Raw genomic sequence first — 233543 nt, 5'->3', positions numbered from 1 at the left:
GTAAGTATGTACTAACACAAAATGAATGGTTATGCGACTGTCACATCAAACAATTTGCTAGTGTAAGTACATACTAACAACCTTTAAACCTTACTATATGCATATTTCAAACTTTTACAATTAAAATCAAAGCGCTGAAAACGTCGACAGGCTTTCAACCTGCTACAATTTGTGAATATAGTCATGTAATGTCGAATGGATCGGAAAGTTTGTGAGGATTTTTCAGTTTGTCTGAGTAATTTCAGCACAGAGTCTTGAGCACGTTGCATATGAATATCTATTCATCACTGATATGAATATGTTCATTTTGTCCGCGAGTGACATAGGTCGAGGCCAATATTCATACATCTATACAAACAGGGATTTACTTGTATGTGGATGATTCTATCCAGACATATTTTGCGCGAGTATCCTGTCATTGTAGACAGAAACCTTAAAAAAACTCGTCCAATGCATTTTGTATTTGAGTATTCCACATATTCAATGAGTATTTCAAATGACTGGTACACTATGGTTTTGGTTATATTGAGCATAACAATCCTAAAGTATTTGCGGAGGATTTTATGAGCATGCATTTTCTGTCCGTATGTGTAAAAGGTTAATTTGTTTTACAATTTCATACCTATACGCACAAAACGTGAGAGTCCGAAAGCCTTTCGACGCTTTAAGCGCTTTGATTTATCCATAGGCAATATGCATTGCACAAGCCCATTAACCGATATACATTAAACTTACTCATAAACAATTAGTGATTATGTGCGTTCACTAAAAGCATGGTAACAGGTATGGTGTACTATAGGAAAAGTTGTATATGAAAGTATCTTTTTGTATTTCCAGATTAGAGGACATATCAGACGAAATTTGGTTCTACTATGAAATATAGTTACCGCTACCAAAATCATTCCTTCTGTTGTCGAGTTAAAAGAGAGTATTTCAAACGTGGACAATATCCCGTTTAAACTGTATTTTGGAAGCAATACACATGAACATACATTCATATGGATCGTAAGAGTTTTACCGTTAAACCTGATGCATAACACATTTTAAGTATGTGCTTTTCTTTTTTCTGAGGTGTTCTTTGTTTAGGCTTAAAATTTATTACAGATTTTAATTATGTTCGTACATTGTTTGTAGAAATCTTTTATTTGGGTATTTTCAGCGCAAAATCTAGATATTGTGCAATATTTCCTATATAATTAATATAATTCTTGATAATGTTTCATTCGTGATAAGTTTCAAACGGCGCTTTGCTTTTCCACAAAAGTTATTTTAATATTTCAGAGCAAATACACTATCTGAACAAAATATTTATGAGTACAATGTTTTTGAACGATTTGTTAATGCACCTACGGGTGCCATAAAGGCTATATTTCGCTTTCTTAATATGTTAATTGGTATCGATCAAAATGGTAAGTGTTTGTACATATGTTAGTTAATTTTTTGATAAATTTCGGTGTAAGCTTTTGAGTTGTATCATTTTTATCGACGCACTGTAATTTGTTAACTATACACATGCTAGTACAAGTGTTGTTTTTTACTTTCAGACGAAAGATTCGATAACTTTCCGATGACATTTCTTCGTGTTTGTGAACTTATATATTTTATATACTTCCAGCATTTTATCATCGTAGGACTTATAAATACAACGGGCAATCTGACTTAAAACAATGTTAACCATATTATATTATTTTTGATTAATTTTAAAACCTACATATTATTTATTCTTAAATGCTTTCAGTATTCCACATCTTTTGAAAATCTGATGCATAGCTTTCCAAAAATGTCTCACAACTGGACATCTAATAAAGAAGTGTTAGTAATCTTCTACTTCATTACAATGAATACTGAAAGGAATTCCTTGCTACAAGATTATGTAATAACTTTATTTTAAACTGTTTGTTTTTATTATCCACTATGGCCATATGGACAATATAGAAAGAGTTCCAGCAAATATGATCATGTAACCGTCGATCCCGATAACCATGAATGTAAGAATTTCATGAAATGCTTAATATAGATTATATACATTTGCTTATTCTCTTTGAGAGGTTTGAATAGGAATTTTGTACTGACCTTTGTATTTGTAGTTACATCTGATCTAAGAGCTTCTTTCCAACTGCTAGGAGTTGCTTGTTTTGAAGTACTGACTTGTTTTTTGATGAGCTAATGAAGAATACAATTCGCGGCTAAGTTGCCCATATTCGATAGTATATTGTATATGTAAAGTTTTTGAATATATTTTTTTATGAATTTACTATCCCATATTATATTTTCTCTAATATTGTAGTAACTGCTGGTTGTTTTCGTTTAATTAACTGGAAATTGGGTAAACTGAATCCATATTAATAACAACTACTTATAGAAAAAAGTTTATTTCGCTTGCTTTGATAGGTAGAGATTTAATGTAGTCTTCATTCATATGGAATTGGATAAAATTATTTCCAAATTTGTCTAATATTACAAATGGTATACTTTTCATGTTTAATTCAACTGTTTTAGTCAGATTGTTCACCCATTTTAATGTCATTATTTTAAAATAACCCATTTACAGTTTTACGATAAAATAAATCCATTCCAAAAAAATATTGAAAACATGGAATTTTTTTTATTATTATTATTGGATCAGGCATTACTATATTTTTAACAAGATATTCAAGTTTTTGTAAAAGTAAAGGTTTTTAAACAGTTATTTATCCAAAGACAGTTAGATTTCGTTTATTCCAATTATTTATCAAATCTACATTAATCTATTTTTTCATTCCAGTAATGAATCCATTTATGTTAATCATGTCCAAAACACACTCCAAGTATTTTAATGTTTCTTGACGTAAGCTGAATGGTATTCATAATATTAACTTCATTACTTTTGGATTTGCCAATCCAAAGGATATTTTCCCTATTTAATGTCCATCAAGAATAGTTTCCAAACTGATCGATTTCATCAAGAACGATTGGTATTTCATTGTTGGTCTCACAAAATAGAGTTGTGTCATCTGTGAGTTGATTAACTTAACTGATGTTTCCCTTGTAATTTTATACCTTCATATGTATCACATTTTCTTAACGGAGTTGACAAGACTTCAGTTACAATAATAAAAAGCAAAGCAGAAAAGGGACAACCTTGCCGTTTACCAAGCTGTAGTCTAAATACGTCTGTGATCCATTCATTGTTTTCAATTGTAGATGTTACGTAACAGAACAGTGCTCTCACCGAATGTATCCTTGTTAGTCTTGACTTATAATGCTTGGTCAAACGGATTATGGACGTTTTGCTTAATAGTTTGGTGCTTATTCATCATCAATATTAAATAGACAAATAGGTCGCAAGTTTTAAAGATTTTTTGAATCTCCCATTTTATATAAAAACAACAACAATAAATACACTTTGCTTTTGAGTAAAAGATAATTGACCTTTTTCGTTATTTTGATTTAAAGCTGAAATAACTAGATCTCCAATGATATGACAAAGCCTTTCATAAACTTTTACTGTAAGACCATCGATTCCAGGACTTTTGTTTTGTTTCATAGCATTAAGTGTTCTTGTAGCTTATTCATCATTGTTCTCTCAGAATTTTCTATTTAATTAGAATCTAATGCAAAATCTAAGTCAATATCATTTATATACTAGTTATAATGCTCGCCGTCGTTTGATGTGTATACTTCCTTATAAATGTCGACCTCAGCATTCAGTAAACTTTCATATTGAGTTTGATTTTTACTGACTCCACTATCTGATATGAATTGTTATTTTCTTACTGGCGTTAATTTCAAGATTTAAGAACTATTTAGAACTAGTTTCTTCTGTTTTAATGAAATCTACCTTTGACTTGTATGCGTGCGCCTGTGGCCTTTATTTTATTTGGATTTCGTGATCTTCTCTCTTCATCCGAGTAATAAGGGAGGAAATTTCAACGTTCGGGTGAAACTTGTTCTAAAATTCTAAATGCATTATGTTGTCTGATGGTTTAAAAAAGCACTATTCCTTACGAAATTTTCTTGGCACACTTGTTTGGTAGCGAGGCTTTTTAAAGCGGCGAACTAAATGGCGATTTCATAGGAGTGAGTATTAGTGTCAAACCTCCACTTCGACACTTGGATGGTAAAAAAGTGTTATTTATTTTATGTTTTTTTAGTTGAGAAATGTATTTTGTTCAGATGAAGATTTGTCTTGCCGATGAAGCGACCATGACACAAATCCTGTTTGTATGCACAAAGCAAGGGCCCAAACGACACTGAACTAGGAACACAAACGTATAAACACGACATCCACACTGTTTACAAACAACACTCACATACCATACATGCATCCTGATATATTTATCGATAAATGATGGGATTAACGCCTTGACACGGTCAGTCTATATGGGGTTAACTAGTTCATAACTGGCCATAACTCACACTTGTCTCATTATTTATTATTAATTACACAGTTATAAACATAAGCCTCATCATAAACTGGTTACAGATCGCTTGCACAAAATGTACAACAGACCAAAAAAATGGACGGAAAGACACGGTCTCACACGAGTAAACCATATCGTAGCGTCGCGCCTAAATGCTTATGAGAGCGACTATCCCGCATTGATTCATATATGAAATTATAACTTTGATGCTACAGCAAAAACAATCATCAGTTAAACCTTACTGTGATAAGAATTTAAGTGGCATTTCCCTTCGAGTCCAGTACTGAACCTGTTAATGCATGATACTATTGTAAGTCTGGTTATTTGCATACAGTCGAATCCTGTTGGCTCGTACTCCCAGCGACCGGCCAAAAATACCTCGAGCCTCGGGAATATTGAGCCAAGCAAGAATGCTTATATTAAGTAGAAAGAAATCGGTCCTTTACATCCAATTCGAGCCAACGAGAAAGTCGAGCCAAGCGAGCTCTAGCTAACGGGGTTCGACTATATATTAAAGGATCTTAGTCGTAACTACAATAATCTGCCACGTAGAATTTACTATATATGATACAAATTGCATCAATTTTATGTTTTTATTTCTCTAATCTGTGATAAGTTTTCATAAGGTTTTAAGTTCAAATTCACGCATTTATGTAGCAAAATAACAAAAACACTGAAAGACAAAAAAAATATACTCTTCCTAATTTCCCGATCTTAGTGTAATTTGAAAAGGAAACACTTTTTTTCGGATTTGTAACAAAAGGCAAAAAATCGAAATCTAGTCTCGATAAGAAAATGCGTTTTCAGCAAAATAACACCGATATATCGTTAGTAAACTGCATTTGTTTTTAATCGAGGCTGGTTTAAATGTGTTTTATAATAGTAATTTTCTAATGTCGGTTACCTTTTTATGACGTCATCAACAATGGCCTGTCACTTTCTAAATGTTTCTACACTTAGGTTTTTGTTCTGTTACATATACTTAACAGTTTAAAAATACGCCGCGCCGCGTAGATATTTGTTTGCAAACGTATTTCATTATTTAAATTCAGCAATATTGTTAACGATTAAGTTTAAAATGCAGCTTTAAAACTTAACGCGCAGTAGTGAAAGTCAAGGAAGTTAAAAGTTAAAGTAAAAGTTACAGAAGTAAAATACACATGTAAAATATAGGACTCATGACCTACAAACAACTCAGCAAATCTTAAAGCTATTCAATACCTAACTAACCATTCTGATGATTTACATTCGATTTAAACGTTTACTTCCTTATGAAAAAGAAAGTAAAACTCCATTTCGCCATTCATCACAGCTTTCAATATCGTTCGTTTATAGGATTAAAAAGAGATTAACTTATAGACACGAATACAATATTTACAATATGTTTTGACGGGAAAGTTGAACATTATGGTGATATTTAGGAATATACTTTTAGCTGTCTTTTTCGCACATTCTTCTGTTCAAGGTAAGTAATGTATCATATTAAGAAGAAAAACAACAGAGTAAATGAAACACCCAAAAAATAAAAAAATAAAAATGTATACCTATTTCAAATTAAATCGTAATTTTCGATTGATTGAAGGTTTACCTGTAAGATATTTTGTATTAGATACAGGTGTGCCAGCTGGCTGCTAAATGATATATTGATGGTTTACCAGTAAAATATTCCGTTGATGTGACAGTCGACTGCTGATTGATTCATTGATCGTTTACCGGACCGGTGAAATATTTAGATGCGTGTGTGAAAACACTGCACATTGATTCTTTGTTGGTTTACCGGTAAAATATTTAGGTGTGTGTTGGAAGACTGCACATTGATTCATTGTTGGTTTACCGGTATAATGATTTGTATTAAACACAGGTGTAACAACCAACTGCTGATTGATTCATTGTTGTTTTACCGGTATAATGTTGTGTATTAAATGGAGGTGCGACTTTCGACTGCCGATTGAGTATTGTTGGTTAATTGGTAAAATTGTCCGTATTAAATACAGGTGTGTCAGCCGACTACTGATTGATTTATTGTTGGTTTACCGGTACATTTAGTTTGTATTATATTCAGGGGTGTCGGCCGACTGCTGTGATGCCTTGAACATCATAACCAGAGCAGAATGGGGAGCAAGAGACCCGAAATCCACAGAGAATATATCAGTGCCAGTGTCGACGTTTTTTATTCACCATACAGACACCAATGGTTGTGAAACTCAGGATGTCTGCTCTGCTCGAGTTAGGAGTATCCAAAAATACCACATGGATATCAAAAGTATCAATAATATGTTTCTTTCTTGCTTTTTGGTGAAATATGGTGTTTTATCATATACTGCTGGGTTGCAAAAGGGTATTCCAAAAAAAGGATATTTATAAAAATAAATTGAATTTAAGAAAAATAACCATAAAAGGAACAGAAACTCTTGGTCATAAAAAACACTATATTTTCACTCGTGGCTAATACGTTTTTCTTTGACAATCGTGAATTAAATAAAATCATACATGCAAATCAACAAATATCCTCTGTATATTACTCTACATAAAAATAAGGTTCATTCATTTTAGAAAGTGTTTTTTCGACTTCTTGATTTCTGAAAGCGATCTTAATTTATGTACGTTTATAATCTAAGTATTCTAATCAATCCAAAATTATTATATAATTTCTACCCGAAAAGCTTAAATGTTAGATATTTATCATATTTGCTCGCTTTCGTACCCCTTTTGAAACTATTTTTTCAGATTTGAAACATACTTGTTTCTAAACAACCCTGTCCAATAAACAACACTTTCCATATTTATGCCAAGTTCACTTTCAGAATGGGCAGATATCGGATACAGCTTTCTGATTGGTGGAGACGGTAATGTATATGAGGGCAGGGGATGGAACTCCGTTGGAGCGCATACCTATGGGTATAACAGAGTTTCATTTGCGGCGTCTTTCATTGGAAATTTCACAAGTCTGCTACCAAATGCCAACGCAATTAAAGGTAATGTTAAAGACAACTAATTTACGTGTGCATAGAGTGCAATGTTAGAAACAGAATATTGAAAGGCTATTTTGAAGCTGACAGAGCGAAAATAACCATCCAAACATAACAAAGCCTTGAAATGTAGCCTTTGAAACAAACATATGTGGTTATTTTTTTTTATAAAATACTTCACCCTATAATACCAAAAAAAAGTTCTTGTAGCCATGCACATAAAACCGAAAGATGCCCCCTGATCTTAATATAGATATCGATGTGTAAATCAGTCAAATACTTTCCCACTGATTTTTTAAAGCTTCACTCTCTCTATAAGAGTTGAAAATGAACATGTCCTAGAATTGGTTGTCCGGTTTGCGCAATGGTTAACGCACCCACTTGTCACTTTGGCGACCCTGGTTCGATTCCCGGCCTTGGCGCATGTGAGTTTGTTATTTGGTCATTAAGCCGGACAAGTAGGATTCCTCCGGGTACTCCGGTTTCCTCCACACGCTCGCGTAAAATCGTGGCAACGAGAGGGATTAATATAACGCTGTACTTACTTGTTTCTCAATCGTTGTAAAATACATAAGTTTAAACTAACATGTCCTAGAAACTTTACTTTAAGTAACTTGCAATTCAACTGGTTACAGCTGTTGATAACCTGATCGAATGCGGTGTCCACCGAGGAAAGATCAAACCTAACTTCTGGGCCATCGCGATGCGAAAGGATCGGATACAAAATGCCCAGGTGATGCATTGTACAAGGAAATTCAAACATGGACAAACTATCCAAACAGCGGCAAGACGGTCGACAAGGACATTTGTGAGAGATCGCAAGGACCACCTGACCAAGAAGGACAACTAGACCTGTGTGATGCAAGTGGAAAGTTTTGCGGTTGGCACCAGGATGGTCCCTTGTTTTGGTCCAAACAACGTGGCCAAGCAGATAGAGCGGGGATTACTGGTCCCAGTTCAGACAGCACAGGATCTTTGACAGGTATATCACACACTTACAATTTCTTTTGTAGTATTTGTACTTTCGTATGATTTAAAACCGGTGCAATCTTGTAAACATTATAAAACACAGATACAATGACGACATGATAATGAAAACAATATTCAATGATAAATATTTCTTTAACGCCATTTTCCGATGATGACATACGTTCTTATATAAAGCCTAATAAAAAAGCCTACATACCCTACCTGTTTCTTGACACGATGTAATCCTAACAAAACAAATTTTGTTTGGCCGTATGGAAACAAAATTCGAAGCTAAATATATACTACAACCTCAATCTTAACAATCTTCCTGAGGGGTAGAAGCCGATTCTTATACTGAAAATATTTCAGGTTACTACCTCCTTGCCGACGCCACTGATAATACTGCTTACAAATCAGTCAAAATGTATTCCGACCAATACACGTACGACTCCTCTGATCACAGCTTCTACTGTGTTGATTTCCAATATCACATGTACGGGGACGATGTCGGAACGCTTAGTTTAAAATTAGTTCTGGACGATATCTGGTTCCAACGGTACCGGGAAACAGTCTGGCACATATCTGGTGACCATGGCAACCGATGGATACGGAAACGTGTAACAGTCAAAACTGCAATCAGCATCTTCGAAGGAAAAATGCATGTAAGGGTTGCCAATTTGTTAGATCTTGTAACGACCGCCCCGACATATATTTGTAGAGCGTTCGCTTCGGGTGCGGAAGGTCAGGGGTTCGAACACCGACGCCTCAAACCGAAAGACGTTAAAATATGACATCAGTATCTCCATTGCCTATCACTTGGCTTTTAAAGGGTAGTACTGGGAAAATGGTACTCAGTACTAGTTCAACACCGAGACGTCAAAGAACCAAGAGGTGTCTACGCAAAGACCTAGCCATCGCACCCGGATTTATTGTATCTCACTCTGTTTCTTTAAGTCTTACAATGTCTGGATTTGATTGCGAATTGCTGTCACTTCTTTCTCATGTCACTTATGGCTTTTAAACGCAATTTAAGCCGCGATGACGTCACGGCGGGGCCAAGCCATAGTGCAGCTGGCAGACCTTGATAAACCTAAGTTAACTTACAAACATAGAATGTGTAACTCCTGTTTATGTTGTTCATGACGTTTGTCGTACCAACTCAAATAAGTTTAGTTTGTTTCATAAGTAGAAAATAGTACTTGTGTCCATTTTTAGAGAAGGTTTCGCAGGTGGTAATCAAACCTATTTAGACCACTCTCAACCTGTTGGAAATAGAACCTACAACCTATTTAGTGAGAGGTCGACACCTATATCACTAGACAACTCTCACCCTATGTGGGATAGAACCCTCAACCTCCTAGGTGACAGGCGGACACCTATAACACTAGACCACTCTTACCCTGCTGGGGATAGAACCCCGAACATCTTAAGTGAGACGCAGACATGTATGCCATAAGTTTACACTTACCCTGTGGGCGGGATAAAAAACCCAACCTCTTGTCAGAGGCAGATACATATACCACTAGACCACACTCACCCTATTTGTAATAGAATCCACAACCACTTAAGTTAGTGGCGGACACATACACCATAAAACCACTCACACCGTATTTCGGATAGAATCCACAACCTCTTTAGTAAAAGGTGGACACCCATATCACTAGAACACATCACCATATTAGGGATAGAACCCACAACCTCTTTCTAAGTGATGGACACCATTATCATTAGACCACTCTCACCCTGTTTGGAATAGAACCCACAACCTCTTTTGTGAGAGGTGGACACCTTTATCACTAGATCACTTTCACCCTGTTTGTAATAGAACCCACAACATATTTAGTATGCGGTTGACACTTTTATCACTAGACCACTTTCACCCTGTTGGGAATAGAACCCACAACCTCTTTTGTGAGAGGTTGACACCTTTACCACTAGACCACTTTCACCCTGTTTGTAATAGAACCCACAACATATTTAGTATGAGGTTGACACTCTTATCACTAGACCACTCTCACTCTGTTAGGGATATAACCCACCACATATTTAGTATGAGGTTGACACCTTTATCACTAGACCACTCTCACCCTGTTAGGAATAGAACCCACAACCTCTTTTGGAGAGGTGGACACCTTTACCACTAGACCACTCTCATCCTGATAGGGATAGAACCCACAACCTCTTTGGGAGAGGTGGACACATTTACCACTAGACCACACTCACCCTGTTTGGGATAGAACCCACAACCTCTTTTGTGAGCGATGGACACCTATACCACTAGACCACTCTCACCCTGTTAGGGATAGAACCCACAACCTCTTTTGGGAGAGGCGAACATCTATACCACTAGACCACTCTCATTCTGATAGGGATAGAACCCACAACCTCTTTTGGGAGAGGCGAACATCTATACCACTAGACCACTCTCACCCTGTTAGGGATAGAACCAACAACCTCTTTTGGGAGAGGTGGACACATTTACCACTAGGCCACTCTCATTCTGATAGGGATAGAACCCACAACCTCTTTTGGGAGAGGCGAACATCTATACCACTAGACCACTCTCATTCTGATAGGGATAGAACCCACAACCTCTTTTGGGAGAGGTGGACACATTTACCACTAGGCCACTCTCACCCTGTTGGGAATAGAACCCACAACCTCTTTTGGGAGAGGCGAACATCTATACCACTAGACCACTCTCATCCTGATAGGGATAGAACCCACAACCTCTTTTGGGAGAGGTGGACACATTTACCACTAGGCCACTCTCATTCTGATAGGGATAGAACCCACAACCTCTTTTGTGAGAGGTGTACCCCTTTACTACTAGACCACTCTCACTCTGTTAGGGATAGAACCCACAACCTCTTTTGTGAGAGGTGTACCCCTTTACTACTAGACCACTCTCACTCTGTTAGGGATGCAACCAACAACATATTTAGTATGAGGTTGACACCTTTATCACTTGGCCACTCTTAACTTATAACGGATAGAACCCACAACATACTATTTAGTGAGAGGTCGAAACCTAAATCACTAGACCAACCTTACCCTGTTTGGGATAGAACCCACAACATACTATTACGTGAGAGGTCGAAACCTATATCACTAGACCAACCTTACCATGTTTGGGATAGAACCCACAACTTCTCACAAAGAGATGGACACCATTACCACTAGAACACTTTCACCCTTTTCTGGATAGAACCCACGTTCCCTTTTGTGAGAGGCGGACAAATATACCTTTCGACCACTCTTACACTGGCTATAAATTCCATTCCAGTATTAAATAAAATGTAGTTAAGTTTCATTCCATTTTATTCTTTTAACATGCGTTGCTAGTAGGTCAGAGGTGTAATTTAGTATTGTTATCTTTAATAGTATGTCATTGTTCATATTAAACATAAACTTCTTTTTCTTAAGTGAGTAATACATACTGATTGTGTCTGCTTGATGTGTATCGTAACGTTTTTTTCTTCCTTGTTTTATTCTGCTTACGCGGGCAGGCAAAACGGTTACAGTGTTTGAACACTTAACACCGCACTCTTGTTTACTTCAACTTTGGTTTATTAAATTATTATGTTTTCCGATTTGGTCTATTGCAGTTTGAATTCATCGCAACGTTTGGAGGAAGTTACCGCGGCGACATTGCTTTGGATAACATCCGCATAGGAAAGGGCCGGTGCGAAATGGTATATTTATTTGTAGTTATATGAATATTTTTCCAAGTATATTATTGCAAAATTGTACGTAGATAATAATGTTGATAACGACTATGTAATACGTACCAACAATAGTTGTTTTCGTACATAGGTTAACGATGATGATATATGTATACTGGTCTTTGGTTTGTATACAATATTTACTCTATTAAAAAAAAAAAAAATTGCCAGATACGTCGAGTTTTAGAATAATTAATGATTTACTACCGTGTCAATAATACTAGTACATTGAATGATAGACAAATAATATACACATTAATCACAACATCATTAGAAAGGAAGCTTTGCATGGTTTAATACGGCCCAAAATGGTGTGGTAAGCGGTACATATTGTCCAGTAACAGCTAGGCTAAGTAGGCTAAATTTTATTATTATTAGTAGTAGTTGTAGTAGCAATAGTAGTAGTAGTAGTAGTAGTAGTAGTAGTAGTAGTAGTAGTAGTAGTAGTAGTAGTAGTAGTAGAAGTAGAAGTAGTAGTAGTAAATGATTGTTAAGCTTTATGTCAGAAAGAAATCTTCAATATAAAGCTTTTAAGCTGCACTCTCATGGATTAAACTCTGACCGTTGTGACAACTTTTTTATTTTTTTTGTCTTGGAATAAACCCAATTTTGCGTTAATGTCTGGAATCCAGTGATATAAGACTGCTGATTAAAGATACGATCCTAGTTTAAATATTTACCCTTAAAAAGTGTTTTATGGCAAAAAGCGTTACTAACGCTTTAAGAAAAATCAAAATCAAATCGGCAGTTTTAAAAAACAATTTTGATCTGTTTTATTGTGAGTAATCTTATATGACTGAATTGAAAGCATTGATTCCCAAATCAGTTGATTCTGTGACAAAAAAATAAAAAGTCGTCAAATCGGTCAATCTGTGAGTGCAGCTATAAAGGTTATTTTGCTAGCGGTGTTTAAGCTACTAGGTATAATTTCCGCGTCAAGTATTTTTACAATATTTTGTGTAATAATACTTGTAGCAAAAGGAACACCCATACTTAATGAAAACGTTTTATTTGCTACCAAGATAAAGAGCAGATTCAAATTCAAATTCAAATTCGGAAGTGAATACTTAGGTTTACGTGCTGTAAGTTAAATAATAAACACCAATGTTGTTGTTGTTCGGAAATGCCTTACACTTATAGTAGTTATGTAAAATTACGTGCAATAAAAGAAGCTGAAGGGTTTAAGAGTCAGTAAGTAAATGGATAATTTGTGTCTAAATGAGTAAATTGTTGTAGAATGAAAACTTTGTAACCATGTATTCCTACGCGCAAAATAGCGATCGGTAAAGCGTATCAGAATGGTATGTATGGTAAAGTCTAAAATTCTAAAAATACATAACATAACTGTTTCCTGATGCTAATCTTTTGTAAGTTTATAACCCATTATTTTAGCAATTGCGTGATTATCGGGGCCAATCATCATTCAGCCATGATGACATTTGACCAAATATTGACCTATTTGTATAAAGTAAAGACGGGTGAATTTTTTAAAGTCTGTAATCTAAAAAATGATTTTTTTATTTTAAGGCAAGTACTGACGAGGCAACTTCGTGGCTAAGCAGCTCACAGATACAAAGTCTTAAGGAACAACTCAAGATAGACGAAGGAGTTAAATACACAGTCTACAAGGACTCTTTGGATAAGTTAACGTTTGGTATTGGTCATCTGATAACCAAAAATGATCCGGAGTATGGAAAACCAGTCGGTACCCCTGTGAGTGAGGAACGGGTGGACGCGGTATTCAAAACTGACGTTGCGGTATGTAAACGAAGATCTCAATGATGCATAAGTGGATTTAACATACATGAATACAACCTTATACAATACAAATTCATTACAATATTAAACAATACAGTACAGTACAATGTAGAACAGTGCAGTACAGTACAGTACAGTACAGTAGAGTACGATGCTATGCAATGCAATCAAAATGCAATACAATAAAATACAATACAATACAATGCAATTAAATACAATACAGTACAGTTTAAAACTTACTAAAGTAGATAATTTTAAAGTGTCCCCAAGTCATGAAATGTGCAATTTTTCAATAAAATAAATTTTGAGTCTTTTATCTGTAACTCAGACTCAATGGCGGTATTTAGGTACGTCTAGAATTCACTTCTTTCCTAAGTCTGAGTCTCAAACTAATTCTTAAGACGTTAATAAATATGAGCTCGTCTTTTACTTTGAGCAAATAACAAATTCGTTTCTCTTGATGTGTTTGTATCATTCATTTAGATAGATATATGGGTTCACACGAGAAGAACGCTTCTATTTTTGGTAAGAACCAGTTGGATTTTTTACAGGATGCTGTAGACATAACCCAGAGGATATACAATCCGGGGTATCAGACCTGGCCAGGCGAAGTGAATGAGATTATGATCAACATGGCCTTCAACCTGGGAGGAAACCTGAAGAAGTTCACGAATCTCAAGACGGCTTTGGATAACAAGAACTGGCAGAAGGCCGCAGATGAAATGAAGGACAGTCGGTGGTACACACAGGTCGGAAAGAGAGCGGTGCGACTCGTGGAGAGGATGCGCAACGTGAAGGAGAAATAAACCCTCTGAGAAACGAAATTAATATAAATGTCTATACGTATTTTCAAGAAATACATTACCTTTTTATTCGTTCACAGATTCTCTATTTATTTCAAAGGGAAAATAGCACGATTTTGGGGAAATAAATGAACACTTTTTCGGAAGAGGAAACAACCTTTAGCATGCAGGAAATTGCACCCTAAGTGACATATAGACTTTCATATCATAGTTATATTTTATACAATTGTCTATTGAACCATGAAACGATTGTATTTTATCTATTTTAAGTACTGCACGTATACATATTCTTATTTTCTTAGCTTTTGACACGCCTGCTACTTGTTTTATATGTTAAACCTTTCAATTTCGCAACACTGTGAAACTTATTGGTCAAAAATATATACCTCCTTTGCCTTCTTTCTGTAAAGGCGTCTGTTTTTGACCATGCTGACTCAAACTAGTGATTACGGAAGTTTAGAGACTTTTTATTTTAATTGGTTATTCATTTTATGAAAAATAGCGGGGGGGGGGGAGGGGGTGTAGGTTGAGCTTGCAACACGCGAGTGCAACACGCGAGGACACGATTTGAGCACATCTTAAACAGAACTGTTTTATTTTTATTTATTATCACACGTCGTATAAACTACCAGTCTTTTAAAAATATAAAAAGAAATAACGAGTTTGAGTGTTGTTGTTTTTATATTAACATACCAACTCATGAGTCAGAGTCAAAAAAATCGAAATCTAGACATAGAAAAACGCATTCTTAAATGCCATGAATTATAAGATTATAATTAATATAGATATTTTCGATGTGTAAATAATTATAAACCATTGTGTTTACAACATATATTGCCAGTTGGTCCATCATTGCTTTTCTAATAATGATTAGCATTTGAGTGGCTTGATCGTTCCTAGCCTAGACCGTTCCAAGGCGGTACCTAACAATCCTTGATAAACATACCTAGTTTTTAGCTCACCTAAGCACAAAGTGTTCAAGGTGAGATATTGTGATCGCCCTGTGTCCGTCGTCGTCCGTCGTTCGTCGTCCGTCGTTCGTCGTTCGTCGTCCGTCGTCAACAATTTGACTGTTAACACTCTAGAGGTCACAATTTGGGCACACTCTTAATGAAACTTGGTCAGAATGTTACCTTCAATAAAATCTTGGACGAGTTCGATAATGGGTCATCTGGGATTAAAAACTAATTCACCAGGTTATATTAAAGGAATTTTTTAACACTATAGAGGTCACTTTTATGACTGTATATCCAGGAAACTTGGTCTGAATGTTTATATTAAAAATCTCTAGGTCAAGTTCGAATCTGGGTCATGTGCGGTCAAACACTAGGTCACCAGGTCAAATCATAGGAAAAGCTTGTAAGCACTCTAGAGGTCACATTTATGACTGTTTGTTCAGAAAACTTTGTCAGAATGTTTATATTGATTAACTCTAAACAAACTGCGCATCTGGGTAATGTGCGGTCAAAAACTAGGTCACCAGGTCAAATTTTAGGAAAAGCTTGTGAACATTCTAGAGGTCACATTTATTAATGTATCTTCATGAAAGTTGGTCAGAATGTTTATATTTAAGGTATCTTAGTCAATTTAAAATCTGGGTCATGTGTGGTCAAAAACTAGGTCACCAGGTCAAATCATAGGAAAAACTTGTTTGCACTCTAGAGGTCACATTTATGACTTTATGTTTGTGAAACTGAGTCAAAATGTATATATGGATTAGTTCTAGATTAAGTTCGAATCTTGGTCATGTGCGGTCAAAAACTAGGTCACCAGGTCAAATTTAAGGAAAAGCTTGTTAACAATCTAGAGGTCACATTTATGTCTGTATTTTCAGAAAAACTTAGTCAGAATGTTTATATTGATCAGCTCTAGACAAAGTTAGAATCTGGGTTATGTGCGGTCAAAAACTAGGTCACCAGGTCAAATTGAAGGAAAAGCTTGTTTACACCCTAGAGGTCACATTAATGACTGCATCTTCATGAAAATTAGTCAGAATGTTTATATTAATAATCTCTAAGTCAAGTACAAATCTGGGTCATGTGTGGTGAAAAACTAGGTCACCAGGACAAATTTAAGGAAAAGCTTGTTAACATTCTAGAGGTCACATTTATAAATGATTCTTTATGAAAGTAGGTCAGAATGTTTATAATAATAATCTCCAAGTCAAGTTTAAGTCTGGGTCATGTGCGGTCAAAAACTAGATCATAAGGTCAAATCATAGGAAAAGCTTGTAAGCACTCTAGAGGTCACATTTATGATTGTATGTTCAGAAAACGTTGTCAGAATGTTTATATTGATTAGCTCTAGACAAATTTCGCATCTTGGTCATGTGCGGTCAAAAACTAGGTCACCAGGTCAAATTTAACGAAAAGCTTGTTAACACTCTAGAGGTCACATTAATAACTGTATCTTCATGAAAGTTGGTCAGAATGTTTATATTTAAGGCCTCTTAGTCAATTTAAAATCTGGGTCATGTGTGGTCAAAAAATAGGTCACCAGGTAAAATCATAGGAAAAGCTTGTAAGCACTCTAGAGGTCACATTTATGACTTTATGTTCATGAAACTGAATCAAAATGTAAATATGGATAAGCTCTAGACTAAGTTCGAATCTTGGTCATGTGCGGTCCAAAACTAGGTCATCAGGTCAAATATAAGGAAAAGCTTGTTAACAATCTAGAGGTCACATTTATGACTGTATTTTCATGAAACTTTGTCAGAATGTTTATATTGATTAGTTCTAGACAAAGCTCGAATCTGAGTTATGTGCGGTCAAAAACTAGGTCACCAGGTCAAATTTAAAGAAAAGCTTGTTTACACTCTAGAGGTCACATTAATGATGTATTTTCATGAAAAGTGGTCAGAAGGTTATATTAATAATCTCTAAGTCAAGTTCAAATCTGGGTCATATGTGGTCAAAAACTAGGTCACCAGGTCAAATTTAAGGAAAAGCTTGTGAACAATCTAGAGGTCACATTTATGGCTGTATGTTCATGAAACTTAGTCAAAATGTATATATGGATTAGCTCTAGGACAAGTTCGAATCTTGGTCATGTGCGTCAAAAACTAGGTCCCCAGGTCAAATTTAAGGAAACGCTTGTTAACAATCTAGAGGTCACATTTATAAATGTTTCTTCATGAAAGCTGGTCAAAATATTTATATTAATAATCTCTAAGTCAAGTTTGAATCCGGGTTATTTGTGGTCAAAACTAGGTCATTATGTCATATCATAGGAAAAGCTTATAAGCACTCTAGAGGTCACATTTATGACTTTATTTTCATGAAACTTAGTCAGAATGTTTATATTGATTAGCTCTAGGCCAAGGTCGAATCTGGGTCATGTGTTGTCAAAAACTAGGTCACCAGGTCAAATTTAAGGAAAATCATGTTAACGCTCTAGAGGCCACATTTATGACCATATATGTTCATGGAACTTGATCAGAATGCTATTCTTGCTGATTTTTAGGTAGAGTTTCAAAATGGGTAATCAGAGGTCAAAAACCTGGTCACTAGGTCAAATCATAGAAAAACTTTGTAAACACTGTAGAGGTTACATTCTTTCTTTGATCACCATGAAACTATGACAGAATGTTTGTATTTATTTAGTCTCATATGTCCACTTTGAAACTAGGTAACCTGAGTTCAAAACTAGGTCACGAAGTCAAATCATAGAAAACATTGTTAAAACACTATTGAGGTCATATTTCTACTTTATCTATATGAAACTTGGTCAAAATGTACTTATTACAGCAAAGTAATTGAATTGGATCAGGCGAGCGATACATGGCCTTCAAGGCTCTCTTGTTTATATATAGTATGTATGCACTGTGCTGTTTGTGGAGTTTTGTGCTGTTCTCTTATGTTTCTTGTTTGTGATTTTTTGTTTTTGTGTTCTATGTCTTTGGCGTTTACCCAGTGCCATTAAATCGGGTTTATGTTTTAACTTTTTGCTACTTAGCTTGTTTCTGTAGTTTTTCACATAAGTTTTGAGTCTACACCGAATGACACAAGATGTCAATGCAAACGGACCATACTTTTTTGTCATTTACTTGCATATGATACCATTATAAAAAAATAACGTTGAAGACATAAGATAGATTTGCCAATGCAAAGAATATGTATTATAAATGATGCTTTAAGAATTTTGCTCTCTCAATAGTGTGTTAAAAGGACGACAAACCGTGCATAAATGAATTTGTTACTTTTACCTATTTAGTTGCCTGTAGCCTGTGAGTAAACCCTACGGCATAGTTTGGTCAAGTCACAGTTACTGTTATATTAAAGGTCACAGAATACTCCTTTATGTTCTTTAGACAATTGATCGATTTGCACGCAAAATAATACCGATTTCTACTGCTTCACGACCCCAACACCATATATTGGGAGCATTTCCCACATGTATAGTAAAACATTAAACAACTGTAGAAAAAAGGTAACGTTTCTTATGAGAAAACGAAAGTTGGACGTAATCATTTAATTTTCGATAAAGTGACCGAATCCGGTGTAGTTGTACAAACAATGCTGTGAAATTTGAACAAAAAATAAGATCAAGTAGATCCAGCGATTTTAGCCTAGTTTGAAATCACAAACCATTCAGCCTCAAGGCAAATAAATATGGAAAATAACCATTGGTCTGAGATGGTTAGCCATGCATTGATTAACTGGTTTGTGTCAATTAAATGAAATTAGGCATTTGACTCATACAGCGTTAATTCCCCTTTCTGTACAGTTTTTGATATTTGCAAGAATATAATCATTTCGTTGGTCCATGGTATTGTTCATTCAAAGCACCGTTATCAAATTAGAGTGGACATGCTTAAAATGGCTTAATTTCTTAACTTTCTATACCTTAGTTTCGTCTCCAAGTAACGGTATTATGTTAAGCGTTGGCATTTCAAAGATCAAGGTAATAACTTGGGCACTGTCGAAAGAAATCAATACAACAACGTTTAGAACACGTTTATATGCGATTATAACACTATTTTGGGCACTTCGGAATACGTTAATTCTGTTAGTGATACATTTTTCTTTGAATTAAAAAAACATATAAAAGTTTCTGATTTTCTTTTTTTCCAGTTTGTTTTTTAAGTTTAGTAATAAAGCGACGACCCCATGACTACTTCGATAATCTTAATAGGGGTTCCTTCCCTTGTATCGTTTAATGCAGTAATATTGCCTGTAGTTCATTTAATTAAACACGTATACAATAACAATTTTTTTCAATGCTCTTTCGATTTCTTTGGTCTGATTCAACCAACCTCGGTTCTCTGCCAACCCATAACCTATTTGGGCAACCTGAAAAAAACGACTTCTTTTCTGGTCGAAAGTAGCGAAAAGTTGCTCTTAATAAAGTTTAATAGTCGTGTGTGCTATAATAGAGACGTTTCGCCATTATCTATTTATAGATTCGCTTATAGTCGGCAAGCCGTGGTGATTGCCTATAACCAATGAACAAGATATTTATCACTATCAAGCCTCTTATAAATGAGAATGGCGGCCATATTATATCACCCCTTTATGTAACAAAAAACAAAAAGCAACCTGATTTTTTTTGCTTCATGTATTTTATTTCTTAACTAGGGAACCCAAACGCAATCCACTGAAAGGTATCCATAAACTCTTCATATAGACCAAATTTGGTCAAAAATATGTCAACTCTAACTAAAGATATTCAGTTTAAACCGTTTTTCTATTTTTAGTAACAGTGATCTTGACCTTGACACTAGGGACCCCAAACGCGATCAACTGAAAGGTATCCATAAACTCTATATATAGACCAAATTTGGTCAAAATATGTCAACTCTAACTAAAGATATTCAGTTTAAACCGTTTTTCTATTTTTAGTAACAGTGACCTTGACCTTGAAACTAGGGACCCAAACACAATCCACTGAAAGGTATCCATAAACTCTTCCTATAGACCAAGTTTGGTCAAGATACGTCAAACCTTACTGTTTGTTTGACGCAGCCCAGCCGACGGCCCGCCCACCCGAACAACGTCATTCGTCAATCTATTAACCAGGTTTCACTTCGTAAAAACCTGGTTAAAAATACACTAACGTATTTGCTTCACATATTTAATTATTTCAAAACAGAGTATTGCTAACAACTAATTTACAACTGTTACTACTGGTAATATTGATAAAAGCCATACAAATACATTTAGGTTGTTATTGATTTAGTTATTATTTAAATTGACTTGTTGCTTTCGAGGGTAAAAATATTTATATCTCAGATATATTACAAAAATGTGATATATGCACGTCGGTAACTCAGCCAAACAATATTTCTAAACTATTCAATAAGTACTTAACAATTAATGCCTATTTTTGTCTACTGCTGTTATCGTAAATTGTTATTTTGTAAACGTGTATAGCTTGAACTTTACATGTACACTGTATGAAATGTTACTGATTATAAATGATGTTATGGCCCATAGGGGGTGGCTCCTACCCATTGGTTCCTATTACGGGGTAAATAAATGTGTCTTCGAAGCCTCAAAAAGAAAAAAAAAAACATGTCAGGACTGTTGAAAGGTTTTGAAAAGCTTTAAGCCAGAAACGCAAGTTTAAATTTAAGATATGTAACGCATACAAACTAATGATCAGACAAAAGCCAACCTTCTCATAAAGCGATCAATGCATACCTTGATTTAAAGTTTAGTTCACCAGGAAGTAGAAGAAAACAAATACATTTCGCAATTGGTCTTAGGTACGAAATTTCGTAAGGGCCATCGTAAGTAAATGTGTTGATCTGATACTTGATACTCGACAGAACGATGATGATAACGCGACATTACGATGACGAAAACGCGATAATACGACAGTACGATGATGATAATGCGACATACTATCGTGTTTTCACCATCGCACTGTCACGTTTTCACCGTCGAAATATCGTGATACCGCGTTTTCGTATCGTGTATCGTACTGTAACATTATCATCATCGTACTGTCGCTTTTTCGTTATCATAGTTTCGTGATTTCGCGTTCTCATCATCGGCCTACCGAGTATTGCGTTTCAGATCAGCACATTCACAGGCGATGGCCTTAACGGAATACCGTACATAGCTGAGTTAATTGTTCCTCTATTGGATTTAGAAGGGAATAACTTATAGAAACGAATCAATATTTACAAGCTATTTTGAATGGGACGTGGATCATAACATGGCGATATTACGGAATATAATTGTCCTTGTGTGTTTTGCTCATTTCTTTGTTCAGGGTAAGTTATATTCACCGGCACACAATACACTTTATTTACATAAATCATAATAAATGTCGTTGCTATACATGACATACATTTAACGTTATTAACACAAATGAAACAGGTACTTTCAAGTTTATCATAATTAACATCAATAGCGCGTATAAATGCATCACTATTGTAAGCTCAACTGAGCATGAAGTGTTCATTGTGAGCTTTTGTGATCACCCTATGTCCGCCATTTGTCGTCCGAAGTCATCATTTAAAAACGTCTAAACCTTCTTGCGTGAATCAAGAAGGCCCATATCTTTGATATTTGGCCCGGATCAATGGCCTCAGGTTTTAGATATATTTATATAGTAAACCCCTTTAAAAAAACTTTCTGTCTGAAATCGCAAGTCCCAGATCCTTGATATTTGGTATGTAGCCTCGTGTAAAAACTTCGATATACTATTTTATGAAATCGTGAGGCCAAGACATTTGATATGTTTTCAAAGATCGTTTAAATTATGTCTCTTTGGTCAAAGCTGGCACCTCCCTTGGGGACCCAGGAGTTCTATTTACTTATATAGTACAATTTAGAAAAATATTATTATCTGAAATTGCAAGGTTCAGATCTTTTTTATTTGTTGTGTAGCTTTTTGCAGTGGGTCAAAGCTGGCTCGCCCCGTCGGTCTTATGCTTTCTATATACTCATACAGTTAAATCCTTGAAAACCTTGAAAATCCTTCAAGGAGCCGACCATTGGTGTTTGGTAATGAGCTTTATAAACTGTTTCTTTACAAAAAGGTGTTCAAATCATGTCCCCTGGGTCAAAATTTGGCCCACACCCGGGGTCAAATATTTTCTTTATAATTATGTAGTTTTATGTTTGAAAATCTGCTCGGAAACCGCAAAGCAATGAATCTTGCTATTTTACATGAGGCTTCATTTTGTGGCCGTTTACATACATAATGTATATTATGTCCCTTGGTTTAAAGCTGGCCCCGCCCAGGAATCCCAGGTTTTTAATATACTTATAGCGTAAAATGTTAAAAAGGTATTCTCTTAAACTACTTTTGATAATTGGGTTGTAGTGGCATCTTACCAAAATTGTTCATATAATGCACACGGGGTCAAAGGCTCAAAACTGGCTTCGTATTGGGGGTTTTCTTAATACTTTATTGTAAGATTTACTTTAAACTGCATGACCCAGAAGCGTGATATTTGTTATGCAGCTTCATGGTTAGTAACTTTCAACAGCCTTAGCACTTACTGTCTTTCTAAGCAACCAATTACTTCCTTAGCCACTTATGACTTCCTGAGCAGCCACTTACTTCCTTACTACCAATGACCAAAGATTTCCTTGGGAACCACTTTCTTCCTTAGAAACTTCCTACATCAATAGCATCCAATTACTTCCTCATAGGTGATGATATTCCTAGCAACCAATAATTTTCTGATTTAAAAATCACAACCTTATCTACTACTTACATTTATATCAAACAATGACTGGGTAAACAAACAATGACTAACCTAAAAACCAAACAATCCCTGGACATCCATTTACATTCTAAGAAACCAATGACTTTCTCAGCAACCATTGACTTTCTTGGTAACCACTGACTTCCTCAGCAACCACTTACTTCCTATAAACTACCTTGCTAGCAAATGACCTTCTTAGCAGCTAAAGACTTCCTTAGCAAACAATTACTTCTTAAGAAACTCCCTATATCCTTAGCAACCAATGACTTCCTTAGCATTGATATCTTTTTTCAGCAACCAATAAATTCCTGAGTTAAAAATCACAACCTTGGCAAATACATACATTCATGACTTTCTTAACAAATAATGCCTTCCTAAGCAACCAATGACTACCTTAGCAACCGTATCATTTCCAGAGCATCCATTCACATCCTTAGAAACCAATGAATTTCTCAACAACCAATGATTTTCTTAGCAACAAGTAACTTGTTATGAACTACCTACACCCATGGTAACCAATAACTTCATTGGCAACTTATGACTACATTTACAACTTAAGACTTTCTTAGCAACCACTGACTTCCTTAGCAACCAAAGACACCCTTCGCAGCCAATGTCATCCATACCAACTACATTCATACATAGCAACCATGGCTTATTTTGGAAAAAATGACTACTTTCTGAGCCACCAATTATTACCTAAATAACTACCTTTGTCCATAGCAGCCAATGAATTCTTTTTCAGCTTAGAAAATACCGACATTCAAAGCAGTCCCTTACAAACCGATAACTTCATTAGCAACCAGGTGATTCCATAGCATCCACTTTCTATCTCAGTTACGATTGACTTCCTTTGCAACCCATGGCATTATTGGCAACCAATGATTTCTTCATAAATTACGAACGTGATCCTCTTGTATTTTATCGTATCATCATTTTCGTATCGGAACCAATTAAATATTTAAAACATTAAAGATTTCAAGCTGCATTACAATTTAAAAGAAATATACCTACGAAAACAATTTACATGACAGAAATACGTGATATTTACGTTCAATAAATGTCCTGTTGTGTTGATTCAGACAACTGTAATGGTGTGTTGATTCAGAAAAAAGTATCTCATTTTGCGGAGTGTTTAGATATCTTCCAAGGTCAATTTTATCTATAAAGCTATCGCACGTGACCACTTCAAACCACAAAGAATGTCATCATTTCAGTGATTTCATTTTTAATTAAATACAAAGTATTTGTACATTGCGGTCAAGCACTGGAGTCTTTGTTATGCGTAGAAAAGGCTAAAATGTGGTTTCGGCGCAGTGCCAATGAGTTTCTACGGTACGTATTGAAAATATTTAAGCCTAAAAACGCAGACAAAGAGTTTACATTTAAGATATTTGACGCATATAAAACCATTTACCCACAATTAACTTAGATTGGCATAAAGGAATTCCTTGCAGATCTTGATTTAAACGTTCAGTTTACTAGCAAATAGAGGAAGGAAACAGATCGTCATTGATTTTAGCTTCGCTATTCGTTAGATAAGTTTATTTTTCCCCAAAGGGATTTAAAAGAGAATAACTTTTAAATTAGAAGTCGATCGTAACATGGCGATATTGAGGACTATCATTTTTGTTTTGTGTTTTGCTCATTTCTCAGTGCAGGGTAAGTTATGTTCACCTGCACACAGTGTACTATATTTACATACATCATAATAAATGTCCTTGCTAGGCATTAAATATGCATTGACAGTGATACACACAATTGTAGCGTGTACTTTCAAGTTTATCATATTTAAGTTCAATAACTTAATAACAGATGGTACATATAAATACATCGCTATTGTTAGCTCAACTATGCACGAAGTGCTCATGGTGAGCTTTTGTGATCGCTTTTGTCAGCCGTTCGATCTATATAGTAAAACCCTTCAAAAAGCTTCCTCTCTGAAATCGCAAGTCCCAGATCCTTGATACTTGGTATATAGCCTCCTTTAAAACTGAAATAAAACTGAAATATTATTTTATGAAATCGTAACGCCAAAACATTTGATAAAAATTATGTAGCATCGCGTTGTTGATGTTTGCCAAGATCGTTCAAATTATGTATTCTTGGTCAAAGCTGGCACGCCCTGGGGGATTAAAGGAATTCTATATACTAATATAATAAAATTTTGAAAATAATACTATGATCTCAAACCGCAAATCACAGATCTTTGTTTTTTGTGTGTAGCGTTATGCAGAGATTCTTCAGTAAAATTGTTTGAATAATGTCCGTAGGGTCAGAGCTGGCCCGCTCCGTGGGTCTTCTGTTTTCTATATTTTACACAGTAAAATCCTTTAAAACCATCTTCTTTAAAGCTGCAAGGCGCAGACTATTGGTATTTGGTATGTAGCCGCATGTACTGTTTCTTTACCAAAGGAGTTCAAACCATGTTAGTATGGTCAAAAGTTAGCTCACCCCTTTGTTCAAAGATTTTCTATATACATGTATTTATAAAGTTATATGTTTGAACATCGTCTTCTCTCAAGCCGCAAGGTCAAATATTTTGATAATTTGCAAGAAGCTTCATTTAGTGGCCGTTAACAAACAAAGTAATTTTTATGCCTTCGCTTCAAAGCTGGCCCCGCCCGGGGATCCAAGGTTTTTAATATACTTCAATATACTCATGTTGAAAATATTCTTTTCTAAAAATGCATGACCCAGACTATTGATTTGTGGTTTGTAGTGGCCTTATCAAAATAGATGTAATAATATTCTTGATGTCAAAGCTGGCCTCGTTCTAGGGTTCAAGGCTTTCTAAATACTTATTTCGTAATATTTTTGAAAAGTTACTTTAAAACTGCATGAACCAGGCGTCTGATACATTTTTATGCAGGCTTAGTTAGAAAATACCTTGGCACTCACTGTCTTCCTAAGCAAACAATGACCTCCTTAGCAACTAATGACTTCCTGAGCCACAACTTATTTCCTTTGCAACTAGATATTCCAAAGCATATATTTACATCCTAACAGACTAATGACCTTCTCATCAACCAATGACTTTCTTAGCAACAAATGACTTCCTTAGCAACCACTTACTTCTTACAAACTATCTACCCCATGAGCTTTCTAGCAGCCAAAGACTTTCTTTACATTTTTGGAAATTTCCTACATCTATAGCAACCAATGACTTCCTTAGCATTCATGACTTTCTTAGCAACCAATTACTTCCTGAGTTACATATCACAACCTTTTCAACCATTTCAATATTATAGACAACTTGTGTGTGTGTGTGTGTGTGTGTGTGTGTGCGCGCGCGCGCGCGTGTGTGTGTGTGCGTGTGTGTGTGTGTGTGTGCGTGTGTGTGTGTGTTCTTATTGTGTAGTTTGTTTGTATATGTTGAATAAAATGTGTTTAAATCAAATCACAACTTTGGCAACTACTTACATTCATAGGAATCATTGCCTTTCTTAACAAACAATAACATCCTAAGCAACCAATGATTACCTTAGCAATAAGATAATTTTAGAGCATCCATTTACATTCTTAAAAAACAATGGCTTTCTCAGCAACCATTCAATTTCATGGCATCCATGCCTTCTTTAGCAACCTATCACTACCTTAACAACAAAATACTTCCTCGGCAAACATTGATTTCCCTAGCAACCAAATACACCCTTTGCAATCTATTACCTCCATACATACAAACAACTTCATATGTAGCAACCAATGAATTCCTTATGTAAAAATGACTTCTTTAAAAATGACCTTTTAAGCCAATGATAACCTTAGTAATTACCTTCATCCATAGCAATCAATGACTTCTTTTTCAGCTGCTTTAGCCATCAATGACTTCCTATGCAACCTAAGACTTTCTTAACTACAAAGAAATGACAACCTTAGAAATTACAGACATTCATAGCAACCAATGATTTCCTTAGAAACCAATATATTCTTTAGCAACCAGATAATTCCCTAGCATCCACCAACTATCTCAGTTACAATTGACTTCCTTTGTAACCAATGACAATATATGCAACCAATGATTTCCTCATAAACCAGGCAAAACCTAGCCACTACCTACATCTATAGCAATCAATTACTTCCAGTATGACATATTACTACCTTAAGATTTTTCTCTGAAACCGCTTACTTACTTAGCAACCAATATATTTCTTTTTACCAACAGTAACCATAACAACCACCTTCATTCAAAGCAAGAAGTAATTTCCATTTCAACCAAAAACTTTATTTGCGACCATTGCCCACCTTGCAACCAATAACTTTCTAAGCAAACAATGTCTTCCTTAACAACCAATTACTGGCCTTGCAACCATTCTCTCCCTTAGGAACTACCTACATCTATAGCAATCACTGACTTCCTTAGCAACCATTGCATTTCTAGCAAAAAACGTCTTCAATTTACAATATATCATCTGTACCTAGGAACAACGAGCTGACACCGTCTTGACTTCCTTAGAAATTATATAGATTTGCTTTACAAGGACCAACCTCCTTATCAACCAATTACTTTTTAGTTTCGTTTCAAATACAAGAACTTTATTTACTGTATTTGGAGCACTAGGCTCTTTCTTGTGAATGTTGTGGTGCCTTTGAATACTGGAAAAAAAATGAAACGAAATTTAAAGTGGAAAGTGATCATGTTAAACGCTAAAAAGGTTTAACGTAAAACAGTCGTTGATCTTTTATGATATGAAACAGAGCCTTTTTTCACGGGGAAAGCAACTCATCTAAGTGTGGGTAAAAAAAAATATTTTGTTCAGCAACTTATGTTTTAGACTTACAGAACGTCTGCTGATTATTCCTATTGCGTTATACTATCAATTTAATTCCAAGATAAAACCATTCCAAGCTAAAACGGTGAAGTTTTGTCGGTTTTGATTCATTATCTCTTAAGCGTGCGTTCCTAGTTTGGTTAAGGGTTTACCTTAATCTTGTTAACTTTGTTGTTATACTAAAGCATGTTAGATGCGTGTAGTTTTAGAAAGGTGAAATTATGTTTCATTTCCTTGTTTTTTCTATAATTCAGCAGATGTAGGCAAAATGGTTTCAGTGTTCGCAGTGTTAACATCAACTATGATTCAATATGTTCACATGTTTTGTGTACTGCAGGTGGAGCACAAGGCAACTTCGATCTGAACGACAATTACAAATGGGTATGTTAAATGAATATTTTTCAAACTCTATGTTTACAAAATTGAATGTGGACACTGACTACGTTAAACGCCCCAAGGTAATTGTTTTCATAAACAGGTTTACGATGATAATTCATATATACTAGTCTTCTGTTCAAACATTATTGCAATAAAACTCTTTTAATAAAAAATAATCACGACGTAAATCAGAAGAAATATTCCAATATTTGCAAACGTGGTCTACTGCGGTACACGTTAATGCTTATAGTAATAACTTCAACATCTGTTTACAAACTATTTCAACAGTATTACAAACAGTGTGCAATTTGACAATCATGATGAAAAAGTAATTGCAATTATTAAATGAAAGGATATTGCAATATATGTACATATATATGTATATGTTTAATGTTATCATTTAAAGTTATCATGGAGAATTCCTGCCTATTAAAATCAGCAAACAACCCCCAATTGCAAATTGAAAATACAAACATGAAACAAACTCATGGAAAACCGTTTCTTATGGAACATTAGAATACAATAACGTTAAATGAGTATCAAAATTTAGGCAAAATAGGCAAGAAAGCTAAACGCATATGCGGTGTTTCTATTATGTCACTCCTTCGATCTGCTTGTGAGTGTATTTTTTAGTTTAAACACACGAAACTTCAGGGACATGTTTGGCATGGCGGTTTTGATCTACATGTATTAGTATTTGAATGGCATCAAGACCACAACACACATGAAACAGCCACATTTCAGTGCAATAATTATTGAAATGTAAAAGAGTTTTGGTCGAACCTCGGACTTCTTTCATAGAGTAATAAAATTATTATTTGTTATCTGGTTATTCGTGATCACTAAATAATATCAATGGCTTCTCTTGAAAGTAGAATGCCACTTCAACCAGATCTTTGAGAGCGTTGTCATTTCATTTGCTGTCAATGATATTAGTGATATGGAGATTTGTTTTAATCGAAACGGTGCTGATGATATGCTTAGTGTATTGACTCCACTATATTGCAGTATTTACACTCATATTGCACTTCCTTGAATGGCGGCATAATAATATAATTGAAAAGCAATATCTTCGGTAAACCCTCTGATTTTAATAAAAACGACGCTTGTGAGTGGTAAATTACATTTCAGTGTGGTAAATGTATGTGACGTCCATAAAACACGTGACGTAAGTATCTGTCATTGTCACGCAATTCATAATGCCGTATTCATAAATTCATAAATTAACAAACATGGTTATAAATTGTCAATAAAAATGTCTAACGATCTACTTTTATTAAATGGACGTCTTGGTTATGATGCCAAGTCTGGAAATTACACATTTTGTTATAGTTCTGTTATTGGTTATAGTATTGCATCAACTCATTTACTCTGTTCCATGAATGATTTCGAAATAATTGAAGTCGATCCATTTTTTCGGATGGTCATAGCTTACTGTCAACAATTGTCATTATCGAAATTTCACAAACAAATGTAAACATTACCTCTTCCTCGCGAAATCCAGCCCATCATCCTAAGAGGAAGCATGAAACACACGAGTTTAGGTGTCGGATCACAACGAAAATGCCCTTTTTGTTCTATGTAAAATCACTCCAGTTCACCACTTTATTATGATTTTGCAGAATATATTTGAGCTATGACACTATTTTTCCACAAATAATGAACACATTGTCTGTTGATTTAACACCAGAAACCATATCAAGATAGTTCTGTTTTTCTGCTATCTTCTTTTCTTAAAAGTCACTATCTATAACGTCCATGTGCCACAGTCATGGCCGCATCTCTGGGGTCATCTTTGAATCCATCCACCCAAGAAAGAGATCCTGCAAAACATCATTCAAAACCACATAATTATCTTCAAATATAATATAAATCATGTGTAAACTTGAAAATACATACAAGAATACAATGTACACATCATCAAATGCTACCTGAATGAGGAGAAACATTTTTTAAGAACTACTTGAAGGGGTACTACGACCTACGCATTTCGTTGTGTGCCGACACCTTTAATTTAAACAGTGCCGACAAGGAAATTATTGTTGACCGGTTGTGTAATCCCCCCAGAGTCAATTACGCGATTATTACTCAATACAATTAGAGCAGATTTTGTTAAATTGTTTAAAGAAACGGCTTTTAAAACTTTATTTTAAAAAGAAAGTAACAACACATATCAAGTAAAATAAAACATAGAACGCATAGGCCGTGGTTTGGTCTACAGAGCAAGAAGGCGCGGTCGCTATACAATAAAGCACGGAAAGCTTATAGTATAAATACATCGATTTTGAACAAAGGAAAATTGCACACTGCGTGTAAGCATTATAAGGTTACAATGAAAACGTATGTCGCAAAACATAAGCATTCAGCAGAATAAAAAACTCCATTCAAAACATTCTAAAGACCACACCAGTTGTGTACAGATTAGGGTCAGAGAACATTGGTTCTTTTTGGTCGTACTAAATTTTGAGTATATTCAGCACATCAGAATACAATATGTCGGTCTGAGAAAGACAATTTTTGGACTAATTTAAATGTAATAAGGTTCAAAATAGACAAGTAGTGTACATATACGTGTCAGAGAATGTTGGTTCAGTTTTGACATATTAGGAGGAATATAAAATGGGCTACTGGATTTCCTCAACTATTTTTAAGTGACGATACAAAAATAGACATAGGTTTGATAGTGTATACTAGTATTTGTATCTGAAAGAAAACCCATACCAAACGAATAGGTGTACATAAAAACAGTCTACTGCTGATCTTTTGCAAGTTTTAACCCATGCTTTAAAGCAATGTTTGGTTATCAGGGTCAGTATGTGTAATTTAAGACCAATTTTGACTCACATCTATTTGCATAGGGTAAAGAAGGATTCCTTTTCTGTAACCATAAAGATGGAAATCTAATTTTCAGTCCGGTTATAGCGAGAAGCCCTTCAAGTTTAGAAACTTCGAGGACACTGAGGACGCTGGTTATCGTTACCGGATAACCCAAAATGGTCCAGAATATGGAATACCAATCGATACGCCTGGCAGTAAGAAACCATTCGAAGGTGCATTCACTTCCAACGTTCCGGTATGTTGTGTTTAACTTAAACATGCAATAAAGGCGTTGCATCGAATGTGCAAAATCCAATCAATACATAAATTTGCAAACAATTCAATATATAGAGAATACATAATTTTCCTTTTATTATATACCTTCAAACTATTTCTGAATAAAATAAGCAAACTACGTTATCTTTTTAACTTCATCGCACCCACAGACACGTTAGCAACTAGACAAAGTTGTTCCGAGTATACATGTATAATACAAGATATGAATGGTGTATGACTTTAAGTAATTCACGTTCAACGTGTAACGTGAAATATTGCAAAATTCACAAAGCAGCAGACTAATAGAATCAAAATTCAGAATAACAGCGGGTGTTTAAAGTTCAAAGCATGTTTTAATAATCGACAAAAAAGCAGATAAAAAGTATCAATGAAACACGAAAGCCGCACACACGTGATACATTAATCGAAAATTCTAACAACACTTATTGTTGTTTAAAGTCAGCTAGACTCTAAAATTACCGGTTGGTGGTAGTTGACTCATAGCCCATCCATATAAGTTATTTGCATCAAGAACAATATGTTTTGATCATCTTTATTCTCATCTTAATAAATCATGCACTTTTTTAATGCTGGTTAGCAATGTAGCTAATACCACCTCTAAATCCCGTTTCATTCATTGAATGAATATAAATATCAGTAATTAAATCTAGTACCTGTGTCATTCTTAGGCATGAATCACAAACAAAACTTGGAGAATTAAAGAAATGACATGGTTCGTCCTTGTAGTAATCACTAAAAGTCTTTCTAATGTTTTGAAATATATCTGCTTATAAATATGTTACAGTAAAACAGTGTCCAAAACATCCTGCTTGTAATCATCATCAGGTTCAACTTCATCTTTTGAATGATCAATTAAAGAGTTTTTGGTCGTGAAGAAATTTCATCAAACATCCCAAAATCATTTATTTATTTATATGGGTACACTCCTTTCTTTTAAGTAAATACACGTTATTTTGCAAATATTGTCTTGTAAAACAAAATGCCTCTGAAGGTAAATTATTAACTAAATTTGCAAAAATTTAAAGAATTGTGAACTGTCAATAAATGGTATGTACTTTTCCAAAGTGATTGGAGTTACATTAATTATTGTTTTGGATCTTTGTTCTTGTAACTTTTTTTATTTTTATTAAATCCCCATCTTATTCAACCTTTTCCAAATAAGCCTTTTCTTCTTCAGTTTTTCTTGCATTATTTTACCAATAGTTTGCATAATCAAGTAGTTCTCCTACCCACATAAGTAAGGGAACACTACTTGAATACTTTTAGTTAATACGTAGGGCGTGTTGCATAAATATACGTGTCAGAGAATGCTGGTTCATTTTTGACATGTTGGTAGGAATATAAAATGAGTAACTGCGCTATGGTCGGCATATTGCATACTTCTGCCGTTAGTGACGATGGCCCTGTGCAAACAGTCGATTTTGTAATACATTCAGTTTTATAGGAAAAGGTTTTTATTAGCGCAGTACCTTGAGTATCCCAAAGAAATTTGGCAATTAATGAATGTGAAAATTAGCATCATTCCTTAGTAGTTATACTTCTTCAACTATCTAAAAGTGACGATACAAAAATGAACAATTGTTTTATAGTGTACATAGTATTTGTAGCTGAAAGAAAACCCATACCAAACGAATAGGTGTACATAAAACAGTCTAGTGCTGATCTTCTGTAAGTTTAAATCCATGCTTTTAAGCAGTGTATGATTATCAGGGTCAGTAGATGTAATTTAAGAACAAATATTGACTCACACCTATTTGAATAGAGTAAAGAATGATTCCTTTTCTGTAACCATAAATATGGAAATCTATTTTTAGACCACCTCTCTGCCTAGCAGCTCACCAATGCAAAAGTTTGAGAGACATTTCAAGATAGAAGAAGGAGTTAAAGATTCAGGCTACATGGAATTTGAGAAGAAGAACACAGTTGGTGTTCGTAATCTGAAGGCCCAAAATGTTCCAGAATTTCGAAAACCAGTCGATACGCCTGTCAGTAAGGAACAGGTAGACGCTTTTTTCAAAACCGACTTTGCGGTATGTTGCGTTTAACTTAAATATGCAATAAAGGCGTTGAATCATATGTGCAAAATCCAATCAATACCTCAATATGCAAACAATTCAATATATAGAGAATACATATTTTCTATTTTATTAAATACCTTCAAACAAACAGCAAACTATGTTAACGTTTTAAGTTCATCGCATCCACAAACACGTTAGCAAATAGTAATTCACGTTCAACGTATTACGTGAAATGGTGCAACATTCACAAAGCAGCAAAGTAAAAGAATCAACATTTAGCATAAATTAGCGGGTGTTTAAAGTGCAAAACATGTTTTTAATTATCGAAAAAGAACAGATAAAAGTATCAATCAAACACGAGAGCCGCACACACTAGATACATTAAAATAAAATTCTAATAATACTAATTATTGTTTAAAGGCAGCTAGACTTGGTGTATTCTGTCCTGAAGTTGAGAATTCAATAATGGTATGCAAAGAATATTTAGAGATGTAAATAATTTCGACCATAAACTGAATGGTAAACATACAGAAACATAAATAAATATATCAAATTTCTAGAGTTGGTTTGGTTGAATTCACATCAATCTGTAATATAAGAGGGTGTTTTTCAACTCGTCCTTGCCCAAAGCAAACCGTTTAAAGATTTAGACTAAATAGTCAAACAGGAGCATATTACAAGATATTTGCAATAATTGCTTACGATGAAAGGGTTATCATCGATACAGTTGGAAACGAACTTGTCATATTTTTAAAAAAAATCATGATAATTTAATGAACTACAAACAATATCAAATACAAGTATCAGAGGTTCAAAAACAAAGCATATCACCAAAGAAGTCCAATACTAGTAACTCTTATTTTGAAACATCAACAGTTGGCCCGAAACGTTTCACTTACGTTAACGGAAACTCAAAATAATAATATAAACAAATCCAAGAGAAATTCATCATTTCAAAGACTCAAAATAGTGCACAACTAAAGAAATGTGGATTTTTATTATTCTTTCGATTGATTTATTTATTTATTTTATTTTATTTTTATTTTATTTTTTTATTTTTTTTTTATTTTTTTTTATTTATTTTTTTTTCTTTTGGGGGGGGGCTTTAGCAGAATAATATAGCAAAAACAGTACTTCCAATGGCAGTTGCAAACACCTCAACTCCAATACCTACTTGTTTGTTATGTGAGTTGGCAAGTAAAGGAAGAGGTAAACCATTTGGTAAAGGTATGGTAGACACTGTTACTATTGATAAAAAAACTTACTTATTTACTTAGTTCGAGAATGGTTCAAAGCAGTGTCTATTAAGAGATAGTTGTTGTTGTTTTATAATTCTATTTATTACAAATAGATTTTCGTTAAACATTTAAGCAGAAACATGCTATCCCTTGCTGCATACTTTAAGTACCTTTTTCATCGTGTGTAAGTTTACGGCATACTCTTTTACGAAGATTTTATAAATACTAAGTTATTTATTAATTTAAACTTAAATTTTAAAGAAATCTTTTTCAAATGCGTTTGTTCTGTTTTGTTTTATCTTCTTCACAAAATATTCTTTAAATCAGACTCTTTAATCACTTTGTAATATTTCGTTTAATTTTGTACCTTCTATTCCAACGCTGAGATACGAATTAAAAATTATTTAATGAAGTACATACATTTCTTTGTTAAAAAGTATTGGGATTACTTTGCTGTTTTATCACTTGTGAAGTTAAATTTTTTTTCAATGTCTGCAATGTAAGAGGATAACAATTCATCTTTTATCACGAACTTTTTGGGTGCTATTGGATAATTAGAATGTAAGTAGTGTACCTCTTTAGGGTTTTCGAAATCACAATCAATGATGTAATCATTTTTATTTTGATCAAAGTCTTTTTAAAACTTTAGTTATTTTGAATACTTTATGTTTTTTGGATTCACCCATCTAAAGTTACCGATTGGTAGTAGTTGACTCATAGCCCATCCATATAAGTTATTTGCATCAAGGATAATATTGTTTTATCATCTTCATTCTTATCTCAATTACTCATGCACTTATTATTTATTTTTGAATGAGTGTTAGCAATGTAGCTAATATCACTCATAAATACCTTTCCATTCATTAAATGAATATAAATATCAGTAATTAAATCTAGTACCTGTGTCATTCTTTGGCATGCATCACAAGCAAAACCAGGAGAACTAAAGTATGACATGGGCCGTAATCACTACAAGTATTTCTAATGTTTTGAAATACATCTCCTAATGAAAGAAAGTCCGTTTTAGTAAATGTCATGATAATTTCCCAGTGTTGTACAGTTAAATAGTGTCCAAACATCCTGCTTGTAATCATTATCAGATATAACTTCATCTTTAAATGATCAATGAAAGATTTTGGGTGGTGAAAATGTTTCATCAAACCGCCCAAAATCATTCATTTACTTATTTGGGTGCACTCCTTTTCTTTTAAGTAAATGAACGTTATTTTCCAAATCTTGTCTTGTAAACGAAAATGACTCTGAAGGTAAATTATTAACTTAATTTGAAGAATTTAAGAAATTGTGAACTGTCAATAAATGGCATTTTCTTTTCCATAGTGTTTGGAGTTACATTAATTATTGTTTTAATCCCCCGCCAACCGAGTGGGGAGGGGTTATAGGATTGCACTTTGTCCGTCTGTCAGTCTGTCTGTCCGTCCGTCCGTCCGTATGTCCGTCTAGCTGTAACATTTCGTGTCCGCGCTATAACTTACTTACACATGGATGGATTACCATATTACTTTGTACAAATGATGTCCTCATTGAGACGATGTGCAGTGGCCTTGACCCGGGTCCATACCTCAAAGGTCAAGGTCACAGAAGAGATATTTAAAGGTCAGAGTACACATGCTCGTTTCCACGCTATAACTTACTTATGCATAGATGGATAACCGTATTGTTTGGTACAAATGTTTTCCTCATTGAGACGATGTGCAGTGACCTTGACCCGGGTCCAAACCTCAAAGGCCAAGGTCACACGAGACATTTAAAGGTCAGAGTTCACTTGCTCAACCAATCATTTTCCTTCTTTTTTTAGCCAAAATAACCTTGATATTGATCTTACCTACACTATACACAATATGGATAACTTTAACAAATATCCATTTATAGTATGTTCATATATCCAAGAATATTTAGGTTACCGATCAAACAACTTGTTTTTCCTATATTCCCACTCTTGACCAGAGGTTGTGTACAATTTTGGTCAGATTCAACGGACCAGACAGGTTGCGAGAAAAACAAAATATACTAAATAACAATGGCGGGGGATATAGCCGTCGTTTGGACTGCCTTGTTCATCTTTGTTCTTGTAACATTTTTATTTTTATTAAATCCACATCTTGTTCAATCTTTTCTAAATTTGCAATTTCTTTTTCAGTTTCCAAGTTTTCCTTCTTTTTCTTACATTATTTTACCTTTATTTTGAATAATTAAGTTGCTCACCTTCCCACATATGTTAAGGAACACTACTGGAGTAGTTTTATTTAATATGTAGGGCGTGTTGCCTAAATGGTGTGCGGAACCTCTGTATAACCATATGGCGGAGCAATATGTATTTGTGTATTTCTTTTTACTTTATGTGAGGGAGTGGCTTTTTAAAAAAAGTATTTATGTTTAGTTAGTATCATTGTGTTATATAAATGATTTTTCATTACTTTAGCACAATACTTTCATCTTTTGACATCTTTTTTATAAAATGATATATTGAGTCAGGACCGCGATACATTTGCACTTGATTAAAATAGTTTTTGTCTTAAGTACAGACCAACTCATATCCATATTCACAAGCGACACTATTTTGATAATCAGTAAGTTATCCGATGGTTCATTAACTACTTTCAATATTTATTCAAACTTTGCCAAAAGAACAAATGGAGCCATTAATGGCTTATGGTATTTTTGAACCTTTATTTCCTGGAGTTGGTTATTTAATATTGTGCATACCTTTAATAGTTATTTTGTAAAATGTCGGATACAGGTTTTACAAAAAACAATCGATGGGTTTGTTTCGTATTCATTAAAACCCTTTATCCATATATAATGATACATGTATGTTGTTTACATTCTTTTAACATAAGATCACAAGTTCCCTTTTTTAAATGTATAGTATTTAGTGTAGAATGGATAAATTAGGCTCTTCATTAAATAAACACATCATTGAGTTTTTTTTCTATTTTTGGGATGTTCTTATTTTTTGGAAACGCCATACCTTTATACCTCAGTTGAGTCTGTGGAACGTTCTGTACAGGAAACATGTATGCTAAATGACACAAACGAAACCAGGCATTGTCCTTTCCATTTATGATATTAAATAATCCTTTTCTGTTTTAGACTGCCGGTTATGACAGATTATGAAGAGCCACATCTAGGTTTATCTTTACCATGACAGGGGCGTAGCTAGGCCGTTTCGAAGTATACGCACAATTGCGGTTTAACTGGGCGGAATGCCCTTATGGGGGGTCAGGGGGGCACATAAAACACCAAAATCCCTTCGAACACCACCATTTCATTCCGCATCACACATTTCCCTCACTTAAAATTCGGAAAACACAAAACCCCCTGTATCTTAAACTGTCCTTTATCGTCCTCTAATATCAATTGCTACGGGGCACTACACATTTAATTATGCTTCACAAATAACCTAAATAAAATGTACCTCCTTGGGAAAGAAAACTCATAGAAATGTTTCCATTTTGCTGCTTAAATGTTTAGTTTATCAGCTTTGTCAACTGTTTGAAGATTATCTTTGAACTTGTCAAGATGAGGAGGTTCAAGGGCGTTTGATATTTTGAAACTGGCCGCTTTGTAAACATCGTTCGGATGTATTCAGTATTAATCGACGATTCATTCATGACTGAACAATAAGGGTTTTTTTTAAGTAGTTTTATCTTAACTAAACGGTAAACGAGGCTCTTTTAGATTTTATTGTCTCACATGTTCAAAATAGGCGGCCCTTCACCCCCTTACCCTTCAGTTTTTATTGCATTTTTGGCCCCAAATATTTTCTGACTTGTGCGACGAATTGTACGTTTTGTGCGTAACGGCAGCTACGCCACTGCATGATATGATTATCAACACTTGTAATTGCCCAAACAGATCCTTCTGAAGTTCAATCGTTTATTCTGTTCAAAAGTTCGTTATTTATCATTCAATGTTTCAACTGGTTCATTCTCATTAATAAGTTCTTTAGTCTATGATTGCAAGTTACCAACTTGTTCTTTATCTTCAGTTGGTTTGATAAATGTATTTTAGTGCAACAGTTTTGGCACCCATGATGTTCTTTGGTTATTATATTAGGAAAAATAGAAAATAGTTATACAGTTTCCTACAACTGTATTTTAGGATCGCGTTTACACATTATAATTATTCATATTCAGCGTATGTATTATCCTAAGATACAAGTACGAGAAATTAAGAATATGGCACCACTTGTCCGCAAACGTTTCATACAGCCCTCGTATCGGTGTTAATACCATCTCATTAACGATTATGTTTGCTTGTTATGTCATCCTTATAAATTTCAAAAGAAAATATACAAACGTTTAGGTATTCAAATATCAAGCATGCTCCTTCATTTTTAGAAATAGCACTTATTACTCTGTTAGATCCAACGCAACACATTTTAATTGGTCCTGGCTTTATATCTAAATAATTCCCAGTGACATACAAATAATTCTTTATTTTTGTTTTGGTTTCATTATTTCTTTCAAATCCATTAACTGATATTGGAGTATGTCTCAGGTTTTCCGGGGAAATGAATTTATAAAATATATGTATTTAAGCACTTTACTATCTGGTGGCGCAACACTTTTAATCGCTTTCATATTCTTTTTGATAAATTTTGCATCTTTTCTTATATTTTTATTTCTGCTTTTTTCTCATCGTCGCTCAAATTAGTGCATGTTTTAATATTTTGTTTAGTAGAAGCTACAGTTATAATCAAAGTACTGTGTTTTACCCCATTCTCCCTTTTATATAATTGCTTATATATTATTTAAAGTTTTAAACATATTATTTATGTTCTCCATACCCATTAAGTTTATATATTTTATGTACATGTATCTTTCAAGTGGCACAACGTAATCAGCTTGTTTTTCAAGTTCTAATATTGCATGAAAACCAATTTATTTATTTTGTGTTCATCAGTATCTTTTTTACAACGACAGTTTTTGTGTGTATGAAAGAAGCAGCTTAAATAACTATGTTGAACTTTCGATAATGCCTTTTTCTCTTCAATATGAGTTTTATTTTCCAAAACAGTTATTCCTGTAGAAATAGCACCAACAGCTGCAACAACAACTGGTATGGATGAAACTAAAACGAATCGCATCCATTTTGATCGCTGGTTTCTTTTAAAGTTGTGCTTATACTTCCACAATAGTTTATAATTGTCACTAAATGCTGCGACTAATTTGGTTAGATGAGTTAAAAGCTGTCCAAATCTTTCTATTCTAAGATCTGTAATTATATTTTTAAAAGGTAGCACTTGCGGAAATTGGTGATGTGTGCATCACGTAATACTATTTTGGAAACCACAGTTTCGATTTCATATTAACAAGGTTATGTTAATCATTGTTATTGGGAAACAACAATTGTACAATCATATAAAGAGTGTGTATCATTCAACGTTAAAAAATGATTTTATCAAATTAATATTGACAAGCGAAGTGATTGCTTTAAGTTTTCACATCACTTTTTATTTGTTAAACCACACCAGTTGTGAACAGTTTAGTGCCAGTGAAAGTTGGTCATTTTTGGTCCTACTAAATTTTGAGAATATTCAGCACACCTGTAAACAATATGTCGGTCTGAGAAAGATAATGTTTGGACTTTTTAAAATGTTAGTAGGTCCAAAATAGACAAGTAGTGTACATATACGTGTCAGAGAATGTTGGTTCAGTTTGGACATATTAGCAAGATCTTAAATGGGCTAACTGCGCTATGATCGGAATATTGCATACTACTGCCGTTATTGACGGTGGGTTTTGCAAAATGGCGATTTTATACTACATTCAGTTTTCTAGGAAGGGTTTTTTGTTAGTGTAGTAGTTTGATTATCCCAAAGACATTTTGCAGTTAATGAATGTAAATATAAGCATCATACCTTAGTTGTTCCTCAACTATTTATTAGTGACGATACCATTGGTTTTAAAGTTTACTTGTATTTGTAACTGACGGAAATCCCATACTAAACGAATAGCTGTACATAAAACAGTCAGTCTAGTACCAGTATGTGTATACCACGTCATAAATTGCGTTATATATGCTACGTCGGAATGCAACATTTTTGCATAATATGAAGACTTCGAACAAAGATAATTTTTCTTTTACTACACCAATTTAAATAAAACAAAGGGCAGTCTGTGCTTAAAGTTTCCTTAAACACTTCAACAAACCTGTTTCAAATATAATATTTTGAAAGTGCTCCGTCAGACGGCCGTATTGTGAAAAGGTTTTTCGAAATTTTGAAGAAATTAAACACTGAAACAAACAAGCGTAAAAGACCGAATGCGGAGCTCCGTAAGAGGCGTAGATTTTTATTGCGCTATTTTTCATCTAAAATGGTGAAGAAATAGTTATCTTTGTTTTAAGTCTTCATTCGAAGCAAAATATTGCCTTCCGACGTAGCGTTTACGAAGCAATTTATCACGTGGTATACACACACTGAGTGCTGATCGTTTAAACCCATGCTTTTAAGCAATATACACTGAACGCCTTTAAAACGCACCACTTGGCGAAACCATACATAAATAATGTTCTTCAACCAGTGCTTTTGCCGTTTGTGCGACATCAATTTCCACATGGACGTAAAATGTTTCAACATAATAATGCTCCCGCCCATACAGCCCGAATGACCACTCATCACAATGTAACTGTATTGGACTGGCCGTCGTTGTCTCCAGACATGGATCATCTCTGGGATGAGCTTGGTAGGGCTTATGCACGAAATCCTCCTCTACGCAATGTTGCAGAATTACGCAATACTCTTGTGCATGGGTGGGCCATCATCCCACAACCCTGCATAGCAGCTCTTACACTGTCCATGAGGCGTAGATATCTTGTCTGTATACGGGTTATACACTCCATTAAATAAAACTGTGATTTGCGGTGTTCAATTGTGGCTTACGTTTACAGTTGTTTTTAGCTAATACCACATATTTGGCAATGAAATTTGCATACAATATTTATAACAAATTGTTTGTTGTTCCTAGAAATTTTGAATACATTGGATGGACTGTTTTTGTTTATATACAGTAAAGGAGGACCATAAAGATCAAAATCTTATTTTTCAGACCCGTTCTAACGTGAAGACCTCTCTGCATAGTTCACAGATGCAAAGACTTGAGAGACAACTCCATACAGACGAAGGAGAGAAACATTCAATCTACCTGGACACAAAGAAGAACCCAACATTTGGTATTGGTCATAAGATAACCCGAAATGATCCGGAGTATGGAAAACCAGTCGGTACCACTGTGAGTGAGGAACGGGTGTACGCGGTATTCAAAACTGACGTTGCGGTATGTTGCGTTTAACTAAAAGATGAATAAATGCGTTGCTGGGATATGCAAAATCCAAACAATACATAAATATGCAAACCATACAATATATAGAGAATACATATTTTTCCTTTTATTATTTACCTAAAAACAGCGAACCATGTTAACGTTTAAATTTCATCGCACCCACAAACACGTTAGCAACTATACATGTACAATAGAAAATATGAACGGCAAATGAATATAAATAATTCTCGCGACTCTGCGTGACGTCACTTTTTAATTGACAATAACGAAAGTAAACGTCCGCCATTTCAAAACAAGTAAACGGTTGAACTGATAAATGTGAGTTTTATGTATGCAACTAATAACTTTAAGGTCACTCAATCACTGTCAGCATCGATAACACGAGTCCGTCTACGTTTATTGTTCTGTGGCGATCTTTCGTAGTGGTTGAAAGTGATGTTACAGTTGAGTAGCCTAGTTACTTCGGCCATGTGGTTTGTGAAATTGGATTGCATTAGGGTGGCGATGTTATCCGATCGAGCCGGTAAAACATTACTTTAATTCATGAAGAATTGCTGTCATACAACTGAACAATAATACCATTTCAACGATTTATTTGTATTATAAGTTAACCAAATCAATCTAAAAAAATAGAATCGGAATGGTGGAAATAACCGAACATGTACAATCATAAAAGTAGCCGCGGTCTAGTGTGTAATACGGAAACAGAAAGCTGCAGTGTGTAATACTGGAATGTTTGTCAAATCATTTGTATTTTTCAGTTAAAAATGCAGTATTTTTGACAAAATGTTTATAAAAGAAGATACCATATGATAGGATACAAGTCAATACGATCAGATTCGATAAAATGCAATGCAATATAATAGAATAAGATGCGATACAAAGCATGCTTATGCTACGTTTACACTATGTTCCCGTAGCCACGGCAGCCCCGTTTGCCCGAAACGTATTGCGCCGTGGGATTTTGGCCATATTTGTCTCCATAAACAAGTTTTGTTAGGTTTTGCTAAGTTTCCTCACGTTTTATCAAGGTAACCGTTACAAGCCGTAGGGGCGAAAAAGTGGTTCGTCCAAGGCGCACTAAGGTCCGGGCGCGGTCTACCAGGGATGCATGTACGTTGCGTCCCGGTCCGATAAGTTCTGATGTGATCCCTCACGTTGTTCACGTCTTCATCCAGGTCTGATGCGTTTTCCACGTTTTGTCAAGGCATCCTATGCATCGAACGCGAACACCGCAGAGCTTTGGATTACGTTTGTGTCCACGGTATAAAGAAAATCTCCCAAGCAACAGCAATCACTGTATCAGAATACTTCGACAAGTAAACATGAATTCCCAAGATGAAGAAGATTTTGTGTTTTCACCGCAAATGAAACGTAACGAAACGGCTATCGTCCACCCTAGCTTGCCGTGAAAACCGTGACAAAACGAAGCACAACGTGACAAAACTGGAAAGGAACTTCAGATGCCGGGGATTACATATGATTCCCGCCCCCCTACGGACGATTTATAAGTTGTGTAACGGCCTATTACGTACTGTCACGTACTGACACGTGTCACTGCGTTTACCCCGTTTTACTACGACCTACTACGTTTCTCATCCACATCGTGGCTGCCGTGGCAAATTTTTTGACAGTTTAAAATTCTGGCCCGGCATGCACGGCAATAACGGTCTGTCACGTTTGCATATCTCGTTCCCCCGCGCTGTCTCACGTTTATACCGTTTTCTCCACGGTGGTCTGAAACGGGGCTGCCGTGGCCACCGGAAACATAGTGTAAACGTAGCATATGTAAAAGTGTGAACACATGTCATGAAAACGAATGGGCGATATTTGGCTGTTATGTATAGAGACAACTTGTGACAGTATTTAAAACCTTATCTAGCCAATACCTACGTCAACATCCCAATATTCACCAACGACTAAAGGCTGAGATTGAAATTAAGAAAACCGATATTTTGAATATAATGTAGAATAATTCTTATCTTTTTATCATTCTTAGGGTATATTTTTGTGACTTATAGTAAGACCTAGACTTAGACGCAATACGTAAAGGAATATAAGCGCCGCTCATTTGCACCTCCTCTTCACTAAGCAAATAACAAATTCGTTTATCTTGATGTGCTTTTATTATTCAACTACTGAAATATATGTGTTCACACGAGAAGTATACTTTGCATTTTGTAACAACCGTTTACAACCGTTTGGATTTTTTACAGGAAGCTGTAAAGCAAACCCAGAGGTTATATGGCTCGAAAGGTCTGACCTGGCCAAGCGAAGTGCAGGATATTTTGGCCAACATGGCCTTCAACAATGGAATAGGAAACCTAGAGGGGTTCAAGAAGATGAAAACGGCTTTGGATGACCGTAACTGGCAGAAGGCTGCAGATGAAATGGAAAAAAGTAAATGGCACAAAGATGATCCGAATAGAGTGGGTCGACTCGTGAAGAGGATGCGAAATGTGAAGGAGAAATAACAACCCTGAGAAACGGCATTGTTATTTTCTAACTTGTGACATCATTGACTTTCAAATCATATTTCTATTTTGTAAACTTTTCTATCGAACCGTGAAATGATTTAATTATATATATTTATAGTATTGCACGTTCTTTGGTTCTTGTTTAATCGTAAGTTTAATATATTTCTTAATATCTTACACGTTTTTATTGTGTGATATTGTAAATCTTGTAAGATAGAAAATCGATTTGCTTTGCTTTCTTATTGTAGGATTCCGATTGAGATCTGACCCCAATTTCTCGAAAGTTCTTGAGCTTAATTCACTTAAGTATCTTATTTCATTTGGCAAATTTATTAACTTAAATATGAGTTTATGAAACAAAGAGTAATTTATTCTTATTCATCTCAAACATCATATCCTTTAAATGCCTCAAAACTCTTTAAAATACGGAATATTACAAAAATTATACCAAATAAAAAACAGTGTGCTGAGCTTGGTCTTGTTATAGCTGACATCAGATGTGTTTCGAGAAATTTGGGCCCGGCTAATTGAAACACAGCGATTTAAAGATTTAGATGGGTAATTCTGCTTAAAACAATAAATAACATCTTAAACAGAATTAAAATGCTTAGTATGTACAACCAGACTATGTGATACTAACGACTTTATCATTTGAATATTCATTTCCGGTATGTGCCTTTTTTATTTCTTTTCGCAGAATACATTGGAAATTTGTTTCGTCTATACTTTACTCGTACAAGTAAATAAATGTTATACATGAGAACGTATCTTTGTCATTGCCAATGAAATCTGGTTATAGTGCTAAGCCTATGACTCTGTCTTGTTCAACATTGTGTTTAAAGGGAAGCAATTCGTGTATACGTAATATTTCTGTTAATCGTTTAGTTGTATGTAGCCTGTTCTTTACCAATACGGCATAGTTTGGTCAAATCGCAGTAACTTTTTGGTTTTTTTTTTCAATTTTAACTACACACAGAGTTAATTCCCGTTTATGCATCGTTAGGTTATTCATTGCATCTGAACGATACAGGTAATATCAAGAGTAGTGGTATCGACATCCTCGGCAGCCACGGTACTCTCTTCCGTAACACATTTTATCGTACACAACGAGGCATAGCGCAGTCGTGTATCAGGCGTATCCGACGATGAAGTATCGATAGAAATAAAAACAATTAAACATGTACGATTATATAAAACGATATTTTTTCTTAAAGTCCAGAATACGACAATGCGTGAAGTAATACATTTTAAAATAACTGACCTTTGATTCATAATTTCTGATTTTCCAGTTGTTTTCTAAATGACGTAGTGAGAAAGCGACGATCCCCGTTCGGAATTCCTCGGCCATGTTCCATCGAAAACGACTTCAGATGAATATGGACGGTTAACAATGTCAGAATTTTTTTGATTTAACTACGCTGCAAGTAGATCGCGAAGTAATTCAAATTAGCAGTTAACTTGTGACTTACTGACTTTACCCTTGGGAATCTTAAAGATTCACTCTTACTCCCAAATAAAATAAACCACAATTAATAATATTGTTTTAATATTCCAAAAAGGATGAATAAATGTCGAAAACAATGGTTCTTTTAAAGGATACCGAGTTTAAACAAAACGAAATGTGCATGAAAATGGTTATATATACCTTATGAGACTAAAGTAGATAACAGTAAATCGTTTAGCATTCATCAATCATTTAATATTTTTGCGCTTTCTGCTTTTAAATACACGGTTACAATCTTGTTATCAGTAATTAATATTAATAAGTATGTAGTTGAAGGTTTGTCAGTCAAACTTTATGTGTGTTATACATGTGAATGTATTGATTTTGAATAAGAGTGTCACTTTAATTAGTTATGCTATTATACACTTCACTGGCAATCAATTTAAACTTCGATATGATAAATTCACGTTGAATAACTTCATTTAATCAATGATATCATTGAAAAAATGCTACTTCTACTGATACACCGGCATACATCCGAGGTTGTTTTCGATGGAAAATGACCGAGGAGTAACGAATGCGACGATCCCATGACTGTTTCGATTCATCTGTCAAACTTTCAAACTTTCAATAGGAGTTGCTTCCCTTGTACCGTTAAACGTATAACCTAGCGCTTATTTCATTGTGAATGCGAAACAGTCAACTACCACCTTGCCAGTATACTTTAGTTTCATGTTGTTGTTGTTTTAAATTAAACATTTTTCGGGGTCTAACAAATCTCAGTACACAGCCAACGCATTACGTATTGAGTAAACGCAAAATAACGATGAATTCAATTTTAATTTCTCATTGAAGATGCACTCTTACTACCAAATAAGATTTACCACAATTAAGAATATTGTTTTAAAATTCCAAAAAGGATAAATAAATAAAACAATGGTTCTCATGAAGGATACCGAGTTTAATCGAAAGAAATGAGCATAAATATGGTATTTCTACAGTATGAGACTATAGTAGACCACAGAAAATATTTGAGCATTCACCAATCATTTAATATTTTTGCGCTTTCTGCTATTAAATACACTGTTACCCTCTTGTTATTAGTAATTAATATTTTCCATAAATGCATTATTTAGTAAGAAGTTAAAGGTTTATCAGTCAAAATATATGTTTGTTATACATGTGTGTGTACTGATTTTGACTGCTTAGAAAAACGTACAGAGTCATTTACTTTACAAAGACAAATACCCCTTTTCTGGTCAAAAGTAGCGGAAATTTGCTTTAAAATAGAGTTAAACAGTCACGTGGGCTTACATAGCCCTGTGAATTATTGTACAAAGTAATGTGACGAGCAGCTAGCGGTCATGTAACATCACCCCTAATGTAATGAAACCAAAAAGCCCGCAACCAACCCAAGAGACAGTTAAAAGACATTTTCTGTCAAGATGAAATATCTTGGAGTCATACTATTCTGAACTCATGAAGCTTGTTAATGGTGTAATTTGTTATTTGAGAAAACATTACGTTGTTAATATCTCGAGGGAGGAATCAGCGATATCGAATATCTACTGAAAACATTCCTGTAAATGAAACTTTCTCAGAAAATGTTCTGAAGTAGTGTGGTACCATTTCGCTGTTGATGTCGAGACTTTGGGCAATTTTGCAGACTTCAGCCTGGAACTCGTCTTCATCGCTTCTTTTTTTCATCGTAAGACTGGCGAACATAAATTAATCCGAACGATATAATGCTGGTTTTAAAGCTGCAGTATCACAGATTGACCGTTTTGACAACTTTTTTTTTCTTTTTATATTTTTGTCTTGGAATCAGTCATTTTTTCGTAAATGTCTGGGATTCAGTGATAAAAAATGCTGACAAAATATCAGATCGCAGTTTTTCATGTCAACGTTCAATTGATGTTTGATGAAGTATCGATAGAATAAAAACAATTAAACATGTACGATTATATAAAACGATATTTTTTCTTAAAGTCCAGAATACGACAATGCGTGAAGTAATACATTTTAAAATAACTGACCTTTGATTCATAATTTCTGATTTTCCAGTTGTTTTCTAAATGACGTAGTGAGAAAGCGACGATCCCCGTTCGGAATTCCTCGGCCATGTTCCATCGAAAACGACTTCAGATGAATATGGACGGTTAACAATGTCAGAATTTTTTTGATTTAACTACGCTGCAGGTAGATCGCGTAGTAATTTCAAATTAGCAGTTAACTTGTGACTTACTGAGTTTACTCTTGGGAATCTTAAAGATTCACTCTTACTCCCAAATAAAATAAACCACAATTAATAATATTGTTTTAATATTCCAAAAAGGATGAATAAATGTCGAAAACAATGGTTCTTTTAAAGGATACCGAGTTTAAACAAAACGAAATGTGCATGAAAATGGTTATATATACCTTATGAGACTAAAGTAGATAACAGTAAATCGTTTAGCATTCATCAATCATTTAATATTTTTGCGCTTTCTGCTTTTAAATACACGGTTACAATCTTGTTATCAGTAATTAATATTAATAAGTATGTAGTTGAAGGTTTGTCAGTCAAACTTTATGTGTGTTATACATGTGAATGTATTGATTTTGAATAAGAGTGTCACTTTAATTAGTTATGCTATTATACACTTCACTGGCAATCAATTTAAACTTCGATATGATAAATTCACGTTGAATAACTTCATTTAATCAATGATATCATTGAAAAAATGCTACTTCTACTGATACACCGGCATACATCCGAGGTTGTTTTCGATGGAAAATGACCGAGGAGTAACGAATGCGACGATCCCATGACTATTTCGATTCATCTTTCAAACTTTCAAACTTTTTATACCTTTAATATCTCGAGGGAGGAATCAGCGATATCGAATATCTACTGAAAACATTCCTGTAAATGAAACTTTCTCAGAAAATGTTCTGAAGTAGTGTGGTACCATTTCGCTGTTGATGTCGAGACTTTGGGCAATTTTGCAGACTTCAGCCTGGAACTCGTCTTCATCGCTTCTTTTTTTTCATCGTAAGACTGGCGAACATAAATTAATCCGAACGATATAATGCTGGTTTTAAAGCTGCAGTATCACAGATTGACCGTTTTGACAACTTTTTTTTAAAATTTGTTTTGGAATCAGCCATTTTTTCGTAAATGTCTGGGAACCAGTGATATAACAGTTGAGAAAATATCAGATCGCAGTTTTTCGTGTCAACGTTCAATTGATGTTTGATGCCTATAATTTCATTTTTCTTAAAGCTGCACAGATTGACCGTTTGACAACAATTTTTTGTCTTGGAATGAGCCAATCTTTAGTAAATGTCTGGGAACCAGTGATATAACTGCTGACAAAATATCATATCGCAATTCTTCATATTTACGTTCAAAAATTGATCTTTAATGCCGATAAACTCATTTTTTTCTTAAAGCTTTTGTAACGCCTTTAGTCTTAAAACATCAACTTTCGACCGTAAATATGAAAATCTGTAAGAGTGCAGCTTTGACATACTTTGATACTTAAAGCAAAAGAAACACACTTTTTGCGTAACAATTTTGCATCAAATCTTTGACAAGTTCTTTATGATGGTGGTACCTTTCAACACTCAGAGGAGAGATTTGTTCAACAATTTAATTCAGAGAGTTTTTATCTAGGAGAAATTCGCCAGCCCTGTTTTGAATCAAATTAGGTGAGTGGGTATAGTGGTATGGGTCTCTCAATGAAGAGGTTGTTGGCTTGATACCCATCACGGGTAAGTTTTTATAGACACTAAAAATGGACATAATGGCCAGTTTCTATAAAGGAAACAGACTCGATGGTGATTCTTTAAGCTACCAGCTTCCGTCACAATCGAGCTAAACCAAATTAGTATAAACTTACTAAATCAGAAGGGTTAAGTTAGTGTCGCCCGCTCTTACTATTTTACGACCTAAATCCATAGAACAAAACCATTTATAAACAGGTGGCGGGTCCGTGGTTGAGTGGTAACTCACTTGACATCGAATCCAGGGGTCGCAGGTTTGATTCCCCGCCGCACCACTAAACATGCTCATCATCTTCCGGGTCGGATGTTAAATGGGGGACCCGTGGGACAGTGTTATACACTGGTGCATGTTAAAGAACCAGGGTAGCTCTAACCTGGGCTACATTCTGTCTGTGCACTTTGCTCCAAAAAATCTAATAGGACTAACAATCTTATCGAAGCACTCGCCGAATGGACAAGACCCGGGTGCGAGTATAAATTAACTCAAAATCACCCACAGCCAAACACAGTTGGCTCGAATTCCACGGAACCAGCAAAATACTTCGATCCTCGAAAACATCGAGCCAAGCGGGATGTTTTACCTTCAGTACAAAGAAATCGGCCATTTACATCCAGTTTGAGCCCACGATGAATTCCAGCCAAGCGAGTTCGAGCTAACGGGTTTGGACTGTATATATAGACCCCAGGATGATAGAGAATTGCCGAAAGTTGATGGGGACCAGATGGCAATAATTGGTTTAAAAATTTAAAAAATATCCATTATTGTAAGTAATAAAATCATATTATATAAGAACTTTTATTTTAATTTCGATGATAAAATTTAACTCGGTGGATTTAATAATCAATTAAGTGTTATCTTCAAAGCAAATGAACTATTTCCAATTGACCAAATCTTAGTTTTTCCATGAAAAACTGTCACCTTTGAGATATTTGTAGCCACTTCTCGGACATATTTTCAGTTTCGATTATGAAATCGATGATTTATCGAAATAACCATTACGATTACTTCGATCATCGAGTTCCAATCCATAATGCAATACAACAAAAATGGCGACATAACTTCCGTAAATAACCAACAGAATCCGTATAGTAGTATTGTCATTATCAATGTCATAGAACTATAATTTATAAATTGGGGGTCAAACAATGATTCTACGTTCCGCCAATCATGTTTAATGACCTATAATAAAAACTCTCATTACGAGATTATTTCAAACCTCACCATTACCCGTAGTTGAAAATTAACTTGTCCGGTCAACCTTCAATAGTTACCGAAGCACTCCAAATGTCAGCATTACGTCACACAAATTGGCTCCGTTTTATATGCGTCATCCGAGATTTGGAGGTGTCGCTTTTCACGAGATTGTGCGATATTTTAAACAAAACACAACGGTTTCGATCATCCTTAAAATCGTCGCCTTCAGGCAGCAAACACCTTTGAATAGTTTGATAAGATAACGTAAACTGACCATTGAAAGCTGCCAGTGACCTTTAACACGGGTGTGAAAGTTGACAGTGTTGATGCTATATTATTGGGTGGGAATAAAGGAATTACTGGTGTAAATACAACAAGATTATGGGTTGAGGATGGCAAAAGGCACGACTTTAATATCTTTTCTTCTCCGCCATGCTCCATTCAGTAACATCTGACACTATAAGACTTCTTTATGAAGCGGTTGTTATGCCATGCACTGACAACAAGTAATACAGCTTAAAATCCAAATTTTGAGGGTCAAGGAGATTATTTTTATATTTTGATCTTAATTCAGCTACTTTAATTGCCATAGTGGCACGGGTAACGTGCATAACATGCGATTTTCTGCAAATTATATTACTTCTTTGGAAAAAGGTTTAGAAATTAGAAAAGTTGCGAAAGACTTGGTCTAGGATATCTTTCCTTCTCCGCTATGGTCCATTCAGTAACAGCTGAAACTATAAGACTTTTTTATGAAGCGGTTGTTATGTCATGCACTTAAAGAAGTAATAGAGCTAAAACTCCAAATTTTGAGGGTCACGGTGATTATTTTTATATTTTGATCTTAATTCAGATACTTCAATTGTCATAATGACATGAGTAATGTGTATTAACGTGCGATTTACTGCAAAAAGTAAAAGTATATTGCTGCTTGAGAAAAGTTTAGAAATTAGAAAAGTTACGAAAGACTACTTGTACGGGTAAGTGTACGCGTGGGCTATTTTTTGTGTAGTACGTCATTCAGATATGTGTACATTTTACGCGTCTAGAATGACATGAACTAAAGCACGAGCAAGTGGCTTCTTTTTGTGCACTACGTCATTCAGATATATTACATTGTACACGTCTAGAAAGACATGAACGAAATCACTAGCAAAATGGTATTTTTGTGAACTACGTCTTTAGATTTAAATCATATAAAAAAGTGAAATATTTATATAGTTTGTAACTTTGTTCCCTTTTCCAACCAGCTGATAAACACATATATGGCAAATTGTCAACAAAACTATAAAAAACACACGATAAACTTTGTGTGAACGTGTGAAATGTAAAGTCACAACACTTAATAGTCAGTGCATCATGATAACTCACAGTCAATTCCTTACTTGATTAAGACGATTATGAACTGATAAAATCATAAGTGCATTTACATTCCCAGCAATTATGACGTGTTGTACTAAGGAGTAGAGGTTAAACAACATAATCACAAGATAATATCAAGGAAATTAGATTGGGTCACCATACGCTTGTACAGTTGCTAATTCGGCGTCCATGCTTTTTTAGTCAATTAGAGTGATTTCCCTTGTTTAACTAGGCAAACGATATTTGAGCGGAAAAGAGCGGAAAGAGAAAATAAAACAAACGGAGAGATATAGAACGCGGATTCGCACCTTAGTTTACGCTACCGATTCTTCGATTAATCGATACCGGCAGAACGTCGTCGTCAATCGTTGACTTTTGGCACTTGACGACGATTAGCCAACCACCGATATTCGGCCTACCACAAGTACACGCGTACGTAGTGTTTCGCAACCATTCTTTATTAAAGGCGCACAATACAGGTTGGCGAACTTTTTTTTATCTCAATGCAATATTATGTTTATTTCAATTGTCTTAAGTGAAGTACAGATGAAAATATTAGTTTAATTAAGCTACTTAATTGTATTTAGACAAACTACTGCTGGCGCCCCCTTTTTCACACCTTCTGGTCATGTGACCTCTAATGGGTTTTTCTGGAAGCCAATTCCTCGCTCCATGCTAGTTATTACATGCGCGCTTTCATGTAATTGTTTGCCATATTATATTTTTCCTGTGCTTTATATATGTATTGTTCGCGCGCTTCTGTAGTTTGGAGCAATAGTTTAGTTTATGTAATAAAGCTCCCTTTAACCCCTTATGCAGTTGTTTGTTTAAGTTATTTTTTGGCTTTTGGAACTTCGGATTTTTCGGCCACGTAGCTATTCATTAAAAATATAAAGGTTTTTATCTGTGTCTGAATAAAATGCTTTCTAGTCTTTAAATTATTAAATGCAAATGAGTTAAATATGAACATCCATTTAAAACAATTTGATGGATTAAGCTATAGTGTGGGTCTTTGAGTCCTGCTACTTGATTTACTACTATCATATACATTACAAGGCGACAGTAGACAGACTATGACTTAACCAGATAAAAACAATATTGTTTCAAATATGTGTATAGATACTCTGTATAAAAATATTTCAATATTTATTGCGAAATTTGCTCGTATATAAACGCACTTTGATCTTTTAAATTGTTTAACTTCTTACAAAATCAAAATAAGTATGCAAATATTGAAAAAGAAACAATTGCTTAATCTTAAGACGAAGATTAAACACTGTAACTGTCAGTAGTCAAACGTGGAGTATCCTTAAATAATCTATGAAAGAATAAGTAAACATCACCTGAAAATATTTGTTCAGTGTGGATATCAAAGTTCACATTGGCGATTTTATGTTGATTCTTGTGGTCATCGGTGGCGATTTTATATTTTCATTTCTCACCATATGGGCTATGTTTTCCTTTGTCGGCGCCCTGTGATCCAACCTGTCGCTGATTTCCAATGTACTTGTACTAATCGAAGTTCTCCACTGTACGTATTAACACAACAGTGATTCTCAACAAACTGTGCCAATCTGTGCTTACAGAACTTGAAGTCATATGGTTGTCATTCTCAGTCATCAGAGTTTTGATAATGATAAATCTAATGCATCTTTATATCTAAATCTTTCTTTCAGTTGCAAGTTGTAAGTGCTAACTAGAATGTTAGTATATTGGTCTCAGACAACCATCATTCTCGTGCACCAAAGTGATGATAAAATGCGTACCATTACAGGGTGAGAAATCACGTGACTTCAACGGGGTTCTCACATGTGTCACCACGGTTTATCCAACCATTTGATCGATTTTAAAATGTTAAATTTATGTTCTAGGTATTTAGGAATTACTGTTACTTTCTTGCTTGTTTACATCGGTTTTGAACCGTGGTGACACATGTGAGAATTGCGTTGAAGTCACGTGATTCCTCACCCTGTAATGGTACGCATTTTCTGATTTTATCATCACTCTGGTGCACGAAAATGATGGCTGTCTGAGACCAATGCACGAACATGCTAGTTAGCACTTATGCTAGTTAGCACTTACAACTTGCAACTGAAAGAAAGATTGGCAGTATTTAACATTACTGAAATAACATTGTTCAATTGTTGTTGTTTTATTCTATTTTAATCATTAGTGCAATCTGGGAGTAGGATTAATTTGTTATTGGTCCCAGCTGTAATGCACGATACAAGGAGTATGTACATGGTATAAAATTTATCGAAATTATATTATGAAAGAGATTTATAAATGATAGTCTGAATTTTAATGTATGTGGTAACGAATAAAATTCAAAATCTTTGTTATTCTATATTAACTGTATATGTTTGGCCGAAGAGTTAAAGGAACGTCCACGATATTATGACGAACTCAAATATTTTTTGTTATGTATATTGTTTCAAAGTTTGGCGGGTTTTAAAATCCAAGTGATAAAGTGTGTGGTTTCAACATAAGACAAGTTTTTTAAATAAATCAATAATTACAATGATAAATAATTAATGAGGGGTGTTTGTTTTGCAACAGGGCAAAAAATACACGCCCAACGTGGGGCTCGAACCCACGACCCCGAGATTAAGAGTCTCGTGCTCTACCGACTGAGCTAGCCGGGCTATATAAATCGTTCATAGGGCATTCCGAAAAAATCAATAATTCCCACTTTCCCTCTTTGTTTGGAGAACATGCAAACAATGCAAACGCTATCACATACATTATATTACAGAAATGTACTCGAAAATGACATTTAAGTTAAAACGGTATTTTTGCCATGGTAACGTATGTTTCAGGATTACTTGACATTTCGTCACTCGTAACTGTTTAAACACTCTTATCATTTAAAACATACATGGTTTTAAAACGGATTACATGAATTCGTTTATAGTAGGTAACGTTAAAATGTTTAACTTAATAACGTTATATAGACATATTCGATACAATTAGCATGTGGGGACGGTTCTGTAATGGTAACGTATGTTTCGCAGTTGTTTGGGTTTTTATATCTTTTTAATTGTTTATGTTCCATCGATATATAAACGAAAACTGTTACTTGCAAAACACGTGTTCCGCGTTAATTGCATGCATAGTGATGGTATTGTCACCAACATGTAGTATAAATTCGTAACCTTAATAATGACAAACACAATCCGTTCGTTTTCCTAATTGAATAAAACGACATTAAAGTAAAAAATAATACAAATAAAAAATTCGTGGTTTATAGGTCCGTGATTGTGCCATATAGCCGTGGATCAAATGGAAAGAATGTGAATTTTGAAAACAATTTATAATTGCTATGTTTTTGTTTTTATGTTAATTCAAGTGTTATCATGTTTTCGGAAAACATATTTGGAAATGATATGCAACGATGTGTACAGTGCAATTAAGGGTGCACATGAAGGGTGTTTGATTAACAACAGGAGAAAAAAAATCGCCCAACGTGGGGCTCGAACCCACGACCCCGAGATTAAGAGTCTCGTGCTCTACCGACTGAGCTAGCCGGGCTATATGACGACATCGAGGGCATCATCAAAAAATCAATAATGCCATCTTCCTTTTTCGGGATAGTTTATATAAAGAGCAATTATTCAAACCGCTTAAAAATGTCCTTGAAGTGAATATGATAAATTGTAATGGTAACGAATATACCACAGTTATTTGGCATTTCGTTACTGTTTAAACCCTTAGAGACATGCATGGGTTTGAAACGGTTTTACATAAAATCGTTTATAGGATTTCACGTTAAACTAGATGATTGTTATAATGAAATATACGATACAAAAATGGTTTACAGATAGTTTTGTACTGGTAACGTATGTTACACAATTGTTTGGTATCCTTTTAATTGTCGATTTTCCTTTGATGTTAGAAAGAAAAATGTAACTCCATTTAAATTCATGGAAAAATCAATAATGCAATCTTTCTATTCTTGGAAAGTTTTTAACGTATGCAAACATTCAAATTGCTATCACATAAAAATATTTCTGAAATGTACATGAAAATGGCCCTGAAGTGAACATAAAACATTGTCATGGTAACGTATGTACCTCAAAATTGTATTTTTCGCTACGTATTAAACACCTGTTGACATTTGAGGACATGCATATATGTATTCAGGACATGCAACAAAATCAAATATAACACATACAGTACATAAATTTACAGAACTATTCTTAAAAACGTTCCTATAGTTAAAATGGTATTCATGTAATGGTAACGTTTTTTTGGTATTTAGTTTCTTCGTTCTGACTCTTAAAAAAGAGCATAGTCATTTTTATTCTAAAAACATGTTTACCACCTGATGTGATATACAATACACCTTTTGTGTAAACGGCACGTATATGACATGATTATGTTCTGTATCTAAAATGACTTTTGTTTTGTACTTGCATGAAAAAAGTTAATGTTATACCAGTGCCTGATTCGTTTTTGCGCTTTTGTTAAACAAAATCAGGAAGGTATTTTATCCAAACCCAAAGGTAAAATTGTAACGTAACGACTAATTACAGTCACCACTGATGTTTTCACTTCCGCAAACTATTTTATGATGTCTGTGAACGAAATGACTGTTATACGTAGTATTTTTACATTTTTTTTATATGAAAATCATATGCAAATACTATCATTTCAACACGTAATGTGTTCTGTCCCTACAGATTAGGCGCTACCAGTTTTGTTATAAAAATGAAAATATGTCTGTATGATATGTAACCCATGTCCAGTATATGCAAAATAAAAATTAATACAGGTAATCATAATTTTTTACAAGCTATCCCAAGTTCACACATGTATAGTACAATACACAAAATATCTAGAATGTCAGATCTGTCTTGCGCATATTTTAGCTGTACAAAAATCGACAGTGTAATAAATTTCGCCGTTATCGCCGTTCGTTGGACAACTGGCACGGCCCTTACCAGTACAGTCATGGCAGCAGATGTAACAAGATAAAGAAAATATTTACAACCGAGATGCAAGTCGGTGGATATTGACATGACATTTACACGTATTCGAGTTCATTTAAAATGGACTTGAAAATTGTGTATCTAAATATGTTTCGTATCATATAGGTCATTCTCAACAATAACTACCATTATGCTTCAAAGTAAGTATTATCAAATTAGATTTAATGTCACATGCAACCTTAGAAAGCAAGATATTGGACCAAATATCGGTACTTTTATCTTATTCTTATATATCTTGCTTAACACAGGTCGTTGCAATGAGTTTAAATCATAATAAAAATATGTGATGCTTTGGTACAGTTATTGAGGAATAGCTATGCCAAAACATAAACAACGATGTCTTATAAGAAATAAGAATTCACGCAAGCCAACAAATCTGTCACAGTTAATTTTTATGGTCATGATTATTTGTTTTACACCAAAAGGGAGGATAAACTGTCGAAGGAACCCAAGATAGCATCGTACCGGACACCTAAGGCGCTTATAGTCAGTGTTGACACGAGAACATGTAGAACGGTGGACCGGTAACCGGGCTATTGACATCTTCCTATCTTTTTCCGATCGCTGTGCAGTTATGGCTAAGATTGTCGATAATGTCCAGTCATGTTAAGTTTGAAATAATTATTACCCTGCATGGTATGTGAAATTAATTTGTCATGAAATGTAACGGACTGCAGTAATATTAAGACATTGACTTATTATACATGATTTTAACTCGAATTTGCCGATACGATTGATGAAAACGTACCAAAATTAGCATGTCGCGTTGTAGGCTTTCCACAGGGTATTGAAATAAAATAAAATATTTACAATCCGTTACGATGAAATATATATGTTTAAATGTATATTTAACCTTGCTAAACAACAAAATAAATAAAGCTAAATAAAGATTTAGCTGTAAAGCAAATAAGAATATTCTTTTTTGGTTGTCTCAAATGAAAAAAAAACACACTAGAATACATGTACATATACGAGTGTATATGTTACGCGTTTATATTCAAACAAAAGAAAATATATATATCATAGGAAGCAGACCCAGGAGGAACTGTCTGTTGAAGACCCCCCCCCCCCACCAAGCTGCCCACCAGAGGCCAAGCTGTACTTGGTGTTTGCCAACATGCTGTAATTTGTAAGTACTTCAAGATAATATATTAGAAAATGGTATCCAAACTGAAGTACAAAGTGAGACAGTTTGGTCATAAAAGCCCATTGAGACTGTTTGTTCCATTCCTAAATGAATTTCTTTCATGTTGTCAATCATTTCTGGTGTGGCTTTAATAATAATATTATTTTCTAATGAAACTGCTGACTTGTATCAGTCTTTGGTCTGTATTGTGCATCTATTCACACATTTTGTTTGCTCTTTTAAGCAAACATTACAATAATTGCAAATTCTATAAGCAATTAAACAAAACTTACTGCACATAGGATGCAGAATGATGTTTTATTTAGTGTGCATATGATTTTCAGCTTATGGACAAGAAAACATATACTTTAACAATCACAGCAACACAATGAGATCCCAATTTTAAAGAAATAATGCCACCTTTCATTAATTCATTCTATCAATCATTCATATATATTCATTAATTCATTCATTTATTCAATTTATTCATTGAAAAACTTGACATTTCTCAAGGCAAAATAAATAAAAAGTGAGCAGCTTTCATAAAGAATAGAGCCTTTTCCCTTAATGCATTAAAAAACACAACCTTAATACAGTATAAATGTTTTAAAAACCCTAATTTATTGTTTATTTTAATAGCCAGCCTGGTTGCTGTAGCCACAGAGGAATTTTCAAGGACAAGAACCAGTGCTGGTAAAACTGTGGTCTCTGTGGTTTTCCATACCGGCTCTCGGCAAGGATTTTCAAGAAAGGAATACCATCTCCAAGTAAGAAGAAATTCTAAGCATGTCTGGTTTGAATGCTTGCAAAATGCATCTGGGTACTCAATAAGATGAGGTTTACCTTTGAGTTGTTAAAAACTGATTGCAAAATGTCCAAAAGACTATATATTCTATTAAATTTGTCCTGAAAATCTTTGAATTCATGAACTTTTCTGCATATTTATCACATTTATGACTATATTAAAGGTTGTGTATGCCTCAAATGAGTGTTTACAGGCCTTTTTCAAACTTTAACAGTAGTGGCAGATAGTTTTATTTGTGTAAAACATTGCTTTTGTGTCTTGCTTGCAGATCATGATGTGCCAATAAGCTCCAGTTAGCTGCGGCCTTTTCCCCAGGCGGTAGTCCTGCAATCTGAATCCAGGAGATGCAGCTCTGAATCCAATATTTCAGAAGAATGAAGATGTTAGTCAACTCTGTAGTGCTTGTTTGTGTGTAAATGATTCCAATGAGTGAGATTTATAGCAAATCAGGTGTAAATAAGCATCTTATAGACAATAGTGAAGTGCTGTACTCTGAATTTAATGCCAAATCTAGCCTTCAAAACAGATTCTTAAAGTAAAATTTTTTTAAAAATGGGCATAATAATGCTATCTCTGCATTTTCTACATCATGTAGCCACCTCATACATGAAAACACTAGCAGTTGTCATGAATCTTTAAGTTTTGGTGTGTTTTTTGCCATTTCCTTTGTTGCGCCATTTGTCCCGGAAGCCAACAATTTGGCATATAGTGTTGTTTAGACTGTCTATTAACACATTATCACTAAATTTCTTGTGTTAAACTGAACAGTTCTGTTACCTTTGTATATAAGTGGACCAGAAAAGCAAAATTTTGACAAGTTGAGGCATTTCAGTTGGGCTCTATGTCATTTTTTATATAAAACACTAAGCCGATGAAGTGGAAAAACCTTATTTTGCTTAGAAAAAATCTTAAAAGAGTAGGCAGGCCAGTTTTGTGGTGCTGTTCTATAGACACCATTAAAAGCTACAAGGAAAACTTTACTTGGTCAAATTATTCCAATGCATAAGGAAATAATGGCTCTTCAAAGGTTTGCGGCTTAACATTTGAGGGAAATGGCTGTTTCTGCTTTTTATGAAAATACCACAGGTGCTAATACTTGTCTCATTCATTTAGTGTTTGATATATCATTGCCAAACTTTCAGTATGTGTTGCATATAGCCTGAAGCTGAACTATAGGAGTTTTGAAGTCTGTTTCTGAAAAAATGTTGCTTAAATAGGCTCAAGACCACAGTTATCTGCCCCCCGTTGACCAAGATCCGGATGTGAATACAGAAACAAAGAGTGCTTGTGTTCAAGTATCAATATTTTATTAAAATTGAATGAAAAAGAAGCAAAAAATGTTCTTTTTGCAGAGAACTTGACTGAAGTTGACACTCTATTGCAGAAATTGATAGTTTTCAATGTAAATATTGGAAAAATCATAGCTTGTGGAAGTCTGAAAATTAGTTGTTTGTAGCCGATTGACTCCCTGGCGGAAGGGTTATGTATTTGAACTCAATTTTGACAGTCGGGTCAATGGTTAACATGGTGTTTTCTTGTGATTATATTTTGTGTCTTGAATTGTTCTAGAGATGCCATGTCCTTGTTTTTCAATTGGGGTGTGTATAAAGTCAAAAGCCAGGTTAGTGTCTATATGAAACATATAGTAAAAATAACTGTGGTCTCACGCCATAAAACAATATTATAATTATCATGAATCGGCGAACGTTTTACTGGATTGGCAATGTCTAATTCCGGACAGTGCGTATACATTCGGACACCAATGAAACAAGTAATTACGCAATACATTTTAAAGTGAGCTTTTCTTTCAAACAAAATATATTTTATTATTGTTTATCAATCAAGATCAGAATATTAAAATTGTTTTATCAAATTACAGTGGAAACTCACTAAACCGGACAAGGTCCGGACTGGGCAAAATTTCCGGTTTAGTGAGGATTCCGGTTTAGTGGGGATTTGTTGTACGGGGTAAGTTTACTCAAAATATTAACTGAGTTAACCTTTAAAGTATTTCGTCCGCTAGGGACAGTTCAATTCTCCGACGTTTAAACGGAGGTTGAGACATGATTAAAGCACTTGCAAAAGTGATAAGCATAATTAAACTTTTCTGCGTTTTTACATGGACCTATAAACCATGGATTGGCAACTCTCATCTGTGTTAATGCGATAATCTCAAACTCACGCGTGCAGCGGGATTTCATTCCGAGATCTTACCGTGTGGTCATTTTCGAGACGTCCGACATCGGCCGAATATATACATGTAGGAAAACATTAATTAAAATTGACTCAAATGCGCGGTACTTTCATTTGAGTTGATAATAGTCCAATGGAATCTGATTAAAATCACAGTTATTAATTATGACTAAATCTATAACGAACAAGGCATTATTAGCAGAGTTGGCGGAAATAACCGAAGATCGCCGTTAATCACCAATTGGAGATTCGGCGGAATTTTCCGATATTTTCCGAGCGCGTGCTAAGGATTATGGGTAAATTATTATTTCTTATCGTTTCACTGATATGGGGCAGTTGCCAATCCATGGTTTATAGGTCCGTGGTTTTTATAATCATCTTTTTTCCAAGTCTTGAAATAAAACAACTCGCGTATTTTAATGCTTGTTTAGTATGTTTGTGATTTATTAAAGGCACCGCTCTAATTTGATTTAATCATAGAAGACTCTTAGATAAAACAATCCTCCAAAATGATCACTAAATATCCGTTTCTAGTTCTTTATTTTCTGCAACAAACAAATTAATGTTTCAATCAATTTTCTTTTCACAAGTTTGATTATCGTTTGATTATCGCGCGACTGTTAATCCACAGCGCAATCATCATTATGTAGTTAACACAACAACACAGGTGCAATATTTAACGACACACCGGCTGTCAAAACAAAGTGACACGCGATTCGCGAATTCCTAATACACAAAATTATTTTGACATGTTCGAACAAATAAACGTCCGGTTTTGTGAGGTAAAATTACGTTGACAACTCACAAATTTTCTCGATTTTTTTGTCCGGTATCCGGGGTTCCGGTTTTGTAGGGATTTTTTTACATTGAAAATCGAAGGGGAAAAACGGGACTCTGAAAAAAGTCCGGTATCCCAAGGATTCCGGTTTTGTGGAGATCCGGTTTAGTGAGGGTAGAAAAAATGGTCAAACATCACGTGGAAAAATAACGTAAATTATAAGCTTGACCTCAACGCTTCTTTTTTACTTTAAACTCTACACATATTTAAAGAACTTAAACGTCAATTGCTCAGTTCATGTTTCGCGTTTTGAAAGTGAAATAGTGTCCGGATTTAGGCAATGGTCAAACGTTCAAATGACGTTGACGCTTGACGTTATTGTGTTATTTTTCTAATATCGTGAATGTGGTCTAAAACTAGTCTTAAAATAAAGGCACGCTTGCTGCATAAAGTCAATATTAAAAAACGTTTTATAGATCACACAAGAATCTATAATAGTATTGAGCAAACATTTAAACAATATAAAACATGTCATTGTAATGTACCAGTCAATTGTAACCACGGCCCCCAAGGTCCGGGGAGTAGCGGAGACTTTCACTTTTGTTCCAGCCAAGCTCGGGTAAAATCACTATCCTGCGGGGACGAACTGCTGGTAAAATCCCCGCCAAATGCCCCCCCCCCCGCACCCCAGGGACCTTAGGGAAGACCCATTCCCCGCTATTTTTGGCGCGAAGACATTATCACCGCATTCACCCGGCACTGCGGGGCCACCTGGAAGGTAAAAACACGGTCCACTTCCCCGGCTATCCCCGTTATACCCCCGCCCCTTGGGGTGGGGTGGGTGGCGGGCGTGGTTACAATTGACTGGTGCGTAAGACTGACAGTGACGTGTCTCTACTACCTATCAGTTCGTGAATGACATTAAAAGTGCACTTGTAATATACATTGTAGTAAAGATAAAACCATATTATAAAACTAATATGAATTTTAAAACATAGTTACACAGATTAATCACCATATTAGTACACATCTGTGGGTGTAAAAAGTAAAACAACAATCACAGCCCAGTCAAATCGTCCCAGGAACAGTCGAAGCCCGTTGGCTCGAACTCGTTTGGGTCGAATTTCTGGTAGGATCGAACTAGATGTAAAGGGCTGATTTCTTTATACTGAAGATAAGCATTCGCGAGTGGCTCTAATTTTCAGAGGCTCGGGTTATTTTCGCCGGTCCCTGGGAGTTCGAGATAACGGGGTTCGACTGTATAATTTTCAAACCATATAATACTGCGGATATACGTAAACATTATTTAAAACAGTATTACGCATACAAACTTGTAGATCAAATGGTGACGCAGAGGCAATATGAAATTTGGCGGCCATCTTTTTTTTTTTTAAATGGCCGCAATTCGACCATGTTGCCTGATACAAAATAGGTCCAGTTTAACATATATTTCGAATGTTTTTAACAACGCTTCTGAGACGATTTGAATCAACTATTTAATTTAATACAATGTGCCGATTGTTCAGAACTTTGTTAATATTGTTGACTTGTTAACGTGAAATATTTGACCCTATGCTCATATATTAAAATATAAACAAGTACAGCTGAAACATTTGTCTCATTTTTTGTTAGAAATACACCAAACCACAAGTATACATTAAAATTCCTGAGCAGTAAAGATTTGAAAGTTAACAACGCGACGTTAACAACGTTGTTAACTTTAACAAATTTATGAACACTCGACCCATTGTAACATTCAAACAGCGGTTAGAGTTTGTTTGTATTTCCATTAATTTCTGTGGAAAACATAGGAATGTCTTCTGTTTTTTCATTAGTTTCCACATTTTTTAAAACCGGCACAGAACTTGTAAGAGGTACCGGCTTCCTATCACCGCTCGAATCGAATCCTTCGACGAGTTTGCTATTACTAACTGTCTTTTCCAGTTGCGCTTCTTGCTTTTTCCTCAGATCCTCGCTCGTTTCCGTGCATGAGGTATGGAATGAACACGTTTCAACTTCATCACTGACGTCACAAATACGACCTGCGACATCATCTTTGTCCGATAGCCCGTATTGCACGTGAGTGTAATACAAGACAAAGTTACTCACAATAATAGGTACCGTGAAAGCTATCATGAGCAGGCCGGATATTGCGCAAATTGAGCCTATGACGTAACCAAACCCGGTCACCGGAACCATGTCCCCGTATCCGACGGTCGTCATGGTGACGACCGCCCACCAGAAGCCGACAGGAATGTTACTGAACTGTTCTCCACCCTCCGTAAAATGCAGCAAGGACGCGAACATTACCATCCCTATCAGCAAAAACACAAACATGAGCAAAAGTTCGTTAAAACTGGCTTTCAATGTGTACAGTAAAATCCACAATCCGGGCACGTGACGGATTAACCGGAAGATACGACACAGTCTGAGCATGCGCAGTATGAAAATAAAGTCGACAAATCCGAGCCCGCCGGCTCTAACCTGTGGGCTGAAGCACAGCAGTATGAACTCGACGTAATCCGGAACTATTGCGATGAAGTCGATAATATTTTGCAGGGAGCTGCAAAATCGTCTCTTCTTTGGACAGAATACTAATCTTGTCAAGAATTCTATCGTAAAGAAAAGAACGCACATCAGGTCCATTATTAACAAAGCCGGATGTTGAATCGTCGTCTCATCCGTTTCCGTTTCCGTATCGCTGAAAATATTATTTACCCCGGTACTGTTTGTGTTATTTGAATCCGGAAGTGACGTCACATCTGACTTGCTGATCTCATGAAACACCTTGCTGTGCTCCAGGGTGAATAGTTTGTAGAGTGAGCGCAGACTGTGTACCTCTGAGGGCGGAAGTTGGAAATAGGGGTGTGTCTCCGCGCAGAACGAGAAGATTGACATACAGACGAAGATTATCGACACCCAGGCGTATATCTAAAAGGAAAAAAGGTCCGGTTTATTAAAAAAAATAACAATTTAAATGAACTATATCTTCTTTGTTAGTTAAATGTTCGTATTACATATAATTTAAAGGTTAATGCAGTCGAATCCCGTTGGCTCGAACTCGCTTAGCTCGAGTTCCTTGTTGGCACGAACTGGATGTGAAGGACCTATTTATTTATACTGAAGCCAGTGAAGGTAAGCATTTCTGCTTGGCTCAAATTCCCGGAGGCTCGAGGTACTTTTGTTAGTCCCTGGGAGTTCGAGCCAACGGGGTTCGGCTGCATGTATACTATATTTATAAACACACATGCGACCTGACCACTCAAATGTTACCGACCAGTAAAAAGTACAAAAGTATTATGGAATTTAAATGTATTAATGTCTTCAGTTTACATGTGTGTGTGTGTGTGTGTGTGTGTGTGTGTGTGTGTGCGTGCGTGCGTGCGTGCGTGCGTGCGTGCGTGTGTGTGTCATTTTTACGTCGGATAAACATTTACTTCGATTGAAACGCATGCGTTGGACATAAAATGCTTAACGATACGCAAGTAGTTCCATTTATACGTCTTATGATATATTTCGATCTGTTATATTCGGATACCGTCAGCGTTCAGGTTTACAAAGAGCATTAACCAACGACTCTGTAAAGCCAGAGACTACAGAGGCCAGTTCAATTTGTCGTTCTAAGATCCTTAGATTTATTTAACCCTGCATCATAAAGAATTTTGGGACAAACATGTCTCTATTTGCAGGGTTTCTTACTCTTAAGTACATAGACAAATGAGTTCATACATAATTAAAGCCATGACTTCTATACCTTTGCGGCCCTGGACGAGCCGGGATCCTGAAGAAACGGCCATATTACAGCGCGGATGCGGCGCCAGCAGCTCTTGCTGTGCCGGTCCTGTGCGAGGTCCGTCTGTGTGGTGGATTGCTTCCGGTCGTATTCGAGCTTCTCAAGGGATTTGGTTTGCGTCTTCCACGTATTGTACGGCTGGAAACAGCACCTACAGAAACAAAATTGAAACTTACTTGTACATGTGTTTTAAACTTTTAATGATGCAATCACTGGCCAAAATTTCAATTTGAAGGAATTTTGTACATAAAACGCTGCGACATTTTGCCAAGGATTGCAGGCCGATGCTTGCCGTAGATGGCCGAGTTATTATGATTGGTAGTTTTACTTCGTGCACTCGGAACACCTTGGCCATATATCATCGAAAAACACTCGGAATTAATTCAGGTGCATTGGTAGAAGTAGCTCGTAAAATGAATAATACTAGTGTTTCACGTGTATTTGGTTCCCTGTGCAGTGTTTTTCTCATTCACGGATAATTAAGCTTCCTAAAAGTCAAGTCCTTAGGCCCAATGAACATTAATACGCGATCTACCTGCAGCGTAGTGAAATGTAACAAATTCTGACCGTCCCTATACATAGAAGGTCGTTTCCTGGAATTTAGCCGAGGTGCTCCGATTACTTTTTCTGATGCTGTGGAACATTTCCACGTGAACTTCAGGCACGCACTAAGCAACCTGAAACTGTTTTCGCGCCTCTTTAGAGTTCAAAATCCCGGAGTGTCAACCGCATTCTAGAAACATCTCCACGTGAAATTCAGGCACGTGGTAAGCAACCTGAAACTTTATTCGCGCCTCCTTAGAGTTCAATATCCGAGAGTGTCAACCGCATTCTACAAATATCTCCACGTGAGATTCAGGCACGTGGTAAGCAACCTGAAACTCTTTTCGCGCCTCTTAAGAGTTCGAAATCCTAGAGTGTCAAATGCTTTCCAGAAATCGATAAAGGTTTATGTCATTTGAACAGTTTGTGACTGACGGCGCGATATTTACAACCAAAAGGTTCGCAATGAACGTCAGCTCGCGAATACTTGCTTGATAACACGGATCAGCCTGTCTGAAACATGTGTAGAGCTTTCACCCATCAACATGTGGGCAATTACTTTCCCCGAGATATGTCAGTTATTTGTTATGATGCTGACTGAAGTAACACACTTCTGTACAGAGAATAACAAAAACGTTCAATGCCGAGTGTTACCAATATATTTGTGTCAAGAGCGGTGGTGGTTTTCTGAGGCGAAATGTTTTGGCCTGTTGAGTTCTTAGGAACCGCCACATTTTTTGCCCACTTCATGTTTTTATTCAATACTTTAAGTACTTTATTGCTTTTTTTGCCGAAATAGAATGATTTTGAAAATATATGTTTTCCAGATTAAATTATGAAAACATGATTATTTTTTATTAACGGGCTCCCTCCCCATTTAAAATAAAGGTGTCTGAGACACTAAAAATACTATTTTCTTGGTCTAACAGCAATGTTGAATCTTAATATCTTGTTTTGTTCTAGAAAACAGAGACTTTGTTAAAGGTTAACCTTTATGCTTACTACAGTCTCATTTTCTGTTTTGTTTTTTTGTTTATTTATTTGAGTTTATCAAGGTCTGCCCGTGAACATCTATATAGTCAGTATTAGCATTACTGATAATGTTAAAGCTGCAACTCTCACAGATTGAACGTTTGACAACTTTTTTATTCTTTATCTTGGAACGAGCCAATTTTTGCGAAAATCCATGGAAAACCAGTTATATAAGACTGCTGACAAAATTTAGCAGGCATATTTTTATATTTAAGTTCAAAAATGATGTTTTATGCATTTTTCTTAAACCGTAAGTAACGGTTTAAGCCATAAAACGTTGATTTTCGAACGGAAATATGAAAATCTACGATCTGATTTTTGTCAGCAATCTTAAATCTTCGGTTTGCAGGAATTTATGTAAAAATTTGCTCTTTCCAAGACAAAAAATACAAAAAAAAAAAGTTATAAAAAATGGTATATCTGTGAGAGTGTAGCTTTAAAAGCCAAATCACTTTAGTTTTGACTTTTAAAAGAAAAAAAATCTAACAAATGTTCAAACTATTTCTCAGGGCAATTATTTCCTTCTAGGGAATGGGGCAGTTTTTTCGAGTAGGTCAGAGAAACCGGAAACAAACATTATTTGTTAAACGCCTTAATATTCTTTTGCCTGATAGTGAAGTGTCGACAAAAAACAAGATATCTTTATTCTGAAGTATGTTCACTTAAATTAATAACCTATATCAAAATATAAACATTTGAATGTTGACAATTTCCGCTGTAGTGTTGACTAAATCCGATATAATCATAAATTGTGTTACAATTTTTTTTTTTACATGCATGGAGTAAAATGTGTTACAAAAAATTCTTTACATGTAGTAAATTGTTTTTCAAAACGCTTGTTACATGTAGACGCCTCACTGGTCTAGCAATCTGGCAGGGTCGTAAACCGTATTTTTTTTGAAGTAGAACCCTGCTGGCTCGAGCTCCCATATACCGGCGTAAATACCTCGAGCCTCGGAAAATTCGAGCCAACGGGGTTAGTCTGTTCGCCCAAACGGGGTAACGCGCTTAAAGGCCTAGTTTAAGGAATGTTTGGCATGATAATCCACTGCTGTGCATCTCCTGCTAATTGCACTGGTGTCACAGTAGGGGCCAATTTCCTGTGTATTCGTTTATTGGCCCAGGGCCATTTCGGGTCCATTTTTATAATAAAACTTCCCAAACTGCACAGCAGGATACTCAGATTGGAGATTTGATAAGACAATTAGGCAATAAGATTAAGATCAATTAACAGAGGTTGTGTACAAATACACGTTTTTTTTTTTTTTTGGGGGGGGGGTCACTTATAAAAGGCTTAAACTAGGCCTTTAAGTCTTACGATCGTTATTAAAAAGGGACCGATATTTTCCACGGGATCGAATCCTGTTGTGTCGTTCTTAAAAATACTATTTTTTTTCTATTTCATTTGTACTTTATTATCATTAAAGTAAAGAATTAATATTGTATTTGATTTTTTTTTTCAATACCACAGCTTATGTGCCTTCAAAAAACTAGAAGTATCTTAATATTGATAGTATTTTTCTTCTGAGGCTACAACAACTATGTGAATGGATACCACGGATGGTTATAAACGGTTTTAAATTAAAAAATAATGAATATGTATATGTAAATAAATAAACAGACAGAGAACACATTATGTAAGGGTAAAATGTGATAATTTGATTAATGAGGCCATGCCTGTGAGCTTCAAGAGAAGGCATTTAAAAAACAAAACAAAAACATGTTTCATATATTGTGAAAACACTGAAATTTGGGTCAGAGTCTCGGATGCGCCAGAAATGGTTCCGACCTCAAACCGGTTTACAATTTTAACTGTTTCTTTGGGTAAGCCCGGGACCCCAAATAGCCATAAAGTACTCATTTTGGTGATTACCCTTTTAGGTACCCGCATGACCGTGTCACATGATTGTAGGAATGGGGGAATTAAAATAAAAACTGTCTAAGTTCATAAACATTTGTTACTGTTGAAGGGGATTTGTTACTGTTGTTACAAGATCATTTCGTTTAACGTGGAACGCTAAGAGAAAAGAAACTGTGAAAAGAAAGAAACTCCAAAACACGATATGTCGAACTCGGTTATCTATATGTAATGGTTATGTCTATTTGTTTCGAATATGTTGGGTTTAGTTATACACTCTTGAATTTCGCTTATATCGAATTTTCGTTATCTCGAATACATACCGTGGTCCCAACGACTTCGCTTAGCGAGTTTTGACTGTTCTATAAATATGTTGCAAACATGTACAAGCATTTACCTTGAGTATCAGATGAATTAAAAAAACGTAAGGAAAATGAACATTGCTTTTGTAACATAATATTTCAAACATTACAAAGATTATTTCAGGTAATTTTTGAAATTTTAATTAGAGGAAACAATTAAGAAAGAATGCGCGCCTGTTTGGCAGCGCTTAGACATGCCTCCTACCTTTCAATGTCCCCCTCGTCGATCCCCCAGTACTCGAACTCCCGCATCAGGGTCGGGCCACACAGGTTCGTGGGCAGGTGAAGATTGCCGTACCGCAAGTAGTTAATTATGATGTTAAACGCGTAGGGATCTCGGTCAAAAAAGAAGTCCCCTTTTTCCTGACGGTAATGTCTCATCATTTCCTGTTCACTCGCGAGTTTGCACGATCTCAATCTTTTTAGGGTAGATCTAAAAGTCTCAAACACTTGACCCCCAACGTTAATTATCACAGTTTCTTTTGATCTAATTTTATCACAGTTGCATTTGTTAGGGGTCTGGGAACCCGGCCATGACCTTGAAAGGTCTATCTCACTTGTATTACTCAGGGTCCATATGGTGCCATCCCCATGTTGGAGGTCAGAGACGGAGTAGTGGCTGTTACACTGCTTCATCCCGCCCCCGCCGTTGTTGCCCCCTCCACCGCCGCTCATCATGACGGCACTGAGCGCCATGTTTCCGCCGGCGTTATCTACGCCCGTAGTTTCTCTGTCACCACCATATCCAAGCACATTATCAGTATATCCGTCAGGAGATAATCCGCCATTGTGCTTATGGCCAACAATACTAAGCGTCTCTGAATTTCGGCTGCCTCTGTCGAAACAATCAGGTGTTCGTGGAGTGTATTCTGAATCACCAAACCGGTTCCGTTGTAGTTTACTTTTCTCGGAGCTGCCAAAAAACCTGCGGCCGCCTGAGCGCCCGGGGGACGGTGATCGGGATCCGAGGTTTGGACTGCGACAAACTGCGCTATTCTTCGTCCGGGGCTGTGAAATAGAAATCGCAGGAATCATTATCCGCTTAATCGTTTTAAATAACGAACTAGCTTTAAAAACAATAAACGTACATTGACGTCAACTGGAAACTGGAAATAAAAGACATGGTAAAAATCCTGCGAATCTGACTTTCAGCTTGTCAAAAGCAAGCAAGGCTGGTGTGCTGAATATGACACAGTGTGCGTCAAACCCTACATACATATATAGAATTGTATACATGTACAATACACACCTTTTCCTCACATTTGACACAGAACCTATACGCTATTGGCAATGCAATACAGTCGTATGCAAAATCGCAAAATGATAGCAAGTTATCTGGTTCTGTAACTAACGAAATACGATGTGATAAAGCTTCCAGGAATTATCACAAATAATATACCTGCTTCCATGGAGCTGACGAACCCGAGGAAAGTAATTTAACAACTTTATTTGATATGTATTGTTAATGGAAGTTGTTTGTTGTTTGTGTATTGATTATTCATGTACTTATTTCAACATTCACTCTTACTCCCAAATAAGAATTACCACCATTAATACGATTGTATTAATTTGCTATAAAGGATAAATAAATGTGAAAAACAATGGTTCTTATGAAGGACACCGAGTTTAATATGCAGAAAACACGGTATTTCTACCTTATGAGACGATAGTAGAACACTGCATAGCTTTTAGGACTCACCAATCATTTAAAGATGCACTCTTACTCCCAAATAAGATTTACCACAATTAATAAACATGTTTAAATGTACTAAAAAGGATGAATGAATGTCGAAAACAATGGTTCCTATGAAGGATACCGAATTCAATTTAAAAGAAAGATGCAGAAAACACAATTATTTCTACCCTATGAGACGATAGTAGAAAACTGTCAATCTTTTAGCACTCACCAAGCGTTTAATATTTTTGCGTTTTCAGCTTTAAAATATACAGTTACAATCTTGTTATCAGTAATTAATGTTTTCCATAAATGCATTATTTAGTAAGTAGTTAAAGGTTTACCACCCCAAAATTTATGTTTGCTATACATGTGAATGTATTGACTTTAAATAAGATTGTCTCTTTAAATATTCCGTTCTTATTTACTTCATCATACAAGTACTTGACTTTATCATACAAAATTGAATTAGTATAGATTATTTGAAGGTCTTTATGGGAGTTAAACGTTCAAGTGTAAGGGTAACGTTTAATTTCTACAAAGAAGGCACGCCGAATATACATTTTAGAATAAAATCTAATAGTCGCTTTCATAATTTGTAACAGCTTACTCATTTTGGTATTTCACAACCAAAACTCGGTTTCAATGGACACACGGACCGAAAAACGGAAGTGACAACAGATTGATTTAATAATGAACATATATAAATATGATGATGATGATGATGATGATGATGATGATGATGATGATGATGATGATGATGATGTCATCATGAATATCTGGGACAAGGGGATATTGACTGATAATTCATCATGGGTATGGGGGACAGGTCATTATGGGTATAGGGGCCAAGTCATCATGGATATGGGGGACAAGTCATCATGGGTATAGGGGCCAGGTCATTATGGGTATAGGGGCCAAGTCATCATGGGTATAGGGGACAAGTCATCATGGGTATAGGGGACAAGTCATCATGGGTATAGGGGCCAAGTCATCATGGGTATAGGGGCCAGGTCATTATGGGTATAGGGGCCAAGTCATCATGGGTATAGGGGCCAAGTCATCATGGGTATAGGGGCCAAGTCATCATGGGTATAGGGGCCAAGTCATCATGGGTATAGGGGACAAGTCATCATGGGTATAGGGGACAAGTCATCATGGGTATAGGGGACAAGTCATCATGGGTATAGGGGCCAAGTCATCATGGGTATAGGGGACAAGTCATCATGGGTATAGGGGACAAGTCATCATGGGTATAGGGGCCAAGTCATCATGGGTATAGGGGCCAAGTCATCATGGATATGGGGGACAAGTCATCATGGGTATAGGGGACAAGTCATCATGGGTATGGGGGACAAGTCATCATGGGTATAGGGGCCAAGTCATCATGGGTATAGGGGCCAAGTCATCATGGGTATAGGGGACAAGTCATCATGGGTATAGGGGCCAAGTCATCATGGATATGGGGGACAAGTCATCATGGGTATAGGGGACAAGTCATCATGGGTATAGGGGACAAGTCATCATGGGTATAGGGGCCAAGTCATCATGGGTATAGGGGACAAGTCATCATGGGTATAGGGGACAAGTCATCATGGGTATAGGGGACAAGTCATCATGGGTATAGGGGACAAGTCATCATGGGTATAGGGGACAAGTCATCATGGGTATAGGGGACAAGTCATCATGGGTATAGGGGCCAAGTCATTATGGGTATAGGGGCCAAGTCATCATGGGTATAGGGGACAAGTCATCATGGGTATAGGGGACAAGTCATCATGGGTATAGGGGACAAGTCATCATGGGTATAGGGGCCAGGTCATTATGGGAATAGGGGACAAGTCATCATGGGTATAGGGGACAAGTCATCATGGGTATAGGGGCCAGGTCATTATGGGTATAGGGGCCAAGTCATCATGGGTATGGGGGCCAAGTCATCATGGGTATAGGGGCCAAGTCATCATGGGTATAGGGGACAAGTCATCATGGGTATAGGGGACAAGTCATCATGGGTATAGGGGCCAAGTCATCATAGGTATGGGGCACAAGTCATCATGGGTATAGGGGACAAGTCATCATGGGTATAGGGGCCAGGTCATTATGGGTATAGGGGCCAAGTCATTATGGGTATAGGGGCCAAGTCATCATGGGTATAGGGGCCAAGTCATCATAGGTATGGGGCACAAGTCATCATGGGTATAGGGGACAAGCCATCATGGGTATAGGGGCCAAGTCATCATGGGTATAGGGGCCAAGTCATTATGGGTATAGGGGCCAAGTCATCATGGGTATAGGGGACAAGTCATCATGGGTATAGGGGACAAGTCATCATGAGTATAGGGGCCAAGTCATCATAGGTATGGGGCACAAGTCATCATGGGTATAGGGGACAAGTCATCATGGGTATAGGGGCCAGGTCATTATGGGTATAGGGGCCAGGTCATTATGGGTATAGGGGCCAAGTCATCATGAATATGGGGGCCAAGTCATCATGGGTATAGGGGACAAGTCATCATGGGTATAGGGGACAAGTCATCATGGGTATAGGGGCCAAGTCATCATGGGTATAGGGGACAAGTCATCATGGGTATAGGGGACAAGTCATCATGGGTATAGGGGCCAAGTCATCATGGGTATAGGGGACAAGTCATCATGGGTATAGGGGCCAAGTCATTATGGGTATAGGGGCCAAGTCATTATGGGTATAGGGGCCAAGTCATTATGGGTATGGGGGACAAGTCATCATGGGTATAGAGGACAAGTCATCATGGGTATAGGGGCCAAGTCATTATGGGTATAGGGGCCAAGTCATCATGGGTATAGGGGCTAAGTCATCATGGGTATAGGGGCCAAGTCATCATGGGTATAGGGGACAAGTCATCATGGGTATAGGGGCCAAGTCATCATGGGTATAGGGGTCAAGTCATCATGGGTATAGGGGCCAAGTCATCATGGGTATAGGGGACAAGTCATCATGGGTATAGGGGCCAAGTCATCATGGGTATAGGGGCCAAGTCATCATGGGTATAGGGGCCAAGTCATCATGGGTATAGGGGACAAGTCATCATGGGTATAGGGGCCAAGTCATCATGGGTATAGGGGCCAAGTCATCATGGGTATAGGGGACAAGTCATCATGGGTATAGGGGCCAAGTCATCATGGGTATAGGGGCCAAGTCATCATGGGTATAGGGGCCAAGTCATCATGGGTATAGGGGACAAGTCATCATGGGTATAGGGGCCAAGTCATTATGGGTATGGGGGCCAAGTCATCATGGGTATAGGGGACAAGTCATCATGGGTATAGTGACCAAGTCATCATGGGTATAGGGGCCAAGTCATCATGGGTATGGGGGCAGAGGGGATATTGACTGACAAGTCATCATGGGTATGGGGACCAAGGGGATATTGACTGATAAGTCATCATGGGTATGGGGACCAAGGGGATATTGACCAACAAGTCATCATGGGTATAGGGGCCGAGGGGATATTGACTGACAAGTCATCGTGGATACAGGGGACAGGGGGATAATGACTGACAAGTCATCATTGATATAAGGGGCAAGGGGATATTGACTGCCAAGTCATCATGGGTATAGGGGCCAAGGGGATAATTACTGACAAGTCATCTAAGGTATAGGGGCCAAGGGGATATTGATTGACAAGTCATCATGGGTATAGGGACAGAGGGGATATTGACTGACAAGTCATCATGGGTATGGGGACCACGGGGATATTGACCGACAAGTCATCATGGGTATAGGGGCCGAGGGGATATTGACTGACAAGTCATCATGGGTATAGGGGCCGAGGGGATATTGACCGACAAGTCATCATGGGTATAGGGGCCGAGGGGATATTGACTGACAAGTCATCATGGGTATAGTGACCAAGTCATCATGGGTATGGGGGCAGAGGGGATATTGAGTGACAAGTCATCATGGGTATGGGGACCAAGGGGATATTGACCGACAAGTCATCATGGGTATAGGGGCCGAGGGGATATTGACTGACAAGTCATCGTGGATACAGGGGACAGGGGGATAATGACTGACAAGTCATTATGGGTATAGGGGCCGAGGGGATATTGACTGACAAGTCATCGTGGATACAGGGGGCAAGGGGATATTGACTGCCAAGTCATCATGGGTATAGGAGCCAAGGGGATAATTACTGACAAGTCATCTAAGGTATAGGGGCCAAGGGGATATTGACCGACAAATCACTATGAGTATAGAGGACCGAATATACATGTATATATTTATACATTTTTAGCCTACCTACCTACCCTATTTCTTTGGAGATGTTAGTGGACATACATAACCTTTTGGTCTAAGCGTGATAAGATTATGAAATCTATGTAGATGAAGTCGTTTATAAATTAGAATTAAATGGGGGTCCCGTATGGCAGTGTTATGTACTGGTACACGTTTAAGAACCATGGTAGCTCTTCTCAGGGCTACATTCTGTCTACACACTATCCACAAAAAAACTTAAATGGCTAAAAATCTTATCAGAACAGTCCGCCGGATGGGCCTTGCCCGAGTGCCAGTATAAATAACGTTACATAACATACCTGTATATTACAGTATATACATGTTTTGATCAATACATGATTGGTCACACGATAAAACGGGTCGTGTCGCTCTGATTAGGCATATAGTTTGAAATATATATTAATGCTCATATTAAGACAGGCAGAGAGACAGACAGACAGACAGACAGACAGACAGACAGACGGACTGTTTATTTCCACTTGTACAATGTACATCGTCAACAACACATATGATTATAATGATCAATGTCAACGTGTATGCATACTAGTATAAAATGAGTATAATATAACACCACTCTGAGGGTCATATGACATAACATATACTAAAAAATACACAATTAAAGCTAATACGTTACAACAAAGTCGGTAACTTTTGTAATTGTTATCTATCTATTAAAATCAGAGGATGATTTTTTTTACTTTATTAAGTTCTAACATTAATTATAGCGGATCTTACTTTAAGAGTGCACTCTTTCTCCCAAATAATATGAACCACAATTTATACATTTTTTTAATTACCGAAAAGGATGAATACATATTCAAAACAATGGTTCTTATGAAGGATATCGTGTTTAATTTGAAAGAAAGGTGCAACCTTATGAGACGATTATTGGTCACTGTAAATATTTTAGGACCCATCAGTCATATAATATTTGTGCGTTTTCATCTATTAAATACACGGTTACAATCTTGTTATCAATAACTTATATTTTCCATAAATGCATTATTTAGTAAGAAGTTAAAAGTTTATCACTCAAAATTTATGTTTGTTATGCATGTATATGTATTGATTTTAAAATAAGGGTGTCAGTTGAAACAAACATACATAGTCTAATAAGCTAAAATTATTAAAATGTTCTTTAAACAAAGGTTATATTAAATTTAAATATAAAGTAAACGTACCTGCTTGTCTATAAGGGAATATTCACAGTCGACTGGCATTTTAACGAATCACAAAAAAGTATTAATACTGAGAATTCGTTTTAATTCGTCTGAAACCTATCGTATCCTTTTTTATAAACACTTAAGGTAAACCACAATATTAGTTAAGTCATTATAAATGCAGAAAATTGGATTTCAAATAAGTCTGTTTACAATATTTTATAAATTGGGCTTAAATGTAAATATCCGCGGACGAATCAAAGGAATTGGAATCTTAATTTCACAGTTTCGTTGTTTGTTAGGTAATAAATAGCCGACAAGTAGAGTAAAAAGAGCAATTCAATGCCATTTGAAAGTGATAAACTTCGTAAAAAGATAATCAGGAGATTAAGAATAAACATGATATCACGAGTTTTAATTCAATGATTTAGTATGTTCTTGTGAAATTCTTTATAAAAATATTATTTATCCGTTCGCTTGTAATTTCGCCGTTTCAGTAGGTAATTTGAAGATTTTACTTAAGCTATTGTAAATCTTAAACTAAAAGACATACAAACACAAAAACCATTCCTGTTTAAAAATACAAAACACAAAGAAGACATTCATGTTTAAAACATGATCTCATAATTTCTACCAATAAACGAAAAGTAGATATATAAGCATTCTTTTGCGTGCTAAAATAGGCAATGGAATGTATTTGTTAACACGAGAGTCATGTCGGTATGTTTTAGTCACTTGCGTATCAAAGCATTTAGTAAGAGAGAGAGAAAAAAGCACACGAGAAACTAATAAAATAATCTTGGCATATATTCATGTAGATAAACATTCTTATGAAAAAAGGGGTTGAAAATTATGTCATTTTTACACTATTTGACCTAATGACCTAGTAACCTAGTTTATATTACAAATGTGAACAAATGATTAGGTCTTAAACGGAAAAGGAAATGGTGTTTCTTAATGAATCCGACCCATAGATATGTGTAAGGATGGGTGGTGGCCCCAAGTTTGATTTTTGTATCATTTGAAAACAAAATCCTCCCCCCCACAGTTTTCTTAATGAATCGTCCACGTTTACTATTTATTTCAATCAATGAGAAAAAGAGTAATTGCATACGCCCAAAATGCATGGACTAGTAATTGTCTTGGGGGAGAACACCCTACCCCACCCTCCCACCTGCCAGCACTCAACACTTTAAACCAAATTATTTTTTCGGTCCTAAGGGAGGGGCGTAAGTCAAAAGATTACACCCCTAAGTTACACCCCTCTAACGGGACAGCCTGGATCCGCCACTGTACAGTATTATGAACTTTTGGTAATTTATTTTACAAATAAATGATCACCAGCAAATACATTTGAAAATTAAAGCAAATTTATATGGCATTGACATTTAACATTAAGATCAATGTAGCTATCAGAGAACTAAGTTATTTGTAGGTCGTATTTCTTAAGGAAGAGAAAAAACGTGGTCTATATAGCGATTAAACAATGTTTATATTGATCTACATAGTTCGACCCAGGCCAAAAATAATTACCTAAATCATACACAGTTATGGTAGGTAAGCTTTTATATTCTTTATTTTATTAGGCTTTATATAAGAACATTATTGCAATCATTGGGGAATGGTGTAAAAATAATCTTCTGTATAAATCCTCAAAGGTTTATAAATTTTAAACTTCATATTAAAACACATGCATGAGATTTATTGATTTTTTTTATTCTATTATTTTGCAAACGGGCTATAACAACGATGAGGTGGGCGCCTATTTCGTAGTTAGGGTCGGGTAACCCGAACCAAAATAATTAATTTTCAGGTCCCATCTTTAAACTTGATTTCATAAGATGATTATGGCAACTTTACACTTCAAAATAATTTAAAGACCACAAAAAGAAAACTAATACATCTCAATTGGTTTATGAAGCTTTTCATTGATCAGCTCTACACCATAGCAGTTGAAAACGATTTGGAACACTATACCATATAATACTGAGCCCTTAAAGTAGCCAATGGTTAAGATTTCAGAGACCCGTACATAACGAATGAATTCATCCATGTGGGTTGGGTTATGGTCAATTTCTCTCTATGAGGGAAACCACAAAAACACTAAGAAAATGATATTTAAATATGAAAGGATTTGACTTACTCGTGTCGCAACACGCCCATTTCATTCAAACCGGAAGCTGAATATACGTGTTAAAATGTTTACTAGGTTGGAAGGCTCCTTAAGTGCACGGTATGTCGCTTTTGAAGGGGGTGGGTGGGTGGGTGGGTGGATTTAGCTGCAACCCAAAGTGCGCCTCCCAAACACATAATAGGCATAAACGTGATATAAGGATTGGGGATCTTCCCCCAACACATTTCGGGTTACAGTCTGAAATGGAGTAATTTTGTGTATTATATACATATCCTTTCTACCTGATTGTCATAAAAAATCAGTTATGCAATGCTAGGGAGCGAATTGGGAGGGGGGTTCAGAGTGCACCCCCGTACTAAGCCGTTCGTGCTAACTCCCAGTATTAAAATGTGAAGCAGATATGGTTGCTGTAGTTTTTATATTCTGTCAAATTGGGGTACCTGCAACACCTAATCGAGGAAAATAATTTTACATCAACACCAATGCTATGATATAGATACGGAAAACTACGGTATAGATACGGCATACTATGGTATAGACACGACATACTGTGGTAAAGACACGGCATACTATGATATAAACACGACTTACTGTGGTATAGACACGGCATACTATGATATAAACACGACTTACTGTGGTATAGACACGGCATACTATGGTATAGACACGGCATACTATGGTATAAACACGACTTACTGTGGTATAGACACGGCATACTATGGTATAGACACTGCAAACTGTGGTATAGGCACGGTATAGACACGGCATAATATGGTATAGGTGTGGCAATCTATGGTATAGATACGACATATTGTGGTATATATATACGGCATACTATAGTATATATCAAATTTATAAGTAGGAATAAATTTTCTATTTTAATGTCTTGCCTTTTACCCAGTTGAATAAACTGTGTTTATTAAAACACAAGGGCCCGTATAGTCTAAGACTCAAAAAGCTTAATTTTAATTTTGTTGTAAAAATGCAATTATAGAAACAAAAAAAGTAAAAAAAATGATGCATGTTTTTACAAATAATCTTCTCTTTAACCCGGCACTCAATTTTTGGCCAAAATTTGTTCTTTTAAAGATATTCTAAAACATTAAAAAATTCAATTTTCTGAGTCTGAAACCCAGACTCAAGTGGTTATTGAATACGGTCCCAAAGAACATGATCGGTGAATGATTAGATAGAACAACCAATTACATTGATCTACATTGGATCCATAACTTCGGATATTCATAATCCACCAGGGAACCCACATCAGGCGAGTGGTATTAATATCATTTCAAAAAACCTCTACTATATGCCTAACTCGTGCGCAACACAAAATGTCAAATTACCACAAATGCATCATTGGCTAATTTTGGTATATAATGATTTTGTGAATTGTCATTCAATGTTAAAGGGACTAGACACCAGATGATACCATCAAAAAAAAAAATTGTCAAAACTTTTGTGTATTGCTACAAGTCTAAATTTACTGGGTTTGTTTACGACGAACATCCCAGAAAATTAAAAAATAAATAAATAGCGTCCGTATATATGTATATATTAATCACGTGACTTTCACATGCTTCATATAGACACTTTACACTAAGAAACTATTATGCGCTATTTTTAAACGGATGAAGGCAGCTGAGACAGCGACAAAATATTCTTTTATATCTCGTAAAATGATGTATTATCGACATCATGCTAGCTCGTATTGATAATTATCGGCCTGATTTGGGGAAATACTTTAATTGACAACTTTGGGGACATATGGTGTCTAGTCCCTTTAAGATGGCAACGTATGTTACCCAAAACATGATTTTTTTTAGGATTTTTTTTTTAAAAAGTCTATGGTCGATCAGTATATAATATTTTTGTTTGTCTTTTATAAGTACTTATATACTCTCCTAAATTTGGTTCAACTAACTTTTGAATACAATCATGAAAACGGTGGTTAAAAATCCATAGATTTCAAAACATGTGATATATCATTAAACCGGAGGTATTGCATGTCCGTTGGTGATTTTAAGAGGTATTGCATGTCCGTTGGTGATTTTAAGAGGTATTGCCTGTCCGTTGGTGATGCATTGCCTGTCCGTTGGTGATTTTAAGAGGTATTACATGTCCGGTGGTGATTTTAAGAGGTATTGTATGTCCGTTGGTGATTTTAAGAGGTATTACCAGTCCGTTGATGATTTTAAGAGGTATTGCATGTCCGTTGGTGATTTTAAGAGGTATTGCCTGTCCGTTGGTGATGCATTGCCTGTCCGTTGGTGATTTTAACAAGTATTACATGTCCGGTGGTGATTTTAAGAGGTATTGTATGTCCGTTGGTGATGCATTGCCTGTCCGTTGGTGATTTTAACAAGTATTACATGTCCGGTGGTGATTTTAAGAGGTATTGCCTGTCCGTTGGTGATTTTAAGAGGTATTACATGTCCGGTGGTGATTTTAAGAGGTATTGTATGTCCGTTGGTGATTTTAAGAGGTATTACCAGTCCGTTGATGATTTTAAGAGGTATTGCATGTCCGTTGGTGATTTTAAGAGGTATTGCATGTCCGTTGGTGATGCATTGCCTGTCCGTTGGTGATTTTAACAGGTATTACATGTCCGGTGGTGATTTTAAGAGGTATTACCTGTCCGTTGGTGATTTTAAGAGGTATTGCATGTCCGTTGGTGATTTTAAGAGGTATTGCATGTCCGTTGGTGATGCATTGCCTGTCCGTTGGTGATTTTAACAGGTATTGTATGTCCGTTGGTGATTTTAAGAGGTATTACCTGTCCGTTGGTGATTTTAAGAGGTATTGCATGTCCGTTGGTGATTTTAAGAGGTATTGCATGTCCGTTGGTGATTTTAAGAGGTATTGCATGTCCGTTGGTGATTTTAAGAGGTATTACCTGTCCGTTGGTGATTTTAAGAGGTATTGTATGTCCGTTGGTGATTTTAAGAGGTATTGCATGTCCGTTGGTGATGCATTGCCTGTCCGTTGGTGATTTTAAGAGGTATTTTATGTACGGTGGTGATTTTAAGAGGTATTGTATGTCCGTTGGTGATTTTAAGAGGTATTACCTGTCAGTTGGTGATTTTAAGAGGTATTGCATGTCCGTTGGTGATTTCAAGAGGTATTACATGTCCGGTGGTGATTTCAAGAGGTATGACATGTTCGTTGTTATTGTAATGTATTCCATGTCCGTTGTTGATCCTACAAGGTATTCCATGTCCGTTTATGATATTCACGTGTGACATATCCGTCGGTGACCTTTAGAGGTATAACAAGTCTGGTGGTGATCTTAAGAGGTATTACATGTGCAATGGTAACCTATAAAGGTAAAACATGTCCGGTGGTGATCTTATGAGGTATTACATGTCCATTGGTGGTCTTAAGATGTAATACATGTCCGGTGGTGATCTTTGGACTATTACATGTCAGGTGGTGATTTTAAAACTATTACCTTTCCGGTGGTGATCTTTGGACTATGACATGCCAGGTGGTGATCTTAAGACTATTACATATCCGGTGTTGATCTGAAGACTATAACATGTCCGCTGTTGATCTTAAAACTATAACATGTCCGGTGGTGATCTTAAGACTATTACATGTCCGGTGGTGATCTTAAAACTATTACATATCCGGTGGTGATCTTAAAACTATAACATGTCCGGTGGTAATCTTAAAACTATAACATGTCCGTTGTTGATCTGAAAACTATAATATGTCCGGTGGTGATCTTAAGACTATTACATATCCGGTGGTGATCTTAAAACTATAACATGTCCGTTGTTGATCTGAAAACTATAATATGTCCGGTGGTGATCTTAAAACTATAACATGTCCGGTGGTAATCTTAAAACTATAACATGTCCGCTGTTGATCTTAAAACTATAACATGTCCGCTGTTGATCTTAAAACTATAACATGTCCGGTGGTGATCTTAAAACTATAACATGTCCGCTGTTGATCTTAAAACTATAACATGTCCGCTGTTGATCTTAAAACTATAACATGTCCGGTGGTGATCTTAAAACTATTACATGTCCGGTGGTGATCTTAAAACTATTACATGTCCGGTGGTGATCTTAAAACTATTACATATCCGGTGGTGATCTTAAGATTATTACATATCCGGTGGTGATCTTAAGACTATTACATGTCCGGTGGTGATCTTAAGACTATTACATATCCGGTGGTGATCTTAAGACTATTACATATCCGGTGGTGATCTTAAGACTATTACATGTCCGGTGGTGATCTTTAGACTATTACATATCCGGTGGTGATCTTTAGACTATTACATATCCGGTGGTGATCTTAAGACTATTACATATCCGGTGGTGATCTTAAGACTATTACATATCCGGTGGTGATCTTAAGACTATTACATATCCGGTGGTGATCTTAAGACTATTACATATCCGGTGGTGATCTTAAGACTCTTAAGACTATTAAATATCCGGTGGTGATCTTAAAACTATTACATATCCGGTGGTGATCTTTAGACTATTACATATCTGGTGGTGATCTTAAGACAATTACATATCCGGTGGTGATCTTAAGACTATTACATATCCGGTGGTGATCTTAAGACTATTACATATCCGGTGGTGATCTTAAGACTCTTAAGACTATTAAATATCCGATGGTGATCTTAAGACTGTTACGTGTCCGGTGGTGATCTTAAGACTATTACATATCCGGTGGTGATCTTAAGACTATTACATTTCCGGTGGTGATCTTAAGACTATTACATATCCGGTGATGATCTTAAGACTATTACATATCCGGTGGTGATCTTAAAACTATTACATGTCCGGTGGTGATCTTAAAACTATTACATGTCCGGTGGTGATCTTAAGACTATTACATATCCGGTGATGATCTTAAGACTATTACATGTCCGGTGGTGATCTTAAAACTATTACATGTCCGGTGGTGATCTTAAGACTATTACATGTCCGGTGGTGATCTTAAGACTATTACATGTCCGGTGGTGATCTTAAAACTATTACATGTCCGGTGGTAATCTTAAAACTATTACATATCCGGTGGTGATCTTAAGACTATTACATGTCCGGTGGTGATCTTAAGACTATTACATGTCCGGTGGTGATCTTAAAACTATTACATGTCCGGTGGTGATCTTAAAACAATTACATATCCGGTGGTGATCTTAAGATTATTACATATCCGGTGGTGATCTTAAGACTATTACATGTCCGGTGGTGATCTTAAAACTATTACATGTCCGGTGGTGATCTTAAGACTATTACATGTCCGGTGGTGATCTTAAGACTATTACATATCCGGTGGTGATCTTAAAACTATTACATGTCCGGTGGTGATCTTAAGACTATTACATATCCGGTGGTGATCTTAAAACTATTACATATCCGGTGATGATCTTAAGACTATTACATATCCGGTGGTGATCTTAAATCTATTACATGTCCGGTGGTGATCTTAAGACTATTACATGTCCGGTGGTGATCTTAAAACTATTACATGTCCGGTGGTGATCTTAAGACTATTACATGTCCGGTGGTGATCTTAAATCTATTACATGTCCGGTGGTGATCTTAAGACTATTACATGTCCGGTGGTGATCTTAAGACTATTACATGTCCGGTGGTGATCTTAAAACAATTACATATCCGGTGGTGATCTTAAATTTATTACATGTCCGGTGGTGATCTTAAGACTATTACATGTCCGGTGGTGATCTTAAATCTATTACATATCCGGTGATGATCTTAAGACTATTACATGTCCGGTGGTGATCTTAAATCTATTACATGTCCGGTGGTGATCTTAAGACTATTACATGTCCGGTGGTGATCTTAAAACTATTACATGTCCGGTGGTGATCTTAAGACTATTACATGTCCGGTGGTGATCTTAAGACTATTACAAATCCGGTGGTGATCTTAAGACTATTACATGTCCGGTGGTGATCTTAAAACTATTACATGTCCGGTGGTGATCTTAAGACTATTACATATCCGATGGTGATCTTAAGACTATTACATGTCCGGTGGTGATCTTAAAACTATTACATGTCCGGTGGTGATCTTAAGACTATTACATATCCGGTGATGATCTTAAGACTATAACATGTCCGCTGTTGATCTTAAGACTATTACATATCCGATGGTGATCTTAAAACTATAACATATCCGGTGGTGATCTTAAATCTATTACATGTCCGGTGGTGATCTTAAGACTATTACATATCCGGTGGTGATCTTAAGACTATTACATTTCCGGTGGTGATCTTAAGACTATTACATATCCGGTGATGATCTTAAGACTATTACATATCCGGTGGTGATCTTAAAACTATTACATATCCGGTGGTGATCTTTAGACTATTACATATCCGGTGGTGATCTTAAGACTATTACATATCCGGTGGTGATCTTAAGACTATTACATTTCCGGTGGTGATCTTAAGACTATTACATATCCGGTGGTGATCTTAAGACTATTACATATCCGGTGGTGATCTTAAAACTATTACATGTCCGGTGGTGATCTTAAGACTATTACATATCCGGTGGTGATCTTAAGACTATTACATATCCGGTGGTGATCTTAAGACTATTACATATCCGGTGGTGATCTTAAAACTATTACATATCCGGTGGTGATCTTAAGACTATTACATGTCCGGTGGTGATCTTTAGACTATTACATATCCGGTGGTGATCTTAAGACTATTACATATCCGGTGGTGATCTTAAAACTATTACATATCCGGTGGTGATCTTAAGGCTATTACATATCCGGTGGTGATCTTAAGACTATTACATTTCCGGTGGTGATCTTAAGACTCTTTAGACTATTACATTTCCGGTGGTGATCTTAAGACTCTTAAGACTATTACATTTCCGGTGGTGATCTTAAGACTATTTCATGACCGGTGGTGGTCTTATGACTATTACATTTCCGGTGGTGATCTGAAGACTTTTATATTTCCGGTGGTGATCTTAAGACTATTTCATGTTCGGTGGTGATCTTATGACTATTACATTTCCGGTGGTGATCTTAAGACTTTTACATTTCCGGTGGTGATCTTAAGACTTGATTGCCTGTTTCTTTATATACAATATTCTTTGGTGTACAATTATTTAAAGAGTAATACTCTTACGATTATCGAATACAGCAAAACGTATAAACCCAGAAATTCAAGAACATTCAAGAAGAAACACACAAGAGGCTGGAAAATTCGGAACTGCCGTACAATTAAGGGTAATTAAGCGAGACGTAATGCAGGAAATTCCCCCACCCACAACCGCCAATTTTATATCAGAACACACTCTGCAATACACTGTTTGCTGTAAGAAGGCCAAAATCTGATTCAGGTCTGAGAATACTTTGCATTTCGATCCGTAAAACGTGCACGATCGTAATGCATCGAAACGCGTTCCAGTAAAATGTATGACTGCTATTTCTAACATATCCTATACATTTATGAATCAAGCGCGTAGCTTAATTATTTTATACTCTTAAAAAGCAAATAGATTTTACTTTTGTTTTGACTTTGTTAATCCTAATTATGCTTGGACACCCTGTAGACGAATGGTCAATCGGAGACAAGACTCAGTTTCCCGCCCGAATTTCCTACAATCTAATTGAAAAAACAAACAAGTATGCTATAAATTGGACCACGAAAATGGTACGTTTTAAATTCCTTTGTTTCCTGGAATATATGCTAAATTTCTAAGCGTATCGTATATGTTCTGAAGATGAACACTCTGATTAAGTTTCGAAATAATAAGTAAAACAATATTTCAAATAGACTGAACATTAACAAATTGCTAAGGACTCATGAAAAACAACAACAAAAACAACAACAACAACAACAACAACAATAACAACAGCAGCAGCAACAACAGCAGCATCAACAACAACAGCAGCAGCAGCAACAACAACAACAAATCTATTCATTATCATCCTCATAAAACGCTTCAGTAGTGCCATCATGATAATCTTAACAATCAGGCAAAGATCATTACCAAAACTAGTTGCAACGTAGAACAGTGTAAAAATGTTTACTACGAGCAGCGGAAGCACTCCGGAAAGTGGCACGGAACAATGCAATTTTTCAACACATTTTTATCAAACTTGACCGGAATGTATGACACTTTTTGATACCAATTAATTTTCAAGCATGAAGGATTCAAGTATACAGTAGTTGTTATTCCTTGACAAAAGAATATATACATTTACTGACAACTGACATCCAGTGGGATGAAGTCCTCTTCTGAACTCCGTTTTCTGATAATAATTTAATCCTAGCTTACCCCACTTTCCATGTTCCGGAATAGAATGACCTTTGACCTGTGGTGTTGGACACCCATCAGTTGGCCCAGGCCGCCAGGAACCGGAACTTACATGTCACACCAACGCCTTAAACACCGAGTGTGCTCACTCACACTAATGTACTTAGTCCTAGTCGTAACTCACATATGTCACACTTTCTCATTTATGTGTTTGTTTGATTACTCACAATTATTTACTTATTTCTAGTCGTAACTCTTATATGTCACATTTCTTCATGTATCTGTGTGCGTGTGATTACTCACACTAATGTGTACTGAATTCTAGTCGTAACTTACATATATCACACTTCCTCGTATGTGTGTGTATAAATCACACCTAATTTCCGCACATATCACACTTCCTCATATATATGCGTGTGTGAAAACTTACACTTTTTAACTTATTTCTAGTCGTAACCCTTATATGTCACACTTCCTCATATGTGTGTGTGATAACTCTCACATAAGAACCGATTCCTGGACGTTACTTTCATATGTCACACTTCCTCATGTATGTGTGTGTAAGATAACTCACACTTATTCACTTATTCCTTACCGTAACTGACTTAAGTCACACTTCCTCATAAGTGTGTGATCATTCACACTTGCATATACTGATACCTAATTATCACTCACACATCTGTCACACTTTCTACAATGAATTGCAAATGTACAATTTATTGCGTTTTAAAATGCTTGAAAACCTATCATTAATTCGCTTACTTTACCTAGAATGTCTTTTATACAATGGTATTTCTCTATTCGTATTCAAGGTTTTTATTTCAATTTACAGGTAAGTATTCTTAATGTATCAGTTAGAAACTCATTCCGAAAATATTAAGAATCAGTTTGCGGGTTGAGCAGTTACATTGATGCAAGCATCCTGTCGTGCATATTCATATCTCTCTTAATCCAAGATTTTATCATCAAGTTTCAACGTAATATCCGACACTAAAGATAATGACTTTATCAGCCACTAATCCCCTGGAAACATTCACACGAACAACAATGATACTGGACTGGTACATCCCTGAAAACAACAACACCCCGAGTGGGATTCCCAGATGGTGATATATTGAAAAAGCATTCAGAGATATGCAAAAACAATTGTTTTCTGGAAACTATGATCTATATAGAGCTCAATTCTAGCGGCCTGCAAATCCCGCATAGGATATATTGTCTGATGCCTAAAGTGTCTACAATTACATATAATGCTTTATTTTATGAACTTTGGTAATATAAGTTAACATTAGCCGGCGCTTCTATATGGATAAGTGAGTGAAATGCAATTCTTGTGTATTGCATAATGGATTATGCATTCATAACTGATTGCCTGGCAGTAGTATATGGTGGCTGATTTCTGTCATTTCGTATATTCGCAGCGAAAGGGCAAACATGTGAAAAAGTGCCGGATATTTATTTCTCTTTTTAATTAATTCTAATTGGCGAATTTCCACCTCGCAATTTTGCGCATTTTCAAACCGGCACTTGACGCATTTTCACTCTGCGATCTGGCACATTTTCACCAAACCACATGGAGCAATCTCCATTTTCAACCCGCCACTTGGCGCATTTTCAAACCATCCACTTGTATTTTCAACCAGCCATTTGGCGCATTTTCAACCCGCTACTTGGCACATTTTTTCCCCGGCATTTGGCACATTTTAACAACCCAACTTGGCACATTTTCACCATCCACTTAGCGCATGTTCACTATTCCATTTGACGCTTTTTCACCCTACTACTTGGCGCATTTATACCCCTCCAGTTGGCGCATTTTAAACCCACCACTTGACGCATTTTAAACCTGCCAAATGGTGCATTTTCTATCCGTCATTTGGCGCATTTTTACCCCGCCAAATGGCGCATTTTTACCCCACCATTTGGCACATTTTCACAACCCAACTTGGCACATTTTCACCCCACCACTCAGCGCATTTTCACTCCGCCATTTGTCACATTTTCACAACCCAACTTGGCATATTTTCACCCCACCACTGACAAATGGTGCATTGGTCCACCCTGCCACTTTGCGCGTTTTCGCCCTGCCACTTGACACATTTTTACCCTGCAACTTTGCGCATTTCCACCATGCCACATGGCGCATTTTCACCGAGTCACTTGGCGCATTTTCACTCAGCCACTTGGCGCATTTTTATCACGCCAATTAGCGCATTTTGACCATTACACTTGGCGCATTTTCATCACGCCAATTAGAGCATTTTCACCATGCCACTTGGCGCATTTTTACACCTCCTTTCGGCGTATTTTTCACCAAGCCATTTGGCGCATTTTCGCCCACTAACTGGCGTTTTTCTCATATTTTCGCCTTATGATTATTTCGCATTATCGCTCTACACTCATTTTCGCGAAAAATCCGGAATGGCAGAAATCAACCACCATAGTATTATGAAAGGTTACATGTTCTTTATCCTCTTATTCCCACTCTACAATCAGCAATATCTCACAAACCATCAATTTGACAATCATGCACAACCTTTTGTTTACAAACATGAGTACAATGCGAGCAAAATAAGAAACTTAAACCATCGAAACAACCTTTAAAGGGTGTCTGCCAAGGCTTAAAGCTGCACTATCACAGATTGAACGTTTTGACAACTTTTTTTTATTTTTTGTCTTGGAACGAGCAGTTTTTTTGCGTAAATATCTGAAAACCAGTGAAAAAAGACTGATGACAAAAGATCAGATCGCAGATGTTCATATTTCCTCTCCAAAATTGATGTTTTATGCATTTTCCTCAAACTGTTAGTAACGGTTTAAGCCACAAAACATAAAATTTGGAATGGAAATATGAAAATCTGCGATCTGATCTTTTGTGAACAGTATTTCATTACTTGTTTGCAGATAATTACGCAAAAAATTGCTGATTCCAAGACAAAAAATAAAAAAGTTGGAAAAACGGTCAATCTGTGAGAGTGCAGCTTTAAGGTGTTTTTAATGTAAGATCAAATTTATTGACGTCGCGTGGAACGTCAGTTTGGAATAGGTTTCAATGTTGTACCATGGAGGGTCACGTGATCATAATGGACAAGCCAACATTATTATTGTAAAATAATACTATAAAATATGTTTGATAAAATCAACAGCAACAACAACAACAACCTTTATGAACAAATGTTAAATAAAAAAGAAATATCAAAATACAAAAAACAACAACATATACATCATACCGTTAATACAAACCTTTGTACATGTATAATGGGCATTGAATAACTTTTCTTGCATACCGGACGTGTGTTTCCGGTTATGTGACCAGTGCTGGAAAACCCCGTCTTACACCCCCATATAAGATGAGTCACGCGCAACAACGCGCCTCTTGTTATTTCTTTTCTTGTATGTTTTATGACAAGTATATTATGCCACTTCAATAAAGCGCAATCAAATATATAAGTATGCAAGAATTTTAATTAAAATTGAAAATAAATAAACGTAAAAACGCGAGAGGAACTATAGTGATTTAAAATTACTGCGCTTTAATGACGTCAGTAAACAACTTCGCACACGCTTTTTGGTGAAATGAACAAAAGTGCGTTTTTAGATATGCAAGAAAAAATAACAATCATGTTTTTCCGGCCCGGATAAAAATTCCGACCCGAATGTACAGGAAACACATGAAAGATACTTATAGTCCCCAAACACATAGGCTACGTTTTTTTATAGCTTTGTTTACGAACCGTTAAACCCGATTCATCAAAGCTCAAAATATAAGTTTCGGAGGATGTTTTGTATATTGAAAATAATCTGATTTTTAATAAATGGATAAAGTTGAAAATCCAATGACAATTCATTACATATATCAGTATGAATGATACAATGTAGAAACTGTACGTAACCCAATTAGGCAATAATCATGGCCATATAATTGTCTTATTACCTCCCTTTTCTTCAATTAAAATAATTTAGGTTTAAATTGAAATATTTTATGAAAATAACAGTGTTAGTATGATTCTTTTTTTTTTCATTTGTTTTTTAAACGAATAACTTCTTAGTTAAAAATTGAAAATTATTAGCCGACGCCCTTCTTTAGTCGCCGATTATATTTAATATTACTTTAGAAATATTCGAACTAAGGGACTAGTTCATAAATTGCAGAACAATGCTTTCAATATTTTCCACGTTGCATGATAGAATATGAAGTTTAGTATGTTTTAAAAAAATAACACTTTAATTAATAATAAAACCTTAAATTATAATAGCCCTGCTTATCATTTTGAAAGTTTTGGTTTTAAATACCAACTCAATCATAACAACTCGGCCATCTCCGGCAAGCTTTGAGATAGATACAGGCCGAGGTGTTCCGATTGATACCAACTTCCGCCCAAATAGATGAAGGTTACACGGTACTATTATAATATCCTTTGTTTGTAAACCTCCTACGCAGTAATCTCCCTTGTTTGTATAATAAAGCAATATGGCATGCTTGGCATGAAGAAAGTCACGTGATATGTAAAGTTCATAGTGACGATGTTAGTGTTAAATTTAGACTTTACTTACGGATTTGTGCCATGTTTGTTAATAATTGATAGCATATAGTTATCTGATCGTCTGTATGTTAATCCGTCCGACCCCACGGTGTCCGATCAATATCTGAAGAACGCTTGGGCCCAGTGTTCTCAAGCTTTATAGACAGGTTGGTCATGACTAGCTGATAAAGCCGCTTGATTTTGAGATGCCCAAATCAGCTGTTTATGAGACAAAAAAGAAGGTAAAAACTGTCTATCTGTGAGAGGGCAGGTTTAAATGTTGACTGTTGTATGTTCAGCCAACTTTACAGACCCGTTCATGACGTAAATGCAAGCCCAGCTAACCAGCCGACAATAACAACCTCTTCAGACGATTAGTGCAAACCGATTCTTTTTCGTTTCTGGTAAATAATCCCCAACCATTTGAACAAGCGTTGTTTACCATTGAGCGATGGAGTACATACAACTTAATTTATGGATTGTGCCATATTATTATGAGTTCTAATATATTATATATCTTGAATACTTTTGATAAAATTAAGAATCATGACTTCGTCAAATAACATAATGCTTATAATTCACAAGCGCATTTATTTTCATTTTACTTTTTTTACATTTTAAATGTTCGCCACTTAAAAGACTGAGCTCTATGAAGTTGAACATACGGCAATCTAAACATTCGAATTTAAAGCTTTATGCAATATTCTGATCTTAGCAAATGTTGCTATTCTCATGAATGTCGCCAACGATGTAATATTATGAATGTCACGAATGTCGGAAATATTATGAATGCCGCGAATGTCGGGAATATTATGAATGTCACGATTGTCGGGAATATTATGAATGTCGCGAATGTCGGGAATATTATGAATGTCCAGACTGTCCGGATGTAATGAATGTCGCGAATGTCGGGAATATAATGAATGTCACGAATGTCGAAAATATAATGAATTTCGGGAATATTATGAATGTAACGAATGTCAGGAATATTATGAATGTAGCGTATGTCGGGAATATTATGAATGCCGGGAATATTATGAATGTCGCGAAAGCCGTGACTGTCGGGATATTGTAAAGGTCGGGAGAGTATCGTGAATGCCGAGAATATTGTGAAGGTTGGTGGAGTATCGCGAATGTCGGAAATATTGGAAATGTCGCTCATGTTGTGAATGTTATGAATGTCGCGAATGTGAGGAATGCCCTGAACGATATGAACGCTGCTCGAAACATACACACAGGACGTCGCCAATGTCTTTTGTACCTACATCTAAATGCCGATTGGTGTATGTTCAACCAACTTCATACAGTATTTGCAATCCAAGCTAACCAACCAACAATAACAACCTCTTAAGACGATTGGTGCAGACCGATTCATCTTCATTTCTAATAAATAATCCGCAACCCTTTGAACAAGCGCTTTTTATCATTGAGATTCACGCGGGGGAGTTTATACAACTGAATTTATGGATTGCGCCATATTATTATGATTTTTTGAAATGAGCTTCCAGACGAATGCTGCATGATGCAGACGAGAATGATCTCATTTCCTGGCGCGTGCTCCTCCTGTTCGGGATAAACGATCGGTGATACAGTGATACTTAAGGCGACTATAGATTACTTGCTAGATTTTTACCCCCGCCCACCCCCTCTTTTTCCCACCGCCCCTAAATTTTTATTGACCCCAATTAAAATGTTGAACTCGGGTCTTTATTTGCGTATCAGTTCGATACTGTCCGGAACATCATTTAATCATACCTATAGTGTCGATGTATAACATTCACATGTAAAACAGGACACTTGCTACGATCTTGTTCGTGATTCGTCTAGAAACTCATGGTCACTGTCTCTTTTGCAATAAAAAAGAGCATGAACAAATTTTCAACGGTTGAACAGTCATCTATAGAATTATAAATTACAAAATTAAATTTCAACCCCGACCCCATTTATTCAACATTTTGGATTGAGACCTAACAATTAATCTATTTTGGCCTTACTTTATATATTTCGTGGCCGTTAACTATATAAAGAAGAGCATCGTCGCATACCCACGCCTGTGGCGGATCCGTGGTCTAGTGGTAAATTGACTGTCAATTCGCAGGTTCGATCCCCCAACCGCGCCACTAAAACAATATTATCGACTTCCGGGATTGACGTTAAATTGGGGTCACGTATGCACGTAAATGAACCAGGGTAGCTCTTGCCAGGGTAACATACTGACTGCGCACTATTCTCCAAAAAAACTTATAGGTCTAACACTCTTTTCGAAGCATTCGCCGAATGGGTTTGCCCGAGTGCCACGCCGCCCCCCCCCACCCCCCAGGTCCGGGGGTATACCGGGGATAGCCGGGCAAATGGACCGCGTTTTTACCTTCCAGGTGACCCGGCAGTGCTGGGTGAATGCGTTTGGTTTTTGTCTTTGCACCCAAAATAGCGGGGAATGGGCATTACCTAGGATCCCTGGGATGCGGGGGCATTTGGCGGGGATTTTACTAGCAGGCCGTCTCCGCAGGGTGGGGATTTTACCCGGGCTTGGCTGGACCGAAAGTCAAAGTCCCCGCTATTTCCCGGACCTGGGTGGGCGTGGTTACAATTGACTGGTACATAAGTACTGCACTATGTCTATGTGTGTACGGAAGTGAAGTGTAACGGAAGAAAAGACCGTGGTTGTCGATGATGCTAGAAGAGACGAAAACGTAAACGCTCATGTGTTGGCACCAAAAATCTATAAACACTTATATTCTGATTATTTTACACTTTGATACCGAAATTGCAGAAACAAATCAAATCAGATGCGATACTGTGATATTGTGATATTGTGATACTGTAATACTTGCCTAGGTACGTTTTGAGGCCGGTTAATTGGAGATGAAACGTATAACTTCAATAATGAATACAGAAATTACGAAATACAAAGATTACGTGTACTTGTTATGTGTCTTTAAACTTGTTGATGTTATGCTGCGATACTGTCATGCTGTTATACTTGACTAAAGACGTTTTGTGGTCGTTGATTAGGAGAGAAGAACACGTTCACTGATTATTAATACAGAAGGTCTTGTACTTGCATGCATTTCTACACATACATGTAAACGTTGCTGTTGAGTTTAAAACTCATTTGCGAAATTTGTTCAGAAAACTACACGTACAGGCAGCTACACATACAGGCAGCTACACATACAGGAAGCTACACGTACAGAAAGCTACACGTACAGGCAGCTACACATACAGGAAGCTACACGTACAGGAAGCTACACATACAGGAAGCTACACGTACAGGCAGCTACACGTACATGCAGCTACACATACAGTAAGCTACACGCACAGGAAGCTACACGTACAGGCAGCTACACATACAGTAAGCTACACGTACAGGAAGCTACACGTACAGTAAGCTACACGTACAGGAAGCTACACGTACAGTAAGCTACACGTTCAGGCAGCTACACGTACAGGTAGCTACACGTAAAGGCAACTTCATGTACTGGAAGCTACACATACAGGCAACTATACATACAGGCAGCTACACGTACAGGTAGCTACACGTACAAGAAGCTATACGAACAGGCAGCTTCACGTACAGGAAGCTACACGTACAGGAAGCTACACGTACAGGAAGCTTAACGTACAGGTAGCTACACGTACAGGAAGCTACACGCACAGGAAGCTACACGTACAGGAAACTTAACCTACAGGACGCTTAACGTTCTTTCAGCTACATGTACTTTCAGCTACACGCACAAGAAGCTATACGCACAAAAAGCTACACGTACAAGAAGCTACATCTAAAGGAAGCTACACGTATAGGCAGCTACAGGTACATAAAGCTACACGTATAGACAGCTACACGTATAGGCAGCTACACGTACCGGAAGCTATACGTACAGGTAGCTACACGTACAAGAAGCTAAACAAAGAGGCAACTACACGTACAGGAAGCTACACGTACAGGAATCTACACGTACAGGAAGCTACACGTACAGGTGAACGTTTTTTTCCTCCCGCTATCCTTCATGTTATTTTACGTGTACAATGTACACTTTCCTGGATGACGTAGTGTACGAAAAGAAGTCCACGCGTACACGTAACCGTACAAGTAATGCTTCGGAACGTCTTGGAACAAAATGAACGTATTATTATTTTTTACTTAAAATCCCTAACAGTTTATGATTTCCTGTTATGTTTTTTTTCATCGTAATATAAAACTATATCACGCCTCCAACATAAACGACGCAACGCCATTGGTCCAGGACTGGTCACGCGGTGACCCTATACTTTTCCATATTGGGTCACCAAATTTATATCTTACCAAAATGGCGTCTATTTTCCGATTCCGATAAATAAATAAAACATTTATACATGTAAACAGGTTGTCGACGCGATATATACGTTACGGGGTCGGTAATGACCGTTATTAACGTTGCTGCGTTGATTTTCACGTATAATGTCGCTCAAACAAGATATACAAGTGACGTTTTTAGCGGAGTCAAACCCCGTTAACTCGACCTCGAAGGGCCAAGCAAAAATGCCTCGAGCCTCGTAAAATTCGAGCCATGCTGGATTGTTTACCTTCAGTATATAAAGAAATTGGTCCTTTATATCCAGTTCGAGCCAACGAGGAATTCGAGCCAAGCGAGTTCTAGCCAACGGAGTTTGACTGTATAGTGTTACTCTTTTAACATCCTAGGACACACTTTTAGCATATCGGTCAGTTAGTTTAAACTTATTTATTTTACAACGATTGTGAAACGAGTTATAACAACATTATATTAATCACTCTTGTTGGCACGATTTTACGCGAGAGTGTAGTCTTGTGTTGTGGGGGAAACCGGAGTACCCGTAGGAAACCCACTTGTCCGGCTTGAAGACCACAAACCAGTTGACTGTGTTGTCAATTTTATTCCCCATATCAAAGATGTGCCCCTGGCAATTTGTCTCCAATTCTCAAGGCTCAATACGCACATATCTGTAAATAACATAGTATTATTACTGCGCAAATTTGCACATCTTACTGTAAGCAAATAACCTTAGCATAACAAGGCTTAAAAGCATTAAACGGTCGTGGACTTTGCTCCGCCAACAAACACCAAATAAATTTCGAATCAACATTTTTGCAGTGTGTGTATACCACGTGATAAATGACGTCATACATGCTACGTCGGAAGGCAAAAATTTGCTTAAAATGAAGACTTAAATCAAAGATAACTTTTCATTTACAACACCATTTTAAATGAAACAAAGGACAGTCTATGCCGCTTAAAGAGCCCCGCATTTGTTTTATTACCAAAATTTGATGAGGACATTAGTTTCATCAAACACGTCGACAAACCTGTTTCAAAAATAATGTTTTGACAGTGCTCCGTCAGACGGCCGTATTGTGAAAAGGTTTGTCGAAGTGTCTTAAGAAACTAAACTCTCGATCAAATTCAGGTAAAAGACCGAAGGTGGGGCTCCGTAAGCAGCGTAGACTGCGCTATGTTTCATTTAAAATGGTGAAGAAATAGTGCAGTTATCTTTGTTTAAAGTCTATTTTCAAATCAAAATATTGCCTTCCTATGTAGCATTTGTGACGCAATTTATCACGTGATATACACAAACTGTATATGGCATGTCAATCGACTCCACACATCAAAGATACTGTCAGCGCTTTTGAGATGGTTTTTTAAGCACGTGGATCTAACTTCTGAAGCGGCGGGCTCTTAAGCTCGCAAATTATACATACATGTACCGTTTATTTTAACAGACCAATTAAAACGTAGCTTTAAATCACACTCGCAAAAGATAGCCTTCGGAACTCCCCGGCCATTTTTTTATTATCGAAAACAGCCTCGGAGGTTTGCCGGTACACCAGTAGAAGTAGTTCGATATTTTTTAAAATTCATTTATTATATCATTAATGAAATGTAGTGTTTAAGCTTATATTTATTGATATAAATTTAAATTGATTGCCAGTGAAGTGTATTATTTCAAACATAATTAAGATTTGCAAGAGTAAAGTTATTAAGTTTAAGTGCTAAATTAACGCGATCTACTTGCATCGGACTTAAACATACCGATGTCTGAGTATGTAAACCGTCGAAATACATCCGAGGTTGTTTTCGATAAAAATGGCCGAGGAGTTCCGAATGAAGAAATAGTTGAAGCAGACTGAATGAAGCTTCGATTTAGGCGGTACAGAATGACTTCCCTTCGGTGCAAAATTCCGCTTTGTTTAACTAATTGACAACAGCAGTAATGCACATGTAATTACTAAATTAATACTCCCAACTAGATAGTTACATATCTATGGTATTGCCAATGTTCTCAGTTCTTGGTAATATACCAATCAAGTAAATGCCATCATTTATTACTGCCTTAGTCGCGGCTAGGCTAAGTTACACGCTACGTGACTTGTTTACAATCATAACTAAAGCTAGTGCATCTCACATATTGAACGTTTTGACGACTTTTTTATTTTTTGTTTTGGAACGAGCCAATTTTTGCGTAAATCCATGGAAACCAGTTATATAAGACTGCTGACATTATTAATTATTAAATTAGATCGCAGATTTTTATATTCAAGTTCAAAAATTGATTTTTTATGCATTTTTCTTAAACTGTTAGTAACGGTTTAACCCATAAAACATTAACTTTTAAACGGAAATATGAAAATCTACGATCTGATTTTTTTATCAGCAATCTTATATCATTGGTTTGCAGATATATACGCAAAAAAATGTTCTTTCCATGACAAAAAAATAAAAAAGTTATCAAAATGGTATATCTGTGAGAGTGCAGCTTTAAGCCCAGAAGTACATAGTCTCGAACCAAGTCAGTGTAATGGTATTAAGATTAAACCCAGGAATTTTTCTCACTATCGCAATGCACAAAGGAACACGAAGCTTCGTGTTCAAGAGTTTTACGAGGGGTTTGATTTAAACATATTTTATTGCATTTTTTTCTTTCAACATCGTCGGTATTTACAACAGTGATATAGAGTATACAAAAAACAAATGGGTTGGACACAAGCTCTAACAACATTAGTAACCTGTTCCCCAACGTGCGGTGTTTATAATATTATTCAAATCTGGTTACATTTCACAAAACATATCGATACTTAGATATATTAAACATGTTCCAAGTACACAAAAACAAACATTCAGTAAGTATTCCCGCTTGGCTCGATATTCGAGAGGCTAGAAGTGAAATATCGAGCCAACGGGTTTCGACTCTATTAGAAAGTGACTTATGAGGCACATCACCTTTCGTTTTTGTAATAGAGCTTTAAATCAAACTTTGCTTTTCTCGGAAATGATATACACTTGTATATATTGACGTTTCATAAAAACGAAAAATGAATGGTTATCTTAAAGGGCAAATAACTCCAATTCGGAAGTGCATACTCATTGTTACATGCCTCATTTCTTTGAATTGACACATGCCAGTGAAACAAAGCATCCCGCACCATCTCAGAACATTGGCTTCTTTCCATTTTATAACTTTTGAAGCTGAATGTTTTGTCATTTCAAATACAGGCTGAACATGCTGGATATACTTGATAATACCTTTTTGTTTACACCGCATAGTTTGTACGCCTACACCGGATCTGATGACTTTATAGAATTCATGGTGGTTACGTTCAACCATTTTTTTCTTCAAATAAACGTAACTTTTTTATGACTTTGTTTAATTTTTAGAACACATGTGGAAGTTTCTCCCTGTATTTGACGCTGCCATGTTGGGATTTTAAAGCATTCGAAATCAGTGTTATTTCGCGAGCAAGTTAGTTAATTGTCGATTGAATACAAATGTATACAGACAAACTATTTTGTAGTCTCTGACCTGAAAGGGTCAACCCGGGGTTACTCCAAACTACCAAAATATAATTATGTTGTGTGACCAGTTTTTGCGTCCCAACAGTAGAATGACCTAAATCAGCGTTTAAATATAAAAAAATTGTGGGTTTGAAATTTTCGGCAAAAACTATGGAAGTGCATGGGGTCATCATGGACTCCAGTGCTTTATTCCATGTCATCAGGTAAACTCGTGTATTTTGATAACATTTCTCTTTTAATTTCAATCATTTAATGGCGGAATTCAGTTTCGACAGACATTTTTTTTTCGAGAGTCAATATGTAAAAAACAACATTTTTAATCTTTGTGTTCGCAAAAACTAGATTTTGGATCTTGGGGTGGCCTTTTTCAAAATGCTCTAAAATCTAAATGTGTTTGCAAATAAACTTCAAATCAAGTTTTGCCTAACTCGAAAGACTAACACGTGTAAATAATGAAATTTTATAAAAATAAATATGACGTTGTTCTTGTACACCGAATGGAAAATAAATTTCGAAGTGTCAACGCTTGGAAGTAGCTCAACAGTGTTTTGTTTGTTTTCTTTAAATGCATGAAATGATAATAAAATGATGACGGATGGCTTTCCATATTACAAAAAGAGACTGCCCCCCTCCCCCGCCCCCCCCCCCAATAAAATAAAATAAAATAAAAATAAATAAAACAAAACAAAAAACTTCTTAATTATTGTTATAGTCTTGAGGTAGACTTTGCTCACAAGATAGTTACATGCTAATATGGCTTTTTTTGCCTCTTTGTTCATAATTTTAATATTTTTTTAGTATTCATTCATATACAATACCGAAACATTTTAATGATTTAATGAATGTTGGATGTATTATGTCATTTAAAAACTAGGATTGATAACTTGTTCAGACATTTTCAGAACCTACCTTTTTCTATGATGTTGAGTAGAACAACAAGTCCATTAACATCTAACGCAAGGTTTCACCTAATTTTTATCAAAACTACACATCATGAGTCTCTTCTTTAATAGGCGTTTACAATGGTGCAACACAGATAAGCAGATAATGCACTACCGATCGTCGCCGATAATCGAAAGCATCACTTCGGAATCGATCATAGCTATGTGGCTGCATATACTTAATATTGAAATAAGTCGTAAAACAACAGCACGAACTATTTTATTAAAATAAAAGGTCATCATTAAAACATGTTTGTTTGCGGTAACCCGGCCGACTCACTAAAATCAACCCGACTCAAACGTGATTTTTAGGCCTTTCGGATCTTGATTGTGTGTCAATTGCCGCAAACCCAATCTTCATATCAGTGTGTGTATACCACGTGATAAATTACGTCATAAATGCTTCGCCGGAAGTGAACATTTTACATATAAAAATATTATATCATATTATTGCATATGAAGACCACTGTTTGTTGGTATATATTTTTTTGTTAAACATCAAAAATGCGTTTGTTATAGCGTTAAAGCTGCACTCTCACAGATTTATCGTTTTTACAACTTTTTTATTTTTTGTCTTGGAAAGGGCAATTTTTTGTGTAAATATCTGCAAACCAATGATATAAGATTGCTGACAAAATCTTAGATCGTAGATTTTCATATTTCCGGTCGAAAATTAATGTTTTATGGCTTAAACCGTTACTAACGGTTTAAGATAAATGCATAAAACATCATTTTTTCAACTTAAATATAAAGATCTGCGAACTAATATTTTGTCAGCAGTCTTATATAAATGGTTTCCATGCACTTTAGCAAAAATCGGCTCGTTCCAAGATAAAAAATATAAAAATTGTCAAAACGTGCAATCTCTGAGAGTGCAGCTTTAAAAGAAACCTTTGTAATACCTGTTTCCACTTTTTGTTAGTTTTGTTCGCCTTCTTTGGATAATTGCAGGAGGCGACAGCAATGGCGGCGCTCCTTGACATTTTCCGTGCACGTGCTTTAGGGAATAACCATCTTCGCAATACATGCGGTAAGTCCGATTGGAGATTTATTTAATCCATTTAATCGCATTGTCTCTGCACACGTGAACAGTTCGAATGTGGTCCTTTAGCCAAATTTTTGCGCATCTGAGATTCGGGTTTTTTTAGACCAAAAACTTGAATGCTAAGAAACTGCTCTTTCTTCTTATGGCCTGTGGTTTTCTAGATGTTAATCGCACGCACAAGTAATTCTTACAGTTCCATAGGAACAAAGTTGAATCTTTGCAAAGCTTTTGCACATATAATGTACAAACATACAATTTAAACCGTCTGCAAGTATGTCTAGTTTTCTCTTTTGAACAGTCAACGAACTGGAAACACAAAAGCTTTCATTTAAATTAAAAAGAAAAAAAAGCGTTTACTTTTAAGCATTGAGCGATGTTTGCTCTTTCAACACTTGTCATTATAGCTATCCCAAATCGTATTTTAAACAAATCTTTGTTGGCAGTTTCATGTTCACACGTACTTTTAGAAATGATTAGGAGTGCTAAACATCAACACTGTTATTTAAAGTCACCAAAGTTTTAATATACTTTATAACCATTAATTTGCATAACACATGTCGCGTTTAAAATAGCTCCAAAACATTAAATCAATTTGTTACTGCATTCCAAGGCGCAATCTCTTGGTATCCAAGGGAAAATGAACAACCAAACTCACATTGTTATCCTGAAAAACGTATCCTTAAAACAATAAATAACGCGAGTCCTTCGTTCGCACAAAGGCTATGAACCAGCTGTCAGCGGTATTGTTTGGCACCGTCTTTTCTGACAAGACGCTTAGAACGAGTTCTACCAAAGTTGTAACAATTCCCACTGGAAAAACCTTACACCTCGCTATCCCAGCAGACTGCTACGTACGAAACGCATAAATTGTTCAAAACACAAACACTGTTGGAAATGTTATAATAAATACATTTTTCGGAACTATTTACGTCTTGTGTGGTTAACTTCAGGGGAAATGAGCTGTAATCATTTGAGGTCTTGTCTAGTCCTTTGCCAATTTTGTCGCGTATATTTTAGGTTTTACTCTTTTTTTGATGTTGGGAGTTTAAACCATTGTAAAAAATAGAATTTCAGATTTGATTGCATTTTTTTCATTCTTTTTCAAATCCAATGTTATCATTGTTGTCCTTTCGAAGTAGGTAATGAGTGCCAGTTCATGCAATACATCTAATTATATCAACATTCATACTTGATTTTCTGAACGAAAAAATGTCGTTCATTTTGCATGATCCGATCTACCTTTTGTGACCTCAGTAGGTGGAATTTCGCCAGAAAGACCTGGGTCATGCATATTAAAACACGAATTTAAAGTTCTCATTATTTTATTGCTAAACGCGAAAATCGTTGAACCAAAATCATTTCTATTACAGCTACTTATAACAGTGTGTGTATACTACGTGATAAATTACGTCATTAATGATTTGTCGGAAGGCTTACATAGCCCAGCATTCAGTCTTTAACTAACCACGTTTGATTGAGAGTTTAGTTTCTTCGACACTTCGACAAACCTTTTCACAAAATCGCCGACTGTCAAAGCATTATTTTGGAAACAGGTTTGTCGGAGTGTTTGAGGAAAGTATTGACCTAATAAAACCCCAGAAAGAAAACGAAGGCGGGGCTCTTTAAGCGGCATAGACTGCCCTTTGTTTCATTTAAAATGGTAAAGAAAAAGAAAAGACATCTTTGTTTTAAGTCATCATTCGAAGGAAAGTGTTGCCTTCCGACGTAGCATTAATCACGTAATTTATCACGTGGTATACAAACATGGAAGGAATGCACAGGAGATATATATATATATATATATATATATATATATATATATATATATATATATATATATACATATATATATATATATATATATATATATATACGGATTGATTCTTATTTTTGTGCATTCATGCAGTATGAACGCTCGGCCGGGATTTCGCAAATATAGATTCAGCTTTATTACTTTAATATCTGAGGGCGGTATTCAAGTGTAGACTTTAAGTATTGGTAACAGCTTTTAAGTATGCTTTTACCAAAACAATAATTCATGGAATGTCTCAGAAACTCAGTTCATTTATTTGATAAATGCATCATAACCACGTTTAAACAAGTTTAGCATTAAATGCTATATTTTGTCTCCTTCGGTGGTATTCAATATGCAACGGAAGTTATTCTTAGGGTCAAACGTCATTGACTTATTCACTCTATTGGTTAGTTATAAATAACAAGTAATCCGATTAGCTACATCTTTCTCAAGTCCAATTAGGACCATTATTGAAAAAGTGATCCGATTAGCTACATCGTTAGCAAGTCCAATTAGGACCATTATTGAATAAATATCGGCTTTGCCGGCTAATCAAAAATGAACGAAAAATACTGTGAAAAAAACTGCAATCCTATTGGACAAAATATAAAGTTGAACACTAATTAATTATTACATATCTCAACGCTGACATGAATCACTCGCGGGTCTATCTCTCTTGTAGAAACTACCGTCATTTAAAGATTCACTCTTACTCCCAAATAAGCAGTACCGCGATTAATACAATTGTTTTAATTTAACGAAAATGGTGAAAATATATCGAAAGAAATGGTTCTTATGAAGGATACCGTGTTTAATTTGAGAGAAAGGTTCATAAAACACGGTATTTCTACCTTATGAAACGATAGTTGATCACTGTAAATCTTTTAGGACCCACCAGCCATTTAATAGTGCGTGTTTTCAGCTATTAAATACATGTTTACAATCTCGTATCAGGAATTAAGATTTTCAATAAGTGCATTATTTAGTCAGTAGTTATAGATTTATCACTAAAAACGTTTATAATACATGTGTATGTATTGATTTTAAATACGAGTATCACTTCAAAATCAGAGGCCAATATTTTTTCCAAGATGGGATTAGAACACATGTCTTCTTGCTCGTGTCAGATGTACTAACATGAAACTTAATAACTGTTTTTAGATGACTAACATCATTGCAAAATAATAAGTGCCTAAAAAGTAAAGCAAAAAGTTAAATGTGTTTATTCTGCAATATCTTCAAGAATCTTGGCCAAGTTTCCAAGAACAAGCGTGCGTGGAACCGAAAAGACATCAATTATGTTTCCACGTGCCAAATGTGCCAATTCAAATATTTCAGTTACCAATCAAGCACTTGAAACATGGTACACAACGGACCTCTGCGTCCTAAATGAGAGGCACTAACATTTTGACCCTTATATAAACTTAAAAAGTGTTTTGCCCACTGATATAACCTTATACGTATGACATAGTCGCTCTGGTATAGTGCATGTGAAGTCACATGATCAGGGTAAGGAATCACGTGACTTCAAAGGGGTTCCCACATAGATCACCACGGGTCACAACCGATGTAAACAAATTAGTAAGTGGCGTTAATTTCTTAATATTTTTTCTGACAGAAAAGCTTTAAAAATAGTTCCTGGGCTATGCTATTCTCTGCTTCTTCACGTGTGAAATATTTTAGATTTGCTTGCATTTTAATGATTCACACCTTTGCCAAAATTCCATTTTTAGAACAATTCAACGCTGAAATTTTGGCCAAGGATTGCATCATTCAAATACAAGCAAATCAAAAATATTTCACACGTTTAGGAGCATTAAATTAATATTCTTTTACAGGCTAAGACAGTTTCATAGTTTTTTTTTGTCTAGCAAGTTATTTAGTAGTTAACGTTACTTGCTTGTTTGTTTACATCGGTTGTGACCCGTGGTGACCAATGTGACAACCCCTTTAAGTCACGTGATTCCCCACCCTGATAATATCGGCTTCCTAGCTTAGGCGTAATATGTTTGTTTCCGGTTTCATGCCTAAAGAAAATAGGGTAGATGGGTCGGTTGTTTGTTGTAGTTGTTGTGATTTCATAAGGCATTTTTTTCTTGAGATTCTGGCTGTTACCGAAAACTATAAATTACTTTTATAAGAACAACTATGCAATCAGTATAAACACCACTGAAATAGTTATTGCTGCACTTCACAAATTGAACGTTTTGACAACTTTTCTTTTCTTTTTTTTTGTCTTCGAACGAGGCATTTTACGCGAAAAAGCATGGAAACTAGTGGTTTACGACTGCTGACAAAAATCAGATCGCAGGTGTCATATTTATGCTAAAACAATGATGCTTTTTTTTGCATTTTTCTTAAACCGTTAGGCAACGATTTTAGCCATAAAACATTAATTTTCAAATGGTGATATGAAAATCTGCGATCTGATCTTTTGTTAGATGTCTTTTATCACTGGTTTGCAGATATATGCGCAAAAATTGGCTCATTCCAAGACAAAAAATAAAATAGTTATCAAAACGGTAAATCTGTGAGAGTGCCAAACAACTTTATTTTTTCATACATTTAAATGTAAAACATGAAACAAATGTTAAAACATATTTCTGAAGGCAATAAAAGGGTTTAGGTTCGATGCAAAAAGTAGGGTAGGTCGAGAAATATGAAACAAATATCATTTTTACGCCTAAGTACATGTATAAAAACACTGTTTAGCGGAACAGTCGAACCCCGTTGGCTCGAAATCGCTTGGCTCGAATTACTTGTTACTTGTTGCCTCAAATTGGATCCAAAGGACCGATTTCTTTATATTGAAGGTAAACATTCCTGCTTTGCTCGAATTTTACGACTATTTATACAAATGTAAAGATCAATCTAGAATGCAAAACTTATCAAGGTAACTTGCCAAAATGTTTAGGATTTTATTATTGTAGATAACGACTATCTTAACATCCACTTCGCTTTCAAACAGGTAGATAAAGATAAACTCTTTATAGCAATACCATTGATGTGGGAGACGAATTTCACTGTTTTTTGTATTTTCCGTCTTTTATAACAAAAACATATATAAGTGCATTCAAATCAATACTTTTCTCTTGTTTTATTGAATATCTTTCTTATATAAAATATATAATCATGAAATCATAAACATTGTTGATTTGGTAGTCAGGGCATTCAATACTGTTTTTAATTGGATCTAAGAACGGTATAGCTCGATTGCTCGATATAAATAGCGGACCTATACAGTTAATGCAGTCAATGATGTATGACCATATGATTGACTTAAGTTGAACATACATTACCTCCCCTGGATCATTTTGACAGAAAACATATTATCCGCGAAAAAAATGAGCACACAACTTATAAAATCTTCTTTCGAAAATTTACTGAACTTAATGCACCAAAAACATGTTTTAAAGGATGCATGTTTTTCTCTTGAAAAATAGTATTTCTCAAAACTCAATAAAAAGTGATCTTTTGAAACATCTTAAGTTCTGGCCTTCCCCTACCAACTTTTGAAATATGGAATGTCCTCAACTTCAACGTCAAACTTGATCTCAACGAAATTAATAGACAAACAATTGGACAAAACCTAAGTCCATTATGTCAGACTACTGTTATTCCGGATTTTCGAAATAGGTCACTTGGACGAGTTGTCTCCCGTGGCGGTATGTATTTATATAGTTTTCATATTACAAGGTACAAGACACAAGATACAAGAATCTTTATTTTAAGTCGGGTATGTGTTAACAAGAAACATAAGCTTAATGAGCTATTTTCCGACATAAATAACAAACATACATAACATAACAAAGAGCATGTGATCTGGAAATAAAAGCAGATAGTTTAAAATAGGTACACATATTGGATTTACAAAAGCCTTTCCTCTAAGATGGAGTAGAGCATTGTAAACAGTGATAACATCAACAAGTTATGGAAACCAGCTACAACAAGTTATTACACATTATTACACAGCAAGAACTATTTGTTACTTTAACTATAGGAGGTTTGCCTTAAAGATGCACTCTTCCTCCCAAATAAGATTTACCACAATCGATGCAATTGTTTTAATATACCAAAAAGGATAAATTAATGTCGAAAACAATGGTACTTATGAAGGATACCGTGTTTAATTTAATTTGTTAATGAGGTACAGATATTACGATATTTCTACCTCATGAAACGATAGTATATCAGAGTAAATCTTTTAGCATTCACCAATCATCTAATATTTTTGCGTTTTCAGCTAGTAAATACACCGTTACAATCTTGTTTGTTATACATGTGTATGTAATGATTTTGAATAAGGGTGTTACTTTAAATGGTGTGTGTTAAGAGAATTTTTATTTTAGTCTCGTCAATACCTACATAAAACATTTCCAATATAAAACGGTTATAAAAAGTATTGCCACTCAAATTGAATTATAAGAGACTACTATCAAATATACAGAATCTGATTAAAATCTTATATGTAGTAAGTGTTGAAACAAAAATCGTGAATTTGAAAAAGGGTATTATTTAGGAAAAGGTCTGTTTCTTTTAACGGTAATCATTTCATGTTCTGCAGTTGTAACAATAAACATTACATTTAAACTCTGGTTATAAAAGTGGTGTCTGTTTTCAGCTATCTGGCCCTATCATCAAAAACAAATCATGTCAAATCTCAATCTCGGTATCATCTCATTTTACCTTATAAAGTGTGGATATACCACGTGGTTTGTGACGTCACAATTGGATATTGCAAGAAGCACAATACAACTTAAAAAAAATATGTTTGTTAAAAATGTGAATGCATTTGTGATATTGAGGCGAGGTTGGTCAGAACCAATATAACTGTTACTGGAGTTCTTGAGCTGGCAATGATCATGATTTCTACAATTTCGCCTTATCTAGGTCGTCCGACTTCTTGCTCTGAGGGAGCTTGCTGGCGCCCATGAAAAACACGGGCTGGAAGTCTGGATCGGTGAGAGCCTCGCGTTCCATTGTGAAAGGCCGGATATCGTAATCTGTCCGTCCGTCCAACGCTAGCTCGCTCAGTATCTTACCTAACAGGCCTGCAAATCTGGGCCATGGGAAAATATCTTTGTTCATATGAAGCATAATGCTTCATTGGAAAACAATATTACAAGCGCTTGAGTAAAACGCTCAAATGTTTAACTAGATGTCATAACTTAATAAGCATTTTTTTTAAATGACCGTTTTGGCACTTTCTTCTTGAAATTAGTAAAACAGATCGTTTTACAAACAACTGATTATCAAAAAGACGTGTAATTTAATCAAAGCTGACCTCTTACAAATTAACCGTTTTGAGAACTGTTTTTATTTTTTGTCTTGGATTAGCCAATTTTTGCGTTTATGTCTGTAAACCAGTCATATACGAATGCTGACAAAAGATCTGATGGCAGTGATAAATATTTACGTTCGAAAATTGATGTTTTATGATTCAATTCGTTACTTACGCTTTAAAGGGAGTGTTTCACAGATGAAAAAAATGTCGAAAAATGACATTAACTTGGGATCGATGTGTTCAATGCATTGAAACTTAATTATTGAAGTACCACATAGTTTAAATTTTATTTAAGTTATGCAGTTATTTCGTATTTTCCATTAAAAAAAGTTACTGGGTATGTCTACCGGGTAGAATTAATTCCTTATGCGTGATTGGCTAGTCGGCGTTATCACGTGATATTACCGAGGTAGGTTTATAGCTTAATTATGTCACCGTAATTGTGTAAGCTTTGATAGCTCAGTAGGGACGACCCCAGTCTTCAATTTTGGCGACACGGGTTCGAACCCGGGCTCCAACACATTTTTTTTAACATTTTGGTACTTTTTTTACAATTTTGACATCAAAGCGTAACACATTCTATTAGATGATTGTCCTGAGATTCGTTAGAAAAAAACTGTTTTGGTGCCAATCTGTGAGACAGTCCCTTTAAGAGAAATGAGTTTTTCGGCAATATCCCAAACAACTGAGATACGTTCGATTGTTAGTTATCGTATATGATTGAATTGAAGGCATTGATGCCAAAATCAGCTGATTATGGGACATTTATTTTTAAAAGAACAGTCAACACTGTCAAACTGTCAGAGTGCAGCTTTAAATAATAGAATATACAAACTATCTTACTTGTAGGCATGACCAGCGCCGTTACATATTAAGACGTCATCAAATCCAGTTTTCTTACAGGTATCGATGACAAAGTTCCGGTCCGGAGGCATGGTGTACAGGCAGGTCTTACTGTACAAAATTGGACCAACAGACTGAAATAAATATATGATTTCTATTAATTGCACCACATCCAATCAATTGAGTGTCCATTTATGAATTTTAAGTCAATATTAGAGTACAAAGTAATAAAATACGCTGAAAATTCACCATTTCAGACTAGAAATGGTTAACAATGTTTTTGGGGGAGTACACCCCCCTCCCCCTCAACATTTTAAACTATTTAAATCTCTAAACTTGATTCCTGGACCTGTCCCTTTGAATGGAACTTTAAAGGCCAAAGCAATGTGTTATTTGAAGAAAACACACACAAAGTTATATACAAAGTTAAACACACCGTGGGTAATATCTCATTAAGCAAGTCTAAACAGGCTTGTTCCCTTTTTGGATCGGGGATGAAGGAGCGGGTTGCCGGGGTAACCACTGGGCCTCCAGCGTCCACGCCGATCTTGGCGCCTGTGTTCCCATGGATCGGCATTCCGTAGAAATCGTGGGTCTTGGAGTGGTAGATCCATATAGGAAACCTGCAAGGAAGAGCCAAATATATATTATAAACTATATTCCTTGCCAATGAGTATACACATCGGCCCTTAACAAGTACTGGTTAACGTTACAAGCCCGAAAAGAACACAAATCCCGAACACCTGTTCAAACACGCGTTTTTACGGTTATCGATAATTGAGTACCGGTCTTAAACGTTTAAAGGGACTGTACACCAGATTGGCACCAAAAAAGTTTTTTTCTGTAACGAATCTCAGGACAATTATCTTATAGAATGTGTTATGCTTTGATATCATAATTGTAAAAAAAGTATTAAAATGTAAAAAAAATTGTGCCGGAGTCCGGGTTCGCACCCGTGTCGACAAATTTGCAGTCCAGCGTCGTATCCACTGTGCTACGACGGCTTACACACTTCGGTGACATAATTGAGCTATACACCTACCTCGGTAATATCACGTGAAAATATCGACTAGCCAATCACGCATAAGAAATACATTCTACCTGGTAGACATACCCAGTAATATTTTTTAATGGAAAAAATACGAAATAACTGCTACACTTACATGAATTGTAAACTATGTGGTACTTAAGTTAGTAAGTTTCAATGCATTGTACACATCGATGCCAAGTTTATGTCAGTTTTCGACAATTTTCTTCTTTTTTTTCGCTATTTTATCATACGGAGTACCGCCCCTTTAAGAAACGGAAAACGGATATAACGTCATACCTGCTTAAACCAAGCTAAAATAATTGTCAGTAAGAACAGTGTATGTAAAATATTAATGACTAAATAAAACATGTATCCCCAACCATCAGAATGACAGCCATTAACTCATTTTGCAGTTAACGTCTGCGAAACTTATTCCATACAAGTAAGGTTGACATATTTATACATAATCGGCTTCTTCAGGTCATCTCTCGCACTATGATGGATGCCTTATGACTCAATGTTCGTCCTCGCCTGGAATGAAACCGTTATTTCAGTATGGAATGTATCCGCTATTTCAGTAGTGTTGTTTTTTTCGTTTAAATTTTGTGCGCGTGAATTTGAAGCGAGTTTTCAAGCGCAGTGCCTTTCTCTTGATGAAGGGAAATAACCCTGCGTCTGACCAGTAACCGGTCTAAATGAAAAGGCAGTGAGTAAGTTTGTAGAGTATCGTTATAGCTGTCTGGCTATCATTTCTTAAATCAAACATTTTATGTTTCAATTATTTAACTATATTCACGGTCATCAAAAAGGTTCCTTTACAACATGGCTCATAAAAATTTGAAACAAATGGGTTATTAATAAATATTCACTTTTCTAACAATCTGAATATTTATTCATAGACCCTTATCCATTGAAAAATGTAAACATGTTCGGGCCGCGTCTAATAAAAGGTTCGCAAGACTCGCACGCTCAACTGTTATTTTTCTTAACTATTTACATAATATGACATTACTATTAGTAAGCCACGTTTTCGATAACATTACATTTTAAGTAAAAGCGATCTTATCGAATTCGAATGGTCTTAATGCGAAGCTCTAATATACAAATAATTCTATTAATATAAAAAACATCAAACGAAAAATGAGAATGAAATAGAGATAAAGGGAGATAATAATGGAAATCTTAATCGAACCAATGGCCATGGCGCCAATGTCCAAATGTTTCACAATCATATTTAAAAAAAATATATATATATTTAATGCCCTTTACACATAATGCAGTTTAAAGCGAGTCGAAACTTATTTAAAAAAATACATATTTTGTCAGTGGTTATGCTGACGGACTGCCACACTTCTAACTTCACGCTGCCGGGCTGCCAAACACCCAGACTGCTTATTTACGATGCCAGACTGCCAGACTGCCAACTTTACGGACATTTATACATTTCTAGTTCTGATTTATGTGTCAGGGTATTTCTTATGATTTTGGTTTTCCCCAAGAGTACCATTGAGGCCCTATACCGCTCACCTATCCACAAATTGTGTCCGCTGAGGCTTATTAGTAATGAAAGCGTGTTTGTTTAATACTGTAAATGATGATATATATCTATCTTTACATTCGCCTCGTCCTTTGTGTATATGAAACTTGACGTTTATATTGAGAAACACGCAATGGCTTATGACTTCAGTGTTTGTTTCAATATTGCCCTCCGATTGGATAATCGCGACGTCATTTAACCTTAATTAGAAATCATGACTACAGTTGTCACTTCAGCAACTGTTTCAACACTTGTAAATTGCTTATGTTTTAAATTACATTCTGGACAAGTGCCAACTTCCTAAATAATCGGACACCCGCCTTATAACAACTACACAACAGTCCGTGCAACAGTCCGTACTTGTCTTTGACGTAATCCTTCATATTGGGCGTGGCCAGGTACGTAACTTGCTCCTGGGTGACATATACTGGAATGTGGACACCGATTGAGCCCACCACGTGGTTGATCCACGCGCCTGACGTCACAACCACCTTGCGGCATGTAAAGTCGCCCTTCGGTGTTGTTACCTGACAAAGCGACAGTAAACAGACAAATGTACACTTATTATGCACCAGTAAATTGTAACCACGGCCCCCAGGTCCGGGGGTATACCCGGGATAGCGGTGGATATGGGCCGTGTTTTTACCTTTCAGGTGGCCGAACTGTGCGGTGGTTTTGTTTTCACGCCGAAAACAGCGGGGAAATGGCCGTACCTAGGATGTCCCAGGAGTGCGGGGCATTTGGCGGAGATTTTACCAGCAATGTGTCTCCGCAGGCAGGAAATTTTACCCGGAATTGGCTGGACCCAGAGTCAAAGTTTCCGCTTTTCCCGGGACCTTGGGGTTTGTGGTTACAATTGACTGGTGCATTATTTTATTTATATCTATATGGTATGTGTTGAAATACGTTAACAACAATCTACAGAGATACTCGTGTATTTTAATAAAGCCCAATGACATTGAGAACTAATGTACTGTATGCCTGACTCTACTACTACTACTACTTCTACTACTACTACTACTACTACTACTACTACTACTACTACTGCTACTGCTACTGCTACTGCTTCTGCTAATGCTACTAGTGCTACTAGTGCTACTGCTACTGTTGCTGCTGCTACTGCTACTACTGCTACTGCTACTACTGTTGCTACTACTGCTACTGCTACTGCTGCTACTACTACTACTACTACTACTACTACTACTACTACTACTACTACTACTACTACTACTACTACTACTACTACTACTACTACTGCTGCTGCTGCTACTGCTACTGCTACTGCGGCTGCTTCTGCTGCTACTGCTACTGCTGCTGCTGCTACTGCTACTACTGCTACTGTGTTGCTGCTGCTGCTGCCACTGCTACAGCCACTACTGCTGCTGCTACTACAACTACTACTGCTGCTGCTGCTGCTACTCATACCTCTACTGTTGCTGTTTCTGCCTGTTGCTGTTTCTGCCTGCTGCTGTTTCTGCTACTACTGCTGCTGCTACTGTACTGCGACTGCGACTTCTACTGTTACTACTATTACTACTACCATTTCTATTCTCGGTACCGCTCTAAACAACATAGGATGCGTTAGTCGGTTCGGCCCTAAACTTAAATTTCCGTGCTAATTTTGTTGACACTTGCCATGACTATCGGTATGCATCTTCCTCTGTCGTGATCTTACAGCGGTCAAAGGGTTAGTGTATCATCCTTTACTAGATTACCGGGGTAGCAAGGGTAATAGTTCACTTTTATCATCAAATGAAGTCTTTTAAGTACCTTTATCAAACCGTCCTTATTTCGTGTCAACCGAAGTACGGGACAGTTCTCGATGACGGACGCCCCTCGGCCGCGGGCCAACTGAACGTGAACGGCGTTTCCGGTGGCGGCATCCACGAGCCCGCCGTCCTTTTGGTAGACTGCCACATACTTCTCGTCAGTCTGGAATTGCGGGTACCGGTCGTGCAGCTGCGTACCCGACAGCCACTGGTACCTTCCGGGATAGGAAACAATTAATGATACATGTGCTCATTTAGATATGAAAATTTTCGGTCCTCACATAATAATATTATATTATGTCTGAGGTTTGCTTTAAAATTGCAGGATAAATGGCTGTCTCAGCTGTTTACCCATTAAAGATAGCGCATATGCCCCCCCCCCCCACCCCACATGTTTAAAGTGTGTATAAGTGGCACGTGAAAGTCAAATAATTAGTATAGATACATATATCGGCACCACTAGCAGATTCAGGGTGTGGGGCGCACACGGCGCCCCCCCCCCCCTTAAAATCGTCCAAGTTTACTTTTTATTTCAATATAGGAGAAGAAAAGTTATAAAATAAACCCAAAACGCACCATCTCGGACTAGAATTTGTTAAACCCCATGCCAACACTTTAATCCAAATTAATTTCGTTTCTGAGGGAGGGGCACAAGTCAAAATGGTACGCCCCTAAGTATCGCCCTTTTAACGTCGAATCCTGGATCCGCCCATCGTAAGCGATGTGATTCATCAGTAAGTAAGATTCAATGCGTTGTACACAACAGTATCAATTTTGTAAGCTTTGACATTGTTTCTTGCAAATATTTCATCTGGTGTCAAGCCCCTTTAACGCAAAATATGTAGAAACATCAGTGATAAGCTTTTCCCCGTCGACTACGTGTTTAATATACTAGCTTATTTTCAGCTCACACACTTATCTAACAAAGTATAAAATCACAACATGACAATTAGCACGGCAGATAAAAGCCAACTTTTATCTTTACCGTGTAATTGCGTATATACAAAATGTTTATGCATGTTTGTGTAGGTTAGACCTTATTGTTAACGAATCCGAGTGATGCCAAGTTGGCATCTTTAGGCAACTCGCTAAAATCAAGATGGCCGCCAAGATGGCTGCCGAAAAAGGGGAAAAAAACAAGCACAATTACCATATTTCTATATTAAGATATATGTTATAAAAACAAATGATTACATCGCAGCAATAACAATCTCATGTGTGCATGTACTGGTTTAAGACGGCTTTGGCTCAAATTGTCACTGTCTGTTAAAAATATGTTACCAAAGTAGTACTACGATTGTATTATTAGAAAGGAGAATCATATAAAGTGTCGTATTATTTAGGTTTGCGATTGACAAGTTAACTACGTGCTAGCAAAACTATAATTATAATAAATTGGAAAGTTTAAACAGATGACCATGCCATGTACGTAATGTACGTTACAATGTCTTCTCAACTCATTTACATTTTCTTATTTTAGTATTGATAATAATCGTGTTTAAAAATAAAACTGTATCCGACCGACAAATTTACTGCATAATTTCATGATTATAAATTAGCAACCCATGTAATGCACGGTTAAATGTAACATACGTTACCACGACCACTTAATTTTAGTTTGTTTTTTTGACGACTGATAAGCAATCGTTATGAAAATATAAAACCATCACATGGCAAAAAATCAAAACTGAACAGAATAATGTTATTACATTTGCAACTTTTAGCAGAGGTCCATGTAAAACATGAAAATATATAATGAAACTTACGTTACCACGTCTCCTTGATTCTTTTTTTTACGATAAATAAGCATTGTGGTAAAAATATTAAACAATATCAAAGTTATAAAAACAGAAATTATATTGTACTTAATATACTCAATACTAATTACACCACAAAAAGAGACTAAACTTATATATGAAACCTCTCTTCATAAAATATTTGTATAATTTGACAGGTTTTGATTTCAGTGTTCCATCGGTCTAGTTTAATAACATATAAGCAAGCTTATACAGTGATTTCCTAATTGATCTGTACGGTACAGCACATATCTTCTCCACGACAAGCATAGAACACAGTGCACGGCAGTCGAGAGCCATTACAACGCCATCGCATACTAAAGCACGGTATTTGGCTTTCACATGAACACCTTATCAGTTTCAAAATATCATGTGGTCCTAATCGTACATCAACATGGACAATAACGGCTGACAACGATTTGTGATCTTCATTCCGAATCCAACCATGATCCGAATGATCAAGTTCTGATGGATCTTGGTTGACGGCGTATTTCCATATACATGCTTGGAAATGCGCTCGTTTTACATTCTTATTGAATGATTCAGTTGTTGGGTGAGTGACTGAAGCTTTTGTGCTGATGCTGAAGACTTTCTAACCTCTTTTAGAGGCAGCAATTCTCATGTCTGACATTGCATTTATTCCGTCGAGTCCGTAACAAGCAGCAACAAAGGACGTCGATTCTCTGACGATGGCGTCTAGGGTCGATGTTTTATTTCCAATAGACTCGAGTGTGTATTTATGAGATTTTAGAACCTTAATAGCTGTACCCTTTCCGAATTAATGACAACACGCCACCGTGTCACAACCGGATAATGCATGAGCTGCTGATAATCCAGTATTATATCTTTGCTAGCACCAACAGTCGCGTTGATGTCAATATCTGCACGGCCTTGTATTGGTGATTCCATTAATACTTTCAAAGACACTTGGTGTACAAGAGAATGATAATGGGCAAGCAAAAACACATCAGTGTCGTCAGATATATCATGCATATAACACTTTCGATCTGATTGGCAAACAGAACCATTTGTTGAACTAGGATATTATCCGCCTCTTCATGTGATGTGCGCATGTCTTCACGTCTTAACGTTACAATCTCTATAACATCGAGTGGTACATAATTTTCCCCAGTTATAACGAATTTGTGTTTTGAGCCCGTTTCTTTGAATGTTACATTTGTCGACAAATCATCACACATGAGATAAATCATCGGTTTCTTGTTTTCTGGTACAGTGAGGATGGCCTTCCGGTCCCTTTGGTGGTGAGCGAATTATATATAAAATTGCAGAGCCGTCAATTATAACTCTCTCTATCTGCTTTGATGATTATTTTTGCAGACGTTTCTACCTGTAGAATTTTCTTCATTTGTGACTCTGATTTGACAATTCTGAGATCACCTGATGCAGTTAATAATGAGGTTAGAATTGGCGACAATTCACACGATAACACATATTTCAAGTTATTTTCCCGTGTACTCGCTTGCAGACCAACAACTCTGGTATAGATCAACTCTGTTTCAAATTATCTCAACTCACCTATCTTAAGTGACTTCTTTGATGCGGCTTGTGTTGTAACTGATCGCGGTATGGCTTCGTGGAATGATTCTGGCCATCCGTTTTCAAAGTCTTTTATTTGCTTTGTAACAATTGCGATGACATCGCGTACATTTACAACAAGTGGAGCAATCTTTCAGGTAACAACATTTACCAGCTCTTGTAGATGATCGATGGTCCGCAGTGTATGAATGCATTCATTGATCTTAGTCTGGATAGAAGTGCGGTCTTTACTATCGGTTTATATCCTGCTTTTCATCTCTTCCTTATGTTTGCCTGTGTCCTGTGGCCGTTCTTCATCACAAAGTAATTCGATGTCATGTTCCATTTGACTACATATGTGCAGACTGAGTGCCAATATCTTTAGAGTTTCAGGCTTGAGTGTGATTCCTATTATTCCACCGGCGCCATGCCCATACCTCATAAAAGTGGTTTCAGTGAACATGTTACTCCATATCGCGTTCCATGTTCCGTTTATATGTGACGTTAAGTTTAATATTTTTTTCATAGACTAGTTAAGCAATTTTAACGATCTCATATAATAGAGACCATAACGGGTGTAATTAACGTGTCCCACCGCAAAAATTATGGAAACATACAATTTATCGCAACATGGTGTAGCACCAATACCTTCTCTTTCAGCATGGATAAACACCATCATGATCAGTACACCTTTTACCATACAGTTGACCCATAATTTCGCTGTTTTGCTTTCTCGTGACACTGCTAAGAATTTTGCCATTTTATGTCAAAAGTTTGAAAGGGTAGTGGTAATGGTCTATTAATTATCAACTCGTTAGTATTTCCCATGAAATAGCATGTCAATCATATGTGATCATGTCCTAACGTTTTAATGTACAAAGTGTCTATTGGTGGCCATCTTAGGCGCAATCTTAAATTCAAAGAGTTACCCAACGAGGCCAGAGTGGCGTCATTCAGATACTTTTCTGATACAATCATGGGATTAAGAAAATACGAAATCATTTTTAAGGACGCGAAATGCATGGTTCATTCCGGGTACAAACTACGCCAAGTTGGACGCCATCTTGAATTCCAAGAGTTGCTCACCTATGCCAGAGTGGCATTATTCAGATTATGTCATGGCACAGTCATGCCATTGGGAAAATGCAAAAACATTGTATATAGACGCGAATGCACAGTTCACCCCGGGTTAAAAGTGTCCGTTGGCGGCCATCTTGGACGCCATCTTGAATTCCAAGAGTTGCTCACCGATGCCCGAGTGGCATCATTTAGATTATGTTATGATAGACGTCAATGCAATGTTCTCTCCGGGTACATATTGTCCGTTGGTGGTCATCTTGGACGCCACCTTGAATTCCAAGAATTGCCCACCGATGCCAAAGTGGCCTCATTTAGATTCTGTTATGGTTCAGTCACGTCATTAAGAAAATGAAAAAAAAAACAAAAACAGTTTGTATATACGCCTATGCGCGGTTCACTTAGGGTTCTGCTGGACTAAATAAGATAATTTTAACTTCGGGCTATGATCTTTATTATCAGCTAGCAAAGTAAACAAAATCATCAAACTACGATTAATTCAACTTAGGACTTTGACATTTATAATCTAGTAAAGCAATAAAAAAATCATGACAATACGATGGTTTCAACTCATGACTTTGATCTTTAAGACACGCTTAAACTTTGTATGGTGTACAAGGCGTGTAAAATATGAAAATGCACAAACACACAAATACGCTCAGGGCCGGCATTCAATATTGATCTTATCCTTTTCCTTAGACATGCCCCAGTGATTCCATTCAGCCTAGTGGTCAGCTAAATCTACAGACCAATCAAAACACTTAGTTTGTAATCTTAAATTTAAGCTCAATCTAAGTTGCATATTAAATACACCTCCTGGTTCAAAATTATTAAAACGTACATCCATCGAAAAATGTCCAAGACGAACATGTTTGAACCCAAATGCTAAAAATACAGAATTGTTACACATACGGTATTTTGTTGGCGGCCATGGCATCCGCGTACTGTCGGGCGATCTGGTCCGACTCGCCTTTCTTAGCCAGCAGCAGCCCGCCCGTCCGCCACACCACCTGGATCCCAGACTCCTCCTCGATGACGTCCCACCTGAAACAGCGGAAGTTACAGCCATACACCATATTTATGAAGAGCTCCAATTAGACTTTATCTATTGACGTCCGATTTTCATTTTTTTTTAAAAGTTAAATTTAATAATGATGTAAAGAATAGTTGTTGATTTGAACGTTATATCCCATTTTCTGTTCAAGTGTTTTATTTATCGAGTGGCTATATACCGTTGGCTCGAACTCCCAGGCTTAACATACAGTTCGAGCCAACGAGGATTTCGAGACAAGCGGGTTCGAGCTAATGGGGTTGATAATACATGTATTCAAAAGCCTTATGTGACATTTATAATTTTATTACTTTTTATTTCAGTTTTGTGAGATGTGTTTCAGAGACTTTTCTGATACATACTACAGTCCAAACTCGCTATGTCGACATCTGATATCTCGATTTTACGGTTGGGTCGAACTTTTTCCCCGATCCCGAATCTATTCCTTCTTATTCTAAATAAACTATTTTCGCTCATGTCGATTTTTCTATCTCGATTATTTCGCTATGTCGAACTCCTATTTTAGTCCCTGTGGTCAAATTTCACACATTTGCTGTGTTCTTTATGCCGACTAACTGCATAATCGAGTTAAAGGTGCGAAAAAAAATCATGACGGTTTGCGGCATATCGCTAAATTACCGTGCATGTCTAAATAACAATCTGTCATAATTGGAGGATAATTGGTAAGTGTGAATAATTAAGTTGTTTGTTTATGTTTTAGATTAAAGAGATATTCATTGCTTAATGTCGTGTGATTTTCGTTATTGTACAAAACATGGAGATTTTATTCATTTGATAACAATCTCAAATGGACACAGACAGAATAACTTCAAAATGTCAGACATTATAGTTTCACTGCTCTGGTCGACCAATTCATAGAAGGACCCGAAATAAAACACAAATAATTCATATATTTTTTTGATACATCAATACCGTTTTGTTGTCCGGTTAACGCAGCGGTTAGCGCGTTCGCTTCTCACTTAGACGACCCGGGTTCGATTCCCGGCTTGGGCGCATGTAAGTTTGGTATGTGGTCACCACGCCGGACAAGTGGGTTTTCTTCGGGATCTCCGGTTTCCCCCATAGCCTAAGACAACACTCTCGCGTAAAATCGTGCCAACGAGAGTGAATAAAATATATTGTTATAACTTGTTTTACAAGCGTTGTGAAATAAATATGTTTAAACTAAGACCGTTCAATTGCTGTGTAAACATCAGCAGACATCGGAGTCAGATGTGTTGGGTTTTGTGCTATTATTTGTATTTCGGATATGTCGACTGTTCGTTTTCGCAAACGTTTTTCCTAGTTTCGACGACTTCGACGTAACGGGTTTCGAATGCATTATGTACTAGTGAGAAAGTTTCAACTTACGCCTTATATGTTTCCGGAGTAAGCTTCGTGTAGATGTCATCATGATAAGCCATCCGACTGGAAATTTAAAAGATGCTAGTTCTTGAGAGGGAAGATAACTAAATAGATAGATACATAGAAACAGGTTTTTTTATTCTTTCAGTCGCAGTTTTGTGTTGCGTTTATTTGAAATGTTAATAAAATTTACTTTCAAGAAACATCTTTAAAAAATATGATGCATGAAACATGGATACAGATCAGGGCTGCTCCATTGTTTTGCGTTAGAGGGGTCGTACAGTCGACGTGCGCCCCCTCCCCGATACAGTCTAAACTTTGCACGGTATATTAAGGGGTCCTTCCGCTGATTATGATCTGATATTGTTATCAAAATGTTAAGTTTGACTATTTTAGGTGGGACAGGCGGGGGTAGGGATGCCCCCCCCCACCCCCGCCGAAAATCCGCTAGCACGTTTACGCCTTATTGAATTCTAAGCTGTACATATTCTTACATGATTCTGGAATGATCCTGCGATCCGCCATTACTGTGTCCTAGCTCATATTGTTCTATCCCAAGAACATCTGTAATTAGAATCAACGTTTTAATGGGGAACGAGAATAAGTGCGATAAGGGAACGCGATATAGTTAGAAAGTGTGATCAGGGAACGTGATACAATAAGGAAGTGCGGTTAGGGAACGTGATAGATTAAAGAAGTGCGATCAGGGAACGCGATACAATAAGAAAGTGCGATCAGGGAGCGCGATAAATAAGAAAGTGAGATTAGGGAGCACGATATAATAAGAAAGTGCCATTTGGGGACGCGATATAATAAGCAAGTGTGATTAGGGAGCGCGATAAATAAGAAAGTGCGATTAGGGAGCGCGTTAGAATAAGAAAGTGCGATTTGGGGACGCGATAGAATAAGATCTCATATAATCATTTTGCGACGTCTGTTTAAAGGTTTCCGTAATGCCCCAAACCATTTTCGACCTTGCTATTCTCCCCAACAGCGGCTCTATCTGGTGAGTGATATTTAAAATGATCAATTATTGTCTCATAAGGTAGAAATACCTTGTATTCTGCACCTTTAATTCAAATTAAACTCGATGTCCTTCATAAGAACTATTGTTTTCGACATTTATTCATCCTTTTTGGTAGTATAATATTAAAACATTTGTATTCATTGTGATAAATCTTATTCGGGAGAAAGAGTGCATCTTTAACCGTTGTATGAATTATGTGTATGTTACGGTTTGAATATTTTTGTTAGATTGTATGCACCATCACATACATAATTAAAAGTAAGATGTCGATGCATAGTCGCGTTGTGTAATTATAACATCAATATTTATAAAAGTGTATACAATACAGTAGGTTAAAAATAAGATTTCTCCATAGTCATACTTGCCCTGATCATATGGGCATAGATTCTCTTCTTAGCAGGGGCTGATTCAGTAGTTCGCGTTAGAGGGGGCGCACTTTGGAAGTGCAACAGAGAACGTACGCGAACCGTAAAAGCATGGTTTTACTGGGTTAGTTGGGACTTGAAGTCGTCCCTAAGGAAAGGTTGAGACATTTTAGTCTGAAATATTCCATTTAAGTGCATTATTTTCATATTGTTTCTCGGATATTGATATAAAAAGTAAACTTTAACAATTTTAGCGGGGGCGCGCTCCGGGTGCGCCCCGTCCAAATCCGCTAGTGCAGGGACGGGACCAGGATTCGACGTTAGAGGGGGCGTAACTGGGGGGGGGGGTAATTATTTGACTTACGCCCCTCCCTCAGAACCGACACCTCTTTGGTTTAAAGTGTTGGCAGAGGGTTCGGGGTAGAACAATTTTCTAGTCCGAAATGGTGCATTTCTGGCGTATGTTATTACCTTTTTTTCTATATAAAAATACAAAGTAAACTTGGACGATTTAAGGGCGGGGGGTGGGGGGTGCGCTTGTTCCCTCATCGCACTTTCTTATTTAATCGCGTTCCCTAATCACACTTTCGTATTCTAGCCCGTTCCCTTATCGCCCCGGGTGCGCCCCCCTCCCCCTGGATCCGCAAGTAAACACGGGCTTGCAAATCATGCATACATAGACAATTCCAATTAATGCGTTTTAAAATATTTAAAGACGTCTTACAAAGCCCACCGGCCTCGCGAACGAGCGAGTATAATGCACTAGTCAATTGTAATCACGCCCCCCAGGTACGGTGAATAGCGGGGATTTTGACATTCGGTTCAGCCAATCCCCGCCCTACTTGGACAAAATGTTGTTAAAATGCCCCCTTATCCCAGGGACATTCACGGTAAGGCCCATTCACCGCAATTCTTGGCGCAAAAAACACACCAAAACATTCACTCGTTTCTGCGGGGCCATCTGGAAGGTAAAAACACGGCCCATTTCCCCCGCTATCCCCTCAGACCTGGGGACCGTGGTTACAATTGACTGCCGCATAACTCATACATAAATAAGCAATTTAACTTACCCGCTCCAGCTTTCCGTGAGAGCCAGTAGAGGGCGGCGCTGCCGATGCCGCCCAGTCCCACCACTATGTAGTCAAACTTCCGGCGCTGTCCGGTCATGTCTGCCTGCATCCTGGATCAACTTCTGCGATCCTTATTTCAGATGCTTTTAAAATTGTATGGTTTTGTTTACGTTATAACATCTATGTAAATAATATATTCGGCTCATTCGACAAACGACCATCCTTACAATTTTATCATGCATGATTAAGGTTAGTACGTAATCAGTTTTTGAACTTATTTAACTAGAACGTTTGAACTTAGAGCCGAATATATGTCACTTATGTGAGTTAAAACTGGTGGGTTAAATATGAAACCCTTCCCTTCAAAATTCGGACTCAAAAAGGGAATTTCATCATCATCATCATCATCATCATCATCATCATCATCAGCAGCAGCAGCAGCAGCAGCAGCAGCAGCAGCAGCAGCACTATCATCATTCTCATCATCATCATCATCATCATCATCATCATCATCATCGGATAATATTACTGGAGCAACATAAAAATCATTTAGAACACACGCGTACTTCGCATAGTCTGGTCAAAATGGTTAAATTGCAACAGAACATAGACGTATTTTCTTTTCATTATATTATACATACTACAATTTGTACTTTGAACAGTTCATGATAAAGGTTTCAAGCAGTTGTTTCATCGCCGTGCAAAAACCCACAATATTATTTAATGCCATCTTAATCTAAATATTAAATCCAGAGGCGGTGCCATAACTTGGCGTAAGAGGGAGCGCCATTTGGGGGCGCATCTTCGACACTACTCAAGTTTAAATACGGGATGGGGGGTTTGTGCTATTTTTGTTATCTTTAGTGTAAACTGGTGCATGTTGGTAAATTGTATTTACCCCCCCCCCCCCCCCCCCCCCCCGATATCAACGTTAAAAGCTCCCCCTAAATGCGCGAGTGAAACCAATCACGCTGTTATATTTGTCATCATTTATTGAACAAATCACAAATCTCTGTAATATCAGACATTCCATTTGTAAGAATAGGTTAAAGTGCATGCATGCAATATAGTTACAAGAAAGACCATTGATGCAAAGCATCAAAGGGCGCCGTTTAATAGTTTATGCACTTGTTATATGTTGAAAAACAAGGAATGTCAAGGCTAACAAGCATATTATGGTGCATTGAACCGCATCTATGAAATTCTCAAAATGTTTGTAGTTTTCTGCATGACAACATAGGCAAAAGCATTGAAATTGAAGATTTTCAAGTTGAACATTTCATTAGGGGTGGGTACATTAATGAACACGACAGAATTAGGGTGCTTGTGCACTGTACTTTTTGTCATTGCCACATACCCACATACCAAGTTTTATTTCAATACCATAAGTAGTTTTAAAGTAATGCTCTGGTCAAGAAAAAGCGGCAAAGGGCAATAATTATGTAATTAGCTTAAAAACAGCTATAGTCATTGTGCACTTCCTCTCGTTGTGCTAAATACCATTGAATGATGTTTAATGAAATTCCAAAAAAAGTAGTTTTCTAGTTATGCTCAGACAGGAAAAGATATAAAGGGAATAACTCTTGCAATACGCTGAAATAGAGTTATTGTTCATGTACACTGCAGTTCTAATCCTATAGGGGGAGGGGGCAACGTCACCATGCTGGAATGACAACTTGTAGGGAAGAATAAGTTACCTCATTCATCATGAAGAAGTGATATGAAATAACAATTTAACAATTTGTGTAGTACTTATTGTAGTAATAAACATTATCATTTCGTCCGAAAGTTGCAAACATAAATAGAACATAATTATTGAACTGTAAAGTTGCAAACATAAATAGAACATAATTATTGAACTGTTATATAAAAAGTGAACATTGTTTACTAGATGAAATGCATTTATAACATAACATGCCTTGTTTTTAGCTGTTTAATAATACTAATGTTAACTTCTTCATTTACATAGTAAAGAAGAGTAGAAAATGGATGTTTTAGTTGATATTAACACAAAAACAGCATGTGTCTTATTGGACAATGGCATTTTTTCAAATATGATAAAAATAACGCATTCAAACTGAATATGTATCAGACTATGTATGAAGGAAATAATACTGTTTCTATTTTTCACAAAGGTTTTGAAATACAACAATGCACATATAAGCATAAATAGGCCAAATATGCAAAAAAATAATAGTAAACAATGTGTGAAAGTGATACTGAACACTTAAAATAATTTCTTTGTGCATTAAATGAATATATACCAGAAAAACAATATTAAATCAAGTCCAAAATGTATAATAACATGAAGAACACCCCTTAATGAATATCTTCATAACAAATCAGAGTACATGTAAACAATAATCATTTATATCATTAGTATCAAATGTGTCCAGTTGAAAGTGTGTTTTCATTTGCATTAAATTACATTGTTATATATACCAGAAAAGCAATTATAAAAATCCTTAAATGTATAAGAAACTGAAGACAATAAAGAATAACACCCATTTATGAATATCTCCAAAACAAATCAGAGGTCACCTATATATAAAACAATAATTATTCCTATAATTAGTATCAAATGTGTCTAGTTTTTGTGTGTCTGTTCATTATCTTTAAATGAGCATCTTTAAAGTGAAACTCTTATTTGAAATCAATACATATAATTGTATATATAACACACATCAAATTGAATGAAGAAACAATAACTACTTACTAAATAATGCATTTGCTGAAATATCGTTTACTGATAACAAGCTTGTCACCCTGTTTATAATAGCAGAATGCATGACAAATATTAAATGATCAATTGGTGATTGCTAAAAGATGTACTGTGGTCTACTATAGCATCACAAGGCAGAAATACCATGTTTTAAGTTCATTCTTATTAGCAAATTGAACTCAAGATCCTTCATTAGAAACATTGTTGTTGACATCTATCAACCCATTTTGAAAAATGAAAACAATAATATTAATTATCATAAGTCTTATTTGGGGAGTAAGAGTGCATCTTTAAAAATAGTGTGTGTGTTTTTTCACTTAAATATGTAACAAATCAATTTGACAAATGAGACAAAAGTTAGGAAATAGAAGTAGTAATTGTACATAAAACAAAACATCAACACAAATTGACAAAGCTCAATATAACAGGAAATCTATATTATGAAAACACAAATCCTTAAAGGCCATAATTATTTGAACTGAATTAAGGTATAAGTAATACACACTTTTATAAAGCTTTTATGGACAACATAGTTATTATCATGGTACACTATGGGACTTTTATCCAAATTTTGAAGATTTTTTACTGTTAATTAAAAATATTTTGTCTTTATTTGATTTTTTTTTCACATTATCAGAGATTATGAAATAAACACAACAGTTTGTGGTAAAATAAACTTCAGTTAACAGAAAAATTACGTTCAACCGAACATATTATTGATACACATGGAAAAAAAATCATTTTGATTGATCTTGTGAGTCTTCGGAACAGAGCAGTATTTCGATGTTTGAAAATATATAGCAGTTTTATAAATTCATAAAAATAGTTAATAATAAGACAACCTGCTGAAATCATTTAAATATTTTCTATGATGTCTAATGAACAATTCAAAAGACAATTTATGATAGTTTACCGTTCAGTTTTGAAGAAAATATACATAATGTCATGAAACTATACATTTTTATAACTAATAAAATGCTTAAAAATCAACCTTTTTCTTGTAAAAAGCTCAACTGGACTTATTCATAAAATGTAATCATTCGAATAAATGAATTTTACTTATGATACTAACTCAGAATTCAGATTTAAAAACAATGAATGTACTTTTAAATTAAAATATGTAAAGAAACAAGAACACTAAGTAGGCGGTAATGCCCCTCCAAAAATGTCAGAGTGAAAGTTCTCAACTAATGTCTTTTTAATATTATAACATGTAAACAGTCTCTGTTGGTAATCGATGTCTATTTGTTTTATTTAGTCAATGGTATTCTAACATTTAGAACTTTTCACAATAATTCTTCACTCTTCAACATTTGAAGTTTGGTTTGTTCCCATGCGTTTGTACTTGTAGTGTCTGCACAGATGAAAATTACTCAATGCTGAGTCAATGCTGATTTAACAGGTCTTTACCCATCTAGAATGTTTAGTGCTGTAAAAGAAAAAAAAAAGTACTTTCTAACTAATTTGTATAGATAATAATACTGTCATACATATACAAAATAAAATATAAACAGTTTAATATTTCTCAACATTATTTAAAAACAACAACAATAAGCTGATACATACATGTATATAATATAAAGAAAATTACTAAATTTATCAATAAAATTCATCATCACCACCACCATCACCACAACCACAACCACTGGATTAATGAAAACAGTGAGTTTATAAAACAACAAACACCAACTCAAATATGTTTTATATGAAATACTCACATCATCTCTATCAGATGTGGATAGACATGGATGTCAAATCTGTCTCAATGATCCAACAAAGTATTTAATGCAGGCTGGAATTCTTCATATAATAGTAATATTCAGTCCTTTTCCTGCCTGAAAGAAATTAGACTTCTGATTATCAACCAACAGAAACTACAACTGTAAAATACAAATGCACATGTATTAATTATACATTCTGCACTAATATCCGTTTTAGCCAAGAGTAAGGGTTGGTAGGCACAAATGTGTAGATGTTGTGCATATGGATGTGCGTGAAGTTAGCACCGTAGCACCGTATCCCCATATCACCGCAGTGATGATCACCATCAAAATCTATACAATAAGAGGACATGCAATATTCTCGAAGAAACATGTAAGGCTCGTTCTCGCAGAAACGAGCAAAGGGACCATAGGGGCCTATGTCACTGTGTAGCCGAGACCTGGCCCTAGGTGATGGCACATGTGAATACCCTAGGATTTTAGGCAGGCTATGCGGGATAGGGACATGAACTCGATCCCCCATGCCAATTTGGCCCATATTCAGACACTGTTATGGTGCGGATGCCTTAAAAACGAGCAAGGGGACCAATGGCACTGTATCCAAGGGTTACCTGGCGGTGTGATACATTCGGGGAAACTGTTAATACTACGAGGATTTTAGTCTGGCCCCGTCCTTAGCCCAACATTGTGCGTATATGGCAGGCTATGCGGGATAGGGACAAACTGACCCAAAAATTTTACCTCGGGGACATAACGATAAGTGTAGGGATGAACTAGGCCACGAGGCTTACTTTATGATCAATTTTATTTCGCTGGAGCTGTTGTACTGAATAGCCGAAAATAGAGCTCGAAAATTGAACTTTGCTGCTGCAAAAGCCATTTTTGGGACGAACTGACCCGATTATTCGACTAAGAGGTCCTTAACAGAAAGTGTAATGATAACTAGGTTCAGGGCCTATAATGTGAACTATAGATAATTATAATACTCTTTCATGGCTCATGTTCTAGGCATTGACACGTTTGCTTAAAATTATCATGGCTATTGCCACTATGCTAGAGTGGTCGGCATTTGGAATCTCTTCAACCTCAAATATACCATTGTATTCGGAAAAGTCTGGTTTGAGCACATTAACATGTGAGCATTGCCTTATACCTCAATATGCTGTGATGGCTCATGTTCGAGGCATTCACGAGTTTATGTTCAATTAACATGAATATTGCCAGAGTGGTAGGAATTTGGAATCACTTCAACCTCACATAGGCCATTGATCTGGGGAAACTCTGGTCTGAGCATAATGAACGAACACATGAATATACATCGCTAAGGTGTTTGAGCACACAACATGAAAATCCCGTGTCAATAGAAAAAACGGTAAATGAAATGTAAATTATTGAGAACACTGCGTTGGAGATTGATTAACACCGGGTTGCAGACATCCGGTTTAAAGCTGCCCTCTCACAGATTTACAGTTTTTCCATTTTTTAAAAAAAATAATTTGTCTTGGAATTGGAAAATATTGCGTAAATATCTGCTTACCAGTGATTAAAGACTGCTGACAAAAAATCAGATCGCAGATCTTCATATTTCCATTCCAAATTTAATGTTTTATGGCTTAAACCGTTACTAAGAAAAATGCATAAAACATCAATTTTGGGACGGAAATATGTAAAGCTGCGATCTGATCTTAGTCAGCAGTCTTTTACCATTAGTTTGGAGATATTTACGCAAAAAAAATTCTCGTTCCAAGACAAAAAAAAGTGTCAAAACGTTCAATCTGTGAGAGTACAGCTTTAAAGCTTAGCTTCAGATTTGAAAGGTAGGGTGTTTCTAGCACAGTTTCGAATTTAAATTGGCCCTATATAAGAAACAGTCGTAACATAGTACCTGTTTAACAAAAACAATAGCTGTATATTTTTTAGAGACAGATATTGCCGAAATTTACCTTCAATGCCTTATAGATAGAAATTTGGGATCCCCGATTCGCATCTTACGATCAACAATCGAATGATGACTAAACGATTGACTGCTACCGAACATCCGTATTAACAGAGGGTACACAGGGGTAGCATTTTGGATGGTATAAGAGGTGCAGGAGAGAAAACAGTGATTACTTACAGGGGAAAAGAGGGCTTTTCGTTTAGCAGTGTTGTTGAGTATCCAATATGTTTACTTTTAGATAAAGATAAGTAGCATTATCTTTATGTTTAGGTCTATAAACGTATGCTACATATATACAATATATTTCTTGAATGAATTATATTTAAAAATATGGTAAACTTATGAATGTGTTAGTATCCTTTCCTGAATGTGGCCATTTGAAGCGGTATTTTATCAAAGCCTGTCATTAATAAGCATACATCAAGTATATAAATATGCATTTATCACAAATCAGCATTGCTCTCCGGGATACGACATTATGTAACGGCAAACATCTTCACCGTATTCCGGGATAGTTCCAAGCCTCTGTCCTGTGTATGTATTACAAAATGCACAGTTTAAGAATTATTTTAGCCGCGCATTTGTTTAGGTGTTAACATATTTTCGGCTAACATGGAAGACGTCACATTCCCAATGTGACGCCATAAAATTAACGTTTTATGTCCATATAAATAAACAAATATTACACCAAAGTGCACAGTTCAAGACTGAATTTAGACATAGCGATATTATAGCGTAAGAACCCTCCAATCTCCTTATTTATTTATGCCGCATATACTATGCTTCAAGGGGAAGACGGATCAAGACTAAGTTGTGATCCCTAGGAAATATCAAATCGTATTAAAGTGCACTGTTGTATACGGCCATCACACAATAAGGTGTAGACATCGTAATAACTCTAAATACAAATAAAAGCTGGACCTATTTATTTATTTAATTGCCTATGACAGGCACATTTATATACACACATTAAACACGCATTAAGAAATAAATGTATGTCCCTATCTCGAATAGCCGTTCGAAAAAGTTATTCACATAAGGCCTCACCAAGGGCCAGGTCTCAGTTACACTGTGATATTGGTCGATATGGTACCCTTGGTCGTTGTAAGGATTCCGCAACATAAACGGTAAGTATGTGGGTCAGGTAGGTGTTGGAAGCTTATTTCATGTCCCTATCCCGCATTATCACCCTAAAATCCTAAGTGATTCACATACAGAATGTGTAAGGAAGCATTACTGAAAGGATTTCTTAAATGAAATGAGATATTTTTTTTAACGATTCTTGAATGAAATAATTAACTATTGGTGTAAATATAAGGAATTAATTGCGGGGTTGATATCATTATCGCGGTATGAACGCAATCGGGCTGGTCAAAGTGTGTGGAGTCCGAACCCTGCAATTCATTCCTTAAGTAAATACTAAAGTGCACTGTCGTTTACGGCCATCACAGAATTAGGTGTTAACACCGTAGTAACTCTAAATACAAATAAAAGCTGGACCTATTTATTTATTTAATTGCCTATGACAGGCACTTTTATATACACACATTAAACACGCATTAAGAAATAAATGTATGTCCCTATCTCGAATAGTCTTTCGAAAATCCGAAGTTATTCACATAAGGCCTCACCAAGGGCCAGGTCTCAGTTACACTGTGATATTGGTCGATATGGTACCCTTGTTCGTTGTAAGGATTCCGCAACATAAACGGTAAGTATGTGGGTCAGGTAGGTGTTGGGAGCTTATTTCATGTCCCTATCCCGCATGTTCACCCTACAATCCTAAGTGATTCACATATGCCATAAACTTAAACCAGTCTCGGCTATACAGTGGCAATGGTTCGCTTGCTTGTTTTAAGGTTATCGCACCATAACAGTTGTATATTGGATATTAGGTATTGGGAGTCTTACCATGTCCTATCCTGCATAACTTGCCTAAACTCCTAGGTTATTCAAATATATGCCATCATTTGGTGCAAGGTCTCGGCTGAACAGTGACATATGTCCATATTGTCGCAGTGCACGTTTTAATGTTTCCACACAATAACAAACAATAACGCTGCAAGTATATCGGGTAAATTACTAATATGCATAATGGGCATATTTTATGTCCCTATCCCGCATAGCATAGGATATTTTTATTTTTCAACACCGAGTATGGCCAGGTCTCGGCTAAACGATGACATAGGTCGCTATGGTCTCCTTTCTCGTTTAAAGGTTTCCGCACCATAACATGTTAGTAATGCCAGGTAGGCAATGGAAGTATTTTTTCATGTCCCTATCTAGCCTAGCATAACTTGCCTAGGTTGATCCATATACCATCACTTCAAGCCAAATATTGGCTACAAAGTGTCATAGGTTACTACTCATTGTAATGTTATCGCACCATAAAAGTTGTATATTGGCTAAATAGTACTTGGGATTCTTTTGAATGCCCCTTTCCCGCAAAATCTGCCTTAAATCCTAACTAATTCACATATGGAATCATCTGGGGTAAAGTCTCGGCTACACAGTGACTAAGGTCGCTATGATCTCTTTGAGTGTTGTAAGGTTTCCGCACCATAACAATGCCAGAATATAAATAACTAAATATCCATTAGGAGCAAATTTCATGTCCCTATCCCGCATAGCCTGCATAAATTCCTATGATATTCATATGGCGTGAGACCACAGTTATTTTTACTATATGTTTCATATAGACACTAACCTGGCTTTTGACTTTATACACACCCCAATTGAAAAACAAGGACATGGCATCTCTAGAACAATTCAAGACACAAAATATAATCACAAGAAAACACCATGTTGAACCATTGACCCGACTGTCAAAATTGAGTTCAAATACATAACCCTTCCGCCAGGGAGTCAATCGGCTACAAACAACTAATTTTCAGACTTCCACAAGCTATGATTTTTCCAATATTTACATTGAAAACTATCAATTTCTGCAATAGAGTGTCAACTTCAGTCAAGTTCTCTGCAAAAAGAACATTTTTTGCTTCTTTTTCATTCAATTTTAATAAAATATTGATACTTGAACACAAGCACTCTTTGTTTCTGTATTCACATCCGGATCTTGGTCAACGGGGGGCAGATAACTGTGGTCTTGAGCCTATTTAAGCAACATTTTTTCAGAAACAGACTTCAAAACTCCTATAGTTCAGCTTCAGGCTATATGCAACACATACTGAAAGTTTGGCAATGATATATCAAACACTAAATGAATGAGACAAGTATTAGCACCTGTGGTATTTTCATAAAAAGCAGAAACAGCCATTTCCCTCAAATGTTAAGCCGCAAACCTTTGAAGAGCCATTATTTCCTTATGCATTGGAATAATTTGACCAAGTAAAGTTTTCCTTGTAGCTTTTAATGGTGTCTATAGAACAGCACCACAAAACTGGCCTGCCTACTCTTTTAAGATTTTTTTCTAAGCAAAATAAGGTTTTTCCACTTCATCGGCTTAGTGTTTTATATAAAAAATGACATAGAGCCCAACTGAAATGCCTCAACTTGTCAAAATTTTGCTTTTCTGGTCCACTTATATACAAAGGTAACAGAACTGTTCAGTTTAACACAAGAAATTTAGTGATAATGTGTTAATAGACAGTCTAAACAACACTATATGCCAAATTGTTGGCTTCCGGGACAAATGGCGCAACAAAGGAAATGGCAAAAAACACACCAAAACTTAAAGATTCATGACAACTGCTAGTGTTTTCATGTATGAGGTGGCTACATGATGTAGAAAATGCAGAGATAGCATTATTATGCCCATTTTTAAAAAAAATTTACTTTAAGAATCTGTTTTGAAGGCTAGATTTGGCATTAAATTCAGAGTACAGCACTTCACTATTGTCTATAAGATGCTTATTTACACCTGATTTGCTATAAATCTCACTCATTGGAATCATTTACACACAAACAAGCACTACAGAGTTGACTAACATCTTCATTCTTCTGAAATATTGGATTCAGAGCTGCATCTCCTGGATTCAGATTGCAGGACTACCGCCTGGGGAAAAGGCCGCAGCTAACTGGAGCTTATTGGCACATCATGATCTGCAAGCAAGACACAAAAGCAATGTTTTACACAAATAAAACTATCTGCCACTACTGTTAAAGTTTGAAAAAGGCCTGTAAACACTCATTTGAGGCATACACAACCTTTAATATAGTCATAAATGTGATAAATATGCAGAAAAGTTCATGAATTCAAAGATTTTCAGGACAAATTTAATAGAATATATAGTCTTTTGGACATTTTGCAATCAGTTTTTAACAACTCAAAGGTAAACCTCATCTTATTGAGTACCCAGATGCATTTTGCAAGCATTCAAACCAGACATGCTTAGAATTTCTTCTTACTTGGAGATGGTATTCCTTTCTTGAAAATCCTTGCCGAGAGCCGGTATGGAAAACCACAGAGACCACAGTTTTACCAGCACTGGTTCTTGTCCTTGAAAATTCCTCTGTGGCTACAGCAACCAGGCTGGCTATTAAAATAAGCAATAAATTAGGGTTTTTTAAAACATTTATACTGTATTAAGGTTGTGTTTTTTAATGCATTAAGGGAAAAGGCTCTATTCTTTATGAAAGCTGCTCACTTTTTATTTATTTTGCCTTGAGAAATGTCAAGTTTTTCAATGAATAAATTGAATAAATGAATGAATTAATGAATATATATGAATGATTGATAGAATGAATTAATGAAAGGTGGCATTATTTCTTTAAAATTGGGATCTCATTGTGTTGCTGTGATTGTTAAAGTATATGTTTTCTTGTCCATAAGCTGAAAATCATATGCTCACTAAATAAAACATCATTCTGCATCCTATGTGCAGTAAGTTTTGTTTAATTGCTTATAGAATTTGCAATTATTGTAATGTTTGCTTAAAAGAGCAAACAAAATGTGTGAATAGATGCACAATACAGACCAAAGACTGATACAAGTCAGCAGTTTCATTAGAAAATAATATTATTATTAAAGCCACACCAGAAATGATTGACAACATGAAAGAAATTCATTTAGGAATGGAACAAACAGTCTCAATGGGCTTTTATGACCAAACTGTCTCACTTTGTACTTCAGTTTGGATACCATTTTCTAATATATTATCTTGAAGTACTTACAAATTACAGCATGTTGGCAAACACCAAGTACAGCTTGGCCTCTGGTGGGCAGCTTGGTGGTGGGGGGGGGGGGGTCTTCAACAGACAGTTCCTCCTGGGTCTGCTTCCTATGTTAAAAAAATCCCTCCATTTATACTTTGGAATTGAAAGTGAGGCTTTCATTCATTAGTTACCATCATTTGGAACTATTTCCAAACATTAAATTGAAAGTGAAAGTAGTTTTTTTTTAAAAATGTCAAAAATATATAAGAAAATTATATATTATTGAATTTATATTATGTAATATAAGATTTTCACATTTCATACTCAAACACCAATATTCTATGGCTAAGCACTGTCAACTGGCCAAATTTCAACCAGATAGCTGTATAAATTAAGAATTTATAACAATTTAAAATAGGCCACCCCTCCAAAAGCTTCCTCTATATCAGGCGTGAGACCACAGTTATTTTTACTATATGTTTCATATAGACACTAACCTGGCTTTTGACTTTATACACACCCCAATTGAAAAACAAGGACATGGCATCTCTAGAACAATTCAAGACACAAAATATAATCACAAGAAAACACCATGTTGACCATTGACCCGACTGTCAAAATTGAGTTCAAATACATAACCCTTCCGCCAGGGAGTCAATCGGCTACAAACAACTAATTTTCAGACTTCCACAAGCTATGATTTTTCCAATATTTACATTGAAAACTATCAATTTCTGCAATAGAGTGTCAAATTCAGTCAAGTTCTCTGCAAAAAGAACATTTTTTGCTTCTTTTTCATTCAATTTTAATAAAATATTGATACTTGAACACAAGCACTCTTTGTTTCTGTATTCACATCCGGATCTTGGTCAACGGGGGGCAGATAACTGTGGTCTTGAGCCATATGTTCACTCACCGTGTATGGCCAGGTCGCGATTTGGGTCGCTATGGTATATGTGTTCGTGTTCATGTTTTCGCTGTTTGTTATTAATGCAATGAAGGCATTTGGAGCTTATTTCATGCCCCTTTCCCTCGAAGCCTGCCTAAAATTCTTGGTAATTCAGCGATGTTATCACTTAAAGCGAGGTCTGGGCTACAAAGTGCCATAGGTCCCTTCGTGCGCTTGCTCTTGTTAAGGGTTTCGCACCGTTTTAGTTGTATATTGGGTAAATAGGAATTGGGAGTCATTTTCATTTCCCTATCCCGCATAACCTGCCTATATATTTACATAAACCATCATCTGGGAAAGGTCAAGTCTACTTAGTAACGTAAGTCACTATGTCCCCTTACTCGTTTTAAGGTTTCCGCGCAATGCCAGATTATGAGGGAAATAGACATTGGTAGCCTTTCCATGTCCCTTTCCTGCATAGCCTGCCTAGGACTAGGTCTTAGCTACACGCTGAAATAGGTCGTTATGGTCCACTTGCTCGTTGTAATGTTTCCGCACCATAACTTGTAATGAATATGTGGCAAATAGGCATTGGGAGCATTTTCCATGTCTCTATCTCGCATAGCATGCCTACAATACGAGGTTATTCATATGAAGTATCACATAGGACAAGATCTCGTCTATAAGGTGACATAGGTTGCTATGGTCCCGTTTGTCGTTTTAAGGTTTCTGAACCATAACATGTAACGAATATGTGTCAAATAGACATTGGGAGCCTTTTCCATGTCCCCATCACACATAGCCTGCCTAAAATCCTGTTATATCACCCAAGACTAGGTTTCGGCTAAACGATGACATAGGTCGCTTTGGTCCCGTTTCTCGTTTGTTTTAAGTTTTCTGCACCATAATATGTAATGAATATAGGACAAAAGCCATTGGGAGCATTTTCCTAGTCCCCAACTCGCATAGCATGCCTAATATCCTAGGTTATTCATATGCACTATGACCTAGGACTAGGCCTCGACTACATTATGGCATAGGTCGATATGGTACCCTTGATCGTTTTAATTTTTCCGCGCCATAACCAGTTAATGACTATGCCGTAAATAGGAATATGGAGCCTTTTCCATGTCCCTATCACGCATAGTCTGCCTAAAATAATAGGTTACTCATATATTTTATCACCTACGACTAGGTCTCGTCTATAAGGTGAAATAGGTCGATATGGTCCCGTTTCTCGTTTTAAGGTTTCTGCACCATAGCATATAATGAATATGAGTCAAATAGACATTGGGAGCCTTTTCCGCGTCACCATCCCACATAGCCTGCCTAGAATCCTTGGTTATTCATAACTAAGATTAGGTTTCTGCTAAACAATGACATAGGTCGCTTTGGTCCCGTTTCTTGTTTTAAGTTTTCTGCATCATAACATGTAATGAATATGAAGCAAATGAGCATTGGGACCCTTTTTCCATGTCCCCATCTCGCATAGCCTGCCTAAAATCCTAGGTAATTTAAATGCATTATCACCTAGGACTAGATCTAAGATACACGCTGACATAGGTCGGTATGGTCTCCTTGTCTGTTTCAAGGTTTCTGCACCATAACCTTTAATGAGTGTGAGGTAAAATAGGCATTGTGAGCATTTTCCATGTCCCAATCTCGCATAGCCTGCCTAAAATCCTGGGTAATTCATATGTATTAACATATAGGATTAGGTCTAAGCAACGAGCTGACATCAGTCGCTGTGGTCCCCTGGCTCGTTTTAAGGTTTCAGTACCATAACCTTTAATGAATATGAGACAAAAATAGGCATTGGGAGCCTTTTCCATGTCTCTATCTCGCACAATCTGCCTAAAATCCTAGATAATTCATAAATACTATCAACTAGGACTAGGTCTAAGATACAAGCTGACATAGGTCGCTATGGTCCCCTTGCTCGTTTTAAAGTTTCTGCACTATAACATGTAATGAACATTAGGCAAATTGAAAATGGGAGCCTTTTCCATGTCCCTATCTTGCATAGTCTGCCTAAAATCCTAGGTAATTAATATATACTATCACCTAGGACTAGGTCTACGCAACGAACTGTCATAGGGCGCTATGGTCCACTTGCTCGTTTTAATGTTTTTTTTCACCATAACATTTAACGAATATGAGGCAAATAGGCATAAGGGGCCAATTTCCATGTCCCTATATCACATAGCCTGCTTAAAATTATAGGTAATTCATATGTACTATCACCTAGGACTAGGTCTAATCAACAAGCTGACAAAGGTCGATTTGGTCCCCTAGCTCGTTTTGAGGTTTTTGCACAATGACATGTAATGACTTTGGCATTGAGAGCATTGACCATGTCCCTATCACGCATAGCCTGCCGAAAATCTTACGTTATTCATATGTACTATCATCTAGGACTCGGTCTCTGCTACATCGTGACATAGGTCGCTATTGTCCCCTTGCTTGTTTTAAGGTTTCTGCACCAAAACATGTATAGAATATGAATCAAATATACATTGGGAGCCTTTTCCATGTCCCTATATCGCATAGCATACCTAAAATCCTAGGTAATTCATATGTACTATCACCTAGGACTAGGTCTTGGCTACATGATGACAAAGGGCTATATGATCCCCATGCTCTTTTAAGGTTTCCGCACCATAACATGCAATGAATATGAGACAAATAGGCATTGTGAGCATTTTCAATCCCTATCTCGCATAGTCTGCCTAAAATCTTAAATATTCATATGTACTATCACCTAGGACTAGGTTTAAGATACACGCTGACAAAGGTCGGTATGGTCACCTTGCTCGTTTGAAGGTTTTTGCACCATAACATTTAATGAATATGAGGTAAAAATAGGCATTGGGAGCCTTTATCATGTCCTCGCATACCCTGCATAAAATCCTAGGTAGTTCATATGTACTTTCACCTAGGATAAGGTCTATACTACACGCTGAAATAGGTCGCTGTGGCCCCCTTGCTGGTTTTAAGGTTTCTGCACCATAACATGTAATGAATATGAGGCAAGTAGGGATTGGGACCCTTTTCCTTGTCCCTATCTCGCATAGCCTGCCTTAAATCCTAGGTAATTCATATGTACTATCACCTAGGACTAGGTCTCGGCTACACGCTGACATAGTTCGCTATGGCCTCCTTGCTTGTTTTAAGGTTAAAGCATCATAACATGTAATAATATGAGGCAAATAGGGATTTGGAGCCTTTTCCCTGTCCCTATCTCGCATAGCCTGCCTAAAATCCTGGTTATACATATATACTATCACATAGGACTAGGTTTAATCCACGAGCTGACATAGGTCACTATTGTCCTCTTGCTCGTTTTAAGGTTTCTGCACCGTAACATTTAATGAATATGAGTTAAAAATAGGCATTTGGGGTCTTTTCCATATCACTTTCTCGCACAATCTGCCTTAAATCCTATGTAATTCATATGTACTATCACCTAGGATTAGGTTTAAGCAACGACCTGCCATAGGTCGCTATGGTCCCGTTGCTCGTCTTAAGGTTTTTGCACCATAACATGTAATGAATATGAGGAAAATAGGCATTGGGAGCCTTTTCCATGTTGTCCCTATCACCCATAGTCTACCTAAAATCCTAGGTAATTAATATGTACTATCACCTAGGTCTTGGTCTACGCTACACGCTGACATAGGGCGGTATGGTCCCCTTGCTCGTTTGAAGGTTTTTGCACAATAACATGTAATGAATATTAGGACAATGGACCTTGAGAGCATTATGCATGTCCCTATCTCACATAGCCTGCCTAAAATCCTAGATAATTTATATGTACTATCATCTAGTACTAGATCTGTCCTTCATGGTGACATAGGTCGCTTTGGTCACCTTGCTCGTTATCAGGTTACCGCACCAAAACATGAAAAGAATATGAATCAAATATGCATTGGGAGCCTTTTCCATGACCCTATCTCGCATAGCATACCTAAAATCCTACGTTATTCATATGTACTATCATCTAGGACTAGGTCTCGGCTGCATGATGACAAAGGTCGATATGGTCCCCATGCTCGTTTAAAGGTTTCCGCACCATAACATGTAATGAATATGAGACAAATAGGCATTGTGAGCATTTTCCATGTCCCTATCTCGTATAGCCTGCCTAAAATCCTAACTAATTCATATGTACTTTCACCTAGGACTAGGTCTAAGCCACACGCTGACATAGTTCGCTATGGTCCACATTCTCGTTTTAAGGTTAATACACCACAACATGTAATAATATGAGGCAAATTGGCATTGGGAGCCTTTTCCATGTCCCTATATCGCATAGCCTGCCTAAAATCCTAGGTAATTGATATGCTCTATCACCTAGGATTAAGACTAAGCTACACGCTTACATAGGTCGCTATGGTCCCCTTACTCGATTTAATGTTTCTGCACCATAACATTTATTGAATATGAGGTAAATATAGGCATTTGGAGCCTTTTCCATGTCCCTTTCTCGCAAAGCCTTTCTTAATTCCTAGGTAATTCATATATTCTATCACCTAGGATTAGGTCTATGCTATAAGCTAACATAGGTCGCTGCTCATTTTAAGGTTTCTGCACCATAACATGTAATGAATATGAGACATATAGGGATTGGGAGCCTTTTCCATGTTCCTATCTCGTATAGCCTGCCTAAAATCCTAGGTAATTCATATGTACTATCACCTAGGACTAGATCTAAGTCACACACTGACATAGTTCGCTATGGTCCCGTTGCTCGTTTTAAGGTTAATGCATCATAACTTGTAATAATAAGAGGCAAATAGGCATTGGGAGCCTTTTCCATGTCCCTATATCGCATAGCCTGCCTAAAATCCTAGGTAATTCATATGTACTAGCACCTAGGACTAGGTCTAAGCAACGAGCTGACATAGGTCGCTATGGTCCCCTTCCTCTTAATTATTTAATGGTTTCTGCACCATACCATGTAATAACATTTAATGATTATGAGGTAAAAATAGGCATTTGGAGCCTTTTCCATGTCACTTTCTCGCACAATCTGTCTAAAATCCTATATAATTCATATGTACTATCACCTAGGAATAGGTCTAAGCAACGAACTGGCATAGGTCGGTTTGGTCCCCTTGCTCGTTCTAAGGTTTTTTTGCACAATAACATGTAATAAATATGAGGGAAATAGGCATTGGGAGCCTTTTCCATGCCCCTATCACTCATAGCCTACCTAAAATTCTAGGTAATACTTATGTTCTATCACCTAGGATTAGGTCTAAGCTACACGCTAACATAGGTCGCTGTGGTCCCCTTGCTCGTTTTAAGGTTTCTGCACCATAACATGTAATGAATATGAGGCAAATAGGGATTGTGAGCCGTTTCCATGTTCCTATCTCGTATAGCCTGCCTAAAATCCTAGGTAATTCATATGAACTATCACCTAGGACTTGGTCTGAGCAACGAGCTGACAAAGGTCGCTATGGCGACGTATGGTTCCCTTAATTATTTTCAGGTTTCTGCACCATACCATGTAATAAATGTGAGTCAAATTGGCATTGGGAGCATTTTTTAGGTCCCTATCTCGCATAGCCTGCCTAAAATCCTAGGTAATTCATATGTACTATCATCTAGGACTAGGTTCAAGCAACGAGCTGACATAGGTCGCTATGGTCCCCTTGCTCGATCTTAGGTTTCTGCACCATAACATTTAATGAAGATGAGGGAAAAATAGGCATTTGGAGCCTTTTCCATGTCACTTTCTGTCACAATCTGCCTAAAATTCTAGGTAATTCATATGTACTATCACCTAGGAATATGTCTAAGCAACGAACTGGCATAGGTCGATATGGTCCCCTTGCTTGTTTTAAGGTTTCTTCACCATAACCTCTAATGAATATGAGGCAAATAGGCATAAGGAGCCTTTCCCATGTCCCTATATGGCATAGCCTGCCTAAAATCCTAGATAATTCATATTTACTATCACCTAGAAAAAGATCTAAGTAACAAGCTGACATAGGTCGCTTTGGTCCCCTTGCTCGTTTTAAGGTGTTTGCACAATAACATGTAATGAATATGAGGGAAATAGTCATTGGGAGCCTTTTCCATGCCCCTATCACTCATAGCCTACCTAAAATCATAGGTAATTCATATGTACTATGGATATGAGGAAAATATACATTGGGAGCCTTGTCTAAGTCCCTATCTCGCATAGCCTGCATAAAATCCTAGGTTAGTCATATGTACTATCACTTAGGACTAGGTCTCTGCTACATGGTGACATAGGTCGCATTGGTCCCGTTTCTCGTTTTATGGTTTTTGCACCATAACATGTCATTTATAAGAGGCAAATAGGCATTGGGAGCCTTTTCCATGTACGTATCTCGCATAGCCTGCTTAAAATCCTAGGTTATTCATATGTACTATCAACTAGGACTAGGTCTCGGCTACATGGTGACATAGGTCGATATGGTCCCCTTGCTTGTTTTAAAGTGTCCGTGCCATAACCAGTTAATGAATATGCGGCAAATAGACATTGGGGGTCTATTCTATGTTCCTCTACCGCAAAGCCTGTCTAAAATCCTAGGTTATTCACAAATACTATTACCTAGGCCTAGTCCTCGGCTACACGATGACATATGTCGTTATGGTCTCCATGCTCATTTTGAGGTTTCCGCACCATAGTTATACCATTTTATGCGATAAATAGTCATTTGGAACCTATGTCATCTCCTTATTCCGCCTATTCAGCCTGAAATCCTAGGAAATTAACATGTTCTATCACCTATGGCCATGTTTTGGCTACACGGTGACATTGATCGCTATGGTCCCATCGCTGATTTTAAGGTTTCCCCTATATATGAGTTACTGACTATGTGGTTAATTAAGTAACACAAAAAATAACACGTATACTTTACTTTTAATTATAAACTAACGTTTCGGCGTGGTTTTTTACTGACTATGTGGCAAATAGCCATTATGTGCCAATATTTAAATACGTCATTGCCGGCCTAAAATCATGATATGGTGATACGGTGCTACGGTGCTAACTTCACGCACATGTGCATATGGTTGATAATGATTCACAACAGTATGGCGTTCAACGAGACCTACACCAAGCAAATATATGTCGCTTGTGTCCAAGCTGTTGTGGCTTCCAGCCCGAAACCATGTACATCTTTTAATACAGGTTTATTTTGAAAATATGCAGTTTGTAAACAAATAATGGGTATTTTTAAGTCTAATATTTTTCTAAGATAAAATAATCAAATAAAAGAGTACATACTCATATCATATACATAAATGATGTACCTAAGTACATTTAAAAATATGTAACATGTACATAATGCACCAGTCAATTGTAACCACGGCCCTCCAGGTCTGGGGATATGCCGGGGATATGCCGGGGAAATGGGCTGTGTTTTTAACTTTCAGGTGGCCTCGCAGTGCCGGGTGAATACGGTGGTTTTGTCTTTGAGCCAGATATAGCAGGAAATATGCCTTACCTAGGCTCCCTGGGGTACAGGGCATATGGCAAGGATTTGACCATCAGTTCGTCCCCGCAGGACGAGGATTTTACTCGGGGTTGGCTGGACAGAAAGTCAAAGTCCCAGCTATTCCTCGGACCTGGTGGGGCTTTGGTTACAATTGACTGGTGCATTATAAGTAGATGTAAAGTATGTAACATGAATATTTATAGTACATGTAGAAATATTAAAACGCTGTCTTAACGTTTAGCAAATAAAAATGATTTAAGAATTCCAAAGAAATTAAAAAACAAACATTTTTGAACACATAAACTTACACAACTACTCAAGGATACTTACATGAATAGCCCTTTGATACGAATATCCCAATTCCATGCTGATTGTTGACATTAGTTTTTTCGACAGAAAATCTTCTCTTACGCGTATAATTCACTTATAATCCATGTTTTACTGTAATGACTCAAATTGTTAGATGTATCGTAATCAACTGTCAGAGTGCACTTTTAGTGTTTACTTAATTTAAACGTATATTCATGACAAAACCGAGTTTCCAACTATTAATCGACGATGTAGAAATTCCATTATTGACCTATGAATAGCGGAGAAATACCTTCTGGTTCTAAAAATAGCAACATTCGGATATGTGTAGTGTTCTAAAAATAAAACAACTCGGGGGCAATCGTAATACAATTTTACTAATGTCACCTTCAACACATTAAAAAATAAAGTTAGGTGAACATTTAATCCAATATCGATTAAATTAAAGAAAACAGCTTACCTCATTGTTTATTAATGCAGTAACATAACAAAACAACATAAAACATAATTATTCCCATTCACATAATTACCGGTCCACACATTTTACATTTCATTCGGAACTCCTCCGAATATTTACATTTCCGGACCATGATATTACAGTTAACCAATCGGAAAACGTAAACAAAACGGGAACAGTTATTAAACTTATTTGTCGTTCTTCAAATATAATGTTTTGAAGATAAATTGAAGACAATCTATTCAACCACAAATAGCATTTTTAACACCCATGCAATCGCCATCCATTTGCATTTTTTAATCATAATAAAATAACAGTAAAACCCAACTGTCAATCAACTTAAAAACCGCTCCTACCACTAACTAAAATAAATTCCCATTCCATAATAGGCGCGCTCTCCAGAGCGACGCCAAAAACTGTGTTGTCAGCCATTAATATCGCAGGAAGTTCATTAACTGGGTAAGAATAAAAATAAATGCATGTACTCCACGGGAGCAACTAGAAGCGGCTTATATTTCATTATTTAGGACCGGCCACAATCCAAAAGTGGGTGGGGAAGAGAAAAAACTAAACTTTTAAAAAGTTCATGTTTTATTAGTTTTGATGAACGATCTTTTGGGGGAGTGAAACATAATATATCTTCTTGGTGACATGATTTGGGGAAGTAAGGAGTTAAACAAATTTTACCAAAAAAGATCTTCGGAAATGTCTGTCGACATTATTACTTTGTTTTTATGTCAAAATGCTCTTGATGATATCTTGTCTAATAAGAAAGTTATTCAGAAAAATAATGAAAAATAGTGGATGAACTTTATTTCCGGGTTACAAAAATGTATATCTTTTTTTAAAATAGCTGCAATCAACACAAAGCCCCAAGACCGTTGTTAATTGGGAAGTAAATTTGTTTATAAACATATTCTTTTTGTATTAAGACATTTCCGGGAAAACGTAAATGCTTTTTGATTGGAAATCTGATAAAATATTTTTTCGTAAAAAATGCTAACTCCTTATTACAGCTTTTCCTGTTGCAACGGATATATATATCATGCTTGATTAAATATTTAACCTCAAAACTGAATAGAAATCGATTTTTTAAACATTTTAAATTTTGGAGCTTTAATCGACTTTTGCATCGCCGTCGGCCCTTAAAAACTGTGTAGTGGGGGTATTTAATTATGAACCATAGAATTAGCAGTACTGCACTATTTTATCTCAGTCCTAGGTTCAAAATTGCTTGATGGATTCTTAAAGAATCTGCTGCAAGGTCCCAGTAAATAATGGTGGCATAACCAGTTATAATGTTATTTGTTAAGTGGAATTCGCAAAATATAACTAGTTAACGTGTTAGTGTTGTATAGCTTCATATGGTAATAGGTGGCAGTTCTAGGCACTTTCAAGTCTGTTTTGTTGTCTTATGGTAATCATCGTACCAAATAAGTATCGCAAATATTAACTTGATAGCTAGATAATTATCACGAAAATTAAGTGGTCAACACGAAACAATTCGCGAACGTTATCAGGTTTTCTTACGGCAGTTACATACCACCATACGAACACTATCAGGTTATCTAACGGCAGTTATGTGCCACAATACGAACGCTATCAGGTTATCTAACGGCAGTTACGTACCACCATACGAACGCTATCAGGTTTTCTTACGGCAGTTATGTGCCACAATACGAACGCTGTCAGGTTATCTTACGGCAGTTACGTACCGCCATACGAACGCTATCAGGTTATCTTACGGCAGTTAAGTACCACCATACGAACGCTATCAGGTTATCTTACGGCAGTAATATGCCACCATACGAACGCTTTCAGGTTATCTTACGGCAGTAATATGCCACCATACGAACGCTATCAGGTTATCTTACGGCAGTAATATGCCACCATACGAACGCTATCAGGTTATCTTACGGCAGTAATATGCCACCATACGAACGCTATCAGGTTATCTTACGGCAGTTACGTACCACCATCCGAACGCTATCTGGTTATCTTACGGTAGTTATGTGCCACCACACGAACGCTATCAGGTTGTCTTACGGCTGTTACGTACCTCCATACGAACGCTATCAGGTTATCTTACGGCAGTTACGTGCCACCATACGAACGCAATCAGGTTATCTTACGGCAGTTACGTACCATCATACGAACGCTATCAGGTTATCTTACGGCAGTAATATGCCACCATACGAACGCTATCAGGTTATCTTACGGCAGTAATATGACACCATACGAACGCTATCAGGTTATCTTACGGCAGTAATATGCCACCATACGAACGCTATAAGGTCATCTTACCGCATTAATATGCCCCCATACGAACGCTATCAGGTTATCTTTCGGCAGTAATGTGCCACCATAGGAACGCTATCAGGTTATCTTACGGCAGTTAAGTACCACCATACGAACGCTAAAAGGTCATCTTACGGCAGTTATATGACGCCATACGAACGTAATCAGGTTATCTTACGGCAGTAATGTGCCAACAAGGGAACGCTATCAGGTTATCTTACGGCAGTGTCGTACCACCAAACGAACGCTATCAGGTTATCTTACGGCAGTAGTATGCCGCCATACGAACGCTATCAAGTTATCTTACGGCAGTTATATGCCACCATACGAACGCTATCAGGTTATCCTACGGCAGTAATATGCCACCATAGGAACGCTATCAGGTTATCTTACGGCAGTTAAGTACCACCATACGAACGCTATCAGGTTATCTTACGGTAGTTATGTGCCACCATATGAACGCTATCAGGTTGTCTTACGGCAGTTACGTACCACCATACGAACGCTATCAGGTTATCTTACGGCAGTTATGTGCCACCATACGAACGCTATCAGGTTATCTTCCGGCAGTTATGTGCCACCATATGAACGCTATCAGGTTATCTAACGGCAGTTTCGTACCACCATACGAACGCTATCAGGTTATCTTACGGCAGTTATGTGCCACCATACGAACGCTATCAGGTTATCTTACGACAGTTACGTACCACCATACGAACGCTATCAGGTTATCTTACGGCAGTAATATGACACCATACGAACGCTATCAGGTTATCTTACGGCAGCAATATGCCACCATACGAACGCTATAAGGTCATCTTAACGCATTAATGTGCCACAATACGAACGCTATCAGGTTATCTTTCGGCAGTAATGTGACACCATACGAACGCTCTTAGGTTATCTTACGGCAGTAATATGACACCATACGAACGCTATCAGGTCATCTTACGGCAGTTATATGACGCCATACGAACGCTATCAGGTCATCTTACGGCAGTTAAATGACGCCATACGAACGCTATCAGGTCATCTTACGGCAGTTATATGACGCCATACGAACGTAATCAGGTTATCTTACGGCAGTTATATGACGCCATACGAACGTAATCAGGTTATCTTACGGCAGTTATATGACGCCATACGAACGTAATAAGGTTATCTTACCGCATTAATATGCCCCCATACGAACGCTATCAGGTTATCTTACGGCAGTAATATGCCACCATACGAACGCTATCAGGTCATCTTACCGCATTAATATGCCACCATACGAACGCTATCAGGTTATCTTTCGGCAGTAATGTGACACCATACGAACGCTATCAGGTCATCTTACGGCAGTTATATGACGCCATACGAACGTAATCAGGTTATCTTACGGCAGTAATGTGCCACCATACGAACGCTATCAGGTCATCTTACGGCAGTTATATGACGCCATACGAACGTAATCAGGTTATCTTACGGCAGTAATATGACACCATACGAACGCTATCAGGTCATCTTACGGCAGTTATATGACGCCACACGAACGTAATCAGGTTATCTTACGGCAGTAATGTGCCATCAAGGGAACGCTATCAGGTTATCTTACGGCAGTGTCGTACCACCATACGAACGCTATCAGGTTATCCTACGGCAGTAGTATGCCGCCATACGAACGCTATCAAGTTATCTTACGGCAGTTATATGCCACCATACGAACGCTATCAGGTTATCTTACGGCAGTAATATGCCACCATACGAACGCTATCAGGTTATCTTACGGCAGTTAAGTACCACCATACGAACGCTATAAGGTTATCTTACGGTAGTTATGTGCCACCATATGAACGCTATCAGGTTGTCTTACAGCAGTTACGTACCACCATACGAACGCTATCAGGTTATCTTACGGCAGTTATGTGCCACCATACGAACGCTATCAGGTTATCTTCCGGCAGTTATGTGCCACCATATGAACGCTATCAGGTTATCTAACGGCAGTTAAGTACCACCATACGAACGCTATCAGGTTATCTTACGGCAGTTATGTGCCACCATACGAACGCTATCAGGTTATCTTACGACAGTTACGTACCACCATACGAACGCTATCAGGTTATCTTACGGCAGTAATATGACACCATACGAACGCTATCAGGTTATCTTACGGCAGCAATATGCCACCATACGAACGCTATAAGGTCATCTTACCGCATTAATGTGCCACAATACGAACGCTATCAGGTTATCTTTCGGCAGTAATGTGACACCATACGAACGCTCTTAGGTTATCTTACGGCAGTAATACGACACCATACGAACGCTATCAGGTCATCTAACGGCAGTTATATGACGCCATACGAACGCTATCAGGTCATCTTACGGCAGTTATATGACGCCATACGAACGCTATAAGGTCATCTTACGGCAGTTATATGACGCCATACGAACGCAATCAGGTTATCTTACGGCAGTTATATGACGCCATACGAACGTAATCAGGTTATCTTACGGCAGTTATATGACGCCATACGAACGTAATAAGGTTATCTTACGGCAGTTATATGACGCCATACGAACGCTATCAGGTCATCTTACGGCAGTTATATGACGCCATACGAACGTAATCAGGTTATCTTACGGCAGTTATATGACGCCATACGAACGTAATCAGGTTATCTTACGGCAGTAATATTTTTGAATTAATATATCAGTATAACGTAGCCTTCTACGAATGAATAAGTTTTGGTTTTAACATATTTTATTGAGCAAAAATAAACAACATTTCAATATAAATACATAATCGAAATGAAGTAAAAGAACGGTAGAAATAAACTATGGTAGACTGAGTTTTACTCCTATCGCTGGGTGCTTGGTCTTCATGAAGTTCTCTATGAGTTTGTCCATGCTTTCCTGTAATAAATAAAGACATCAAATGATACAAGGAACAGTGCAAACAAGTCAGGCCAACGCAAAAATGGCTGGTTTCTGAGTTCACTGGCCACAATTATAGGCATGTACGCCAGACTTGAAGTGTTTTTTGTACTAAGGGCGTTTTTGTTGGTAATAATCTAGTTTGGGTTTTATATTTGTTTCATGAACTGTGTATTTGTTGTAACAGTTTCAAATAAAAATGAATACCTGTTTCATACTTTGTTTTACGAAAAACTGAAACTGTATTTCCTAAAGTATAAAAAAAAACTCCGGAGGTGATTTCGTTGGTTCGTTTCATCCGAACTAGCTGACTTTCGACCTTCGGACTCCACACACTTTAAGAAGCCCAATTGCGTTCATACCCCGTTAATGACACCAATCATGCCTTAAATAATATCCCTTATGTTCGCGACATGACTGAGGCAAGAGGTGATACAAATATTTTCAAAAAAGTATTGCATATAATGTTATTTTAACAATTCTGACAACAATACATGATTTTTGTTTAAGATTGCGACTGTTACAGGATATTAAGAACTTTAAACGTTCTGCCTGGTCAAATATTTTGTTTTAAACGAGATGCTAAGTCGAATTAACGAGATACGTTAGTCATTTTAATGAGGTACGCAATTTGTTTGGACGAGATAAACAGAGAACACGTTGGTCACCTCCGGGTCACCGTAACGAAAAAAGGCAATGCTAATAACGTGTGTAGTTCGACCTTTGTCTAAAATAAACAGTAAAGAGAAAGCAGTAATCATATTTCAAAAAAGAGAATGGCTAAAATGTGAACTGACCTTTTCTACATTACACAGCCGGTACTTCGACTTGGCCTTTCTGCCCTTTCTTTTCTCCGTGTCCATCGTGACCGGAAACTGCTGCACACGTCCGCCAGACCGGATGTGCACGGTGAACGGTTGGCTCGGTCGAACCTTTACATCCTCGGCGACTACCACGAACTGGCCGTCCTGTTGTGGAATTCATCAAATAAGATTCAAAGGTTTAACTAATTAGTGCAGTCTTTATATGTATTTGTATTCACTTTTGTTCAACGCGTTCCTTGGTATATTTGTGTTGGTGGATGTCTGAAGTTAATTTTTAGCGAGGGTGAACAGCTGGCATTATGCAGGTTACAATGTCTTGGTTACCATGGTAACATGCATGATGCAAGCTGTCCACCCTCGCTAAAATTGAACTTCAGACATTCCCCGACACACACACACGCACGCACACACGCACGCACACACACATATATATGTATCTATCAAAAAGAGCTCTGGGGTTGTTAAGCATCCTAATGAAAAATTTCAACATTCAACTTAAGTTGCACTTAAAGATAAAAAGTTTTTACACAAATAAATAGAGAATACTAGGTTAGTGCCGTGGATGGAGGAAGTTTATCTGGCAAGGCGGAGGAATCTATCCGCAGCCGAGCTAGATAAACTTTCTCCATCCACGGCACTAACCAAGTATTCTATTTATCCTGTTACTTTGTTTAATTAAACACTATAAATAACCTTAAAATTATTAAGTATCTTTAAAGCTGCACTTTCACAGATTGAACGTTTTGACAAAGTTTTTATTTTTGTCTTGGAACGAGCCAATTCTTACGAAAATCCATATAAACCAGTTATATAAGACTGCTGACAAAAAATCAAATCACAGATTTTTATATTTAAGTACAAAAAATGATGTGTTATGCATTTTTCTTAAACCGTTAGTAACGGTTTAACTTTAGGCCATAAAACATATGGAGTCACTTCTACCAACTATCTAGCATGAAATAACTATAAATTACTGCACTTTAACAAAGTCAGAAAATCTCGAAATGCTCCTCCATTTAGGCATTTCGAGATTTTCTGACTTTGTTAAAGTGCAGTAATTCATAGTTATTATATGCTAGATAGTTGGTAGGAGTGACCCCTTTGATGAATCTGAAGAGAAAAGTATATATTTTAGGTTAAATGTCACTAAATTTTGTACAGGTCAAATGACACCAAAGCAGGAGCTCATTCCCACCAAATCACTGTGGCATTTGCGGATGGGGTAAGATTTTCACATCACATTTAGATTTTCAGGTCGATTGTTTTGCCAGTGTCATTATTATACATACTGATGGGACTTAATGGGCGCGAGATTGTTGAGGTCGGTTGTTGGTGGTCTATTGATAAGATACTGAAACAGTATTTGTGCTTTTCCTCCGACATTGCAGAATATAGAAAAGAAGTTCGTTTTCGCGGTCACATGACCACCTGACTGTAGATAAACATCACGTGGTCTACTATCCTAATAAACTAAAATGTACACGGCACCTTGTTATTAGACCGATTTGCATGTAAGTGACAGGATAAATTGAAATACTTGAAGAAAAGGTCAAAATGATTAATGCATGAGAATAAAATTGATAAAAAAGAGAGTATTTAAAATATTCATTGGTAAAAAATCGAAACTATTCACGAAGTTGAAATATTCCACTAAAAGGTTTCATGAATACGGCCCATAGGTAAAAAAAACACACCTCTAGGGACTATTTTATATGCGGTATCATTTGGAAGATATTTGCTTGCTGTAAACTAATATGTTAAAGAAATGACCGAAAGTACATCATACATAAACTTATTTTAGTTCGTATACAGTCGAAACCCGTTGGCTCAAGCTCGTTTGGCTCGAACTCCTCGTTGGCTCGAACTGGATGTAAAGAAACGATTTCTTTTTATTTAAGATAAGCATCCCCGCCTGGCTCGAATTTGCCGAGGCTCGAGGTATTTCAACAGTTCCCAAAAATTCGAGCCAATGATGTTCGACTGTATTTGTTCTTTATTATAAGTGAAATTGAGCGTAAGTGACATGTTTTACAATAGTTGAAGGCCAGTTAACAGTGTTGTTGTATTTTTTTTCGGTAATGGTTTTATTTTGATCGGAAGATGCTTAATAAGAATGATTTTGATTACTGCTTTTTTCAAGAACTTTTTCAAACTTCCGGATGAAAGATGAAATTCTAGATAATCAAAGAAAGAACGAGCTGCGTGAAATTTTACTAAACATACGAATTTGAAATTGGACATTGGACATTCAAAATAATCATAATCATCATCATCATCATCATCATCATCATCATCATCATCATCATCATCATCATCATCATTCGATTCCATTAACGATTTTATGAAATTTATTCAATTATTCCACCCTAGTATTTACCTCCTGTGCTGATTGTATTGCGTCTAAGCCTTCTTTACTACGTTCCAGTCCAAAAAACCACGGTTTCTTCTGTAAACTCATCTGCCAAAATAAAGAAGTAAACGTGAAGTTTTTGTTATTAATGAAAAGCCTTTTAAATTGTGGTTTGCGGTCACGTTTAAAAGAAAATAAAAGCGCGATTTACCTGAAATGTCGACATCTGGTAATTTACACAAATGGAAATGTACACATTTATTAAACATTTATTAAACAGTAAAACAGTTAGCAATATTCTAAACAACACCCTAAACAATATTATTACAAAGGGTTTAAAAAACAAGTTGGGATAACGGTTTGGGAACGATCAAGTTTTGTAAACAAGTTGGGGTAGCCGCCTTGGGACGGTCAGGCTTTGTATACAAGTTGGGATAACCGCCTTGGGACGGTCAGGCTTTATATACAAGTTGGGGTAGCCGCCTTGGACGGTCAGGCTTTGTATACAAGTTGGGGTAGCAGCCTGGGACGGTCAGGCTTTGTATACAAGTTGGGGTAGCCGCCTTGGACGGTCAGGCTTTGTATACAAGTTCGGGTAGCCGCCTTGGGACGATCAGGCTTTGTATACAAGTTGGGGTAGCAGCCTTGGGACGATCAGGCTTTGTATACAAGTTGGGGTAGCAGCCTGGGACGGCCAGGCTTTGTATACAAGTTGAGGTAGCCGCCTTGGACGGTCAGGCTTTGTATACAAGTTGGGGTAGCCGCCTTGGCCGGCCAGGTTTTGTATACAAGTTGGGTTAGGCGCCTTGGACGGTCAGGCTTTGTATACAAGTTGGGGTAGCAGCCTGGGACGGTCAGGCTTTGTATACAAGTTGGGGTAGCCGCCTTGGGACGGTCAGGCTTTGTATACAAGTTGGGGTAGCCGCCTTGGGACGGTCAGGCTTTGTATACAAGTTGGGGTAGCCGCCTGGGACGGTCAGGCTTTGTATACAAGTTGGGGTAGCCACCTTGGACGGTCAGGCTTTGTATACAAGTTGGGGTAGCCGCCTGGGACGGTCAGGCTTTGTATACAAGTTAGATAAGCCGCCTTGGGACGGCCAGGTTTTGTATACAAGTTGGGGTAGCCCCCTTGGGACGGCCAGGTTTTGTATACATGTTGGGGTAACCGCATTGGGACGGCCAGGTTTTGTATACAAGTTGGGATAACCGCCTGGAACGGTCAGGCTTTGTATACAAGTTGGGATAACCGCCTGGAACGGTCAGGTTTTGTATACAAGTTGGGATAACCGCCTGGAACGGTCAGGTTTGTATACAAGATGGGATAACCGTCTGGAACGGTCAGGCTTTGTATACGTGTTGGGATAACCGCCTGGACCGGTCAGGCTTTGTATACGTGTTGGGATAACCGCCTGGACAGGTCAGGCTTTGTATACAAGTTGGGGTAGCCGCCTTGGGACGGTCAGGCTTTGTATACAAGTTGGGGTAGCCGCCTGGGACGGTCAGGCTTTGTATACAAGATGGGGTAGCCGCCTGGGGCAGTCAGGCTTTGTATACATGTTGGGGTAGCCGCCTTGGGACGGCCAGGTTTTGTATACATGTTGGGGTAACCGCATTGGGACGGCCAGGTTTTGTATACATGTTGGGGTAACCGCATTGGGACGGCCAGGTTTTGTATACAAGTTGGGATAACCGCCTGGAACGTTCAGGCTTTGAATACAAGTTGGGATAACCGCCTGGAACGGTCAGGCTTTGTATACAAGTTGGGATAACCGTCTGGAACGGTCAGGCTTTGTATACAAGTTGGGATAACCGCCTGGAACGGTCAGGCTTTGTATACAAGTTGGGATAACCGCCAGGAACGGTCAGGCTTTGTATACAAGTTGGGATAACCGCCTGGAACGGTCAGGTTTTGTATACAAGTTGGGGTAACCGCCTGGAACGGTCAGGTTTTGTATACAAGTTGGGATAACCGCCTGGAACGGTCAGGCTTTGTATACAAGTTGGGATAACCGCCTGGAACGGTCAGGTTTTGTATACAAGTTGGGATAACCGCCTGGAACGGTCAGGTTTTGTATACAAGTTGGGATAACCGCCTGGAACGGTCAGGTTTTGTATACAAATTGGGATAACCGCCTGGAACGGTCAGGTTTTGTATACAAGTTGGGATAACCGCCTGGAACGGTCAGGTTTTGTATACAAGTTGGGATAACCGCCTGGAACGGTCAGGCTTTGTATACAAGTTGGGATAACCGCCTGGAACGGTCAGGTTTTGTATACAAGTTGGAATAACCGCCTGGAACGGTCAGGTTTTGTATACAAGTTGGGGTAACCGCCTGGAACGGTCAGGTTTTGTATACAAGTTGGGATAACCGCCTGGAACGGTCAGGTTTTGTATACAAGTTGGGGTAACCGCCTGGAACGGTCAGGCTTTGTATACAAGTTGGGATAACCGCCTGGAACGGTCAGGTTTTGTATACAAGTTGGGATAACCGCCTGGAACGGTCAGGTTTTGTATACAAGTTGGGGTAACCACCTTGGAACGGTCAGGTTTTGTATACAAGTTGGGGTAGCCGCCTGGAACGGTCAGGCTTTGTAAACAAGTTGGAGTAGACGCCTTGGGACGATCAGGCTTTGAATACAAGTTGGGATAACCGCCTGGAACGGTCAGGCTTTGTATACAAGTTGGGATAACCGCCTTGAACGGTCAGGCTTTGTATACAAGTTGGGGTAGCCGCCTTGGTCAGGCTTTGTATACAAGTTGGAGTAGCCGCCTTGGGACGGTCAGGCTTTGTATAAAAGTTGGAATAACCGCCTGGAACGGTCAGGCTTTGTATACAAGTTGGGGTAGCCGCCTTGGGACGGTCAGGCTTTGTATAAAAGTTGGGATAACCGCCTGGAACGGTCAGGCTTTGTATACAAGTTTGGGTAGCCGCCTTGGAACGGTCAGGTTTTGTATAGAAGTTGGGGTAGCCGCCTTGGGACGATCAGGCTTTGTATACAAGTTGGGATAACCACTCGGAACGGTCAGGCTTTGTATACAAATTGGAATAACCACCTGGAACGGTCAGGCTTTGTATACAAGTTGGGATAACTGCCTTGGAACGGTCAGATTTTGTTTACAATTTGGAATAGCCGCCTTAGGACGGCCAGGCTTTGTATACAAGTTGGGGTAGCCGCCTTGGGAAGATCAGGCTTTGTATACAAGTTGGGTTAGCCGCCTTGGGACGATCAGGCTTTGTATACAAGTTGGGGTAGCCGCCTTGGGACGGTCAGGCTTTGTATACAAGTTGGGGTAGCCGCCTTGGGACGGTCAGGCTTTGTATACAAGTTGGGTAGCCGCCTTGGGACGATCAGGCTTTGTATACAAGTTGGGGTAGCAGCCTGGGACGGTCAGGCTTTGTATACAAGTTGGGGTAGCAGCCTTGGGACGATCAGGCTTTGTATACAAGTTGGGGTAGCAGCCTGGGACGGTCAGGCTTTGTATACAAGTTGGGGTAGCCGCCTTGGGACGGTCAGGCTTTGTATACAAGTTGGGGTAGCCGCCTTGGGACGGTCAGGCTTTGTATATAAGTTGGGGTAGCCACCTGGAACGGTCAGGCTTTGTATACAAGTTGGGGTAGCCGCCTTGAGACGGTCAGGCTTTGTATACAAGTTGGGGTAGCAGCCTTGGGACGATCAGGCTTTGTATACAAGTTGGGGTAGCAGCCTTGAGACGGTCAGGCTTTGTATACAAGTTGGGGTAGCAGCCTTGGTCAGGCTTTGTATACAAGTTGGAGTAGCCGCCTTGGGACGGTCAGGCTTTGTATAAAAGTTGGGATAACCGCCTGGAACGGTCAGGCTTTGTATACAAGTTGGGGTAGCCGCCTTGGGACGGTCAGGCTTTGTATAAAAGTTGGGATAACCGCCTGGAACGGTCAGGCTTTGTATACAAGTTTGGGTATCCGCCTTGGAACGGTCAGGTTTTGTATAGAAGTTGGGGTAGCCGCCTTGGGACGATCAGGCTTTGTATACAAGTTGGGATAACCACCTGGAACGGTCAGGCTTTGTATACAAGTTGGAATAACCACCTGGAACGGTCAGGCTTTTTATACAAGTTGGGATAACTGCCTTGGAACTGTCAGATTTTGTTTACAATTTGGAATAGCCGCCTTGGGACGGCCAGGCTTTGTATACAAGTTGGGGTAGCCGCCTTGAGACGGTCAGGCTTTGTATACAAGTTGGGGTAGCCGCCTTGGACGGTCAGGCTTTGTATACAAGTTGGGGTAGCCGCCTTGAGACGGTCAGGCTTTGTATACAAGTTGGGGTAGCCGCCTTGAGACGGTCAGGCTTTGTATACAAGTTGGGGTAGCCGCCTTGGGACGATCAGGCTTTGTATACAAGTTGTGGTAGCCGCCTTGAGACGGTCAGGCTTTGTATACAAGTTGGGGTAGCAGCCTGGGACGGTCAGGCTTTGTATACAAGTTGGGGTAGCAGCCTTGGGACGATCAGGCTTTGTATACAAGTTGGGGTAGCAGCCTGGGACGGTCAGGCTTTGTATACAAGTTGGGGTAGCCGCCTTGGGACGGTCAGGCTTTGTATACAAGTTGGGGTAGCCGCCTTGGGACGGTCAGGCTTTGTATATAAGTTGGGGTAGCCACCTGGAACGGTCAGGCTTTGTATACAAGTTGGGGTAGCCGCCTTGAGACGGTCAGGCTTTGTATACAAGTTGGGGTAGCAGCCTTGGGACGATCAGGCTTTGTATACAAGTTGGGGTAGCAGCCTTGAGACGGTCAGGCTTTGTATACAAGTTGGGGTAGCAGCCTTGGTCAGGCTTTGTATACAAGTTGGAGTAGCCGCCTTGGGACGGTCAGGCTTTGTATAAAAGTTGGGATAACCGCCTGGAACGGTCAGGCTTTGTATACAAGTTGGGGTAGCCGCCTTGGGACGGTCAGGCTTTGTATAAAAGTTGGGATAACCGCCTGGAACGGTCAGGCTTTGTATACAAGTTTGGGTATCCGCCTTGGAACGGTCAGGTTTTGTATAGAAGTTGGGGTAGCCGCCTTGGGACGATCAGGCTTTGTATACAAGTTGGGATAACCACCTGGAACGGTCAGGCTTTGTATACAAGTTGGAATAACCACCTGGAACGGTCAGGCTTTTTATACAAGTTGGGATAACTGCCTTGGAACTGTCAGATTTTGTTTACAATTTGGAATAGCCGCCTTGGGACGGCCAGGCTTTGTATACAAGTTGGGGTAGCCGCCTTGAGACGGTCAGGCTTTGTATACAAGTTGGGGTAGCCGCCTTGGACGGTCAGGCTTTGTATACAAGTTGGGGTAGCCGCCTTGAGACGGTCAGGCTTTGTATACAAGTTGGGGTAGCCGCCTTGAGACGGTCAGGCTTTGTATACAAGTTGGGGTAGCCGCCTTGGGACGATCAGGCTTTGTATACAAGTTGTGGTAGCCGCCTTGAGACGGTCAGGCTTTGTATACAAGTTGGGGTAGCAGCCTTGGACGGTCAGGCTTTATATACAAGTTGGGGTAGCAGCCTTGGACGGTCAGGCTTTGTATACAAGTTGGGGTAGCCGCCTTGGGACGATCAGGCTTTGTATACAAGTTGGGGTAGCCGCCTTGGGACGGCCAGGCTTTGTATACAAGTTGGGGTAGCCGCCTTGAGACGGCCAGGCTTTGTATACAAGTTGGGTTAGCCGCCTTGGGACGATCAGGCTTTGTATACAAGTTGGGGTAGCAGCCTGGGACGGTCAGGCTTTGTTTACAATTTGGAATAGCCGCCTTGGGACGGCCAGGCTTTGTATACAAGTTTGGGTAGCCGCCTTGAGACGGTCAGGCTTTGTATACAAGTTGGGGTAGCCGCCTTGGACGGTCAGGCTTTGTATACAAGTTGGGGTAGCCGCCTTGAGACGGTCAGGCTTTGTATACAAGTTGGGGTAGCCGCCTTGAGACGGTCAGGCTTTGTATACAAGTTGGGGTAGCCGCCTTGGGACGATCAGGCTTTGTATACAAGTTGTGGTAGCAGCCTTGGACGGTCAGGCTTTATATACAAGTTGGGGTAGCAGCCTTGGACGGTCAGGCTTTGTATACAAGTTGGGGTAGCCGCCTTGGGACGATCAGGCTTTGTATACAAGTTGGGGTAGCCGCCTTGGGACGGCCAGGCTTTGTATACATGTTGGGGTAGCCGCCTTGAGACGGCCAGGCTTTGTATACAAGTTGGGTTAGCCGCCTTGGGACGATCAGGCTTTGTATACAAGTTGGGTTAGCCGCCTTGGGACGATCAGGCTTTGTATACAAGTTGGGGTAGCCGCCTTGGGACGGTCAGGCTTTGTATACAAGTTGGGGTAGCCGCCTTGGGACGGTCAGGCTTCGTATACAAGTTGGGGTAGCCGCCTTGGGACGGTTAGGCTTTGTATACAAGTTGGGGTAGCCGCCTTGGGACTGTCAGGCTTTGTATACAAGTTGGGGTAGCCGCCTTGGGACGATCAGGCTTTGTATACAAGTTGGGGTAGCAGCCTGGGACGGTCAGGCTTTGTATACAAGTTGGAGTAGCAGCCTTGGGACGATCAGGCTTTGTATACAAGTTGGGGTAGCAGCCTGGGACGGTCAGGCTTTGTATACAAGTTGGGGTAGCCGCCTTGGGACGGTCAGGCTTTGTATACAAGTTGGGGTAGCCGCCTTGGGACGGTCAGGCTTTGTATATAAGTTGGGGTAGCCGCCTGGAACGGTCAGGCTTTGTATACAAGTTGGGGTAGCAGCCTTGAGACGGTCAGCCTTTGTATACAAGTTGGGGTAGCAGCCTTGGGACGATCAGGCTTTGTATACAAGTTGGGGTAGCAGCCTGGGACGGTCAGGCTTTGTATACAAGTTGGGGTAGCAGCCTTGGGACGATCAGGCTTTGTATACAAGTTGGGGTAGCAGCCTTGGGACGATCAGGCTTTGTATACAAGTTGGGGTAGCAGCCTGGGACGGTCAGGCTTTGTATACAAGTTGGGGTAGCAGCCTTGGGACGATCAGGCTTTGTATACAAGTTGGGGTAGCAGCCTGGGACGGTCAGGCTTTGTATACAAGTTGGGGTAGCCGCCTTGGGACGGTCAGGCTTTGTATACAAGTTGGGGTAGCCGCCTTGGGACGGTCAGGCTTTGTATATAAGTTGGGGTAGCCGCCTGGAACGGTCAGGCTTTGTATACAAGTTGGGGTAGCCGCCTTGAGACGGTCAGGCTTTGTATTTTAGTTGGGGTTACCGCCTTGGGACGGTCAGGCTTTGTATACAAGTTGGAATAGCCGCCTTGGGATGGCCAGGCTTTGTATACAAGTTGGGATAACCGTCTTGAAATGGTAGATTCCTTTTACAAAATAGGGTAACCGCATTTGAACGGTCAGGTTTTGTTGGAAATTCAGATACCTGATTGGGCACTAATATGGGGTAACATTTGATTGCACTGTGGGGTAAAAGGGTGAAATAGTCTAGACGATTAAGTTTGCGCCTCTCAACCATGAATTTGTGAGCCCTCAAGGGCTTCATTGCCATGGCCTCTCAAAATGGACATGGTACTGAGATACAATAAGCTATCAGCTTTTGTCATAATCGAGCTAAAAGGAATTATTATCAACTAGCTAATTGCATTTGTCGTAAGTCTTATATATCATCCAAACATACAAAAATGCTTACCACATGCTGGTATAAATCCCCTTGGTTACCATAGACGCCGTTAAGGTCTTGCTCTTCAGAGGCTGTAAGTAAGGCTATTCAAATTAATGTTTAGTTTCTCAGTCACTGGCGCATTTATTTTAAAACAATAATTATAATTAAAAAAAGACAGAATAAACAAAACGTTCGCCTCTCTGCATTGATCTTTAGTAACTTAACATTATTTTTCGGGGCACTGTTGACTCCCTTATTTAGTGGTCGAGAATATGTTCGAATACTGAATATTAGTTAATCAAATATGCACACTTTAAATGAAGCATACGATCAAGTTTGGATATTTTGAAGTCTTTCAATTTTATTTTGAAATATCGCGTCATTCAAATATAAAAGGTTTCCCCTACATTTTCAAACATTCACAGAGGGCCATAAACCATAAACAGCAATCACCACAACATCTACAACAACAACAACAACAACAACAACAACAACAACAACACCACCAACAACAACAACAACAAACTAACAAAAACAACAACATCAACGACGACGACGGCAACGACGACGACTGCAACGACAACAACAACAACATCCGTGAACAACAACAACAGCAAAAACAACAACTACAAACTGAATCGTTATATGTATGACTCCGTCCAGATGAACTGAACATAAGTGAAATGTGGACATTTACACTTACCAATATCACTATTGAAAACAAAAAGCGAAGAAAGTAAATACCCGGTAAATCTATTGTAGAATAATAATCGAAACCTCCAGACTTTCCAGCAGGCACTGAAAGGCTTCTCCTTGCAGCCGGCGCTTTGAAATATCAGAAAATGCTAAATAATAACTTAACACATTATTACGAGCGTATAATTATTCATTGTAAGAGTGAGATCGTTGTATATTTCATCGAGTGAACATCAAACTCTATATTTCATGGGTGGCGAAGCCTCGAGTAAAGTGTTCAGGAGGTGAAATATATAACGATCTTACAATGAAACAAAAATGAAATAGTTGTATTATATGCCCCAAAAGCCATATAGTAGCAGGTTTTCAGAAAAACGCGACAAATTATATGCAAACGTTACGTCATTTTGGAAATAAAATGTTGTAAGCCATAAGGAAATCCTCGAAAAATGGCCGAGGAGTTCCGAATGGTTGTAAACATTCTATAGTGTAACACCATTAGAACCTATTTAAAACCTATTATATAAAATCCTAATGACGAAGAACACCTCGCTCCCACACTTTGCTTGCTCCATCCTTCTTAAATTGTACATGATATAGTATTATTGATAGCAAATATAACAAAATGAAGAAATACTTATGACGGCATTGTTTCCTATCACTTCACATATACTTATAATCAATAATATTTCTTTCTGTTGGTTGCGCGCGTTCAAATTAAAATAATTTATATAAAATCTGTACCTTGTCTGGTTTCTGTACCAGCCCCGGAATCTTGTAAGTCTTGATTAGGAGCTTGTCCTATCTGCTCATAATCATATTGGTCGCTGTTATGTTCTTCTTCCTGTGAATAAAAAAAATAAAAAAATATAGAGGCTAATTGTTGCAAACCCGGCTTCAAATAGCTTTTCTTTTTCTCCACCAGTTTAAATGGCTATGCCGCTTAAAGAGACCCGCCTTCGGTTATTACCGGGGTGTGAATAGGTGATTAGTTTCTTTAAACACTTCGGCACTTGGGTGTGTAAAGAAACTTAACTCTCAATCAAACTCTGGTAAAAGACCGAAGGCGGGGATACGTTTCTTTTAAAATGGTGAAGAAATGGTGGTTATCGTAATTTGTTTAAAGTCTCCATTCGAAGCAAAATATTGCCTTCCGGCGTAGCATTTATGACGCAATTTATCACGTGGTATACACAGACTGATAAAGAAAAAGGCGAAACAACTCGTGGCCAAATTACTGCATGTCCTATTTTATGTGAAATTTAGCGATTTTATATTAAACTGTTTCTTATTCTCTATATTTTCTTTCATGCACTTAAATATGATTAAATTTAATTTTATTTAGGGTAAACTAATCATATAAAATGTACGCATGAGTAATTTTGATCACTAAGGTTATTAAAGAAATCTTACAGACAAAGACGGATCGGACTCCCTCGGTGATTGTTCGGGCTCTTGTTTGGTGTAATCTTTCGACGGAAGTGGAGGTGGTGGTGTTTTTTCACTTGACTTTGCCATCGGAAGTGGGTCGCTCTCTGGATTGTCATTAATGTAATAGGGGTGCCTTCTTGAGCATCGGTGGCCTTCGCAACACCTTTTCGAACAAAAATACACACGTTCTCTGCAGTCCTGGTGTTTATGCTGGAAAGTAGTGTGGTCTGTGTTCTTTCTTCCGTGCCTTTGACAACACAGTTGTTGTTGTTTGATGTATACCCTTCGTTTTGCAGAATTCTGATTGTTTTCCTGCACCGTATCGGATCTTCCCATTTCCGGCACCGTATCGGATATTTCATGGTCGCTCTCTGCCTTTGAATATTCTCGAATGTCAACCTCTTCATAGCGGGGCTGACTGCGTGGTAGGCCTGTAAGGATTAAATTTAATATAATTTTGACAAAACCTAAGAGTTTTTTTTAGTAATGAAGAGATTTTACAGACATTACGGATATAACAACAGCGACATAATCATTCAACAGCAACAACACAGATGTGGTTAAATTGGTGATTTAAAGCTGCACTATCACAGATTGAGTGTTTGTACAACTTTTTTTGTTGTCTTGGAATGAGAACCGAACTTTGCGTAAATACCTGAAAACCTGTCACGGATATAAGACTAGTGACAAATTATCAGATCGCAGTTTTTAATATTTAATTTCGAAAATAGTAATTCGAAAATATTTTTTTGGCTAAAAGCGTACCAACGCTTTAAGAAAAATGAGTTTTTTTTGCATACACTTTGTGACATCAATTTTCGAACGTACATATGAAAAACTGTGATCTGATCCTTTGTCAGCAGTATTATATAACTAATTCTAAGATATTTACGCAAAAATTGGATCATTTTAAGACAAAGAATAAAAAAAGTCAAAACAGTCCATCTGTGAGAGTGCAGTTTTAAATAAATCGTCGGTGTTTAGTATTCGTACGCGGTACGGTACCTAAATACAACCGCTAACCATGAATGCCGGGTAGATGTACACACAATTATTATATAAAAATCATTAAACATGTATACTGTATGACAATGTTTTGTAAAAGCTTATTTACGTCTTCAAAACCGTAAATCGCATATAATATTTCACATTATAGTATGCACCCTGTTCTTGCATCCCTTCTACGCTTTGATTCGATTCGGCGTTTACCGTAAAATCTACCGGAAACTACCGATCACAGTTTCTAAAAATAAACTCGCTGACGCAAAAGGTAAACAAAGAATCCACGTGTAAATGTTTATCAACAGAGAATCACGTAAAGTTACGACGCAGATTGGAGTATGTTCCTTCAACGATGGAAATTCCACATGTCGGGAGCGGAGAAATAAAGGTAAGTACGCTCTAGTTTTACTGTTTGGTTGATTCAATGTTTCAATATGTCGGCCAGGTCATTCTGTGTATTAATGTTTGTTTACAAATACATCTAGACAGCTGTTCAGTAGTTATTTAAACGCGGAAGCGAGTGGACAGTATTTTGTTGTTTATTTTTTTTATACAGTTTTGATGTATTGCAGAAAATGTGATGATTTAGAGGGATATATTCAATCAATAGTTAGTGTTACTATTGTACATATAACAAAGATGAAACCAGTAAGATAATAGCCGACGCAGCGTCCTGACCTACTTTTACCTCAGGTGCACTAGCACTCAATACTGGGGGGCATGCATGATGAGCATGCTTGCAAAGTTTGCAGAGTGGTTAAAACAAGTCTGACTGCACTGATCGAATTCAGCACACAAAATGCATGATCAACCTTGCGCAAGGATAACTACCTTGTGGGTAAATCATAGTTCTGGCTTCCATAACTTTACTGTAGATATTTATTTTTTTGATGTTTACTAAACTTTGAACACGTCCCAAAAGGTAATATATAAGGTGTTGGCTGAAGTTTTTAAGCTAGATAAATCACTGACTGTACTGGCAAATTTCAAAATCTAACCAAAGGCGCATATTTAACAGTTTAAGGTTTGCACAGGTGTAAATTTTATATTTGACAGATACAGTTCTCATATAGGCGTGTAGCTAGGGTCAGTTTGGGACTACGCAGATCAATGGCTAGGGGGTAGGTTAACCCATTCACCCCCTTCGCTCGTTCGGTTTTTATTTCAAAATCTGGGTTTTTGGAATGACAAAAACTTCGACCTGTTAAAATTTCACGCATTTTTACGCAAGTGCGTAACTGCATACAGTCAGCTACGCGCCTGGAATATATCACATACAGCATACTAATTAGTAAATCAAACTATTTCGAACTGAATTCTAATTCACGGTATCGCTTTTTGTTTCCCACGGCTATATTTTCAAAATAATTATTTTGCAATCTCCAGTCATTTTTATTGTTTCAAAATATACAACTTGTTTGCAAACATGGGTGTTAATTAGATGCTATCAACATCTGTGGCTATGATTTTTTCCCTTTGTTTCATAAAACACAAAAATGACTTAAAAACCATCGCGATAGAAACCGTTATCTTTAAAATCGACCCATACTATCTAATATTGCATCTTTCAGCTAAACTTTTGTCTTTCTTAATGCGATAGTAGTATCGAAGTATTTCACCAAATTTAATCAGATTAACTTTAAGATACTTATATTCTGCTCCAATGGTCCGATACGTAGTTTGAGTAGGTGATTCTTTTAGCAGTTTTGAATGATTTGTTTCTTATGATAAATTTTAAATAAAACTCATTCCTGTGAAGGATATAGACAGACCTACATTCTCTGTATGTTTATTTTTTTGTAATGGCATTTTCCCGTATTTTAACGTTGATATTCATTTATTAAAACGTTTAATATACATAAAATATATTTGATTTGCTTTAAACCTTTAAGTAATGCTTCCTTGCATATATTTCTTATTTTCATTAGAAATTTAAGATATTATTTATTGATATACCAGCATTTATTTAGTGGTTTACGCACTGATTTTGTTCTGTGTTATTTCAAGGAAAAAATAACCATTCAAACATGTGTTTTTTTCGAAATATGTGCGCGATATTTTTGCAACCGGTGGTTGAACAGAGTTGTGTATTTTTGTTTTAAATCCCATGGGTTTCATAAATGCCAAACAGCTATAATTATGGAATATAACTGATCCAGGGTCGGAAAATGCAATTTGCGCAAGATATTTTGACTACTGCAGAGTGCAGACATTCTGCATGGATGTTTTCATCATAAATTCACTGATCGATACCGTCTGCGGCATCAGCAACGATATTGTGGTCTAAAACACTAACATGGGATATGTCTGTATAAAATTCAATTGTTCTTCTGTTGTGGTGCACAGAGTCAGCCAATGGATATAACCTTACATGTATATAACCTTACATGTATACGCACTCATTTTTCGGTGTCAGTGTTACAAAAACGTATATGATCAAATGATGACTAATTTCCTGTTTTTAGACAAACGGACAAGATATTTGACACGCTGTTATGTCAGCTATGTATAAGATTGACATGATCGATTTTGAAATGTTACAATACAAGTAATGGAAAATAAGACGCTGGAATGTAGGGAGCTGCTGATATTGATAGTGTACAGAAAAAGAATATTCTAGTAAGAGTCTATGGAATAGTTATGAGAGCGTTTTCTTCTCCTACTCGGTGGATCAGAAATGAAATGGAATTGCGGCTTCTCATTTCGTTTTGTGTGTAAACTTATAGGTAAATGAAATCAAATTATATTTTTTATCAAACTCGATTAGCAATTCAAGAACTTTAGAAATAGCATTGGCATTGCTTCTGGCAAGCATTGTTTGTAGGCCAAGGCCTCAACATTATTTTCAGGAACTGTTTTTAGCTCTACTGGCCAAAGGCCAGAAGAGCTTATGCGATGGCAATGTGTACGTAGTATGTGCATCCGTGCGTCCGTGCGGTCGTGCGTTCGTGCGTCTGTAAACAATTGCTTGTGAACACGATACAGTCTTCAGTTTTGATTGTATCTCGATGAAACTTGTACAGTATCTAGATATCCATTAGAGCTCGGTTCCTTTCGAAAACCAGCAAGATCCGCCCATGAATGCATAGATTATGGGCCATGAAAGTTTTAAAGAAATGCTTTCTATTTTTAGCCAGGTCTGCATGAGCGAATTCTATTTTTAGCCAAGTTTACATGTACATGTAAATTCAAGTCTAGAGTAAAGAGAGACAATTTGCAAGTCTAGCATTTTGAGAGACAATTTGCTTTTTGCTTCTGCAGTTGATTTCGTGAATTACTCTGCCTTGTTCTTGTTGAAAGCCCAAAGGCCATTTTTAGTTTTAAGTTCTGTAGTTTGCGCATTCATCTTAACACAATTGGTTGTGAATGTTTAAGTTATGCACCTGGTGTCATTACTGGCCACACCCAGGGTTCACAGGTTTGGTAAACATAAATCTGGAAAGGTTTGAAAATCTTTTTGTGTGTTCGTGCATCCATCTCAGCACAATTGATTGTGAGTGTTTGTTCAAATTGATCAATGTTGTCCTAGGATGCCCTTGACTTTGACCTTTTGACCAACTTTTTTTAACTTTTAAAACTAAAGAGGTTAAGAGTTGATATCCCAGTTTGTGTCAAATTTAAAGTCAGAAGAACACTCAAAAGAGCTTCTAAAAAGCCAGTTATTCTTCTAAGGCAGTGTGCTTTTGACCCCAAAATTGCCCCAAGAACCCATGGCCGAAATGGTTTCAGCCTCCAGCTGCCAGGTCAGTCACATGGGATTGATATGACCACAAAAGCCATGCCAGTAGAGCATAGGCCCTTTTGGGCCTCTTGTTATAAATCTTATAAATACCAGCAAACGTGTATCATGTATAAGAATGATCATTTTCAAGGTTAAACATACATTGTAGCTCAAGGCATACTGGCAGGGCATTTTAATTTAGCTACGCCCCGGAATTTAGTAATTATAAATTTGAAGTTATTATTTCCGATCTTATTGTTGATGGCTATTAAAGATATATAGGCCGCCAAGCCACCAGGCCGCCACTTTGCCTTAGTTTATCATATCTAAATTTAGGTACTGAGTCATTATGCTTTATTTGAAATAGCACCTGCTATCTTTTACAATTTATGCTGGCATATCTTGTTAATGAAGGATTTTGCTTTAAAGTTTGTGAAAATATTCATATTTGGTGGAAATATATTTTAAAATGGGTAACGTATCAATAACAATCTATCGAACTTTTTTGCGTCTCAAATCAATCAGATCGATATTGGGACGATGATTAAATCAGCATGTGGCAAAGTGACAAATATTTCTACGATGCTTGCTGAACTTAAGTGACCTCTCTTTGTTAGGAAATTATACATTATAGATAAAAGTTTTAAAGTGTTTTTGCGTCTTTAGCAAACAGCCTTCCAATGAACCTGTCTTTGTTAGAAAATTATACATTTTAGTTAAAAGTTTAATGATGATTTTTCTTCTTTAGCAAAAAAATTTCAAATGAAAATGATGCTTCATTACTGTTAAAAAATAGATGATGTGACTAGAATCTAGTTTTAACGAAACACGGAACTTTTAAATGAATATGTACGTGCATCTTAAAATGTATACAAATGTTGCATTATTGTGATATTAAGTGGCGGAAGACGGAGACTAAATCACGGTGTTTCATTTTCAGTGTATTGAAGGTACATAAATTCATCGAGTTAGATCAAAAAGAAGTAGTTCACAATTGCATATATTTTCTCTTCTGCTCAAAGACTGGATGTATTTAAAATAAAGATGATCGAATTCTTCACGTTTAAAAGACACGCCCAGGAGAAATATGAAAGTGAAAAATTAGCCGCTGCAGCCGGTAATCGAGCCTGGGTCGGTGGATAGCCGGACCAGTACGTATCAGAGTTCCCACAATCCGAAGTAGTCTTATAGTTGGCAGTTCATCATCATCTGTTCCTCCTTCTTCTTTTTCTTCTACTTCTTCTTCTTTCTACTTCTTGTTGTTTTTCTTCTTCTTTGAATTTTTTTATAAAAAATCTTGAAGTTCTGATAAATGTCCCACCATTTTCCCTTTCAGACCTGTTGACCGCAGGCATGGCGAGCGACTGGCGGACCGACAAGAGCTGGCGTGAGCGCTACATGTACATGTTCGAAGAAGGTGTCGGATGTGACGTCACCTTTATTTTGGGGGAGGGGAGACACGTGGCGGCTCACACGTTCGTCCTCATCAGCCGCAGCGCCGTCTTCGAGGCCATGTTCTGTGGCTCGATGGCCGACAAGAACACGCAGACGAAGACCATAAAGTAAGATAACAGACAACGCGAAAACTTATTTTTCTTCACAGGACATTGCGAGTAAAATTTTACCTGTCGTTGCAACATTATTTTACTTGTCGCAATGTTTCAAACAATATTCAGTTACATAAACTTAAATCTCAAGCCTCTTATTCAAATAAATTTAAGGATTTCCCACTATAAAAAAATAGATTTCTTGTTTGGGTGTGTCCTGTTATAAATTTAACAAAAAAGAGCTTAACATCAAGACAAAAATATAATATTTCGAAAAAAAGAACATCATTCTTCTTTCTATAAGCCATTTTTGTTTTACTTTCATGTCTTTCTATAACTCATATTATTAGGCCTCCTCTGGTTTGTTTTACCATTTAGTGGCTAGATCTAACTCTTGTAATTTATCCTTTAATTTAAGAATGGTTATAAAGTATAGCATTGTATGTATAACATATATTTCAGTCTGATAATATAGTTTGAACTTGTATTGGATTTTAACATTTAAGTACAGGTCAAAATCTGACACAACTTTATGCAAAAACGGAAGTTCATCTTATTGACTAGATAAAACAGAGCGGAACGAGTGTCAATACGGTATATTCCATTTGGAGCTCCTCGGCTATTTTTATCGAAAACAACCTCGGATGTATATGGACGGTTAACAGTGTCAGAATTCGGGTCTTTTTAAGTCCGCTGCAATTAGATCGCGTAGTAGTTTAATTTAGCAGTTAAACTTAGTGACTTATCTCTTGGGAATCTTAATTATGTTTGCAATAATGCACTTCTCTGGTATTCAATTAAACCTAGGTATACAAATATACGTTAATATACACTACACTTAATTAATAATATAATTCAAAATTTTACGAACTTCTTCTACTGATGTACCTTTATACATCCTCCAACATATAATGAACAATCAAATGCTAATTGCCGTATATACATGGCCTGTATCCAACCATTGTTTAAATGTTTTCAGAATTCCCGATGTGGAAGTTGACATCTTCATGAAGTTTATCCGGTTCCTTTACATTTCCGAAATCGACATTGATGAATTCAACACACTTCCGGTTCTTTATGTCGCCCGGAAGTACTGCGTCGAGGACCTGGTGAAAATCTGCGCGGACTATTTGCACGAGAGGATGACACCAGACACCGTCTGTGAAATTCTTGAGCAAGCGCACACTTACGATATCGATGATTTGAAAAACATGTGCTTACAGTTCATTTATGAGAACGGCAATTCTGTTCTTATGTCCAGCGCGTTTAGTGAGCTATGTTTTGACTGTGTCCAACAGATCATAAAGTCCAATGATCTGTTTGTAGAAGAAAGTGACGTATACACGGCTCTGACGTCATGGGCCACCAAGGAATGTGCTAGACAAAATCTGGAGTCGACCGGGCTGAATAAACGGGGCGTTCTGGGGAAACTGTTGTACAAAATCAGATTTCCGACCATGGATCGACTGTTTTTCACCGACATCGTATCGACAGACGACATTCTGACCAGCGAAGAGAAGGTTGCGCTCTTTCAACACATGTTTGGTTCGTTTGCGAAGCACGAGTTGTCATTCTCCGCCGTGAAACGAGAGGCGAGGCTTATCAGATGTCTTCGATTTCCGAAGAACGAGCAAGGTGGGATAAACTGCGAACCAGGTTTCAAAAATTCGAATTTCGGAATTGATGTTCGCATTTCGGATGACATCATGCTGCACGGCCTAATTCTGTTTGGGGCATGCTCGACTTCAATCCATTCTAGTTCATCAGATTCCGCCTTTCGATCGAACAACCCAGCGAACGCACCAATCACAGACCAGCACGTGAAAATCATTATTTACGCCGTGCCGCACCAGTCAGAAACTTACACGTTCGAGTTTGACAGCATTGACATTCCGCAACAGGAAACATACCAGATCTTCATTAAGGAACCAGTGTGGTTGAAGAAAGGTCGAATGTACGCCATACAGGTTAAACTGGATCTATTTCTCCCCTATCAAACTTACAGCGGAAATGGCGGATTTTCCGAAGTCGAGACCGGATCTGTTCGGTTCAGTTTTTTCACACATCCGTCTCTGATCGCCACCACGGCGGAAAAGGGACAGATCGCCGGTCTTCTCTTCTCTAAACTTCCCGACCCCGACAGGATGGAAGTTTCTCTGTCGCCAAGAGGCTCCCCGGTGAAAAGGGAGCTAAGTCAAAAAGAGGAAGGAAAACCGTTCTTTGTCAAGAAAGAGTTGTTTCCCTCTAGTTCATATTGAAAATATAACCCACGAGTGCTTTCATTGTATGTAAAAAGATTTTTCTCATTCAATGTAGATTTAATTTACAGGATAAATGTCTTTGATATAATGTTTTATTGTATTCCAGAGTTCTATTTATTTATTTAAGTTTTTGAATATGTTAGTTATCGTGTGCTCTCAAATATTTTCCATTAATTTACAATTCCTTTACATAAGTGTCAACAGTATAGCATTTGGTCGCTGCAGCCGTGACGAACATTGTAATCTATTTAACGTACTAATATATGCGCATATCATATTCATGTATATCTATGACGATGCGTCTATAAATCGGTCGCTTTCCTAATGGTTTGAATGATTTGAGTGCTTATTTACGACTACGCATTTATAAAACAGTCGAAGTTCTGATCAGTTGAATGATTGAATGCATATTTGTGACACAGTCGATGTTCTGATTAGTCGAATGATTGAATGTATATTTGTTACACAGTCGATGTTCAGATCAGTTGAATGATTGAATGTAGATTTGTGACACAGTCGATGATAGATCAGTCGAATGCCTTCAATGCATATTTGTGACACAGTCGATGTTAGATCAGTCGAATGCCTTGAGTGCATATTTGTGACACAGTTGATGTTGGATCAGTCGAATGCCTTCAATGCATATTTGTGACACAGTCGATGTTAGATCAGTGGAATGCCTTGAATGCATATTTTTGACACAGTCGATGTTAGATCAGTCGAATGCCTTGAATGCATATTTGTGACACAGTCGATGGTAGATCAGTTGAATGCCTTGAATGCATATTTGTGACACAGTCGATGGTAGATCAGTCGAATGCCTTGAGTGCATATTTGTGACACGGTCCATGTTAGATCAGTCGAATGCCTTGAATGCATTTTTGTGACACAGTCGATGTCCAGATCAGTTGAATGATTGAATGCATATTTGTGACTACACATTTAAAAATAGGTCACCTCTAAGATCTTTTAAATGATTTGTATGCATATTTGTGACAACGCATTTATAAATAGGTCAAATCTCAGATGTTTTGAATGATTTGAATGCATATTTTTGACTACGCATTTATAAATAGGTCAACTCTCAGATCTTTTAAATGATTTGATTACATATTTGTGACTACGTATTTATAAATAGGTCGACTCTCGGATCTTTTAAATGATTTGAATGCGTATTTGTGACTACGCATGTATAAATAGGTCAACTCTCAGATCTTTTAAATGATTTGAATGCGTATTTGTGACAACATATTTATAAGTAGGTCAACTCTCAGATCTTTTAAATGACTTGAATGAGTATTTGTGACTTATAAAGAGGTCAACTCTTAGATATTTTAAATGACTTGAATGCGTATTTGTGAACACATATTTATAAGTAGGTCAACTCTCAGATCTTTTAAATGACTTGAATGCGTATTTGTGACTTATAAAGAGGTCAACTCTCAGATCTTTGAAATGATTTGAATGCCTATTTGTGACAACACATTTATAAAGAGGTCAACTCTCAGATATTTTGAATGACTTGAATGCGTATTTGTGACTTATAAAGAGGTCAACTCTCAGATCTTTTAAATGATTTGAATGCATATTTGTGAGTACTCATGTATAAATCAGTCGCTTTCAACATCTTTTGAATGATTTTACTTCATGACAACGTTATGTTACAGGTGTATTTCAGACTGCCTTTTTTAGGGAACATGATTTTATTGTTCTTATGATTTTGCGATTTGCAGACTACCAGATTTAATGGGGAACAGTATGTGTCCGAAATAGAAGTGAAACCATTAACATTATGACCGACTATTTTGTTTTTATTGCAAACTTTGTTAATTTTCATGTTATTGTTTTATATAGTTATAAGCTTGTTTAGTTAGCGACGCAATACCATTTACTTGTGCGATATTTATGTTTTCATTTGTCAATGCTGCTGTGGACAATTTGTATTTAAATATATATCAAGAGTAAGAATGCGTCAACATGAACTGTTTGGTATTTGTTTTGTTAGTCATTTAGAGTTTTAGCTGGGTTTTGAAAGGGACAGGGTGCTGCAGAAAAGGGAGAGGGTGCTGCAGAAAAGGGAGAGGGTGCTAAGGTTTAAAAGGGCACACTGTGTCAGGCTTTGAAGACATTGAACATTTGTCTCATTTGTATTAAGTGAAATCATATTTGATTACTAGTATCTGAAGCATTTAATTCTATTCATGCAGCAAGATGAACATTCTGGTCTCCATGCGGGCAGAAGGGTGCTTCCAAAAAAGGACAGATTGCAGCACCCTCTCATAACTCTTTATCTAAAACCCTAGTTGTTCATAACCCTAGTTGTTCATTTACGTTTACTATTCATTGGTAAATACTTGTTTGGCGTTGGTTTAGACTAGATGATGTGTCATGATTATACTCGCTCCCCATTCAGACGGTAGTCAAGCCTTTATTTGAATAAAACTTGAATAATAAGAGACTTGATACCGCCAAGTGCCATAAAGGAAAATTATAATACCGAAAATGTTAAAAAAATATTGAAAGTTTTTTTTATAAATATATGCACTTTTTACAGTATAATTATACAGTACGAAGTGCATAATTATTTATAAAAAAATATTTTTCAATATTTTTTCACATTTTCAGTATTATAATTTAATTATACAGTTCAAAGTGCATATATTTATAAAAAAAATATATTTATTTTTTTCATATTTTCTATATTATTTTTTTTAGTTCAAAATTATAAGATTTTTTTTTGATTTAAAAAAATTAAAATGATTTAGTTTGAAAATCCGGTGCCAGTGGAAACGACCTCCCAATAACTGTATTTCATTACTCAGTCTGATTTATAGTTTGCCAGTTGTACATTCATACAAATCCACTTCTTAATTGATATGATTCATCGTCTCTATTTGAAGAAAAACTTTAAAGGGGGGGGGGGGGGTCTTCCTCGCATACTGTTAAAACTGCACTCTCACAGATAGTAGTATACCATTTTACCATTTCTATTTTTTTGTCTTGGAAAGATCGAATGTTTGCGTAAATATCTGCTAACCAATGATATAAGAATGCTGACAAATAATCAGATCGTAGATTTGCATATTTCCGTTCGAAAAATAATGTTTTATGGCTTAACGGTTTAAGAAAAATGCATAAAACATCAATTTTGGAACTTAATTATAATTTTATGCGATCTTATTTTTTGTCAGCAGTCTTATATAACTGGTTTCCACGGATTCTCGCAAAAATTGGCTCGTTCCAAGACAAAAAATAAAAAAAAGTTGTCAAAATGTTCAATCTGTGAGAGTGCAGATTTAAAGAGGGGGGGGGGGAGGTCTTCATTGCATGCTGTCAAGCAAACATTCAGCGTTGGAGAAAACATGCCAATAATAATGGAGGAAATGACGTCCGAGGGCGTAACTTAGGGGCGCAGCCTTTTTACATGCGCCCTCCATTCAAACCAAAAACAAAAATTTATTTTTGTATAAAGAAGTAAGGGGCGTAAATTTTTAACAATTTAAGTCAGAAATGATGTACGTGAAGTTAGCGGCCTAGCGGCGTGAAGTTAGCGGCCTAGTGGCATGAAGTTTGCGGCCTGGCGGCCTAGCGGCGTGAAGTTGGCGGCCTAATTTTTTCTTTATTTCAAAGCAATTGTTAATGCGTTTTTTTTTAAAACAATGATAACTCAAAGTTTTTTATTCACAAAGCTACATAGCGGCCATAAATTGTTTTCTATTCAGAGCATTTTTATACTAAAACAATGATAAATAAACTGTTTTAATGCACAAGTTATCAATCTGAAGGGATGATAAACATTTTTTCTAAAAGGTCGATCAAGAAGGGCAGCGGACTAGCGACCTAGCGGCGTGAAGTTAGCGGCCTGGCGACCTAGCGGCCTAGCGGCCTAGCGGCCTAAAATGGTATCCTATTTAAAAGCATGTATGCATGCCTTTTCTTAAAAAAATGATATATTAACTGTTTTTATGGACAAATTATCACTCTGAAGCAATTATCAACATTTTTTTTCTCCAAAAAGTCGATGAAGCAGTCCGTTATAGTATAGACCATGGTGAGTTTTGATAAACCAAGCACAATAGACCATGGCGAGTTTTGATAAACCAACCACGATAGACCATGGCGAGTTTTGTTAAACCAACCACAAAATACCATGGCGAGTTTTGATAAACCAACCACGAAAGACCATGGTGAGTTTTGTTAAACCAACCACAAAATACCATGGCGAGTTATGACAAACTAACCACGATCGACCATGGCGATTTCTCATTAACAAACCACGATAGATCATGGTGAGTTTTTATTAACAAACCACGATAGACCATGGCGATTTCTCATTAACAAACCACGATAGATCATGGTGAGTTTTTATTAACAAACCACGATAGACCATGGCGAGTTTTTATTAACAAACCACGATAGACCATGGCGAGTTTTTATTAACAAACCACGATAGATCATGGCGAGTTTTTATTAACAAACCACGATAGATCATGGCGAGTTTTTATTAACAAACCACGATAGACCATGGCGAGTTTTTATTAACAAACCACGATAGACCATGGCGAGTTTTTATTAACAAACCACGATAAACCAAATATATACCCTGGCGAGTTTTGATAAACTAACCACAATAGACCATGGTGAGTTTTGACAAACCAACCATGGTAGACCATGGTGAGTTTTGACAAACCAACCATGGTAGACCATGGTAAGTTTTGATAAACCGACCACAAATAGACCATGGTGAGTTTTGACAAACCAAACATGATAGACCATGGTGAGTTTTGATAAACCAATCACAAAATACCACGGCGAGTTTTGATAAACCAACCACGATAGACCATGGTGAGTTTTGACAAACCAACCATGATAGACCATGGCGAGTTTTGATAAACCAATCACAAAATACCACGGCGAGTTTTGACAAACTAACCACAATAGACCATGGCGAGTTTTGATAAACCGACCATAATAGACCATGGTGAGTTTTGATAAACCAAGCACAATAGACCATGGCGAGTTTTGATAAACCAAGCACAATAGACCATGGCGAGTTTTGATAAACCAACCACGAAAGACCATGGCGAGTTTTGATAAACCAAGCACAATAGACCATGGCGAGTTTTGATAAACCAACCACGAAAGACCATGGCGAGTTTTGATAAACCAACCACGAAAGACCATGGCGAGTTTTGATAAACCAAGCACAATAGACCATGGCGAGTTTTGATAAACCAACCACGAAAGACCATGGTGAGTTTTGTTAAACCAACCACGATCGACCATGGTGAGTTTTGATAAACCAAGCACAATAGACCATGGTGAGTTTTGATAAACCAAGCACAATAGACCATGGTGAGTTTTGATAAACCAAGCACAATAGACCATGGTGAGTTTTGATAAACCAAGCACGATCGACCATGGTGAGTTTTGATAAACCAAGCACAATAGACCATGGTGAGTTTTGATAAACCAAGCACAATAGACCATGGCGAGTTTTGATAAACCAACCACAAAATACCATGGCGAGTTATGACAAACTAACCACGATCGACCATGGCGATTTCTCATTAACAAACCACGATAGATCATGGTGAGTTTTTATTAACAAACCACGATAGACCATGGCGAGTTTTTATTAACAAACCACGATAGACCATGGCGAGTTTTTATTAACAAACCACGATAGACCATGGCGAGTTTTTATTAACAAACCACGATAGATCATGGCGATTTTTTATTAACAAACCACGATAGATCATGGCGAGTTTTTATTAACAAACCACGATAGACCATGGCGAGTTTTTATGAACAAACCACGATAGACCATGGCGAGTTTTTATTAACAAACCACGATAAACCAAATATATACCCTGGCGAGTTTTGATAAACTAACCACAATAGACCATGGTGAGTTTTGACAAACCAACCATGGTAGACCATGGTGAGTTTTGACAAACAAACCATGACATACAATGGTGAGTTTTGATAAACCAACCATGATAGACCATGGTGAGTTTTGATAAACCAATCACAAAATACCATGGCGAGTTTTGAAAAACTAACCACGATCGACCATGGCGAGGTTTTATTAACAAACCACGATAGACCATGGTGAGTTTTGATAAACCAACCATAATAGACCATGGCGAGTTTTGATAAACCAACCATAATAGACGTTGGTGAGTTTTGATAAACCGACCACGATGGACCTTAGTGAGTTTTGATAAACCGACCACGAAAGACCATGGCGAGTTTTGATAAACTAACCACGATGGACCATGGCGAGTTTTGATAAACTAACCACGATAGACCATGGCGAGTTTTGATAAACTAACCACGATAGACCATGGTGAGTTTTGACAAACCAATCACAAAATACCACGGCGAGTTTTGACAAACTAACCACGATCGACCATGGCGAGTTTTGATAAACCGACCATAATAGACCATGGCGAGTTTTGGTAAACCGACCATAATAGACCATGGTGAGTTTTGACAAACCAACCATGATAGACCATGGTGAGTTTTGATAAACCAATCACAAAATACCATGGCGAGTTTTGAAAAACTAACCACGATCGACCATGGCGAGGTTTTATTAACAAACCACGATAGACCATGGTGAGTTTTGATAAACCAACCATAATAGACCATGGCGAGTTTTGATAAACCAACCATAATAGACGTTGGTGAGTTTTGATAAACCGACCACGATGGACCATAGTGAGTTTTGATAAACCAATCACAATATACTATGGCGAGTTTTGACAAACTAACCACGATATACCATGGCGAGTTTTTATTAACAAACCACGATAGACCATGGCGAGTTTTGACAAACTAACCACGATATACCATGGCGAGTTTTTATTAACAAACCACGATAGACCATGGCGAGTTTTGATAAACTAACCACGATAGACCATGGCGAGTTTTTATTAACAAACCACGATAGACCATGGCGAGTTTTGATAAACTAACCACGATAGACCATGGCGAGTTTTGATAAACTAACCACGATAGACCATGGCGAGTTTTGATAAACCAACCACGATAAACCATGGCGAGGTTTGATAAAATAACCACAACATACCATGGCGAGTTTCGATAAACAAACCACCATATACCATGGCGAGTTTTGATGAACCAAAGATAGACCGAGTTTTGATAAACTTACCACGATAGACCATGGTGATTTCTGATAAATTGTCCACTATATGCCATAATTCGCATGGCATGAATTTTATTGTGTTTTAAAATTAGAATTTAATTTCATTTTACATTATTTTAAATAATAATAATTTTTTTTTAATCGCTAAGCTTAAATTTATGAATACCCACGCTTGGATTAAGTATAAATTCTAAATATTCTTACAACACTTCCGGTGTGGCCTCGGCTTACGTCTACGGCAGGTGGAGGTATCTGGTCGTAAGAGATCAGCCAGGTTGAGGCTTATCGTGATATTTAACGTCTGGACCCCAGATAACGCCGTCGTGACCTTGATTCCAGTACCTGCGTCCAAACGGGAGAAATATCACCTTTTTTTTATAAAATTTACTAAAGAATCACAATCACTGCCTAACATGTTCATATTAAGGCCTGGTCATATCATTTTATTTTGGAATCATTTGAAATGGTTGTGTTTGCTGTAAATGAAAATGTTAGACAAAACCGAAATCTATATAACCGACAAGGATTTTGGATCTTTAAAGATTGTAAAATATGCCCCTTGTGTCCGATTGCTTTTGAAATAAAGAGCAAGTATTCAAAAAATAATAACTTTATGTCTTATTTACTTTACTTTGGGTCATTTATTTTTCATATCAATAACTAGTTAGCCCAGTACCTTTCAAATCCTACCAATATATCGAGTCACCAGACATCTCCCTTTAAAGGGACCATATACCAGATTTGCACATAAAAAAGTTTTTTCTGTAACGAATCTCAGGACAATTATTTAATAAAATGCTTTACTCTTTGATATCATAATTGTAAAAGAAAACAAAATGTAAAAAAAATCGAGGCCTTGACCGGGTTCGAATCGGTGTCGCCAAAATTGCAGTCCAGTGTTGTATACACTGTGCTACGAAGGCTTACGCTAAACCGCTGGAATATTTAAACTATATACCTTACTTGGTAATATCACGTGATAACATCGACTAGCCAATCACGCATTAGAATGAAGTATACTAGGTATACAATACTAGTTACCTTTTTTAAAATAAAAAATAAAAAAAACTGCGAAAAATAAATTAATTGTAAACTAGGTGGTACTTCAGTTAGTTAGTTTCAATGCATTGTACACATCGATACCAAGTTTATGTCAGTTTTCGACAATTTTCTTTTTTTTTTCGCTATTTCATCATACGATGTATAGCCCCTTTAAAGTGCAAAAGCAATATATACACATGTATAACAAACAAACAGTTTGGGTAATTAATCTTTTTGCTTTACTTTCCAGAAAAAAATGTTATAACACTCCTAGCGACTTTTTCCCAAGAAATGCAACATTTCGAAAATAATTCGAAAATAATATGTTTCTGTGATATGACAGCGCTTGAAATATACCATATCGGTCTGGCTCGCTGTCTGACGTATCGCTTTCAACATCCGAGCCACTGCACGACTTCTCGTCGTCACTTTCCGCCCCCTCATCGGGAGGCTCTCGACCAGAAACGACGATAAACTCACTTCCACCCGCCACGTACGGATCTTCGACACTGCAATTTCAGGGAAACCTTGAATTAGAATATAGGTTTTATGTAGTAGACAAAATATAAACTATATTCATGCTATTATGCTTATTATACAGTCGAACCCCGTTGGCTCGAACTTAAAGGGACTTGCAAAAATACATCGAGCCTCAGAGAAATCGAGCCAAGCGAGAATTCTTTCATTCAGCATAAAGAAATCGGTCCTTAACAACCAGTTCGAGCCAATGAAGAATTCGAGCCAAGCGAATTCGAGCCAACGGGGTTCGACTGTATATTCATCCTACTAGTTGGTCATACCCAACAACCACCTGGTTGGTAGCTGGATATTCGCAAATCATCAACTTGAAAAGGTCGTGTAGCTAATGATCAACATCTTACTTCTATGTTGTTGTTTTTTCGCAACCCCAACTACCAACACAGTTTGTTGTGTTTGTCGGCCATTTTGGGACCGACAAAACTTTTTTATAAAAAAACTTTCTGTATCTAAAGCAGTTTTATGTGTGTGAAGTTTGCTCAGACATAGGCAATCGACAGTCGACATTCGATATTATATGCAAGTTTTCAATGTCGAGCTGCAATGTCGAGCTGGACGGAATTCTAGCTCGACATTCGATATTATATAGCAAATCTTCAATGTCGAGCTGGACGGAATTCTAGCTCGAAATTCGATATTATATAAAGCAAGTCTTCAATGTCGAGCTGCAATGTCAAGCTGGACGGAATTCTAGCTCGACATAAGATATTATATAGCAAATCTTCAATGTCGAGCTGCAATGTCGAGCTGGACGGAATTCTAGCTCGACATTCGATATTATATAAAGCAAATATTCAATGTCGAGCTGCAATGTCGAGCTGGACGGAATTCTAGCTCGACATTCGATATTATATAAAGCAAGTCTTCAATGTCGAGCTGCAATGTCGAACTGGACGGAATTCTAGCTCGACATTCGATATTATATCAAGCAAATATTCAATGTCGAGCTGGACGGAATTCTAGCTCGACATTCGATATTATATAAAGCAAGTCTTCAATGTCGAGCTGCAATGTCGAGCTGGACGGAATTCCAGCTCGACATAAGATATTATATGCAAGTTTTCAATGTCGAGCTGCAATGACGAGCTGGACGGAATTCTAGCTCGACATTCGATATTATATACGAAATATTCAATGTCGAGCTGCAATGTCGAGCTGGACGGAATTCTAGCTCGACATTCGATATTATATAAAGCAAGTCTTCAATGTCGAGCTGCAATGTCGAGCTGGACGGAATTCTAGCTCGACAATCGATATTATATAGCAAATCTTCAATGTCGAGCTGCAATGTCGAGCTGGACGGAATTCTAGCTCGACATTCGATATTATATAAAGCAAATATTCAATGTCGAGCTGCAATGTCGAGCTGGACGGAATTCTAGCTCGACATTCGATATTATATAAAGCAAATATTCAATGTCGAGCTGCAATGTCGAGCTCGACGGAATTCTAGCTCGACATAAGATATTATATAGCAAGTCTTCAATGTCGAGCTGCAATGTCGAGCTGGACGGAATTCTAGCTCAACATTCGATATTATATAAAGCAAATATTCAATGTCAAGCCGCAATGTCGAGCTGGACGGAATTCTAGCTCGACATAAGATATTATAAAGCAAGTCTTTAATGTCGAGCTGCAATGTCGAGCTGGACGGAATTCTAGCTCGACATAAGATATTATATGCAAGTTTTCAATGTCGAGCTGGACGGAATTCTAGCTCGACATTCGATATTATATACGAAATATTCAATGTCGAGCTGCAATGTCCAGCTGCAATGAATTCTAGCTCCACATTCGATATCATATAGCAAGTTTTCAATGTCGAGCTGCAATGTCGAGCTGGACGGAATTCTAGCTCGACATTCGATATTATATACGAACTATTCAATGTAGAGCTGCAATGTCGAGCTGCAATGAATTCTAGCTCCACATTCGATATTATATAGCAAGTTTTAAATGTCGAGCTGCAATGTCGAGCTGGACGGAATTCTAGCTCCACATTCAATATTATATAGCAAGTCTTCAATGTCGAGCTGGACGGAATTCTAGCTCGACATTCGATATTATATAAAGCAAGTCTTCAATGTCGAGCTGCAATGTCGAGCTGGACGGAATTCTAGCTCGACATTCGATATTATATAAAGCAAGTCTTCAATGTCGAGCTGCAATGTCGAGCTGGACGGAATTCTAGCTCGACATAAGATATTATATAGCAAGTCTTCAATGTCGAGCTGCAATGTCGAGCTGGACGGAATTCTAGCTCGACATTCGATATTATATAAAGCAAGTCTTCAATGGCGAGCTGCAATATCGAGCTGGACGAAATTCAAGCTCGACATTCGATATCATAAAGCAAATATTCAAAGTCGAGCTGCAATGCTGAGCTGGACGGAATTCTAGCTCGACATAAGATATTATAAAGCAAGTCTTCAATGTCGAGCTGCAATGTCGAGCTGGACGGAATTCTAGCTCGACATAAGATATTATAAAGCAAGTCTTCAATGTCGAGCTGCAATGTCGAGCTGGACGGAATTCTAGCTCGATTTAAGATATTATATGCAAGTTTTCAATGTCGAGCTGCAATGTCGAGCTGGACGGAATTCTAGCTCGACATTTGATATTATATACGAAATATTCAACGTCGAGCTGCAATGTCGAGCTGCAATGAATTCTAGCTCCACATTCGATATTATATAGCAAGTTTTCAATGTCGAGCTGCAATGTCGAGCTGGACGGAATTCTAGCTCGACATTCGATATTATATACGAACTATTCAATGTCGAGCTGCAATGTCGAGCTGCAATGAATTCTAGCTCCACATTCGATATTATATACTAGTAGCAAGTTTTCAATGTCGAGCTGCAATGTCGAGCTGGACGGAATTCTAGCTCCACATTCGATATTATATAGCAAGTCTTCAATGTCGAGCTGCAATGTCGAGCTGGACGGAATTCTAGCTCGACATTCGATATTATATAAAGCAAGTTTCAATGTCGAGCTGCAATGTCGAGCTGGACGGAATTCTTGCTCGACATAAGATATTATATAAAGCAAGTCTTCAATGTCGAGCTGCAATGTCGAGCTGGACGGAATTCTAGCTCGACATAAGATAGTATATAGCAAGTCTTCAATGTCGAGCTGCAATGTCGAGCTGGACGGAATTCTAGCTCGACATAAGATATTATATAGCAAGTCTTCAATGTCGAGCTGCAATGTCGAGCTGGACGAAATTCTAGCTCGACATTCGATATTATATAGCAAATCTTCAATGTCGAGCTGGATGGAATTCTAGCTCGACAATTGATATTATATAGGAAATCTTCAATGTCGAGCTGCAATGTCGAGCTGGACGGAAGATTTGCTTTATAATATCGAATGTCGAGCTGGACGGAATTCCATCTCGACATTCGATATTATATAGCAAATCTTCCGTCTTGCTATATAATATCTTATGTCGAGCTAGAATTCATTGCAGCTCGACATTCCAGCTCGACATTGAAGATTTGCTATATAATATTGAATGTCGAGCTAGAATTCCGTCCAGCTTGACATTGCAGCTCGACATTGTAGATTTGCTATATAATATCGAATGTCGAGCTAGAATTCCGTCCAGCTCGACATGCAGCTCGACATTGAAGATTTGCTATATAATATCGAATGTCGATTGTTGATTGCCGATGGCTGAGCCAACTTCACACACAAAGCAGTTTTGATCATTTCGATGCGGAAAAAAGAAAATCCAAATCTTAGATAAAATTAAGCATTTTTTCCAATCAGAAATAAGCTCCGGCTTCATTTAAAAAATGGTGAAGAAAAAACACTGCTTTATAAGTTAACATTTGGGTTACTTCTTTGGCCCGGTCAGTGAAAACGAAAAACGAGGGGTGGGGTGATGGGGATGTTAAGCAATTCCAATTATCAATACGTGCATAATTTTACATATAACAGCTTACGCTGGCCCTGATTTCGGAACAGGTCGCTCTTGCATTTGTAGTTGTTCACCGCCATACCACGTTTTAGGTGTCAGCGTGTCATGGGTAGGTGTGAAAGTGGGACGCATAGACTGTGAGACGGTCATTCCTTCGGCCTGAACTGTCCCTGTATACACATATTGTATTCAATTTTAAATTGCATTTTAATACGAATTTGAATATAATACTATTAGACCAAAATACAGGTAACAAAAACACTTTAATCAATCATTCATTATCAGAAGTTATGTAACGCGTTATTTTTTTTATTTTATTATTATTATTATTATTATTATTATTATTATTATTATTATTATTCTTTATATTTATATCTATTATTATCTTTTTATCTATTTTTTATTTACTTATTTTTTTTCATTTTTTTATTATTATTTTTTTGTTTTATTGTGTTTGTTTTACATTTTAATGTATCGCACTGAACGGTTCTGCTAACGCTAATAGCGGGTGTTAATGTTGTTTTATCTTTATCCTTTAATAAATAGTATACCTGACCCAACATTTTTATCATGAACACCACTGGGTGAACCATTTCCCTGTTGAACGTTGCTGATGGAAGGTCGTTTAGGCTTGGGTCCCGGAATTGGCTTTTTGCGAACGGAACGTGGCTTGGGGGCGACGGAAGAAGAGTCTGGTTCATCATTGGATGCTCCCGTTGCACCTGCACACAGAAATAGTTTCAGACGGCACTGTTTAAGCTCCCGGTTGGCTCTCATAAACATGAATTCCTCACAAACTTACAATAATGCTTAACTTCTATTTGCTGCGCAAGTTTTTCTTAATAAACGTTAAAATTATATCGTTTGAAACGGACAAAAACGTATATGCTCAATTCTGGCAAGATAATTCAATGTTGTTTATATGTATATCGCTTGTCCATTGTCGCCAAATTAAATCCTTAATAATGCTTAAACAATTTGAAAATATTATATTGAAATGAATAGTCTTTAACGAAATTAAACTAAAGCAAAAAGGCAATCATTAAGTACTAGGTTTAATTATTAGGAATTTCAACAAAGGCCACCCATCCGATACACAATCCGTACGTCAGATTATGCGTTGACAATGTGTCAGCCAAGGATGTAATATTCTAAGAGGGTTAGATGACAGTTAGGCGCGTTTGTTTCGCTCACTTCGCCCATTCTTAATCATTAAAATGTTACTTCACGACGATGTGCAAAAGAGGCAATTGGTGACGAAATTCCATTGTGGTAAACAAAGAAATGGTGAAAAAATCAGCTTATGCAGTTGCAACGCAAAAACACAACAAGACATACGTCCCAATATAAACACCAGTGGTATACTTTGAAAACATGTAGAGTCGAACCCTGTTGGCGCGAACTCCCAGGGACTAGCGAAAAAACCTCGAGCCTCGAAAAATTCGAGCCAAGCGGGATTGTTTACCTTCAGTATAAAGAAATCGGTCCTTTACTTCAGTTCGAGCCAACGAGGATTTCGAGCCAAGCGAATTCGAGCCAAAGGGGGTTGACTGTAGTCTCAATACTGGTTTGAATATTAAACATATAAAAGCAGTCACTATCTGGGCATATGCTGTTTTATTTGTATATCAATTTCGAGAAATGAATTAAAAAAATGCTCATCGGCCATCTAATTCGGAACGCCTCGGCCATTTTCTATCGAAAACAACCTCGGATGTATATGGACGGTTTACAATGTCAGAAATCTTTACGTTTTAACTACGCTGCAAAAAGATCGCGTAGTAGTTTCAATTTAGCAGTTAAACCTTAACTCTTCGAAATCTTAATTATGTTTGCAATAAGTCTTAATTATGCACGTCACTGTTAATCAATTAAACTTAGATATAAATCAAACACGATAGTATACACTACATTTGATTAATAACATTATTCCAAATTTTACGAACTTCTTCTACTGATGTACCGTTATAGATCCGAGGTTGTTTTCTATAGAAAATGGCCAAGGAGTTCCGAATGCGTCCATCTTCCATCTTTAGTACTTACCTAAAGCTGCGGCGTAAGTTTTCCGTGAGGTTTCATGGCCACTTCTGTCACTCTGCTCAGCGTCTTGACCTCTCTGGGCGTCGTTGGCTTTGTTTCCTTGGTTGTACATTGCCGGCTGTAATGAGAGACGTTTGTCGGTTATCCGACCAGGAGCAGTGATTACGATCGTCTCAAGTTCGAGTGTACGATGTGTACTGTATATATACCTCATTTGCCATGCAGTATGGTACGAGAGATTAAACGCTTTTTGACATTTCAAAACTCAAACTCAGAAAAGCATTTTTTTTTAAATTACAAAGAATTATCTTTATTGCATTGGTTTTACAAAAATAAATGTATATTATTGTCAAATTCAAATAGCAATGAAAACCAGCAAATTTCATCATAAAAAGTAAGAGGAAAGTTACAATGAAATGAAGGTTTGCATTTTTGCCACTTCAGTCTCAACTCCGACTTGAGACTGTTCGTAATCATTAGACCTTAAGCTGCCAATTGACCCTGCTCCCCACCCCCCTCCAGGGCAAATTGTGAAGGTTATGCAATTCTTAAAGCTTAAGCAAAACGCCACAAAATGAGATATGTTTACGCTCTGAGGGACTGGGCATAAGAGAGTAACGGACTTTTATACTACGTTATCCGTTACCCTAAGTAGTTACTCTTAAGTTTTTTCAGTACTATTTCTTCCATGTATAATAATCGTTCATGAGATAAAAGTTGGTAAATCATCGTTCTTACGTTCGATGAAACTTTTTTAATAATTCATACCGCGAGAACTCCGAGTTGAGACTGTTCGTAATTATTATATCTGGGTCCATATCAAGAAACGTCTTTGAGTCAGACTCAGAAATAAATGATTTTGATTTAATGCTAAAATGCTATTATAGGGGCATAGATGGTAAACGATGATGAAAGTATTTCAAATAATCTATTCTACAATCAGGCACAACTATTTTGTCAAAATTAGTTCTATCATTGATATTTTGAAACATTTAAGAATTCAGTTTTCTGAGCCTGAATCTGGAACTCAGACTCGAGACGTTAAGAAATACACGCCGGGTAATCATTGGAGCCATAACATTTTGTTATGTGTTGAAAATGCTCCAACGCGTCTTCCGTTTTGGTGCCAATGAGTGGAATATGGATGTAAACAGTGAGTATGGTTTCTTGTGAAAAAACTGTAGCAATTTCATAACATGCAAATTAACAATTAACTGAATTAATATCATTTTTGATCTTTTTAAAGTATGACCAACTACCACACTGCTTCGCGGACATTAAGGTTTATTTTGTGTCTAATAAATTAATACTTTAGTTAAAATTAATACAGTAATTAATGGAAATACATAATTAGAATTACGACGACCATTTGCTATTAAATATTAATTTATTAGACACCAAATGAACCTTAAAGTCCGCGAAGGTGTGTGATAGCAGGTCATACTTTAAAAAGATCGAAAATTATATTAATTCAGTTAACTGTTAATTTTCATGTTATGAAATTGCTTCAGTTTTTCACAATTCGTTTCCTACTAAATAACTATTCATGAGCACCACAACCTATTCATTGGCACCACAACGTTAAAAAAAATCGAGCGTAGTGCAGCAAGTATAACAAATAAAGTTCTAAAATTTGTAACGCGACAACCTTTTGTCAATAAAAAAAGCCCACACATGTAAAGAAAATGCTTAAACCTAAGGTATGTGAACAATTCTCACGAAAATCCAGATTTTTACGTTGTCAACACTAACGTCTAGCAAGTTATGCAAGTTCTAGACGATCAGATATTAAATTTTATTCAGAACTTTTACCTTTAGAACAACTCATGGCCATTCCTATGTGGAACTACATTCTCCAATTTTTTAAATTTACTCGTATAAACCTCTATAAATGAAAATAAGAAACCATACTCACTGTTTACATCCATATTCCACTCATTGGCACTATTACGGAAGACGCGTTGGAGCATTTTCAACACATAACAAAATGTTATGGCTCCAATGATTACCCGGCATGAAATACGAACCCTGGTTAAGCTAACATGGTTACCAGAACGAAATCAAGTGTGTTGAATCTAACTGGTATACACATGTTAGAATGAGATTGAGATTTGACTGAAGTGTTTTCGTGATAGTTACCATGTGATAAATTGCGCCATATATGCTACTTCGGAAGGCAAATTTTGCTTAATATGAAGACTTTAAACAAAGATAACTTCACTATTTCTTAACCATTTTAAATTAAACGCCGCTTACGGAGCCCGGCCTTCGGTCTTTTATCAGAGTTTGATTGAGAGTTTAGTTTCTTAAAACACTTCGACAAACCTTTTAACAAAACAGCCGTCTGACGGAAAACTGTCAAAATATTATTTTGGAAACAAGTTTGTCGAAGTGTTTGATGAAACTAATCACCGTTAAGTTATCAAACTCCGGTAATAAAACGAACTAAAGCGGGCTTTTTAAGCGGCATAGAATGCCCTTTGTTTCATTTAAAATAGTGTTGTAAAAGAAAAGTTATCTTTGTTTCAAGTCTTCATTTAAAGCAAATGTTGCCTTCCGGCGTAGCATTTATGACGCAGTTTATCACATGGTTCACATACACTGGTAGGGCATGTTTCGTTGTATCGTGTAGCTGACGAACTAATCTGAGGGGAGTCGCGTCTGAGGGCCGACGAGTTTGCCACTCCAAATATATAGGTGTACCTGCATCTAGACAAGATGTGCAACTATATTGCTAGAGTTGCAGGTCTAAATATAGAGATGCACCTTTATTTTCCTCACATTAAAATCGGGTGCACCTTTATTTCATAAATTTAGCTGTACCTCTTCAGGGGCGTAGCCAACGTTACGCATTTACACATGTGCGTAAAATCAATTTGAAAATGAAAAAAAAAATATGGCCAAAAATGGCATCAAAGTCGTGGGCTAAGCTAAACAATGATATCAGAATAATAGGAAGACCAGCTCAAGCAAGCATTGCTTCTCTGTGCTAGAAAGCTTACTGAGCCCAAAAATGGCATCAAAGTCGTGGGCTAAGCTAAACAATGATATCAGAATAATAGGAAGATCAGCTCAAGTAAGCATTGCTTCTCTGTGCTAGAAAGCTTACTGAGCCTAAATCAATCATTTAGTAACTACAAAGTCGGCGGCCTCGAACCTATAAATCACTCCAAATATACATCAGAGTTAACATGGTAGTTCCATTTTCATTTTTTACCCTAGGGGATGCACCCCCACCGGCTACAGGGATATTCCCCCTCCCGCACCCACCTACTTTCGTGCGTAACATTAAGTAAAGCCTGGCTACGCCTCTGCTCTATATTTAGAAGCTGCATCTATATTTGGCAGTGATATCGGCTTTAAGTGATCGTTGACCCCATATATCATGGAGAGTTGCTAACATGTGGACGTAAGGACATGCAAAGAGATATGGCAAATAAGCTGACCGTCATATAGTCGGAAAGGAAAACAAGCAGGCAGGTTGGAACGTAGAAGAAGTAGCAGTAGCAGTAGCAGTAGAAGCAGTAGTAGCAGTAGCAGTAGCAGTAGCAGCAATAGCACTAGTAGTAACAGTAGCAGTAGCAGTAGTAGTAGTAGTAGTAGTAGTAGTAGTAGTAGTAGTAGTAGTAGTAGTAGTAGTAGTAGTAGTAGTAGTAGTAGCAGCAGCAGCAGTAGTAATAGTAGTAGTAGTAGTAGTAGTAGTAGTAGTAGTAGTAGTAGTAGTAGTAGTAGTAGTAGTAGTAGTAGCAGCAGCAGCAGCAGCAGCAGCAGCAGCAGCAGCAGCAGCAGCAGCAATAGCAGTAGCAGTAGCAGCAGCAGCAGCAGCAGTAGCAGTAGCAGTAGTAGTAATATTAGCAGTAGTATTAGCAGTAGCAGCAGCAATAACAGTAGCAGTAGCAGTTGTAGCAATAACAGTCGCGACGGCCACAGCAAAATAATTATTAGTATTATCAATATTATTAGTTATCACAACACTGAAATAAATTCAAGTACTTTCATACTAGTGCCGTGTAATTATAATTCTTTTGTTATTAGTGAATTAGTGAAATTGATAAATATGTAATTTTTAACTTACGAAAGTCAATGTATTTCTCAACAGTTGCCACAGAACTCCGTATTTAAACAAATATTTTAGAATCTGCAATTCATAACAAACTTCCTGGTTTAATTTCCACTTTTGGGTTTTTCGGTTTGGTGAATATTAATATTCATGATTGCGTGAATCTTTGAGTAACAATTCCACCCCCACGTAACCGCACGACAGATAAAAGGAACGCATATCGTTTTTAAACACAGGGAGATTCACAGCATGATTGAACGAAGTTTTTTTGAACAGATCAGCTCATGTTATTTATGGATCCTTTGAGATTATTTCTTTTAAATCACATGATTGATCGTGCTGTTAATTTATTTTTGACAGCAGTTTTTGACTAAAAGTTCAAATGTTATTTGATAAATCCTCTGTTTGGAACGATGAGTTTATCGAGTTATTATCTACCTGTTTTTCTATAGAAAAAGACGCTAGTGGAACCAGGGAGGGGGTACCACGGCCGCGATACCACGTTTGAGGTCTAATTTGTTCGGTTCCATGGTGAGGAGTCGCTCGTTCTAAGTTACAAACCAACCAAGAGAATGCAAATCCTGGACCGCCCTTAATAAATTTATAATTTATATATCTATTTAGGTATGAGGATGCCATGTTGCACCTTATATGCGTCCCCGCTAATGTCAAATTCTGAATCCACCCGTAAACTTTTACAAATAATAGAATCATGTAGATAGAAGGGAGTCAAATTGCACCCGAAGAGCGCATTTGCTAACGTCATATCCTCGAACCGCCCCTGGTCTTTTACAATGGGTAAAATTATTTAATTGAAAGGCTACCTACTAGCATACTGATGTATCCGCCCTAATTTCAAATCCTCGACCCTGCCCCTAGTAATTTTACAATTGATCTACTTAGATACAAGGTTGTCAAATTGCATCCGAAGAGCTTCGACACTGATTGCAAATCTTCGACCCACCTTATTGTTACAAGTGATATACATATTGAGATGCAATGGTTTCCAAGTAGTCTACGCTTTTGGATTCACCCATGGTAAATTTATAATTTATGTAATGATTTAAGTGCAATAATGCCAAGTTTCATCCCAAGTGCGTCCCCGCTAAAGTAAAATCCATTTCAATTTACAATTTATATAATTATTAAGGTTGCAAAATGTGCCATGTTAACCCCCGAGTGCACCCCGCTAGCGCCAAATCCTTGATCCGCCCGTGTTTAATTTACAATTTATATAATTAATAAGGTGCAAAGCTGCCAAAATTACACCCAAAGTACGCCCCCGCTCGCGCGAAATCCTGGATCCGCTCGTGTTAAATTTACAATTAATATACTTATTAAAGCTGCCATGTTTACACCCCAAGTGCCCGCCCGCTAGCGCCAAATTCTGGATCCGCTTGCAACCGAATAAGCATGCACCAGCTAAGGTCAAATCCTGTATCACTCGTGGTAAATTTACAAGTAACATAATCATTAAAGTATAATCTGCCAATTCACGAACATCATTCAAAGACTTTATAAAACAAAATTAATACAACATAAAAAAATAACATAAAAAGCAGTCAATAAATAAATGATTATAGTTTAACTTACCGGAGTCAAAATATTTCCACAGTAGTCAAGTTAATAACGTGTTCAGTCGAATCTTGTTATTTAACATTGACTTTACTTCCTTGTTAGCGAACGTCCCATATTCGTGACGGAGCGTGTTTTTGCAAATACGATTACATGAGTATGAAATGATCATAAATATGATGAATAAGGTGAAATTTAGAAATACAATACTTAGTATGAAATTTAAACAGATACGATTTGGGCGGTGTTAAGTTGGCTGTATATAGGACATTCGATATAAACCTAAACGACACCTGCGACATTCAATGTTTTTACTCCGAGTAACATTAACAGCATTCAGGAAATTCGAATCACATACACAGTCGCGACATTCATAGCATTCGAAAGTTTGACATTAGCGACATTTAAAAATTTCCGACACTCGCAATATTAACACTATCCGCAACATTTATAACATTCACAATCATTCACAACATTCGCGAATGTTTGCGGCATTTGCAACATACATACTATTCATTTATTCACTATTCATTTATTCTTCACGACATTCGATTTGAGCATATATTGAGCAAAACAATTGAATGACGCGAATGTCGTTTAAACGAATGTCGAAGCCATTTTTACAGAGAAAGAATGGGATTTAGGTGAAGAACAGAATATGATTTTAAAACTCTTAAGCATTTCCTTTAGCATACTAACGACATGTAAAATAAGTGTACACTACATGAACACTACAGGTACACTACAGGTACACTACATGTAGTGTACAGGTACACTACATGAACACTACAGGTACACTACAGGTATACTACAGGTATACTACAGGTACACTACATGTACACAACAGGTGCACTACATATACACTACAGGTACACTACTGGTACACTATAGGTACACTACGGGCACACTACAGGTGAACTACAGGTATACTACAGGTACACTACAGGTACATTAAAGGTGCACTACAAATACACTACAGGTACACTACATATACACTACATGTACACAACAGGTACACTACAGGCACACTTCAGGTACACTCCATGTACTCTACATGTATACTACAGGTATACAATTGGTACACTACAGGCAAACTACAGGTACACTACAGGTATACTACAGGTACACTACAGGTACACTACTTGCACACAACAGGTGCACTACATATACACTACATGTACACAACAGATACACTACGGGTACACTACGGGTACACTACAGATACACTACGGGTACACTACAGGTACACTACAGGTACACTACAGGCACACTACAGGTACACTACAGGTACACTACAGGTACACTACAGGTACACTACAGGTAAACTACAGGCACACTACAGGTATACTACAGGTACACTACAGGTACACTACTTGTACACAACAGGTGCACTACATATACACTACATGTACACAACAGATACACTACGGGTACACTACGGGTATACTACAGATACACTACAGGCACACTACAGGTACACTACAGGTACACTACAGGCACACTACAGGTACACTCCATGTATTCTAAATGTATACTACAGGTACACTACAGGCACACTACAGGCAAACTAAAGGCACACTACATGTACACAACAGGTACACTACAGGTACACTGATGGCACACTACAGGCAAACTACAGGTACACAACAGGTACACTACAGGTACACTAAAGGTACACTACAGACACATTACAGGTACACTACAGGTACACTACTGGCACACTACAGGTACACTACTGGCACTACAGGGACACTACTGGCACACTACAGGTACACTTCAGGTACACTACAGGTACACTACAGGTACACTTCAGGTACACTGATGGCACACTACAGGTACACTACAGGTACACTACAGGTACACTACAGGTACACTAAAGGTACACTAAAGGCACACTACATGTACACTACTGGCACACTACAGGTACACTACAGGTACACTACAGGTACACTACAGGTACACTACAGGTACAATACAGACACACTACAGGTTTACTACAGGTACACTACAGGTAAATTACAAGAACACTACAGTAACACTACAGGCACAATAAAGGCACACTTCAGGCACACTGTAGGCACACTACAGGTACATTACAGGTACACTGCAGGTACACTACAGGTACACTACAGGTACACTACGGGTACACTACAGGTACACTACAGGTACACTACAGGTAAATAAAGGTACACTAAAGGTACACTAAAGGTACAATACAGTAACACAACAGGCACAATACAGGCACACTGCAGGCACACTGTTGGCACACTATAGGTACACTACAGGTACATTGCAGGTACACTACAGGTAAACTAAAGGTACACTTCAGGTACACTACAGGTACATTACTGGTACACTACAAGTACACTACTTGTACACAACAGGTGCACTACATATACACTACATGTACACAACAGATACACTACGGGTACACTACAGGTACACTACTGGTACACTACAGGTACATTACGGGTACACTACGGGTACACTACAGGTACACTACAGGTACACTACTGGTACACTACAGGCAAACTACGGGTACACTACAGGTACACTACAAGTACACTAAAGGAACACGACAGGTACAGTACATATACACTACAGGTACACTACAGGTATACTGCAGCTAAACTAAAGGCACACTACATGTAAACAACAGGTACACTACAGGTACACTACAAGTACACTACAGGTACACTACTAGTACACTTAATATACACTACAGGTACACTACAGGTACACTACAGGCACACTACAGGTACACTACAGGTACACTACAGGTACACTACAGGTAAACTGATGGCACACTACAGGCACACTACAGGTACACTACAGACACAATACAGGCACACTACAGGTACACTACAGGTACAATCCATGTACTCTAAATGTATACTACAGGTACACTACAGGCATACTACAGGCAAACTACTGGCACACTACAGGTACACTACATCTACACTACATATAGACTAAAGGTACACTACAGGTATACTACAGGCACACTACAGGTACACTACAGGAACACTAGATGTACACTACATGTACACTACAGGTACACTACAGGTACACGACAGGTACAGTACATATACACTACAGGTACACTACAGGTATACTGCAGCTAAACTAAAGGCACAATACATGTACACTACAGGTACACTACTGGTACACTACAGGTACACTACAGGTACACTACAGGTACACTACAAGTACACTGATGGCACACTACTGGCAAACTACAGTTACACTACAGATACACTACAGGTACACTACAGGTACACTGCAGACACACTACAGACACACTAAAGGTACACTACAGAAACACTACAGGTACACTACTGGCACACTACAGGTACACTACTGGCACACTACAGGTACACTACAGGTACACTACAGGTACACTGATGGCACACTACAGGCACACTACAGGTACACTACAGGTACACTTCAGGTACACTACAGGTACACTACAGGTACACTAAAGGTACACTAAAGGAACACTACAGGTACACTACTGGCACACTACAGGTACACTACAGGTACACTACAGGTACACTACTGGTACACTACAGGTACACTACAGGCACACTATAGGTTTACTACAGGTACACTACAGGTAAACTACAGGTACACTACAGTAACACTACAGGCACAATAAAGGCACACTTCAGGCACACTGTAGGCACATTACAGGTATACTACAGGTACACTGCAGGTACACTACAGGTACACTACATGTACACTACAGGTACATTACAGGTACACAGGTACACTACAGGTACACTACAGGTAAAATAAAGGTACACTAAAGGTACACTTAAGGTACACTACAGTAACACAACAGGCACAATACAGGCACACTGCAGGCACACTGTAGGCACACTACAGGTTCACTACACGTACACTTCAGGTACACTACAGGTACACTACAGGTACACTACAGGTAAACTAAAGATACACTTCAGGTACACTACAGGTACACTACTGGTACACTACAGGTACACTACTTGTACACAACAGGTGCACTACATATACACTACATGTACACAACAGATACACTACGGGTACACTACAGGTACACTACAGGTACACTACTGGTACACTACAGGTACACTACGGGTACACTACAGGTACACTACAAGTACACAATTGGTACACTATAGGCAAACTACAGGTACACTACAGGTATACTACAGGTACACTACAGGTACACTACTTGTACACTACAGGTGCACTACATATACACTACATGTACACAACAGATACACTACGGGTACACTACAGGTACACTACAGGTACACTACGGGTACACTACAGGTACACTACAGGTACACGACAGGTACACGACAGGTACAGTACCTATACACTACAGGTACACTACAGGTATACTGCAGCTAAACTAAAGGCACACTACATGTACACAACAGGTACCCTACAGGTACACTACAGGTACACTACAAGTACACTACAGGTACACTACTTGTACACTTAATATACACTACAGGTACACTACAGGCACACTACAGGTACACTACAGGCACACTACAGGTACACTACTGGCACACTACAGGTACACTACAGGTACACAACAGGTACACTACAGACACTCTACAGGTACACTACAGGTACACTTCATATACACTACAGGTACACTACAGGCACACTACAGGTACACTACAGGTACACTACAGGTACACTACATGTACACTGCAGGTACACTACAGGTACACTACAGGCACACGACAGGTACATTACAGGTACACTACAGGCACACTACAGGTTTACTACAGGTACACTACAGGTAAACTACAGGTACACTACAGTAACACAACAGGCACAATACAGGCACACTTCAGGCACACTACACGTACACTACTGGTACACTACTGGTACACTACAGGTAAAATAAAGGTACACTACAGGTACCCTCCAGGTACAATACAGGCACAATACAGGCACACTTCAGACACATTGTAGGCACACTACAGGTACACTACAGGTACACTACAGGTACACTGCAGGTACACTGCAGGTAAACTAAAGGTACACTACAGGAACACTACAGGTACACTACTGGTACACTACATGCACAGTTCATGTACACTACAAGTACACTACATGTACACTACAGGCACACCCGAGCTACTACAGGTACACTACAGGTAAACTACAGGTACACTACATGTACACTACAGGTACACTTCAGGTAGAAACATATACACTACAGAAACACTACATGCACACTTCATGTTCACCACTTATACAATACAGGTACACTTCAGGTACACTTCATGTACACTACACTACAGGTACACTTCAGGAAGAGACATGTACACTACAGGTACACTATATGCACACTTCGTGTACACCACTTATACAATACAGGTACACTACAGGTACACTTCATGTACACTACACTACAGGTACACTACATGCACACTTCATGTACACTACACTACAGGTACACTTGATGTACACTACACTACAGGTACACTGCATGCACACTTGATGTACACTACACTACAGGTACACTACACTTCAGGTACACTACACTACAGGCACACTACACTACAGGTGCACTACATGCTCACTTCATGTACACTACACTACAGGTACACTACATGCACACTTCATGTAAACTACACTACAGGTACACTACATGTACATTACAGGTACACTACACTACAGGTACACTACAGGTAGATTTCATTTACACTACACTAAAGGTACACTACATGCACACTTCATGTACACTACACTACAGGTACACTACATGCACACTTCATGTACACTACACTACAGGTACACTACATGTACACTACATGTACACTTCATGTACACCACTTATACAATACAGGTATACTTCAGGTACTCTACAGGTTCTCTACATGTACACTACGGTTTCACTACATGTACTATACAGGTAAACTACAAGTACACTACAGGTACACTTCAGGTAAAAACATGTACACTACAGGTACATTACATCTATACTTTATGTACACCACTTATATAATACAGGAGCACTACAGGTACACTTCATGTACACTACACTACAAGTAAACTACAGGGTAAAAAAAATGTAAACTTCATGTCCATTACAGGTCCTCAACATGTAGAATGCATAAACAATACAGGAACACAACAAGCACAATAGAAATACAATACAGAAACAATATAGGAACACTACAAGCACAATAGAAATACAATACAGAAACAATATAGGAACACAACAAGCACAATAGAAATACAATACAGAAACAATATAGGGACACTACAGGTTCAACTCTATATGACTTTTAAAGAAAAGATTGTAAAGGCGGAATTCACTTTATGAACGTCTATTTTATGTGCTAGTATACTTTTCCGCAATTTACTTCCTAGTCTCATAATGTGTATTTTTTCTGTGAGTGTGGATGCTTTTTAAATTATTTGGGAGTATTCGTGTTTTTCAGTCGGAATTAAGATGGATCAACATAATCCACTGTAAACTTTTCATATTTTCTTTTGCCCTCATAATAATTCTAAATTCTAAGCTCTATAATCTCAGCTGTTTTGGAAATGTTTAAATTCAAAATCTAGTAACAATATGTTTATGTTTTGCGTAGAAATACACATATATGCCGCTGGGGTAAATACTTTCCTTCCCACCGAGGGTTTATCTTGGCATAAAATATTGATAATCATTTCAGATACCAGAACCAAGAAACTGTTCCAAAACACATACACACCGCGTTAAAGGTAAGATTGTTAATGGTTATAGTAATACGTTTAAAAAAAACAAACAAATTATTTTGCAACGAATATTTATTTCGCCTTTTACAGACATGTCACTATTTCTACGAAGGTCAAACTAACGTCTTATGGCAAGCTTGACCTAAACATTAAATTGCAAATATTACTTATTTTACCTGAAATAGGCATACCAGCGTTTCTGTAAACATCAAGTTAACGTCGACTTAAGACCTTGACCTTTGATCTAGAAAATCGGCCGGGTCTTACTCATAACATGTTGTCTTACACTCATATCATTATTCGGTCATTGCAAACTTTCAATACAAACAGCAGCAACAACAACAACAACAACAACAACAACTTAAAACACTTTGCGATGATAGCTGACGCTGACACAAAAAAATCTTAGTGGAAATCCTGAAGACTTGCTGAAATGTTTCAGGCCCCGGCAAACACAGAAGACAGAAGTTTAACGAACCCGAAAACAGCCACGCACTATGAGAACACTGTGGCCGGAAGTAAACAACCGTTGTCAAGACGAAGACCAGATCACAAGGAAGATGTTGGTATTACAAATTTATTTATTAAAAAAATAGAACACTGGGCTTGACATTTTGTTCGATTGTCTTTCTTTACATAAAATACCAAACAATAACAATAATCATATTTATCATAATGTTTTATCTCACTTCGAAAAGATTGGAATTAGGTCAGTCAGTCGGTCATATATGTTCAGGAGGTCTGTCGGTCGTCTGTCACAATAATTCGAGAATAGTTTTACTAAGAATTTTGATACTTCTGTGGTAGTTTGTGCTTGGTCAGTAGATGTCCAGTTGATTTTTGGATCATAAGGTGAAGGTCAAAGTTTTAAGTGTAAGGAAAATTTTGACCGCACACTATCTTAATCAAAGCACTGAAAGTGCTGAGAGACAGGGGGAATGGTAAAGTAGGTGTCGAGGCTTGATTTTGATGATGAAAAGAATTGAAGAGGTGATTGCGAGATGAGATTAACATCAATTGAAATTACATTCAAACTGAACATGACTTATATGGTGGAACTGTTTATGTTTGTAATGTGCAAAAAGTGCGTGTTTAATGTAAAAACTGTGTGATAGTGTGTTATATCATAACGAAATATGGTGTAAAGCCGATTGGTCTGTGAATTCTGCAAACAATAAGTGATATATACATACAATGTGTTAAGTGATGTTGTATGTAGTAAGATAGCAATAATACAGTATGGAAAAATGTTTTTGAAACATGTTTGACTTACAAATAATATAAACATCATCCACAACTTGCTACTATAATATCCATCGTTGTGCATCTAGCTGCATAGCGCAGATTGGTAATGCATATCACATGCAACTCACAATCACCCTCTCCAAAGCTTTACGTCATCAAATCTCGACAACCATACTATTCCCCAATTCTCTTAGCACATCCAATACTCTGATTTATAGATAACGATCGCGGATATGTAGACAGCAAATAATCGGCACAGAATACATCCTTTACAAAACATGTCGATTCAACGACATTTACAGGCGATTTATCGACTATTTACACCTTAATGCACTGCAATATTGCTTATGAGGTGACTCTTCATATTTAAAGGGGCTAGACACCAGATGGTCTAAATATCGGCAAATACAGTACATTACCAACCACGCGTTTTTTGCAAAAAAAACCAAACCGCGTTACCACCGCGGAAGAGATGTGTCATCGCGGCGATATATTCCACGGTACCCAAAGCGGTAGTGCGCGTCATCGCCGCGTTCGTCTGCTGCTATCGCTTACGACTTCCGAAAACACGCACGCGTCGTATCGCCGCAATGCGGCTTACCGCGATATGCAGGTATCTTAACAGATAAAGATGGTACAAATAGAATATTGTACATGTAAATTGAACCGCGCTTGCAGAATGGATAACAAACAATTGCGAGGGTAAACAGTTTTATCCCCAAAACTTGATAATTATGTCGGTCGAAAATTGAGTGTTTGTTCAAGTATTTTTGAAAAGTTAATTGACTCAAGATAGTATTTATTCACAAGCACACGGGTTAAACGAGGTCATTCGAAATTTAGATTTTTTCGAACAATGTAACAATAGCGTATGAACACTTTCACAGCTGAAAAGCATATTTTCAGGGATTACACTACGTTTTGAGTACGAACCAAGATTTGTAGTTTAAGGGTTGAGTTTGTATAAGTTTAATAAAAAACTGGAATTATATGTAAAGGGCAGCAACAAATTCTCTGCCTTCAGAGAATTAACAGCTACCTGAAATACAGTTAATTAACACTTCGCAACACCGCGTATCGCGGTGACTCGACGCGGTGGAACGCGGGGGAAATTATAGGCATGGACGCGGTGGGCATTATGCTTCAATTGCGGCGTATAGTGAAAATTAGATTAAAAAGATAACGTCCGTGGTAATGAAATATCGCGGCGAAGTGTGCAAAAACGCGCGGTTGGTAGTGTATTTCCACAAAACAAGCCAACAATTGTCAAGCGAGCTAGTAGGAGGCCGATAATAAATCGCTTAACATGGTTAAAATAATACACGCAACAATCATGTTGCTGTGTCATCTGTGTTTCCTCGTTCAAAATAGCGCATATGGTTTCCCAGTTAAAATGATATCATTTTATGAATACTGATAAATATCCGACGCTGGGATTTTGTGGTAGACAACCTTAGTCTCTTTTGATTGGAAAACTGAGAGATACATTTTTCGTAGGCGATGTGATACATCAGAAAATCAGACCAACCAGATCCACCCACAGTTCAACTCAACACTGACTAAAACATAAATCTGAAGCGCGCTCACGGCTTGATAGTTAAACAGGGGAGCAGGCTATTCAATCCTAGATAGTAGTTGACTAAAAACCATACTCTATACACTGCAGTCAGTCTATACTTACAAAATCAATAAACACAAATACTTGAATGTGCTATATGGCCACTTTCAGTGTGTGGGTAATAAAAAAACATTCAAGAGTTTTTAACTTTTTATTTAAGTTACTGTGTGGCAATAACAATTTGAAAATAAATCATCAATCTTAAAGCATTGCGCATTTTGAGTATGACATCAGACGATACAATTTTGTACTGTATTATGCAGCGACTAATCCCTTTGCAAATTTTGTTTTCGCCTTTCGTCAAGAAGGTTTTATGTAAGCTTGTATGCAGAGCGCTCAGGCCAGAATTTGAGTCAGTGTACAATCTTGAATCCAGATCAGAAGAAGCACGTTGAAGTTGAATTCTTGAGTAGACCGGCAAATATTGATTCTAGGGGTTTTCTCCCCAGCAAGCGCGTTTGGCGTAGATATTTGTGTGTAGACTATGTCTAACTTGGGAGTTGATTCTCATTGGATGGTTGTCCATCTGCGAAAAGTCTAGAACAAACCTGAAATAATAGGTTAAAATAGGACCTACACATGTTTTTTTATTCAGACCTGACTTGGCCTAGAATAGCGTTTGACTGGCTGAAAAAGACCTTGACTCTACTCGTTGGTGAACAATGAACGGCAGTTTTTACAGTTAAAAGCAAAAGGTATTGACCTTACACAAACCAGGGTTCAACGTTTAAAGATTGTTTATTATAAAACTCTGCGACGACATGGAGCTCGTGCGAAATTAGTTGTTCAATTAAGCCTAATTTAAGATAAGTGAAAAGCAGTGTCCGGCATTTGCTACGTATAACCCTATGGTTTTAGCCAGGATTTAAAAAGGCCAGAGTGCTGCAGAAAAGGGACAGGGTGCTAAGGGTAAAAATGGGTTGAATGAGGCTATAAGGAACTTGAACATTATGAATTTGGCAGAAAATGTTAGAATTTTCTGTTTTATTGAATTAATATAATGGTTCAACTGCCAGATATGAAAAGTGTGGGAGTATTTATAATCTAATTATAAGTTTTAGACAATACAAACAAAATAATTGATAGTCTTAAGCATTTATTTCTAAAAAGGCAAAAGTACCCATGCTGGTCTTTATGAGGAAAGAAGGGTGCCACTGGAATTTTTTGAATTAAGTCAATGATTCGTTTGACAATTTCTCTTGGCAAATTTGCACATTTTACAAAATAACACCTACTATTGCCATAACAAATAAATGAAAGGAGAAAATGATAATTGCCGGATACTGCTTTTCACCGGATACTGCTCACCAACCAGTTTACATACGTAATACATAAAAAAATTGTACTGAACAATAGAAGCAAAACAAAAAGATTGAATTTTTTATCCGATTTACACAGCTTCGAATTCAGTTCTGTCTGTTTTTATATTATCCTTCATATGTATATAAGCTTTCTTGTACAGAAAAAATAGAAATATTTAAGATTTCTTACCAAATTCTGAAAAGGGCAACCTCAGTATAATTCTTCCTAGAAATCACCCAACCGCTCCTGTTATTGTTGTTTTATCGATTTTTGGTTTGTTGTCGCCGGTGATCTCCTTGTACTTTGACGAATACATACGCCGTTATCATCTCATATTAGTACTTCGCGTTGTACTTTAACTCTTGCTTATTATTACCTCTTGTTAATGCTACTTAATACGGAAAACTGTCTGAGTTTTTTGTTATTACATCCTGTTACTGTCAAATAGACTGCCAAGGACGTGACTAAAGCTTCCTAAGCTTCCACAGAAATGTCTTCTATCTCTCCTGCAAGGATGGCTAATACGATCAGCCCAAAGTCAATAGCAAAACTATTCAGTTGCTCTTCCGTTCTTCTTTCTTATGCATTTCTAGCCTTTACAAATCTTCTACATTGAAATATGTAGTGGTCCACTGTTTCAGGAACCTGACAAGTGTCACAGTTTCGGTCGTTACTGTCTGTTATCTTTGCCCAATGGTTTTTGAGATGGCTGTGTCTACTCAGAAGCTGGTTAATATTACTAAAAGCATTCCTGTTTCTGTCTCCTATGCAGTTCCTCCGTCTAGGTATTGAAAACATGTCCTGGAGTTATTTTGCCTTTTCGGAGTGTGTATACTGACATTCGTGCTTGGAAGTTTCTTTAAGTTGCCTTTTAAAATCTCTGTAGTCCCTTTCTCTTTGAAATCCTGTTTCTCCTCTGTTTTTGGCATCTCTGGCTTCTTCTTTGGCCAATTGGTCGGCTAGTTCGTTTCCAGCAACATTATTGTGGCCCGGTACCCAGTGTATGGTAATTTTGTTTTCTCTTTCTTCTAGAGTAGCAACTGAAGTTTTAATTTTGAGTATTGTTTCTATTTTGGTTTTTGGAAAACGCTGACCTTATTGCTGCTCGACAGTCTGTGAAGATACGGATGTCTTTTCTTTCTATAGTGGTCAGTTCGCTGGCAAAAGTAAGGGCCGTCTCTATTCCAACTATTTCCCCGGCATAGTTATTGCTCAACTTTGAGAAGACTGGTTTCTTGATCTGTATTGGTGCTGAATTGTAGCCATCCACATATATAACTGCACCTACACCGTAGGTCATGGATTGCCTTAAGTCGACCCATCAGTGAACATCAGCACTTCTTCTTTACAATCTTCAAGAATTTTGTTGATGTTTACTTCTTGGTTTTCCTTACTCTGTGTAATTTTCTTCCTTGTTCGTGATAACCCGATGAAGGATTCGCTATTATCAAACTCCTTTTCAATGTCACTGAACTCGATATGGCCCCTAATTTAACCGAACCTTCTCATGAGCATGGAGAAACATGTTAGATTTTCTCCCTTGGTTTCTCTGTGGTTTAACAATCCGTTTAAGTTATCCTATAGTGGATCATCTGATCCCTTCTCTGCTATCCGAACTGCTTCCTCTGCCTGTGTTCTTTTAATGTGTATGTTTAGAGGAAGAGTGTTTGTATGGACTTTAATCGTCTCGGTACTAGTGGAATAGATGCAGCTACTTGTTTTCAACATACCCCCTCTCTGGACCTAATGGCTTTAGTTTCATTTCTGGCACAGTTGCAAGTACCTGAGCACAAATTCCATAACTGGGAGGACCAGTGACCTGTATAACTTCATATAAGTTTATGGCTGCTTCCTTTGTTGCCTTCAGAACATCTATCTAGTGATCTGAGTGCTTTAAAACCAGATGCAACCATTTCTTGCACATGCTTTTCAAAACTAACTTCATTATCTATTGTGATACCCAACAATTTCTTGTCTTTAACAATTTCAATTTCTTGACTAACTTCTCGGTTAGGTTAGATTTATCACCAATCAGTAGGGCCTGTGTTTTCACTGGAGCTATGTTCATGTTTCACTTTTGGCACCAGTTGGTAATACTCTTCATATCTTCATTAGTTATTTGACCGCTTCATTTGCACTCTCGTGGCTGTTCCAAATTGACACATCATCTGCGAACTCTGTGTGTTCTTCATTTACCGCGTCAACGCTGTCACTTGTGTAAAGATTACAGTGTGTTGGGCTTAGCACTGGGATTCCGTTTTTAGATGTTGATACTTCGAATCTGTTTTCATTAATTTAAATGGACTACTTTCTGTCAATTATAAACTTCTTCATGTACAGCCAAAGTCTTTCATCAATCCTTAGATCTGTTGCTTTCTTCAGGAGACCAGCCCTCCAAACCCTTTCAAAACATGATCCGAAGTCCATTGCAACTAGAACTGTAACTTTTTCATTCAGACCATCCTCTGCCCCTTGTATTAACCTGATTACCTTCTGTGTACTGTACTTATTTTTTCTGTAAGCATTTTGATGTTTTGAAAACCCTTTTTTAACTTCAATTTCTAAGTAAGACGGTTTTTATTATCTTTTCTAGTTGTTTCTCAAGTGTTATTGGTCTATATGAGCGGATCTTGTTATCTTCTTTGTTCGGTTTTGGAAGCATTACCTTTGAATCACGCTTAAAGCCTGCAGGTAGAGCTGCATTTTGCCAGCGTTTTTGGAAGAGGTACAGTTCACTTGCTTCTTGATTTCTCCGCCTTTCTTTAAAAAAACTTTCTCTTCAGGACTTGGTGCACTTTGTGTACTTATTTCCTTGAAAACTGAGTCAACCTCATGTTATGTCTTTTTGATCAAATCAGATCATGGGCTACATCGACATTTTTTGTGAGGTTGCCAGTAAAGGGTAAAGTAATGTTTAAAGTGACACTCTTATTCAAAATTAATACAAACACATGTATAAAAAACAAAATTTGATAATTTTGATAAACCTTAAACTACTTACTAAATAATGCAGTTTTGGAAAATATTGATTACTAATAACAAGATTATGACCGTGTATTTACGGTGTAGTTACTAGCTGAAAACGCAAAAATACTAAATGATTGGTAAATGCTAAAAGATTTACTCTGATCTACTATTATTTCATATGGTAGAAACATTGTGCTTTCTGCACCTTTTTTCAAATTTAACTCGGTATCCCTCATAAGAACTATTGTTTTGACATTTAATCATCCTTTTTGGTATATTTAAACAATTGTATAAATCATGATAATTATATTTGGGAGTAAGGGTGCATCTTTAAAGGAAAAGGCGAGCCTCGTATTACAGAAAAAAATGATGTCAACTGAATATATGTCGAACAAGTATTAAGATCGGCTCAATATAAAAAAAAACAAGCTGCATGAATGTAAATCATATTGGATCTAAGTGAACTTAGTGTAAGAAAGACAAGTAAAGTTGACAATTTCATATTGTAACAAATATTGTCACCTCCCTTGTTTGGGGGTCCATTCGTCGGAGATTACACTCTATTTGACTAAACTACTAGTATGTATTTTGTAATTTTCTTGCGTAACTAGCATTCAACAATTACATGACGACGGATGATGATCTCAATTTCTTAACTCTTAATAATGCAATTATATAACTAGCGATTTCACATCGCTAGGCCGCCAAATTCACACCGTAAGATCATCCCTTTACGCCGCTAGATCGCCAATTTCAAGCTGTGAGATCACCATTTTCACGCCGCTAGGCCACCTACACCATGCCGCTTAACTGCCAACTTCACGCCGTTAGATCGCTTAGATCAACTCCGCTAGGGCCCTGGACCAACAACTTCGCGCCGTTTGGCTGTATCACCGCCAACTTCACTCGGCTAGGCCGCTAGACCGCTAATTTCACTCCGCTTGGCCGCTAGACCGCCAGACAAACAACTTCACGCCAATAGGCCGCTATGCCGTTAACTTAACGGACACCACTGTTGATATATACATAGTCACCAGTAATATACCAGTATATCTCGTGTTATTATGCTTTTATACTCGTCTTTACTTTCCAGTGGTTGTCGGTACAGGTAATCCTCAGAGTATTTCAACAGGGATGTATTACTATGACGGCACAGGATTTCAACGTATGAGAGATCCGCAAATGCCGTCAGAGATTGGGTAAAGAACATTCTATTAATACTGTGGTATTTCTTTTATTATTGTATACTCTTGTTCTCCAAGATTTTTTGAAGCATGTCTACTCGTTTTATAATGAGCAAAACAATCTGTAATATTAGAATAATATTTAGTTTCAGCGTGTGGTTGTCCACTTAATCATAATCATCATCATCGTCGTGGTCGTGGTCATCGTCGTCGTCGTCGTCGCCATCATCATCATCATCATCATCATCATCATCAAAATCATCATCATCATCATCATCATCATACATCATCATCAGTAGCAGCAGCAGTAACAGCAACATCCTTCCATACGGTAAACACTATCAAAACACGTCGCTTCTATATACGGCATAACACTGCTGTATAACAACGGTTTAATCATTAAGGTATTCAAAGTATAACTGCAATAGCAAAGACAAGATAACCCATTGAATGACAGATTCGCTATAACTTAAATCAGAATCTTGGAAATTCTGGCTACGTTGCATGTCCCTTGCATTGCATTGCAACTTATTCCCGAATTTCCAGCCCGATGGCTATGCACGACGACGGCAGTGACTATCTTTTCGTCGAGGGGGCAATGTCAAGTGACGGCCGCGCATCAGAAAGGCCCGAAAGCGTCAATACGAACGTTGATAGCATATGTACGTATGTCTTGTATTTAAACATTAATATATTAAAACATACAACTGAGTGTTAGCTCACAGGATTTCACATGAAAAGGTTTTGCGACCAGTCGTTGTCCGTCGTTCACAACTCGCTTGTAAACAACCACATTTAACAACCAATCATTCTTAAACGTTTTCGAAACCTGTGTTTGCTAGATATTTTACGCATGTTTGAAATTTGGTCGTATTGACTCTGAATATATGTAAATGTTTAAATAACCTTATTAACACTCTTGACGTAACATGCTATCCCAAAATCTTATGAAACTTGGTCAGAGACTGATTGGTCACCTATTGATGTTTTGTTGATACTCTTGGGGCCTCAATTTCTACCAAGTCATCATTAAACATTATCGAAACGTGTGTACTCTTCAGTTTCATGTATATTCATATTGACTCTGAAAATAGGTCAATGGTTTGATGCTAAAAACATCTCACTAACACTCTAGGCGCTATATGTTATCCCAATTTATTCCTGAAACTTGGTCAGATACTGTTTGAGTCTAGGTCGTTATTAACCTAGCCGTATATAACCTTAATCTAGGTCGTTTACGTCATATCAATTTTAAACATTATCACTAAGCGCAAAGCCCCACATCATTTGTAAAACGCTCCTGACGTCACAGTTTTCACCCATCTTCATAAAACTTGGTAAGAATATCTGTATCTAGGTCAGGTTGAATAATGTGTCATGCTGGGTGAATATAGGTCACAAGGTCAACTGTTTGATCAACCTTGTTATCATTCTAGATGGGTTTTTTCTTCTCGATCGTCTAGCCACATACATAACACTTGTTCCTAGCACCAGAATGTGTGAATTATAGACCAAGTTTGATGAATTGTAAAGCAGGAGTCAAAAGGAGTGCACTAGTTCAAATGTTTATCAAATGCTTCGTATTATTCCAAAGTTGTTTTTGAAGACTGGAACAAATATATTTATGGTTTGCTGAATTTCTAGTTATTTGTATTTATATAAACAAACCTGCCATTGTCGTAATTATTGGTCTTATAAATAATACTGGAATCACTTTTATTTGAATTTTAAAGACCCGGGCCGACGATTTAGGGCAGAACTAAGCCGTCGAGTTATGGCCAACCAAGGACATGACGTTAACGTTTCCACCTCAATGACGGACCTTGAAACGTTAAACGTCTCAATCAACGTCAGTCTAAACATCGCTGAACTTCTCCGATCTTACCAGGGCAGTACGAACGGGAATCGAAATACATCAAACAATACCGAGAACGAAACGTCTACAAATCTTTAAAAGACAACGCTCTCTTTTGAAACGACGCCTGTAATAGACTATAAGTATCTGCCATGGCCGCTCGAGTAAGATAGGTTCATCCCAACCCGAGCGTAGGGTGTTTTACGGAAACGAGGTTTACCGAGTTACCGCAAAACACTCCGTGCGAGGGTTGGATGAACCCATCTTACACGAGCGACCAAGGTAGAAGTTTTTTCTCCTACATCATTTAAACAAAATACAGCTAAAATGTATTTTTAGCTGGACCTCTTTTGTTCGTTATGATATATATCGCGAATAGACATGTGATAATTTGTGGTTGTCATAGATATTCGCGCAGTGACTCAAAATATGTAAATATTCAAATCGTTCTTAATATAGATCTGTGGAGAGTGCAGCCTTATTTACTGAAATCACCATGAAATCCTTTTTAGGTGCCCTTTGAAGTGAGAAATAATTATTTTAAATATTGCCGTAAGACAAGGTTTCCATGGTACTACAGACGACGGTCTCTCAAAAGGGAGGTTATTGTGTAATTACAATAAAAAAGTAGTCCCATACGGGTACTGTTTTATCTTTGCCGGTTGGCAAGATTGAAAGTTACTTCCTTGGCCAAGAGTGTAAGATAGGTTCATCCCAACCCAAGCGTAGGGTGTTTTGCGGAAACGAGGTTTCACGAGCAGCTATGGTAGATGTCTTTACTCCCACCTCAGTTAAACAAAATAAAGTTTTTTTTTTCGCTGCAATACTTTTGTGCGTAGTGAAAATAATTTGCGTATATATATGTGATAATTCGTGGTTGTCATTGATAGACGCGCAGTAATGTAGATTGTGTAAATAGTCAAATCGTTCTAAAAATAGATCTGAGGAGATTGCAGCATTATTTCTTGAATTCAGAGTGAAAACTTTTTTTGGTGCCATTTGAGACGAAAAATAATAAACTTTGAAGACAAGGTTTCCATCATGCTACAGACAACGGTTTTTAACAAGGGAGGTAATTGTGTGATGATAATAAAAAGGAGTTCCATAAGGGATACTTGGTCTATCTTTTGCCCGCGGGCAAGATAAGGATTTTCGAGCATGGCCAATAATTTTGATCTACTCATGTCAGGTTGGAGAAAGGATTTTCAGAAAGGCAAAATGTTTGGATATACTTATTGTGGGTGGGAAAAAAAGCTCTTTCGGAACGACAGCTGTTATAGACAAGCTATAAGTGTTAAAGACAATGCAATCTTTTGAAACGATGTAAGCGACACTATTGGGTACAAATTTGGAAGGATAGCGCAAATGGATGCTACTTTTTAAGGTGTGATTTTTAAAACAAAACTTTAATATAGGTCAAATAAATTGGCTATTATCAGAAACATCAACATTGCCATGTAAATGTTATTCATGACAAGTGAATTAGATACCACTCACTTTTTTAAGAAAAAGCACATCACCAATTGGATTGAAATTATTTGCAAACTAACGAAAGTTTACCTTTTAAATTTTGTTTAGGTAATACACCAAGCTGCACAAAGTGGTTGCTTCCCTTGTCCTACATAACCCCGTCACCACGTATGTCACGTGGTGATGATCAAAATCACCTGACCGATTTCAAAAATATAAATTTTCGTTTCATTTTAAATAATCGATTATTTTAATCTATGAAAAAACGTTATTAAATGGAACTTGAATAATGAAGTTCATACATTTGTGCGAATATTTTTCATTGAAAAATCAATAATATATAGCCGAAACCCAGCTTGTGCCGTAAACACGGTAGGTTAGATTTTTTTCTGTGTGTCAAGGGAGATTACGGCGTAGGAGATTTGTCATACACAAGGATGAAGGAGTCGGTGCTGGACATACAAATCAGTGTTTGGATTTGGTATAATGATCAATATGTGCCACCATATATGGAAATCATTCTTTGAAAGTGCAAAAAAGCTGTTTTTAACTTGATCTCTTAATTTTGACCTTGACATTGAATGCAAATGGCTGAAACGGCCGCTCTGCAATTTGGCTCGATATGGTTAACAATTTGGCCAAATAATTTTCAATTCATTCCATCGGTTGAGGGGTTATAGAGCGCACATTTAAACCATTTATTTAACTTTGATTTGGTTGTGTGACCTTAATAAAATTGTAAATATAATACACATACAAAATCCCAACAGTCTGTCCCGCCAGGTCAGCACATACTATCAGAAAAAATCTTAACCATCCGCCCCGCCAGTACAGTACATACTAACAGAACAAATCCTAACCATTCGCCCCGCCAGGACAGTACATACTATCATAACAAATCCTGAACATCTGCCCGCCAGAACAGCACATACAATCAGAACAAATTCAAATACAACACACCTGTAGCGAAGAGTATAATAAATGGTAAATATTACCAAAGGTAAATTTCGTGGTAAATTTACCAAAGCCGTAATTGTATAATTCAAGTTGCCATGATGGTAATTATACCGGAAAATTTACCGTAGTAACTTTTACCAAACTCCCATAATGCATCGGTGTGACGTTATTCTCACGCTCATCTTTCAGCTTGAACATTGCTACTGTGCTTTCGTTTTCGATTCACAAAGGCACCCTCATCCACTCCACCGAGATAATGGATATGTATGTGTATTCCATTTATGCACAAAAGAATCGAAGGAAAATTTGTTCGGGCAAAAATGCCGACTTTGCCGCTTGAAGATCGGCAGCTTCTATAGGGAATTTGATGGCCCTATCACGTAAATCAATCTGTCGATTGCGTCGTTGAAGAGATTTCATACGGTCGGCCATCTAGATTCTGATAACACACAATGTAAATAATTTACCCACACCGTGGTGAATTCACTGGTAAAATCCAAAGATATTTTATACAATCGATTACCAACAAATTACCAGAAAATGTCACATGGTAAATAATTCACCCACCTCTTAGAGGAGGGTAACAATTACCGCGGTAAATTGCCTGGTTACCCGAAAAATTACCCATGGTAAAATATCTGTTTATACAGGTGGGCTGCTGATAGCTGTAATTCATTGACAAAATATGCTACAGCATGCACGCAAAACAATGACAAATTCAAGACAATTTAATACACGGTCTGTCGGAGCATTGTTAGAGACATTTCACATCATTTCAAAAGTCAATGTTTTTAAAACAAAAATATTTTCATTATTATGGTTTAAAACACACCTGGTAGCTGTTATTCGTTGACAAAATTGCTACAACATGCATGCAAAACCATGACAAATTGATAAAGAATGTAAACACGGTCTGTCGGAGCACTGTTTGAAAACTGCCATCTAGCATAACATTTCGCTTAAAAAAACATCCCACCGTTTTCATTACACTAATTTGGTGCAGCCGGTACAAAATCAATGTAATCTAACAGTATTATCTAATTTTCGGGAACGAATTACCTGTTTCGTTTTTAATCTTTATACCATGAATTGTTATAGCAATCCACCGTTGCTTATTTAAAAGTAACTTTGAACCCGTCGGAATTTAAGTTAGCTTCCCTTGTTTCCAAAACAATACTACCTGCATTATGTAAGGATTCAATATACTTGGTAGCTGTTATTCATTTAATAGCAAAATATGCATTAACATGCATGCAAAACAATGACAAATTCAAGAAAAATGAAAATGCGGTCTGTCGGAGCATTGTTAGAAAACTGCCGTCTGACATAGCACTTTAGAAAATAATATTCAGCCGCAGCTTTCATGAAAATATCTTGCAACAACCAATCCAAATTCAATGTTTTCAAAACATAGTTATCTACATTTTATTCGGGTACAACATACCTGGTAATTGTTATTCATTATAGGATGTATGAAACATTCCGCCGTAGTTCCTTTAAAAAATATCTCGGAATCGGTCGAAATCCAACGTTTTTAAAACCATACTACATTTTGTACCTGCATTACGTCACTTCCGGATTTGGTTTTGATTTATACCTCCCACCCGACTAGAAAGACAATGTTGCAAACGAACATTGCGATTATTAAAATGATAATCGTATTTAAAATCAATACATACACATGTAAAACAAACATTAATTTTGAATAGTAAACCTTAAACTTATTACTAAATAATGCATTTATGGGAAATGTTAATTACTGATGACAAGATCGTAACCGTGTATTCAATAGCTGAAAATGCAAAACTAGTAAATGATTAGAGAGTGTTAAAAGTTTTACTGTGATCTACTATCGTCTCATAAGGTAGAAATGCCGTGTTTTTTGCACCTCTCTTTCAAATTAAACGAGATATCCTTTATAAGAACGATTGTTTTCGACATCTATTCATCCTTTGGGGTATATCAAAACAATTATATTAATTGTGGTTAATCTTACTTGGGATCAATAGTGCATATTTATTGCACTTCTCTTAAATTAAATTAGCATTCCAATGATGTAAACACGCAGAAGCTTTTAAAGAGCAAGATCTACCAGTAGGATGTTCGTCAGAGGGCTTGAAATTACTGTTTTAATTTATGTTTAAAACCTTTCGGACACTGTTTTCATGATAATATAAGAAACAGGTAAACAGTGAGAAAATGGACTATTATGGTAAAACCCAAATCGTTCTTATGTCCCAATTAAGACCTGTATTGGAAACTACCCCATGCACGGTTTTGCGAGGTCGCAGTTAATTAAGAATGTTTGTATAGGTTACCTTTACATATATTTTAACTGGATGGGTAGGCAGGTTTGGACCTTTGGCTGCCAAGGCTCCTCTGTAGAAAATAGACGGAAATATTTTCTAACACCGCAGAGGGTCGAAATTTGTTTTCAGTCGGAACAATTTTACTGGGTCGGTCTACCCGACGAACATAGTAAAATCGACCACAAATAGGATATTGCTATTTTTAAAAAAAACATTAGGTATTTCCCCGCTAGTCATATGTCAACAATGTAATTTAAACATCGTAGCATTTGGAAACTCGGTGATTTTTTTCTCACGAATGTTCGTTTAAAATAAATAAACACTTAAATGACACGCTGCAATTAATTACGCGTAAGAGAAGATTTTCGGTTGAAAATATAACCTGTCAACAAACAACATGGAACTGGAATATTCAGATATTCGTGTAAAAGGGTTATAAATGTAAGTACCCCTTGAGCAGTTTTGTACATTTATTTGATTCAAAAGCGTTTGTGTTTTAATTTATTTTTAGAATTCTTAAATCATTCTATACGCTAAATGTAAAATCATATTTTTACATATACTTATGTACATGATTTATGTATAAGAGTATGTACAATTTATCTTGATTATTATATCTTAGAAAAATGTTAAACTTAAAATTGTGTTTAAAATCATTTTATTGGTTTTGGTACGCGACTTATTTCTAACATACCATCATACTTGTTCATAAATGACTGAAAATTACAAAGTAAACAACAGGTTATGAAGAATCCAGCCAGCATTAATTACTATGTTGGACCCTTTAGAGCTGATTTGACAGCCAAGTCTGTCCACAAGGCAGCCGCTTCTGATAGAGATGATGGGAGCATTGTATATCAGACATATTTGACTTGGTTTCTGTTTTATAAGCACACTGTATTCAAAAATCCAGTGGCGGTTGTGGTGGTGGTTGTGGTGTTGATGATGATGATGATGATGATGATGATGACGATGATGATGATGACGATGATGATGATGATGATGATGATGACGATGATGATGATGATGATGATGATGAATTTTATCGATAAATTCTATCAGTCGCACGGCTTTGAAACATTAAACTTTATAAATTTATATATATTTCAGCATGTTTTTCAAAATATGTTGGATAAATATTAAATTGTTTAAATTTTATTTTTGTATTAATTAGTAAGAGATGTATAGCTTTTATATAGAGATGCATAACTTTTAACCTTTACGCTTAACATTCTTGATGGGTAGCCCTTGAAGTTTGGGGGTGGATGTAATGAAATACAAATAACTTTTTTTAATTCACGGTAAAAATATGAAAAAAAATGGATAAAAGTCCCATAGTGTTCCATTATTATAGCTATGTTGATGGTAAAATCTTTATAAAAGTGTGTATGACATGGTTTAAGAATTGCATATGCGTACATCAATTTAACCGAAATAAAATGCCTTATTGGATCATCCCCGGCTATATTTTATAATTGAACTATTACCAAAATCTTTAAATGATTCACCTGAAGTAAATTTACGCTACCTGCATGAATTTGAACCCATAATTGATAAAGTAGGATGAGGAAGCCCGGAACAAAACTAATATTTTCAATTACTTTCTATGTCGTTTGAAAGCCTTTTGAGTAAAACCAACTACTGCAATTTGATACTTGTGTCTTGGTGTTGCATTGTGAATCTGTTTATTTCAACAGTGACTTTAAGGGGACTTGCTAATATTTTGGCATCATTAATGCGTTATCCTGGTTATTCATCTAAAATCACTTAAATTATCATTATTTTACTCTTTGATACCGAATAGCAAAACAATACAATTGAAGTAGCGACAACTTGATGTAATGTGGAGCGAACCCGGTACGCTATTTTTTTTTTTTAGAAAACTGGTACCATATCCACTCGCCCAAAAGGACTCATAATAAGCTGACGTATACTTAAACCTTTATTTAAAACATTGGTAGCATCACGTGATAGTGTGAATCAACCAATCACGCTAAAGCCTTTAGCTGAATCGCATTGCTAACACTTTTCAATATCGTAGATTTCAAAGACAATATTTAAGCATATATCAAAATGTTCCAACAGTATCTTAGTTTTAACATTCCTAATGAGTTGCCACACTTTATTTCGGAAAAAAAATCCGTAAAAAAACCCTTATATTACTATATGATTTAAATGAGGCTGATCCGGAAGATATTTGATAGATGTCACGAGGTTGGATCTCTCTCGTTACGAGTGTGCTTGTGTGTGTTTGAATGATTTGGAAATAATCATAATTTACAGTTGGAGTACAGAAGATGGATAAACATATTCCAGTGTATATATATATATATATATATATAATCATTTTTTTTGCTAGGAAATGATTGCATGCATTGTACCTGTACTGTACCTGCCTTGTTCCTTCCTGTATTTATCTGTATTGTACTTGTCGTGTACCTATATTTCTTGTTTCAAAATGAATCAACGCGGTCGTTTCCTATACACGTTTAATGTCATTATATATCAATATTTTTTTGCATTGATTTATTCCAATTTTGGTAAAATATTATTTTAAAATTAAATATTTAAATTCAAAGTCTAGTTACTTTTGGTTTTATAAGCACATGGGGTAGATTCACGAGGGTATTATCGGAATATAAACACGGCATATTTTATTAATACTGATATCAGATGCCAGACGTTGGAACTGTTTTCTCAAGACAATCAGCAGAGCGACATCAACAGCAACAACAAGAGCGACAACAACCATGACCAGGAAACTATTCCAAAAACAATTGAAATCGCGTTAGAGGTAAACATATGAATTATTATAAATGGAATTTATAAACAAACAAATATATATTGGCTCTTTATTGCCTGATAAAGGCATATAACTGCTCTAAGAAGGCCAAGATAACGTCCAATTCTGGCCTTGATCTTAAAAATAAATTACAACTAATATTAATTACGCCTAATACTAAAATGTTATTGTTTCTTTAAAGTCCAAAATGACTTCCAATTGTGACTTTGCCCTAACAACAACAAAAACAACACGAACATGATCACTAATAAAAAGCGTAACAAGGGCTCGAGTAGTCTTGCTGATATGTTTCAGGCCTCGGAAAACACAGAAGGCAGAATTTCAACGGATCCGAAAAAGTCCACGCGACGTGAGAAACCAGATGCCGGAAGTAAACAACCGTCTAGAAGACGAACAGATCACAAGGAAGATGTTGGTATTATGTTTACAAAGCCATTTATAGAATAAAAATAACAAAGGGTTTGAACTTTGTATCGACTTCCTTTTTCATAAAATATCAAACAATTATAAATGTTTATCTGACTTTGAAAAGATGGGTATAAGTCAGTCTGTCATTTATGATTTATGATCGATCGATACACCATGTTTTGTCAGCACAATAATCCGGGAAGTTTTACTAAGTTTTATGAAACTATAGTGGTAGTTTATTCTTGGTCAGAAGATGTTCCTATTGATTTTTGGGTCATTAGGTTGAAGGTCAAGATCTCAGTAATTAGTGTTCGGAACATTTTGGCCGTCTTATATCTTGATAACGGTTTAAAAAAGGATCATGAAAATTCATTGAACATTAGGTAAAAGGTCAAGGTCAAGGTAAGAAATGTAATGAAGGCATTTGTGGAACGCTTTGACTTAGGATAATGAAACTTAAATAGTAGGTTGTCCTTGACGGAGTGATGACCTTAGCTGTTTAAGTCTGTATGTAAATGGTTAGGTCAACAATGTTATAAACGCATTGTCCACACGATAACTTGAGAAAATTTGACCTATAATACAACTTAATTGATATTTGGCCTTGACCAGTAGATTTTTCATATTATTGGTTGGTTCAAAATATCAAGGTTCAAGGTCACGGTCACTGTTATTTGGATAGTTTGTTGTGTGCAATAACATCCACATATAAACGCTTTTACTTACGCCTACAAAACTTCAGTTAGATGTTGTCCTTGACCAATAGATGGCCACTGTAGTTTTGAGATCAGTAGGTCAAATTCAAAAATTCCCTTCAATATAGTTTTAAAAACCTATCGGCACAGAAACGTTAGAACGGTTTTGCATTTAACTAACTAGGTCATTACAAGAATGGTCACGATTACAGTCAAACTTGTTTTGACAACTTGGACCAACGGCTTAAAACTATTTGACCTTAGACCATGCAACTACTTCACATGTATATTGTTTTAAGGTCACTTGTTCTAAGGTCAAGGTCACAACAAAATAGTTTGCATTTCTCCTAAAAATGCATGCATTTAATTTGGCGAATGTTTCTGACAAAGCGGTTTCAGAGTTATAATGCTTTACACAGTCACGTTGTTGAATAAAAGGAAAAGATAAGACTCTTATTACGAATGTTGAGGTCATCTCAAAAAAGGGCGAACATGTGTTAATATCGGATCAATGGCAATAAAAAAGTTGCAATTTACAAGACCTTGTAAATCATGTATTTCGTCATGTCGGATGCTAGTGTTTGTAGCATTAAAAAGACAACTAAAGTTGACAGTTTAATAATGTCGGAAATATTGTCATCTCCCTTCCTTGGTGCACATTCGATGGAGATTACACTCTAATTTACTAAAACTATGAACTCGATGTACTCGTCCACTTTCTTACGTAACTAGCATTCAACAATAATATAACGACGGCTGATGATCTTAATTTCTTATATCTTAAAGAAATGCAATTATTGAACTACCGGCCTCCTAGGCCGCTATGCCCCTAGCTTCACGCCACTAGGCCGCAAACTTCACGCTACCAGATAATCACTTTCTCGCCGCTAGGCTGCCAACTTCACGCCGTAAGAATACCAACTCGACTCCGTTAGGCCGCCTACCTCATGCTGCTAGATCGTCAACTTCATGCCGCTAGTCAGCGAACTACACGCCGCTAGATCATCACTTTCACGTGTAGGCCGCCTACTTCCCGCCGCTAGATCATCACTTTCACGTTTAGGCCACCAACTTCACTTCGCTAGATCATCACTTTCACGTGTAGGCCGCCAACTTCACTCCGCTAGATCATCACTTTCACGTGTAGGCCGCCTACTTTACTCCGCTAGATAATCACTTTCACGTGTAGGCCGCCTTCTTCCCGCCGCTAGATCATCATCTTCACGTGTAGGCCACCAACTTCACTCCGCTAGATCATCATTTTCAGGTGTAGGCAGACTACTTTACTCCGCTAGATCATCACTTTCACGAGTAGACCGCCAACTTCACGCCGCTAGATCATCACTTTCACGTGTAGGCCGACAACTTTACTCCGCTAGATCATCACTTTCACGTATAGGCCGCCTACTTTACTCCGCTAGATCATCACTTTCAAGTGTAGGCCGCCTACTTTACTCCGCTAGATCATCACTTTCATCTGTAGGCCGACAACTTCACTCCACTAAATAATCACTATCACGCCGCTTCACGAAAACTTCACTCCGCTTGATCATCACTTTCACGCCGCAGGGCCGCCAACATCAACCCATCAGATTATCACATGGACGCCGTTAGGCCGCCAACATCACGCTGTTATATCCCCAACTTCAGGCCGCTAGGCCACCTACTTCATGTCGCTAGACTGCTTACTTCACGCCGTTAGATCACCTAGATGAACTCCGCTAGACCGCTAGACCAACATCTTCACGCCCATATGCCGCTATACCGCCAACTTCATCCCGCTAGGTCACTAGACCGCCAACTTCAGTCCACTGAGCCTCTAGGCCGCCATACCAACAACTTCACGCCGAAAGGCCTCCATGCTGTTAATTTATCGGACACCACTGTTAATATATACACAGTGAGCAGTTATATACCAGTGTATCTCGAGTGATAGTGTTTTATGTACTCGTCTTTACATTCCAGTGGTTGTCGGTACAGGTAATCCTCAGAGTATTTCAACAGGGATGTATTACTATGACGGCACAGGATTTCAACCTATAAGAGATCCACAAATGCCGTCAGAGATTGGGTAAAGAACATTTTATTAATACTGTAATGTTTCTTTTATTACTATTTTAAACTCTTGTTTTCAAGGTTTTTTGAAGCATGTATACTCATGTTTAATGTTGCGCAAAAAGTACCGTAGTATTTGAAACATATTTAGTTTCAGAGTGTCACTGCTCATCATCATCATCATCATCATCATCATCATCATCATCATTATCATCATCATCATCATCATCATCATCATCATCATCATCAACAGCAACATATCATCATCATCATCATCATCATCATCATCATAATCATCATCATCCTTCCAATCGGTTATCACTTCTAAAACCCGTCGCTTCAAAATAGGGCATTACACTGCTGTTTTACAAAGGTTTTATCATTATGGTATTTAAAGTAAAACTTCAATAGCAAATACAAGAAGCCTATGAAATAACATTTGAATCATAAATATTATACCATTAGCTATAACTTATATAATTATAATCTTGATAATTCTTGCTACGTTGCATGTCCCAAAAATTGCATTGCATTACAAATAATTCCCGAATTTTCAGCCCGATGGCGATGTCCGACGACGGCAGTGACTTTCTATTGGTCCAGGGGGCAATGTCACGTGACGGCCGCGGATCAGACAGGCCCAAAAGCGCCTATAAAAGCGTTGACAGCATATGTACGTATGTCTTGTATTTAAACATTAATATATTAAAAAATACGAATGAGTGTTAGCTCACAAGAGTTCAACATGAACAGGTTCTGTGACCAATCGTTGTCCGACGTACAAAATTCGCTTGTAAGCACTTGCTAGCAGCCGCATTTAACCGATCACAATTAAACGTTTTCGAAACCTGTGTCTACTGAATTCTGAAAATATGTAAATGTTCAAATAACCTTATTAACACTCTTGACGCAACATGCCAAAATCTTCATGAAACTTGGTCAGAGACTGATTGGTCACCTATTGACGTTTAGTTGATTCTCTGGGCCTCAATTTCTACCAAATTATAATTAAACATTATCGAAACGTGTGTCAGTTTTGATAAAATACAGTTTCATGTTGATTTATTTTGACTCTAAAAAAAGGTCAATGGTTTGATGCTGAAAACACCTCACTAACACTCTAGACGCTATATGTTTTCCCAATTTATTCTTGAAACTTGGTCAGATACTGTTTGAGTCTAGGTCGTATTTAATCTAGCCGTATCTAACCTTAATCTAGGTCGTTTTCGTCATATCCAATTAAAACATTATCACTAAGCACAAAGCCAACATCATTTGTAAATGATGTCACAGTTTTCACTCATCTTCATTAAACTTGAATGTTTGTCTTTATCTTAGTAAATTTGGGTGAAAATAAGTCACAAGGTCAACTGTTTGATCAACCTTTTTATCACTGTAGAGGCTTTTCTTTCTACCCGATCGTCTAACCACATACACTTGTTCCTAGCATCAGAATGTGTGAATAATGAACCAAAAAAGAGGTAAATGAGGAGACAAAAGGAGTCCACTAGTTAGTTCTAATATAAATAACAGATAACACTTTCTAGACTACTTTACCAAAGTTTTTTGAAGACTAGAACAATTATCGTTTTCGTTTGTTAAATTTCTCTTTATTTGTATAAATTGAAACATAACTGACATTGTCGTAATTATTGCTCTTATATATAATACTGGAATCACTTTTTCTTATTTTAAAGACCCGGGCCGACGATTTAGGGCAGAACTAGGCCGTCGAGTATTGGCCAACCCAGGACATGACGTTAACGTTTCCACCTCAATGACGGATCCTGAAACGTTGAACGTCTCAATCAACGTCAGTCTAAACATCGCTGAACTTCTCCGATCTCACCAGGGCAGTACGAACGGGAATCGAAATACGTCAAACAATACCGAGAATGAAGCGTCTAATAATCTGTAATGGGAAGGCTGTCTTTCAAAACGACGCCTGTAATAGACTATAAGCCATGGCTGCTCGAGTAAGATAGGTTCATCCCAACCCGAGCGTAGGGTGTTTTGCGGAAACGACGTTTACCGAGTTACCGTAGAACCCCTGAGGGAGGGTTGGATGAACCTATCTTACACGAGCGACCAAGGTGGAAGCTTTTTCTCCTACATCAGTTAAACTACAGCTAAAATGTATTAATATTTAAGCTGGAACTCTTTTGTGCGTAACGAAATATATCGCGAATAGATGTGACAATTTGTGGTTGTTATAGATATGCGCGCAGTTATTCAAAATATGTAAATAATCATATCGTTCTTTAAATAGTTCTGAGGAGAGTGCAGCCTTATTTATTGAAAGCAGCGTGAAATCCTTTTTGTTGCCATTTGAAGCGAGAAATAATTTATCGGATTTTAATTATTGCCTTAAGACAAAGTATACATGGTGCTACGGACGACGGTCTCTAAAAAGGGATGTAATTATGTGATTACAATAAAAAAAATAGATCCATACGGGTACTGTTTTATCTTTGCCCGTTGGCAAGATTGAAAGTTTCTTTCATGGCCGAGAGTGTAAGATAGGTTCATTCAAACCTCAGCATAGGTTTTTTTTTCTTTCACGAGCGGCAAGACGAAAAATTATTAATTTTGATTTTAAATATTGCCACAAACCAAGGTTTCCATGATGCTACAGAAGACGGTCTTCAACAAAGGAGGTAATTGCGTGATGACAATAAAAAGGAATTTCATAAGGGATTCTTGGTTTATATTTGCCCTTTGGTCAAGATAAGGATTTCCAGCATGGCCAAATATTTGGATCTACTGATCTGAGGAGGGAGAATAGGATTTCCAGAAAGGCCAAATGTTTGGATAGACTTATTTTGGGTGGGAAAGAAATGCTTAACAATTTGACCAAATAATTTTCAATTCATTCCATCGGTTGAGGAGTTATGGAGCGCACATTTAAACGGCCAATTAACCTTTGATATGTTTGTGTGACCTTAAAAAAATGATTGTAGATATTAAACACATACAAAATCCTAACAGTCCGTCCCGCCAGGTCAGCACATACTATCAGAACAAATCCTTACCATCCGGCCCGCCAGGACAGCACATACAATCAGAACAAATTCGGATACAAAACACCTGCAGCCAAGTGTATAAAAAATGGTAAATATTTACCTGAGTAAATATTACCAAAGGTAAATGTCGTGGTAGATTTACCGAAGCGGTAATTCCATTGTATAAATTACAAGTTACATAAGTTAAGTGATGGTAATTATAACGGAGTATTTACCAAATATCCATAATACATTGGTGTGACGTTTTTCTCGCGCTCATCTGTCAGCTTGAATATTGATACTGTGCCTTCGTTTTCGATTCATATAGGCACCCTCATCCACTCCCTGGGTGACTGGATATGTATGCGAGTTCCATCTATGCAGCCAACGGCCGAGGGGGAAATCGGGCAAAAAATGACCACTTTGCCGCTTTAAGATTGGCGACTTCTGTAGGTAATTTGTGGCCCAAGCATGTAAATCGAAAAGTGCGTTCGTCACGTCAGTCACTGTTCTCGTAACTGTCGCAATGTCCACACCGAACGTGTCTCCAATAACCTGTAGAAAGGTACCTGAAGCGTAAAACCTCTTCATTGCCTGCTGTCGAACAGTCAAAGAGTGGTTTCGTTGCGTCGGACTTCTCAGTCTGTCACTCAAAAGGTCAAATAGTTTGTCGATGTTGTCGTTAGAGAATCTGTATCTTTGACGTACTTCTTTGTTGTCAACCCGTCCAAAGTGTCGAGGGCGTCTGTGAAGAGCGTTCATACGGTCGGCCATCTGGATTTCGGTAGCCCACACGGTAAATATTTACCCACCTCTTGTAGGAGGGTAAATATTATCGTGGTACATCGCCTGGTAAAATCTAAAGATATGTTTATACAATCAATTACCAACAATTTACCAGAAAATGTCACACGGTACATAATTCACCAACCTCTTGGACGAGGGTGACTTTTACCGCGGTATATTGCCTGGTTACCCGAAAAATTACCCATGGTAAAATATCTGTATATACAGTGGGCTGCTGATAGCTGTTATTCATTGACAAATATGCTACAGCATGCACGCAAAACATGACAAATTCAAGACAATTCAATAGGCGGTCTGTCGGAGCATTGTTAGAGAACTGCCGCCTGACATAACATTTCACATAATATCAAAAAGTAATGTTTTTAGAACAAAAAAGGTTCATTATTATTGTATACAACACACCTGGTAGCTTTTATTCGTTGATAAAATATGCTACAACATGCATGCAAAACAATAACAAATTGATAAAGAATGTAAACGCGGTCTGCTGGAGCACTGTTTGAAAACTGCCATCTAGCATAACATTTCGCTTAAAATCCATCCCACCGCAGTTTTCATTACACTAATTTGGTGCAGCCGGTACAAAACAATGTAATCGAACGGAATTATCTGATTTTCGGGAACAAATTACCTGTTTCGTTTTTAATCATTGTACCACGAATTGTTATAGCAATCCACCGTTGCTTCTTTAAAAGTAACTTTGAACCCGTCGGAATTTAAGTTAGCTTTCCCTTGTTTCCAAAACAATACTACCTGCATTATGTAAGGAATCAATATACTTGGTAGCTGTTATTCATTTAATAGCAAAATATGCTTTAACATGCATGCAGAACAATGATAAATTCAAGAAAAATGAAAATGCGGTCTGCCGGAGCATTGTTAGAAAACTGCCGTCTGACATAGCACTTTAGAAAATAGCATTCAGCCGCAGCTTTCATGAAAATTTCTTGCAACAACCAATCCAAATTCAATGTTTTCAAAACAGAGTTATCTGCATTTTATTCGGGTACAACATACCTGGTAATTGTTATTCATAATAGGATGTATGAAACATTCCGCCGTAGTTCCTTAAAAATATCTTGGAATCAGTCAAAATCCTCTATTGCGTCACTTCCGGGTTGGGTGTTGATTTATACCTCCTACCTGACGAGACGGATAATGTTGCAAACGAACAGACACTCATTGCGAGTATTTAAAGCGATACTCGTATTTAAAATCAATACACTCACATGTAAAACATTAATTCTGACTGGTAAACCTTTACCTTATACCAAATAATGCATTTATGGAAAATATTAATAACTGATGACAAGATCGTAACCCTGTATTAAAAAGCTGAAAACGCAAAAATGTGAATAGTACCTGATTGGTGAGTGCTAAAATATTTACTGTGATCTACTATCGTCTCATAAGGTAGAAATAAGGTGTTTTCTGCACCTTTATTTTAAATTTAACTCGCTTTCCTTCATCAGAACTATTATTTTCGACATCTATTAATCCTTTTTGGTATATTAAAACAATTGTATTAATTGTGGTAAATCTTACTTGGGAGCAACAGTGCATATTTATTGCACTTCTCTTAAATTAAATTAGCATTCCAAAGATGTAAACACGCAGACAATATTTCCAAAGTAAGAACTACCAGAAGGATGTTAGTCAGAGGGCTTGAAATTACTGCTTCAATTTATATCTTAACCCCTTCGGACACTGTTTTCATGATTTTGAAGAAGTTTTCTTGTTGATCTTAGAAACAGGTAAAACAGTGAGAAAATGGACAATGACCGGAAAAGCCATAACTATTAGGATATCATCTTTGGCTCTTTCTTCAGTGTGTGTATATCACGTGATACATTACGTCATAAATGCTACTCCGTAAGGAAACAATTTGCTTCAAGAAAGAAAAAGAATGAAGATAACTTTACTTTTTCTACACCATTTTAAATGAAACAATAAGTATACCGCTTTAAGATCCCCACCGCCGTTTAATTACCGGAGTTATCTTACCCACATTTTTTTAAGTGGACGGGTAGGTAGCTTTGGACCTTTTGGTTGCTAACGCTCCTCTGAAGAAATTAGACAGAAATATTTTTTGACACCGCAGATGGCGAAAATTTGTTTTGAGTCGGGTCAGTTTTACTGAGTCAGTCGGGTTAATCGGTTAAATGGACCACAGATAGGATGTTGCTATTTTTAGAAACAGAAAGTATTTCCGCGCTATTCATAGGTCAATAATTGAATTTCTACATCGTAGTTTTTGGAAACTCGGTGATGTTTTATCTCACGAATATTCGTTTAAAATAAATTAACACTAAAAGGACATGCAGATAGTTGATTACGATACATCTAACAATGTGAGTCATTACAGTAAAACATGGATTATTAGTGAAATCTACGCGTAAGAGACGATTTTCGGTTGAAAAGACAACATGTCAACAAACAGCATGGAACTGGAATATTCAGATATTCGTGTAAAAGGGTTATAAATGTAAGTATGTTTAAAAGCATTTTATGTGTTTTAGTACGCCACTTACTTCTAACATACTATCATACATGTACATACCCGTTATTTGTTTACTAAATGCATATTTTCAAAGTAAACCTGTGAGGAAAAATTACGCGTGGTTTGGGGATCGAACCCACGACAGTTGGGACACTAGCAAAACTCATTTGCTTGGTGTAGGTCTCGCCAATTCTGTCAAAGCCCAGACTGTTTGGAATCATTATCAACCGTATGCACAACAACGACATATTTATGCCTACCACCCCTTTACCTTTGCCAAAACGGATATTTAGAGCACATGTATAATAATTGTGCCTTTGGTTTTTACGGTGCTAGTTTCTGATGGTTGACAATAAGAAGTCTGTAATTTCTTTTAGGCGGAAACATGATAAAATATTACAAATTCAACATTATGTTATGAAGAATTTCATCCTGCATTAAATACTATGTTAGAACCTTTAGAGCTGATTTGACAGCCATGTCTGTCCACAAGGCAGTCGCTTCTAATAGAGATGATGCGAGTATTTTATATAACACATATTTGACTTGGTTTCTTTTTTATTAGAACACTGTATTCAAAAAGCCAGTGGTGGGGGTAATGGTGGTGGTGATGATGATGATGATGATGATGATGATGATGATGATGAATTTTATCGATAAATATTATCAGTCGCACAGCTTTGAAACATTAAACATTATAAGTTTATATATACATATATATCAGCATGTGCTTTAAAATATAGTGGAGAAACAATAAATTGTTTTTATTTTATTTTTGTATATGTATGCCAGTATAATCATCTATACTAATTAGTAAGAGATGTTTTAAAGGATAATGTAATAATCTTTACACTAAACATTCTTGATGGGTAGCCCTTGAAGTTTGGGGGTGGGTGTAATGAAATACAAATAACTTTTTTAATTCACGGTAAATACTATGAACACATTTGTCCCATAGTGTGCCATAATTATAGCTATGTTGATGGTTAAAGCTTTTTATAAAAGTGTGTATTACATGGATAATACCTTAATAATTGCATAAGCGTACATCAAGTTAACCGAAAGATACTTTCATATTGGATCAACCCCCTTTATATTTTATAATTGAACTGTTACCAAAATATCTAAATGATTCACCTTAAGTAAACTTACGCTATTTGCATGTTTTTGAACCCATAATTGATAAAGTAGGATGAGAAAAACCGAAACAAAACATTTTATGTTCATCTAGTTTCTATATCTTTTGAAAGCCTTTGGAGCAAAACCAACTACTGAAATTTGATACTTATGCCTGGGATGTTGAATTGTGAATTAAAGGGACTTTCTCATGTTTTAGCATCACAAAAAAGTTTAGACGGTAATGCATCTGATTGCATCAAATTATCATATTTTTACTCTAATTTTATTTTTAGAAAACTGATACCATATCCACTCGCCCAAAAGGACTCATACATAATCTGACGGATACTTTAACCTTTATTTAAACATTGTTAGCATTAGGTGATAGTGTGAATCAAGCAATCTCGCTACAGCCTTTTGCTGAAATGCGTTGCTAACACTTTTCAAAGTTGTGGACTTCAAAGACAATATTTAAGCATAAATTATATCAACATGGTGACGTCAGTATCTTAGTCTTAACAATCCTAATGATTTGCCACACTTTCGTAATAAACAAATCCGTAAAAAGGTCACTAAATAAAACCTGAAATAGTCCCTTTAATGCGCACACGGTTATGAAAAGTGCAAAGCGTGTAATACTATATGATTTAAATGAGACTGATCCGGAAGATATTTGAAAGATGGCATGAGTTTGGATCTCTCTCATTATGTGTGTTTGTTTAAATGTGTGTTTGAATTATTTGGAAATACTCATAATTTACTGTTGGAGTAAAAAAGATGGATCAACATAATCCATCGTAAATATTTTTTTCTATGAAATAATTCCATGTATTGTACCTATATTGTGCCTGTATTTCTTGTTTCAAAGTTTATCACTTCGGTCGTTTCCTATACACGATTAATGACATTATATAATTAATGAACAGATCTCCGAGTGACAGGATTTGAAAAGGGCAGGGTGGAGTTTTGAAAAGGGCAAGCTAGCTACAAGAGTCGTATAGGGGCAATTGGGGGGGGGGGGTCTCCCCCTAGAATTTGTTTTCTTTTCATACTCAATTCAAATCATTTTCCATCATTTTCAGGCTTAAACAAGATGTTGTTGTTTTTCTCTCAAAATTTAGAAGGGTGTGTTTGAATATCAAAATTAAAATTTGTCTCTTTGTCTGTGGTAGTATGATTGTACTTGTCTGGAGTCTTCTTAAGTCTAATGTCACACATTTTTCCTAAAATCTTGTTAAATGAATAGAAAAAAACCAAAGACAGTTAAAAATTTGAAGCAATCAAATAAATACCAAAAAAAAACAAGTATGTAGGGGACGAATCTTAGTTTGGTACGATCGGGATTGGGTACGAATGTTATATTCAGCCTGGCTGTAATTTAGTTGTCTTTGGTGAAATAACGTTTAATATGCTGAAGTTTTAGACTAAAATGACAATAAAAATCACTGCCCTTGCTTAAAAAATCACTTACAAAACATGGTACATTGATAAAATAACTCCGAAATTCGTGCTGACAAAATGGCGGTTTCCGCGAATTTTGTCACGATCGTAGACATGATAGGTAAACATAGCAATAAAGCATCAACATATTTTTGTGGGTTACAAAGAAATTTTCATCATGAATATTTTACAAATCAACTTTCAAAACATATACTGAAAAAGTGATGTATTTGGTTGTGTTAGTGCCACCTTTCTTGTGTTTACAAATCGGCAGTGACCGTCTGCTTCAAAACATTAATGTTTAAAATGGTGAGTCTTGTCTGAACAATACAATTAACAATTATTTTAAAAGATTGAAGTGTGCTTGACACCATTTTTCACCATCTCTTCGCATTCTACAAACTTTCATCATTGAATAAACGAGTTCTCAAAGTATATTCTGATTGGCTGACATTCAATAGCTCCGCCTCCTGCCGATGTTTCCATATTTGGCTCTTCCTAATTATTGGATAAGAAGATCGGCACATGGGAAGATGAAAGGGCAGTACGGCATATTTTAAGAAGTCAATGGGGGCATGGTGACACCTAGCGGGAACACTATTATCATAAGTGTTACGTAATTTGTCTCAATTATGACAGCGGATTAAGGGCTGCCGATCTTTCATAATGATTTAGTTAGTAAAAAGGGCACTAGTTAACGGGATAATTGGTGCTAATAGAGCATTTGTGAAAAGGGCACTACTCAAAAAGGGGACAGGGCGGTAAGAAAAGGGGCACGGGCGCTGCGCCATTGAAAAACGGGCTAGCTGGAGCACTGTCCGTGATTAAGATTTGTTGCATTTATTTCATTTTAGTTTTGACAAATTAATATGTTTAAGTTACATATCAAAAATCTATTTCTAGTATCATTTGCGTTTAAATGCACATGGGGTAAGTTTGCCACGGGGGACGCGGGTAATCCCTCCCCCACAGACACGCCGGGGTAAATGTTGGAATATGAACACGGCATATTTTATTTGTACTGTTATCAGATACCAGAGGTTGGAACTGTTTTCTCAAGATAATCAACTGAGCGACATCAACAATGACATCGATAACGACAACAACCATGGTCAGGAAACTATTCCAAAAACGATGGACACCGCGTTAAAGGTAAGACTGTGAATGATTATAAATGAAATTTATTAACTAACAAATATATATTGGCTCTTTATTGCCTGATAAAGGCATATCACTGCTCCAAGAAGGTTAAGATAACGTCCAATTCTGACCTTGACCTAAAAATAAATTGCAACTAATATTTATTTCGCCTGATACTGACATGTTTCTGTTTCTATAAATGCCTACATGCCTTCCAATTGTTACCTTGACCTAACAACAACAACAACAACAACAACAAAAATTACAACAACAACATGAACATGGTCACAAATAAAAAGCGTAACAAGGACTCGAGTAGTCTTGCTAATATGTTTCAGGCCTCGGCAAACACAGAAGACATAATTTCAACGGACCTAAAAGCAGCCAGGCAAACTGAGAACCCTGCGGCCGGAAGTAAACAACCGTCTAGACGAAGAACAGACCACAAGGAAGATGTTGGTAATATGTTTACAAAGCTATTTTTTTTAATAAAAACAATTATGGGTTTTAAAATTTGTAAAGACTGCCTTTTTCATAAAATACCAAACAATTACAACACCTACAATTATTTTGATGTTTATCTCTATTCGAAAAGATGGGATATAAGGTCGGTCGGTCGGTCATATTTGGTCTGGCGGTCAGTCGGTCGGTAAACCATGTTTTGTCAGCACAATAATCCGTGAAATTCAACTGAGGATTATGAAACTTCAATGGTCGTTTGTTCTTGGTCAAAGGATTGTTATTGATTTTGGGGTCATAAGGTCAAGGTCACAGTATTAAGTGTTAGAATTGTTTTTGTCCGCACAATATCTTGAAAACGTGTTGAAGAAGGATCATGATAATTCAGTGATCATCAAGTCAAAAGTCAAGGTAAAGGTCAACAGTGTTTTAAAAGCATTTGTTGCACAATACCTTAGAATGTTTTGACTTACGGTGATGAAACTTCACTGGTAAATTGCCCTTGTCAGGCGGATGACGTCCGTCGTGTAGATCAGTAGGTTAACGGTTAGGGTACAGTCAACAGTTTTATGAAAATATTTTCCGCGCGAAAGCTTGACCTAGAACAATATACAATTTAATTAAAAGCATTCAATTGACCAGAAGACGTTCATAATATTTTGTCGGGTTAAAATATCAGAGATCAAGGTCACAGCCACTGTTATTTGGAATGTTTGTTCTGTGCAATAAAAAGTAAACACTGAAATGCTTTTACCAAAATACTCCACTCGGTGGGTGTTGTCCTTGACCAATATATGACCCATGTAGTTTTGAGATCAGTAGATCAAATGCTAAGTTTGCCATCAACATAGTTTTGAAAACATTACGGCACAGTTACCTGAGAACGGTTTTGCATTTAACACAAACTAGGCCATTACAGTAATTGTTTTGATGACTTGGACCGCACCTTTACGGCTAAAAACTACTTGACCTTAGACCATTCATTTTACTAGATCATTACAAGAAAAGTCAAGATTACTGTCAAACTTGTTTCTACCAAGAATTGTCCGCACATTAACGGCTGAAAACTACTTGACCTAAGATCATGCAACTACTTCACATGTAGGTGTTTCAGAGTTAAGTTTTCAAACGTCAAGCCCACAAACAATTTCTATGCATTTCTCCTATGCATTGAAATTGGCAAATTCTTCTCACAAAGAGACGCTCAGAGGCTTTATGTTTTACGAGGAAGGTTTATTTAAAAATACAATAAGCCATACGGCCCATGAGGATAAACACACTATCTACAATGGTACGTACACATACATGAATAGGAGAAGGCATTCTCTTTTGTTTACAATGCTAAATAGAGGATTATAATGATAATAGTTAGTTATGGATCATAACATTGCAGATACTCAATATTTATTTCATAGTATACGTCAAATTTGAATTGAGAACAAAATTCAAGGATATTTCGTAATAGTTAGATATTATTATGATTGCATGCTTAGAATTAAATATAACAGTTAAATAATGTATAAATACATATCGATGGCATCAGTTTATAAATTATATGATTAAATCGATTTTCACATCCAACCATGTAAAGACAGACCTAGACACTGGGCGAATACGAAAGTGCGTCGAGGACTAACACACTATTAACATCGCGTAATTAATTCAACGATGGAAATGCACGAAATTTATCCTGCATACACCGATTACCTGTGTTTTAAAAAACTATCAAATGGTTCACTCAGCTAGATCATCACTTTCACGTCGCTATGCCGTCAAATTCACTTCGCTAGGCCGCTAGACCGCCAACATCTCTCCGCTAGGTCGTTAAACCACCAACTTAACTCTGCTAGGCTTCAAAGCCGCCATACCACCATCTTCACGCCGATATGTCGCCATATTGTTAACTTATCGGACACTACTGTTAATATATACATAGTATGAAAGTGATATACCAGTATACCTCGTGTGATAGTGTTTTATGTACTCGTTCTTTACTTTCCAGTGGTTGTCGGTACAGGTAATCCTCAGAGTATTTCAACAGGGATGTATTACTATGACGGCACAGAATTTCAACCTATAAGAGATCCACAATTGCCGTCAGAGATGGGGTAAAAACATTTTATTAATACTGTAAGGTTTATTTTTATTATTTCATCATCATCATCATCATCATCATCATCATCATCATCATCTTAATCATCATCAGTACCAGCATCAGCATCAACATTAGCATTGTCATCATCATCATCATCATCATCATCATCATCATCTTCATCATCGTCATCATCATCATCATCATCATCATCATCATCATCATCATCATCATCATCATCATCATTATCATCATCATCATCATCATCATCATCATCATCATCATCATCATCATCATCATCATCATCATCATCACCAGTACCAGTAGCAGCATAAGCATCAGCATCGTCATCATCATCATCATCATCATCATCATCATCATCATCATCATCATCATCAGCATCATCAGTATCAGCATCAGCATCATCATTAGCATCGTCATCATCATCATCATCATCATCATCATCATCATCATCATCATCATCATCATCGGTAAACACTTTTAAAACACGTCAAAATCAAGATATAACTTCCATCATATTCTTAGAAATTCTGACTAGGGAGCGTGTTTCAAAAAATTGAATTGTATTACAAATTATTCCCGAATTTCTAGCCCTATGGCCATGTCCGACGACGGCAGTAGCTTTCTATGGGTCGGGGCGGCAGGATCACGTGACGGCCGCGGATCAGATAAACCCGAAAGCGCCTATACGTACGTGGACAGCATATGTACGTATGTCGTATATTTAATATATTAAAAAATACGATTGAGTGTTAGCTCACAGGAGTTCACATGAAAAGGTTTTGTGACCAATCGTCTGTTTGATATCTTACGCATTAATGAAATTTGGTAATATTGACTCTAAAACAGGTAAATGTTCAAAAACCTTATAAACACTCCTTACGCAACATGCTCTCCCAAAATCTTCATGAAACTTAGTCAGAGACTGATTGGTTATAGGTCATATTTGATTTTACGTCATATCTGATTGAACAATCTCGCTAAGTCACCTATTGACGTTTAGTTGATACTCTTGGGGCCTCAATTTCTACCAAATTATCATTAAACATTATCAAAACGTGTGTCAGTTTTAATAAGATTTAGTTTCATGTTGGTCCATATTGACTCCGAAAATGCTAAAACACATCACTAACACTCTAGACGCTATAAGTCGAACCCCTTTGGCTCGAGCTCGCTTCGCTCGAAAACCTCGTTGGCTCGAACAGATTGTAAACGACCGATTTCATTAAACTGAAAGTAAGCATTCCCGCTTGGTTCGATTTTCAGAGGCTCGAGGTATTTTCGCCGGTCCCTGGGAGTTCGAGCCAACGGAGTTCGACTTATGTTATCTAAATATATTCATGAAACTTGGTCAGATACTGTTTGTGTCTAGGTCGTTTTTAAGTAGACATCATATCCAATTAAAACATTACCACTAAGCACAAATCCCCAAGTCATTTGTAACATGCTCAAGAGGTCACAGTTTTTACCCGTATTTATCAAACTTGGCTAGAATGTTTGTCTATATCTAAGTCAGCTTTAATAATGTGTCATGTTCGGTGAAAATAGATCTGAAGGTCAACTGTTTGATCAACTTTGTTATCATTCTAGATGGGTTTTTTCTTCTCGATCGTCTAGCCACATACATAACACTTGTTTCTAGCACCAGAATGTGTGAATGATAAACCAAGTTTGATTAATTGTAAAGCAGGAGTCAAAAGAAGTGCACTAGTTCAAATGGTTTTCAAATGCTTCGTATTATTCCAAAGTTGTTCTTGAAGACTGAAACAATTATAATTTTGGTTTGCTGAATTTCTAGTTATTTGTATTTATAAACATAGATATAAACATATCTGCTATTGTCGTAATTATTGCTCATACAAATAATTCTGGAATCACTTTTATTTGAATTTTAAAGACCCGGGCCGACGATTTAGGGCAGAACAAGGCCGTCGAGTTATGGCAAACCCAGGACATGACGTTAACGTTTCCACCTCAATGACGGACCTTCAAACGTTAAACGTCTCAATCAACGTCAGTCTAAACATCGCAGAACTTCATCGATCGCATCAGGGCAGTACGAACGGCGATCGAAAAACGTCAAACATTACTGAGACAGAAACGTCATGGTCAACAAAACTGTAATAGATTAATAATATGTGTCATGTGTGTCCGTTCCGGATAGAAAATTCCGACCCGAGGGCACCTGCGTTGCCAGGTAACGAGGCTTGCCGGCTACGCAGCGTGCCCGAGGGTCGGATTTTTCTGTCCGGAACGGAAACACATGATTGATATTTTTTCTAGCACACCTTAAATTCATTTTTTTTAAATGCAAAGTAAAGCGCATTTTTATGCATATCATCAAAAAGCGCGTGCGATGATGTTTACTGACGTCATGACGCGCAGTATTTTTTATTAACTGCACTAGTCAACATCTTTCTTCAGCATCACGTCTTTTAAGGGTTATTCTG

At 37.2% G+C, this 233543-nt stretch overlaps 7 protein-coding genes, 2 long non-coding RNA genes, 2 other non-coding genes and 1 pseudogene across 19 annotated transcripts in view; 5 read left to right on the top strand and 7 right to left on the bottom strand.

The window, feature by feature from the left end:
• The first annotated feature begins 5724 nt into the window (after positions 1–5724).
• LOC128232800 (uncharacterized) lies at positions 5725–15289 on the top strand (annotated as a pseudogene).
• Positions 15290–21418: 6129 nt separating this feature from the next.
• Positions 21419–45362, top strand: LOC128230287 (uncharacterized). Its single transcript, XM_052942435.1, has 6 exons — positions 21419–21849; positions 28405–28448; positions 31357–31518; positions 33374–33559; positions 41889–42116; positions 44339–45362. Exons 1-6 carry the CDS (start codon positions 21792–21794, stop codon positions 44594–44596), a joined length of 936 nt encoding a protein of 311 aa, XP_052798395.1. The 5' UTR covers positions 21419–21791; the 3' UTR covers positions 44597–45362.
• Positions 45363–54943: 9581 nt separating this feature from the next.
• Positions 54944–55016, bottom strand: Trnak-cuu (transfer RNA lysine (anticodon CUU)). Its single transcript has one exon. It is a non-coding gene; the product is annotated as a tRNA-Lys (tRNA).
• An 813-nt stretch (positions 55017–55829) lies between these two features.
• Trnak-cuu (transfer RNA lysine (anticodon CUU)) lies at positions 55830–55902 on the bottom strand. Its single transcript has one exon. It is a non-coding gene; the product is annotated as a tRNA-Lys (tRNA).
• Positions 55903–61856: 5954 nt separating this feature from the next.
• On the bottom strand, positions 61857–102447 carry LOC128229645 (potassium voltage-gated channel protein Shaw-like). Of its 3 annotated transcripts, none has more exons than XM_052941414.1 (4): positions 101551–102447; positions 70058–70860; positions 66019–66208; positions 61857–65195 (listed from the first exon to the last, which is right to left on the bottom strand). In XM_052941414.1, exons 1-4 carry the CDS (start codon positions 101629–101631, stop codon positions 64032–64034), a joined length of 2238 nt encoding a protein of 745 aa, XP_052797374.1. In that variant the 5' UTR covers positions 101632–102447; the 3' UTR covers positions 61857–64031. The 3 variants fall into 3 exon arrangements, with proteins under 3 accessions (XP_052797374.1, XP_052797375.1, XP_052797376.1); XM_052941415.1 differs by lacking the exon at positions 101551–102447 and adding an exon at positions 87395–88418; XM_052941416.1 differs by lacking the exon at positions 101551–102447 and adding an exon at positions 76985–77116.
• Positions 102448–107194: 4747 nt separating this feature from the next.
• Positions 107195–123433, bottom strand: LOC128230348 (monomeric sarcosine oxidase-like). The gene is made up of 9 exons (XM_052942539.1): positions 123239–123433; positions 121271–121340; positions 120783–120839; positions 119273–119404; positions 113953–114166; positions 112543–112709; positions 110052–110238; positions 109616–109749; positions 107195–108547 (listed from the first exon to the last, which is right to left on the bottom strand). Exons 1-9 carry the CDS (start codon positions 123345–123347, stop codon positions 108358–108360), a joined length of 1260 nt encoding a protein of 419 aa, XP_052798499.1. The 5' UTR covers positions 123348–123433; the 3' UTR covers positions 107195–108357.
• A 3578-nt stretch (positions 123434–127011) lies between these two features.
• Positions 127012–143562, bottom strand: LOC128232911 (uncharacterized). Its single transcript, XR_008260579.1, has 3 exons — positions 143433–143562; positions 127679–127795; positions 127012–127389 (listed from the first exon to the last, which is right to left on the bottom strand). It is a non-coding gene; the product is annotated as an uncharacterized LOC128232911 (long non-coding RNA).
• LOC128232912 (uncharacterized) lies at positions 133564–134816 on the bottom strand. The gene is made up of 3 exons (XR_008260580.1): positions 134754–134816; positions 133989–134116; positions 133564–133682 (listed from the first exon to the last, which is right to left on the bottom strand). It is a non-coding gene; the product is annotated as an uncharacterized LOC128232912 (long non-coding RNA).
• Positions 143563–148908: 5346 nt separating the features above from the next.
• Positions 148909–190991, bottom strand: LOC128231633 (uncharacterized). 5 transcript variants are annotated; one of them, XM_052944662.1, is made up of 15 exons: positions 190929–190969; positions 189351–189413; positions 185279–185393; positions 184701–184799; positions 183787–183957; positions 183261–183405; positions 179128–179279; positions 177934–178071; positions 162007–162455; positions 161338–161437; positions 160642–160722; positions 159925–159986; positions 152290–152370; positions 149886–150056; positions 148909–149067 (listed from the first exon to the last, which is right to left on the bottom strand). In XM_052944662.1, the coding sequence occupies exons 3-15, from the start codon at positions 185385–185387 to the stop codon at positions 148990–148992; spliced, it is 1836 nt and encodes a 611-aa protein (XP_052800622.1). In that variant the 5' UTR covers positions 185388–185393; positions 189351–189413; positions 190929–190969; the 3' UTR covers positions 148909–148989. The 5 variants fall into 5 exon arrangements, with proteins under 5 accessions (XP_052800622.1, XP_052800620.1, XP_052800621.1 ...); XM_052944660.1 differs by lacking the exon at positions 189351–189413 and having other exon boundaries at positions 190929–190991; XM_052944661.1 differs by lacking the exon at positions 190929–190969 and having other exon boundaries at positions 189351–189489.
• On the top strand, positions 163281–173009 carry LOC128231634 (BTB/POZ domain-containing protein 6-B-like). 3 transcript variants are annotated; one of them, XM_052944665.1, is made up of 3 exons: positions 163281–163414; positions 168084–168309; positions 169274–173009. In XM_052944665.1, exons 1-3 carry the CDS (start codon positions 163318–163320, stop codon positions 170550–170552), a joined length of 1602 nt encoding a protein of 533 aa, XP_052800625.1. In that variant the 5' UTR covers positions 163281–163317; the 3' UTR covers positions 170553–173009. The 3 variants fall into 3 exon arrangements, with proteins under 3 accessions (XP_052800625.1, XP_052800626.1, XP_052800627.1); XM_052944666.1 differs by lacking the exon at positions 163281–163414 and adding an exon at positions 165305–165752; XM_052944667.1 differs by lacking the exon at positions 163281–163414 and adding an exon at positions 167124–167220.
• Positions 190992–197271: 6280 nt separating the features above from the next.
• LOC128232133 (uncharacterized) lies at positions 197272–208756 on the top strand. Its single transcript, XM_052945514.1, has 6 exons — positions 197272–197396; positions 197603–197651; positions 198088–198211; positions 205871–205976; positions 206508–206623; positions 207695–208756. Exons 1-6 carry the CDS (start codon positions 197377–197379, stop codon positions 207913–207915), a joined length of 636 nt encoding a protein of 211 aa, XP_052801474.1. The 5' UTR covers positions 197272–197376; the 3' UTR covers positions 207916–208756.
• Positions 208757–226605: 17849 nt separating this feature from the next.
• The window catches only part of LOC128232132 (uncharacterized), a 7927-nt gene continuing 989 nt past the window's right edge, over positions 226606–233543 (top strand). The window contains exons 1-6 of the mRNA XM_052945513.1: positions 226606–226738; positions 228413–228533; positions 228860–228980; positions 230983–231088; positions 231685–231800; positions 232991–233543. The exon at positions 232991–233543 is cut by the window's right edge and continues 989 nt beyond it. Coding sequence (XP_052801473.1) covers positions 226719–226738; positions 228413–228533; positions 228860–228980; positions 230983–231088; positions 231685–231800; positions 232991–233217 — 711 coding nt within the window. The 5' untranslated portion in view covers positions 226606–226718 and the 3' untranslated portion in view covers positions 233218–233543. The remainder of the gene's footprint in view (positions 226739–228412; positions 228534–228859; positions 228981–230982; positions 231089–231684; positions 231801–232990) is intronic.

This window comes from Mya arenaria, chromosome 4, assembly GCF_026914265.1.
Source record: "Mya arenaria isolate MELC-2E11 chromosome 4, ASM2691426v1".
Lineage (NCBI taxonomy): Eukaryota > Metazoa > Mollusca > Bivalvia > Myida > Myidae > Mya > Mya arenaria.
Note: the sequence above shows the minus strand (reverse complement) of the source record. Positions and strands in the feature narration are given on the sequence as shown.

Coding starts and splice junctions, on each gene's coding strand:
- LOC128230287 (XM_052942435.1), top strand. CDS start 21,792: ATGGCGATATTACGGAATATAATTGTCCTTGTGTGTTTTGCTCATTTC. Junction 28,449..31,356: donor TGAACGACAATTACAAATGG/GTATGTTAAATG, acceptor TCTAATTTTCAG/TCCGGTTATAGCGAGAAGCC. Junction 42,117..44,338: donor TATTCAAAACTGACGTTGCG/GTATGTTGCGTT, acceptor GATTTTTTACAG/GAAGCTGTAAAGCAAACCCA.
- LOC128231633 (XM_052944660.1), bottom strand. CDS start 185,387: ATGTACAACCAAGGAAACAAAGCCAACGACGCCCAGAGAGGTCAAGAC. Junction 184,800..185,278: donor AACTTACGCCGCAGCTTTAG/GTAAGTACTAAA, acceptor TATTCAAACCAG/TATTGAGACTACAGTCAACC. Junction 162,456..177,933: donor GAGGCCACACCGGAAGTGTT/GTAAGAATATTT, acceptor TAATCCTTACAG/GCCTACCACGCAGTCAGCCC.
- LOC128231634 (XM_052944665.1), top strand. CDS start 163,318: ATGTTTATCAACAGAGAATCACGTAAAGTTACGACGCAGATTGGAGTA. Junction 163,415..168,083: donor TCGGGAGCGGAGAAATAAAG/GTAAGTACGCTC, acceptor TTTCCCTTTCAG/ACCTGTTGACCGCAGGCATG. Junction 168,310..169,273: donor ACGCAGACGAAGACCATAAA/GTAAGATAACAG, acceptor AAATGTTTTCAG/AATTCCCGATGTGGAAGTTG.
- LOC128230348 (XM_052942539.1), bottom strand. CDS start 123,347: ATGCAGGCAGACATGACCGGACAGCGCCGGAAGTTTGACTACATAGTG. Junction 119,405..120,782: donor ACTCCGGAAACATATAAGGC/GTAAGTTGAAAC, acceptor CCGCTGTTTCAG/GTGGGACGTCATCGAGGAGG. Junction 109,750..110,051: donor TTAATGAGATATTACCCACG/GTGTGTTTAACT, acceptor TATTTATTTCAG/TCTGTTGGTCCAATTTTGTA.
- LOC128232133 (XM_052945514.1), top strand. CDS start 197,377: ATGGATCAACATAATCCACT. Junction 205,977..206,507: donor CAAATGCCGTCAGAGATTGG/GTAAAGAACATT, acceptor CCGAATTTCCAG/CCCGATGGCTATGCACGACG. Junction 206,624..207,694: donor TACGAACGTTGATAGCATAT/GTACGTATGTCT, acceptor TGAATTTTAAAG/ACCCGGGCCGACGATTTAGG.
- LOC128229645 (XM_052941414.1), bottom strand. CDS start 101,631: ATGTCAAGGAGCGCCGCCATTGCTGTCGCCTCCTGCAATTATCCAAAG. Junction 70,861..101,550: donor CTAACAAAAAGTGGAAACAG/GTATTACAAAGG, acceptor TCTATTTCACAG/CCCCGGACGAAGAATAGCGC. Junction 66,209..70,057: donor GACGAGGGGGACATTGAAAG/GTAGGAGGCATG, acceptor TTGTTTCTGTAG/GTGCTGTTTCCAGCCGTACA.